This window comes from Oryx dammah, unplaced genomic scaffold, assembly GCF_014754425.2.
Source record: "Oryx dammah isolate SB20612 unplaced genomic scaffold, SCBI_Odam_1.1 HiC_scaffold_18, whole genome shotgun sequence".
Taxonomy (NCBI): domain Eukaryota; kingdom Metazoa; phylum Chordata; class Mammalia; order Artiodactyla; family Bovidae; genus Oryx; species Oryx dammah.
This window is the reverse complement of record NW_024070202.1, coordinates 62437097-62696732: the sequence shown is the minus strand read 5'-3', so window position 1 is coordinate 62696732 and position 259636 is coordinate 62437097. Positions and strand designations below refer to the sequence as shown.

At 41.1% G+C, this 259636-nt stretch overlaps 1 protein-coding gene and 1 non-coding gene across 2 annotated transcripts; one reads left to right on the top strand and one right to left on the bottom strand.

Moving 5' to 3' along the window:
- The first annotated feature begins 57826 nt into the window (after positions 1–57826).
- Positions 57827–212229, top strand: NPSR1 (neuropeptide S receptor 1). Its single transcript, XM_040259876.1, is given in 12 exon segments — positions 57827–57896; positions 62203–62348; positions 90778–90910; positions 166199–166302; positions 174172–174265; positions 179257–179458; positions 193897–193973; positions 206169–206255; positions 210937–211117; positions 211960–212000; positions 212003–212055; positions 212182–212229. Coding segments are annotated over 12 exon segments (1236 nt in total).
- Positions 212230–258282: 46053 nt separating this feature from the next.
- Positions 258283–258355, bottom strand: TRNAW-CCA. Its single transcript has one exon. It is a non-coding gene; the product is annotated as a tRNA-Trp (tRNA).
- Positions 258356–259636: the final 1281 nt, after the last annotated feature.

Genomic DNA, 259636 nt, shown 5'->3' with positions numbered 1-259636 from the left:
GTTCAACAAGGACCTAGAAGAAATAAAAAAGAGTCAATATACAATGAATAATGCAATAAATGAGATCAGAAACACTCTGGAGGCAACGAATAATAGAATAACGGAGGCAGAAGATAGGATTAGTGAAATAGAAGACAGAATGGTAGAAATAAATGAATCAGAGAGGAAAAAAGAAAAACGAATTAAAAGAAATGAGGACAATCTCAGAGACCTCCAGGACAATATGAAACGCTCCAACATTCGAATTATAGGAGTCCCAGAAGAAGAAGACAAAAAGAAAGACCATGAGAAAATCCTTGAGGAGATAATAGTTGAAAACTTCCCTAAAATGGGGAAGGAAATAATCACCCAAGTCCAAGAAACCCAGAGAGTCCCAAATAGGATAAACCCAAGGCGAAACACCCCAAGACACATATTAATCAAATTAACAAAATCAAACACAAAGAACAATTATTAAAAGCAGCAAGGGAAAAACAACAAATAACACACAAGGGGATTCCCATAAGGATAACAGCTGATCTCTCAATAGAAACTCTTCAGGCCAGGAGGGAATGGCAAGACATACTTAAAGTGATGAAAGAAAATAACCTACAGCCCAGATTACTATACCCAGCAAGGATCTCATTCAAATACGAAGGAGAAATCAAAAGCTTTACAGACAAGCAAAAGCTGAGAGAATTCAGCACCACCAAACCAGCTCTCCAACAAATTCTAAAGGATACTCTCTAGACAGGAAACACAAAAAGGGAGTATAAACCCGAACCCAAAATAATAAAATAAATGGCAATGGGATCATACTTATCAATAATTACCTTAAACGTAAATGGATTGAATGCCCCAACCAAAAGGCAAAGACTGGCCGATTGGATACAAAAACAAGAACCCTCTATATGCTGCTTACAAGAGACCCACCTCAAAACAAGGGACACATACAGACTGAAAGTGAAGGGTTGGAAAAAGATATTCCATGCAAATAGAGACCAAAAGAAAGCAGGAGTGGCAATACTCATATCCGATAAAATAGACTTTAAAACAAAGGCGGTGAAAAGAGACAAAGAAGGCCACTACATAATGATCAAAGGATCAATCCAAGAAGAAGATATAACAATTATAAATATATATGCACCCAATATAGGAGCACCGCAATATGTAGGACAAATGCTAACAAGTATGAAAGAGGAAATTAACAACAACACAATAATAGTGGGAGACTTTAATACCCCACTCACACATATGGACAGATCAACTAAACAGAAAATTAACAAAGAAACGCAAACTTTAAATGATACATTAGACCAGTTAGACCTAATTGATATCTATAGGACATTTCACCCCAAAGCAATGAATTTCACCTTTTTCTCAAGTGCTCATGGAACCTTCTCAAGGATAGATCATATCCTGGGCCATAAATATAACCTTGATAAATTGAAAAAAATCGAAATCATTCCAAGCATCTTTTCTGACCATAATGCACTAAGATTAGATCTCAATTACAGGAGGAAACCTATTAAAAATTCCAACACATGGAGGCTGAACAACACGCTTCTGAATAACCAACAAATCACAGAAGAAATCAAAAAAGAAATCAAAATATGCATAGAAACTAATGAAAATGAAAACACAACAACCCAAAACCTGTGGGACACTATAAAAGCAGTGCTAAGAGGAAAGTTCATAGCAATACAGGCATACCTCAAGAAACAAGAAAAAAGTCAAATAAATAACCTAACTCTACACCTAAAGCAACTAGAAAAGGAAGAATTAGAGAACCCCAGAGTTAGCAGAAGGAAAGAAATCTTAAAAATTAGGGCAGAAATAAATGCAAAAGAAACAAAAGAGACCATAGCAAAAATCAACAAAGCCAAAAGCTGGTTCTTTGAAAGGATAAATAAAATTGACAGACCATTAGCCAGACTCATCAAGAAGCAAAGAGAGAAAAATCAAATCAATAAAATTAGAAATGAAAATGGAGAGATCACAACAGACAACACAGAAATACAAAGGATCATAAGAGACTACTATCAGCAATTATATGCCAATAAAATGGACAACCTGGAAGAAATGGACAAATTCTTAGAAAAATACAATTTTCCAAAACTAAACCAGGAAGAAATAGACAATCTTAACAGACCCATCACAAGCACGGAAATTGAAACTGTAATCAGAAATCTTCCAGCAAACAAAAGCCCAGGTCCAGACGGCTTCACAGCTGAATTCTACCAAAAATTTCGAGAAGAGTTAACACCTATCCTACTCAAACTCTTCCAGAAAATTGCAGAGGAAGGGAAACTTCCAAACTCATTCTATGAGGCCACCATCACCCTAATACCAAAACCTGACAAAGATACTACAAAAAAGGAAAACTACAGGCCAATATCACTGATGAACATAGATGCAAAAATCCTCAACAAAATTCTAGCAATCAGAAGCCAACAACACATTAAAAAGATCGTACACCATGACCAAGTGGGCTTTATCCCAGGGATGCAAGGATTCTTCAACATCCGCAAATCAATCAATGTAATTCACCACATTAACAAATTGAAAAATAAAAACCATATGATTATCTCAATAGATGCAGAGAAGGCCTTTGACAAAATTCAACATCCATTTATGATAAAAACTCTCCAGAAAGCAGGAATAGAAGGAACATACCTCAATATAATAAAAGCTATATATGACATACCCACAGCAAACATTATCCTCAATGGTGAAAAATTGAAAGCATTTCCCCTTAAGTCAGGAACAAGACAAGGGTGCCCACTTTCACCACTACTATTCAACATAGTTCTGGAAGTTTTAGCCACAGCAATCAGAGCAGAAAAAGAAATAAAAGGAATCCAAAATGGAAAAGAAGAAGTAAAACTCTCACTGTTTGCAGATGACATGATCCTCTACATAGAAAACACTAAAGACTCTACCAGAAAATTACTAGAGCTAATTAATGAATATAGTAAAGTTGCAGGATATAAAATCAACACACAGAAATCCCTTGCATTCCTATACACTAATAATGAGAATGTAGAAGAAGAAATTAAGGAAACAATTCCATTCACCATTGCAACAAAAAGAATAAAATACTTAGGAATATATCTTCCTAAAGAAACTAAAGACCTATATACAGAAAACTATAAAACACTGATGAAAGAAATCAAAGAGGACACTAATAGATGGAGAAATATACCATGCTCATGGATTGGAAGAATCAATATAGTGAAAATGAGTATATTACCCAAAGCAATTTACAAATTCAATGCAATCCCTATCAAGATACCGGCGATATTTTTCGCAGAACTAGAACAAATAATTTCAAGATTTGTATGGAAATACAAAAAACCACGAATAGCCAAAGCAATCTTGAGAAAGAAGAATGGAACTGGAGGAATCAATTTGCCTGACTTCAGGCTATACTACAAAGCCACAGTAATCAAGACAGTATGGTATTGGCACAAAGACAGACATATAGATCAATGGAACAAAATAGAAAGCCCAGAGATAAATCCACATACATATGGACACCTTATCTTTGACAAAGGAGGCAAGAATATACAATGGAGTAAAGACAATCTCTTTAACAAGTGGTGCTGGGAAAACTGGTCAACCACTTGTAAAAGAATGAAACTAGACCACTTTCTAACACCGCACACAAAGATAAACTCAAAATGGATTAAAGATCTAAATGTAAGACCGGAAACTATAAAACTCTTAGAGGAGAACATAGGCAAAACACTCTCCGACATAAACCACAGCAGGATCCTCTATGATCCACCTCCCAGAATTCTGGAAATAAAAGCAAAAATAAACAAATGGGATCTAATTAAAATTAAAAGCTTCTGCACAACAAAGGAAAACATAAGCAAAGTGAAAAGACAGCCTTCCGAATGGGAGAAAATAATAGCAAATGAAGCAACTGACAAACAACTAATCTCAAAAATATACAAGCAACTCCTGCAGCTCAATTCCAGAAAAATAAATGACCCAATCAAAAAATGGGCCAAAGAACTAAATAGACATTTCTCCAAAGAAGACATACGGATGGCCAACAAACACATGAAAAGATGCTCAACATCACTCATCATTAGAGAAATGCAAATCAAAACCACAATGAGGTACCACTTCACACCAGTCAGAATGTCTGCGATCCAAAAATCTGCAAGCAATAAATGCTGGAGAGGATGTGGAGAGAAGGGAACCCTCCTACACTGTTGGTGGGAATGCAAACTAGTACAGCCACTATGGAGAACAGTGTGGAGATTCCTTAAAAAATTGCAAATAGAACTGCCTTATGACCCAGCAATCCCACTGTTGGGCATACACACAGAGGAAACCAGAATTGAAAGAGACACATGTACCCCAATGTTCATTGCAGCACTGTTTATAATAGCCAGGACATGGAAACAACCTAGATGAATGGATAAGAAAGCTGTGGTACATATACACAATGGAATATTACTCAGCCATTAAAAAGAATACATTTGAATCAGTTCTGCTGAGATGGATGAAACTGGAGCCGATTATACAGAGTGAAGTGAGCCAGAAAGAAAAACACCAATACAGTATACTAACACATATATATGGAATTTAGGAAGATGGCAATGATGACCCTGTGTGCAGGACAGCAAAAAAGACACAGATGTGTATAGCAGACTTTTGGACTCAGAGGGAGAGGGAGAGGGTGTGATGATTTGGGAGAATGGCATTGAAACTTGTATAATATCATGTAAGAATCGAAATGCCAGTCTATGTCTGATGCAGGATATGACACGCTTGGGGCTGACGCGCGGGGATGACCCAGAGAGCCGTTGCGCGCACGCGCCCCCCCCGCCGGCTCATGTTTGGGAACGCATGTACACCTGTGGTGGATTCATGTCAATCTATGCCAAAACCAATACAGAATTGTAAAGTAAAAATTAAAAATAAATAAATTAATTAAAAAAAAATTAAAAAAATAAAAAAATAGTAAAAGACATTACTCAAAAAAAAAAAAAAATTTCTTGACATTGTAGAAACTGAAAAGTAAATCAACAACCTTAAGCAGTGCACCAGGGGTAACTGGGAGCCAACAATCAAAAGGTAGAATGATTTTCCTAATCTCCTCTTGACTGCTGGAATTGTGTAAGTAGTTAATCCTCTTCATGCAGAGTATTAATCTTTAGCAAGTGGCTGCCTCCCAAAAATTTGGAGGGATAAACAAAAGTGAGTCTTACAGACAAGGTTACATTTTCATTGCACTCTCTGCATTAGCAGAATGGCAAATGAGTAGATTTGGGACTACAGTAGAGTCCCTTTCCAACAGACTTCCTCCAGCTTTAGGGAATCTGTTTGAGGCTGCACTCAGTGCTGTAAACATGAGGTTGCAATGGCTATTATGTGGGGGTGGTCCCTTTCATGGGGACTTAAACCTAAAGTAACTCAATCAGAGTCCTAAAATCTACAATGTCTGTATATTTTCTCTGCAAACATTAAAGAGAACTGTCTCTCCCTGCCACGTTTGTCTCAGAATCCCAAAATCATAAGAGTAAAGCATAAAAAGACATCAAGAAAACAAATGACTGAACTGAAGCATGTAAAGGACATCTCCTTGGTGATGGGGCCTCCATCTACGATCATCTGCTAACATGGGCCTTTGTAATGAAGATAGGTCCAGAAAGGATGCTACTGTATCTTCAGCAGAAGACCAAGGTAGGGTCAATGTCATTGCTAATATCCAAAAGTGAGTTCCTCAAGCAAGTCAACCCTAGTTTCTGTTTGGAAGAAGGTACATAATTATAGTAGTTAATGTGTTTTCTGTAGTTGACTCAGGAGAAAATAAGTATATCCCCACTGATGGAGAAAGCAGACAAATAGTGTAAGTCAAGATGTGCTGATGTTGCCTAGCAAGGATCTACTCCTCCTGCCTTCTGTGAATTTCTGAGCATTAAATACACTAGGACAAAAAAAATGTCCACTTTTGTGCCATACTTCATTAGGAGAACCTTAAGTGTCCTCAAGGACCATGCCTTATAATGAGACCTTCTTGGTTTTGGAACACTGCTTCATAAATAAGGAAAGTGGTTTTACTTACCTAAAATTAGAGTATCTATTTTTCTCCTCTAATCATTGCAACTAACTTTGATAAATAACTTTTGACATTTAAAATGCAGCTCTTGAATCTCCCTTCTCATTAAAAGAAAAAAAAAGAAAGAAAGAAAAGTTTAGGAAATAGCCATCCCTCCTGGCTTTATTACTGGATGAATTGCTTTTTAAATAAATGCTTTCAGTATAAAAGGAGAACACACATATTAGACAACATTTGGAAAATCCAAAAAGTACACAGAAGGAAAAACCATACTTAGCCCCATTACCCAAGAAAAAAATCACTGATAGCACTTCAGTGTTTTCATTTATGATTTCCTCTTAGATTTTATGCTTATATTTCCTCAGGTTGAAAATAAGTCAATTACCCATAAATTAAGCTATACAGTTAATGTAACTCTAAATTGCAATTCTTAATTAGAATGTGATTGTATAATAAAAATCCCTGTAGGTTTCTCCTAGAACTTGATTCATTTTAAATTCAACCTACAGTATAAATGGATGAGACTGTGTAAGAAAATCTGAAACAGCAAAAAAGGGAGTCTGATATTATATATTAAAATTAAAAATGCATATACCCTTTGGCCTAACCATCTTATTTTAAGAAACTTTCTTGAAAAAGTATAACACTTGTGTGTATTTTGGAGTGGATTATTTGTTTTGCTTTGGACCTTTGGGTACAGAGCATTGAATTCATCACACTTCCCAATTCATGGAACATTAACATATTATCCACACAGGGAAGGAACAAAAGCCTCTTGTTTTCCTTTTTCCTATTAGTTTGGTTCCTTTTGATCTTCAGTCCTCATCTCTCCCCCATTTCCTCCCTTCCCTAGTAACCACACATCACATTACAATAATCCAGTCTTTTAGGAATGACATTTCATTGCCTTTAGACCCTTTTTATCACAAACAATGCAGCAATGAACATCCCCAGGCACTTTTCCTTATGAATCTATGTACAAATTTAGCTGGCATGTAGGAGGCAGGGAAGACAGACTTACTTTTGTAAAGTACTTTTGAATTGCTTTTCATAGTGCTTGTATCTATTTTATTCTCACCAGTGGTCCATGAAGTTAACCCTCTCATCCTTGCCAATTCTTGATATCAACTTTTGTCAGTGTAATGGTAATAAAGTAGCAGTTCACAGTTGTTTCATTTCACATGTACCCAATTAACTAATAACTTTGTCTATCATTTCATACACTTAACGGCCATTTGATTTCTCACATCTGAGATTCACATATACATCATGTTCTTTGTCCACTGTTTCTTTTCAGTGTCCTGACTTTTTCCTAATGTTTTATAAGAAATTCCCTAACTATTCTAGATTTTAATATCTAGCCAGTCTTAGATTTGGCAAATATCTTTGTTTAGTACATTTTGCATCTATTAATTTTGTCCATGATGGTTTTAGTTTAACAGAAATCCAATCTTAATGCACTTGATTGTAATCCAATCTTAATATATTTGATTGTAATCCAATCTTAACATTTTATATTGTGGATTATACACCTTTGAGTCTCCTTTAGGAGTATTCCTCTGACCTGATGTCAGAAAAATAACCTTCTGCATTTTTTCTATGAGTGTTTCTGTTGCCCCAGATGCTTACCAGCATTAGGTGTTGTCAGTGTTCGGGGTTTGGGCTATTGTAATATATGTATGTGTGCATGTGTGTGTAGTATCTCATTGTTGTTTTAATTTGTAGTTCCCTAGTGACATATGATGTGGAACACCTTTTTGTATGCTTATTTGCCATCTGTGTATCTTCTTCGATGAAGTGTCAGCTAAGGTCTCAGCCTTTTTTTATGTGGGTTGTTTGTTTCCTTACCACTGAGTTTTAAGAGTCCTTTGTAAAACATTCCTTGATCAGATGTGCCTTTTGAAAATATTTTCTCCTAGTCTGTAGCTTGTCTTCTAATTCTTTTGACATTGTCTTTTGCAGAATGGAAGTTCTTAATTTTAATGAAGTCTGGGTTATCAATTATTTATTTTATGTGTTATGTCTCTGGTTATATCTAAGACATGCTGTACTCAAAGTCATCTAGGTCTTCTTCTATATCATCTTCTACAACTTTTATAGATTGTCAGTTTATATTTAAGTCTGTGTTTCATTTTGAGTTAATTTTGTGAAGATGTTTATGACTTTTTTATTCAATGTTTTATAGGAGTCTCTATTCAGAACAGTAAGACAAGAAAAAAGAAATATATTAAGATGAAAAATATAAAACTATCATTATTTACAGGTAGCACGATTGTATACAAAGAAAATCCAAAAGACAAGACAATTATGTTTTAGATTTAATTCATGAATTTATCAAGTTTGCTGAAATCAAAGTCAGTATGCAAACAATGATTGTATTGCTATATGCCAGCAATAAATAGGAAAAAAAAAATTTTAAGAGTCTATGTAGAATAGCATCACAAAACACCAACTAGTCAAGAATAAATCTAACAAAGATATGTGTGACCTCTAGTTTCACAACTACAAAACATTACTAAGTGAAACTAAGAAAGATTAAAATAAATGGAGACATTTACCATGTTTGTATTCACTTGCTCAGGCTACCATAACAAAATACCATAGACCAGGTGACTTTAACAACAGCAATTTATTTTCTCCCAGTCTGGAGGTTAGGAAGTCCAAGATCAAGGTTCCAGCTAATTCAATTTCTGATGAAAGCTCTATTTCTAGCTTACAGATGACTGTCTTCTGTTTGTGTCATCACATGGCAGAAAGAGAGCAGTCTCTCTGGTGTCTCTTCTTATAAGGATAGTAATCCTACAGGATCAGGGTTACCCTTATGACCTCATCCTACCTTAATTATTTCTTTAGAGGTCATACAAGAAGTCAGGCTTCAACATATGAATTTGGAGGGGAACAAATATTCAGTCCATAACACACAGTGTTCATGACTAAAATCTCCTATAACCTAGATGTAGGAACAGGCAGTCTAAGACACAAAAGAAAAAGAATTCCTAAGTTCTTTTAAAGTTTTAATAAATTTTTAAAAGCTTCTGCATGGCATGTGTGTGTGTGTGTGTGTATATATGTCTATATATATATGTGTGTGTGTGTGTGTGTGTATATATGAGAGAAGGAGAAAGAGAGAGAGCAAAGCCAAAAGATAAATTGCAAGGTTGTAGAAAATACTAGAACAAATATTGTAAGTAAAGATTTCATATCTCTAATATACAAAGAACTCAAAATTCTGATAGAAAAAATGGATAAATGACCTGAATAGAAAATATAAAAATGGTTTAAACATATGAAACAATGTTTAACTTTTTTCTCACACATAATAAATGAAATGTTCACCGAGATACCATTTCTCACCACACAGTGTGGCAAATATTAAAAACCTTGGCCACAAATTCTATTGGTCAGGCTGTGGGGAAGCACGCACTCTTCTGTACTGATGATGTGACTGTAAACTGTTACAGCCCTCAAGGAAGGCAATTACTAGCAAAATTACACATGCATTTATATTGTGTCAGGATTCTCACTTCTAAGAGTTCACACCTCAAGCAGCATGAAAACACATATCCATAAATTTATTCTGGGCAGCTTTGTGATTGCAAAAATCTTGTTAATAATCTAAGTCCCTATAAAGAGAAAGTGTATGAATAATCTATGGTACAGCCACACTATGGAGAACTATTAAAAATAATGAGAGAGATTTTTAAAAACTGATACTATGTGCAAACCTAGAGACGGATTAGGAAAAGTGGTTACCACTTTTGGGTGCAAATTATGCACTCGTCTCAGAGAGTACAGAAGGACAAACTTACCAGGATGGCAGACTCCTCCCTGTCTCTCTTCATTTATAGATCTCAACTCTCTAAAAATCCTAGGCAGGCCAGTTCAGCACACACTGTAGAGGACCTAGCACTTCATCTGTGAGAGGACCACGTCCTGGGCACTGTTCCATCACTTGTGAGCTTTCTTGCTCTGAGAGTGTTGACACCAAGTCAGGATTCCAGTGCAGGTAGGTTAGCACCATTCTCAGAGTTAGAAACATCTCCTGATGAATGTGTTTTCCATGGTGGGATTTCTATCAGTCACTTTTGCCCTTTTCCCAAGAATTACACCCTTTAGGAGGCTTACTTGGAGGACAGAGAACATTGTCAAAAATTAATGATACAGAAAAGAACAGGATTTTGTGACCTGGAAAGTTGAATGCATGCAGTGACTAGCTTCTCTCTTCCTGAAACCATCAGACCAGGAAGGAATACATGATAAGATTCTTTCCTAAGAGTCTAGAGAAAGTTCTAGAGAAAAATGACAAGAGGACTTCAGTCTTCCCTGAAATGGATGGCAAAGGAGAGAAAGAAGACCTTTCAGAAGCTCTTCCCTGGAATGTAAGCCTTGGGCATACTCAAGAAGTCCTGGGACAGACAGGAACAGGTCCAACCTAGAGAACAAGGCAAAGTAACATGAGCCATGGAACTGGCCCCTGTTCTTCCTGCTTCCTCATGTTTACCCTTCATCTCTCAACTTCAGAGAGAGATGATTACAGAGCTGTAAGGAGACTGATGTTCTTAAGAGAAGGATGCTAAGCTGTTCTCAGCAAATTGCCATCACTTCCTTTCAAATGGTTCTTGAGCAGGTGGCAGGCTGAGATCCCTCTGGAGAGTGTGTGGCCAACCACCTTGTCCCTTTCGTTCGAGCACTGGAGTAGTCTAGGAAGCCAGCTCTTCATCTACTATGAAAAATAAATATCTCATACCTAAGCTTATGGAAAATTTTAGTTTGGTAAATCAATTCTATTCTCTCCCTCCTTATGAAAGAAGATGATCACATTTGCAATGAAATTTTAAAACATTCTCTTGTCTCATTATGGAATAAAATGCAAAAATCCATTAAGAGTTTATGTTTCTTTTATATGAAAGGTTACTGTAGAAAATACCATAAGAGAGCTCCAAATGAAAGAGAGCCAGAGATAACCTTAATAAATATTCATTTCAAAAATATCCCAGTTTCCAGATCCCTATCTTCTTTATTTTCTTGCAATAAAAATTGAAACAGTAACTGAATCAAAGTGTAGATCAAAATAAACTGTTCTAAAAGATTATATGAACACCATCTATCATAAGGGTCATAATTCATAAAAAGGACATGTTCAAAATAATTTTTTTGTTGTCAACCTGACAATTTGTCTTATGGAAATAAAACTTTAAAGGAAACTGGTTTATTGGTGTGCTGTGTGCTCATTTTTGTTCTGGTCAGTGCTTTTATTATGGACTGGGGCATGGATAGCAAAGGTATGCTGATCTGATAACCGTGGCCAAAGAGCAAGGAGATCAGCCTGACTACGCCAGCATGAAAAGCAGAAATCACTGATATATCAGAAGGTGGAATGAGGGTCCAGTATGGATCATCATATTGACTGGGAGCCATTCTATATCCACCAGGGTTAGGGTTTGTTTGGTTGCAAGTTCAGTAGAAATCTACAATTCTGGATGTTTTCCAGCATAGTTGATGTTAAGTCTTAGGTTTGCAGGGTATGCAGAAAAAGGAAGGTCATCACCAACATGTGTGCTGAGCCCATCATAAAGTCTAACTCTGGGACAGGGTTTAATTATAGATTCCACTTATGAATAGTTACTCAGAAAAGCTGGATCCAATTCAGAGCACAGCTGAGATGGTGAGGACACGAAAGTATTCTCACGTCGGAGCTGTTGAGACAGAAGAGAAGATTTATGGAAGACATGATATGTCCTCAGATACTTGAAGCGCTGTCATCCAGTGAAAGGACCAGAGTGACTGCTGCTGCAGAGAGGCTGGCTGCATGTCTGTGGGGGGCAGAGCAGGGGAAAAATACATAGGCTGCCTGAGCAGGAAGTGACGCCCAGCGTGGAGGCGTGCAAACAGACCAGCATCTCTTAGGGATATTTGCAGGGATTCTTGGCTTTAGAAATAGTGGTGGCTACAGGATTGGAAGACTGGCCTGGGAAGCCTCTGCAAAATTCTACAAATTATAGATGTCAGTGGGGTTTCTTCTGAAGTCTCCCTACCTCCTCTCACTGTTGCCTGATGCTCCCTCTTATGTGTGCTACCTTCTTCAGGGACATCAGACATAGAGCACTTTTTCTTCTTGATTTTTAAGACCCCCTAACAGTACTTGTACATTCTGTTCTGTACCACACTGATTGTTTATCTGGCCCATCTTTCTCCCCATCCAACTGTGAGCTCTGACATGTTAGGAGAAGGCTTGCACTCTCTGTCCAGTACATGCCCTTTGCATAAAGCTTCTTGTCAGAAGAGAATTTGTGTATCTTTGTAAATATTTACATAAACAACTCAGAAAATAGAAGAATCTGCTTTGAGAAAGGTGGGGGTAAGGGATTGGTTAATGAGAGACTTTTAATACTTTTAATAAAGGATGAAAACTTTAAGACAACAAGTCAAAGCACAAATGTTCCATTATGTAATCAAATAATATTTTACTTACATAAAAAATCATTTCTTCTGAACTGGGAAATATCTTTCACAAACTGAGGAAACTAGTGTTTTCTGAGGTCAACTGTACCACTGATTAGAAATGAAAAGAATAAAAATCAGGAATTTAGAAACACAGAGTAGGAGCTCCTTAGAACATTGTGGGAAGCCCGGTGTTCTGATTACAGTCTCACATGCTTGACCACCAAACCCGAGACAACAATGATCAGTTTTGAGAATCAAGTGGAAAATTTTATCCAGCCATCTTCTGGATGTGCAACCTCTGTATGGGGTTCCACTTAGGTGTACCTGAGGCCCAGAGTTGGCTTGTGAGTGCGTGGTCTTCACTCTGTGGGGAGAAATTGTGGGATGGTTTTCTTCAAGCCCTGGGCAGGCTGTACTGTGGATATAGCCTAGGGAGCTGCCAGCCTCGCCCTCATGATTACAGTGGCTGGGAACAAAGCAAACGTTCATGTTAAGCAAGAACAGATATACTTGAGACCAATATATTGGAAGCAGTCAAAAGTAAAGTTTTAGAAAAGTTTCTCATAATGTCAGAATTAGAATATGCCTCTATGTCATTGTTTGGAATTCACTTCAATTTTTAAATGATTTGCATCAACATTTGTTCATTTATTTACTACTTTACTACTCAGTAGCATCACATTGGAGAAGGCAATGGCACCCCACTCCAGTACTCTTGCCTGGAAAATCCCATGGACGGAGGAGCCTGGTAGGCTGCAGTCCATGGGGTCGCTAGGAGTTGGACACGACTGAGCGACTTCACTTTCACTTTTCACTTTCATGCATTGGAGAAGGGAATGGCAACCCACTCCAGTGTTCTTGCCTGGAGAATCCCAGGGATGGGGGAGCCTCGTGGGCTGCCGTCTGTGGGATAGCACAGAGTTGGACACGACTGAAGCAACTTAGCAGCAGCATCACATTACACAGACTAGGGGCTTAAAGCAAGCAAAATAAGGAATCTGTGGCCTCAGGGAGATAGCCCTTTGGGGTGTAAGTCTGGAGTTTAATGGGCTTCCCAGGTGACACTAGTGGTAAAGAATCTTCCTGCCAATGCAGGAGATGTGAGAGACGCTGGTTCTATCCCTGGGTTGGGAAGATCCCCTGGAAGAGGAAATGGCACTCCACTCCAACATTTTTGCCTGGAAAAGCCCATGGATAGAGGAGCCTGGTGGGCTACAGTCCATGGGGTTGCAAAGAGTCAGATATGACTGAGCACTTGAGCACACAGCACTGGGTTTTGATACAGATTAATGTTGAGAAATAAGGGACAGAAGAGAAGCCAAAAAAATTGAAATAGTGAGTTCTCCTCCTTTAAAGTGCCCATGCTAAGAGGACCAGGAGATACAAGAACTCTTCTGTGATTGTGTCTGGGCATCCTGGACTGCAGGGTCCAGGCAAAGATTAGAGAACAGATGTCAAATCATAGATCAGGTTATCAGAGCAAGAGAACCCAGGCTCCTGAATCCAGCATGGCTAAGTTGTGCCATGCTTCTGGCTCGTCTGACTGTTCATGGCAGGAGACCAGTTGGGATCAGGGGACACCTCGACAGAAACTCTCTGTGGCAGGAGGATGACAAGAGCTGGTGACCATCAGGGCAGGACCCAAGGAGGCCAGTCGGGTGCATCAAAGACATCATCATATAGACTCCTATAAGGCAGCAGTTCTCAGTGTTTCTCTGTTGGGCTACACACGTTGGATGATTTTCGCTTGAACAACCTAAACAACAACATAAAGTGCATAAATGTAACCCCAACTTAGGCAAACAAACCAGCCCTCTGCCCCCAAATTATTTGTCATGGCATTTTTGAAGCATTTAGTAATAATAATAATAAAGAAATCAAGGACTTGTCTTTTAAAAAGTTGTCATTAAAAAGGAAGAATATTAAATGTAACTAAGCTCATTTTTAAAATTTTTGGATTTAAAAAATGAGTAGAACTCTAGTAGGGCTCAGCTGAGATAGGATTAGTGGAGGACTGTATCAGTTATGACTGAATTACCTGTCAGAACTCCTCTTTCTCTCTTGCTCAGAGTTCAAGTACTAACAATAGACTGATCTCTCATCTGTATCATAATCTCTAATTGCTGATAAAGTTAAAGTATTTGCACACCTCAGTACTGAAGTACCAGGAATCCCCCTCACTATTCATCACAGCATACCGCTGTGTCTGCAGTAGGGATAGTGCGTTCTGGGACCTGATGCACTCTTCTGACAATTCCGTTTTCTCTAGCTGTGCAAACATGCTCACATCCAGGGCCCTTTCTCCTTGTTGATTTCCCTCTGGTCCTGGATGTACAAGAGCAGGACCTTAAGCCAGGAGTAAGTGAGAGAGGGGATGGACAGGGACATGGAGACAGAGAAGGAAAATTAGGAGTCTTTCTCTCCCACTCTCTCTCTCTCTCTTCTTTATCATTCTGTCATTTCAGGGAGGAGAGAAATGTCTTAATATTTGCATGGGTTTATTACGAATATATCCAGTTAATGTGCGATAAAAGCACTATCTTTTTTTTTCTTTCCCACAAACTTTTCCGGAAACTGAAGGACCAGGTTATTACAGCTCGAGATAAAACCCAGAAAATCAGTTAGTTCTGAAACCCAGTCACCTTAAAACTGAGTTCCCTTATTGAATTTATGATGAACCTCTTTATCCAAAACTTTATTCCCTTTCTTGTCCCCTCTGACCTCAATCCTGAGCTAACTGAATACCAATCAATCAGAATCAGATTATTAAAACTTCTGTTGTTGATAATATCTTTAACATACTAAAATTACTATCATAGATATCATCATTAATGTACAAACTCAGATTGCTCCCCAGGGCAAGATAAGTTAATAGACCTCCCCCTAAGCCCTGGACCACCTGGCCTGAGGATTGTAAACCGAAGACATCCTGATTCCTGAAACCATGACTAAGAAATGTCACAAAGGGACTTCCCTGGTGGTCCAAGAATTCACCTGTCAATGCAGGGGATGTGGGATCAGTTCCTGGTCCAGGAAATAAGATCCCATATGCCACAGGCAACTAAGGTGCCCCACAGCAACTGATCCTGAGCCTAGAGCCTGTGCTCTGCAAGGAGAGAATCCACTGCAATGAGAAAATTACATATTGCAACAAAGACCAAGTGCAGCCAAAAAAATTTTTTTAATTAATTAATTCAGAAAAAAAAAGAGAAATGTCACAAGAAGATGATGAATCCCAGCCTTTCTGTTCTTCCTTTTGAAAAATACTTCTAACTGAGAGACCAGACCAAGTTGGGGAGGATCTGAGGCTCGTCTCCCACTCCCTTGCTTGGTGCCCTGAAATAAGCTTTCCTTCTCAAGGACGTCAATGCTAAGCATTGAATGAGTGGACTCAAGTTCTGTTTGGTAACAGTTGCACCTACTTGGGTGCAATCTTGGTTATCTTGGTTATCCCCTCTTGGTTATTTTTCAAGTAGAGGCAGAACTGTGCAGTAAAACAAAGGCAAAGACTTAGGCGTAGGACCGATACATTTCATGTCATGGCCATTTTGTTTATCAGCTGTGTCATCTTGGTCTTCAGTTTTCCCATCTGTTAAATAGAAGTAAAAATACTATATCATTGATTTTTAAAAGGAGATACTATGTGTAAGTACAGTTCCTGACATGCAATAAGCAAGCCCCTTAGGTCAGTTGGTATATAACTGTTAACAAAAATGATAATCATGTTGGCAAAACACATGGATTCTGAAGTCAGACAGTCTGGTTTCAAATCCTAGCTTTAGTTCTTTAGGTGACAGTGAACAGGTTACTTGATTTTCTGTGCCTCAATTTCCACATCTGTGAAAAGGAATAAAGATAGTAACTACTTTATAGGGTTGCTATGAATAGTAAATGATATAATCACAAAATGCTTATAAAATAGACTTCTCATAATTTTAACTACTGGGTTTCCCCGATGGCTCAGAAGGTAAAAAATCTGACGGAGATGCAGGAGGTGCGGGTTCAATCCTTGGATCTGGAAGATCCCCTGGAGGAGGAAATGGCAAGCCCCTCCAGTATTCTTGCCAGGAGAATCCCAAGGACAGAGGAACCTGAGAACTACGGTCCATGGGGTTGCAAAAGAATCAGACATGACTGAAGACTGAAGCGGCTGAGCACACACAGTGTTAGCTTTTAACTGCTACTACCCAGTTGAGGAGAGAGACTTGTTTCCACCCCCACCTCCTTCCCCTCTAGGTGTATAGGGATCAGCACCAGTATTTCCCACCCAGACTAATTTATGGTTGGATTGGAAATTAAAGATAGCAGCTGACTTGGGCTGATTCTAGCTGGTTGTTTTTGTCCCCTCTTGTCAATGGGATAGCTCACTGATATCTCACTGGGTTCTCCTACTAGCAATGACAATCACCACTTCTTTAAAAATTCTGAACAGTCTTAAACAATTCATGCTCCTGGAGCCCTGCATATAAGATTCCTCAAGGTCATGACTTTCCTGTCCCCTGCTCATTCACCTGGCACATTCCTACTCAAACTCAAGCTTTGACAGTTACTTCCTCAGTGACTCCCTCAGTTGGAGGTAGACCTTGCCTCCTCTGGGTTTCCTGGCTCTTGTTCATAATTATTACAGGATTTATTATGTGGCATTTTTACTGTTTTATCATATGTCATCTTTCCAACTAAAATGTGAGCTCCAGGGTAGTGACTGTTCTGTTCATCCCTGCTTCCCCAAGCTTTCCTGAGGCTGCCACAAAGTATGCATAAAAGTCCGTGGTATTCTCAGATTGTTCCAAACTCCCCCCCAAGCCTGAAAGGTCCTTTAGTACAAGGATAGTGGACTTTTAAAATCTCTGTAGTCCCAGGATAAGTGAAAGTCACTCAGTTGTGTCCGACTCTTTGCGACCCCATGGACTATACAGTCCATGGAATTCTCCAGGCCAGAATACTGGAGTGGGTAGCCTTTCCCTTCTCCAGAGGATCTTCCTAACCCAGGGATCGAACCCGGGTCTCCTACATTGCAGGCAGATTCTTTACCAATGAGCTATAAAGGGGATACGGCCCCAGGATAGCCAAGTACAAAAGGGGGGCTTAATAATCATTTATGGAATAAACAAAAAGAGGAATTTGCAAACTGATACCTTTTGAATATAAGCCTTTTAGTAGAGTATAAAATAAATGGATAATTTTCAGATAAATAATATAATTTAATCAAAGTAAAAGGAAGCCGTATAATTTAATCAAGATTAAAGTAGCATCTGTTAAGTAGAATGTTTACTTGATGTAACAAATCAGCAGTTGTCCAAAAATTCTAACCCTTGCTCCTTTGGCAAATTATGGCAGTGGATCACTCTCACCGAGTTTTAGTTTGAGTTCTTAAGTTCCACTCCAATTTATTGAGTCAAAGTATCTAAAATGGAGCATAGACAGATGTTCTGGGTTTTTTTCCCAAATATCTCCAAGATTGCTTGAGAAATGCTGGACTGGATGAAGCACACACTGGAATCATGATTGCCGGGAGAAATATCAATCATCTCAGAATGCAGATGACACCACACTTATGGCAGAAAGTGAAGAACTAAAGAGCCTCTTGATGAAAGTAAAAGAGAAGAGTGAAAAAGTTGGCTTAAAACTCAACATTCAGAAAACTAAGATCATGGCATCTGGTCTCTTCACTTCATGGCAAGTAGATGGGGAAACAGTGGAAACAGTGGCTCACTGTATTTTGGGGGACTCCAAAATCACTGCAGATGGTGACTGCAGCCATGAAATTAAAGGACACTTGTTCCTTGGAAGAAAAGTTATGACCAGCCTAGACAGCATATTAGAAAGCAGAGACATTACTTTGCCCACAAAGGTCTGTCTAGTCAAAGCTATGGTTTTTCCAGTAGTCATGTATGGATGTGAGAGTTGGATTATAAAGAAAGCTGAGCACCGAAGAATTGATGCTTTTGTTCTATGGTGTTGGAGAAGACTCTTGAGAGTCCCTTGGACAGCAAGGAGATCCAACCAGTTCATCCTAAAAGAAATCAGTCCTGAATATTCATTGGAAGGACTGATGTCGAAGCTAAAACTCCAATATTTTGGCCACCTGATGTGAAACGCTGACTCATTTGAAAAGACTCTGATGCTCGGAAAGATTGAAGGCGGGACGAAAAGGGGATGAGAGATGATGAGATGGTTGGATGGCATCACCGACTCAATCAACGTGAGTTTGAGTAAACTCCAAGAGTTGGTGATGGACAGGGAGTTCTGGCATGCTGCAGTTCATGAGATCGCAAAGAGTTGGACATGACTGAGCGACTGAGCGACTGAACTGAACTGAACTGATCTCCAAGATTACTGTGAAACCAGGGCTGAGAATCATGCTGGCCCTCTAACTAGCCAGACTTGAGCAAGCTTTAATTTCTCAAAGCCCCAGTATCCTCATCCATAAAATAAAGATAATTATCATGCCTCTCTTTTTAAGTTGAGCAACGTTTAAATGAAAACAATCCCATAAAAAGTATTAAATGCAGCACCTAAAATGTTAGATGCATGGAACAAACAGTTTTCATTATTTTATTAGCAGTATAATTTTCAATATCAGAGCATGTGTCATTCTGCCACTCATGAGCCAGCATGCAGGTTCTCATGATTTGTGTTTAAATAATTGAAACTGAACCCACTTAACTCATCAATTAAGAGGGAGGTTAGTTCATAAATATTCCAACCATCCTCTCTTCTACTAATCTCTGCTATGAAGGCCCTAAATTTCTTCAATTATTCCTAAGAATTAAATTATGCAAGTTTTATTCAGGCTTGAGGTTACTTCTACTGGAAATGGCAACAGAGAAAATGCTCTGGGACAACACCTCCTAACTATTATCTATCCCCAAAGAGTAAAAAAGATGGCTTGAGAAAAATCTGCTTTGTGGGAAACTGTTTTGAAAGATACTTTGGATTTATACATTAATTTCCTCTCTTATCTCTCTAATGTCCTTATAGCTCTGGCAAGCCTCTGATGTTTATTTCCATTGAAAAGGAGCCAAATTAGCACATACTATGCAAATTGCAGCAGATACAAACTCTTTATAAATTCAGAAAACAATTAATCTAATACCCTTATGGAAAACAAGGTAAATACAAATAAGGAAAATGAATGTTTCAAGTAGAAAAAAATTTTCCTTGACGAAAATGGCCCAGGAATTCCTATGTTAAGAGAGTGGAGGGGACAGGAAAACAGAATTCTGGAGTTGAGAAACCACGGATAGAAGGTCTACCGTTAGAGACAAGATCAATCATTGTTTAGTGGCTAAGTCATGTCCGACTCTTTTGGGACCCCATGGACTGTAGCCACCAGCGTTCTCTGTCCATGGGATTTCCCAGGCAAGAACACTAGAGTGGGTTGCCATTTCCTTCTTCAGGATCTTCCTGACCCAGGGATGAAACTCGCATCTCCTGCTTAGCAGGTGGATTCTTTACCACTGAGCCACCTGGGAAGCCTGCAAGATTAATATAATGTCTATTATATACTCCATCTTCACATTTATTATCAGAAGTAATCTTCCCAGTGACAATGAAAGGGCAATGCTGTTATCCCAGTATTAAAGATGAGGAAATGCAGACACGTAAAGGTGAGTCCATATAACTGTTAGTGGGAAAATGGAGTGAGACTCAACGCATGGCTTGTTCCATTTCACAGTTCATCCTCTTTCTATTAAACTGTCCTGTGAGGTACAGAGAAGAAGCCTAAAACTACCAAAGAACGCTGCTGACTATAACAGAAAACTGTAATTGATCTGTAAGAAAAGCTCCGGAAATGAACTCAAGGCTCTGAGGGAAGCGTTTGCCTCACGGGAGGCTACCCTGAGCTGCAGAAGACAAACACGGGTCAGAATGGTTTTCACACACTTGCAGGACATGTACAAAACAATTGTAGACTTAGGAGCAGAAAGAAATTGGTCAGGATGTAGGGAACGATATTTTCTCCCTTGGGTCTTCATGATTTAATTTGGAGAATTTTTCTTAACATATTCCCTGATAGCTCAGTTGCTAAAGAATCTGCCTGCAATGCGGGAGACCCCGGTTTGATTCCTGGGTCAGGAAGATCTTCTGGAGAAGGGATAGGCTACCCTCTCCAGCATTCTTGGGCTTCCCTTGTGGCTCAGCTGGTAAAGAATCTGCCTGCAATGGGGAAGACCTGGGTTTGATTCCTGGGTTGGGAAGATCCCCTGGAGAAGGGCAAGGCTACCCATTCCAGTATTCTGGCCTGGAGAATTCCATGGACTCTATAATCCATTGTATCGCAAAGACATGACTGAGCAACTTTCACTTTCATGAAAAAGAAAAGTGAACCTCAGGACCACACTGACATTTTTTTTTTCTACTTTGTCAGATAAGTAGGACTCTACATTTTATTTTTCACTCTCCCTCCATTTATATGAACAGAAAAACAAAGAGTTTACTCAAGATACTTGATGTTTTTCTATCAGTTCCTCAAAATCTTTACCCTACATGGACTGGAAACACCTCCACCTTAAGGCTCATTTGTTCTCTCTTACAAACGCCTGAGTGGGAAGGAGGGTAATAAAAAGATGAAACTCAGGGAGACCCTTACCTGTCCAACTAGGTTTGAAGCAATTACCACAGGCTTACTGCAGTGTCTTTGAATTATCTCTGAGCTTTGTGTTCTAAAACTGACTTCTATCTCACAAACTTCTTTTAGGAAAAAGAAAAAATGATTGACAAATGAACCACTTTGCAAAATTTTACCAGTATTAAGTGATGGTGCTAAGTTCAGGTCCGAGGTAATGAGCAGTGGCTGTGCCTTGCTGGAGCAGCCGTGAAGAGATATCCCATGCCCAATATAAGAGAAACCCAATTAAGATGGTAGGTGTTGCAAGAGGGCATCAGAGGGCAGAAACACTGAAACCATACTCACAGAAAACTAGTCAATTTAATCACACTAGGACCACAGCCTTATCTAACTCAATGAAACCAAGCCATGCCTGTGAGCAACCCAACACCATTGGGTCATGGTGGAGAGGTCTGACAGAATGTGGTCCACTGGAGAAGGGAATGGCAAGCCACTTCAGTATTCTTGCCTTGAGAACCCCATGAACAGTAGGAAAAGGCAAAATGATAGGATACCAAAAGAGGAACTCCCCAGGTCATTAAGTGCCCAATATGCTACTGGAGATCAGTGGAGAAATAACTCCAGAAAGAATGAAGGGATGGAGCCAAAGCAAAAACAATACCCATTTGTGGATGTGACTGGTGATAGAAGCAAGATCCAATGCTGTAAAGAGCAATATTGCATAGGAACCTGGAATGTCAGGTCTATGAATCAAGGCAAATTGGAAGTGGTCAAACAAGAGATGGCAAGGGTGAACGTCGACATTCTAGGAATCAGTGAACTAAAATGGACTGGAATGGGTGAATTTAACTCAGATGACCATTATATCTACTACTGCGGGCAGGAATCCCTCAGAAGAAATGGAGTAGCCATCATAGTCAACAAAAGAGTCCAAAATGCAGTACTTGGATGCAATCTCAAAAACGACAGAATGATCTCTGTTCATCTCCAAGGCAAACCATTCAATATCATAGTTATCCAAGTCTATGCCCCAACCAGTAACGCTGAAGAAACTGAAGTTGAATGGTTTTATGAAGACCTACAAGACCTTTTAGAACTAACACCCCCAAAAGATGTCCTTTTCATTATAGGGGACTGGAATGCAAAAGTAGGAAGTCAAGAAACACCTGGAGTAACAGGCAAATTTGGCCTTGGAATGCAGAATGAAGCAGGGCAAAGACTAATAGAGTTTTGCCAAGAAAATGTACTGGTCATAGCAAACACCCTCTTCCAACAACACAAGAGAAGACTCTACACATGGACATCACCAGATGGTCAACACCGAAATCAGATTAATTATATTCTTTGCAGCCAAAGATGGAGAAGCTCTATACAGTCAACAAAAACAAGACCAGAGGCTGACTGTGGCTCAGATCATGAACTCCTTATTACCAAATTCAGACTCAAATTGAAGAAAGTAGGGAAAACCGCTAGACCATTCAGGTATGACTTAAATCCCTTATGATTATACAGTGGAAGTGAGAAATAGATTTAAGAGCCTAGATCTGATGGATAGAGTGCCTGATGAACTATGGAATGAGGTTAGTGACATTGTACAGGAGACAGTGATCAAGACTATCCCCATGGAAAAGAAATGCAAAAAAGCAAAATGGCTGTCTGGGGAGGCCTTACAATTAGCTGTAAGAAAAAAGAGAGGCGAAAAGCAAAGGAGAAAAGGAAAGATATAAGCTTCTGAATGCAGAGTTCCAAAGAATAGCAAGGAGAGATAAGAAAGCCTTTCTCAGCGATCAATGCAAAGAAATAGAGGAAAAGAACAGAATGGGGAAGACTAGAGATCTCTTCAAAAAAATTAGAGATAGCAAGGGGACATTTCATGCAAAGATGGGCTCGATAAAGGACAGAAATGGTATGGACTTAACAGAAGCAGAAGATATTAAGAAGAGGTGGCAACAATACATGGAAGAACTGTACAAAAAAGATCTTCACGACCCAGATAATCATGATGATGTGATCACTCACCTAGAGCCAGACAACTTGGAATGTGAAGTCAAGTGGGCCTTAGAAAGCATCACTACAAACAAAGCTAGTAGAGGTGATGGAATTCCAGTTGAGCTATTTCAAATCCTGAAAGATGATGCTGTGAAAGTGCTGCACTCAATATGCCAGCAAATTTGGAAAACTCAGCAGTGGCCACAGGACTGGAAAAGGTCAGTTTTCATTCCAATCCCAAAGAAAGGCAATGCAAAAGAATTCTCAAACTACCACGCAATTGCGCTCATCTCACATGCTAGTAAAGTAATGCTCAAAATTCTTCAAGCCAGGCTTCAGCAATACGCAAACCATGAACTCCCTGATGTTCAACCTGGTTTTAGAAAAGGCAGAGGAACCAGAGATCAAATTGCCAACTTCCACTGGATCATCGAAAAAGCAAGAGAGTTTCAGAAAAACATCTATTTCTGCTTTATTGACTATGCCAAAGCCTTTGACTGTGTGGATCACAATCAACTGTGGGAAATTCTGAAAGAGAGGGTAATACCAGACCACCTGACCTGCCTCTTGAGAAATCTGTATGCAGGTCAGGAAGCAACAGTTCGAACTGGACATGGAACAACAGACTGGTTCCAAATAGGAAAAGGAGTACATCAAGGCTGTATATTGTCATCCTGCTTATTTAACTTATATGCAGAGTACATCATGAGAAATGCCAGACTGGAAGAAACACAAGCTGGAATCAAGATTGTCGGGAGAAATATCAATCACCTCAGATTGCAGATGATACCACCCTTATGGCAGAAAGTGAAGAGGAACTAAAAAGCCTCTTGATGAAAGTGAAAGAGGAGAGCGAAAAAGTTGGCTTAAAGCTCAACATTCAGAAAACGAAGATCATGGCATTTGGTCCCATCACTTCATCGTAAATAGATGGGGAAACAGAAACAGTGTCAGACTTTATTTTTGGGGGCTCCAAAATCACTGCAGATGGTGATTGCAGCCATGACATTAAAAGACGCTTACTCCTTGGAGGAAAAGTTATGACCAACCTAGATATTCAAAAGCAGAGACATTACTTTGCAGACTAAGGTCCATCTAGTCAAGGCTATGGCTTTTCCAGTGGTCATGTATGGATGTGAGAATTGAACTGTGAAGAAGGCTGAGCACCGAAGAACTGATGCTTTTGAACTGTGGTGTTGGAGAAGAGTCTTGAGAGTCCCTTGGACTGCAAGGAGGTCCAACCAGTCCATTCTGAAGGAGATCAGCCCTGGGATTTCTTTGGAAGGAATGATGCTGAAGCTGAAGCTCCAGTCCTTGGCCACCTCATGCGAAGAGTTGACTGATTGGAAAAGACTCTAATGCTGGGAGGGATTGGGGGAAGGAGGAGAAGGGGACGAGAGGATGAGATGGCTGGATGGCATCACAGACTCGATGGACATGAGTACTGAGTGAACTCCGGGAGATGGTGATGGACAGGGAGGCCTGGCGTGCTGCGATTCATGGGGTCGCAAAGAGTCAGACAGGACTGAGCCACTAAACTGAACTGAACTGAAGTTCAGGTCTTCACATCTGTCATCTCATTTAATCCTTAAAACCATTGTTATGATCCGCTTTTATCAAAAAAGGACACAGAGGCCTGGAGGGGTTTGTTAGCTTGTGCAAGGTCAAGCAGATCCTGAGAGGTCCAGCTAGCTTTCTCTGACCCCTGGCCTGAGTACTTGTGCAGTGTAAGGACTTTAGATCCGAAATACTTGGATTCAAATTCTGGCTTCATTAGCTATTTAACCTTGGGAATGATTTCTAATCTATCAATGCCTTTATCTCCAAAACAGGGAATAGTGATAGAGACAGTAAATCAGACTGCTGTCTTGAAGATTAAATGAGTTAATACATAGAAAGTTCTTAGATCTGTGATTCCTATCTGTGTGCCAAGGTGCCTCAGGGCACCACGATGAACTCTATGGGGTGGTTGGGACTATTGAAATGTTCAAGGGAGATGTGGTGATACTTGACATCTGTTAGACATTGAGCAGACTCCTAGCTGGAAGTAGTTCACAGTTACAATATTAGGTCACACTGCATTCCTTTTGATGATGATAGTTCTTCACAAAGTTGGATTTTCAATAAATACTACAAAAAGAAGGCAAATACTACTCCAAAATCAGTGCAGAGCAGGGTTAAGCATGGCACTGTCCAAGTGATCCCATTTGCAAAGTTGTGTAGCACCCAAAAGCCACATAAGTCCCACTATAAGTAATTATGTTATTTTAAAATGAAATAAAATTATTATCTTTTCTTTATATGTGTATATCATTTTTTTTCAAATGGCTGCATAAGTTGTCAGGACATAAATATTATAATATATAATTCTATAAATAACATATAAATAATATAATATGTAATTCTATAAATAACTTGTTATAAATAATATTATAATATATAATACTATAAATAACATTGTTGTTGAGACCTAACTACTTAGGAAATGGATAATTTTTTTGGTCCCAGATGTGCCATGAAAAAAAAATTATTGTCAGTTTGAACGCCATAAAGTGAGAACGTTTGGAACTGACTTGGAACAATTTCATATGGCTAGTCACACTGTGTCAGCTGTTCTCATCAACACCCATGCTTTACTGAGTCTCATATTAAGTTCTGTCGGTTCCGTATGAGTAACAGAGCTGATGTGTATGTCTGCAAACTGCCTAGCCAGGTCAGGAGAGAGGGACCAGCTTTTACAGCTGAAAAGATGAGGTTAAGACCGGCATGTGACTCATGCCAGATCACCTAGCTCACCTGTGTACTGCTGGAACTTCCACAGACCACTTGCTTCCCTGAACCAGGATGCTTCTCCAAAAAGAAAAAGAAAATGACACAAAACAAGAAAAATGTGTTACAGCAGATAAAATTATTTTTGCTCCCCACAGTATCCCCTGAGGATGGGGGGAGTTGCATCTCTTCCTTCCTTTAATTATCAATTCATTTGAAAATGTTATTTAACAATTCTAATGAGCATCATTCAACAGATTAGAAAGATGCATTAATTTTCCTCTCTAATTGAGAAGGCTGAAAGTAAGCTCCCCACACAGATTTCTAGGACTCAAATTCCCATCTGCTTCTTTTACCTCTGCGAGATTCATGCCCCGTGGAGATGGGAACTTTCTGTTGCTTTTTGGGAACATGATTGGATTCTTCTGAGACCTGGCCTGGGGTGCTAACAAAGAGGAGAGGTAGTAGCTTGACCACTTTAGTCAAAGGACCCTGTTCTGTTTGTCCTAAGAAGCAAGGGAAAATATGAAGAAAAAATGTCAACTGATACAGATATGCTTCTAGTGTTAGTAGCTCAATGGAGTCCAACTCTTTGCAACTCCATGGAGTATAGCCCTCCAGGCTCCTCTGTATATGGGACTCTCTAGACAAGAATACTGAAATGGATTGCCATTTCCTTCTCCAGGGGATCTTCCCAACCCAGAGATCGAACCCAATGCTTCAGACAGTTTCAAGCAGCTACCTTGAAGACTGGATGGGAGGGAAGTTTGGGGGAGAATGGATACCTGTATATTATGGCTGAATCCTTTTGCTGTCCACCCAAAACTATCATAGAATTGTTAATCAACTGTACTCCAACATAAAATAAAAAGTACTTTTTAAAAAAAGAAACTGCCTTGAGGGGGGTGTGTTTGTTTATATTATTTTTTACATTCCCCATAAATATTTAGGAAATTGGTTTACCCTAATATTTTCATAGCATCCCTGGGGTATCCCAAGGGAATGCTTCAATTCATATCAGTGACAAGGTGCATATTAGCTGCTCAAGCAGTGGGTAAGGGATTCCACAAAGGCCCTCCACAACTGTACACACTTATCCCTGGACCTGTGACGATGTTCCATTACATAACAAAAGGGATTTTGCAAGTGTAGTTAAGGTTATAAACCATAAGATAGGGAGATTACCATGCATTATCCAGATAGGCCAATCCAATCATGTGATGCCCAACAGCAGAGAGAATGCTCCAGCTGGAGTCAGAAAGTTGTGGCAGAAGGGAAGTGGGAGAGATCTGAAGCATTAGAGGGCCTAACTTGCCATTCCTGGAGGGCCCACATGGAGAATATGAGAAGGAGCTCAGGTAACTTCTAGGAGCAAAGATTTGTCCCCACATGACAGTCGACAAGGAAATGGAGACTTCAGGCTCACATCCATAAGGAAGTGAATTCATCCAGCAGCCTGAATGAGCCAGGATGCAGACTGAGTCTCAGGACAGGAACACAGTTTTCCCAACTCCCCAATTCCAGCCTTGAGAGACCCAAAGCCGAGGGCTCAGCTGAACCACTCTATGCCCAAACCACCAGCCCATACAACTGTAAAACAATACACTGGTATTGCTTTAAGCCACTTAATCTGTAGTCACTTGTTACGACAGTGTTATAAAATTCATACAGAACCTGGATCAGGTCAGGGTAGGAAAGCGACCTCTAAGGAAATGCAGAATTTGAGTCACCACTGTTAGGACCAAACTGAAGCCAGGACAGGCTCTAAGGAGCAGGCTAGGCCTGAGGTTTAGTCTCTAGGAAAGCTGAGGCACTGGGAACTCCTGCAGGCAGTGTAGCTCGACCAATCAGAAAAAATCCCCGTAGCCCCCCCCCCCCACAACCCCACGCCAGACCTGAGCCAATCTGGATAGGGATGCGAGGTTAAAAGTCCTGCGCATGCGTACAGTTTAACCAATCAGCTATGCTGTTACAGGAACAAAGAACCGTCTGTATAAAAGTAGATGTGATTCAGAACTCGGGGCTCTCGTCAAGACTCCACTGCGCTGGATGAGACTTGAGCCCTAGCTAGCAATAAACCCCTTCATGCTTTTGCATTGCTGTGGACGTCTTATTCTCTCAGCTTTGGGGACTCGGACTCTGGGCATAACACCACCAAGGGTTGCCCGTCAGAGGCTATGGTGGGCGGAGCAGCACACAGCAGCAGCAGCAGCAGAAAAGCACCCGTCATCATGAGACAAAACTCAAGAGCAGAGGGATTTGCACAATAACGCTCCTCTTACAGATGCTGATGGCCTCAGCCAGAACCGTGACACATCTGACACCAAGGATGAAGCATGGAAAAACGGGGAGGTGGCATGCTAGCCCATAGGACTCAGCCCAAGGTCAGAGTTTTGTGCAGAGGTGGCCAGGGAACCATATGTTACTGCCAAGAATAATATAGCTAACCAGCAAAGATTGGTATGATGTGTCCACACCATCACTAACACACAAATTAAGTTGGCTTTTCTAGTATTTCTTGCTCCTGCACATATTTGGTGAATATCTTATTTAGCACTTTGCTCCACTCCTTGATACCCACTTCAAGGGATAAAAGACAAGTGTCCCAGTGCTCGGAGAAATTAACCTCAAGGAGATCTGGGGTTTCAGACACATTTAGACTTGATTCCAATATCAGAGCTCACATGTCTCCGTTATAATTTACTGTCTGCCTTCACCCTGTAATGTAATTTATGATAAAGCTGCCTCCTGCTCTCTCTGAAGCTACCTCTTCTCCTGGTCCACAGACTGAGAGTATCATAAACTTAATATTCTTATTTTATTCTATAAGAAACACCATCACCAGTACTTACTGGCAGAAAAAAAAAAAAGAGCTCCATGTCTGGCTCCTGCCGATTGTGAACTGCTCTGGGGGTGGGAGGGCATGCTGAGTCATGACTTCATTCTTCCTGTGTATTGTTTTCTGTCTGAAATGTAATTCTGTCTTCCTTGTCTAATATCTACTCATTCTTCAGAATTTAACTCAAGGAAAAAAGAGGAAATTATAAACCTCATCATGAGTGGAAACAAATGAACTCAAATACATATACACATATGTGATTTTCAAAAGATGAAAATATCATGGGGAAATGAAGAATGGAGACTTAGTTTTAAAGAAAGTAAGAGACTCTATAGTCAAGTTCAATATGTTAACTTTGACTGGAACCTGGTTAAAAGTAAACAGTAACAAAAGATTTGGGGCCATCTGAATACATTTAAGTACACAGAAGATCAGATAATATTAGGGAACTATTATGCTTGGATGGCATCACAGACTCGATGGACATGAGTTTGTGCATGCTTCGGGAGTTGTTGATGGACAGGGAAGCCTGGCGTGCTGCAGCCCATGGAGTCGTAGAGTCAGACACGACTGAGTGACTGAACTGAACTGAGGGAACTATTAGTTTTCTTAAGTGTGACACTGTAGCTAAATGGAAGAGTGTCCTACTCTGGGGCACTGCATGAAGAAGTATTTAGCAGTGAGATTTCAAAAGTGGAACATACTTTCAAATAATTCAGCAAAAACAACATATATGTGTATAAAATGAGAAATATGTGCCTCCCAGATGGTCTAGTGGTAAAGAATCTGCCTGCCAATGCAGGATTTGCAAGAGAAATGGGTTGATCCCTGGATCGGGAAGATCCCCTGGAGTAGGAAATGGCAATCCACCCCAGTATTTTTGCCTCAAAAATTCCATGGACAGAGGAGCCTGGCGGGCTACAGTCCATGAGGTCACAAAGAGTTGGACACAACTGGGCAAGTAAGCAGACTGAGAGAGTACGCACACACGCACGTGAAAAAGAAAGGCGAGCAAGTGTGATTAAAAACATGAGCAATTTTTAACCTACTTGTAGTTGTACCATCCTTTCAAATGTTCTCCATGGTTGGAATGTTTTACAATAATGCATTAGGGGAAAATAAAGAATTTAGGATATAGTATTGAAGTCCATGGGGTTAAAGTTTATATAAAGTTCAAGATAACCAATGTTTGAGAAAAGGTTTAGCACAAAGGTGGGGATGGTGACTGGAGACATTTGAAAAGGTGCTGACCTTGTACAGTAGGGATAGAAATCAGAATAGAGAGGGTTTGGAAAGGAGCAATGTAGTCTGAGAAGCTCACTCACTCCGGAGAGTCAGAAGCAGAAAGAAGGAAATGAGTTGAATAGCTTAATCAAGTACTGGATCATTGATTTTTAGCAGAAAAGACAATATCACAGTAATATTAAAGGGCCTTTGAAAGTGATAATAAACCATCCATCATTCTGCACTCGTGTTTATTAATATTGCCATGCTTGCTATTTTATAGTCAAGTTTAACTATGTATTATGTCAAGTATTTTCCATATCGATGAAAATGTATTCAAATTGCTTCATGTTTCATTATGCTTTATGTACCATGGTTCATTAAACCATAAACATTTAGGTCTCTGCCTCCTCCTTTTTTTTCCTTATATAAGCAGTACTGCAAAGTATATATTTGTGTATATTCCCCTTCTAGTAGATTATTTCTAACCCCCAGTGTGGCTATATATGGAGTAAGAAAGCAAGCGAAGTTAAATGAAGTCGTAAGAGTAGAGCTGCAACCCCACAGAAGTGTTCTTAGAAAAGAGACATCAAAGAGCTCGTCTTCTCCCTCGCTCTCTCATTCTCTCTGTCTGTCTGTCTCTCTCTTTACACGTACTAAAAGCCACACAAAAAGACACCCATCTACAAGCAAGGAAGAGAACCCTCAACAAAAACCAAATTTGCCTGCAACTTAATAATGGACTTAATTGGAGAAGGAAATGGCAACCCACTCCAGTGTTCTTGCCTGGAGAATCCCAGGGATGGGGGAGCCTGGTGGGCTGCCGTCTATGGGGTTGCCCAGAGTCGGACAGGACTGAAGTGACTTAGCAGTAATGGACACCCAGCCTCTAGAATTATAAGGAAATAAATATCTGTTGTTTAAGCCATCCAGTCTGTGGAATTTTGTTACGGCCACCTACACAGACAAATATGCCATGCCATAAAAGTTTCAGTTCTCAAATTAACCTGTAAATTGAAATCATTTCAATCAAAATGTCAACCGTTTTTGAAAACTTAACTTTGGTACCCCTACAAGCCCCTTAAAATTTAATTTGAGAAACATTTTTTTCCCTCAAATAAATAGGAAGAAAAAATACATGCTACACTACCATGTACTAAAATGTAGACTACATGGTTATAGTTAAAGAGAGGCTGGCAGGTAGTAAGTATTCGTAAAATGTTAATTATTATGTCCATCATCCTCCTTATCATTATTCCTCACTTTTGGAATATTATAAATGTTTTAACCTGTAGTGAGGGAGATTGGGCAAAACTTGGTTTTAAAAAAGCCATAAAAATGTAGACTAAAGGGCAAAGATGTTTACTGTAGTTTTGTTTATAATGGTATGAAACTGAACATTCCAAGTGTTAAATAATGAAGTGATATTAAATTATAAATGTTTTAAAACATAAAGAAAATGTTTCATCAGTGGAGTCACTGCCAGTCACAGTGCAATCAGGAAATTGGTTATACAGGTGACAGAAAAACTGAGAAGACAAATGGGATGATGAGGCAGTACAGTGTTTAACGAGAGCAGGAACCTGCTCACACCCCCAGACCTGGACTAATGATGGGAAAGAGGTGGTGTCACTGGAAGCGAAGTTGAAGCCTTCCTGTGGAAGGTATGGTCCCAGGGGGAACCGCAGCAAGGTGCCAGGGGAGTCAGGGGCCACAGAGGAAAGGGCTCTTCCATTCTTGCTGGAACCACGGAAGAGACCCATGGCTGTCAAAAATAACACTCGATGCAAAGAGAAAGAGAAATACCCTGCTTTTGCTTTTCAGTCTTCCACCAGTTCCTATTTTTGGCGAATCTACCTGCAAATTAGTGAGGCAATGACATCTGGGATATGTAATTCCCCACAATTTAGAAAAGGCTAGGAAAAGATGGAGAATGAATCCAAGAGGAAATGGGAAATAAGCCAACATAACTATTCCATGATACTTACTGGTGAGGAAAACATATTCATGATATATTTTAAGGAAAGAAATGGGCTATATACATTTGGTATATTTCCAAACAGGCATAGAAATACATACATAAATACTTAAGCATAGAAAAAATCTAGAGAACCACATCAAGATATTAATGTTATCATAGTCTGGATGATACTATTTTTGGCTGCTCTGTACTGTCTAGTTATTCTCAAGTAAATATATAGCACGAATGACTTAAAATAATAAAAGGATAATTGTGTTTCTGTGTTTAAGAGCAATTAGATTATTGGCTCCTTGAATATTGGATACAAAGATGAGCTATCTTTTTCATGTTTAGAGCCTTTATATTAGAGGGGGAAAGGGCTAAATTCATCTACCAAAATGAAATACACAACTGCGTCTCTCATGACATTGACCATCAGAAAAAATGCTCGATGTATTTTTACTGCTGCTTGCCCTTTTCCACCTCCACATACAATTGAGATAATAAGGTATGTTGCACCTGATTCCTTTTTATCTCTTTCAACAATACATTATGAATCATCTCCTTTAAGAATTCCTTTCATATTTGTTTCTTTTATTACCAAGCTAACCTCTATAATTCAGATAGTTCCATTTTATGGTTCTCATAGTTAGTAACATTTATTTTATAGCATGCATTCTCTCTCCCTCCAATTTTAATTTTGTTTCTTTTCCCTTTTGAAACACCATCCATATTATTTGAATAGTATTAGAATGTAGATCTTGTTTGGGAGGATAATTTTGATGCCAACCTGAAACGGTAAAATAAGAACTCCTTACTTCTCCCCCCAAAACCAGTTATCCCTCCTGTAGGCTTTTCTCAGTGAGCATCCAGTCTGAAGGTAGCACTCATACCAATTATTTTACAAAAATAATTTAATATAAAGTAAGCTAACTAGGTTTTGTAGAACTGAACATGCAAATAAGGGAATCTGAGGGACTATTTAGGTTGTAACTGCAAGTATTAGCAACTATCCTTAGGGTTGGCAGGACAAAGAGAAGGAATAGGGATTACTAAAATGTAGATGCTTCTAAGAGGGGCCCGGATGCAGACCTCTGGGGAGAGAGCACTGCCTGCTTGGTACAGCCTTATGGAAAGCTTCCTGAGGAACTGGGCCCCGACCGGCTGGCCCCGTTATCCCTGAAGGGATACATGAGGCTAATTCTAGCAACAAACAGGACAGCGACTGCTACTGCCAGGGTAAACATCCATTGCAGTAGTGTTTCTAAGATCAAAAGGAAACAGACTTGAAGAAGCTGTCCCTTCTCATCCTTCCAGCCGACCACCCTCCCTCTAGCTCCCCCTGTTGGCAGAGATACCAAGTAACAGGCTGACAAAACAGACAGGGTTTACAGAGACCTGGTTAGAAGCTGAGTCCAGAAGAGTGTTCTGAAGCTGAGCGATATCAGCAGAGGTCCATTGTCACAGGCACCCCTGTCCAGAATGTCTGCAAATAATAGGACCGCATGCCTATTTCTGAGAGTAAAAAGCAGGACTGGGGACCAAAGCAGAATAAAACAGGCTTGTAATAAAAAATGAGGGAGTTATTTAACTTCATTAGTAAAATAGCAAGACAGAACCATCTTCCTCCGGCTCAGTCAGTGCTCAAGAGGCACAAACTTTGTGCTTCCTGATGCTGAGAGGCCCTCGTACCTAATCATGTTTATTCAGCTTTCTGCACCTCCTGGTATTTTTTATCTCATTTCCTGTTTTTCAGTTCAGTTCAGTCGCTCAGTCGTGTCCAGCTCTTTGCAACCCCAAAAACCGCAGCATGCCAGGCCTCCCTGTCCATCAACAACTCCCGGAGTCCACCCAAACCCATGTCCATTGAGTCGGTGATGCCATCCAGCCATCTCATCCTCTGTTGTCCGCTTCTCCTCCTGTCCTCAATCTTTCTCAGTATCAGGGTCTTTTCAAATGAGTCAGCTCTTTGCATCAGGTGGCCAAAGTATTGGGGTTTCAGCTTCAACATCAGTCCTTCCAATGAACACCCAGGACTGATCTCCTTTAGGATGGACTTGTTGGGTCTCCTTTCAGTCCAAGGGATTCTCAAGAGTCTTCTCCAACACCACAGTTCAAAAGCATCAATTCTTCAGTGCTTAGCTTTCTTTATAGTCCAACTCTCACATCCATACATGACCACAGGAAAAACCATAGCCTTGACTAGATGGACCTTTGTTGGCAAAGTAATATCTCTGCTTTTTAATATTCCTGTGTCCATTGAACCAGATAACTAGGTTGAATGTCTGAATTTGGACCTCAAGAGCCTCCCTCAGGTACAAAGCATTGATATAATCACCCTCCAACCTTCTAAATGATATGCCCTTCCCTTTAACAGTACAGCTGCCCATTGTATCAAACCCTTGTATCACATACTCCCACAGACCTGCGTTGGTCTTGAAAGTGAAAGTGAATGTTAGTTTCTCAGTCAGGTCTGACTCTTTGTAACTCCATGGACTATCACCCGCCAGGTTCCTCTGTCCATAGAATTCTCCAGGCAAGAATACTAGAGAGGATTGCCATTCCCTTCTCCAGGGGATCTTCCTGACCCGGGAATCGAACCTGGGTCTCCTGCATTGCAGGCAGATTCTTTACCATCTGAGCCACCAGAGAAGCCTGTGTTGATCTTAGAGAGCCTTATTCATCCATGTGTTCATCCATTCACTAATTCAGCAAGTGTCTGCTTATAACTTTTTGTGTTAGACATTGTTCAACACACTAGAGATACAGTGTGATCAAAGTGGCTCAAGTCTCTGCTGGAACTTGCATTCCAGTGGGGGCTGAGAGGGAGAGGCAGGAACAACGCAGATAATGCACAAATTCCTGAAAGAGGTCAGGGAATAACAAGTCCTACAGAGAACAATACCGCAGTATGCAAAGAAAGAGAAGCAGGGATCTAGAGAGTGACCAAGAAGGACTCTGAAAGTATACCAGTTGGACAGATATGCATTTTAGGAATATCTATTAACAAAGCAACACCAGGTAGAGGGAAGAGAAAGGGTAAAGATGCTGAGGTAGAAGCATGTCTGGCATGTTGGCAGAGAAAAGGGAAAAAGTCAATGATGCTGGAGAGGTTCTGGTTTAGGGTCAAACATGAGGATGAGGCTGGAGAGGGAGCAGGTAACACAGGCTGTATCAACCACAGTAAGGACTCTGGAGTACACTCCAAGTGAAATAAACAAGAGAACGAAAATTTTAAAAAAATTCTCCTGGCAACTGTGTGGATGATAAGTCATAGACTCTAAGAATCAGTTGATTAGAAGAGACTCCACTGTTGTATGTACTGCCAAGAAATTAAAAGAAGAATACTGCCTATTAAACCATACATAGAGCTTTCTAGTGAACCAGGAAAAACAGTTGTTAAAAAAGTTGTTTTAAGTTTATTCAAACATAGACTTTTTAAATCATATATCACTCTTGCATGTACAGAGGAGGAAAATATACATGAAATTCATTAGCTGAAAAGTTTGTCTTTACATGCAGAGCTCAACCCTTCTGAAATACTTTTCAATTCAGAGTCAGCAAGGAAGCTCAGATGCTCACTGGTTCCTTCATTCATTCAACAAAGTCAACCAAGCGCTGGCTCTGTGGTAAGCACTAGTCTCGGCGTTGGGAGGCATTGGAAAATATGCCAGATGCAATTCATGGCTTCACCAAGCTTACAGTCCAGCAGATAACAAAAAGCAAGGAAAGGGAAGGGCAGTAAACAGAGGAGAAAGCAACATTTCTGCAAATGTTCTATCACCGTAAGACATAGTCCACAAAGGGAGCTTTAATGTCAGACAAAGCTGGGATTGAAAACTGTCTCTCCATTTACTATCAAAACTGTATCTTTGTATCCTTGAAACAATTATTTAATCTCCCTAGTCATCAGTTTCCTTCTAATATCAACCTCATAGAGTTGTTATTAAGGTAAAATAAAATAATGTAATTCCCTTAGCTGAGTATTGATTCTAATTATGGAATTAGAGCATATATATTTTTGTATTTAAATATGTCTTATATGCTTCTCAGAATAATTCATGTGCCCATGTTGCCTCAGATTATTCTTGCCTCTGTGCTTATTCCTTCTTTCTGTAAACTTTTAGGAATCTTCCAAATATGCTACACACAATAAATTATAAAAACATATGACTATTGGGTCTTCTTACAATTATGCATTGAGTTGACATCTTGTTTCTCCTTCCCCCAACTCATAAAATTTCAGAGAAAGAATATATTTTGCCTCTAATGGTATAAAGAAAATTGTTATTATTTGCCACTCCTTTTATTTGGCAGAGGTAAAAATTGCAGGACTGAAAAGAAAGTGATTGGAGCACAGGATCAAAGAAACGTGTCAGATTATTGCATCTAAACAGGTTGACCAAAGTTAAAGGAAATAGTAAGCTGGCTCCATTCAGGAGTCGCCATTGTTTTCTCAGCTGTTTTGTGAGTAAGTATAATGAGCAGTTCTCTGTAGATCTATGGAGTTCCTTGTGAAAGACCCCTTAGCCCTATAGCCAGGAGGCCGATGGCAGTCATTATAGTACACTTTAGGATACTCTATTATAATCATCATTCTAACAGAACTTAAAGTATCTATGGTCTGGTCATCTTCCTGGCCAAATATTAAAGCTTTGATCAGACACTGCTTATTGCCACTTCAGAAAGCCTTGTGTAGACAAAGAAAACACAACTGCAACTGTTTCTTTCCTTTAAACCTTAAATGATATAAATTGTTTCTTGGCTGAAGTTTTCTTGGCAGGACCTTCTTAGAAGCAAAGTGGATAACCTATCTCCAAGATGTAGTTACAATCTCTTTCTCTTTTAAATTCTAGATCTGATTAGAGACCTCATTTGCCATCTGGCTCAGCTGGGAGAATTTTTAAAAATGGAGTTATGAATTGGAAAATATGTATCTTTTTTTACATATCCTCTATTAATACATTAGCATAGTGCCTGTGTGATCAGCACTATTTCCATGTGAATTAAAGAGGTACTCTGCTCCCTGCTAACACTTTCTGTTCCAAAGCAGAAAGGGTCCTAAAATCAGACAGTACAACTGTCTGATAAAAGATGTACTGATGTAAAATTGTCTGATAAAAGATAAAATAAAAGATTCCATGGTTCCAATATAGTTACCAGAGCATAAGGTGCCCCTTCAATTCCTAAATGTTCTTAAATAAATAATAAATATATACGTAATACTTGATTCATTCTCTTTCAAAAGATATTTTCATTGTAATGAGCAACTTGAGGCAATATGAATCTAGAGCAGTAACAAATGGTTAATGATTCAGTTCAGTTCAGTTCAGTTCAGTCGCTCAGTCGTGTCCGACTCTTTGCGACCCCATGAATCGTAGCACGCCAGGCCTCCCTGTCCATCACCAACTCCTGGAGTTCACTCAGACTCATGTGCATTGAATCAGTCATGCCATCCAGCCATCTCATCCTCGGTCGTCCCCTTCTCCTCCTGCCCCCAATCCCTCCCAGCATCAGAGTCTTTTCCAATGAGTTAACTCTTTGCGTGAGGTGGCCAAAGTACTGGAGTTTCAGCTTTACCATCTTTCCTTCCAAAGAAATCCCAGGGCTGATCTCCTGGACAGGTTGGATCTCCTTGCAGTCCAAGGGACTCTCAAGAATCTTCTACAACACCACAGTTCAAAAGCATCAATTCTTCAGCACTCAGCCTTCTTCATAGTCCAACTCTCACATCCATACATGACTACTGGAAAAACCATAGCCTTGACTGGACGGACCTTAGTTGGCAAAGTAATGTCTCTGCTTTTGAATATACTATCTACGTTGGTCATAACTTTTCTTCCAAGGAGTAAGCGTCTTTTAATTTCATGGCTGCAATCACCATCTGCAGTGATTTTGGAGCCCCAAAAAATAAAGTCTGACACGGTTTCCACTGTTTCCCCATCTATTTCCCATGAAGTGATGGGACCAGATGCCATGATCTTTGTTTTCTGAATGTTGAGCTTTAAGGCAATTTTTTCACTCTCCTCTTTCACTTTCATCAAGAGGCTTTTTAGTTCCTCTTCACTTTCTGCCATAAGGGTGGTGTCATCTGCATATCTGAGGTTATTAATATTTCTCCTGGCAATCTTGATTCCAGCTTGTGTTTCTTCCAGCCCAGCGTTTCTCATGATGTACTCTGCATATAAGTTAAATAAGCAGGGCGACAATATACAGCCTTGATGTACTCCTTTTCCTATTTGGAACCAGTCTGTCGTTCCATGTCCAGTTCTAACTGTTGCTTCCTGACATGCATACAGGTTTCTCAAGAGGCAGATCAGGTGGTCTGGTATTCCCATCTCTTTCAGAATTTTCCACAGTTGATTGTGATCCACATAGTCAAAGGCTTTGGCATAGTCAATAAAGCAGAAATAGATGTTTTTCAGGAACTCTCTTGCTTTTCCCCTGATCCAGCAGATGTTGGCAATTTGATCTCTGGTTCCTCTGCCTTTTCTAAAACCAGCTTGAACATTAGGAAGTTCATGGTTCACATATTGCTGAAGCCTGGCTTGGAGAATTTTGAGCATTACTTTACTAGCATGTGAGATGAGTGCAATTGTGTGGTAGTGTGAGCTTTCTTTGGCGTTGCCTTTCTTTGGGATTGGAATGAAAACTGACCTTTTCCAGTCCTGTGGCCACTGCTGAGTTAATGATTAGAGTCCCATTATAAGCAAATAACTGAAAAACAATGAGGAGAATGAATTCTTATCCAGGCAACATAAGGTCTTTAACTACAACAGATACATGAGTGTGTCATGTTTATAAAATTTCAAAACATTCCAAGCAGCTCAAATGAATTGTTGACATGTGTTACTTCTTAAAACACATTCCATCTTTTGATTCACAAAATAAAATCAATTCTTTTCACTTGAAGTTTTAACTGATGTGGATAATCAGATGTCAATTGTATAGAGAAAATGATTTCATCCAAATTATGGATAAATTATTTTCTAAGTCAATGATGTTTATTTTTTTCAAAAGTCTTGCCTCTCTTACTTTTCACACAATTCCCTTTAGGTCCCAATCTACACTACACATTAATTCCTGCATATTTTAACTTCCCAAAGGTACTGTGGAGCTGAGATGGGACATACCCCAGTACAAGGCTCATACTTGACTTCCTTTCTCTTTTGAAAATTTCCAAATTATTCTTTAACTTTAGCAATGATGACGAGGAGGAGAAAGAGGATATGTTCTATTTCCTTCACTCAGATGTCATTCAATTGTCTCATGCGTGAGTGTTCTTATATTACCATCACTTATTACCTCACTTAATCCTTGTTCCTGCAGATTTAATCCTTTAATAGGGGTTTCACTAGATCAGCAGCCGCCAACCCCCACAGCTCCCCTGCTGCATTGTCACCGCGGCCTTGGCTCAGATTTCCTCCTGATCCCACCTCTCCTGGCCTGGATCTCTCACAGTTCAGTGGAAGGTGGCTCCTCACATGCCCTTCCTTGAGGAGGTGAGTCGGCAATATTGGCCTGGAGCTACTCCATGTAGCTCCAAGGTCAAGAGGGGCGACCTCGTCCAAGGTAAGGAGCAGCAGCTGCGCTTTGCTGGAGCAACCGTGAAGAGATACCTCAAGTCCAAGGTAAGAGAAACCCAGTAAGACGGTAGGTGTTGAGAGAGGGCATCAGAGAGCAGACACACTGAAACCAAAATCACAGAAAACTAGCCAATCTGTTCACACCCAACCACAGCCTTGTCTAACTCAATGGAACTAAGCCATGCCCTGTGGGGCCACCCAAGACTGATGGGTCATGGTGGAGAGGTCTGACAGAATGTGGTCCACTGGAGAAGGGAATGGCAAACCACTTCAGTATTCTTGCCTTGAGAATGCCATGAACAGTAGGAAAAGGCAAAATGATAGGATACTGAAAGAGGAACTCCTCAGGTTGGTAGGTGCCCAATATGCTACTGGAGATCAGTGGAGAAATAACTCCAGAAAGAATGAAGGGATGGAGTCAAAGCAAAAACAATACACAATCCACAGTTGTGGATGTGACTGGTGATAGAAGCAAGATCCAATGCTATAAAGAGCAATATTGCATAGGAACCTGGAATGTTAGGTCCATGAATCAAGGCAAATTGGAAGTGGTCAAACAGGAGATGGCAAGAGTGAACACTGACATTCTAGGAATCAGCAAACTAAAATGGACTGGAATGGGTGAATTTAACTCAGATGACCATTATATCTACTACTGTGGGCAGGAATCCCTCAGAAGAAATGGAGTAGCCATCATGGTCAACAAAAGAGTCCAAAATGCAGTACTTGGATGCAATCTCAAAAACGACAGAATGATCTCTGTTCATTTCCAAGGGAAACCATTCAATATCACAGTGATCCAAGCCTATGCCCCAACCAGTAACGCTGAAGAAGCTGAAGTTGAACAGTTCTATGAAGACCTACAAGACCTTTTAGAACTAACACCCCCAAAAGATGTCCTTTTCATTATAGGGGACTGGAATGCAAAAGTAGGAAGTCAAGAAACACCTAGGGTAACAGGTAAATTTGGCCTTAGAATACAGAATGAAGCAGGGAAAAGGCTAATAGAGTTTTACCAAGAGAACGCACTGGTCATAGCAAACACCCTCTTCCAAAAACACAAGAGAAGACTCTACACATGGACATCACCAGATGGTCAACACCGAAATCAAATTGAATATATTCTTGACAGCCAAAGATGGAAAAGCTCTATATAGTCAGCAAAAATAAGACCGGGTGCTGACTGTGGCTCAGATCATTAACTCCTTATTGCCAAATTCAGACTTAAATTGAAGAAAGTAGGGAAAACCACTAGACCATTCAAGTATGACCTAAATCAAATTCCTTATGATTATACAGTGGAAGTGAGAAATAGATTTAAGGGATTAGATCTGATAGACAGAGTGCCTGATGAACTGTGGATGGAGATTCGTGACATTGTACAGGAAACAGGGATCAAGACCATCCCCATGGAAAAGAAATACAAAAAAGCAAATAGGCTGTCTGAGGAGGATACAAATAGCTGTGAAAAGAAGAGAAGCAAAAAGCAAAGGAGAAAAGGAAAGATATAAGCATCTGAATGCAGAGTTCCAAAGAATAGCAAGAAGAGATAAGAAAGCCTTCCTCAGTGATCAATGCAAAGAAATAGAGGAAAACAACAGAATGGGAAAGACTAGAGATCTCTTCAAGAAAATCAGAGATACCAAGGGAACATTTCATGCAAAGACAGGCTCAATAAAGGACAGAAATGGTATGAACCTAACAGAAGCAGAAGATATTAAGAGGAGGTGGCAAGAATACACAGAAGAACTGTACAAAAAAGATCTTCATGACCCAGATAATCACAATGGTGTGATCACTCACCTAGAGCCAGACGTCCTAGAATGTGAACTCAAGTGGACCTTACAAAGCATCACTACAAACAAAGCTAGTGGAGGTGATGGAATTCCAGTTGAGCTATTTCAAATCCTGAAAGATGATGTTATGAAAGTGCGGCACTCAATATACCAGCAAATTTGGAAAATGCAACAGTGGCCACAGGATTGGAAAAGGTCAGTTTTCATTCCAATCCCAAAGAAAGGCAATGCCAAAGAATGCTCAAACTACCGCACAATTGCACTCATCTCACATGCTAGTAAAGTAATGCTCAAAATTCTCCCAGCCAGGCTTCAGCAATATGTGAACCATGAACTTCCAGATGTTCAAGCTGGTTTTAGAAAAGGCAGAGGAACTAGAGATCAAATTGCCAACATCTGCTGGATCATCGAAAAAAAACAAGAATTCCAGAAAAACATCTATTTCTGCTTTATTGACTATGCCAAAGCCTTTGACTGTGTGGATCACAATAAACTGTGGAAAATTCTGAAAGAGATGGGAATACCAGACTACCTGACCTGCCTCTTGAGAAACCTGTATGCATGTCAGGAAGCAACAGTTAGACCTGGACATGGAACAACAGACTGGTTCCAAATAGGAAAAGGAGTACATCAAGGCTATATATTGTCACCCTGCTTATTTAACTTATATGCAGAGTACATCATGAGAAACGCTGGGCTGGAAGAAGCACAAGCTGGAATCAAGATTGCCAGGAGAAATATTAATAACCTCAGATTGCAGATGATACCACCCTTATTGCAGAAAGTGAAGAGGAATTAAAAAGCCTCTTGATGAAAGTGAAAGTGGAGAGCGAAAAAGTTGGCTTAAAGCTCAACATTCAGAAAACGAAGATCATGGCATCTGGTCCCATCACTTCATGGGAAATAGATGGGGAAACAGTGGAAACACTCTCAGACTTTATTTTTTGGGGCTCCAAAATCATTGCAGATGGTGGTTGCAGCCATGAAATTAAAAGACGCTTATTCCTTGGAAGGAAAGTTATGACCAACCTAGACAACATATTCAAAAGCAGAGATATTACTTTGCCAACAAAGGTCCATCTAGTCAAGGCTATGAATTTTCCAGTGGTCATGTATGGATGTGAGAGTTGGACTGTGAAGAAAGCTGAGTGCCAAAGAATTGATGCTTTTGAACTGTGGTGTTGGAGAAGACTCTTGAGAGCCCCTTGGACTGCAAGGAGATCCAACCAGTCCATCATAAAGGATATCAGTCCTGGATGTTCATTGGAAGGACTGATGTGGAGACTAAAACTCCAGTACTTTGGCCACCTGATGTGAAGAGCTCACTCATTGGGAAAGACCCTGATGCTGGGAAGGACCGGGGGCGGGAGGAGAAGGGGACGACAGAGGATGAGATGGTTGGATGGCATCACCAACTCGATGCACATGAGTTTGGGTGAACTCCAGGAGTTGGTGATGGACAGGGAGGCCTGGCATGCTGCGATTCATGGCGTTGCATAAGTTGGACACGACTAAGCAACTGAACTGAACTGAACTGAGATAAAATCATCTTGGAGGTCTGAATGCCAAAAGGGCTTGCACCACACTCCTGGTTTGAAACTCAGAGAGAAGACAGCCATGCAAATTGGCTCACATCAGCACAGGTAGACTGCTATGGATTGGTAAGAGCATAGCAAGACCAACCCATCTCAGACCTTGGAAGAGGTTTTTAAAAGTTCCCAACCTTCTCCTAGAAGAGGCCCAGAAGATAACTGAGAATTAGAAGCTGGAGTGCCATCAGGGATTCACAAGCCCATAGTAGAGACAAACAAAGTGATGACGTGAGAGAAATGGGAAGAAAAAGTAGAAATAAAATTCAGGGATTGAGTTTAAAATGAGTTACATGAAAATGAAAAGACTGTGAAAACAAAGGGGTTTTTTCTACTATAGAACAGAAATGGTGTTTTATGAACTAAGGGTGATTTCTACAATAGTTTCAGTTTTCCCATCTGAGTTGGTATTAAAAAAATTAAAGTTGTAGCAGACAATTTGACATTCCTAGGACACAATGTGCTAGCACTCATTTACCTGAGCTAACAACAATTTTCCCAGAGTCACCAACGGCAGGCTGCCCTGTTGCCATCACGTCTGACTGATTTGTCTGGATCAGAGGACTACTGACTTGTGTTTTCGTCTGACCTGGGGGAAAGAGCCAAGCTGAGGATCCCCAGGTGCAGAAATCCTACATGTTAAGAATTTTTAAGCATGGATTTTATTTCACAATTGCGAAGAGGAGGCACAAGCCCACCAAATGAAAATGACTTGATCAACATTTTCCACCTCTCATCACAGAGCACGTCCATGGTCAAGAATGGACCTTGTTCCCAAGAAGCATCACTCAACTAGGTTTGCCATCCCCCAGGTTCCTAGGGGGACCTGCCTGTTGTGAGTGACACTTCATGGTTGACAAATAGGCTTTTTGGTTCACTGTGAATGATTTTTTATGCTATTCAATGTTCTAAAGAACCCAGAAAAATAACATTTAAGTTACAGGCTACATCAGCTACAACATCAGAGTTTATAGCATCCACTTAGACCACTACAGAATATTAGAATGATTGTGGATGTGGTGTCAGACTACCTGAAACAAATCCCAGTTCCATAACCTGCTGGGCATATTACTGTTTCCTCAATTTTCTTGTTTGTGAAATGTGAAGGCAAAAATCTATCTCAGCATATTTTTCTGAAGAATGAAAAGAGTAACACATAAAAAGCACTCAATTTCTCTGACTTATAAAAGAAATGTAACAAATATCAGTTTCTTTTTCACCTTTCTCTTGTTATTTTTTGCTCTAAATTTTACATTATTCTGAGTTTAAAAACAATGTGTTTATGTTAAGGTTTAACAACCATGGTGACTTCATCCTTTACTCAGTCTAATTAATTTCAGCATTGACTGTATCCAGTAGCCACTGTAGATAATAACAGGGCCACTAAACATGAAACTCTCAGGTACCCACCTGTAATCCCCTGAAACAGCTAGAGATGGCTCCACCGATACTCATTCCACAGATGTTCACCCTGTGCCAAATGTGTGGTAATCTCACCCACAAGGCCGGAGAACAGGGAGGGGCGTAATAACATGCTCTGTAACACATGGCAAAGATAAAACAGAGATACGGGACTAAGATGAAAGAGATCAAACTCAAAACCAAGACCTTGAAGCAAGGAGAACTGTATCAGACTGTTTCCGTAACTCCGATGAGGGAACGATGGTGGCCTGAAGTAAGATTAGAATGCTGGAGATGAAAAGAAATAGATATTCCAAAAAAAGCACTGAAGAGGAACACAGGCAGACTTTGACCATCAAACAGATGTAAATAGCAGGTAGAATAGTGGGGGCAGACATGACCACATGACAGAGTCTATTAATTCCAGTTGAGAGCCTGCGTGGGAGAGACTTATCTGGGTGACTTGGGCTATACAAAGAGGAGAAGGCACATTCCTGCCTTCTAGAAAGGAATATACTTCTAGAAATGTGTAATATACTTAAGGAAATAAGATATAACACCCTTTTCCATTCTCCTCTAATTTATTATTTTATTTTTTAGAGAGCCCTATTCAATAAAGAAAAAAGCAGAGAAAATGAAAATGGGTGGGGCATCGGGGAAGAGGCTTTGAGGAAAATCCCAATGAAAGCTCCACATAATTATTTTAGTTTTACAGACAGTGTGGATAAAAAGAACAGGTTGTGTCATTTATTTTTGAGCGGGGCACCCCAAAGCCCAAGTGTCCCTAGTCTGATTTCTACAAAGGGGAAGGGAAACTGTAGCATCTGAAAGCATTTCTTTGAAAATTACTCTTTGAGAATTATATTGAGTCAAACGTTTGCATTTAAAACCCATATTGCTTAAAATTACATAACTTTTGATATTTATATATGTGTATGTATATATATCGGAGAAGGCAATGGCACCCCACTCCAGTACTCTTGCCTGGAAAATCCCATGGACAGAGGAGCCTGGTAGGCTGCAGTCCACGGGGTTGCTGGGAGTCGGACATGACTGAGCAACTTCACTTTCACTTTTCGCTTTCATGCATTGGAGAAGGAAATGGCAACCCACTCCAGTGTTCTCGCCTGGAGAATCCCAGGGACGGGGGAATCTGGTGGGCTGCCGTCTATGGGGTCACACAGAGTCGGACACGACTGAAGCGACTTAGCAGCAGCAGCATGTATATATATAAGAAATTATCTTATCAATGCCCCAAAGAAAGTAAGAGAAATTTGCTGTTAGGTGTCAGTATGGGCCCTACATTTCTGATCTAGATAAAAAACAAGTGTGACGATGCTTCCCTAAACCCCGAGTCACACCCCACAATCTCCTTGTCATATCTGAATGGCCCACACCTTAAGTTGTGGGCAAACTCTTCTTTTACTCTTCTTCACCAGGTGTGCTTTGCCCCTGCCACCTCAGGGACCCTAATTCTGTCCACCATTTTCAGACAGAGAGGCCAAATCCACTGTAGAGCATATTTATATTATAGTTGATGGGGAGTAAAGGAAAAAGGCAACCTGAATAACCATGCTATTGCTCCAGTTTCTGTTTCACTGTGGATTCATCATCAATCATGGTCTCACTCAGAGAAGCTGCTCCAGAGAGCATTGCAAGAAAGAGTATAGGCGGGTTCCTAAAATCGAATTCATAGATCTAAAGCCAAGACTGCTGTAACAAAGTCAGGAAATAAAGGGGAAGTTGGAGAAGGCAGATCAAGCAGGAGTAAGCATGAGAGTATAGGACGGAGGTGTGAGTTCTGAGAATGTAAGTTTGAGATGAAGTTAGAAAAAGTCACTGAAGAGCACGTTGAGAGAGGGAGAAGGCAGTAAGCAGGCAGTAAGGAAGCCTTAAGGGCTGCTTCCATCATTGCCACTCTGGTCAAACACACATGGGCATTGGTATCTTGACTTCTGAATCACTGGGATGGTACATTGACTATGGCATTTACCTTGGGAAGATGTTTTTTGAAACTAGGATAATAATTCTGGTTCTCAGATAACCAGAAGTATGTCAGCATATAGAGAACAGGAATCTTGTTATTCTAAACTTATTCCTCAGGCAAGATAAAATTCGAGCTCACTATAACCTTCTCTCTCTGATTTTGTACTAACCAGAAACATAATAACTAACCAGATACACCCCACGTCCAGCTAACAGCTGACTTCACTGCCCTGTTTGCTAGAAACTGCGGCATCAATTTGATCTCTTTCTTATACGATCCAGTGGGTATTGTTGCCAAGAGACATTTTGGTATTGTTTCACTAGCTCTGCAGAAACTCTGTAACTGGCTAGACTTACTGAGATCAGGGACTGTTCATTCCCTTGTCATCCTACCTTAAGAACTTTAATTTCTCTTTCCTCTGCCTTAGATACATTCCATAGATCAAATCTCTGAAACAGTGAAAAATGAAGACATTCTTGGGGAAGCCTAGGTGGTCTCTTAACCAGACAAAATCTCCTCTGTAGCTGACATACCCAGGAGACCTGATATCGTCCTGCATTTGGGTTAGAGCAATGAATTTTCCTTTATTTGAGTGACAGGAGATTGGGCTTACTAATTTCATTTTCAAGAAAGTCACCTCAACATTGCTATTTCTAAGATTCTTTACAGCGTTCTAATTTAAAACAGAGTTTAGTGTAACAATATGGAGCATGATGTTATGATTCTGGTACAAATTTGTCACCTAAGTGTGAAGAGACAAGAAGAAAAGCTGGCAATTCAGATAAGAAAAAATAGTTGACTGAGAAGCTCTTTTACTTGAGAAAGATATAAAAGTAGAAATTGAAATCATTGACATGAACTGTGGACTTTGAACACCCTTTCCTCTGAAACTGAAATTACCCAGATATGCCTGGCATCATTCCATCCAAAGTCACAGCACATTTAGTTTGACATTATTTGCAGGAATACTCACGGTGGATCCCTCAGCCACCATGCAAGATATTCAATTACCCTGGGTTTGCCATGCTATGAGGAAGCTCCAGCTTGGAAACACTATGTGTAGGCACTCAGGTCAACAGTCCCCACTAAGTTCAGCATGGAGACATCTCAGCTCAAGTGCCAAAATATGAGTTTAAAGTTCTCAAAAATATTCTAACCTGCTGTCATTTAAATTACCTAGTTTTCAAGTTCTCCTATGGAGGCCCCAGACATCATGGAGTAATGACAAATGATTTCTGCAATGTCCTGTCCAAATTCTTGATTCACAGAATCTGTAAGCCCAATAAAATAGTTGTTGATTTGTGCCACTAAGTTTTTCAGTGGTTTGTTACACAACAATATGCAATCAGAACATCTCCAGACTTTTGCTGCTGCTGCTGCCAGACTTTTAGGCAAGAACAAATTATGGGATTAAACACATTTACAAACTGCTGTTTCGTATTGTTATGCTTTTGACTATGCTTAGTGTTTGATACATATAATGCATTCCAAACACAAAAATCAAGTAAACTAGGATGACAGCAGCTCAAGAAATCTATATATATAAGTTTGAATTACAGCAGAGTATACATCAAAACAGACCACAAACCTCCTTTATAAGAACCTTCTAATGAAAGTTCTCAAGAAAATGCCTTAGTGTAATGATTTTCAGACTTTGATATGCCAGAACCTGAGAAACTTGATTAAAATACAGAGGCCCAGGTTTTTACCTATTAATCGTTAATACTTGCAACCAACCATTAATATTTAATGTGTCTGTATCTCTGTTCTTCATTAGGTCTCCAGGTGATTCTGAAGCACATTAATGGTTGAGAATCACTGACACAGTGTTATGGAAAGTAAGTGAAGTGCAGAATGTAGGTCAGATGGCAACATTTTTCCTGCCTGTCTACCCACTGCCTGTAGGAAAAATTTGAGGAAAGGTTTAGCTGAAGGCTGAGTCCCTGTTTTCCACATTTCTCAGATAGTTTCTGAATAGTGTCTTAACTGCAGTGCCTTCTCCCTCTGACTTGAGCGGAAACCACATGCTCACGTACACATGACCAACGTGAAGGTTATGCGGCGACGCCATGGACTCACATCGCAGGTGAAATAAGAACCGATTTACCTGCCAGCTAAGCGTGTAGGGATGAGGTATCTATTGTCAACAGACAGAAAACTCCAGGCACAACTGGTTTGTTTAACTCAGTACTTCTCAACCTTCACAGCACATTAGAATCACCTGGAGCACTTTTAAAACTCCCCATTACCCAAGCTGTACCCCAGGGTGTTTACAACAAAATCTGGTGGTTGATCATAGGCAATGATTATGTATAAGGCTCACCAGGTGATTCAAAGTCTATCCAAAGTTGAAAACCACTAACACAAATTCTCACAAATGAGGTTGACTTATCCTGAATTAAGAGAAAAATCTGTAACTCCAATGATACTTTTTCTATTATGATACTCTTTTAATCTGATATCACATTAAATAGTTTAAAATATGAGAGAATGTGCAGAAAGAAAAGTCCCAGAGATCTGACTTTCTGAATTTCTGCCCTCTCCTTGTGGTCCTCAGTCTGCATGACACATTGTTAATATAAATGTACTCTTTTCACTAAGAAAGCATCTGCCACACCAATATATGGAAATGGGAAGGCTGTATAGACTACCTCCCTTTCTAAGAGGATAAAGCAATAAACAACAATAACACATATAGAACCCAGAATATAAAATGAGGTCTTTAAGCTCAACAAAAAGACAAATAACACGTTTTATATGGGCAAAATATTTGCACCAGAGAAGATATACAAATGACCGATAAGAACATGAAAAGACATTCAAGCACTCCATGGGAAACAGATGGGGAAACTGGAAACAGCGTCAGACTATTTTTCTGGGCTCCCAAATCACTGCAGATGGTGACTGCAGCCATGAAATTAAAAGACGCTTACTTCTTGGAAGGAAAGTTATGACCAACCTAGACAGCGTATTAAAAAGCAGAGATATTACTTTGCCAACAAAGGTCCGTCTAGTCAAGGCTATGGTTTTTCCAGTGGTCATGTATGGATGTGAGAGTTGGACTGTGAAGAAAGCTGAGCGCCAAAGAATTGATGCTTTTGAGCTGTGGTAATGGAGAAGACTCTTGAGAGTCCCTTGGACTGCAAGGAGATCCAACCAGTCCATCCTAAAGGAGATCAGCCCTGGGATTTTTTTGGAGGGAATGATGCTGAAGCTGAAACTCCAGTACTTTGGACACCTCATGGGAAGAGTTGACTCATTGGAAAAGACTCTGATGCTGGGAGGGATTGGGGGCAGGAGGAGAAGGGGATGACAGAGGATGAGATGGCTGGATGGCATGACTAACTCGATGGACATGAATCTGGGTGAACTCCGGGAGATGGTATTGGACAGGGAGGCCTGGCATGCTGTGATTCATGGGGTCGCAAAGAGTCGGACACGACTGAGCGACTGAACTGAACTGATGTATATTTGAAAGCAGGGAGTACATGAAATATCTCTGCCTTCCCTTAATTTTGCTGTGAACCTAAAACAACTCCTTAAAAAGGGCAAAAATTTAAAATATAGAATAAAGTGGAAATTTTGATATTTTAATCCTTTTTATTTTTATGTTTTAAGTTTGTTTCCATTTCTGAGTATGGGATACTCTTATATATTTCAAAAATTAAACTAAATAAGCAAAATTTAAACATATATTTACCATATAACTCAAAAATTCCACTACTAGTAATCTATTCAAGAGAGATGAAAACATTTGTTTGCAAAGACAAACACAAGGTTTATCTGTGAATGTTTATAGCAGCATTATTCAAACTCACCAGAAGTGGAAACGACCCCAAAGTCAATCAACTGGTGAATGGATAAGTAAAATTGGGAATATCTGTACAATAAAACACTTTCAGCATTAAAACAAAAAAACACTGATGTACCCTACAATATGTATGTGCTTCAAAAGCATTATGCAGTGTGGAAGAACCCAGACACAAAAGTCAACATATTTTATGATCCCTTTACATAAAATGTCCAGAAAAGACAAATATATAGAGATAGAAAGTTAATTAGTGGTTTCTGGGGCTGAGGTGAATAAGAGGAACAACTGCAAATCGATGTAAGAGGTTCTTTTTGGATAATGAAAATGTTCTAAAATTGGATTGTGGTGACGATGGTTCTACAACTTCATAAATTTACTGGATAAATTGAATTATATACTTCAAGCTGGCAAATTTTACAGTATGTAAATTATTTAATATATCAATAAAACTACTTAGAAAGACAAAATATGGAATTAGTTTTAAAGTTCTGAGAAATGAAAGGTGAAAAAACATAACATACATAAAGAAAGATTATTACTTGAAAAATTAATTTAAGAAATAGAAAATTTAGTCTTTTTTAAGGAATTTTTTAAACCCTTGGGTTATATATTTAACATTTACTATACATCAGCTATTGTTCTATTAATAAGTGTGTTATATCATTTTACCATATAAATGATCTTATGAGGTTGATATTATATCAGCTATGAAAACTGACCTTAACTGGAAACAAAAGATGAGTTGACAAAAAAGACAAAATTATATTTAAAAAGTCTGGTAGTGCTAAAGAAACAATTCAATAAATTAATAATGCCATCATTATAATAATTATAAGTGGTGTTCAAACAAATAAAAAGAAGAATAAAAACTCAAAAATAGTTTAGTCCTGATCAAAATGGGATTGAAGAAATCACAATGCAGAGAAAATGGAGAAAGAGATGAATGTGAGCAGAAGTAGATATGGATGACATAAACTGAGAGCCAAAGAAAGGGTAATAGTGTTCTGGGACTTCAGGAGAGAATCAACATTAAAAAAGCAAAGAGGGACTTCCCTGGTGCTCCAGTGGTTGAGAAGCAACCTTGCAATGCAGGGAACGTGGGTTCAATCCCTGGTCAGGGAACTAAGGTCCCACACACCCGCAGATCCACTGAGCCCGTGCACTGCACCTCCCGAAGCCTGTGCACCACAACTAGAGAGTCCAGTTCTCCATGACAAATGATCCCACATGACACAACAAAGACCCTGCATGCCACAACTAAGAGCCAATGCAGCCAAGTAAATAAATATTTTTTAATTAAAGATATTAGTTAAAATTTTCTTTTAGTTGAAGACAGTTCTAAATATAAATTAAACTACCATTAACAAGAAGAACAACACTCTAGCCACTGCACTGAACCCTTCACATACAGCAACTCGTTTGACCATTACAACAACCCTAGGAAGCACAGACTATAATTATGTCCACCTTACAGAGAGTCCTTAGAGTAAAATGATATAGTCCAACATAAGTACACATCATAAATTTTTCTGTAACATAAATTTTTCTACAACACTAAACAGTACAGGTAAAAACCTATAAGAAATGCAAGATGGCATTTACAGAATTTCATTTACAATAGAAAACATAACCAAACTTCTCTGGGTCTTTGAAAAATCATTAGACAAAAATCAAAAGGTAAGGAAATAGAGGTTCTAAAGAATACAGTAAAACTAATATGGGTGCCCTGACAGATAATGCATACAAAAGTTTTTTTGTGTGTAATTGTCTTATAAATAGAATTCCATGGATTATTTTTCAAAATTGATCATATAAAAATTTTTAAACATTTCAAAATGTATATTTTTGGCTTTTTAAAACAAAATTCAAGAAATAAAAATAGTAATTTACATTGGACTGATCAAAGATAGCAACATTTAGAAATCATTCAAGTAATTCTTTGCTATTTAGAAGAAATCAAAGCATCTATCACATAGATTGTAGGAAATAATAAAAATAAGACTAGAACAGATCAGAATCTACATGACATAGCTAAAAGCATAATCAGAGGAAAATTCATTGCCTTAAGCATGAAGGAATGAAAATAAATATTAATTATTTAATCCAAGGGTTCAGATTTTAAAAACAGTAAAATGGAGACAGAAGAAGGAATAAAGAAAAATCAGAAATTACACGTCAAGAAAATATTTTGAGAAATTTATCAGACAAATACTCAAAAGACTTGTTGTGTTCAGTGCGCAATTTCTGAAAATTCAGACAACTTAAACTCAGTTATTGTTAAGATGACTGAATAGATCATGGGAACATCACATTTGCATTACAGAGACACACTAAAAATAATCATCATATTTATTGATTTAAAAGCCTACAATGTGTAAAGTTAAAAAGTAGAATGCAAAGCCGAGTGTATGGCAGGATCTCACCTGAGGACTGAGGAATAGATTAGCAGTTAATACAACTTGTGTTTTTGCATGTTCAGGTATTTATTTAAAGTAGGAAAGTTTTGCTATTTCATATTTCTCCCAGTGTCCTCTTTAAAGAAGAACATTGCATTCCATTTCTTTATGAGAGTGTATCTCTTAAACACTGTAACATGAATAACTTCTATACCTATTACAGCAAGCAATTACCAGATGTAATACTCTGCATTTATCTTTTCTCCAGGATCCCAAGGATTTATCTCCGCCTTCAAAGCAATTTTCTCTCAGAGGCCACTATTATTTCATACTGATTCAGAGCCCTCACGACCATATCAGAATACAATGGAAAAATTGAGAGACTAGGAAAAGTTAACCAACAAGGAGTCAGTAATTGTTTCTAATTCTTTTTTCCTACTTAAAAAGATCTCCTTTTCCCAAATCTCTCTGTACTTTACTAGGGAACTTGTACACACTGTAAAGTAATATTCTGGAAATTAAATGTGACAAATGCCCTCAGCACAGTGATTAGGTGGAATTTCCTATTTCTTCCCCTCAAATCCTTTCCTACTCTTAGCACATAATTAAAACTCCTCTAACCAACATGTGTTTACGTAGATTCTACAATAGGCACTTAGAGATTAAAAGTTCCAGTGCAACAGCTATAATGTATCTAACTTAGATCATGTATGCAACATCACAGCTACCGCCAGTATCAGCTATCAGCTCTTCCCTTTGAGAGAAAAATCACAGATGATGGAGTGTCTATTAGCACTTTAACCATGAGAAATTTGGCCTCTGCAGGCAGTGGAGCATTTTGGCTTCAGAGAATCAAAATCCCACCAGAGGAAGCTAATTTCCTTTGTCTTAAACCCACCCTTATTCAACCAGTCTCCACACTGGTAAGGAAAAAAAAAGTTATTTGCTTCATCCAAAGTAATTAAAAACAGCTAAACCGAAATTTAAACCTCAAAACTATGATCATAGCTTCCTTGGATGTCAAAATATTCATTCTCTTTACTATTCACTTGGAGGTGAATCACACACTGCCTGTGTCATTTCCTGCTTTGATGTCATTTCACACTCTTTCTGTGATGTAACCTGGAGGGTCATATCTTTTCTCTCCAACAAACCATGAACTTTCCCACATCATCTGAATTATGTATCCCTCACATAACAATTGCTTAAACATATTTATGACCAATAACCAATTCAGTACAACATGCATTTTTGAGCAGTTTGGAGCCGTCAAAGAACAATTTGGGACTTTGGTAAGAAGTGATTTTACTTGAAAGGATTGTGACAAGAGGGGAAAGGGACCACTTGCAAATAGGGAAAGCAGGACCCCTGCAGTGAAGAGAGTGTCCCCCTGCCCCCAGGAGATCTGCAGGTGTGTCTGAAGTGAAGTGAAGTCACTCAGTCATGTCCGACTCTTTGTGACCCCATGGACTGTAGCCTACCAGGCTTCTCTGTTCATGGGATTTTCCAGGCAAGGGTACTGGAGTGGGTTGCCATTTCCTTCTCCAGGGGATCTTCCTGACCCAGGAATTGAACCCAGGTCTCCTGCATTGCAGGCAGACGCTTTACCCTCTGAGCCACAAGAGTTAGGCAAAAAGGAGTGATGAGTCTGGAAAGAAGCAAGCATGAATAAGGGGGATGGACAGATGGGCACAATTTGATAAGAGCACCATCATCCTATTCCAGTAGCTGTTAAGGAGGGGTTGTAAGCCAACTTAGGCTGAGGGCTACCCAAGTTTAGCCTGTGAGAAGGACAGATTCATAACAAAGTTTGTTTTTACCAGCATTTTATTCCAATTGACCAGTGGGGACTAAACAGCTTAGCTAACCATTTAGGAGACAAAGAGAATTGGAGTGTCTGTGTCTAGCCTTGTTGTAAAAGTCAAGGAGGCATCTGTGAATGTAATCTCAGTCACATGGGGAATGATGGTTACTTGCAATAAGCCATTTCGGGACCACAGTGAAATGAAGATCACAGGGTTCAGATGAAGGTCAGTGTTGCCAGAAGACACAAAAAGAAAAGGGCAGTGTCTGCCCTTTAGGAACTTGAATACTAAATGGAGAGCCCCAAAAAGACTTATACATGTAAAAAATGATAGTCATAAGAACGTGAAGGAACAATGAAAGACAATTAACATTAAGGGATAAGCATTTTCCCGTTTAATTCTGCAACAGCCTCGTGATGCAGGTGCTATTGTCATCCCAGTTAACAGACAGGAAAGAGAGCCTTGAGGGTGTCCACGGACAAAGAAAGCAGAAGAGCCAACTTAGGGTCCCGATGGTGCTGATAACCCAGGTCACGGTTACTACATGAAAATGCCAAGATTTCAAGTAACGAATGAGTGCTGGGAATTTCAGGACATGCGTCAGAGGCCCAGAACTCTCCCTCTCATTTACATACAACTAATGAAAAACCTTGGGCTTTCAGACTGCAGTGAGGCAGAATGGCAATTCCTATTGAGTTGGACCCTAATAATCATTAAAAATACATATATAAGAAACAAGTTTAAATATTTTGCCCATAATTTTTATTACAAAGCCTATGAACTCTTTCCATTTAGCCTTTCAGGAAAACAATATATGTGTTCAAGGGTAAATACTGTAGCCAAGGCTCCCATAAATACATGTATGAAACAGGAAGCTGAGAGGCATTCATGGAACGGTGAGCATCTCTCTTCCAAACCTCTCCATTATTTTATTTGCTGAAGTTGAAATTCTTGTCCTGGGGTAGAGCTTTTCATCCTTAGAAGGTTAAGACTTAGAAGGTTAAGACTTAGAAGGTTAAGACTTAAGTACTGCTACAAGAAAACTCCAAGGGGTATGTATCTGATATGAGACTGATTTTGAGCAAAGGGTATTATAGTAGAGATGAAGAAGGAAGCCAGTAACCTGAGAAAGGTAACCTTCATCTAGAAGGGGAAGAGGCTGAGAATAGGGAGTAAAGAACACAGAAAGGCCTCCGGAAGAAAAAAGAAAATCTTGTCTCTTCATAATGATCAAAATATGTCAATACTATTTCAAAATAAAACTCATGTATTCCTTTTCTTCAATCCTTGTAAAATACCACTACTTTTAGCTCAAGGGCATCTGCCTGTCAAGCCTAAAGAGACTGACACCAGTCACTGCTTTGGAGAAAAAGGGTTACCGCAGGGAAAGTCATTTGTGAGCCAGTGGCAGAGGACTTCATGGGAACCAAGTTAGCAGCCAGCTGTCCTTTTACTGACATCTAGTAGCAGTTCCTAGTCAACAGTGGTGGGCACGTCCCCATAGACTGCCCATTCAGTGCCATGCTTGTTGACGCCCTGGGATTTGGGGAAACTCTCTGGCAAAGAATCCACCTGCAATGCAGGAGACCTGGGTTCCATCCCTGGGTTGGGAAGATCTGGAGAAGCAAAGGGAATACACACTCCAGTATTCTTGCCTGGAGAATCCCGTGGACAGCAGAGCCTGGCAGGTTACAGTCCATGGAGTCGCAAAGAGTCAGACCCGACTGAACCACTTTCAGTGACCAGGCCCAATTTCAAACCATTCTGGCAATGGGAGACCAGCTGGAAGCACAGTCAGCCTGATTTCATGTGGTCCCTGACACTGGTTACCAAGGTTATTTTTGTTTCAGCTGATATTTTTAGGTTCTCCATCAGGGCAGGAACACTGCTCATATCTCAAGGGCTACCAGAGATTGAAGAGTAACCGAGACAGTGAGGGACAAGGGGCAGTCTCACCGCCTGCCTGGGCCATGTAAAGTGCCTTCCTCCAAACTAAATGTTTGACTGATAAGTTGGGAAGGGGTAGGGAAGTCTGAGGAGAGGATAACAGGGCATGTACCCAGGACAAAAGTGGACAAAAAATAAAAGATGAAACTCCCCAGTTCCCCAGACACCACCTTTTCCCCAAAGTCCCACAGCCTAAATGTGCCCCAAAAGCAGGAAGAGTAAAAAGTGTGCTCCAGAAGCACCTGGTAAAGCAATTTCTCCCCGTCTCCAGCCAAGCCTTATCGGTGTCTTACTGAGATGCCCTAGTCCAGGATCTGTTACATTCTTAGATATAAGAGCTCACCTGAGAGACCCACCACCCTGAGATCAGAAAGGCAGAAAGAATTACTGAACCACGCCAAAGACAGAGAAAATCTAAGGGACAGACAGCTGAGAGTGTTGTTGTCCCCTCCTTACCTGAAACATCTTCTTTCAGATTCTTGCTGTTGTTGTTCACTTGCCAAGTCGTGTCCAACTCTTTTCCACCCCATGGACTGCAGCAAACCAGGCTTTCCTATCCCTCACCATATCCCAGAGTTTTCCCAAGTTCATGTCCGTTGCTTCAGTGATGCCATCCAACCATCTCATCCTCTGTCACCCTCTTCTTCTGCCTTCAGTCTTTTCCAGCATCAGGGTCTTTACCAGTGAGTTGGCTCTTTGCATCAGGAACATATCTCTTTCAGGCTCTAGTTGGATATTTTTTAAGAAAGGTAATACCTAGTTCTAGAAATGTGACACAAATTATTTATCTGAGGGTCTCCAAAACGGAAGTTAACCATGACTTCTGGTGTTGAAAAAGTGTAAAATTGGCGGTCCAAAGATAAAGAAAATTCCCCTCCCTCCTGTGCTCCTCTGAGATGATAGGTGTTCAGTGGCTCAAACTAGGTCTTGAGAAAGCAGAGCCCAGAAATGAGATCAGGCTCACTATGGGTTCTATGAGCGCCAGGAACAGCCCGCAGGGCTGAAGACGAGACAAGAGCAGACAACCAGGACAGTGGCGCCAGAATGAACTCTGTGGGCAAGCACCAAAAATCACAGAAATGCTAGCCAGGTGGCTTGCTGTCCTTATAGGACAGGGTTTCACATTCCTGGAAGCACATTAAAATCACTTGGGGAGACTAAATATCCTAATGCCCAGGCGGCACCATAGAAAAATCTAATCAGAAACTTTGGGGAGGCTACCCAAGCGTTAAGAGTTTCTAAAGCACTCCTGGTTATTCCAATGTGCAGCCAGGACTGAGAACTCTGCCCTGGGAAGCAGTGAGCATGTAAAATACAGGGACTCCCAGGTTCTACAGGAAATATACAGTTTTGAGGCTTACTTCATTGCAATCTGTCAGTACACCATTAACTATGTCTTGCGTTAGGGAGATGGCATGATGGGGAAGGGTGGGCTGTCTCTAGTGAAACATTTAGTAGAGACCAGGGCTCTCAAAGGGAGAAGGCAATGGCAACCCACTCCAGTACTCTTGCCTGGAGAATCCCAGGGATGGCGGAGCGTGGTGGGCTGCCATCTCTGGGGTCACACAGAGTCGGACACAACTGAAGCAACTTAGCAGCAGCAGCAGTGCTCTCAAAATAGAGTTCCTGTGGGCATACCTGTCACACTCTACCATGAGCCAGCCCCCAGAACTACTGGATATTGAAAGCCAAGATTCTCTACTGAACCATCACAATATGCTGGGTTTGTGGGTATTGTTATTAGTGAATTATTAATAATAAAGTCAAAGTACTGACATTTCCCAATGATTTACATTTTTTTGTTAAATTAGAAAAGTTTCAAGATCATCCTTGTAACAGTACCACACTCACATGGAACCACTTGCTTTCTGATGACTTTATTCATTCAATAAAACTATTTAATGCCTATCATATGTGTGCCAAGCACTGCGTTAGACCCCAAAGACACAGCAGTCAATACAATAGCTATGGTACCCTCCCTCGTGGAGCTCATCATCTATCAGAGAACAGAGAGATTTAAACAAAATATCCCATTATAAGAATATATCCTACTTTGTTTACCCATTCTTTCATTGATCACCTGGAACCTTGTAGTTTGGGGCTATTATTATGTGGGTAGTTTCCAATTAGGGGCAATTTCAAACAGAGTTGTTCTATCTGTCTTTACTTGTTTTGATTAAGTATTCATTTGTGTCAGGTATTTCCCTAAGCGAGGAAACTGTTGGGTCAGAGAATATGTCGAACTTTAGATAACACTGCCAAGAATTTATTGAAAATGTTTTGTATCAAATAAATCACCTCGGTAGTGTATGACGGTTCTCCATCCAGCAAATCCTTACAAACACATGGTTCCCATCTTTATCATTTAAGCCTTTCTAGCAGGTATCATATGGTTTTACTCTAAGTTCTACAATTCATTAATTCTCTTCCTACTTTTGTGAAATCTGTAGGAATGAACGGAGAAGGAAATGGCAACCCACTCCAGTATTCTTGCCTAGAGAATCCCGTGGACAGAGGAGCCTGCTGGGCTGTTGTCCATAGGGTCGCACAGAGTCAGACGCAACTGAAGTGACTTAGCGTGCATGCTTGCATTGGAGAAGGAAATGGCAACCCAGTCCAGTGTTCTTGCCTGGAGAATCCCAGGGACAGAGGAGCCTGGTGGGCTGCCGTCTATGGGGTCGCACAGAGTGGAACACGACTGAAGCAACTTAGCAGCAGCAGTAGGAATGAATTCAGGTGAAGAGCCAGAGGCCATGTCTAATACTGGGGTTTCTCCAAAGAAAACAAAACCAATGAGAGATATATCAAGGGAGAAACTGATTTACTCTAGAGAAACAGCTCCTGTGATCATAAAGGCCTTGTAGTCCTACGACTGGTAGTCAGCTAGCCAGGGGAGCTAATGTGTGTTTTCAGTCTAAAAGCTTGCAGCCTTGAGAACCAAGAAGAGCTAAGGCTTCTGTTCAAATTTAAAGGCTTGAAAAAAACCAATGCCCCAGCTCAAAGCAGGCTGGTGAGAGGAGTTCCCTCTTGTTCGAGGCAGGATCGGCATTGTTGTTCTATTCAGGTTTTCAATAGATTGAATGAAAGCCTCCAATATCAGGTAGGCCATCTGCTTTACTCAGTCTGCTGTTGCTGCTAAGTCACTCCAGTCGTGTCCGACTCTGTGCAACCCCATAGACGGCAGCCCACCAGGCTTCTCCATCCATGGGATTCTCCAGGCAAGAACACTGGAGTGGGTTTCCATTTCCTTCTCCAATGCATGAAAGTGAAAAGTGAAAGGGAAGTCGCTCGGTTGTGTCCTACTCTTCGTGACCCCATGAACTGCAGCCCACCAGGCTCCTCCATCCATGGGATTTTCCAAGAGTTCTGGAGTGGGGTGCCATTGCCATCTCTTACTCAGTCTAATGATTCAAAAGTTAATGTTATCCCAAAACATCCTCACAGACACACTGAGAATGTTTCACCAAATATCTGGGCACCAACCTCCCCAGTTGACATATGAAATTAACCATCACACCATACCAGTTTGCCATCTTATCTGCAACCATTCCTTTCAAATATTGTGTAGTATTCTATTGTCAAATACATACATATGTATGTATATGTATATTATATATATGTACACACATACATTGTCATGGTGGTGGTGGTTTAGTCACTATGTTGTGTCCGACTCTTACAACCCCATGGACTGCAGTCTGCCAGGCTCCTCTGTCCATGGAATTTCTCATGTAAGAATACTGGAGTAGGTTGCCATTTCCTTCTCCAGGGAATCTTCCCAACCCAGGGACTGAACCTGTGTGTCGAACCCACGTCTTCTGCATTGCAGGTGGATTCTTTACTGCTGAGCCATCAGGGAAGCTCATATGTAGTCACACTTCATATAAATTTAAAAATATTTTGTTTAGCTTTATCTTTGTATATTTCATCTATAATTTTACATTTGCTATAGATTACTCATCTTATTGATATAAAGTATTTCATTATATGATTACATAGAAATTTATTTATCCAATCTACTGTTGATAGGCATGTGGGTAATTTCTGGTTTGGAGCTTCTCATTGATTTTGTCACTGTAAATATTTAGGTTACTTCTAATTTGTTGCTAAGGAGCATTGCATAGGCATCTCTTGCATGTTTCCTTGTACACATACATAAGTATTCTCTTGGGTAGCCACAGGTCAAAAACTAATCTCTGAGTGGAGAGAAAACAGCACAAACAGAAGTTTTCTCTCCACCTGTTGGTGGCATCTACCATTTTCTCTGTCTATCCTCACCACAGTATGACTTAACTGGCTTCTGTTCTCTCCTAGAAGTTTCTCACAGGTATTGCTTTATAAATTCTCATTGAAGTAAAACAGACCTACGAAAAGATGCATGCAGTGGATTTCCCTAAATTAAATACATGCAAGTAACCCAGATAAGGAGAGGGAAATTTATAGACTACTTAATCTTAGCTTTACTGGATACTGCCAAGTAGCTCTTCAAGGTGAGCATATCAGCTAATTCTCACACCGTTTCTTCTCATCTTTGTCAATACTTGGGGTAGCCAGATCCTAGTTTTGCTATGCCAACAAATAAAAATTCTGCCTTGTTTTAAGTTGCTTTTGTTTCACCAATGGTTGAGCACTTTGTTCATGCTTATGTGCCAGTTAGAACACTCTTTGCTCATTGTACTATTTGGTTGTCATCTTGTTTTCACCTTTTCCCTAAGAGTCTACAGCTCACCCTGGGGCTTCCTTCATGGCTCAGCTGGCATTTTCTGACAGCTCCCTCCTATTTGCTGTCCCTTCAGCATAGATAATATCTTTTCATCTCTAGGACACTGCACTCCTCTTAGGCTGGATGGATTATGCTACAACTTTCCCAGGAAATATCATGGGGGCTATAGTCTTTTATGACATTACTACCTCTTATACTAGGTGTTGTTAACAAGTGGCTGTGCAAGTTTGGCTCACGGAGCATCTTCAGTGTAAGTTATCAGGTATCACGCTTGATTGCAATACAAGCAGCCTAGTACTTTTTTTTTATACCTGGCCTGCTCTCCTTACTCCTTTAGCTTCATATCTTAACAGGCTCCTGAGATTTGATGCAAATTATAGTATGTTACAGTAAAACCACCACTGTCTAGGAATTTCTGAAGAACTGAGTTATCATCTCATTTCCATCACCAGCTGTGGGATCTTGGGCAAGTCGTTTCACCACTGAGCAGCAGCCTCTTCTAGTGTCAAATGAGAATATAAAGATACGTTCCCTGCCTACATCTCAGAGTTGTTTTGGACACCAAATAAAAGAACATCGAGATGATAAGAATATCTACCAAACACCAGTCCCAGTCACATCATGAGAGGTGGTGGTTGACTGACAAGCACAAACCCCAGGCTTTTCTGAAGCATTGCCCTCTGAAAACCTAGAGTAGAATCAGGGGTGTGAGACTCAAGCGTGCTCTTTGCTCACACTTACTGAAATAACGTGCAGGCTACTAAGCAAATGCTTGAGTGAGGATCGTAAGTCAGAAGGTAACCTTAGTTGAAAAAAATGCATCATTATGATTTGATTTCAGAAAGGCAAACATGACCTGAATTAATCAAGGAATCCAAATTCCTGTCTTGTTGAAGCTGGAACAGATGTGGGGGACAGGGAAATCTGTTCCAGAAGTGAGGAAAAGTGCAACTGAGCAGGAAGGACTGCCTGGGGAGCCATGTGGATTGCTGCGAGGGGCTCCTGCCAGCTTTTTGGGGCAAGACCACCCCCACCTCTGGGCAGGTACATGGAGTGTTGAGGCTGCGCCGGCTACTGGATCATAACTGCCGAGGAGTAAGCACCACGTGGCTTGAGCAGGCAGGCAGAGCTCTTTAGTGAGGTGGGTTCTGGGAGGGCTCTGAGCCTGTGCTCAGCTGAGCTCCAGAAGAAGCTCAGGGAGGCAGAGGAGGGCAGAGCCGCAGCTGCTGCCTGGCTCTCAAGAAGAGGGCTGGACTCTCTCCGTGGGCTGCAGGCTCAAGGACAGCGGGACTCCACTCCACCTGAGCCGTGCCGGCCAACCTCACAGAGGGCAGCGCCAAGTCCAACGGGACTGGGCAGGCACTGAATTCTCCTGTCCTTTGTACTGAAACAGTGACTTTCACTGCAGAGGGGGAAGGAGAGGAATGGGGCTCCTTCTACTACTCCTTCAAGGTAAGTTTCCTGCCTTACACTCTGAACACTGATTTTTAATAATAAGACAAAGTAGAATTTTAAGTTAAAAGATCGCAGCCAATATTATGAATGAGTGTAGCTTATTTCCTTTACTAAAAAGAGTTAAAAAAAAAATGATGAGCTATAAAAGTAAGTTTTTCATATTGTGCTAGGATCTATATCATCATTTCTTAAGAATATTTGTTTTGTTTTGTTTTTTTTCCCTGCTGCTGCTACAAATGTAAGAGTCATGAGTAACATTTGTAAGTGGATGACTTTTTAATTTCCCCTGTCCTTAGATGAAAGTACTTTTAGTTAATCTTATAGTAGTGCTTGAAATGTCTGTTCCTCGTAAGGGTTATTGTTGTGAGTTTTTTGTTAGGAGCATCAGAGGTTTGTAAAGCCCGCATCACCCAGGACAGTACCTGTTGCAATGAGGGACATAGCGCTGAGTAAGGAAAGAAGGACCACACTTTCTGTGTTGATCCTTTGCAGTGAACATCAGAGGGAAATAAGGTCCTTAACTGTAGTCGGTGATGTTACTGTTCACAACAAGTTCCCTCCTAAAAGAAATGAGGAAATCAGGGTTTAGTAAGTTTCACTTTCAAAATATCCAAGGGCCACATTGAGGAAGAGGCCATTGTTAGGCTGATAATGTTTCCTCTTCCACAAAATTGTGGTCAGGAATAAACCGGGCATCCAGAAAATAGTTTCCTGCTTCTTGCATGGAATGCAGGGATGTCAGGTTATTTCACAGGCTACCTGATGGTGCATTCAGCTGTTACACTAATTCCCAGGACTCAAACTGGTCTTTCATACTTCAAGAAAAATTCTGGCAGTTTTTTTTTTTTAATCCTCTGGATGTTCTTGAAATGATTTGGTTTTTATTGACAAGGTAGAATTTGCTGTAATATCTACCTTGGAGCTTTGCTTCTTTGCCAACACTCAGAATAAAACTTTCAGCAGGGAGCTGCCCTGGAAGCCAGCCTCACTGGTGTTCGAGAGCCCTAGAGAAAATGTAGCAAAGCAGAGTGGAACAAGTCACTTAGGCGGATTGCATGGACCCATCCCTAGGCACCACTTCCTAATGCATTCGTGCACACACACAGCCCAGCTGCCCAGATCTACAACAGAAAATAGAAACTGAAATTGGAGCGGGGTGCCATTTACCATTGACTGAATAATCCCCTCTGAAATCAGCCTTCAGATCCAGAGATTCTATCTTGGAGAGGCACGCTTTCTGCACCCAGGAAGCATACTGCTCCTCTCAGAGATGCTGCCTCTGCAGCCTTTTTGATATTTATAGAACATGACAGCAAACAGAATGAAGAAAGAGTGGCCACTGCAGAAAGGATAATAATCAGCAATAAGACAGTTGTTCTGAGAGTCAGGCAATAATCAGCTGAAATCTCATTTGCCATTTTTTTTTTTTTAATACAGCTCCGAAGGGGAAGTTTTGAGTGTTTGGACAAACAAACCCCTACTCACTCTCTTCTAGTGTTTGAACTCTGTCCTAGCAACATCATCTCCAGGCACTACGGAAAATCACATCATTTTCATCTCATTTCTATTAATAAGTTTACCCTCCAGCAATTGAACCACTAGACAAGGAGAGAAACAGAAAGAAAGAAAATATGTCTGATCAGGAACTTAGAATGTTCTGTTTCATTTTTTGAAAAATATAATCATTCATTAAAGCAGTGATTTTTAGTTACACAACAGTCAGTAGTAGTGTTGGTAAAGAACTTAAGTGTCTTAAGCTAATGTATAACCTTTTCCACCACCCCCTTTGAGCACAAGCAGTTTTGATGCAAGCTCTTGTTCCTTGTGATCCTTTTATCCCACATGTGTCTCAAGAAGAAAGTCAGAACTGTGTTTGTGAATTGTCTCCCAACCATGTCCTTTTAATCTCCATCGCCTTTTCCAAAAGCAGTAGAAATATCATCAAAAACAAAGTGGTAACAGCAGTGAAAGTAGGAGAACTAATAACAATAGCAAAAGCCGTACATTTCATTGGCTGTGGGCTTTCTTGGTGACGTGAATCTTTCTGAATGACTTTTGTGAAGTGTCTCATTTAATCCTCAACCCATGGTGTACCTTTCATTTCGAATGCCTTTCATCTTCATCTGAGTTTATCTAAATTCAACCCGGTCTTTAAGGCTCCTCTTGGGTTGCTTCCTCCCTGAAGACCCCCAAACTCATCCCTCCTCCGAGTTCCGGTAGTATCTGGAGGATACCCCCTCTCTTTGCCACTTAATCCAACTCTGTGCTCAACTGCTATTTCAATAATGTGTCAGGTCAATGTGCAACAGTCATTAAGCACCTCAAGTGAAAGTAATGACTAATGTTTGTTTTATGTTTTCTCCCAAACCCAGCACCATGCATGTCCTACTCAATAAACATTTACTGCATAAATGAACTGTGGGTCTGTGTTCTGTTTCTGTCTGCCATCTACATGTTGTCAGACTGGGCAACAAAAAGTTTGCTTTCTCAGTGACAGAGGTGAGGGTCTTATTCACTGCTACTCCACAGGTCAGCCCCTGCCCTGCCAGGTCTTATCAACTATATTCACTGAGGTCCTTCTCTGTAGGCACATTTAGCTCATCCTTATTCCATTTCTAAGCCAATGTGATGAAGGTAAGTAATAGTTTCCAATGGGTGGAATACAAAAGTAAATGTATCATCATACACTGTAGCTCATACTGCTTTAGCCCTAGCGAACCCACACCCACCCATTGCTGTCTGCCCTAGTCTTAGCTGCTTTTCTCAGTCTACATGCCTGGGCTTCTAACCTACTTACTTATGTAGCCCTCAAGTTCTCTGAACCCAAAGCTCTCTTGGCAGAAGATAAGATATCCATGTCTAAATCTTACCAGCCCTTTCTTCACAAGCTTGGAGGCTTTCTTTCTTCCCATCTCTATCTCCAAATTCTTGCCCCTGCTCCCCACTGCTCTAACCCACTCTGCCATCCTTTGTATATTCTTGGATACCAGCAGGAAGGGCAGAAGTGAGTTCACCACTTTCTTCTTTCATTGTGGGTTTCACATGACTAAAGCTCTATGGTCCTAGGTTCAAGGTTCTCAGCTCAGGCCCTGGTTTCTTTCACAGTTTTCAATGTCTCATATGTTCAAGTTTCCATCTAGTCACCTCATCCATTTCTAGTCCCCTCATCCATTTCTAGTCCCCAGCACCAAGCACTCCTATGGGCTTCAAGAATCTACCAAACATCTTTAAGGAAGATGGGCCCTGGCTCATGAGAAAGTGAATGGAGGGCCTGAATATAAGACTGTTCAGTGGAAGACAAAGATGAAACTCATCTTAATAGCCTTAATTTTACTGGTAAATTCACTTGCAAAAGTTCCTGAATCCCTGATTCCTGATGATAAGAAAATTAATTCAAAGTACTGGGAGGGAAACCTACTTGAATTAGTAAATTGCTGAAATTATAAGATAATGCAAAAGAACTCAGTTTTATTACTCTCAGGTGAGGGGAGAAACATGAACCAAGATTGCAAAGATATTACTTGACAACGATCTTTTTTTGAATCTCCTTTAGTGGGTCATTGCAAATGATATGCAATTAGTCTAACTATTGTTTATATGTAAATGGTTGCTTCTAAGTGCTTGAGGGTGATTGGACACAGTTTGTTCCCTTTGTTTTGCTCCCTCTGCCTGCTGTCTCTTAATTTTCTTAAAACATTCCTCCACCATTAATATAACAAAAGCAAATTCCAGTTCAACCCATGTCTCCATTATCTCACACTAGACTTAAAGAAACGTTTAATGATATAAAGAATCTGAAGTATACCGTTCTTGTTCTTATTATATATTTAGATTGACAATTCCTTTGTAAGAACACACTCTACCTACTGTGGACCAGCACTTTCACTTTCAGTGGCTGCCACTTCAGCTCTCTCTGTGCCTACCTGCCTGCTTCTCTGCACACTCCTTTAGTCCCACCTTGGCCCTACAGGACTTGCCTGTCTCCTTTCCTGCCTTGGGCCTCAGAACAATGTCAGGGATGCCCTTCCTGGAGTCCAGGAGCCCTTGGTTCCTGTCCTTTCAAGGTACTTCCTGAAACTTATAACAATGATTCTTGCATTTTATCACGCATCTTTCTGTTCTCTTCTAATCAGTTTCACTCAGTCTGTTCATATTGAGTTTCTAGAGATGAATACTGTGACTGTTCATAGGGAATTACTACTAGTTTTGCAAAGTTAAATAATTATTAAAGGTCTGCTATCACTGCCTAATTCTGTTGGGCACACCTAGCATGCTACTCTCCAATCCCCTGCCCTGGACCAGCACTGTACCACATCCAACTTCACTCCATGCCCCTGAGAAAGGTGCACATTTCATTGGCTGGCTTTATTTACAAGCCTGTCGTGCAATTCCCAAGTTATGTACTCTCGTGTGTGAAAAGGGAAAACTCTTGTTGTGCCCAAGTCGCGAAATCTCCCAGTGACCACCAGGGAGCCGATATCCGATGCAAAAGCAAGAGAGTTTTTATTACCAAGCTCGAGATGGGGCTCCCACCGATACCGACGCAGCGGCTATAGGGAGGAGCCCCGAGTTTTGGGTTACATTGCTTATATAGGGTATTCTCGCGGGAGAAATGAAAAATGGAAGTTTCCGGGTTGGGAGATGTCTAATTGGTTACCTTCTGTGGAAGGGTTAGGTGTTGGTTTCTGATTGGTTTTTATTTTCCCGGGCTGGCCCCAGGTTCTGATTGGTTCCCATTACCTAGGTAGACTACGTTAAGTCAGAAGATTTTGGTCTGGGGTCTGATTGGCTCGAGGGTGGTGGGGTGAGGTCAGGGGATTTCCAAAGGCTCTTGGATTTTCAAAGGCTCTTTTCCTGGAACCTTACAAAATGGAGTTTTTCTGCTAACAAAATGGAGTAGCTTAGGTCCTTCACTCTCTCAACCAACTTTCTCTTTGTATCACTGATCTCTTTGTATCACATCATCTGATGGCAGGTAACAATCATAGTTAATTCAGAGTAAGTGCAGAATTGCAGTTTTTCAGCCTGTGAAGGGTCTGACTCAGGGAAGGCATCTAAGCTCTAGGAATGATGCTTCTAGAGTGTGTGTGTCCGTATATGTGCGGTTGGAGTGAGGAAGCAAGTCTGACCTGGGGAGGAACCTGGGCCACCAGGCGTTGACTGAGATGAAGAGCCTTGTCTGGCTTTCAGAAGTGATCGTGCTCGTTCCAGACCCTCGTCAGGACCCACCTCAGGCTCGGGTCGGGCTGCGCGGCCTTCTGCGGGAGCATCCGTTTGTCCCATTTCCCTTCAGGTGCATGGGTGTTCACCCCTCCCTCCTCCCCTCTCTCAACCCTCTGAATTCTGCATCCTTCCTGGGAAAGAAAAGTTTGACTGCTTGCCTCCCAGCTTTGGTCTGGTCCTCTGTCTCCCCACAAGGCCATTAACTATCCAATTGCTACCTCACGAGAGCTGGGTGAATCCCCGGGGTCTGCCATCCCTTGGTTCCTGTACAGTAAGTGGAGCTCCCAACCTTGTTCTCTTCTTCTCTTTCCCTGTGTTAGCCTTGGGGCCGGCAGGGATGGGGAGGGGTGAGGAGGGTGCTGTACAAGGTCTCATCAGTGGCTAAGTCTCCTCACGCTCCGCACCACTATGGTACCGTCTGACACTCCTGTCTCCCACTGCTTGCTTTCTCTGCGGTGGGGAACATGACTAGACTGTTTGCTGCCAAATGAATTATTCCAGACTCTTTTGAGCTGAAGGTTCAAAAGACACATCCTCTTGCAAAGGAAAAAGACATGTCTCTTCAAGCTGTTTATGATATCCTTCAAGAGGTATTTTGAGAGCCGGGAGCTGACTTATTTCTCTTTGTCTGCATTGCTGGAGTAAAGACTGTACCCAGAGGCCAGATGGAGTAGAGCTCTCTGGCTGCCTAAGCTCCGAGAGGTTTTCTCAAGAAGGTGGAAAAGAGCATATCCATTAATGCTTCAAAAAGAAAAAAATATATATCACCCTGTCATCCTTGAAGTAATTTCCTGTTGATAGTGGGTAAGAATATTTCGAGCTATGTACTGAAGTAGACGAGAAATGTAATTTTATTTTCTGTAACTGAACTTGGCTTCTCCTGGACCTCTCAGCTCAGCTGATGGCAGAAGAAGTAGCCTAGTCATTCCTAGGTATACTCAGGCTCTTGAATCTTCCCCGTCACTGTAGTGAGGCACAGGCTGTAAAATAGGACTGCTGAGGTCAGCTCCCAGTGCTTCCACCATCTGGCTGAGAACTTGAGGGAGTTCACTCCAACCTATGCATTGGTTTATTCATCTGACAAATGGTGCTAATAACTGAATGTCCTTCAGAGGACTGTTGTGACAAGTTAAGTGATTAAATGTTGGTGGTGATGGCCTTGAGTACTTGTTAGCAGTTATAGCCCCAGGGGTGAATTGTTACACTCCTTTCTGAAGCTCCTGAGAGATGAGGCACCACCATTACCTACACAGAAGAAACTTCTGAAGATACTAAGAGATCTGTGTACTGGAAGATCTCCAAGACCGCTTCAGGATGCTTTAGGCCCCCAAACAGTGGTGCTGAATTGTTTCATTTCTCTCAGTTAGACCATGGAAAATGTAGGATAAGGTATCTAGAGATGATTCCACTTCCTTCTTTGTCATCCAGATGCCACATCTAATTTTTACCTATGCAAGCTTAATGGCTTACTACAAGAAGGGCTTTTTACAGAGATGGGAAATTATACCCCATCCAGAAGGGATGAATTTCTACCATGGTAGAAAGATTTTCTGGGCCACAAGATGGCAAAACCACCAAGGTCATGATGAAGTCATTAAGGAATAACCAGGGTTCTTATCTTTTTACAGAGGCAATATTGACATCTGCCTAAAAATGATGGGTCTCTTATAGTTGGCAGCACCTTACAGTTAACAACTTGATATCATATGATTTCATCTGACTCACCATCAGCTCTATGAGGATTTAAAAGTAGCATTCCTTTTTTTAACCTGATGTGAACACAAAGCCTGATAGAAGTTAAGGGTGTGAATTTTCTAAAAAAATAAATGAAAGAAAGCAAGAAACAAACAAAGAAAGGAAGAAAAAAAGGAAAAATAAACATGGTTCTACTGCCGATTTTAGTTGGATAGGATAAGTCTCTGTAATAGCAAAAAACTAAACCCCAGGGTTTCCCTAGAGGACTGGTGATTGGTAATCTGTACGTCCACTTTGGCGGAGGGCAGGGGGGTGGGGGAAGAGGGTTAGATCCCTGGTCAAAGAAGTAAAATCCCACAAGCCTCATACAGCTTGGCGATAATAATAACAAAGTCTCACTAATTAAAAAAAATGAAGCCAAAAAAGTCTACACCCTGAATCTCAGTGGTTTAACACATTAAAATTTTATTTTTCTCTCACATCCCAGTTGCAAGCAGGTCAACTTGTATCTCTGCCTTCTAGAATAAGCAGTTTCCAAGGGAGATGGCAAAACTTACCCTATCTGCTTTGGCCTGAAATGATGCATGACTGACTCCAGTTCGCTGGCAAGAATTAGTCGTTGGGCATGGGAAATGTAGCTTAACTGAATGCCCCCAGTGCAGGGAACATAGTACCAAGCATGGTTTGACCTTCACCTTCTGCACAATAAAACCCAAACTCTCCAAACTAGACTTCTAGCTTTTCACAATCTGACTGCCCCTCCTTCCCCATTTCTCTCCTCTCCTGCACCATGCCTCACTGGATACTGTATTCCAGGGAAATATTATCTTTGGCAGAAATGCCTTTTTCATAGCATTTCTCACCATGCCTTTTTCTTCTGATAGCACATCTAAGCTCAATTGCCCCTTCATCTGTAAAGAATTCAGATTTGTTTAGTAGATCAGCACTGCCACTATTCTTATGTTTCCAAAGCACTTCAAGTCTTTGTGTGACAAGATTCATCTCTTGATGTGCATGTCCGCCTACACACACACACACACACACACACACACACACACCGTGCACATAAACATAGACCGACACACATACAGATACATACACACATACATGATGTCAGTCATTTTAAGGCAGTTCGAAATCCCACTACCCCTGGGGTAGTGCCTGACAACATGGTAGACAAATCGTCAAAACATGTTTTATTGAATGAAAGAACATTTTGAGAAACAATCTGTGTAACAAGTTTATTTCTGAGATCTCAGCAAATTCACATGAAAACATTAAAGTAGATGGAGCCTTAATCCTTATTCTCCAAGCCATTGGGTTAAACTTAAAGGCACCATGATTTGGGGGAATTCCTGACACAGACGGAGAAGCATAGTAGGCTACAGTCCATGGGGTTGCAAAGAGTTGGACACGACTGAGTGACTTCACTTTTTTTCACTGACACCATAGCAAGCCCTATTGGCGGGGGAGGGGGGGTGTATGTGTGTGTGTGTGTGTTTTAATCTCTTGGTCATGTCCAACTCTTTGCGACCCCAAGAATTGTAGCCTGCCAGGCTCTTCTGACCCTGGGATTCTCCCGGCAAGAACACTGGAGAGGGTTGTCAGTTCCTTCTCCAGGGCATCTTCCCAATCCAGTGATCAAACCCATGTCTCCCACATTGCAGGCAGACTCTTTACCATCTGAGTCACCAGGGAAGTCCAGATCATTAGACCTAAAGCAAACAACATCCAGGTTCTATCTGCTCCCCTTCCCTTGCTGCCAGCTCAGCTTCCATATCTGAGGCTGGAAAGCCATACACTTCTGGGCCCTAAGACACCAGGTGGGTATTGGGAAAGTGTGTTAGCATTCACATCCCTGCTCTCTGTTTATGTGTTCTGATGCCTGATTATAGAAGCTCAGTCACAGAGATCTTCTGCAAAGTGCAGAGGGCAGAGAGTACCACCTGTGGACCACAGGAAGAATCGGCTCCAGTGGGGAGAATGGATCAGCCTTGTCTACTAGAATGTCAATCAGGTGGTCACACATGGTTCCTGTCTGCTGCCTCTGGACCCTTCAAGCAGAAAAGGTGTTTATCCTGTGAACACTGAGACTACAGCTGCTTTCACTGTGTAGGGCCCTATACTAGGGACTAGGGAGTCAAAGAGGATTTATCATTGTCCTAACGGGCTGGGAAACTAATGTTTTCATTCAACAAATATTACTAAGATTATTTTACCTTTTAAATTCTTAACACCTATTAAAAACTAAAAGACGCTTACTCCTTGGAAGAAAAGTTATGATCAACCTAGATAACATGTTGAAAAGCAGAGACATTACTTTGCCAACAAAGGTCCATCTAGTCAAGGCTATGGTTTTTCCTGTGGTCATGTATGGATGTGAGAGTTGGACTGTGAAGAAAGCTGAGTGCCAAAGAATTGATGCTTTTGAGCTGTGGTATTGGAGAAGACTCTTGAGAGTCCCTTGGACTGCAAAGGGATCCAATCAATCCATTCTGAAGGAGATCAGCCCTGGGATTTCTTTGGAAGGAATGATGCTAAAGCTGAAACTCCAGTACTTTGGCTACCTCATGTGAAGAGTTGACTCATTGGAAAAGACTCTGATGCTGGGTGGGATTGGGGTAGGAGGAGAAGGGGACAACAGAGGATGAGATGGCTAGATGGCATCACTGACTCGATGGACGTGAGTTTGCGTGAACTCCGGGAGTTGGTGATGGACAGGGTGGCCTGGTGTGCTGTGATTCATGGGGTCGCAAAGAATCAGACATGACTGAGCGACTGAACTGAACTGAACTGAACTGATAGATAAACATAAATAGTTTTTCTCAATTTAATTTAAATTTGAAAATAAATTAAACATCATATCTAAAAATAAGTCATGCATGCATACTAAACTGCTTCATTTGTGTCCAACTCTTTGTGACCCTATGGACTGTAGCCCACCAGGCTCCTTTGTCCGTGGCGGTTCTCCAGGCAAGAATACTAGAGTGGGTTTTCATGCCCTCCTCCAAGGGATCTTCCTGACGCAGGGATCAAACCCATGTGTCTTCTGTTTCCTGCGTTGGCAGATGAGTTCTTTATCACTAGGGCCGCCTGGGAAACGCCCAAATCAAAATATAATTCAGAATATAATCTTTTAAACTATATCCTTTTCCTTCCCATGTCATGTACTCCTTTATGAAGTTGAGAATCACAGATGGGCTTGACTGAGTATTACTTTAGGCACTGGGATTTCAAAGATGCACAAAACAAGTATCATATTGTCAGACAATTCTGTCTAACAGGGGAAAGGTATACTCAGCCAATAGTTATGATGCAAGGGAAGAGAAGGCAGTCACTTAGAAGAAAAGACAGTCACTTAGAAGAAAAGACAGTGGGGGGATGACAGAAGGAGGTAAAACAAATTAAAAAGAAGGATTTCTGCATAGAAAATCAAGTTGATCTTCATTGAAGACAGGAAAATGGAAGCTTTCAGTTTAGATAAAAGAGTTAAAGAGATAAGAAAGACCCAGGTGGACCTTCAGACTAAACAATATGGATTTTTTTTTGTCCTTATAGGCCATAAGAAATCTTTAGAGTTTTATTAGCAAAAATGCTAACAGCAAAAACTGTGACAAGAGAGATTAATCAGGCTGCAGAGTAGGGAGTGGGATGTAGGGAGGGAACATTGAGGAAAGACAGTCGGTTATGATGACCCAGTGAGAGGTATCAGTGCTCAGTAAGATAAGGATTGCCTGAGAGTGGACAGGAAGAAGCAGTGGGACTTTCTGTCAGATCATATGCAGGGCTTGGGGAATCAGAGAAGATTGGCAGAGGCAAGGAATGACGATGACATAGGGGCTCAAATTGATAAGCTGATTCTAAAATGTATGTGGAAAGGCAAAGGAAATTGACTAGCCACAATAACTCTCAAAAACAATAAAGTTAGGGAACTCACACTGGCTGGTTATGACCTTCTCTAAAGCAATAGTGTGGTACTGGGGAAAGGATACACATCCAGAAATGGAACAGGATAAAGAGTCCAGAAATAGACCCAGTCATATCTGGTCAATTAATTTTTGACAAAGATATAGGCAACTCAATAGAGAAAATCAAAATTGTTGCTGGAAAAAATAGATAACTACATGTAAAAAGGGAACTCCTGTCCAAACCTCACACCCCATAAAAATTAACATCAAATGGATCATATATCTAAGTGTAAAACCTAAAATAAAAGAAAAAGAAAACATAGAAGGCAGACTCTGTCACCTTAGATTAGGCAATGATTGTTTTACATACACTAGTGGCACAGTCCATAAAGGAAAAATTTGATAAATTGGACTTCATTAAGAACTTCTATAATTTAAAAGATCCTATGAAGAAAATAAAAAGGCTAACCACATACTAGGAGAAAATATCTATAAATCACAAATAATTTTCATCCAGAAGATACAGATAATTCTTAAAGCTCAATACAAAGAAAAAGACCCCAACTTGAAACAATAGCAAAGTTTCAAACAGACATATCACCAAATGGTGACTAAACACATGAAAAAATTCTTAACCTCATTTGTCACTGGTGAAATGCAAATTACGACCTCAATGAAATACCATCACACACTCATTAGAATGACTAAAGTAAAAATATACTGAAGATATCAAGAACTGGCAAAGATATGAAGCAACCAACTAGAACCATCATACTGACAGCAAAGAAAATGATAAAGACAGTTGGGAAAACTTTTTGCCATTTTTTTTGTAAAGTTAAACATACATTTATTACACAAGTCCAAAATCCTACTCCTGAGTATTTGTTCAAGACAAATAATGTAAAAGCCTCTATGTCAATACTTACAGCGGCTTTATCTTAAATTGCTAAAAATTGGAAGCAACTCAAATGTCCAGTGGCTAGAAAATGGATAAGCTATAGTATATCTGTGCAATGGAATATTACTTGGCAATAAAAAGGAATAAGCTTATAGATATACAGAACAGAATGGATGAATTTCAAATGCATTATGCTAAGTGAAAGGAGCCGGATTCAAAATGCTGTAATGATTTCATTTACATGATGTTGAGAAAGCAAAACTCTAAGGACAGAAAGCAAATCAGTGGTTGCTGTGAAGACACTGACTACAAAATGGCACTGGAGACCCCCTTTAGATGACAGAAATATTCTATATCTTGATTGCAGTGATGGTTAAGTATGTCAAAACTACAAAACTAACATTCAAAGGATGACTTTTCCTCTGTATAAAGTACTACTTAATAAAAAATTATTCTATAGAGAGTTTCTCCAATGTCAACAGCCATGCCACCTCAATAAGACACTCAGAGAGTCTCAAAGAGTGAATGAAACCTATCATAGACTTAGCACTTTTCTTGGCATAAATATAGGCAAATAATCCAGAATATGGCTCTATGAATGTTTTCCAAGGGTCCTCCTTATTTCTACTTTACAAGTAGACATTAACCATTAGCCATTTAGTATGAGTCTTTACTATGCAAGCTTCCCTGGTAGCTCAGTGGTTTAAACTCCATCTGCCCATGCAGGAGATGCAGCTTTGATCCCTGGGTCAGGAAGATCCCCTGGAGAAGGAAACGGCAACCCACTCCAAGTATTCTTGCCTAGGAAATCTCACGGAAAGAGGAGCCTAGCAGGCTACAGTTCACAGGATCACAACGAGTCAGACATGACTTAGTGACCAAAAAACAACTTGACTATATAATACTTACTACTAGTGAGAAATATTGATGATGCTACAAAATTGTGGACAAATCAACAGCAGAGGTGAAAGGAAGAGGTCCTATATAGGCTTCTGAAGATAGCAATGCTATTTGGTTGCCCCCATAGTTATTCTCAAGCCTCTTCTCATTTTCCCAGCCAAATATTCACTAGCCTAGTCTCCCTTGCAATAAACAGCCTAGTGCTCCCTTGCAGCACAGTTTGAGAAACTTAATTGGAAGTCTATGAGATTTCTGACAAAGATTCCACTTTTCTTTGATAGAAGGAGAAAGACATGGCTTGAATTTTCTTTCCTCCCTTGAATTCACACACAATGCATGGCACTTCAGCAGCCATTTTGAAGCCACAAAAGAAAAGCTAAGGCAATTTCAAAGAGTGCAGGACAGCAGCTGTGTATCTTCAGATTTCTTATTGTATGAAAAATATCTTTGTTCAAGCCACTGTAAAGTGGGCTTTCTTTTACTTTTGAGTCGTAGACTTGCCCAAGTAATACAAATACCAAGTGCAAAACTATATATCCAGGTTACCGAAGCCAAGCCCTTGAAAGTGGACCACAGAGAATCAAATAGACATTTCATTTATTCTACATTTGGGCAGGGCAGGAGCTGGCTCTGCTCATGTTTTTCATCCTACTATTATCTATTATCTAGATTACTGTTATCTAGATTACAAAAGGATTGAATAGAATTTTATAAACATTGATTCAGACAGGATTGTATGTTTCCGAGTAACCAAGAAAGAGATAGTTTCTCCTCCTTCCCAAAGAAAAGAGCCCTAAATTTTTCAGAATGATTCTTCACATTTCAGATAATGACAGTGCTATTCACTTAGGTAATTTTATGGGGAAAAAAAAATCTGAAGGCACTTTTAAAAACATTATTTCAAAAAACTACCCAAAACATTAGCTCATTTTTTTCGTGACGGCTCAATAAGAGGATTTTTATTCTCTTCCCTGATGCACAAGGAATCACATCCCTTCCTTAGTTTAAACAAGCAAGGGAAGTGCAAGAAATGGGCTTTGGGCCTCCAACCAATTCTATATCATGCTACCCTGAGCACATCACACAACTTCTCTGGATCCAGGAAGCTCAGCCATGAGAGCAAAACAATAACGATGTCCCTTCAGGATGGTGAAGAAGGGAAGAAGCCAAGTCTTAGGTGAGAAGTGACATTTTGGGTAGGAGCCGGAGGAGGGTAATCATGGAATTCTACTCAATAATCTCCTGGGAGGGTCCTACCAACCCAGAGGGGTTCAGGGGTGAGGGTGGGCTAATGCCCTTCTCCTCAAAGACCAGCCTCACAGACCCTTCATCTCAAATTTATCCTCCCAAACTCCCCACCCACTGAGATTCTCCATCCTCCCATACTCTCCCCCCATCCAAACTATTCTCCCTTCTTAAAGATAAATAAAGCCAAAACTTCCCGGGACATCTCTCCTTTTTAGTTCTATTGATATTTCTCCTATGGAAAGAAATAGGTGGTTGTAGAGAAATAACAAGCAAGTATAACTTTGACATGATTCACAAGAACCCAGACTAAGCTTTCCCATTCTCTCACACACCATATTTCTCCCTCCCCAACCTCCTCTGCCTGCCCTCATCCCTTCCACGGCATTCAGTCTGGACTTTGCATACATGCAGCGTGTGCTAAGGGGCTTTAGTCATGTCAGACTCTTTGCAACGCTATGGGCTGTAGCCCACCAGGCTCCCGTGTCCATGGAATACTCCAAGCAAGAATACCGGAGATGGTTGCCATTCCCTTCTCCAGGGGATCTTCCCAACCCAGGGATCAAACCCGTATCTTTTACGTTTCCATGTTGGCAGGCAGGTTCTTTATCACTACATGGAATTTGCATGCTCTGCTTTTTAAAAAATTGTTTTTCTCCATCTTTTGCTTCGTCCTCCTGTCATCCCCCAATTTTTTTCCCCTCAGTAAATTGATTCCAAGTATTTGCATGAAAGCCATTCTGAGTAAACAAATTCCTTCCCTCGGGTGTCTCTCCCACATCCTTCCTGATCTTCCAAGGTTATTTGCATTTTTTAAAAGAACTTTGCTTCATTTAAATAAACCCCTACTCTCCTGAGCATACTGGACATGAGATAGCAAAGTTTACTTAGGCTCTAGAGGATTGTTGGAACTTCTTGAAAAAGCAGCAGCAGCAGCAGGGAATAAGATTCCCCTTGATTCCGCTTCTTCCAGCTCTTGAAGTCTCCTTGCCTTGCTCTTCTGCTAGGCAGGAGCTGTGATTCACCCAGGCCCGCGGTGTTCCAGGCTCTGCACTGAACGAATGATTTCCCCACAGCACTCAGAATTCCATTTGCATACAGGTATTGAACCCAAGTGTTTGCTTAAGAACAATTATTCACAGCTCTTAATTTAATAAAAAATGAAAGGGAACACTGTTAGTGCCCGAGTGGAAGTTTCCTTTCTTTTAGCTAGTATTGTGCACCATTGCCCTTGGCAATCCATAGCTATAGAAGATGTTCTTTTGATTAAGAATAAATTTGATTACCTTTCCAATATACTCAGTCCCTTTTGAGATTTTTTCTTTTTCTTTTCTTGGCACAGGTTGGGATAAAAATGCAAAAATGCAAAAGGTACTCAAGCATACAGAAACTATGAGAAGACTTTATAAACTGGGAAGCACTAGTCAAATTTAGGATAGCAATAATTCACAGTGCTAAGCATTAGAATTTCTTGTACCACACTGCGCTGTGTGTGCATGCTCAGTCGGGTCTGACTCTTTGAGACCCCATGGCTTGTAGCCCACCAGGCTCCTCTGTCCACGGGATTTTCCAGGCAAAAGTGGGATCAAACCCTGGCCTCTTGTGTCTCCTGCATTAGCAGGTGGATTCTTGACTGCTGCACCACAAGGAAAGCCCATGCTAACCATTAGTGAAATGTAAAAAACAAAATTTGAATAAATGAAAAGGCATGTGGTGCTCCAGGACAGGAAAACTGAATTTTGTGAAGATGTCAGTTCTCCCCAATTTCTTTATAGTGTTAAAAAACTTTAATCAAAGCTTTAATGTGATTGTTTTAATTTGACAAAATAAAAGCTCAATTTTAAAAATGTAAGTAAAGCTAAGAGATTTGAACATAAATATTAATGGGATGGGATTTTTCTCCATCAGTTACTAAAAAATATAAACCTGCATTAAGCAAAACATTTTAGAATTAGCACAGTAATAGACAGGTTCATAATAACAAATAGCTTTCTTTAAAAATAAAACCTTAGTCATATATGAACTTAACACTACAAAGAAACTACAAAAAATAGTAAGGAATGAATATTTTGGCAGTTAGAGCATTGGGTGAATGGGTGGTGAGTCTTACCTCATGTAAAGTTGTAAGATCAATTTCAGTTGGATTTTGTAACTAAGTTTTTACAAAATAGATAGGAAAAAAGCATACTTATTAAACTGATTTCAGATGAGCAAGAACTTTCAAAGCCTAACAAAACATTTAAACAGAAACAAAAAACTAAGGAAAGTATTTTCAATAAAATAAATAATATTTATATACATACAAATATTTATAATATTACATATTATGTATTATGTAATAATTATACTACAAATACAACATGATTAAAGGTTTTAATATATAAAAAGCTCTTAGGAAAAAATGGTATTTCTACTAGAAAAAACAGGCAAAGAAAATGAAAAGCATTTTAGATTAAATGTAGAGTTAAAAGAATGCATAAAAAGTTTTATTTGCTAGTGTCCTGAATAACACAAATTTAACCATGAAACATAGTATGAAATATATCAAACTGGTAAAAATCGAAAACAAATGTTACAAAAGCATATGACAGCCTTGTAGACTGGTGGGAGAGTAGATACGGACAACTAAGTGAATGCACACAGTTTGCTGTGTCTTTGGTAATACACGGCAAGCCTAAACAATATATTTACATATTGACTTGGTAGGTTTGCTTGCAGGATTAAACCTTAAGAATAGTAAAGAAATATTCAAGAAAAGTTTTGACATGGTCTTATGTGTTAGACTATTTCATGTAGTACACATCTGACAATAGAAAATTAAAATTGTAATGCAACCATAAGATGGAATATTAAGGAATATTAAGCATCTATAATGATCATTGTTCCTCATTCAATGCTAAAGATTTTTAAGCACAATTACTGCATATATAAAATATTCCAGTTCAGTTCAGTTCAGTCGCTCAGTCATGTCCGACTCTTTGCGACCCCATGATCCCCAGCACGCCAGGTCTCCCTGTCCATCACCAACTCCTGGAGTCCACCCAAACTCATGTCCATTGAGTCAGTGATCCCATCCAACCATCTCATCCTCTGTCGTCCCCCTCTCCTTCTGCCCTCAATCTTTCCCAGCATCAGGGTCTTTTCCAATGAGTCAGCTCTTTGCATCAGGTGGCCAAAATATTAGAGTTTCAGCTTCAACATCAGTCCTTCCAATGAACACTCAGGTTGTACAGATATTTAAATATCTACATATATCCAGATATTTAGATACATATCCAGAAAATATGGAAAGGAATATATCCAAAGTGGGAAAGTGAGTGAGAAATTCTCTCTGGAAGGTGGGCATTTGTCTTTGTACTTTTAAAATATTTTACTAAGTTTTGACCGTTAGTGCATATTACTTTTATTACCAGAAAAGACAAAATAATCACATATAATACACCATGCAATGTCTCAAATATATTTTGCACATTGTATTTCCATGAAAGCAAGTGAAAAAATCAGTTTCCTTTGCAGACAAATGACAAGGGAGGCTGAAAAAGGCATCTGAAAGCAAACACCTTTGTGGTAGAGAAGTTGGCCAAAATGGGGGGAGGGGAGGAACCAGGTAATGAATTGGCCCCCAAGGATCACACACTGAGGGGCCTGAGGACTGCCAGTGTCTCCCTAGTAATTAACTGTGTGGATGCAGGTGCGATTGCTCTTTTAATAATGAAGGTTATACACTTTCAAAGCTAAAGCAGAATTCAGGAATTTTGTGGGGGGAAATGCAGTGATTCTCCTACTTCATTTCTTTTTTCCATCTCCCATATCGCTCCTCTTAGAATATTTTCCCACTGTGACCCCAATAGATATTTTAATAGTGATTTCTGGATTAAGCGTGCAACCTGTGAATTATCTATTTCTTTAAAACTCCATTTTCCAATTGTGTAGTTTTTCTACTATCATTGGGAAGGGCTGACCCATAAAGTGCACTTGGTTTCCATGTTGAGAACTGCAGGAAGGTGGATTAGACAGAAGCTAACAGCAGGGTTAGAGGACCAAGCCCACCTAGGGCACTGACCACTGCTGGGAACTAGGGCTTCTGAGCATAGGCCCAAGGTGATGTGGCCAACTCCGTCGAAATCCAAGAGGCTCAGGTGGAGTGGGAGCAATGCTTGCAGTCAGGCAGGTGCCTGCATCTGTCGACCTTGGATAGGCTCCCATGGAGCCTATAAAGTGACTGATGAGAGGTGGAGGGACTAGTGTTCAACCCTGGGCTGGGGCGGCTTGCATGTAGGGAACCAGATAGGACACAGGAAGACAAAGAGATGGGCAAGGGACTGCAAGCACAACAGAAACCAAGGCAGAATACCAGCTGTCACTAGGTGTACTCACTAGCTTTTTAAACTCTGTTGACCAACCACTCAATTTAGATGCACAGAAAATTATAGTAATATAGGACAGTCTCCCTGGAATCGTCATTCAGAGCCCTTCTCAGGCCTCTTTCCCCAACCCATTCTCATTTACCAGGATGTTCAGCTCCATGCATTATCCTCATATCTGCCTGTGCTCTTTCACTTGCTCACTTTGCCAGATTCCTTCTGGCTACTTGAGTTTGAGCCTCCTGGATGGACTGTAAACTATGGAAGCAACAGATTAAGTGTATCACAGATTGAAGGTCTGAGCTGAGATAAACCCTCAGGGGAAGGTTCCTCAGACACTTTTCCCTACTTAGTAGCACGTCCAAGACAGAAAAGAAACTCCTGTAGGCTTATTTTTTAATCTGTGAATCATGCAGAAGAATAGTTTCTTGGTATTTTTATCACACAGTAATCCTTTGATTTCTACTACATTGCAGAGATTTGGATCCAATTTACCCAAATGTTAGTTTTCTATATTTCAAGGGTCTGGAGCTCAAATAGCAATTTAAATGTTAATCTCAGTTCTTGGTACATAGCAGATACTTCATTTGTTTGTTCAACAAATATTAATTTCTACCTGGACTTGGAGCCCAGTGGATTTTAAGGTGATTTCTAGCATGTGCAGTCTGATATACTATGAGAATTCGGATGGAATACCAGAATTTAAATGCCTCAAAGCTTCCAATACACCCTATTTGTGATTAATCTGGAGGTTCTTTTGAGATCCAAGAATGACTCACAAGAAGGGACTCACGCTGAAATGAACGTGGGACATGGGCATTTCTGCTTCTGGTGAAATCCAAGAAATCACTAGTAACCAGGAAACTGCGTCACTCAGTCATGCAAAGGCAGTCCTGCTCTGCACCAAAGCCTGACAGAAATGAGAACAATTAGGCAGTGAGCAGCTAACGTTGCTAACTAAACATAAAATATGACCCATGGCAGTAATGATCAAATACTCCAGATCAATATCTAACCCTTTCTGGTCAGAGTAGAAAGAGCTTATACAATATGTCCTGGAAGCTAAACTAAGAAATAAATGTTTAGCAGAGAATTGCTTTTCTGTTCAGCCCAGTTTGAAGAAGCTAAAGTTGAATTCTCTCACCCATGATCGTGGTATTAAGAGATGGGGCAATGAAGACAAGTGGAGAAGAGTCCAGATAGAGAGGAATTTTTTCTTTTGGTAGCAAGTTCTTTTAACTCAGGACAAAGACCCAGAGTGGACCTTTCTCCACTTTTGAAATAGTTTTTAGGACACAAATCTACTGTCTTCTTATAAGCCTTTCTCTGCCCTATGACCACACCTAATGTTTGTGGATGGGCCCTGTCTGTCTTCACTAACCTAAAAGTTTTCAGTCTGCCTTTCCTCATACTGTTCCCAGGCAACCTACTTGTTTGCTTGATTACATCTACTCATTTTTCAGACCCAGCTCGCACCTTAATTTCTCCAGGCTATATCTTTTGATCAACCATCCTAGTCCCTCCTCAGTTTCTTCCAAGATGCCCCTTACTGGGGATTCTACAGCACCTCCATCACAGTAGCTCACATTGGACATTTTGGTTTACATATATGCCTCTACCATAGGAGTTCCTTGTCCTAACCTTCTCTCTATGGTACTATGGAACTTCTGTGGACCTGTGGTAAAGATCCAAAATTATGCTGAACTTTGCTGCTAGATTCTCAATAAATGTTTGTTGAGCTTGATTATACAGAATGAGAACCAATATAACCATCACAACATGATTTCAAGGACAGTTTCCCAGTTCTGGCCTGAGTATCATTGGTACCCCAATCTATCAAGGTATATCAAGGCTTTCCTCTCAGGCTAAATGCCTTGCCCCTTTATATACCACATGAGAGATCACAGGACGATTCTTAGCGCCCAACTATTTGGGACCATTTTGGCTGACAGCCCTACTGTCAACCTCAACAGACTTGGGCTGTGACAATACCTCCTAACCCATTCACATTCTCTATTCTTCATGCAGGAGGCCCCCTGCCAGCAGGTCCCACCAGGCATTAGTAAGAGGATGCAATGTACATTTCTGTTCTAGACCCCTGTTAAAATGATATGAAAAGGCTTATAAAAACAAATAGCTGAAATTAACATCTACATGTACATGTAGCTTTTTGTAAGAGCAACTAATTAAAAACTCTTATAGCTATTTTTTTTCATAATTGAGTATTACCAATGAAAGTTATCCTGGAAGTTATCCAAGACAAAATCCCCAGTGGTCTAGGTAAAACAGCTAGAAAAGGTGAGTGTAGATAAGTGGTTGTGATGACAACAATTCCACAGAGGGTGTCTCCATGCTGGGTTACTGGCAGGATGGTGAAAATGCAGATTTTCAAAAGAGGCATCAGCAGGAAGTGGTTGTGGGGAAGAAGCCAAGGTGAGCACTTGTGAGCAAGCTGAGTCCTACCCTGTGCCTCCTGGTTGACTGCCTTACTGGTTGCTGATCACTTGGCCGTGCTTCCTTAGCAGCAGGTGGGGTGAGGCTTGGGGAAAAATTGGAACAAGCTACTGAGTGACAGGTTTCCAACTGTTCAGAAATGGTCATTACCCAAGGATCTACAGATCCTCTTGATGCATCTCATTCCCCAAGTCTAATGAAGCAGCTTTGGGAATCCAAAGCTTTGTAGTCGGGTCCTGCCTGTCTCACTTTAAACTGTGTGCTGCCTGTGTTACATAGTGACTCAGCCTCAATGGAACAGGATGTTTTCAGAGCTCTGCTTTTGGTATTTCCAACCCACCTAAGCAAAATTTCTGAGGCTTGGAGTAGGATTCAGAACCTGTGTGCTATGAATGACAGGGGGCACACGGGTCTCAGTGACAGGACTGTAGAGCTTATTGGTTTGCTGATTGAGAACTGAGTCTGAATCATAACCTTTCTGAGACTTCATTTCCTCTCTTGGGAAGTATGATGTATTTGCTACTTCCTGTGTTTGAGATATTCATCCTCAACATCATAGAAATAACAAGAACTATAAAATGAACCGTGAAAATGTAAAGGGTACAGAAAGCCCTGTACTCCCTGGGGCAGACGATGCAGCTGCAGCTTGTGTGATATTTACAGCTTCCGTTGCATGGAAGCCACATGTCAGTCCAGGGTTCATCCATACAGACACATATTGAGCGCTGACCTTACTCTCAGTCCTCAGGGAGGCAGTTGTGAAGCTGATTCAGCTTCAGAAACCCAGCTTCAGACAAGTTTGGGTCAGCAGGAAAATGAAGATCTGCTTCCCACCTGAAAATTGAAAATAAAGGAGGCAACTTTACCATCTCTGGCCCAAAATTCAAGCAGAAAATCACTACCAGTAAACATGGTATGGACTTTTCCGTCAAGCAAAGCCATGTTCCAAGTTCCGGCTGCATTGCTTAGGAGCCAGGCACTCTAGGTAGCAACTTCTTCTTCCTTCCTTACCTGTGAGATTGAGGACAGAGTCATCTCATCAGTCAGGCTGTGACAATTGCACATGACCATCACCAACAAGGATTTGCTGAGTACCTATCATACGTTACAAACAAGTCAGTCAGGTGCTAGGTTAATAATGGGATTCACTCAAATAATGTTAGTTCCCACTCACCCCGTAATTGTTAAAGATACCTTAGGGATGTTTTGTTTGCTTTCAGTTTCCAGGACTTCACTGGAAAAGAAGATTATCATTCGTTGGGTTTGGATAAATCATGTCTTCCTCTTCAGACAAATCTGACATATCTAGTTTCAACTAGAGTCATTTAGCTAAATGTCCTGTATTTCCTGGGATGATGTTCATTCTTGTGATGTTTATAAGTACCTTTGGCCTTGTCATCAACCATATTATTAAGTTCTTTCTATAGGGAAGATCGGAGAAGGCGATGGCACCCCACTCCAGTACTCTTGCCTGGAAAATCCCATGGATGGAGGAGCCAAGTAGGCTGCAGTCCATGGAGTCGGGAAGAGTTGGACACGACTGAGTGACTTCACTTTCACTTTTCACTTTCATGCATTGGAGAAGGAAATGGCAACCCACTCCAGTGTTCTTTCCTGGAGAATCCCAGGGACGGGGGAGCCTGATGGGCTGCCGTCTATGGGGTCGCACAGAGTCGGACACGACTGAAGCGACTTAGCAGCAGCACAGCATAGGGAAGATAAAATGCCAGTCTGGAATGGTGACCCAGACTTAATGCCTGATCTCATGGAAATCCTTTTGACTATGGAAGCATATCCCATGGCGTCAAATTCCAAGCATCAGCCCTGTGCCAGCACCAGCATCATCAAGAGAATGCTGCAATTCACCCCTCTTAAACCAACGTCGTAATTTTCTGATCTGCTGGGAGCTGGCATCATTTCATGGTGTCATTAACTTTAGGCTAAAAGCAAATTAATTAGTCATAAGCACACAACTATGTAACTGAGTTGAAAACACACTCAGTTCAGTTCAGTCGCTCAGTCGTGTCTGACTCTTTGCGACCCCATGAATCGCAGCACGCCAGGCCTCCCTGTTCATCACCATCTCCTGGAGTTCACTCAAACTCACGTCCATTGAGTCCGTGATGCCATCCAGCCATCTCATCCTGGGTCGTCCCCTTCTCCTCCTGCCCCCAATCCCTCCCAGCATCAGAGTCTTTTCCAATGAGTCAACTCTTCACATGAGGTGGCCAAAGTACTGGAGTTTCAGCTTTAGCATCATTCTTTCCAAAGAACACCCGGGGCTGATCTTTAGAATTGACTGGTTGGATCTCCTTGCAGTCCAAGGGACTCTCAAGAGTCTATAGTCATTGAAAAATTCCAAATTCACTTACTACCTCTGTTCTGTATTAAGCCTCTGGCTTGAATTTTTGCCTCACATGACCACTAGGGGGCATTTAATCCCCAACTATATTCTGAAATAGCTCACAAACTCGACGTTTGCAGGAAGGAGTGCAGATTAGGTTCAGGGGGGAATTTCAACAGACTGGCACGAAAGTGGGATAAAGAGGGTAAATTCAAGCATCATTCTTAAAAAGTAGTCAATTATTTATAAATCACTGCCCAAACCTAAATATAGTCCATGAACCTAAAAAGGAGATAAACCAATTTTTATGTTGTGTGTACTATGCATCAGACCCTGAGCTAGAAATATTCATTTTCATCATCATCTCTATCCATCACAAGTACCTGAGACAGATTTCATTTCTGTCATCCTTTTGTAAGTGAGAAAACAGGCTCCAAGAGGTTATCACTTACTGATGTGTCACGCATCCAGCAATCAGTAAAGAATCTGATCCCAGATCAGGCAGGTTTGAAAAGCTACTCACTTTTCTACTAAACAGCTCACGGGACTGTGATGCTCAAATGCCTCTAAACTTGTTTCCCCGATTCCCATCGTCGTAGTTTTCCAAATCTTCATATTACCCTGGAGCGTGTGTGTGTGTTTTGGTGTATGTGCATGCATAGGCTAAGAATGCTATGAATAAAAGGATCCTACAGCCATGTAACTGTTTCTATACTTAATGACCTTTGGACAATTGATGACACACACGGGATCTAATTTTAACAGTAATAACTTATACAGTCTACGTGCTTTAGTCTGCTTTGTAGTGTCAACACTTTGTACTATACACAATTCATCGATATTGGATGAATTAATAAATAAATACACATGGCTCTTAGAAAATTACAGTAGGGAGCTTCTTCCATCTAGAAATTTCCTGAAGCCAATGAATTAAGGTGAGACTGTCTTTCAATAGAAAACTGCAAAGCAGAAGGAGTAGACTTGATTTCACAGAATTTGCTCAATGCCCCCCCGCCACAGATGTCATCTAATCCCAAGGAGAGTACTATAGACCCAGGCCTGTTCACAGAGCACCCTGGGCCAGCCAGCCCAAACCATGGTTACTGCAGGTTCTTCACAAGAGGCTCAGCTGCAGAGCCAGCACTCACTGCTCCAAGCCCTCCTGAGACCTGACCTCCAATTCACTGATACGTCAAAATGGGATAATTCGATTTGCAGTATTTGTCACTCTCTGCTCCCAGCAGGGCAGTTCTGAGCCCCAAGCCTGCTTTGAAAAGATTGGTTGCCTGGGGCAGGATCCTGAAGTACAAAGATGAAAAAAGCAGCCCTCCCATCTCCTCTGGGAGTCCGGTGGCTACTCTACTAGAGAAAAGTGATTTCTGGAAATCTGAATCTTGGCGTCAGCAGCATAATCCCCAGCGTGCTTGGTGACAAGCAAATCATTTGCCCACTTCAGTGTTACCTTTCTGGAGATGTGGCCTAACTGTACTTCCCATAGGCACTTAGTTATGTCTGGAAAAGGGAGTGTGAGGAGAGGCAGATTCTGGGAAAAACCTTGGCTTCTAGTTCAAAATTACCCTGGGTTCACTTAATTCTCCTCTTTCTAATTCTCATCCAAAAGTCCTTCAGAGTGTAATTTTAATTGGAAAAAATTCGGTGTCAGAAGTAGAAAATGGGGAAGGTTGATGCCTACTTGCTGGAAAGTTGGAGGTTGTCTCTGTAAGGTGTGGAGGCGTGAAGATGCGGAGCACAGGGCCGCAGGCTCGTTCACTCTCTCTCCTGTGAAGGGCCATCCTGTTGAATCAGGGAGGGAGGCCAGCCCCCCAGGGACTCCCACCCAGGAAGGCTCAGTCCAGAGGCCGAGGCTAGGGTGGATTTCTGTGGGGAGTTCACTGACTGCCTCAGACTCCAGGGAGGAGAATGATGGCCAGCTGCCTTCTCCTAGCTAAAGGGAGGCTGGAGCTGGGCAGGGCCAGGAGTGGTACTGGTGAAGACAGGGACTTGGTGAGGAAAACAGCCTGTATTCACTGCCTTCCTGACACTCTGTTGTCCTCTATAGAGTGCCAGGCCTCCTTCTTTGTCTGCTTCCAGATGTACTCTCTCCCCATTCACTGTGGAGAGCTGGATTTCTGATCTGATGAAAAAGAATCACAAGCATTCTAACATTCCTTTTCTTCTTCATCTGAGGCTGAAAGAGTTCAACAGAGATTGACTTAGTACTGGACAAGTATAGAAATAAACTACCCTCCACCTCCACCTAAATGGAGAAAATTTTCTGGATATAGTACAGTGTTTTATAATTCAAAGCAAGGAACTTTTTAAGGCATTGAAACATTTCTCCAGGTGAAAAAGATCTCCTAAGAGAAATAGGAGAAATTCTTTGAAAAGCTCTCATTTGTGTTCTCAGCGGGACTGGAAAGGACTTTGCAGGCCCCGCCTGCCGCACCACCTGCTCTAAAGGCTCCTTGATCTTTCCTGAACCATGTACATTACCAGGATGCCATCATCTTCCCAGAGAGCAAATGACATTAGGACCATATTGGGGACATAGATGCCTGATGCATCTCCTGTGTCATCTGCCAACATCATAGTGTCCACAAGATCTGCTCAGACTTCCAAGCCACCTCTTTTCTTGCATTGGTCCCCAGGTTGCTCTACAGTTTTAAAAAGCAGGTCTCCCAAGTTCAAACCACTTATTTATGTTCACTACCTACACATGAACTGCTGAATGGGGAAGGTCAGCCTGGCCCATTAAGGCTTCCCCTGCTGTATCTGTTCCTGACAGCACAGTTGTCCATGGATCTCAAAGGAGAGAATTCTCTTACAAAGACTCAGAAATAACCCTTTTCATAACAATTAGTTTCCATTCCTAATGCTTTCTCAGTGCCACCTATTTTTAGGCTGGTAGAGAAATGAGTCATCCAGAAAAAGGTATCCCTTCTGGTCAGAAAAGGACCAGAGAAAAATCAGGAAGCCTGGTGCTGAGCAAAGACACTGTCTTCCAAATGAGAGATGATGTAAGCATGTTGGAGGTGAGGCATTGTCAGAGCAGCAGAGATTGTCCACCCTCTGGTCCTCTCACTGCACTTGTGCATCCACCCTTCCCCCAGCACCACCACGAGCAACATTCCCTAACTTCCACCATTCTGTGGCCCAGACCTCCACCAGAACTCATCTGTACATGCGAGATGGAGAACTTTAATATCAGTTTGATATTTAATTATCATGGGTGTACGTGTGTGTGTGTGTGTGTGCTTATGATGTATTTTTCAAAGGATAAGAAGAATGTACAGTGTAATTGAAAGGATATTTACCTTCTGAGAGAGGGGACTTGATCATGATTGAAAGTGGTGGACAAATGGGATCTGAGCTTTATCTGGTTCATTATAGTTTTTAAATAATTGATTTGTCTGTTATCGTGTAATTTAAAATTCATATAGTATAAGAGAAAGTGCTTCTGTGATGCCTTAGATTTTCAGGGAGTGTTTCAGTCAGAGTTCTCCACAGAAAATAGAACCAATAGAAAGATAGATAGATTAAACAGAAGATAGAGAGAGAGATATGTTGTTTAGTCACTAAGTCGTGTCCAATTTTTTTGCGATCCCATGGACAGTAGCATGCCAGGCTCCTCTGTCCATGGGATTTCCCAGGCAAGAATACTGGAGTGGGTTGCCATTTCCTCCTCCAGGGGATCTTCCTGACTCAGGGAACACACTAACATCTCCTGCACTGGCAGGCGGATTCTTTGCCGCTGAACCACCAGGAAAGCCCAGATAAATATTTAATATATTATATTGAGAGAAAGAGAGAAAGGAGGAGACTTACTTTAAGAAATTTGCTCACACGATTGTAGGGACTCCAAGTCTGAAATTCTTAAAGGAGGTAACAGGCTGGAAACTCAGGGTTGATATTTATGTTCTACAAGGAATTCAGGGAATCTTCCTTCTTCTCTGGGAAACCTGTTTTTTCTCTTAGAGCTTTCAACTTTTTGGATGAAGTCCACATCCACCCATATTAGGTAGGGTAATCTGCTTTATTTAAAGTCAAGAGATTGTAGACCTTCACAACAACCACCTTACACTAAAGTTTGACCAAATAGCTGGGTCCTATCGCCTGCCCAGGATACAATTTTATCACATACAATTTTATCATTATAAGGGATTTCTTCAGGGTCTTCTTTTTTTATAAGGTTTTTTTAATGTAGATCATTTTAAAAATTTTTTATGGAATTTATTACAATAACACTTCTGTTTCATGTTTTGGTTTTTGGCCCCAGGGCATAGAGGATCTTAGCCCCACTAACCAGGGATCAAACCTGCACCCCACACACAGGAAGGCAAAGTCTCAACAACTCTACTGCCAGGGAAGTCCCTTCTTCAGGCTCTTCTTACTGTCTTCTCCAAACAGGAGGAACACTTTGCATCTTGGTCTTAGACGTGCACATTCTTATCAGGATTCCACCCAGACGTTCTGCGCTGAAGTCTCTCGGCTTCTGACCTCTGACTTGCCTCTGGGTCCCCTTGGCTCCCTGTCCTCACCCACAGCCCAGCCCTCCCCAGGCCCTGTGTCCAGCCCATCCTGTTGCCTCTGTTTTTCTGGGCTTTGGACTTAAGATAGCCGGAAAGTTCCATTAAAGGGAGAATGGAAAGCTTTTTATAAAGAACTTGACATTTTGAATGAGTAGCATTCCTACCTTTTTTTTCACTTTTACTAATTATACATTTTCTCAGTGGAATTTTAATATTCCTATATTATACAATTCGGTCAAAGGAAAAAGAGTAAGAAAACCCATAATCATACTACCCTAAAATAACCACTCTTAACATTTTAGTACACTTCAGTTCTTTTCTTACATGTATAATTTTGCAGAGTTGTAATCATACCCAATATATAATTTTATTATGTTTTCCACTTACCATTATATTATAAGCATTTTTAATGTTGCCACATAATCTTCAGGTCTGTCATTGTTAATAGCTACATAATAGTTCACTGAATTGAAGTGCTTTATTTACTTAACTATACTGTTATCTTTAAACAATTTCAAATTTCTTCTTACAATAAAGAGATACATCTTTGTGATTGTAGTGCTCTTTTTAACACCTAGAATTCTTTCACATGGGCTTAAAATTGCTTAGCCAAAGAATATTGTGCCTATGTTTTTCTCTGCTGACAGATATTTCCAAATAGATCTTTTTAATGGTTGTGTCAATTTACACTGCTGCCAGTGGAAATAAGGACCATTGCGTTTTTGTTCTCTTGAGAGCAGAGCTTTGACAGGTGGGGGACAGGAGACCAGGAGGAAGACATTTCAACAACACAGCCTGAGCCTTGCTTTCTGGAAAGTACTAGGGTTCTCACTTACTCTGGTTTTGTGTTGCTTTGCTTTTCACAGACTGAGCAGTTGATAACTCTGTGGGTCCTCTTTGTTTTCACCATTGTTGGAAATGCCATTGTGCTGTTCTCTACATGGAGGAGGAAGAGGAAGTCGAGAATGACCTTTTTTGTGACTCAGCTGGCCATCACAGGTAAGCAACTGCAGGAGAGGAACGAGCTGAGTAGAGAATTCCAATGGCTCCTCACTGTCAAGTATTTTACCAGCAGAACTGGTGTATTACCAGTCCAAAATGCAGCTGCAGATTTGGGAATAATTTCTGTAGGGATATAAAACTCAAATTTGAATTTTTCTTCCAACAAATTTACCATATTTAAATATTTATAAGATTCCATTATAAAAATAACTCTCTAAACAACAAAGCTGAGCATGCCATTGTCAGTGCTACCAAAGGGTTCTACTTTCCCTGTACACACAGCCCCTGTGGTTCACTAAGGTAATATCATATCATGCCATATGATGAGCTTAAAGAATATGCCCCATAAAATGGGCCAGAATTATTTTCACTCAGTAATAAATGTTAAGTCTCAAGGGCTTTGCAGATTTAAATCTGTGGGCATTGCTTTTGAAATGTAAGTGACATGTAACACCACTACTGGGCATAGTACAAGGATCATATCTTAGATTTAGATGCTTAAGGTTAGATTTAGGAACTGGGTAGTACTGTTGAAAGGCTGTGGAGTCCTGAGCTATGGGAGCCAGATAGCTGTCATATGCTTTTAATTTGAATCTTACTGAGGGTAAATGCAAAAAAAAAAAAAATGTTTTATAAGTGTTAAGTGCTAACAAGAAGCAATGGTAGATGACTGTTAGGAAGGGCTGCTAGGTATATTTCAACCTGTTCTGTGCTCTCAGTTGCAATACAGGCTGTGAGAGTTCCTGGGAATTTGGTCTTAAACTCCAATTATGAAACATATGACATAGTAACTTATAAGAAAACCTTAGCCATACCTTGTTGATATCCTGAAATTCCCCTCTTCCTCTTTAACAAAGTGTAGGAGGCCCATCTGCTTAGGTCGGGTTACAGTGACCAGGGTGAAAAACAAGGGTGCTACTGAAAAATATAAAGATGGAAGAGGAGCCCCCCGAGTAACAAAAGCGGGACTTGTGATGAAAGAAACTCCTTCAATCTTTCCTATAAAGAGAAGCCCCATTTTTCACTAGGAGTAGAGTGTAGGAGGTGGCTTCCCAGTTAGCACTAGTGGTAAAGAAACTGCCTGCCAGGAGACATAAGAGATGCAGTTTCAACCCCTGGGTCAGGAAGATCCTCTGGAGAAGGGCATGGCAACCCATTCCAGTATTCTTGCCTGGAGAATCCCAAGGACAGAGGAGCTGGGCAGGCTATAGTCCACAGGGTTGCAAAAAGTCAGACATGACTGGAGTGACATAGCATGCATGCAAAGGGTAGGAGTAAAGGGTAATTAGAATCATCTGTTGATAGTAAATGTAAAATTCTTAGATGAGGTTATAATAACTTACTTTCACCATATTTTTTCAGTTACAATGCTGTAACCAACATTCTATGAAACCATATATTCTTTAAGAGTGTAAGAATTTAAGAGGTGTTAAGGATATCAGCTTAGAATTTAAGCTTTGTCAAAAATAATAATAAATGAACAGCTAAAATCTCACCATCTATTTTCAAAAAGAAGAGTTGTGTGTTCTACTGAAATCCATAGTCTGCTGCATTAACCTGGGCTTAATTTCCCATGAGTGTTCTAGATAGTCTGGTTTTTATTTGTTAAGTCCCTATGGAAAAACTCAAGGAGTCAGATCAGGAGGATTTCACGTGAAGAATTCTTGGAGAGAGCAACTTTGCCTAGGGTCTGAGAATGGGCTAACTTCTTATGTAAGATGTTAAAATTTTCTTCACTCACATTTTCACCATAATCTCAGATCCTGTAGTAAGGGATTTGAGAATACAAATTGGAGTCTTCAGTAGCACATATGAAAATATTGCTCCAGTATCAGCTGAAGGATCTTACACTTTGAGATTTATATAAATTTGATTTGAGTCTCCTATCCTATGTTAATGGCCTCCCCAAGATTTCTTCAAATTTCCTGCACTTTATATTTTTACTTGTCACTTCTGGTTCTCACTTGCTATCTCTGCTGAACTCTTGCTCTCTTTTATAAGCATCTCACCTTCCCTCATTAGTCTTTCTTTTTTAAAGCCAGACTGACCCTAACAAGGCACTCAGCTCTCTTTTCTTTTATTTTCTTTAAAAATTATCCACAGAAACATAACTTTCTATGTTTAAAAGACTTTGCCAAATGTTTCTGGCAACAGAGAGAGACTGCATTATAACAAAGCAAATATATTAAAGTTGAATATATTTTTAAAACTTTCAGCTACCACCAGGTCTTTGACTCTCCAATGTTGTTCATAGGATGACCAAATTTTTTCACATAAACATATTCTTAAATCATCAGATTAACTGACATCATCAGTGATGGACATATTTGGAAAACAAAATTCAGAGACATTTTTATACCTGGCTCTTCTAATAGAGAAAAGTAAATGCTAACAATTGTTATTGGGTAAGGCAATATTCTTAAATATTCAAAATTCTTAAAGAGATGGGAATACCAGACCACCTGACCTGCCTCCTGAGAAATCTGTATGCAGGTCAAGAATTAATAGTTAGAACTGGACATGGAACAACAGACTGGTTGCAAATCAGGAAAGGAGTACGTCAAGGCTGTATTTTGTCACCTTGCTTTTTTAACTTAAATGCAGAGTACATCATGGGAAATGCTGGGCTGGATGAAGCACAAGCTAGAATCAAGATTGCCAGGAGAAATATCAATAACCTCAGATATGCAGATGACACCACCCTTATGGCAGAAAGTGAAGAACTAAAGAACCTCTTGATGAAAGTGAAAGAGGAGAGTAGAAAAGTCAGCTTAAAACTCAACATTCAGAAAACTAAGATCATGGCATCTGGTCCCATCACTTCATGGCAAATAAATGGGGAAACAATGGAAACAGTGTCAGACTTTATTTTGTGGGGCTCCAAAATCACTGCAGATGGTGACTGCAGCCATGAAATTAAAAGACACTTACTCCTTGGAAGAAAAGCTATGACCAACCTAGACAGCATATTGAAAAGCAGAGACATTACTTTGCCAACAAAGGTCTGTCTAGTCAAAGCTATGGTTTTTCCCGTAGTCATGTATGGATGTGAGAGTTGGATTTTAAAGCAAGCTGAGCACCGAAGAATTGATGCTTTTGAACTGTGGTGTTAGAGAAGAAGAAGGTCCCTTGGAAGCAAGGAGATCCAACCAGTCCCTCCTAAAGGAAATCAATCCTGAATATTCACTGAGGGGACTGATGCTGAAGCTGAAGCTCCGATACTTTGGTCACCTGATGCAAAGAACTGACTCATTAGAAAAGACACTGATTTTGGGAAAGATTGAAGGCAGGAGGAGAAGGGGATGACAGAGGATGAGAAGGTTGGATGGCATCACCAACTCAATGGACGTGAGTTTGAGTAGGCTCTGGGAGACAAAGAATCGGACATGACTGAGCGGCTGAACTGAAAGCAATATTAATATTCTTCATTAAATAATATTGTCCATCATGACTCTCCTTACAAAAGCCTCCTACTTACAGTGATTCCTTGAGGGACCTTTTGATTTCCACTTGGTCTCTGATATACTTAGTTGGTGAATCAGTTGGAATTAGATTCAGCTGAATATAAAATCCAGATAAAAGTGGCTTAAGTCTACAAGGATTTTTTTTTCATCTTATGTAAAGAATTATGGAGGTAGGCAGTCCAGGGCTCATATTGTATTTCCTCATCACTGGCAACTCAGGCTTCTCATATTTCTACTCTATTAAAGAATGTTCAACCTCAAGGTCAGCTCATGGTATATGGCTCATGGTCAGTTGTTGGTTCAAGATGGCTGCTAGAACTCCTGCCATCATTCCCAGATTCCAGTCAACAAAAAGGCAGAGAGGGGAAAGGACAAAAGGGGCTCATGCCCCACCACCTGTCCTCTTAGCTGGCATTCCTAGGATTCCCACCCATTAATTTTTGCTTGCATTTTATTTGTCATCTCTAACTAAAGAGAAGCTAAAATATAAAGAAGTAAATGTTTTTGTTTTTTTTTTTGTTCATTTGTAACCCACTGGCCAGAAAAAAATCGTTTCTCTTCCTAAGAGAGAACAGAAGTAATTAGCAGTCTCAGGCATAGCTTGTCTTCTGTACTTTAGTTTCCTTCAAGAAAGAGAAGTTTAGACAGTGAATCTCTATTTGACCACCCATTTCCCTGCTTTGAAGATACTTCTACCAGATGCTGTGCTTTCTTCTTCAGACCTCACATCTTGGCAGGTAGCACTTTTCATATTGTCCAAACACTGCAGTGATCCATTGAATGACTGTACATTAAGTAGATAAATTCCTATTGCTGACTATTTACATGAAAGAAGTGAAAGTGTTAGTCAGTCATGTCTGACACTTTGCGAACCATGGACTGTATAACCCACCAGGCTCCTCTGTCCATGAAATTCTCCAGGGAAGAATACTGGAGTGGGTTGCCATTTCTTTCTCCAGGGGATCTTCCTGATCCAGGGATCGAACCCGGGTCTCTGTAAAGAATCTTGTAGGCAGATTCTTTACCAGTGAAGTTATAAGAGGAAGCCTGTCATCAATTTTTGGCTACTATCATCAATTCTGCAATGAATATTCTCACAATTAAATCTGACAAGCATCCTTTATTATTCACTTAAGAAAATTTATAGACATGAACTTAGTGCATCAAAGGAAGGCACTTTCATGACTTTCAAATTGGCCAATGTCCTTTTAGGTCACCCAGGCTAAATGATGATGAAAAATGGCATGCAACAAACCTTCCAGAAGCCACCAACACAGATCCACACTGAGTCTTATTTTTAAAAGATCCTAAAAATAGAAGCCTTCAGTTCAGTTCAATTCAGTCACTCAGTCATGTCTGACTCTTTGTGACCCTGTGGACTGCAGCATGCCAAGCTTCCCTGTCCACCACCAATTCCTAGAACTTGCTCAAACTCATGTACATTGCGTCAGTGATGCCATGCAACCATCTCATCCTCTGTTGTCCCCTTCTCTGCTTACAATCTCTCCCAGCATCAGGGCCTTTTCTAATAAGTCAGTTCTTCACATCAGGTGGTCAAAGTATTGGGGTTTCAGCTTCAACATCAGTCCTTCCAATGAATATTCAGGACTGATTTCCTTTAGGATGGACTGGTTGGATCTCCTTGCAGTCCAAGGGACTCTCAAGAATCTTCTCCAACACCACAGTTCAAAAGCATCAATTCTTCGGTGCTCAGCTTGCTTTATAGTCCAACTCTACATGACTCGTACATGACTACAGGAAGAACCATAGCTTTGACTAGACAGACCTTTGTTGGCAAAGTAATGTCTCTGCTTTATAATATACTGTCTAGGTTGGTCATAGATTTTCTTCCAAGGAGCAAGTGTCTTTTAATTTCATGGCTGCAGTCATCATCTGCAGTGATTTTGGAGACCCCCAAAATAAAATCTGTCACTGTTTCCATTGTTTCCCCATCTATTTGCCTTGAAATGATGGGATTGGATGCCATGATCTTCATTTTCTGAATGTTGAGTTTTAAGTGAACTTTTTCACTCTCCTCTTTCACTTTCATCGAGAGGCTCTTTAGTTCTTCTTTTTCTGCCATAAGGGTGGTGTCATCTGCATATCTGAGGTTATTGATATTTCTCCTGGCAATCTTGATTCTAGCTTGTGCTTCATCCAGCCCAGCATTTCCCATGATGTACTCTGCGTATAAGCTAAATAAGCAGGATGACAGTATACAGCCTTGACATACTCCTTTCCCAATTTGGAACCAATCCATTGTTCCATGTCCTGTTCTAACTGTTGCTTCTTGACTTGCATACAGATTTCTCAGGAGGCAGGTCAGGTGGTCTGATATTCCCACATCTTTAAGAATTTTCCATAGTTTGTTGTGGTGCACACAGTCAAAGGCTTTGGCATAGTCAATAAAGCAGAAGTAGATGTTTTTCTGGAACTCTCTTGCTTTTTCTATGATCCAACTGCTATTGGCAATTTGATCTCTGGCAATTTTTAGGTCACCCAGGCTAAAAGATGATGAAAAATGTCATGCGACAAAGCTTTTAGAAACCACCAGCACAGATCCACACTGAGTCATATTTTTCAAAGATCCTGCCAACGGAAGCCTTATTTATTTGCAATAACATTAGGGGATGATTAGTTTCTTGAAGGCATGGATTCTCTCTGTTCATCTGTTAACATTCAGTCCACACCTACTCAAATCTAATTTGCTTATTGTAAAAAGGAGCAGGGCTTCCCTGGTGGCTCAGTAGTAAAGAATCTGCCTGCCAGTGCAGAAGACACAGGTTTGGTCCCTGGTCCAGGAAGATCCCACATACTGTGGAGCAACTAAGTTCACAGCTGTTGAGCCTGTGCTCTGAGGCCAGGAGCCACAACTCCTGAGCCCATGTGCCTCCACTACTACTGAAGTCCACACGACCTAGAGAGATCCCGTGCCCTGAAGCAAGGGAAGCCACAGCAATGACAAGCCCACCGCAACTAGAGAAGTAGCCCCAACTCTCCACAGCAAAGAGAAGCCCAAGTGGCAGTGAAGACCCAGCACAGCCAAAAATAAATAAATGTTAAAAAATCATTTCAAAAATAAAAAGGAACATTTTCTCCCCTCCTAGCTAGTGTATCAGAGAAGAAGCCACATCTACTTGCCCTTCTTTCCCCCACAGTCCCTATAGCAGCACTCACATATTTGTGAAAACAACACATCATTTACATTTGAATGGAAGAATTGTTTTAGTTTTACACGCATATACTTCAATTCACTTCCTTCTCCACATTTCTGATCCCTTCAAAAAACACTTAATTTTCTATATCTTCCATTAGAAATTTTGATTGTAGGATTTAGCCTTGAGAATATAAGAAAACCAGAAGATCTTAAAGCTGCTATTTTGGCATATTCTGCAATTTTTAGCACATCCATTTTAACAATTTTCTGGATGAATTTAATGACTGTTTATATTTTATGAGCTAAAGTGCCAATTAAAATTTATTATTCATTTATCATCTTTAGGACTGATGTCTGTTTTATTCAAATGCCATAAAGAACAGGAGCTAATGAGAGTAACTCCCACTGAGTGTTCAACCAAGGAAAGATAGAAAACACATTTTTTGGCATATATTCAAATAACTTTCTTCTGATAAGACCAAGTCTTCTCACATTGGTGGAAATTAGCTTTGCCTCAAAGCACTTTCTGGAGAGCAACTTACTAATAAACTAAGGAATGTACCACCCTCAAAGCTCCCTGTTAATTATCTGACAGCAGAGAAAACTGAGAGCTTTAGCAAGGGAGGTGATACCAGGAAGAGTGAGGTGTTCAAGGTCATACATAGAGTTCACTACCACTTACAAAGCTGATTTCACTCACTGAGTTGCATACTCAGTTCACTTCATTCATACTCAGTTCATTATTTGAATTCTGCTCATTCATTTACTTTTTTACATTGTTTTCAAAAAGCTTAACACATTCAAAGTAATGATATGGGATACATATATATAACAATAAGTTCAGTTAACAACCGTCACCTCACATAGTTACAATTTGGGGGGAAGAATGTCAAGAAATTTTAAAATCTACTCTCTAAGCAACTTTCAAATATACAATACAGTATTGTTAACGACAGTCACCATGTTGTACATTACATCCCCAGAACGACTTCTTCTCCTAAGTAGAAGTTGGTTCCGTTTGACCATCTTCACCCATTTCCCCCATCCTCACCTCTGACAACCACCTATCTGTCCTGTGTTTCTGTGAGTTCATGTTTTTTTCTCTTAGTTTCCACATACAGCATTTGTCTTTCTCTGCTCTTTCACTTAGCATATTGCCTTCAAGATTCATCTATGCATTGTCATAAATGGGAGGATCTCCTCTTTATGGTTGAATACTATTCCATTGTGCATATAAACCATGTATTCTTCTTTATAATATTTATTTATTTTTGGCTGAGGTCTTTTGTGGTTTGATGTGAATTTTAGGAATTTTTTTCTATTTCTGTGAAAAAATATCCTTGAAATATTGATACAGATTGCATTAAACCTACTGATTGTTTGGGGTAGTATGGACACTTTAATAATATTAAATCTTCCAGTCCATGAAAGAGGTTATCTTGCCATTCATTTGTCTTATTGAGCTTCTTTAATCAATATCTTACAGCTTTCTGTGTGCAGATCTTTCACCTCCTTCATTAAATTTACTCATAAGCATTTCGTTGTCTTGAATGCTATTGAAATAGGGTTATCTCCTTATATCTTTTTCAGATAATTGTTAGTGCATAGAAAAGGAATTGGCTTCTGTATGTTGCTTTTATATCCTGCAACCCAAATCAGGCAAAAATAATGACTAAGCTCCCTAGCCAAATGGGGTCACCATCTGTGATCTTTGCTCTCATGCATGTGTGAAGAGAAATGTGGTCTGCCAAGACCTGAGCACTGGTTGCTCTGGCTCCACCCTCCTTCTCTGTTTCTGATCCATAGGAGTCAAACCCACAGAGTTTCCCAGTGATCCTTGAGGAGTGAGATCATAGTGGGCATCCTGGGAAGCATCCTGCAACATTGGGGGAAGTGGATGCTCACTTTGGTATATTTCTTCCCCACTGGAGAAACTGTAGGCCAAGTAGGGCCCTCTCAGGTGTGGCCTTGTGCTTGCCTGGGGGAGGGGCTATGCAGTCAGAGTGTAGTTCTTCCCATTACCCTTATATTAGAGTCCTTCTTGATCTCTGTGGTTCAATGGTCTATTTTACCTCACCTCTTTGTTCAGGCATTTTCATAATCATGTCCTGTCTATGGACAGTGGCTAGTCGGTCTTCTTGTGAGGGGGACTATAGTTAGGAATGATCTGTGTTGCCATCTTGATGACATTATTTGTAATCCTTCCCTTCTGTAATGCAAATGCTTAAGACTATGGATAATTTTCTTCTAAGGGATTCCTGTCCGCAGTAGTAGATATAATGGTCATCTGACTTAAATTCACCCATTCTTGCCAACATCCGCTGGATCATGGAAAAAGCAAGAGTTTCAGAAAAACATCTATTTCTGCTTTATTGACTATGCCAAAGCCTTTGACTGTGTGGATTACAATAAACTGGAAAATTCTGAAAGAGATGGGCATACCAGACCACCTGACCTGCCTCTTGAGAAACCTATATGCACGTCAGGAAGCAACAGTTAGAACTGGACGTGGAACAACAGACTGGTTCCAAATAGGAAAAGGAGTACATCAAGGCTGTATATTGTCACTCTGCTTATTTAACTTATATGCAAAGTATATCATGAGAAACACTGGGCTGGGAGAAGCACAAGCTGGAATCAAGATTGCCGGGAAAAATATCAATAACCTCAGATGTGCAGATGACACCATCCTTATGGCAGAAAGTGAAGAGGAACTAAAATGCCTCTTGACGAAAGTGAAAGAGGAGAGTGAAAAAGTTGGCTTAAAGCTCAACATTCAGAAAACGAAGATCATGGCATCTGGTCCCATCACTTCATGGCAAGTAGATGGGGAAATAGTGGAAACAGTGTCAGATTTATTTTTGGGGGCTCCAAAATCACTGCAGATGGTGATTGCAGCCATGAAATTAAAAGATGCTTACTCCTTGGAAGAAAAGTTATGACCAACCTAGATAGCATATTGAAAAGCCAGAGACATAACTTTGCCAACAAAGGTCCCTCTACTCAAGGCTATGGTTTTTCCAGTGGTCATGTATGGATGTGAGAGTTGGACTGTGAAGAAAGCTGAGCGCCGAAGAATTGATGCTTTTGAACTGTGGTGTTGGAGAAGATTCTTGAGAGTCCCCTGGACTGCAAGGAGATCCAACCAGTCCATTCAGAAGGAGATCAACCCTGGGATTTCTTTGGAAGGAATGATGTTAAGGCTGAAACTCCAATACTTTGGCCACCTCATGTGAAGAGTTGACTCACTGGAAAAGACTCTGATGCTGGGAGGGATTGGGGGCAGGAGGAGAAGGGGACGACAGAGGATAAGATGGCTGGATGGCATCACTGATTCGATGGATGTGAGTCTGAGTGAACTCCAGGAGTTGGTGATGGACAGGGAGGCCTGGTGGGCTTCGATTCATGGGGTCACAAAGAGTCGGACACGACTGAGCGACTGAACTGAACTGATGTATAATTTTTCCCTAAATTCATATATTTCATGAATTAATTCTTACTGTTGTATTTTCCAAATATTTAGTGCTTTTTTATTTCCTCTTTCACTATGAAATAACCATTTTATAAGTTTTGATTATTTTTGTCTTTAATTTTCAGATGACTATTTTTCTATAACATTTTGTAATTCACAATTAATTGTATTGTCTTGCAGTCAGAGAATATTTTTAGAAGAATTCCTGCTCTTTTGAAAAATATTTAATACATACTAAAAATTAGGACATGTCAACTTAAAAAGAGTAGTCACAACCTAAGTTCAGAGTTATGTTTGATTTGGTGGGAGTTTTTAGGACTTCAAGCACAGAGACAGCATCTCAAGTAATCCTGAGAGAACTGCTCTGAGGAGGTGAAGGGGAGAGTCAGGTTATATAAAAGTTTTACAACAAAGAGCAGGTAGTCTTAACATCAAAAGACTATTGTTAATTAAAGAAAATCAGATATCCCAGGTTAAGGAATTTAGCACTTTTCTCTGTAGGGGAAGATGCAAGAGTCTGAGCTTGCTGAAATCATTCCTTTCATATGCATCTCAGTTATCCTGCGGCCAGTATCCTGCGTGTTTCACATTCTGAGCTCCCTTGGGGCTCACCATAGGGACTGGCTGCAAACTGATTACTATTAGAAAGCAGGTTGGAGAAGGAAATGGCAACCCATTCCAGTATTCTTGCCTGGAAAATCCCTTGGACAGAGGAGCCTGGCAGGCTACAGTCCATGGGTTCACAAAGAGTTGGACAGGACTTAATGACTGAGATGCACACAGATAGCAGGTATTCTTCTTCCTGAATGCCCTTAGGACTCAACACTTCACACTGGAGGGCTGGAATTGCTGATGATTGATTATTTATTTATTATTATTTATTGATATGGCAGGAAATATTTCATTTCTCAGACTTAAATTTTTCATTTCATTTCATTTAATAATAATTAAAGTTATGGAAATTTTTTTTAAAAAATCACCTAAATGAGAAAAAGCAATGGTTGTTTATTAAGAGCTTACAATAGCAAGGGAGTCAATCACTGTCATTTGTGTTGGCAGACACTCAAAGATAAGCAAAAGAGTGGAAGTGCTTTGTAATGAAAAAAAAAAAAGACTTCAGGTATGCCTTGATTGGAGGCTGTTGGCACAGGAAGTGGTAGGCAGGCTAACTAGAAGCATGGCATCTATGTGATTGGTTAACACTGCATATTTGGCTTTGTTCAATTGGTTCTAAGTTGGAAGCAGAGGTGGTTATTAATTAGGGAAGCTGTCAGTTTTTAATCACAAGCTGGCTGTTTGGGGCAGATCACTATAGCAGTTATTGTTTGGTTTTCCACACAGGCTGCTATAGATAGTAGGTTGGCTTCCTGAGTTGATCACTGCAGGTTGAGGGCCAAAGTTCCATTTTTATATAGTCTGGTCATTGTCCATATATATATTTAGTTTTCCAATATATTCTTTGTACTTAACTTTCTGAATTTTCTCTGGTTAGCATCTTCAAATTTTCTGTATTTCCACATATGTACTTCACTATGTCATGAGTAACTAAAAGCGCTGTTAAAAACTTTCATACTTTCTCTCATTTTCTCCCAGTATCTTTTAATCATTATTTATTTTATAAATTTTAGCATTCTGTTACTTGGTTCTTAAAGTCTCTTAATATATCTTTAATACAGGTTTGAGTGCTTAATACTACATGCACAAACAATCCTTCTACTTTCATTTATTAACTTGCTTAAATTTTATTTATGTGATACTAATATTAAATGCATCTATTTAATTTTTATTGGATTCATTTTTCACACACTGGACTAAGCATTTTAATAAAACCTCATTTAAAAACTATATATTTATCATAAATGCCTCTGCTTTGTGACTATGCTTGCAATAATTATCAACAAATATTTCTATATTTGAATATTTCAAAGATTATCAATAGTTGGCTTCCCCATTCTTGGTTCCTTTATTTTGATAGAGCTCCCAAGCTGGAGTAATTTGAGTGCTTATTTTTTTCCCACTTCAGGATAGGATTCTCAAGAACCTTGCATTAGTGAAAAAGACTTTCTCTTGCCTTCCAAAAATAAAAATATAGGTGAGGAAATGTTGAATTCACAACTCAAATCGCTAAAGATGCTCTATTGACTCCTGGCATTTCATGTTACAGAGAAGTATAAAGTTAGTCTGGAATTTCTTCCCTTAGAGCTTATCAGATTTTTTTTCTTTCGAGTATTCATACTTTTACCTGGTTATATCTATTTATTGATCTGTTGTATCAGTCCTGCTTTTTGCCAAGTAAGCTCTTTAGATTTGCAGATTAAAGTGATATCTAAGTTCATTTTGTTTGTGTCTGAATACTGATTACCTTCCATTAGCTCTGATCTTATGTTCAGGAACACTATCCATATGTTAGGAACTATGGTCCTTTTCTCTCACCAATTATATATCTTGGTCCTATTCTTCCGTATTTGGAAGAACTATGAAAGCTTTTTCTAATGATTGATTTGATTTTGATTAGCAGTGTAAAACTCTACTTTTCGATGTTTCTAAAGTCTCTTAAAAGTTGCTTTTCCTTTGAGCAGTTTCAAAGCATTCATTCTTTATATTATCTAGTGCCGTTTTATTGCTGTCAACTTCTCAGGATTTCTCTTTTTACAACTTACTTAATGACTTCCTACTTCCCAGGTGGCTGGTTCTAGTGGTAAAGAACCTGCCTCCTGATGCAGAAAACATGAGAGACTCGGGTTTGATCTCTGGAGTGAGAAGATCCCCTGGAGGAGGGCATGGCACCCCACTCCAGTATTCTTGTCTAGTGAATCCCGTGGACAGAGGAGCCTGACAGGCTACAGTCCATGGGACGGCAAAGAGCTGGACACTACTGCAGCAACTTGGCTCGCAATGTCTTCTTAGGTGGCGCTAGTGATAAAAAACCTGCCTGCCAATGCCGGAGATGTAAGAGACACAGGTCATAAAAGATGTGGGTTCAATCCCTGGGTTGGGAAGATCCCCTGGAGGAGGAAATGGCACCCCACTCCAGCATTTTTTCCTGGAGAAATCCACGGACAGAGGAGCCTGGTGGGGTACAGTCTATGGGATCGAAAGAGTTGGACTCGACTGAGCATCAGAGCATGTCTTACTACCTCATCTTTCATCTTGCCACAATGTCAAAGTTTTTCTAAAATGTAATAAGAACACAAAACACTGCCTAAGATTTAAGTATGTTTCCTGAACTAAAGGGTTTTGTTTAAGGATTTTTTTCTGACATTTGTGTGTTCTTTTCTACTTAATGTTATAAAATTTCACTACTTTACGACTCATTGATTCCACTAAAAGTTGTTTGACTGGCTAACATCTGATTAAGTGCGTGTCTTTCATTTAGATTATTCCCACAGTGGCTACACAATGCCATCATTGTTCCCTACTCTCAGAAGAGGTGGTCTACGTTTGTAAAGAAAACCAGTTTCTCTTGAGCAGGAAAAGAAGGTGCTGCCTTATCACTCTGGGAATAATCTAACTAAAAGGAATGAACACTTATCCCAGAAAATCTTTTTCTTCTTCAGAGAAATTGGGTTTCTTTTTGTTCTCTCCCTTTGCTCCTTGATCATTACTGATCAGGCATCATCACTGGGAAAGCCACTTCACCTCCCTGAGCCTTCTGTTTTCTCAACTCTAAAATGAAGAAGCTATCCGGATAGGCTTAAGAGATCAGAAGTGATCTGGTTCTAGCAGTCTTGTGCTTCTAATTAGAAATTTGCAGTTGTAGAATTTGAGGGGATTTTTTTACACCTTCAGATGTCTGCTGATTAAGCAACTTTTGTCATAATGAGTACAGGTCACCTTTCTCAATTAGCTCTGTTGCTTATTAATGGTACTATCTGGCTCCTCGTCCATATGGAAGGACAATGGCCAATGGAATGTAGTAATAATAGTGATACTAAGATTGATTCCCTCCTCTGTTGCTTGCTGCCTCACCAGGCTTCCCTGATCAACACACTACAGTTCCGTTTGTGGCTTATTCTTTCATTCCTTCCTCTAGTCTTTCAACAAATATTATTAAGCACTAATTATGTCATCACAGTTAGTTACAGATACCAAGGACACAGTGATGTATTTGGTTCAACTGTTTAAGTTACATTTGAAACAATAAAGCAAAAAAGGGGACAATTTTGCTTTCGTCAAGCAAATTTCAGCAGCAGAATAAGCCTTGGGTTTGATTTTGCTTTAGCAGTTCAAGAATGCCACTAAGGATGCTGTCTCTGACATTATAGAAGTCATTTCCTTCAGCCTTGTTCTTCATCTTCGTTATAGGATGCTGTATTCATTTGCTTGGGCTGCCATAACAATTACCACAGACTGGGTGGCTTAACAGAATTTTTTTTCTCACAGTTCTGAATGCTACCGGTCCTGGATGAAGATATTGGCAAGTTTAGATTCTTCTGAGGCCTCTCTCCTTGAATTGGTGGCCATTTTCTTCTTTTGTCTTTTGTTGACCTAAAACAAATAGACAGCTAGTTATTTCTTCAGGGGGGAAAAAAAAACAGATTTATTCAGAATTAGCAAAGAACTGCCATTCAAGATATGCAAGTATGGCAAGCCATGTGCAAGTCCTCTCACAGGAAGGAGAAGAAAACTCTTTTAAAGAGGGGGAAAGAGGGACTTCCCTGAAAGTCCAGTGGTTAACACTTCGCTTTCCAATGCAGGGAGTGTGGGTTCAATTCCTGGTTGAGGAGATAAGAAATGTAGGAGTGCTTAGGAAACCCCTACATGCCCCTCACCAATCTAACAATCTATATGCTCACACGTGAACTAATCAGTATGAACAAGATACACAATTACTGATGAGCTCAGACTGAAGTCAAACGTCCCACTCCTAGGGATTCAGTTTTCCCCAAAGCATGTGATATTGGAACCAAAAGCTGAGTTCTTACTAAAAGAAGCAGATGTTGGAGAGATAACCTAACAACAAATGGTAGGGAGGTGGGGAGGGGGAGACAGAGTCTCTAATCCTCAGGAACTTCTATTTGGAGCGGGAGATTTTTTCTCAGGACTAGGACGCTGGGTGGTTAATGCCTGGAATCACAGTAGGCAGAATATATCTCTGTCCTAGAGTTGGGAGCCTTCTGAATATCTGTGAAGATTAAAAACATTAAAACACTGCCTGGCAAAAGTAAAATTTATGAACTCATAAGTCAGCCTATTCCATTCAACTTAGGGGTACTTAGATCAAATGAACTGCCATTGTATTTGTTTCCCTGACATTCAAATAGAAGGGTGAGTGTGAGCATAAACCTTCAGGAGGTCTAAAAATATTTCTTTCAACCGTATCCCAGCCTTGTGAGATAAATATTCCCATTTTCCAGATGAGGCTAACAAGGCTCAGAGAGGGTAAGTGTCCTGGGAAAGTCTTTGCATGCCCTCACCCATAGTAACTCCACAGTGTAAGAACTCAAGAACCAGGAACCTGGAGTTGCAGGTAGTCATTTTCTCCTAAAGGAGCTTGAGAGTCACCAACCATCTGTTCAAGGGGGCCATGCACTGAGGATCCCCAGAGCAGAGTGACCTAGTGTTCAGACAGGCACTGCAACTCTGCCCTGTGCAACCCTGTCTTTGGCTCAGATATTATTGGCTCCTTTCTACATGAACTCAGCCAAAGACTTTAACATTAAGAATTGTTGCCTGTCTCTAATTTTAATAATTAATGGAAGTTTTACAACTTTCAGTGACTTTTAACTCAACTTTCTTTGGCTTATTGTTTCTTGAGCAGTTACAGTGTGATCATTGTTACACAAAGACTGGACATGATCTACGATTAACTTTTTCCTCCATAATAATGTCATTGAATGCTTCCGAATTCCCTAGCTTTACGTACAATTGGGTCATTGTCTCAAAATTCAAGCAATCACTACTTGGATTTAAAATGAGTCTTTGTGGCATACTTTTTGGGCCAATCCAGTTCCCAGTGCTCTGACTTGTATTGCCAACCACTTAGCTGACAGGTCTAAAAATGCTCTTCTACAGGCACTGCTTTCCACACCTCAGTTGATGCCAGCACATCTTTGCAGTCGCTTAGAACAAATAAGAAGTCATCCTAGACATCTCTCTTTTTCTTATACCACACATCCGATTCATCAGAAAATCACCTTCTGTAATATATAAATGTGTGTGAGTGTGTGTGTGTGTGTGTGTGTGTATTCAGCTGTATCTGACTCTTTGCAACCACATGGACTGTAATCCTCCAGGCTCCTCTGTCCATGGGATTTTCCAGGCAAGAATATTGGAATGGGGTGCCATTTCCTCCTCCAGGGGATCTTCCCAACCCAGGGATCAAAACAGTCTCCTTTGTCTCCTACACTGGCATATTCTTTACCACTGAGCCACCTGGGAAACCCTTATAATTCAACCACTTCTTGCCATCTCTATTGCTTCCACTCTGTTCTGAGCTTTCATCATCTCCTGCAGAGGTTACTTCAGTAGCCTCCTGATAGGTCTTCCTGTTTCTATAGCTGTCTCCTTTTAGTTCTTGCCAAGGGTGGCAAACTACACTTCATAAGTCAAACTCTGTCAACCATTTGTTTTTGTAAACAAAGTTTTATTACAACAAGTCCATTGGTCTACATATTGTCTATGGCTACTTATGTGCTAAAATGGTACAGAAATGAACAGATTTGACAGACTGTATGGCCCTCAAAGCCTGAAGTATTTACTATCTGACCCTTTAAAGAGAAAGTTTCCTGGTCTCTGGAGTACTCTTGACTTTGCAATCTTGAAAGGTCCTTTTGAAATAAAATCAGATCAGGCAATGCTTTCGTTCACATCCCTCCTACAATTTCCATTTTTACCAGGAGTAAAATCCAAAAGGAGAAGGCAATGGCACCCTACTCCAGTACTCTTGCCTGGAAAATCCCATGGACGGAAGAGCCTGGTGGGCTGCAGTCCATGGGGTTACTACGAGTCGGACACAACTGAATGACTTCCCTTTCACTTTCATGCATTGGAGGAGGAAATGGCAACCCACTCCAGTATTCTTGCCTGGAGAATCCCAGGGATGGGGGAGCCTGCTGGGGTGCCGTCTATGGGGTCACACAGAGTCGGACATGACGAGCAACTTAGCAGCAGCAGTAAAATCCAAAATGCTTTACAAAGGCCTTTAAGGTAACATTACCTCTCTGGCTTCTTCTACTGCTATCTCCCTCATTCACTCTGCTCCAGCACAAATGAGCAGAGTTATTCTTGAAAAATGCCCAACACAATCCTACCTCAGAGCCCTTGCATATGCTATACCTTCAGCTTACAGAGCTCTTTCCCCAGATGTCTGCATGACTCACTCCCTCATGTTCTTCAAATCTTTCCTCTAATACCAGTTTCTTGTGGGCTTATAATTAATACAACCCATCAGCCCTACATTGAAGGCAGAAGAAGGGAGTAAGAGAGAATAAGATGGTTGGATGACATCACCAATTCAATGGAACATGAACTTGGGCAAACTCTGGGAGATGGTGAGGGAAGCCTGGCATGCTGCAGTCCATGGGGTCACAAAGAGTGAGACATGACTTGGCAACTGAACAACAACAACAAATCAGCCCTAAATACCAGAATTCCTGAGACTTCCTTTATGCTGTTCTATTTTTCCTTCTTTTGCACAGCAATTGTTATATTCTACTATACTATAATTTCCTTATGTATTGAGTTTATTGTTTATTGTATACTCCCTGAAATATAGGGCAAAGATTTATATTCTATAAGAACTCAGAAAAGGAACTAGACACAGAAACTAGTCATCTGATCAGTTTCAATTCAGTTCTGTCACTCAGTCATGTCCGATTTTTTGTGACCCCCATGGACTGCAGCATACCAGGCTTCCTTGTCCATCACCAACTCTCAGAGCTTGCTCAAACTCATTTCCATAGAGTCGGTGATACCATCCAACCATCTCATCCTCTGTCATCCCCTTCTCCTCCTGCCTTCAATCTTTCCCAACATCAGGGTCTTTTCCAGTGAGTCAGTTCTTCCCATCAGGTGGCCAAAGTATTGGAGCTTCAGCTTCAACATCAGTCATTTGATACATAATTGTTCAAGGATGAACAAATGAATAAATGAAAACTGAATATAAAATATTTATAGGTCCTAACACTCTGCTAAGCACTGTGGAGAAATGCATACTCACACTCCCCAACATATGACATATTCCTTTATCTCAAGAATTTATTATCATATACAAAGTTGAAGGAATTCAGGAAAAGTATAATGGAATACATCAATTATTAGCACTAAAATGACTGACTAGTATAGCCAAATGTACATAGTATATTAGAATAAGAGAACAAAGTAGGACAGAGTTGTTTAGGAAGGCTTCTTGGAACATCATGAACCTCTCCCAGAAAAGTAGAGAGAGAATTAAATTGAATTAAGCAGTGGGTAGCAGGAGGAACTCACAGAATTCCATATAAAGAGCACAGCATAAGCAAAGCCAGGGAAGTGGGAAAGAATACTCTTCACCATACCTGCTCTTCAGAAAATTATTAGTCAGCCTAGCTTAACAATCTGGAGAAGGCAATGGCACCCCACTCCGGTACTCCTGCCTGGAAAATCCCATGGATGGAGTAGCCTGGTAGGTTGCAATCCATGGGGTCTCTGAGGGTCGGACACGACTAAGCGACTTCACTTTCACTTTCCACTTTCATGCATTGGAGAAGGAAATGGCAACCCACTCCAGTGTTCTTGCCTGGAGAATCCCAGGGACGGGGGAGCCTGGTGGGCTGCTGTCTATGGGGTCACACAGAGTCGGACACGACTGAAGCGACTTAGCAGCAGCAGCAGCAGCTTAACAATCTAGAGTTGAAGTTTTGATCTTCCTCCATCAATCATCAACCCATGAATTAATCAATGGGACATTGAGGAGCTTGGTCTCATCTGCCTGCAGGTCAGTGCAGGGAAGGCAAGCTACAGAAGGGAACATGGAACTTTCTGGAAGACGCCTGCCCAGGTTGTGCTGGAAGAGCGCAGGTGAGGAGCTTGCCTTTAGTAGAGCATCTCGGCATCTGCACATAGGAAACCCTGATGGGCATTCACAAAGCCCCAGGCCCCAGGCAGGAAAGAGAGGGGAAGAAGGTTCCCAAGCCCCAGGCAGGAAAGAGAGGGGGAGAAGGTTCCCAAGCCCCAGACAGTAAAGAGAGGGGAAGAAGGTTCCCAAGCCCCAGGCAGGAAAGAGAGGGGAAGAAGGCTTCCTTTTAAAAGCTAAATTTATGTAGCCAGTCCACAGTGGGAAAAGGCAGAGTCTTCTAGACCCACTGAAATAGTTACTTTGTTATAGTTTATTCAGTGGTATGCAATCCCCTAAAGATGTAATATGATAATATAATATGTAATAATACATGCATATATATTAGACATATACATTGTATATATAACTATATATAATATATACATAAATTATATAATATAATTTGCATAGTGATTGTTATATTCTACTATACACAGAAATATAGTTTATAATGCATGAAGGTACATTATACTATATGTTATATATACATATATATTATATCTATTTGTCTATATATCACATATCATATCACATATATTCATATAGATATATAGATTTAAAGAGACTGACAATCTGAAATATTTTAATACAAAGAGAGACACTATAGAACTAGGAATGTACTACTGGTCAAAAGAGAGACGTGCTAAATCAGGTCACTAGCATGGTGTTCTGTCCTTTGAATCAAGGATATGTCCTCAGGTGTCACCACGGTTATATATCCATTCAATCGATCAAAGTTAATGGAACAGCTACCATGCATCAGGCTAATGTTAAGTGTCAGGGATTGCGTGGTGAACAAAAGAGTGCCCCAGGCCCTGTGGAACAGAAGTCTAGTGTGGATGCAGATATTAAACACACACTTGTCTAGGAGGGTTTGAAGGGTCTCCAAGAGCAGCCACTAATTCTTGTTCTGATTATATGATCATGAAACTACCTTCTAATGACTACTTAAGTCTCTAAGAGAGACTGTTATCAGAGAATTATCAGAGAACTGTGAGATCTGGGGGAGATGGCTGCAGATTGGAAGCCTAATTTGTAGACCTGCTATGCTAAGAACTAAACCACAGACCCTGGCAAATTCTCCACAACAAAGTCATTCTGTGAGCCTTGCCGGGGCAAGCACACAGAGGCACTTTCCTGCTGGCTACATACCTCCGCTTTCAAGAAAAATGTTTTCTTGATCTTTCTTTTTTATCTATCTGCGTTTTTTCTCCTCTAAGTCTTCCCCCAAATAAGCTTGTCTTGACTTACCTTGAGTTCATTTTGCCAGATTGTCTGTTGTTAATTCCATGTCATCTCTCCCTCTCTCCAGATTTTGCTTTGTATCACAGGGGAGAAGCCTTCATTTCCCAGAATTGTTTTTCCCATTTGCTTCCAGATCACATTCTGCCACTGATGGGTACAGACATGAGATCTGAAAGAGGATTGAGAAAGAGAAACCGCTTTCTCCAGTGGCAGTTCGGCAAAAAACATAAGTCAAACAGGAGATTATCAGCAGTAGTTTCTAAGCAAGTTCTTAGAAAATTTCCTGGTGTTTCCAAAGATTCTTGAAGTTTGCCGAGTCCTGGTGAGCTCCTGCAAACTGCCTACTTTGGTGCTAAGGGAAACTAAGATCATCTGTACTAGCTTTGTAGCTACTCAGGTGCTTTTTGGCTTAATGAGCTCAAGCCAAAACTTCCCTGAGCCCTCTTAAGTCTCATTCCCTGTATCTAAAACCTTTCCTACTTGAAATACCTAGAAAGGCTATTTTCTGACCAAACCTGAAAATTTTAGTGAGTTTGTGTGGAAAGAACTACTCTTAGTTATTTTGGCCCTTTGCTCAAGATCCTTAAACAAAATATACAATGGCCTGCCTTTAGACAGAGGAGAGAAAACCACCTTGAATTACCTATTAGTGACTAATGTGCCCTTTGTACTTCCTAGATTGGAGCCTCAAAGACTAATTAGAAGCTTGAAAGTAAGTCCTCTAGCCAATAAGAGAAAGATCTTTGTATCTGGCCTGATGCTGGATAATTGAGAAGCTCTCTTCAGCCTGTGGGTCTTCTTAGTCGTGTTTTCAGGGTATGGCAAATAGGCTTGCTTGGCTAGGGAATAGGAACTCCATAGAAGAGTGAGTAGGTTTAAAAATATATGCACTAGAATCACCTCATGGACTCCAAAACTAGTGGTTCTCAACATCCTGCAGATAATCAACTGCAAGAGCATTTTCAAAAAGAAAAAAAATCACGTCCTGACTCATACCAAAGTTTTGATTTAATTGATCTGGCTTCAAACCAAGGCATTAGTAGCTTTTCAAAGTTCTCAGATGATTTTAATATGCAGTCAGGGTTGAGAAACACTAAGAAGATGTCCATGAAATGCCCAACACAGATCCTGCTCAAGAAATGTTAGCTTTTTTATCAGGAAATCTGAGACGTGAGCCCAGGCTTCTTGGCAGTGTTGCTTCCATTGCCCTACATCAGCCCAGAAGTGTGGATATGACTATATAGCACACTGTCACTGGCTGAACATTCCAGTTAATGGGGACTTTGCAAAAGCATTGATGCCTAGTTCTATCCTGACCAGTTAAATCAGCACCTCTGGGGTGGTACCCACACCTCAGTATTATTATTAATTTTTCCACAAACACTTGCCGCACGATCTGATCTCTATTTCCCCATTATAATTTTTATGTCATTCTTTATGCCACTTCAGTTACAACTGCTTGTTTATATTATCTAACCTACTGTACTGTGTACCCAAGATCAAGGTGGGTGTTTTGTTTCATAGTTTTTATACATCCTTTTTCTCCTTTCACTCAGAACCACTGGAGTTCTAACATATTGTATATATTTAAGTAACACTAATTTAATTAATTGTCTGAGGCCAAGAATACCCATCTGAAACCCTCCAACTTCTCCAATCTACTTTTTCACTTACCTTCCTTGCCGTATTTTTTTCTGTTGTCTTATAATGTCTTGTTTCACCCTGTAGCTAAAATGATCTCTTCAAAATTCAACTCCATCAATGAAGTTGGTTGATGGGTATGATAGCATATAGATAATGATATAATTAGCATGCATGTTCATTATAATGTTGTGTATGTGAGAAGGCACCCACGATTTATAAATCTCTCCAGTGATTCAAAAATGCACCCAAGGTTAAGTATCACTGTTCTAAGAGTAGGTTGAGACCAGATTGCAGAAGCATCTGAGACCCAAGACCAGCTCTAGAAGTTGGAGTGAAATCAATTAAGGCACTGGGTCATCACTGAAGTCTTTGAGAAGAGGTACAACTGAACCAGAGATGTTTTTAAGTGTATAAGCCAGAAGACAGCATATGGATATAAGAAGGAGAATTAATTAGTTCTGATTGGGTCCTTTATTCATCTCTCAAAGGACTTATGTAATCATCTAAGTTCTGTTTCCATGCTTTTGAACTGTGGTGTTGGAGAAGACTCTTGAGAGTCCCTTGGACTGCAAGGAGATTCAACCAGTCCATTGTAAAGGAGATCAGTCTTGGGTGTTCATTGGAAGGACTGATGCTAAAGCCGAAACTCCAATACTTTGGCCACCTCATGTGAAGAGTTGACTCATTGGAAAAGGCCCTGATGCTGGGAGGGATTGGGGGCAGAAGGAGAAGGGGACGACAGAGGATGAGATGGCTGGATGGCGTCACCGACTCGATGAATTTGAGTGAACTCCAGGAGTTGGTGATGGACAGGGAGGCCTAGCGTGCTGCAATTCATGGGGTTGCAAAGAGTCGGACATGACTGAGGGACTGAACTGACTGACTGATAATTATTTTTTCTTCCTGGTAGCCTTATACTCATTTGAGTATCTGTCAAAGGGCCACATTTCAGTATATTAATTCTTTTACTGAATGTTACAGCTTGAAGTCCTATCTGCTAGTTTTATCAAAATATAAATGGGGGGGGGGAACCTCTACATTATCTAGGAGCATATCCATATGAGCAGCCTGACTCCATTAGCTGTTACCTGTAGCAGAGATGGATTATGAGTGGTCGTGATCTTAAGGACACAGTTCTTCAGTGGCTGTTAAAAAGAAGACCAGACTGGGCAAGAAAGGTACCTCCCTGATCAGTAACTACCATCACTGGTCCCCACAGGAAACAGAATTTCAATTGTCAGAACCATCCTAGTGGATCAATAGAATACAACTATGAATTTAATCATCTAGAAACCAAGGATATAGTCTCACTTTTCTGAATGAATTTACATCTTTTAAAAGAGCTAGCAGATTCACAGTTTTGCTAACACAGTCCTGTGATGTAGGGAGCAAATGCCCAAAAATATTCTAGAGAGGAGATAAGGAAGTTAGATTAAAACATCAGATGGAGCAACCTCTGGAATTCCTCCTTTGTAACCCACTTTTACCCCCATTCCAAATTAAAACTTATGGAAGAAAAAACATATATTTAAAAAAATTACTAACTTATCTTAAAGGCAGAAGGTGAAACTTTCAGGTGCCAGAAATAAAGGGAAAATCTTTAGACTGGAAGACTATGGGAGCCGAAGTCCTGTAGAATGTCCGTTATTATTGTTGTTTCTTAGTTGCTCAGTCATGTCTGATTCCTTTCAATGGCATGGACTATAGCCTACCAGGCTCCTGTGTCCATGGGATTTTCCAGGCAAGAATACTAGAGTGGGTTGTTGTTTCCTTCTTCAGGAGATCTTCCTAACCCAGGGATCAAACCCAGGTCTCCCACATTGGCAGGGGGATTCTTTACCACTGAGCTACCTGGGAAGCTCTGCAGAATATAGGGAGAACAAAGATGCAAAATTGTAGGTGCTGTGTTTTCACATCTCTGAGGTCAAGGCTTCAGGACTAGAGCACAGAACTGGGCTCCCTGAATGACTCTGGGAACTGAGGAGACTGCAGCGTCTGTGACTGGGAAATGAAAATTTTCCCCACTGGCTGGGAAGCCAATCCTCTCTCCCACGCCTCGTTCCAGGTCCCTCCAGATATGAGAGCCTCGGGAAATGGGATCTCAAACCCACTGTGCCCCACACACCAGGCACCAAACCCACTGGACGCTCCAAAGGACATGGCTCATATAAACAAGGGTCCTCTGTTCTGTCATTGATTCCTAGGTGGCAAATAATACAAAATGATAGTGACTTAAAACATCCCTCATGTTTCTGATAGTCAAGAAATCAAGCATGACACAACAATGTCCACAGTGTGGACTCTATGAAGTCTGGGACTCAGCTAGGAATGTCTTGATTGGCGTGACTGACATGTTGATGCAGACGGACCACTGGGAGCTTATCAAGGACTGTAAGACAGTGTCTTCACCTCCTCTTCACAAGGGTGTTTTCAGAGCTTCCTTGGAGAGTGGCAGCTGGGTTCCATGAGGACAGGTAGAAGCTGGAAGGAGTCTCACTTCTGCCACATTTCATTGCTCAGGTATGGGCCACAGAACCAGCCAGCATTCAAGACACAACCACACAAGAGTGAGAATAACATGAAACATGGTTCTTAGCAGGAGTGGATTCTTAAGAGACTGGTGATAATGCTGCTGGAATTGGACTATGTGTCAGTGCTTGGCTGCAGTTGTGGAAATCCTAGTATAAAGGCCTAATAGAAATGGATTCAATCCAATGGCGCCCTTTCTGCTCTGCTAAGTCTCTTCAGTTGTGTCCGACTCTGTGCGACCCCATGGACGGCAGCCCACCGGGCTCCCCCATCCCTGGGATTCTCCAGGCGAGAACACTGGAGTGGGTTGCCATTTCCTTCTCCAATGAATGAAAGGGAAAAGTGAAAGTGAAGTCGCTCAGTCATGTCTGACTCTTCGCGACCCCGTGGACTGCAGCCCACCAGGCTCCTCCGTCCATGGGACTTTCCAGGCAAGAGTACTGGAGTGGGGTGCCAGTGCCTTCTCCGAATGGCGGCCTTTAGAAGTGGTCATAAAACTCCTCCCATAGAAGGACCTCTGCATATTACAGCATCCACACGACTGCCTCAGGATTCTCACAGGTGATAGGTTCCCTGGAAGATGAACTCCAAGAGAAGTAGGTGCCTCTTAACTGACACATGAGCTCCAAAACTGACTAAGTGGGGCTCCTCCAGGTTGTCCCCCATCCAAGATCCAGTCAGTTGTTCTGACCAGCCTCAGGAGTAAAGCAGAGCTGGGGTCGGGACTAGATGGGAAGTAGGCTAGCCAGTGACTCTAACCATGCATCAAGAAGTGCCACAGAGACCAGGGGCCAAATGAGCGAGAACATACCATTATCTGAAGGAGGTAAGACCACTTGCATGTTCATAGAAATTGTACAGCACAATTCACAGCAGAGATGTGTACACTGCTGCTGCTGCTGCTAAGTCACGTCAGTCGTGTTCGACTCTGTGCGACCCCATAGACGGAAGCCCGCCAGGCTCCTCTGTCCCTGGGAGTCTCCAGGCAAGAACACTGGAGTGGGGTGCCATTTCCTTCTCCAATGCATGAAAGTGAAAAGTGAAAGTGAAGTTGCTCAGTTGTGTCCAACTCTTAGCGACCCCATGGACTGTAGCCTACGAGGCTCCTCCATCCATGGGATTTCCCAGGCAAGAGTACTGGAGTGGGGTGATGTGTGTACAGATGAACACAAATGACAAGTCTTATTGTCATTTTCCTCTGGCTGGAGGAAGATTAATTGAGGAAAACTGATGGGGGAAACTAGTGAGAGGAGCCTGGCTATCAGTTGTGGCAAGTTCCTCTCTGCCTGGCTGATGCTTCAGAATAGAGCAGAGGTATATGTCGGCCTCATAATTCAGACTGCTGGAAAGACAGCAAAGAAAGAATACCTACTTTGGTAAAATCAAGAAGCACAAGCAAGTAAAGGCACTGCTGTCCCAAGCCAACATTCCTCATGGGATAAGCATATGGGAATGTGAGTCCAGAAAGTCCTTCTCCCAAGAAAATCCCACTTTTGACAGCCAATCCAGCATAAGTGGGTTACATGCCATGAAACATAAAGGAGTCAGAAAATTATTGGAGCCTCTACCAAGGAGTTGTCAGTCAGCCTTATAGAATATTCTGTGTGACCTTATCTTAAATGTGTAGCAGAAATAATTCTTCCCTCAGGATGGGGTCATGTATTATAATTTGTTCAATTCAATGAAATGTGAGCAGAAGTGATTGTGTCACCTCCAAGCTGAAGTCATGAAAATGTCCCCTTAAGATTACCCTGTCTGTCTCTCCTCCACTTTCGGTAATGAGTGTGGAGGCTGTGTTGACTCAGCAGGGTCTTTAAAGCAAAGCTGCCTGAATGACTCTGTGTTTGGAGGTCGTCTGCTACTGCAGGTAACCTCATCTATGCTGTTACTCCAGAGCTTTGGTGGGGCTCATCTTTGTAGCCCCAGCAGTGCCCCGATGCTGGAGCAGCCACGTGGGAAGACCACTGGTAGGGGCAGCACTGGGATGGGAAATCTTGTTACTCAGCTTGGAGTGGCATTAGTGGAAGCAATCCTAGAATATACCTCCAAGAGAAAGTTGAGTGAAGCCACAGTCAGAATGAGGGAGAAAACCTGGAGAAGGAGGGATGGTGTGAGTGGCCTCCAGAGCTGAGGTGCTAGATGTGGGTAAATTGCATTCAGGATTGAGCTGTTCAGGTGTTAGTTTACAAATGGGTAGCATATGCTTCTGCTTCCCTGGTAGCTCAGCTGGTAAAGAATCCACCCACAATGCAGGAGACCCCAGTTCAATTCCTGGGTTGGAAAGATACCCCGGAGGAGGGCATGGCAACCTATTCCAGTGTTCTTGCCTGGATAATCGCCATGGACAGAGGAACCTGGCAGTCTACAGTCCATGGGGCCGCAAAGAATCGGATATGACTGAGCAACTAAGCACAGCACAGCACAACACGTGCTTCAGTCCTCACTCAGCAGAGAACGTACTTAAGATTGAAGACCGTGCCCTAAATTCTATCAGTGGAGAGTATTGTTACTTGAACCATGAGATGATTATAACAGAAGCATTGCTATTTATCCACCAGAGAGGAAACAAGCAATTGTATGGTATTTACCAACATATAACATGATGGCAAACAACACACCCTGTAGTGCCAGAGTCCAGCTCCAGTAGCCAGGGAATCAACCTGAAGAGATGGACCGTGTTGGCGAGAAAAACGAGGCAGCCTCTCAGTTTTCTTGGACTGCTTATTTATTTCAAGATTTTCTTTTATACTTTTACAAAAGCATTAGGTCAGACGTTTGACATTTCCAGTTCCCCCTCACCCAGATTTATTATCTCCATAAATCATTGTTGCTCTTCAGAGTTCCTGCTTCAGTGATTCTCTCAGAATCAGCCTTACCATCTATTATCTACTTCCTCTAATGTGTCCTATAGTTAACTTGTGATTACATTGTAACTCATGCTACATTCCTCAGTTTACTACTTATCTTCCTAAGTCCTGTTTGCTCCTAACATTCTGAGCTCACTATCTTTTAAAAAGGCTTCTAGCTATAGTGTCTCTAAAAATTCCTGACTTCTATAAGCTATAGTAAAATATGCTAACTTTACAACATTCCTTAAATCTTTAACGTCTAACTATTTTAGTTATTTGTAAGCCCTAAATTCAGTAAACTCCTTTGCCATAAACATTTTCCTCACAAATAGGCTTCAGATAGCAATCCCTCCCATGGCCTCAAGCTGCAGCCTATGTGCTCATCCTGGAACACTCTTTTGTAAAAGTCCTTGAACAAATGTCAGTGATTAACCTTATGAATTATTTTCTGAGCACAGCTGCAGAAGACTTTGTGCCTTCTCATGCTCCTCTCAAGAACAATAAGCACCTTAATATTCCTTTTCAGTCAACTCGGCCGAGGAGAGGAAAAAACAAGTCAGAATTACAAGGCCTAACTCCTTCATCCCGGGTCCGTGCCTGCAGAATGAGGAGAGGAGGCTGGGGCTGTGCCTCCATTTTGTCAGTAATGCCTAATGCGGCTCCCGACACTGTAGGCACCTTACCTAATTATTGGGAAAGTTGATCATTGCCACAAAACACTATCTCCCTACATTAACCCTTATCTGAGAAGAGCAAATGAACATATCTATTGACAGCAGGTTGCAGAGACAGGGTTTCTATTTCAAATCTTGGCTCACCTGTTTTCTGTTGGGATATCTTACAAGGTGGTTACTTGACTTCTTTCTGCTCTAATATCCTCTACTGTTAAATGAAGATGAAAGAAGCTCTTCTTTATACTGGATCAGGAAGAAAAGTGCTAAGAACTGTGTCTCATACATGAGTCTTAAACAAATGTTAGATGTCATGATTTAACCAGCATCCTTTAAAAGTACTGCACAGGTATCCCTACCCACCCCCTTTCCTCCCTTTCCCACTGAAATGCTTAAGACAGTTCACTTCTTCCCTCTCCACACTTGCCACACAATTCCTGGGAACACAGAGCAGCACTGGGGGGGGGGGTCTTGCTCTAGGAGGAGGCATCACAGCTAAGGGTCCTAATTCCCTTCTCTCCCTCTGTGTGTGTGTGCTTAGCCGCTTAGTCATATCCAACTCTTTGCGACCCCAAGGACTGTGGCCCTCCAAACTGCTCTGTCCATGGCGATTCTCCAGGCAAGAATACTGGAGTGGTTAGCCATGCCCTCTTTCAGGGGTCTTCCTAACCCAGGAATCGAACCAGGGTATCCCACATTGCAGGCAGATTCTTTACCATCTGAGCCACAAGGGAAGCCCAAGAATACTGGAGTGGGTAGCCTATCCCTTCTCCAGGGGATCTTCACAACCCAGGAATTGAACCAGGGTCTCCTGCATTGCAGGCAATTCTTCACCAGCTGAGCTGCCAGGGAAGCCCTCTCTCCCTCTAACTTGACGCTATTCTTGTCTGCTTTCTGCCTAGACTGGGGTGTTCAGGAGCCTGCAGCTGCTTCTCTTAGAGGGAGAGCGACCAGATGATGCCCTTCTTGGTGTGCTTTACTAGATATCAGAAAATCCCCACCACCAAGAACATTTTATCACATTCTAATGTCTAAAATCCTATAAGTCAGGACACATTCATTTAGTTAAAACATAAAAATTCGAGGGAGAAGATATATAGCAAGACTTATTGTCCCATGGGATTCTCAGGTAGCTCAGTGGTACAGAATCTTCCTGCCAGCGCAGGAGATGCAGGCAGCTAGAGCTCAGTCCCTGGGTCGGGAAGACCCCCTGGAGAAGGGAATGGCAACCCACTCCAGTGTTATTGCTGGAGAATCCCACAGACAGACTGTAGCCTGGTGGGCTACAGTCCACGGGGTCACAAAGAGTCGGACATGACTGAGCAACTAACACTTTCATTTTTCATATACTTCAATATAAATGAATTTCTCAGATTTCTTTTCTGAAAGCAAGTTAGACAACAGGGAGATATAAGAGAGTATGAAAAGCCTGAGGATTTGAGAAGCAGCTGAAGAGAAAAAGAATCCAAATGAGAGTCCTGGAAACCTCAGAGACAGTCATTGTATAGGAACCATTTGGACCAAGGCTGCTCTGAATGAGTCGTATCCCCAAATGAGATATATCCCCAGAGGCCCCATAGGGTTCTCAGGGTCTCATCTTAGGAAGAAATTACTTGCAAATCCTGGGACTGCAGAGTCTATAATGGTTATCTGAGCAGTTATTCATCAGGGAACAGAGAGTAATCAGAGTGCTCATCCAGAAAGTGTGGGCTTTGGAACCAAAGACATTTTTATCAGGACACATCTTGCATGGAGAACTTGGACTTCCCCATCAAACATGTCAAATGCCTGCCCTCCCACTTGGTTAAAGGATCTGGAATCCCCTGGCCTTCTAAATGTGTCGCTGTGGCCTTTTAGGAGAGTATAAACATAGGAATAAACACAATGGATGAGCAAATCTAGCTGGGAATTATTCAGGCATCACATTTTAGAGCAGAAGTTTTAAATTTTTTAGTTTACACACTTTAAAATAATATTGAGGCTCCAAAAAAACTTGTGTTTACATGAGTTAATTTCTCTCTAGAAGTATTTACCATTTTAGAAAATAAAACTGAGAAATTAAAAAATATTTTTATCCATTTATCTTAAATAAAAATAATAACACATAAACAGAAATTACATACGTTATGGAAAGTATTTTTTGCAAAACAAAAAAACGATTGCTTGGTTTCTTCATCCATCAGCTATACATGTGTAGTATAGTAGGAAATAGATATATTGACCTTTGTCCCACCTTGGCTCAGAGTTCCTAAACTTCCTGAAATTTCCTGAGGGATAGAGGTGAGAGAAGCACTTTTTGTTATTCCTAAGAAGCCCCTTCCAACTGTACCTGTGTTTATACTAATGAGGTGACTCTTGGAGGGCCCCAGATAGCTTCAGGATTGGAGCTGGTTGCCAGAGGAACCAAACTTGTGATTAGAGGATGGGAACTTTCAGCTCCACCCCTGAATTCTGGAGGGACTGGAGACTGAGTTCAATCAACAATGACCAATGATTTAATGTAACGTAATGAAACATCCATCGAATCTCCTAAATGGGGTTTAAGAAGCTCCCTGGTTGGTGAACGTATCAAAGTGGTGAAGGGCGTCTTCCTAAAGAGGGTATGGAACCCAAGTGTGCACACTGCACACTGCCCTGCGCATCTCTTCTGTTTCCTGAGTTGCAGGCTCTGTAATAAACTGGTGGACGTAAGTAAAGGGTTATCTTGTGTTTTTTGAGTTGTTCTAATGAATTGTCAAAAGATGCAGGGAAGGTTGTAGGAACTCCCAAATCTGTAGCCAGCCGAGCAGAAGTGTGGGTCACCTGGCACCCCATTTGCGGTACGCGTCTGAAATGGGCAGTCTTGTGGGACTGAATTCTTAATCTGTGATGTCCATACCAACTCTGGCAGTCAGTGTCAGAACTGAGTTCAATCGTTGGATACCTGGCTGGTGTCAGAGAATCAGAGGCAGGTATCATGTAACTTCTGGAAAACACCGCATGAAAGAAGAAGAGTGAAAAAGCAAATAACATTTCAGCACTGTTGTAAAAATAGTTTTGACTTTGCAGGGCCCCCCTCCCAAAAATGTTTCAAGGGACCTCAGGTGTCCCTAGACCCCACCTGAAGACCTCTGTGTTAGAGGATTGTTTTCTGGGATTGGGCTGATCTGAAATTATCCATTCCTTAGTCCCTGAATACCTCATGCAAGTCTCAGAGGTTCAAAAAAAGTTAGAAATAGCTTTATCATAATTAAGGACACACCTAGATCTAAGATGAAAACTCTGGAGAGTTCTGGAGTTTGTAGAATGACTATAGACTGGGATAGAATAGAGTGTTTGTAGGTATCTTTGCTGAACCTCCGTGTTTGTGAATCTGGGAACCAAAGGGGAAGAAGCTGTAGCCTAATGAATACAGAGTGCAAAGTACCCAACTCTGCCACATCATGGCCTTAAAACCTTGGGAAAAGTCATTGCATCCTTCTGAGATTTCCTCTTTTGCAAAATGGAGATAATATCCAGGCACATTGCAGATGTGACCTTATTTCACTCACATGCACATTCTACACACATTCTACACACATTCTCTCTATAATGCCATGAGACATGCAAAGTCAAGGGGACACAGTTACCTCTCTTTTAGCAATGGGAAGTCACGTGCTCAACAAAGTGCTCAGTAGATGCAAGGTGCTTAATTGGAGTCCAGGTTTGTTTGACCTTGAATCCCATGCTTTTCCTCATCCTACTGGCTTGGAGAAAAGGGGTCCAGGGTCAGCACAGAGCAGAGAATGGTGGGGGATGGGGTTTGTTCTGTAAGTTTAACCAGAGCTCATGGCATGTGGTGACAATGCCAGGAGTGAGTGAGTACTCAAAACCCAATAACTGAGGAGGATGTTTGCACAATGAGTGGAAAATAGGAAGGTAATTTTGCTGGTTGTCAGAGGGCTAGAGTGAGAAGAAAGGCCCTCAGAGCAGATGTGCTTGGTAAGCAAACACCCTCCCCACCTCTGCATCTCTCAGGGGAGGGCAGGAGAGGGGACTCTCCCTTTTATTTAGATGCTGAAGCCTGGCATAATTTGCTGCAAATCCATTTTCTCTCTCATGACTTAGGAGAATGGAGTCAGATGGTTAGCATGCTGACGGTTCATAGCCACGTTAAGCAGCAGGTGACCTAGAAAAGATTTGCCCTAAGAAAAAAGTGATAACACGTTATCCTTTTTGGATAATGATATTTTATCTGTATGCACTGTTAAGAAGTTTCAGAAATATTATGGGAAACAAGAAAAGGTTTTTTCATACAGCTGGGACCTTGCTAAATAAATGTATATTCCATACCTGATTCTTTAATGAGGATTCCAAATGCATTCTCATACTGCTGCCAGACGGATTTTGTCTATCTTTTCTTATGCAAAAATCTAGATGGACTTTCAATTTGAGATTATGCCTGGACAACAGTCTTCAACACAACCTGTCCCATTTCTAACTTTAAAAATGTGGGGAAAAATATGAAAACTCTCATTATATTGAAAACCATCACTGACAGACAATCTAATATCAGAATCAAAGAGGAAAAGACACTACTTATGAAGCAAATGGAGCTGCACTGACACACACCAAGCCAAAGAGCTCTCTGCTCCACATAAAACACAGACTGTCAACAAATGTGAGACAGAGGCATTGCCTGTGGCCTGAGCTAAGCTCATCCTTATATGCTGCTGGTCTTAGACAAACAGGGAATGGACTCTTTACCCCCATTAACTACTCTCTAGAAAGAATACAAGTCTAAGGGGAAAACTGGGCAGGAGGTAGGAGAAGACTCAAGGTATAATGCCATGTGCAGTCCCATGAGTGAGGAGCTGGTTGCATGAGCACAGAGAAGTCCCCTCATAATGGACCATGTTGGGAGTAGGTGGGAGTTGTGTGGTGTGTGTGCGTGTGTGTGGCATGTGAGGTGTGCAGTATATGTGTGCAGCATGTGTGAGTATGTAGTATGTCTGATGAGTGGCATGTGTGATGTGTTGTATGGTATGTGTTTGATATAATGAGTGAATATGTATGTGTGATATGCAGTGTGTTATGTGGTATATATTTGTGTGTGTGTGTATGTGGTATGCATTTGGCATCTGCACGTATGTGGATGTGGTATGTGTGGGGGATGTATGTGCTAACTACCATAATTAAGACTCCTAAAGAATCAGGCAATTGAAAGAGAGGGATGACTTCCCTTGGATAAAGACCCATCAGAAATTTGGAGTGGACCTGGAACTGTTTGTGCATGTTGACCTGACCTGCAAATGAAAGAAAGGGTGTTGATTATTGGTCTGTGCTTCCCAGGTGATGCTATTGGTAAAGAATCTGCCTGCCAATGGAGGAGACATAAGAGATGTGGGGTCAGTCCCTGGACTGGGAAGATCCCCTGGAGGAGGGCATGGCAACTCACTCCAGTATTGTTGCCTGGAGAATCCCATGGACAGAGGAGCCTGGCGGGCTATAGTCCATAGAGTAACAAAGAGTCGGACACAACTGAAGTGACTTAGCACACAGGCATTATTGGTTCATCATATGCTGAGCAGAGAGCAGGAATAAGAGCCATTCATTTACTGTATCTGATTCTAAGCATCAAATCTGAAAAGAAATCTGGCTATTTTTTTGAGAAAAAGAAGAAATCCATCAAGTAATTTGGAACTGCAGAAGCATAATTTATACCAAGAAAAAAAAAAATAACATCTGGAAGGCTCAGAAGAAAAAGATGCTTCTAAAAAAAATACTCCTCAATGAATAGAAAAAAGATATTTCAAGGAAATGTTTTAGTGTCATGCAAAGACGTAAGAAGGCATAAGCAGCATCATAAACAAAAAGGCAGGGAGAGGGAAGAAGATGTCATGAAAGGAGCCATTGTGGGGAAAGGAGCTGTTAAGAAAACACTTGCGGCAATGATGACCAAAAAAAAGACCAATTCATGGTGCAGAAAAATCCCACTAGTTACTGGAAGGGCAGGTTTGAGAAGCCTCTAGAATGCCAAAAGAAAGGATAAGAAGTCAAAACAAAGTAAGAGGAGATAGGAATGAAAGACATCCAAGGGTGTTCCTGGAAGAGAAACAAGGGGAAAACAATGAGAGAAAAGCAGAATCAAACTTATAAGAAATCTTTCCTGCGCTTGCAAAGGAGGGCAAGAAAGTCTTGTGGAAGCAGGTTCAAGAGCTTATCATTTTTAGATACAATAATTGAAAGCATACCTGGAGTATCGCCACCTCCACCATCATCTACTCAACACCCTAGCAAAGCATTTTTATTCATTCACTCAACAAATATTTATTTCATGCACCAGGCACTAAAATTATAAAGATCAAAGGAAAAGCCCTCAAAGATTCAGGCAGGACAAAATCGTTTACTTATAATACCCACATTACAGATCATTAGAAGACATTCATTATCTTAAGGGGTTGTTTGGGGGCTCAGGGATTTCATAGGCTGCCAAGTTACCTTTTTTGTATGAATGTAACAAAATGACAAATGCAGATATATAGTTATTACCAACTGAACTTGGATCCACTTGCCTACCTCACAGCCAAGCCAATTTACTGCCACCACATTGTGGTGAAGCACCCCACTCCAGTACTCTTGCCTGGAAAATCCCATGGTCGGAGGAGCCTGGTGGGCTGCAGTCCATGGGGTCGCTAAGAGTCGGACACGACTGAGCGACTTCACTTTCACTTTTCACTTTCATGCATTGGAGAAGGAAATGGCAACCCACTTCAGTGTTCTTACTTGGAGAATCCCAGGGACGGGGGAGCCTGGTGGGCTGCCGTCTCTGGGGTCACACAGAGTCGGACACGACTGAAGTGACTTAGGAAGCAACCAAGAAAAGTACAGTGTTTATGGCAGGCACCAAGCAAGGAGAACAAGCAGCTCATGCTCAAAAGACCCAATGTCTCCATGACTTTCAGCAAGGGTTTTAAAGACGCTGTTAGGGGAGGGGATTATAGGTGATCAGCTTATGGACCTTCTTCTGATTTGTTGCTGGTGAGGTAACAGGGTGGTGCTTCAGGAATCCTAACCAGCAACCTTCTGGTTCCAACCAGTTGGGGATATACCACCATCCTCCTCCTGGGTAGGAAAGTCTTTGTTCCTGCAGAACAACTTGAAGATACGTGTCAGATTATTATGTATATCCTTCAGGAGGAACTAAGACTCTTTCATCATTGAACTGTTGTTTCTTGACTGCTTTTCCTTCATTTCTCTGTTTCTTCTCTTCCCTTATTAGTAACTAGTTGACTCTGCTCTTTGGAACTCAGAGAAGGCCTAGGAGACTAAATCTTTTTTTTCTACAAACAAGAAATGGGGGATATGGGGGCTTTGTACCTGGGAGAGTCCCACAGGATTCTGCTTGGTTTCACAGTGGTGTGAAGCCATGGCATTAGTATTGAATGTTTAAAAATATATATAAAGATGTTTGACAACTAGTGGAGAGTTGGAGGAGAATCAAAGGCCTAAAATTGAAGAAGTCATGCATGGAAGTCCTAAAATTATTAAAATATACACTTTCATAAATAATTTATACATGTGATTGTAAACTGAAAATATACATATTATACCAGAAAAAGAATATATATAAACGTACATATCCTTACCTCAACAATTCTATGAGTAGAAATATTTCTGCCAAAGAATTATTTAAGGATGTGTAATAGGCAATGGCACCCCACTCCAGTACTCTTGCCTGGAAAATCCCATGGATGGAGGAGCCTGGTGGGCTGCAGTCCATGGGATCGTGAAGATTCAGACACGACTGAGCAACTTTACTTTCACTTTTCACTTTCATGCATTGGAGAAGGAAATGGCAACCCACTCCAGTATTCTTGCCTGGAGAATCCCAGGGACGGCGGAGCCTGGTGGGCTGCCGTCTATGGGGTTGCACAGAGTCGGATACGACTGAAGCGACAGCAGCAGCAGCAGCAGCAATGGTTTCTAAATAAGGATATAATTTACAATGTTAGTTACAAAGTGAAAAAATAGAATAAGAATAAAACAATGGTGGCATTGCTTATATAAACAATAATTTATACTTATGATGAAACAAAATAGAACAATGTAGATCAAGTCCATTTATAGGGTAATAAGCTGTGGCATTTTTACCCAAAAAATGGATTTGCCTGTTGGTAGGTGTCAAACCCAAAGACACAACTAAGATCAGGAGAAGGAAGGATTTATTATTACTTGCAGCAAGTAAAGAGGACACCAGGACTCTTTTCCAAAGCAGTGTCTCTCCAACAGCAAAATAGGGGAAGTTTGAAGCTAAGCGTACATGCATATTCATGAAGGGGCTTAGTTGGTCCACTGAGTTCAAACTTTAGTGGATTGAAGTCACTAGGGTCAGAAAATGTTGACATCACCATCCATTAGGTTTTAGTTGATTTGGTGGTTGAGCAGTTCAGGCTCATATTTACTGCTAATCAGAACTGGGAGTCTTTAACAAATGATCAGATACTTGGGTTCAGTCCCTGGGCTGAGAAACTCCTGGAGAAGGGAATGGCAACCCACTCCAGTATTCTTGCCTGGAGAATTCCATGGACTTCTCCTGGTGGGCTACAAACCATGGGGTCTCACAGAGTCAGACTCCACTGAGCAACTGAGCAGGAGTAAGAGATTATCTTTGCTATTGCAACTTCTTTTGCCCGACAGTAGTTGTTTGTTCCCTTAAGATGCTTAATCTTGAGAACTGTTAACCTTGAGAATTGTTCAAAGGCAACCCTTTTGGCTAGGCTTAGATTGAAAAATGGTTTAAGCCAAAAACGGTTTCTCTTATGTCAAGAAAGCCACGCTTGGTTCTCTTCCTCCTGTCCTATTTGTTTACAATATGTTGCCATGTTGGGGAAAAAAAAAAAAAGCATGTTAAAACCCAGTATTTATGTTATGCCCAGAGTCCAAGTCCCCAAAACTGAGAGAATAAGACGTCCACAGCAATGCAAAAGCATAAAGGGGTTTATTACCAGCTCGAGCCAGGGCCCAGGTTTCATCCAGCACAGTGGAATCCGACAAAGGCCCTGAGCTCTGAATCACATATACTTTTATACAGACGGTTCTTTGTTTCTGTAACAGCATAGCTGATTGGTTAAACCATACGCGCGCGGAACTTTTAAACCTCGCATCCCTATCTGGATTGGCTCGGGTCTGGCGCAGGCGGGGGCTATGGGGATTTTTTTGATTGGTCGAGCTACACAGCCTGCGGGAGTTCCCAGAGCCTCAGCTTTTCTCGGGCCAGCCTGCCCAAGTGTCTGTCCTGGCTTCCTGGCTTCCATTTGGTCCTAACAATTTACAGTCTAATTCTACTTTAGAAAAAATTATATGTGTGTAAATAGAAAATAAATTCTAGTAATTTCTGCAGTTAAATGTTAATAGTTGTTATATCTAGATGGCAAGATTTTACATGCTTGTTATTTTCTGTTTTATCTTAGTTTGTTAGATTCATCTGGATTTTCCAGTTTTTTTTTGCAAGTTGCGTGTATGCGTGTGTGTTCCATCATGTCCAATTCTTTACAACCCCATGGACTGTAGCCTGCTGGGCTCCTCTGTCCATGGAATTTTCCAGGCAAGAATACTGGGGTGTGTGCCATTTTCTACTCCAGGGGATCTTCCTGATTCAGGGATAGAAGCTGTGTCTCTTGTGTCTTCTGCATTGGCCGGCAGGTTCTTTACCACCGTCTCTCCTGAGAAGCCCAAGCTGCATGTAAGAGACTTAAATAAGGTTGTGATATAATTAGATTTTCAAGGGTAGAGATGGGATTGCAGGACAAGTATAAGGGACAAGGTACTTGAAACAAATCAGATGAGAGATAATGTCAGTTAGAAGCCAGACAGTGGGAATGGGCAAAAGTGGGAAGAATTGAGTGATTCCAAAGACAAGAACTGATGGGGCTGGAGATTGGTTAGATACAGGAGTGGTGCTGCAGATAATTACAGTGCAGTAAGAAATCATGCTTCCTTGGAGTTTAAAGTAAGGAAGAGTCAGCCAGATGGAAAGGAAAGGAAGGGCATTTCAGCCAGAAGCGTTTATTCCATTATTTTACCTGTCTTACAGTGGCCTTTCCCTGCCAAACTGCAAACACACCCACCGAAGTTGAATTAACATTTTCAAAGGGAGCGGAAAGCACAGTTCCCTCTGGAAACTCAGAGCACATTATGTCAAAGTGAATCCATCCGTCCTCGCTATAGCAATCTCCAGACAGGCTGCCCAAGGCTGCTTTGCAGAAAAGGGTTATTCTCTGCTGAGTGCCTCATTTACACCTGAATGGAGAACTCATGGGAATTCTGGACCAGCCAAGCACAGCACAGTTACTATTTGTAGGAAATTTTCATTTGACTCCAATGACTTACAATAACAGAATGATGTCCCATTGCCCAGTAATAATCACTGTGACCTTCATTGGGAATGAAGGGTCCTTTCCCCAAGGACCTAATCCAAAATACCGTCTAGCAGATAGGAGCTCCTGTCAGAACAGGAAGATCCATCACACTGACAGGCTCTCCCTGAAGACTCCAAGCACCCCAGGATTTGAACAAAGCATCCTTTTATATGCAGGGTGAAGGAGGCGCAAATTTCTAAATGGCACAAAATAAAGTGGCTTGTAATTATCTATCTTTAGCAGACATTTGAAGTAGGAATAGATCACTGGGATTTCCATTCCAAATCTGCACTGCAGTTTCCTCAAAAAAAAAAAAAAAGACTTGTTTTTCACTTATTCTATTCAACATTTCTTACTAGTTATAATTTATAACAATAATAATGATAACCATAGGAAATAACATGAACAGTTCTTAGTTTGCCAAACCCTAAACCTATCTTGTTTTATCTTTATAATAACTGATGAACTAACAACTTTATAACAACATGATGAAGGTAAGTTAATTTCTACAGATGTCAGAGAGAAAACTTTTCCGTCTTGTCTGGTTGAACCAAAACCCATCTGCCTCCCACACTGAGGTGTTACGCTTTTATTTTAAAGAATATGCTGTTATCAAGAAAGACCTATTAAACATTCACTTTGACCTTTGCCCTCAAAGTCATCAAAACCTGAGTTATTGGCTGGTTTCTCAAATGGAATAGTTAATGTTGATTTTCTTTTCAACCCCTTCTGTAACTAGATCTGGGAAAGAGGCACAACTAGCATAAAGGAAAACCTCTAAAAAGTATAGCTACATTGCCACAGAAACAGATTCAGAAAAAACAAACCAGAGAACTCTGGGGAAAGAAAACATATTATGTAAGTTTTCCCTTAGAGTTTGGCAGCCTTTGTTCATAGTTGGATATAAACTCATTTAGTTCTACCAATAAGCCTACACAACTTTACTTCCTGACATCTGTTCTCTCCTCCCAGGATCTGGAAGGTTTCTTTCCTCTGATAAGTGTAAAACATTTGTGGGGATACGATAAGTTCAGTAAGGGGCAGAAAGTCGACTGCCTGATTCAGCAGGTCTAGGGTGGGGGTGGGGCACCCAGAAAGCTGGATTTCTTTAAACCACCCCCCAAAGTTTTCCTCAGGCTTCCCTGATACCTCAGTTGGTAAAGAATCGCCTGCAATGCAGGAGACCCCTGTTCGATTCCTGGGTTGGGAAGATCTGCTGGAGAAAGGATAGGCTACCCAACTCCAGTATTCTTGGACTTCCCTTACGGCTCAGCTGGTAAAAACTCTGTCTGCAAAGCAGGAGACCTGGGTTCGATTCCTGGGTTGGGCAGATGCTCTGGAGAAGGGAAAGGCTACTCAATCCAGTATTCTGGCCTGGAGAAGTCCAGGGACTGTAGTCCGTGGGGTCACAGAGAGTCGGACATGACTGGGTGACTTTCACTTTTGCTTTCGGAAGTTTTACTTACCCATCTGGTTTTGGAGCAATGATTTGAAATCTCAGGTCGGTATCTGGTGGTGGTATGCACATAGTGGCACCATAGTGAAGTAGCTCAGTCGTGTCCGACTCTTTGTGACCCCATGGACTGTAGCCCACTAGGCTCCTCCATCCATGACATTTTCTAGGCAAGAGTACTGGAGTGGGTTGCCATTTCCTTCTCCAGGGGATCTTCCCAACCCAGGGATCAAACCCGAGTCTCTGCATTGCAGGCTGACGCTTTATCGTCTGAGCCGCATCACAGGGTCACTGTCAAATCGTCAAATCCCAACTCTTTGTGTCAGCAACTGGATGAAGGTGGCAAGCCAATTAACTAAGTCTCAATTTTTCTGTTTATCAAGTGGATGTGATAACAATATACATACATCAATGAGATAATGTATATATGCAAAGTGCTTAGCACAGTGTCAACATTTCAGTAAATAATCAATAAATGGAAGTAATTATTATCATTATATGAAAAGTTAGATAGCAATACAGTGAAGCCCTTATTTTATTGGGCAGAACTAATTAAGCACAAATCACCATATGTGTTGCCCATGGGGTTAGGTGAGAGAAATGTCTAGTGGTAACAAACAATATGTGTTATCAAGCTGCCCAAATTAATAATCCATTTAAATTTCACTTTAGCTCAGTTAGTCAGTTGTGTCTGACTCTTTGCGACCCTATAGACCATAGCCTGCCAGGCTCCTCTGTCCATGGAATTTTCCAGACAAGAATCCTGGAGTGAGTTACCATTCCCTTCTCCAGGGGATCTTCCTGACCCAGGGATGGAACCCAAGTCTCCTGCACCGCAGGCAGATTTTTACCACCTGAGCCATAAGGGAAGCCCCTTTAAATTTCACTTTAAAAAGGAACAAAAAAAGAAGGGACCTCCAAAACCTTTGAACAGAGCTCTCAGAACAGTAGAATGCTGACTGCCACCAAGGTGACTGTAGATACAACTTTCATAACCATTCCTGAAATCACTCATATTCTAAAAAGAGAACATATTTCTAAGAGTAAAACTTAGTAAGTAAGACACTAAAGGCAAAAAGAAGACATCACAATACATAACACCCATAATAACATTTTTGGAGAATTTTCTATGTCCCATCAAATGTGCCAAATTCCCAACTGGAATTGGCTCATTCTATCCTGACAGCCTGGAAAAATCCCATGGACAGAGGAGCCTGGCGGACTACAGTTCATGGGGCCACACAGAGTCAGACACAACTGAGCACAGCAAAACACATCCTGACAGCCACCCTAGGATGAGTGTTGGTTTGATCTCCATTTGCTACGGAGGGTACTGAGAACAGAGGGATTAAGTAATTTATCGAGGTAACACACCTCATGCATGAACTGTTGTTCAGTTGTATCTGACTCTTTGCAACCCCATGGACTGAGCCAGACTTGACTGTAGAACCAAGTTAAACTCAGGATGCCTGTGTTAATGCTAAGTTGCTTCAGTTGTATTCAACTCTTTGTGAAACTATGGACTGTAACCCTCCATGGGATTCTCCAGGCAAGAATACTGGAGTGGGTTGCCATGCCCTCCTCCAGGGGGTCTTCCCAACCCAGGGATCCAACCCATGTCTCTTATGTTTCCTGCATTGGCAGGCAGGTTCTTTACTACTAGTGGCCACTGGGAAGCCCAATAACACATCCCCAAACCTGTACTTGTAATCAGAACCCTCATACAGAACTGTTTATGCAGTCAAGAGAACAGTTGGCCCCAGAATGTAGGCAAAACCCAGTGAAGAGGTTGTTCAGTGTACTATGCTAGCTAATTGTTGGCACCAGCTTGTTAATAAAAAGGAAGTCAGTCAAGAGAATGGAAAGACAAGCTACAGACAGGCCACAAGATCTTTTTACTGCTAACAAAAACACAAAGAACTCGTAAAACTTAACAGTAATAAAACAAACAACCTGATTTAAATTGGACAAAAGACCTGAATAGACACTTCACTCAGGAAGATATACAGATGAAAAAAAAAAAAAACATGTTCCCCATTTGTCATTATGGAATTGTAAATTAAAACAACAATGAGATACTGCTACACACTTATTAGGATGGCCAAAATCCAGAATACAGACAATATCAAATGTTAGTGAGGATGTGGAATAACAGGAACCCTCATTCATTACTGGTGGGAATGCAAAATGGTACAGCCATTTTGATGACACTATAGTAGTTTCTTACAAAACTAAACATTCTCTTACCACACAGTCCAGCAACTGAACTCCTTGGTACTTACCCAAGAGAGCTGAAAATTTATGTCCATACCAAAAAATAGCACATGGATTTTTATAACAGCTTGATTCATAATTGTCAAAACTTGAAAGCAAGCAAGATGTCCCTCAACAGGTGAATGAATAAGCAAACTATGGAACACCTATACAATGGCATACCACTTGGTGCTAAAAGAAATGTGCTATCAAGCTATAAAAAGACAGGGGAGAAACTTAAATGTATATTACTAAGTGAAAGAAGACAATCTGAAAAGGCTACATATTGCATGAATTCAACTATATGACATGTTGGAAAAGATGAAACCATTCTAAAACTATTCTATTCTAAAATTAAACTAGAAAGAGTAAAAAGATCAGTGGTTGCCAGGGGTTAGGAGAGAGGGAGGGGTGAACAGGAGAGGGTAGGGGGTTTTAGGGCAGTGAAACTACTCTGTGTGATACTGCAGTGGTAGACATCATTATATACATTTATCAAAACCCGTAGAATGTACATCAAGAATGAACCTTAATGTAAACCACGGACTTTGGATGAGAATGGTGTGTCAATGTAGGTTCATTGATTGTAACAAACGCCAAGTAAGATAGGTGTCTTAACCCCTACCCTTTGCAAGAACCATTACCTATTTCCCCCACTGGAGGCTCAGGTCTGAGTAAAACCCTCCGAGCACATCATCCTCTCCCCATGAGCCTTGTCAGCCCCTGGGTTCAGACTATTCAAGTGTCTCACCTGCCCGGGAGTTGTGGCAGTGCAGGGGTTTCTGGAGACTCCTACTTGAGAGGGTACAGAGGAGCAAAACCCATTGACTGAAATCTGTTTGCCTCTGTGTGTCTTAAAATTTCCATCTCCTTGTGAATAAAAGAAACAGACTATATCTTATCCCACGGAAAAGGTATATCCCTGAACTTTACAAAATCTAAACATCTTAAAAAATATATACCAACCTTGGATAGAAAAATCAGTGAATACATACAAAGACTCTATAATTTAAAAGGAAACCCTCTAAGAAACTTAGTTAATGCAACCCAATAAGAAGACAACAGAATAAATGGTGTAAGTGAAAAAATGAGTGAAATTATCAATTTGCAAATGGTGTGACTATTTTAGAAGGAAACACAAGAAAATCATTGGTTTTAGTAAACAGTTTAATTAAAGTGGCTGATTATAAAATCAACAAATATAAAAAGCAATTAGCTTTTCTATATACTAGCAATAACCTACTAAAAATATAATAAAAACCTAAAATTTAAATTTTCAATAGCAGTCGTAACACAAGATGCATATGAATACACTTTAAAATAAATGTAGTGACTTATATGAAGAAAATTACAGAATTTTACTTAGTGACATTTTTAAAATTTAAAATCCATTCAACGTTTCTGGTCAGAAACCCCACAATGTAAAGATTACAATTAAAATTGTAGTTTCATGCAATTCAGATGAAGACTCCAATTGAATTTCTAATTTTAAACCTGGCAGATACTATTTTAAAGCACATCTGGAAACACACATTCTTGATATTTTCCAAGACATTCATCAGAAGGAAAATAATAAGTAACATGTAACTGCTCATCTTGGAAGGAGGCTGCGTTGGCTTAAGACTCAAACGTGAAGGAACAGAATGAAAGGCCAGAAACAAATCAAAGATACTTAGGACTTTAGGAAATAATAAAAATGCTTTTGAAATGAACAGGAGGAAAGAAACCTGGCTGAATAAACAGAACAGGATGTGTGTTCCAGCATATTGGCACTTACTCTGTGCTGCCTGCAGCCCTCTTGACTTACTCTCCCCTCTAACCTGAAACCTTCCCCCAGAGCTATCCCTGGTCTCTGTTTAATGGTCCCTCCATGGTGAGGTCTTCCTTGGTCTTCCTAACAATTAATAAAATAGCACTCTGCAGAGGGTTTCAGGGATCTGGGGGCTAATCAATGAAAAAGATGTGAGCACGAGGTGCCAATAACACACAAAAGCCTTAGTTAATAGATACCCCTTTGACAAGAGTGCCTCATGAGGAAGGCCTTCACAGTCATAAACTGTCCAGTGGCTATGGTACAGGGATCACTGCTCAGAAGGGGAGGAAAGTAGGGTAGAGTGGGATCAGATCAGGGTTTATGAGTCCAGGTGATGTCATTCTGCAGCATAGGCGGGAGTCTGGTCAGGCAGTTGTGAAGCTGACATCTGCTTGAGGTCTTTATAGCCTATGCCTATAGCTACGGCTGTAAAGCTAACAGATGTTGGGCACAGTCTGTCAATGGCTGTCAGTGGCTAAAAATCTGTTTCTTTGGGCTATATTTAAAATAATTGAGTGTAATAAAAACTTGAGTTTGGTGCCAGTGGGCTTTTGAGCTAATAGATCTCATCCTGCAATGAAGAAACAAGCAACCTACGAGCTAATATACAGTGACTCTCTTTGGCTTATTTATATGACACACCCCCCACTCCATTCAATATCAATACCCCTCCTAATATTTTTTATAGAACTTATCCCTCTGTGACATTGTAATCTATATTATTCAGTGTATCTGTAACAGAATCTTATGGTCACTTCTGGGCTATTCTGGTGTCCATACCAGAGATCTATGACATTTTATGGATTTTAATTTCACTGAGGCTAGACTGGCCTCACCCCTCCTGTAAGGGTAGTGTACAGAAACATCACTAAACCAGTGGCCTGAGGTTAGCTACAAGCCCAGCAGTCACATCTCTGTTAGACGTTTTTTTGTCTATCTGTCAGTACATACACATGCAAACTTATAATACGAGGCTGTTGTTTTGTGAAAAGTAGCTACAAACTACTTATTTGTACTAATTGCTAATAAAGGTGACAATAAAGAGTGAAGGATTAACAGTTCTTGGACAGAAAAGCGAAGTCGTAGATAAATGACAAAGAAGAGAAATATTAACTCATATATTTGTTAAAGTATGAATGATAATAAGTACAACATTTAGAAAGAGGTAAGATGATTCATAATACTTTTAATGATCACCCAATTTAAAAACTGCTCATCCGGCTAGAGATAAAATAAATGGAAGATAAAATTGTGGTTAACTTAACAGTGTTAGTAGGTGTTTGACTATACAGGAACCCACGCACAGCAAAAGTATTCTTGAGGCTTTAAACAGTATATGCTGAAAAATAGAAGTTGGTTGGAAATTTTAAAAATATATTTTTTATTTGAAGAATGTGGATAATAGGCCTTTGTGAGGAGAGGGCTCCTTAATCACACACCTCTGTAAAAATGTGGTTTCTATGGGAATAATTAACATCATTCATCATTCTTGGTTAGTGTTACTGCAGAGATGTAATACAATATTGTGTGGAGATTATTTTCATGACAAAATATACTATATAACTGCTATTTAAATTACCTTAGTCCTGCATTTATAGAGTCATGGAAGTCACAAACTTTTCAGTTATAGAACGAATTCATCTGACATTCAAGAAAATGGAGTTTCACAACTGAGTTGAGATATTTCTCCTTTGGAGTATCAAATAGCAGTAGTTTGGTACTGCTATAGAGCAGATTGGGAGGGCAAAGTCACAGGAGATGATACTGAGAAGATGGGAGATGGGAAGCCGACCATGAGGTTGAGTTTCAAGCCATGCCTGGGGGTTAGAGACAGAAGGCTCACATCATAGGAGCGATGAAATCAGATTGGTTCTCCTGACACCAATTTCACTGAATGATCCCTATGGAAATGGACAGACAGATTGGTGGAGGACAGATAGATAAGAAACCAGACTGGAAGAGTCAAGGTGACAGCTTAGGAGACTATTTTCATAGTCCTAAAAAGATGATAAGGATCCCAAACCCAGGGGTCCTCAACTCTAGTTGAATCACTGAGCCAGCTGGAGAGCTTTGGAAACTACAGATTCCTGTTTTAATGATTGCCCTATTCAAAAACTGCTCATCTTGGTAAAGATAAAATAAATAGATGATAAAATGGTGGTTAACTTAAGAGTGTTAGTAGGTATTTGTACAGGAACACATGCATAACAAATGTAACATTAAGGCTTTAAATAGTAGATGCTGAAAATATGTTGAGAATATCTGCGGGTGGTTTCTGGGCATTACTATACTTTTAAGTTCCCCAGGTGGTTCTGATGTAAGACGAGAACTGAGAATGCTGCTCTGAACTACAGAGTGGCAACTGACATGGAAATACTAAAAAAACATTTAGGAGATAGACCTCCATGATAGCTGACAGATGAAAATGGAAGAATAGGAAATGTCTAACCTCATGGTTAGACATGGACAGCTTGGAGGATTGGGTGCCACTTGTTAAGACAGAAAATATAGAGAACTTCTTGAACACATTTCAAACTTTGAATACATTGCAACATGTAGTCTCTTAAAAACCTAACATGTCCTACAAATCCACAAACTTGGGGTGGCAATTAGCAAAGAAAGTTTATATAATTTGAAAAATAATTCTTTGGTAGTTTCAGGGAAATTATATTCTTTCAAAAGTTACAAGAAAACCTGACTATAGGTGCCTGTTCTCAAGGGGAATCTAGATATTGAAATAGCAACATCTCAGTATGAAAAATTTGCTCCTACCTGTGATTAGATTTATCGTTTCCTTTTTTTAAGACTAAGATGGAATAGTTCACCAGAGGACACTGTTTCTCAGCAAACTGGTCTATATGGCTATGAAATTCTTAGATTTCAGTCTTGAAAACTCATGTCCACCTTCAAATGTCTTATCTGTCAGCTCCTTTTGGTCTTATCTGTTTTTCTCTTGCTTGTTCCCTCATTTAATGGTTGTATTTTTCTCTAAGAAGGTGCTTCTCTGTATTTTCCTCTGAGAAGATGTTTCTTCCAGGCAAGATCTCTCCACAAGGAACCCCAGAAGCATTCAGTTCAGTTCAGTCGCTCAGTCATGTCCGACTCTTTGCAACCCCATGAATAGCAGCATGCCAGGCCTCCCTCTCCATCACCAACTCCCGGAGTTCACTCAGACTCATGTCCATCGAGTCAGTGATGCCATCCAGCCATCTCATCCTCTGTCATCCCCTTCTTCTCCTGCCCCCAATCCCTCCCAGCATCAGAGTCTTTTCCAATAAGTCAACTCTTTGCATGTGGTGGCCAAAGTACTGGAGTTTCAGCTTTAGCATCATTCCTTCCAAAGAAATTCCAGGGCTGATCTCCTTCAGAATGGACTGGTTGGATCTCCTTGCAGTCCAAGGGACTCTCAAGAGTCTTCTCCAACACCACAGTTCAAAAGCATCAGTTCTTTGGCGCTCAGCTTTCTTCACAGTCCAACTCTCATAACCATACGTGACCACTGGAAAAACATTAGCCTTGACTAGACGGACCTTTGTTGGCAAAGTAATGTCTCTGCTTTTGAATATGCTATCTAGGTTGGTCATAACTTTCCTTCCAAGGAGTAAGCGTCTTTTAATTTCATGGTTGCAGTCACCATCTGCAGTGATTTGGGAGCCCAAAAAAATAAAGTCTGACACTGTTTCCAATGTTTCCCCGTCTATTTCCCATGAAGTGATGGGACCGGATGCCATGACCTTTGTTTTCTGAATGTTGAGCTTTAAGCCAACTTTTTCACTCTCCTTTTTCACTTTCATCAAGAGGCTTTTTAGCTCCTCTTCACTTTCTGCCATAAGGGTGGTGTTATCTGCATATCTGAGGTTATTGATATCTCTCCCGGCAATCTTCATTTCAGCTTGGGCTTCTTCCAGCCCAGCGTTTCTCATGATATACTCTGCATAGAAGTTAAATAAGCAGGGTGACAATATACAGCCTTGACGTACTCCTTTTCCTTTTTGGAACTAGTCTGTTGTTCCATGTCCAGTTCTAACTGTTGCTTCCTGACGTGCATATAGGTTTCTCAAGAGACAGGTCAGGTGGTCTGGTATGCCCATCTCTTTCAGAATTTTCCACAGTTTATTGTGATCCACACAGTCAAACGCTTGAAGCTTTAGGCTTGCATTATCCTCAACACTGAGCTTCCCAACACTAGAAAACAATCACTGTGACCATGGGGTAGATAATGCTCATGGGGTCATGAGTCCCGAACAGGCTGGGGGGCAGGGAGTCAACACCACCTAAATCACGTGGATTAAGACTGGTTCAGGGAAAGATAATTGAGATACTATTATCATGAGAAGAAATATATGTAGGGTAAGCAAAACCAACAGATGACCAGTAAAACCTCAGTGAGTCTCTGATTTTTTATCTCCCTGAGCCTCACCATGGTTTGGTGATTCACAGGAATAATCCATGGTTTCCCTCCCAAGTCTCCACTCATAGCCATGTCTGGAGGCAGAGATGGCCATGCTTCATGGGGAGGCCCTGGAGGTTTCAGAAAAAGACTACTCTGGAGATCAAAGCTAAAATCAACCCAACTTGTGCCATTCATGGCAGGTCATTCCTCTTGTTTCTTACCACGACCCTGTCCCGTTCTTCTTTTTCATTGTTTTGGTAAATAAATGAATGTATATTTGGATCCCACACCTATGATCCCTATAAAATCCATGCCAAGCTTCTTTCTTTCTTTTGAAAAATAAACTGAGCAACTATTAGAATTTAATAGCAGGAAATGGTTAAAAAAAAAAAAAGAGTTGGCTTAAAACTCAATATCCAGAAAACTAAGATCATGGCATCTGGTCCAATCACTTCATGGCAAATAGATAGGGAAACAATGGAAACAGTGATAGACTTTATTTTCTTGGGCTCCAAAATCTGCAGCCATAAATTTATAAGATACTTGCTCCTTGGAAGAAAAGCTATGACCAACCTAGACAGCATATTAAAAAGCAGAGACATTACTTTGCCAACAAAGGTCCATCTAGTCGAGGCTCTGGTTTTTCCCATAGTCATGTATGGATGTGAGAGTTGGACTGTGAAGAAAGCTGAGCGCAGAAGAATTGATGCTTTTGAACTGTGGTGTTGGGGAAGACTCTTGAGAGTCCCTTGGACTGCAAGGAGATCCAACCAGTCCATTCTGAAGGAGATCAGTCCTGAATATGTATTGGAAGGACTGATGCTGAAGCTGAAGATCCAATACTTTGGCCACCTCATGCGAAGGACTGACTCATTGGAAAAGACCTTGATGCTGGGAAAGATTGAAGGCAGGAGGAGAAGGGGATGACAGAGGATGAGATGGTTGGATGGCATCACCAACTCAATGGACATAAGTTTGTGCAAGCTCTGGGAGCTGGTGATAGACAGGGAAGCCTGGCCTGCTGCAGTCCATGGGATCACAAAGAGTCAGACATGACTGTGTGACTGAACTGAACTGAACTGAATAGCAGGAAAAGGGAAAGCTCTCAACTTCAGATCCAGGGAAAAGGGCATAGGTCCTGTGAAAAGTAATGCTTAATGAGTTAATTTCCAAAAGCCCAAAACAGAGCTCTAAAAATATTCATTTACTTGAAATAGTGGCTAAGGTTTTCATAATCTACCCTGAGGAAGTCATATAAAACTGCTGATAAAGCTTTTTGCAAAGAAATTTTGCAGAGCTATTTATAAAATAGATCATTGTAAACAAATTAAATGTCCAACACTGAAGAACAGTCAAATAACATATGTTACATTTCCTCAAAGAATATAATGTACCATTAAAATAATTTTAGCAATAAATTTGTAAAAACAATGAAAAATCTTCCAAGTAAATTAAAAGCAAGATAGAAAATTATATAGCTACTAAATTCCAGATATATAAAAATTAAAGACTTACATAGAAAAATGAACATAAATAACTGTTGTCTTTGGTGATGATAGAAAGTATGATCCTCCTTCTCTCCCAACTTTATACTTTTCTTCAGTTTCCATATTTTTGGTAAGCATAACTAATGTACATCTCTCAATCATCTCGATTGACCTGTCAGCAGAATTTGACATAGTTAATCGCTTCCTCCTCCCAAAAAACACTTTCCAAACTTGCCTTCTAAAACACCATACTCTCCTGGTTTATCACCCACCCCTTGGTCTATCTTTCCTTGTCTCCTTCCCTCGTTCCTCATCTTTGACCTGATCATTTAGTGTTCGGTGTCCCAGAAGTTGGTCCACAGAACTTTACTCTTTTCTGTCCACATCAACTTCCCTAATGAGTTCACACAGAGGCATACCTGTATATATTATCCATGTGCCAACAACTCTCCCATTTATATCTTCACACTGGACCTTGCTCCTGACCTCTAAATAAGAATATGCAACTCTACTATACATCACTGCAAAAAGATATCTCAAAGAATTCATGTCCAAAACTAAATCTTGATCTTCACTTCCCAAATCTATTCCATTTGGATTCTATCCCATCTGTATCAGTCAGGATTTGGTCTGGAAATCAGAGTTACTCTAATTATTATATGAATCAAGGGACGGAAAGGGCTTTCCCTGTGGCTTAGCAGTAAAGAATCTGCCTGCCAAACAGGAGATGCAGGAGATGCTGGTTTGATCCTTGGGTTGGGAAGATGCCCTGGAGGAGGAAATGGCAACCCACTCCAGTATTCTTGCCTGGAAAATCCCATGGACAGAGGATCTCTGTGGACTACAATCCATGGGGTCGCAAAAGAGTCAGACACAACTCTGTGACTAAACAACAACAGGGGACTGAGTAGATAAACTGGTGCTTTCCTAAGTGTGAGCAGAGTTTGAAAAGGGAGGATCAAGAAGACTGAAGCCAGAAGACCAAAAAAATATCCCCAAAGTTTGTGGGTCTTAAATGTTCTTTGGGGAACTGCAGCTTTCCTCAAGATCTGTGGCAAAGCTCTCAATTGCCTCAACTGCAGCAGCAAAGCAGGCTCTTTCAGAATTCTGAGAAGCTATATGCCTTGCGGTTGCTCATAAATCTGCCTTCTATGGCTGCTGACAGTAATGGCCCCTCTTCACTTTTCCTTTAAAATTTCTCATTGAAAAACTCTAACCTGGAACCACACGGGGAAGGAGAATCTAGAAAATGTGGTTCCTAGATTCTTCTCTTCCATGGAGAGGAGTCCCCTAGAAGTAGACAGACAGGTGAAAACACACAATCCCAGCACTTTGAGAGTAAGGTTTGTGTTATTCCCTGTGGCACTAGCAACCTGCACCAGATGGGCAGTATCTTTGCGCCCCCTGTTGACCTGGGGGTGGAGGATGGCGAGTGAGCAATTTAAAATTTCGTAGCACTCTCTTACCATAGTGCACTACCTTTCTTCCCAAGGCTTTCTCCTGGTTGTTGTAAGTTGTTGACTGTATCCCAGAGTTCTCTGCAAGTTGATCCTGACAGTTTTCACTAGTGCATTAGCTGCTAGAATGATGGAGCACTGGAGTTCCCCACTCGGTCATTTTCAACAACGTCACCTCTAGCTTTTTTAAGTTCTTAAGTTAGATTCTTAGATCATTTGTCTTCATGATTTTTTCTTTTCTATTATAGGCATTTAGGCACTGTAAGTATTTGTCAAAAGTGCTTTAATCTCATCTCACAAGTTCTGATAGATATTATTTTCATTTCTATCTCATTATGATTGATTAATCTTTAATTTCTATTATTATTTCTTTCTCAAGAATTTTAACAAATTGTTATTTATAACTTTAATTTTCAAAAGTACTGGACTTGTCTTTGTGATTATTTCCTAGCTTAATATCTGCTTTTAGACTTTTTGAAATTGAATGAAACCTGACATATGGTGTAATGCCCAACATTTTTATAAATGCCATGTGTCTTTAAAAACAATGTTCTCCAGATTTGAGAAGTATTATTAATCATTTACATCAAGTCAAGGTTGTTTCCTGTGTGATTCAAATTTCCTCTATCCTTGGTGATTTTTAAAATCTACTTGATGTATAAATAATTAAAATAAGTTGCTAAAATCTGCAGTTATGGTGGGGAATTTGTCTGTCTCTCTCTGTAGTTTATTAAGTTTTTACCTGATTTATTCTAACAGGTTTAGAATGGATACATCTTACTGGTGAACTGAACTTTTTCAACCACTGTTCAGTGACTCTCATTGTCTCTAGTAATGTTTTTAAGGATTCGACCTTATATTGGTTTAGCTATAGCATCTTTCTTTTAGTTAGTATTTGTCTATATCATTTTTTATTTTAATAGCATGTGGTTTTTATGTTTTAGATGCTTCCTTCTTCTGCCCTCCTGAGAACAAGTACTCATATGTCTAGTCCTGTGTCCAGTTTAACCATCTGCTCCCAAGGGGTGGGAGGCACACCTCAGGGTAAGAGGAACAGGGAAATCAGAGGATATAGGAAGAAGCTCTGATCTTTCATCTGGCATCAAAGTGAATTAAATTGCCAGGCCTTCTCCCTAGTGTTGGCCTTGGACTCAGATAAATTATCCCTATGAGTTCTTTGTGTTTGAAACTCTAGGTGTACCATGATCCGCAGGTGTTGTGTTTATGATATACATTCCATTTAGTTTGTCATTGAAAACAACAGTCATTATCCCTATGAAACCATTTCCTCTTCCAAAAGCTGTGACATTGTCTGAAAATAGTATAAGATATTTAAAACTGGGACTTTCTCAGGTTTGCTGTACCTGAGACTGACATCCTTCATTAAGTATATAAAGCTCCTGGGCACTATCTTTTTGAATAATGCCTCTTTTCCATTTTCTTTATCATCTCCTGGAACTCCAATGAGATTTTTATTAGACATTCTCATTCTATTCACTATATCTCTTAAATTTGATTTCCTTCTTTGTCTCTATCTATTGCCTTCAATGTGATTTCTTCAGATCTCTCTTTAAGCTTACTGATTCTCTTTTCATCTGTTTCCAATCTTCTACTTATTATGCTTATTAAGATACTAATTTTAATTCTTACATAACTTTTTGTCATTTCTAAAAGTTTTATTTTGTTCTTCTTTTAATATACCTGGTCAATTAGAGAGTCACTTTTTTAATATCATCAAATTTATAATACCCTGCTTTATTTCTTTTAATATATTTTTAGATGCTACATAATATTATTTTTCTGATGTTTTCACTATATGAAATCTCTGAACACTTGGTTTCTGTGTGTACACAGATGTTCATGTTTGCACAGTGGAGCTTTTCAAAGGTCATAGTACACTCATGAGAGATGAAAGGAAAAAAGGCAAAGTCTTAGTATTATTATGAAAATAATTTTGACCTGATAGATTGAGAGTCTCAAGAACACTTAGGGGTCCTCAGATCACTTGAAAATCACCTCCCCACAGTATCCATTAATTTAAATGAATTCCTTCTCTCCTGTGGATGGAGAATACCCTTGGGAATTGTCCTGGGCACTTCTAGGAAGGTGTAAAAACTGGGAACATTGAGAAAATGAAAGCACCAGTCATTTTCTCTGGAACTTGGTCAAGAAAGACTGAGTTTTGACATCCAGTAGAGTAAGAGTTCAGAGATGAAATTAATTTCAGTTTTGGAAGTTATTAGAAGTTATTGAAAATTGTATCTAATGTAACTGTATAATGTTTTTGCTTCTTAATCATTGTGTTCTTTCCACCTCCTCTTCAGAATTTCTAGCACTACATAATCCTCCACTTAGAAGTTTTTACTGCTACAATGAAGGTTTATAAAAGGAATATGAAAACAAAATAGTCTACTTCTTGACTCTGAGTTTCAAATGATTTGGGAGGAAAAATGAAATGCCTGGTTATGTGGATCTAACGATGGGAAAGGATGAGAAGAGCGTGTGCAGGAGACAAGAGCTTCAACATCAGAGCCTTGCTGGGAAGCAGACCCTGAGCTCTGAGCCACCAAAGGACAAATGTTGAGGAGGATATGGAAGGGGAGATAACAAGTTGGAGAAATTCAAGAGCAAGAAGATATGTAACTCACTCTACCCACTTTCTCAAGAGACAGTCCAGGGAATGAGTGAGGCACTGGGTTCCGCCTCCCATGTAGCACTGACAGTGAGAAGAAATGCGTATGTGGGTACCCAGGCAGAGAGCTTGAAACAACTTTATATGGTCTCTGCACCTGAATTCTGTTGTGGGGACAGAGAACGCTTTCTAAGGAACCCAGAGCAGAGAGAGTCCATGTCTTAAAGAGGTCCTGCAGTTGGAAAAAAGGGACGGACCACTTTAATCTACTGACAACAAAATGCAAGATGGGGTTGGGGACATCATTTCAGTAGATGTCAGCGAGGATGAGGAATGATGCCAAGGACCAGACACAAGACACACACACGACTTGATACTGAATAAGCTTTCTAGAACTTTAAAAGGACTACAGAGACAAGAGAATGATAAATACTTAATTGACTGCAATTAAATTTTGACATCCAGTAGAGTAAGAGTTCAGAGATGAAATTAATTTCAGTTTTAGAAGATGAAGAATGTTATCTTTCTTGTACAACTACAATCAGAAGTGTAACAAATGCTCAGATTCCAGAATTCCTTAGCTAGGTGACAGCTGGGAGGAGATGAAGAGGGGATAGAGGGTAGGGATCTGGGTACCCCTGCCTCGCAGTTTGCTTTCGATGGGAACTGCATCACAAATGAGGCTCATCGTGGCTCCAGGAATGCTTACTGCCTGGTTCTGCTCAGCAAGGCTCTTAGTCAGAAAATATAATTGATGTACACAGAACTCTTGCCAGCTCATAGAGAAAGGGCCTGTAATTCAGAGGAAAAGGAGTTGGGCCTCTGCCAGTCATATACGTTTTATGCTTCATATGGGCATCAGTCAGACCCTGATTTCAGGCTGACAAACCAGGAAAAATAAAACTGTCAGAATGCAGGCAGGCTCTTGACGGGGTCTGTTAGCTTGGTAATGGAAGGGAATGTTATTGCTCTAGGCATTTGCATAATATCTATTGATCAAGCCTCCTCAATGCTACTATTCTTCCTGTGAGGTCTGGCAGTGTGGGTGGATGGCTTAGGCTCACATCACAGCCTCTGCACACTCAGGGTGGACCACAGTCCCCGACATGGCTCAAGAATGGGGCAGAGAGTCCCCAGTGTCCAAACCAGAGGCAGACTCCATCAGTATGAGACAGGAAGTCGACATAGTCAGGTTTTATTCATAGCTCTGGCGACCACCTAGTTGTGTGACCCTGGGCAAGCTGCCAGTCCATTCTGTTCCTCTCTGCATTCCACACTGCCTGGAATCCCTCCATTAGAGATCCCTCCTGGGCCAAGGTTTGACGCCCCTATTAAAATGAAAATGTTCTTGAGAGAATTAAATGCCTTCAGCCATTCAGTTCAGTTCAGTTGTTCAGTCATGTCTGACTCTCTGCAACCCATGGCCTGCAGCACATCAGGCTTCCCTGTCCATCACCAACTCCCAGAGCTTGCTCAACCTCACGTCCATTGAGTTGGTGATGCCATCCAACCATCTCATCCTGTCATCCCTTTCTCCTCCTGCCTTTAATCTTTCCCAGTATCAGGGTCTTTTCAAATGAGTCAGTTCTTCACATCAGGTGGCCAAAGTATTGGATCTTCAGCTTCAGCATCAGTCCTTCCAATGAATATTCAGGACTGATTTCCTTTAGGATGGACTGGTTGGATCTTCTTGCAGTCCAAGGGACTCTCAAGAGTCTTCTCCAGCACCCCAGTTCAAAAGCACCAATTCCTTGGCACTCACTTTTCTCCAACTCTCACATCCATACATGAGTACTGGAAAACCATAGCTTTGATTAGACGGATTTTTGTCAGCAAAGTTATGTCTCTGCTTTTTAATATACTGTCTAGGATGGTCACAGCTTTTCTTCCAAGGAGTAAGCGTCTTTTAATTTCATGGCTGCAGCCACCATCTGCAGTGATTTTGCAGCTCAGGAAAACAAAGTTTCTTTAGCCACTTTAGCCATTAGCTCCCAAGAATTAGTTTGTCAGATTCATTTGTTTACAGCTGAGAGCTTTTAGTTTTGGTGGACTGACATGAGGCAGGAGCAGGTGGGAGAAGGCTAAGTGGATGTTGGGAATCTCCTGCCTGGGAGTCAGGTGGGTGACATAGGGAAGGATCCTGGTGAGTCATGATAGGCTCAGAGATGCAAGTGCATCCATCTCCTCACAGTGCCTGAATCCCTGACTAGGGGACTGAGGATCTGGAGGAATCCCCTCCTCCTAAGTAAGCTACTTGGAAGCTCCAAGGTAATACTGAGAAAAAACCCTGAGCCAAGCCTTATACAAGCCTGAGGCCTAATGCTCGTCCCAGGTGGCAATCCTTAAGAGAAGGTGTAACAGGCATACACTGAAGTCAAGCATGTGACCCTGAATCTCCTCTTCTTCCAGATAAATAATACCCTATTCCCTCTCCCCCAACAAAACGGAGCCCCCTTGAAGCCACTCTCAGCTTGATGTTTCTGAAGAAATCTCCAACTTCAGTCTAAAAGAAACCTCTCAGAGGCAATGGTATTTATCTTTGGTGGTAAATCACATGAAACATGGCAAAGTATTTTAAATTTCCTCTGGGTCCATTCATTTACCTTCAAAGTCTCCATCAGCTGCTCAGAATCGCTTCTTTCTCTGCCTCCTAGACGCTGTCTTCTCCAAGATTTCTTCCTAAACATTCCAAGGAAAAAGGGAAGAGGGTAGAAAGGGGAAAGAGAAGGAAGGAAGGAAAACTCACATTATTGAGAGCCTACTAGTTCCAAACACTTTGACATTTAATCTTGACAAAGTAAGTATACTTACTTCAATTTTGTGTCTAAGTAAGTTGCCCAAGGTCACAGAACAATTAGTGGCAAACGATGGATTCAAATAATGCCTGTGTCAAAGGCCAGGCCCAATTATACCCAAAATAATTCCTGTCCTCCTGAGAACCTGAGAGCCAAGCCCCAGGGATCCCAGGATGGGGATTGAATAGGGCAGAAAGTGAGGAGGATATCAGCTGCTCATCACAGTTTCAGTTCCGTTCAGTCGTTCAGTCCTGTCCAACTCTTTGCAGCCCTATGCACTGCAGCACGCCAGGCCTCCTGTCCATCACCAACTCCCATGTCCATTGAGTCAGTGATGTCATCCAACCATCTCATCCTCTGTCATCCCTTGCTCCTGCCCTCAATCTTTCCCAGCATCAGGGTTTTTTCAAATGAGTCAGCTCTTTGCATCAGGTAGCCAAAGTATTGGAGTTTCAGCTTCAACATCAGTCCTTCCAGTGAACACCCAGGACTGATCTCCTTTAGGATGGACTGGTTGGATCTCCTTGCAGTCCAAGGGACTCTCAAGAGTCTTCTCCAACACCACAGTTCAAAAGCATCAATTCTTCGGTGCTCAGCTTTCTTCACAGTCCAACTCTCACATCCATACATGACTACTGGAAAAACCATAGCCTTGACTAGACAGACCTTTGTTGACAAAGTAATGTCTCTGCTTTTGAATATGCTGTCTAGGTTGGTCATAACTTTCCTTCCAAGGAGTAAGCGTCTTTTAATTTCATGGCTGCAATCACCATCTACAGTGATTTTGGAGCCCAGAAAAATAAAGTCAGCCACTGTTTCCACTGTTTCCCCATCTATTTGCCATGAAGTGATGGGACCAGATGCCATGATCTTCGTTTTCTGAATGTTGAGCTTTAAGCCAACTTTTTCAGTCTCCTCTTTCACTTTCATCAAGAGGCTTTTGAGTTCCTCTTCACTTTCTGTCATAAGGATGGTGTCATCTGCATATCTGAGATTATTGATATTTCTCCCGGAATATAAAAACTGGAGAAGGAAATGGCAAACCACTTCAGTATTCTTGCCTTGAGAACCCCATGAACAGTATGAAAAGGCATCACAGTTTGGCCATGATTATAACAAGTGCTCCAATTAAAGTTCAATTTTATTACTTTAGGTTTCTTTTATATTTCAAATCTGATGAGAAGTTCACATTCTAAAAATGGAGATCCGTTGAATATTTAAAATTCAGGTCTTCAATTAAATCTTTTAAGAAGACTCTTCCTGTGTTTGCCCTTACTCTTGTGTCTATCTAATTTTAGTATCCAGAATTTTACTAGGTATTTGAGAGAGTTGGGGATAGAGAAGCCTAAGTTATGAGTCTTATCCAGGAGTCTCTCATAGTCCAGGGGGAAAGCCTAGTAAATTAAATGACATAAACTTATTAAATGGTGAATGACAGTATGTGCTTCATAGTTCAACACCTTCACAGGTGCTGCTCTTGCTACCTGAGTGCCCTTCTCTCGCTTGGGTCTGTCTAGCAAAGCCTGGCTCATTCAAAACTCAAGGGATACCTCTGTGAAGAATGCCTTGTCCTCCTGGTTCCTACTTTACCAGATTTGATCAATTACCACATCTTTTATACAGATACCATGCAATACTGTCTGATATTTTACATGCTTCCCTTTGACATTGGAATGTGAGGAAGTTGAGGACAGAAATAGTGTTTTCTTTCTTGAATTCCCAGCAAATGGCATGGTATCTGAAGCCTAGTAAACAGAAATCAACAATTATAGGCTGATGATCAAGTGCTAAATGAAGTTATACAAATTGAGGCCCTCCAGGGAAACATGGTGGGAACTTGATGGATGGGGGTTGAGTTTGCATTGTGTTTTAGATGATGAGTAATATCTGGAGTTGTTGATGCTGCAAATAGTGTAGGAGAAAGTTATCAGCTAGAAGGATAAGATAGAATAAAAGAATATCTTCCCAGGTGTTTCATGGTAGCTCTGCTTTCAGGTATCCCACCCTATTGTTACATGTTGTCAGGTTCAGAATGAGGAATATTGTTCACAGAGAAGAATGGGTGTTATTCTAAACCACATATCAAGTTGAATGTTCATCATGAACAGAAGACCTGAGGAGCAGAACTGCCCAACAGGACACCTAGAGTTTTAAACACAAAGATAGAGGATGACCTTATATGGGGCCCAATCCAACACCAAGAAGAAGGTCCAGCCATCTTGAAGCCCCTAAATTCTCTTTGACTGTTGTCAACAAACATTTGCAGAAACCTTGCCAGCTCCAAGAAGGTCACCCAGCATCATCTTTCTCATCTCTTTTCTACCTGACCTCCTGAGATCTACTGTCCTCTTTGCAGCAGATGGCTGACTCGTCAAAAGGCCAGCTACATCAAAACTTGCTCTTAGACAGAGGGTTTTCAGGGCAGCGAAGGATGCTATAATGATAGATACGTGTTATTATATTTTTGTCCATCCTCTAGAATGTACAACACCAGGAGTGAACCCTAATGTAAGCTACACACTTTGGATGATTATAATGTATCACTGTAGTTCATACATGCGTGACTGCTTGCTCAGTAGCTTCAGTCGTGTCTGACTCTTGGCAACCCTGTGGACTGTAACCCGCCAGGCTCCTTTGTCCGTGGGAATTCTCCAGGCAAGAATACTGGAGTGGGTTGTCATGCTCTCCTTCGGGGACCTTCCCAAACCAGTGATCAAACCAATGTATCGTGGATTCTTCACCCAGTGAGCCACCTGGGAAATCTCACAGTAGCTCGCCTCTCATAACAAATGCAACCCTCTTCTGCAGGGTGGGTAGTGAGGGAGGCTGTTGGGGCAGGGAGTATACGAGAGCTCTGTACTTTTACTTGATTTTTCTGTAACCCTAAAACTGCCCTAAAAAATAAAGTCCTCATAAAATAAGGTAAAAACTTGCTTTCAAGAAAGAAGAAGAAGAAGAATGCACACCTTATATACAGGTAGACATGTTATTATATACTCAATGACTGTATATTCTCTTTGATGGTAAAGGTGGCTGCTTCTGAGGAGGGGACTAAGTGACTAGGAGTCAAAAATAGGAGGAAATTATATTTTTATTTTTAGATTTTATTATTTTTACTGAAATATGAAATTGAATCCCATGAAGTATTTGTAAGCATCTGTTGATGTGTTTCCACAAACTGAACACACCTGAGTAACCAGCACCCAAATCAAAAAACACAGCACTATTAGCTGCCTGCTAAGCTGCCTCCCTCCAGTTTCCCATCACCACCTCCACTCAGGGTAATTCCCTGAGGCAAAGGTGAGATTCTCTACCTTATCTAGATGGAATCTAGATGTGTGCTTTTCTGTCTGACTTCTTTTGCTTAGCATTTGTTCAAGAGATTCATCATCATTGTAGCCTGTAGTTACAGACCATTCACTCTATTGAATGGCATTTCTTTGTATAAATACACCACAATCGATTTCTCTGTTTTACTGGTGACGCGCATTTAGGTAATTTCCAGTTTAGAGCTATTATGACTATTACTGCCTTGAACATTTCACACACATTGTTTTGTGAGACAGTTATTTTTTATTATTTGTACTACTTGAATTTTGTATTATATGCTTGCATTATTTATAAAAAACACAGAAACCATATTTAAAAGCACCTTCTAGGGCATTTTAATTTGGATCAGAGATTTCTCTCCCTCTCTGCTGATAAGTAAGCAGAAAAATTAATAACAATAGCTAATATTTAATGGGACTTCCCTGATAGCTCAGTTGGTAAAGAATCTGCCTGCAGTGCAGGAGACCTTGGTTCAATTCCTGGGTCGGGAATATCCGCAGGAAAAGGGATAGGCTACCCACTCCAGTATTCTTAGGCTTCCCTTGTGGCTCAACTGGTAAAAAATCTGCCTTCAATGTGGAAGACCTGGGTTCAATCCCTGGGTTGGGAAGATCCCCTGGAGAAGGGAAAGGCTACCCACTCCAGTATTCTGGCCTGATGCTTACTGAACCAACTGTTTGCAAAACAAACAGAAAACTTTTCATTTTCTCATTTATTGCTCCACATTACCTGAGCTATAGATACTCTTGTTACTCTCATGTTTGACTTATGGAAACTGAAACTGGGGAGTTTAAATAATTTCCCCAGAGTCATAGTTAGCAAATGGAGTTCAAACACAGGTCCCCAACTCTAAAGCTTATGCTTTGACCTCTGTGCACAGTCTCCATTAGACAGGGCTGGGCATCTAGGGAGCCAGTCAGAATGGAGAAGGAGGAGCTCAAATACAGCAGATCCAAATGCCCGCTCAGCCTAGCCCTACAGCATGGTTTGCTCTTTGCCCCCTTTAAGTCCTAATGAATCAAATCATTTTGAACATGAAAAAGAGTGAGATTGGATTTTTGCTAAGATGAAAGAAAGGAATCTGGCCCCACCTGGTATCTTCAAAGCTCTCCAGTGTAAGCTAGCAGAAAGCACTTCAGTGCAATGAAGTGGCAATTTAATAATTCCCCAAGAATACAAGAAGATTTGGCAAAGTCACAAGCAATCTGGATCCACCAGCACTTGGGCATAATGGAAAGAGCAGGCGTCTTAAGCTCTAGAGCAGAAGTCAGCCAGCTTTTTCTATTAAGAACCAGATAATAAACATTTTAGGTTTTGAAGGCCATATTATCTCTGTCACAACCACCCAACTCTGCTGTTGTGGCACGAAAGCAGGCATGGAAAGTATGTAACAGAATGGGAGTGGTTGTGTTCCAACAGAACTTTACCAATGGATGCTGAAATTTGAATTTCACATTATTTTCATGTACCACAAAAATATTTTTATTCTCTTGATTTTTTCAAAAATTATAACATGTTTTTAAATATTCTTAGTCTGAGATAGGTCTTTTTATTTTATTAGAGAACCCTTGTATGAAATTACTGAGTAGAGAAAAATGTTTTCAAAATTCTTGAAGATAAAAAAGATTCTTAGTTTGACAACTGTACAGAATTAAGTGGTGGGGTCTGGAGATCTGGGTTGCATCCTGGCTCAATCATTTATTATTTACATGGCTTTAGAAACATTACTTGAATTCTCCCAGCTTCCTTTCTCTCTTGGAGAAATGAGCAGAGGAGGCTCCATGCGTGCAGGTCCTCTTTTGTGACTGGCACTAAGTCTGTGCTTTACTGAGGTTAACCCTCATAATGACCAAAAGGAGAAGAAATTATACTATTGCCTCTTTTTGAACAGTTATAGTGTTGGGAAGAGTTTTTGTACATAATTTGCCTGACTTGGCCTTCCTTGTTTATTGAGGTCAATCCTTATTATATGCAGAAGTTTCTATATTGGTTCAATGATAGTTTTCTTGCTTCTTCTAAGATTCTGTGATTTTTTTTTTTTTTAGTATCTGTTGTACTGCATGTTAGAGTGAATTATTTCATCTAATTATTCTATTCAGTTAGGAGTATATAAAAGTCCAATTTATACTCCAAATATCACTGAAGCAAAGTTGAATGCACATTCTGAATGAACGGTCACTATTTCTATTTATGTGTACAGAGTCTGGCTCAGATACATTCATATAAAACACTGCATTAAATAAGAGAATGTCTGTGAATTGTCTAGTACAATGCCTGGCACAAGGGTAGTCTGACAATAGTTGTCCCCATCCTGCTTAAAGACAAGGATCATACTCAGAGAGCTCTTTCTTGGAAAAAGTGTCACCTGGAAAGATGAAGCCAAGATGACACCTTACTTCCATACTTACCTTGTACTCTTCCCAGCCCCAGGCCTGGAAACAACCATCTTCAAGGAGCCATGGAGACCAGGATATATTTGAGTGAAAGAGCTATGGGAACTGCACACCAGTTTATTTTCTCAGTCTAAGTCTCAATATCCTTTCATATTTCAGCGATTCTCAAATGGAAGCAGTTTAGGGGCATTTGCAGTCATCAGAGTGTCCAGGGATGTGAAATTTCCTATAATGCAGAGAGCAGACTAGACTGATAAAGAATAGCCCCACAAACAGCATCCCTGCTAACAAATAGCTATCCAATCCCTGAATCAGTCATCACAGCTTGTCTTTTTTGAGTTCTGTTTCCTCAAATATTGGCTCAGTTGTCAGGCACTCAGTTAACTTAATCACCACCCTTTCCTTAGTAGGTGCCAAATGTATTGAATTAACTACCATGCCTTATAGTAGATAAAACAGCCAGCCTTGACTGTTGATCTGATTTAAACAGAGCCTCAACCTCTTACTTATCAGTTCTTTTCAGAAAACTATCTTCCAAATGATTGGTTATGAACTCAGAACGTATGGTGAAGTACCATTCATTTCTAGACTACGCAAGTGCTCCATCTAGTCATTCAGCCCTGTTTGTTGCATCAACACCAATTTGAGGTACCCAGGACTTACACCATGCATTTTACCAAGCATTTTACAAGCTATTTAACTCACAATATCCCTATAAATCATGTACTCTTATTATCGTTTTTTACAAAGAATCTGATACTCAGCATGGTTAGTAATATACCCAAGATGGTGCAGCTATTATGTGGCAGAACCAACATTCCAAACCCCTGCAGTCAGACCTCAGGATCTATGCTGCATGCATTGCCTGTAACATGTAAGACATACCCAATAAAACAGAAAATACAAAATAAAATACAAGAGCCATGGAAAATGTTAAACTACAGGGACAACAAAATCAAAAACAAATTTAAGTTTCGAGGTACTACAAAGTTATTGTGGCTGACTATATTTCACTCTGTGTTTCCTAGTAGCCAAAACTAAGGGCAAAACTCCTCAGATATGATTCCTTCCAGCCTTGAGGGAAATGCATCTCAAGAAGTTTCTGGATCATGAACATTGATCCTATGGAGTCTTGTATGCAGGACTTTGATAAGACTTCAGTAAAACATTCCCTCCAACGTCCTTGTGTGCGTGTGTGCATGCACAGTTGCTTCAGTCGTGTCTGACTCTTCACATCCCTATGGACTATAACCTGCCAGGTAACAGGTAACCTGTAACCAGACAGGCTCCTCTGTCCATGAGATTCTTCAGGCCAAAATACTGGAGTGAGTTGCCACGCCCTCCTCCAAGGGATCTTCCTGACCCAGGGATCAAACCCACATCTTCTGAATTCCCTGAATTGCAAGCAGATTCTTTACTGCTGAGCCATTGGGGAATACCAAAAATATCCTTACAGTAAGTGATTCTCATAGACCTTCAACAGGAGATGAGAACATGAAGACTGTTTCAGGACAGAGGGAATGAAAAGTATTCATTGAATTGAGAAGGCATCTTGAGACAAAAAAACGAGGCAGGTAGCTTCATATACTCAATGCGTCAGTTTATCACAGGGTCACTTACTTACAGGGTTGGATTAGGTTGGGGGCAGACAATGATCTGGAAGCATTCACAGCTGTACCCCACACTGGCGAGGAGCCACTGGGACAATTTGACAGTTAACCTAGGGTATGGAAGTAGGTGCCAGGAAACAGGATGTATGCTCCCAACTTAAGATTTATGAATGGGTAACTTATCTGTGGGTGTCAGGAATATATCAGTGAAGGTTTTCATTGTTTGAGGATTAATAGAGCATAGAGGCTACCACAGAGAAGGCAATGGCAAACCACTCCATTACTCTTGCCTGGAAAATCCCATGGATGGAGGAGCCTGGTAGGCTGCAGTCCATGGGGTCGTGAAGAGTCGGACACTGAGCGACTTCACTTTCACTTTTCACTTTCATGCGTTGGAGAAGGAAATGGCAAGCCACTCCACTCTTCTTGCCTGGAGAATCCCAGGGACGGTCGAGCCTGGTGGGCTGCCGTCTATGGGGTCGCACAGAGTGGGACACAACTGAAGTGACTTAGCAGCAGCAGAGGCTACCTAGTTCTCTATGATTATTTGTTGTTGTTGTTGTTGTTTGGTAGCTCAGTCATATCTGACTCTTTGTGACCCCATGGACCACAGTGGGCTTCCCCGTCCTTCACCGTCTCCTGGAACCTGCTCAAACTCATGTCCACTGAGTCAGTGACGCCATCCAATCATCCCATCTTCTGCTATCCACTTCTCCTCCTGCCTTCAATCTTTCCCAGCATCAAGGTCTTTTCTAACGACTCGGCTCTTCACATCAGATGGCCAAAGTGTTGGATATTCAGCTTCAGCATCAGTCCTTCCAATGAATATTCAGGACTGATTTCCTTTAGGATGGACTGGTTGGATCTCCTTGCAGTCCAAGGGACTCTCAAGAGTCTTCTCCAACACCACAGTTTAAAAGCATCAATTCTTTGGTGCTTAGCCTTTTTGATAGTCCACTCTCACACCTGTACATGACTACTGGAAAACCCATAGCTTTGACTATTCGGTCCTTTGCTGGCCAAGTAATGTTTCTGCTTTTTCTAATATGCTGTCCAGGTTTCTCATAGCTTTTCTTCCAAGGAGCGTCTTTTAATTTCATGGCTGCAGTCACTGTCCACAGTGATTTTGGATCCCAAGAAAATAAAGTTTGTCACTGTTTACATTTTTTCCACATCTATTTGCCATGATGTGATGAGACTGGCAAGAATACACAGAAGAATGGTCCAAAAAGGATTTTCATGACCCAGTTAATCACAATGGTGTGATCACTCACCTAGAGCCAGACATCCTGGAATGTGAAGTCAAGTGGGCCTTAGAAAGCATCACTACAAACAAAGCTAGTGGAGGTGATGGAATTTCAGTTGAGCTGTTTCAAATCCTGAAAGATGATGCTGTGAAAGTGCTGCACTCAATGTGTCAGCAAATTTGGAAAACTCAGCAGTGGCCACAGGACTGGAAAAGGTCAGTTTTTATTCTAATCCCAAAGAAAGGCAATGCCAAAGAATGCTCAAACTACTGCACAATTGCACTCATCTCACACACTAGTAAAGTAATGCTCAAAATTCTCCAAGCCAGGCTTGGAACAATATGTGAACCATGAACTTCCATATGTTCAAGCTGGTTTTAGGAAAGGCAGAGGAACCAGAGATCAAATTTCTAACATCTGCTGGATCATGGAAAAAGCAAGGGAGTTCCAGAAAACTCTGTTTTGTTTCTACTTAATTGACTATGCCAAAGCCTTTGACTGTGTGGATCACAGTAAACTGTGGAAAATTCTGAAAGAGATGGGAATACCAGACCACCTGATCTGCCTCTTGAGAAACCTGTATGTAGGTCAGGAAGCAACAGTTAGAACTGGACATGGAACAACAGACTGGTTCCAAATAGGAAAAGGAGTACGTCAAGGCTGTATATTGTCACCCTGCTTATTTAACTTATATGCAGAGAACATCATGAGAAACACTGGGCTGGAAGAAGCACAAGCTGGAATCAAGATTGTCGGGAGAAATATCAATAACCTGAGATATGCAGATGACACCACCCTTATGGCAGAAAATGAAGAAGAAATAAAGAGTCTCTTGATGAAAGTGAAAAAGGAGAGTGAAAAAGTTGGCTTAAAGCTCAACATTCAGAAAACGAAGATCATGGCATCTGGTCCCATCACTTCATGGCAAATAGATGGGGAAACAGTGGAAACAGTGGCTGACTTCATTTTGGGGGGCTCTAAAATTACTGTAGATGGTGATTGCAGCCATGATATTAAAAGACACTTATTCCTTGGAAGGAAAGTTATGACCAACCTAGACAGCATATTCAAAATCAGAGACATTACTTTGTCAAGAAAGGTCCATCTAGTCAAGGCTATGGTTTTTCCAGTAGTCATGTATGGATGTGAGTGTTTGACTATAAAGAAAGCTGAGCACCAAAGGATTGATGCTTTTGAACTGTGGTGTTGGAGAAGACTCTTGAGGGTCCCTTGGACTGCAAGGAGATCCAACCAGTCCATCCTAAAGGAGATCAGTCCTGGGTGTTCACTGGAAAGAATGATGTTGAAGCTGAAACTCCAATATTTTGGCCACCTGATGCAAAGAGCTGACTCATTTGAAAAGACCCTGATGCCTGGAAAGATTGAGGGCAGGAGGAGAAGATGACAGAGGATGAGATGGTTGGATGACATCACTGACTCAACGGACATGAGTTTGTGTAAACTCCAGCAGTTTGTGATGGACAGGGAGGACTAGCATGCCCTGGTTCATTGGGTCGCAAAGAGTCAGACACAACTGAGTGACTGAACTGAGCTGAACTGATGAGACCAGATAGGCCCAGCATTTTGCATGATGTACTCTGTATTTAAGTTAAATCAGCAGGATGACAATATACAGCCTCGATGTACTCCTTTCCCGATTTGGAACCAGTCCATTGTTCCATTTCTAGTTCTAATTGTTGCTTCTTGACTTGCATCCAGGTTTTGCAGGAGGTAGGTAAGGTAGTCTGGTAGTCCCATCTCTTTTAAGAATTTTCCACAGTTTGTTATGATCCACACAGTCAAAGGCTTTAGCATAGTCAATGAAGCAGAAGTAAATGTTTTTCTGGAATTGTCTTGTCTTTTCTATGATCCAATGGATGTTGGTAATTTGATCTCTATGATTATTAAACAACATATATTAACTACAAAACCCTTGATGACAGAGAGGTGCACAGTACAGTCCTGGGCAGCGTCAGTGAAATAAGATAGTTACCGAGATTTTTAAATTATACAAAAAGGCAGCCATAAAGACCATCCAAGACAATGATGGTCCAAATATTTCTTGATACAATCTACCACATCCATCCCAACCTGCTACAACTCATTTGTCCTTGGGCAAGAGGGCAAGGGAAAAAAAGATATTCAAAGAACTTGTCTCTTGGATAACTACAAATGAATTTCCCCACCCCCACACTTAGATTTCTAAACATCCTGTAATAAATTGATGCACTGATGTCACTTCTTTTTAAAAGGAAAACACAATCTCCTTACAAGAGGAATTAAGTTGTCCATTTCTTACATTTATACTGAGTCAGTCTGAGTCCCATGTTGGGCAGTGATGATTGTGCATGACCCTGCCTCAAGACATTTCCACGTAAAATGGAGAAGTAGTAGTGACTCAGTGCCTTATTTTCCCTTATCTTAAGGAAACGTTTGCTCTTGCTGAACTTGATGTTTGTACATATGAGTGCAAGAATTCTTCACCACTCAGCAATGACCAATGACCCAGGCTGACCAGCTGGCCTCATTAAATGAGATTCTTGGCTTTTGAGTACCACAGAAGCAAAGGGAATACGTTTTAGGAGGACTTGGGTTTCTTTAATTGGACATATGATTTTTATTTGTTTGGTGGACCAATGGAGAAAGAGAGACATTAGTGGCATTTTATGACTTGTTGAGACTAATTGAAAAATCTGAAGAATGAAGCTTTCTGTGAAGAGAGTGCTCTAATGGGAATGGATGTGATGATTATTTACCTAATTGAGCAATAATGACGGAGGTGCAGGCCACTTTTCCCGGGATTAATAAAGAACCCGGGAGTTGACAGTTTAGGCCATTAAGCTCAGCTAGTACTCAATCTTGGTGAAGGGCATGGTGCCAGAATTATATTAGTATTGTAAAATGAGCCCAAAACTTAGAGACACGAGAACTTACTTTTCTGAGAAATAATTTTACTTGGCAGTTAATCATCTGACATCAGTTTGGGCAATGCAAGTTCTCTCATTAAACTAACTTTCACATAAGGTCTTGAAATCTTATTCCATTTAGAGTGTTCTCAAGCATATGGTTGTTATAAAAGCAAAGTAGGACAGAGTGGAATCCTTAGTAATATCAAAAATAGTTTCCTGCACAACTGCAAGCAAACAAGCCATTATCACCTCCCTTGCTTTTAAAACAAAACAAATAACACAATGACACTGAGTTGAACTAGAAGCATCACAAACTCTGGAGATTCATGGCTGAAATTGTTACTCAGAGTGTCCCTACAGTAAAACCAAGCAACACTACTCCATAATCCCTAGTTAGAACTAAACATATCTTACATTATCAGAAATCTCAATCTTATAGAAATTGTGTTTGTATTCAATAGCCCCCTATCCAGTGCAACAAATGTTCATGTACTACTCACTTGCCAAGAAAAAGAGTTACTCAGCTTTCTGCTGCTGCTGCTAAGTCGCTTCAGTTGTGTCCGACTCTGTGCGACTCCATAGACGGCAGCCCAACAGGCTCCCCCACCCCTGGGATTCTCTAGGCAAGAACACTGGAATGGGTTGCCATTTCCTTCTCCGATGCATGAAAGTGAAAAGTGACAGTGAAGTCGCTCAGTCGTGTCCAACTCTTCCAGACCCCATGGACTGCAGCCTACCAGGCTCCTCCATCCATGGGATTTTCCAGGCAAGAGTACTGGAGTGAGGTGCCATCTCCTTCTCCGCTCAGCTTTCTAGGTGTTCACTATTCCTATAATTCTGCTCTGCATGGAAAAGTTCAAACACCAACTTAAAGCAAGTAGAAATGGTGCTTCAACTTTCTCTCTATGCAGAGTGAATCCTACACTGGTGGCCTTGCATTTTCAAGGTATTTGCAAATATGTTTTGTAAGCCAACATTTCCTTCTTTTTCTAGCAAACACTGAATATTTTGGAAGACTGTATAAAAAGGGATGAGAATAAAAACATGAATAAGGCACAGCCACCGTGGTACTGCAACCTAGCAGAGACCTTAGAATCAAGAGAGCTCTTTTAAAAAGAAAAATTGGGGTATAGTTGCTTTACAATATTACAATTTAGTTGCTTTACAATTACAACGAAGTGAATGAGCTATACATATACATGTATCCCCTCTGTCTTGGACCTCCCTCCCACCACCACCCCCAACGCCCCCCACCCCGACCCCACAATCAAGGTCATCACAGGACACCAAGCTGAGTTCCCTATGCTATATAGTAGGTTCCCACTAGCTATCTATTTTACATATACACATGGAATATTACTCAGCCATTAAAAGGAGTGAAATTGGGTCATTTGTAGACAGAGCTCTTTTGGAAACCTGTTGAGGGAGCAAAACTTCCAATCATATTCCTCCTTCCAGCATCTGGATTTCTAATCATTATCTTAATCTACATTGAAGAAGATGGTTAATGTGGCTCCATCTGCTCTGAGGCATCACCTCTCTAGCAACCTCTGCAGGAGCCTGCAGCCAGCCAATCAAGCAACAGCAGTAATAATGTAGTCATTTATTTAGTAGGAAGTTACCAAGCTTTTACCACATAATAAAACAATGTCAGGGTCCAGAGACATAAAGGTGAATTTTTAAAAAACCTCTATCTTCCCAAACTATAGTGTAATTGAAAAGAAATATTTAAAACGTTAATGTGTTACAGGTACTTCGATAGTAGGGTAGGGAGAAGCCCAGAAGAGGGAATCAGCCAATCTCAGTAGTCTTCGGGAAGAAGAACATGCATCATAAAGGAGCTAATCTTGAACTAAACTTTAAAAAGTTAAGAGATATCCTTCGGGTAGAGGTACATAAAGAACTTGCCAAGTCAAGGGACTGACATAAAGAAGAGGGCTGGCAGAGGAAAACGCTGGGGATGGTCAAGGAACAGTAACGTCTTCTCTCTTAACTACATCTTAAGTGCCTCACTTGATTAAACAGCACTTCCGCTCTTTCTGCAAACTAGCAGAAAGTACCCTACCAGCATCTATGGCAAGTCGGATGGACACTAACGAGCCTGTCCCCTTTCTGCTTCCACTTCTTGTGTTAAGTGAGTCACAGGAGTTTGTTCCCAATCAGTTTGTGCCAGTTGTACTCATTACTGAAATTATATAATTAACATAAACAACACTGGAGAGTTGTTGTTTCTGTGAAAATTAAGTTGGATATTTTGAAAAAACTTGACTTTTATTTTTACTGAGTCACTAAGAGAAGCTACAATAGAAGCAAGCCCAGGAAATGGAACTATAAAAGAATAAAGGAGGATTATAAAATTCCCTATGATGAGATTCTGCCTCAAATTGCTTTGCTGATATCTCAAGTTCTCACTCTAAAGAAACCAGGACTGGAAATCATGAAAGATGCATTATGGAGGCATTTTATGCACTAAAAAAGATGATTCATAAAATCAAAGTCTTGCCCCTATGTGAAAGATAAGACAAATGTACACGCAAGTTTTATGTTAAGATATTTTAAGGTGGTTTTTGGGGTGTGCTTTCTTTCTTTAACCAATGTTTTGACCATCAGACTGGTGTCACTATTAATGTACTGGTTGAAGGGGTTTCTCTTGTAGCATGAATTTAGGAGAGGATGAGAAAAGATCAAACTGAAGAAAGAGGCAGGAAGGCTCCAAAAGTCAAAATAGGGCATTTGGACTTTATTCTATAGATCAGGGAGTGGCAAACTATAGCCCACAGGTCAATCTCAGCCCAAACCCATTTTTATAAATAAAGTTTTATTGGGACATAGCCATGTCCATTGAGTTAGAGGAGTACCTATGGCTGCCTTCACACTACAATGGCAGAGCTAAAGAGTTGTTATAGAGATGGTGTGCAGGTATACAAGAAGGTTTAGGCTATGCCTACAGGAAAAGCAGGAAATCCTTCCTTCTTAGCAGTCACTTCTTTCAACAAAAGCCCTAGGCCACTGCAGGACCAAATGCCCTAGAGAACAAGGAAAGGCACAGAAATCAAAATCCCTCAACTCTTGGGGATGGAGGTATAAAATGGCTGGGCCAGGATATTAAACTCATACTAATTAGAAGTCTCCTACCACTAGGGAAAGACATTGAAAATCTCTCCCACACAAGACCCACCACTTTGATTTCCAGGGAGGAACTGGAATACTGAGAATGTCCCACCCCCAGGGCCCAGGTGTACAGGTCTATGTGAGACTGAGGCTTGGCCAGGAAAAAATAGAGCATTACAACTACCAGCTTAGTAAGCACTGAGCAGCAAATAGTAACAATGCTACAGGACCACAAATGCATCTGAAAGCCAAGAGCGGAGTATTAAAACCCTCCAATACCCCAACTCCCACGCTAATAGAGCACCCAAAAGGAATCTGAAGCCTCTAGGGACTGAGCATGTCCACAGCAACATCATTAACCATCAGGGAAATGCACATTGAAGTCATAATGAAAGGCCACAGTCTGGGCTTCCCCAGTGGCTCAGCGGGTAAAGAATCTGCCTGCAACGCAGGAGACACAGGAGATGCAGGTTCAATCTCTGGAGTAGGAAATGGCAACCCATTCCAGTATTCTTACCTGGAAAATCCCATAGACAGAGGAGCCTGGTGGGCTACAGTCCAAAGCATTGCAGAGTCAGACATGACTGAGCAACTGAGCAGAGCACAGTACACTCATGGTTGAGTAAATAAAACATATTGAGAATATCAAGTGGTACCAAGGACAAGGATGCAGAAGTACTTCTTATACTTTATTGGTAAGGAGCACTCTGGTGCAGCAACTCTGGAAAACAGTTGAGTAGTTTCTTATGAAAAGCTATACTTACCCTAGGGCCCAACAGTCTACTCCTGGGTATTTACCCTAAGAAAATGAAAACTTATGTTCACATAAAGTCTTATATAGGAATGTTCATAGCAGTTTTATTTGGGACAGCTGAAACCTGGAAGCAACCCAAATAGAATGAGCAACCCACATCTTCCTGTATTTGCAGGAAGCACCACCATCTACCCATTCCAGGACCCTAATATAGTGTTGACTCCTCCCTCTACCTCACTTTTAAAACACCAAAGTCCTCCTTATTTTACCTTCAAAATATATGTCATATCTGCATTTTCTTCTCTATTTTTGCTCCCATTTGACATACGCTAGGTACCAACGATGTCTTTCTTGAACTTCTGCACAGTTCCCTAACAAATATAAATGGCAGTTCCAGTATTGTGTGTTAGTCACTCAGTCATGTCTGAGTCTTTGCAATCCCATGGACTGTAGCCTGCCAGGCTTCTCTGTCCATGGAATTCTCTAGGCAAGAATACTGGAGTGGGTACCAATTCCCTCCTCCAGGAGATCTTCCTGACCCGGAGATTGAAATCGGCTCGCCTGCATTGCAGGCCAGTTCTTTACCATCTGAGCTACCAGGGAAGCCCAAATTCAGTATTGGACCCACCAAATGGATCTACCCCCTCCCCACACCCATGTAAAACACATGTTTGGATATATAAACATTTAATTTTTCCCCCAGTATATGGGGGGGAAAAAAGAAAGCTCCTTTAATTGGCACATAAGATCTTAAAAATCCTTGGTTCTTGACTCTCCAGGCCCATTTCTTGCCACTTTCAAGCACCTATTTTAGGCTTCAGCAACAACAAATAGATGTTGTTTCATATGCAAAAGCAATTGAGTTTCTCATCTCACTCTGTCTCACCTCCATAACTTCATTCATGCTGTCATCTGTGCCAGAGTTAACATCCTTCCCTCCCTCTTCCACTGACCTGTCCAAACCTTTAGGGTTCAGTTCAGGGGTTACCTCATTTTGACTTCTCCCTACAATACCCATTCTCCTGCTCCAACTGGGAACCCACTTTCATGTTTGTAAGAATCTGTCAAAGGAGCACTAGAGACTGCTGTGAGCCTGGTTTTGACTTTTCTGAGTATGACAGTTACCTAGAATTGTTCACAGAAGAGATTTTAAAAAGCAAGAGTAATACATAGAAGTGATTAAGCCTTTCAAATGTGCCCTTTGTTCCCAAGGTCCCATTAATTGCCATTTAGGGAAGGCTTATTTGCAATGTCCTCAATTACTTAGGCAACTAAATAGCATTTACCGATCAGATAGAGCAGCATTTGCTTAATAGCAAATAACAAATGCAGTGGCACAGTCCATTGATAGTCTCCTTCAAGAGATGGCCTTATTTAAGTTTGCACTCCAGAAGGAAATTGCTTTTTTTTTTTTTTTTTTACTGTAGTACATTATAATTGTTCACATAACCACTTAGATCTAGAGATTGGTTTTTTTTTTCCCTTAATTTTTTACAGAATTAAGTAATAAATAAACCAAAAGAGCATATCTAAGTAACTCCAGTGTCCATTCCACTCATTCGAATCTATTCCTGCCAGTAAAAGCTTCAAGAAATTCCTATCTGATCAAATCACAACCCCACAACTCTGAAGACCCTGCTCTCATCTGACCGTCTCAGCTAGAACATCTCTGACTACCCAGAATTGCTGTGAGATTTCTCTTCTCCAACTTTTTAGACAGTTTTGTGGTAGTTTCTATGTGCTTGCCAATGCTTCTAATTGTTGTTACCTATAGGGAAACAAAAAGGAAGAAACAGGCAGAACACTGATGTTCAATATAAAAATGCCAGTTGGGGACATGGCAAGGGGCAGGCAAGACCAGATTGTGGAAGGCTTTGATGCTAAACTCAGGGCTCAGACTTTATTAATGGTGAAGATTCAGATAAAGAAGGTTTTCAAGTCCTTGACAGAGTGTTATATACCATGTCTCAAGAACGTGGCCCTAAGTCAATGAATCCATCTTAAGTTCTAGTCCTACCCATTGATCAGCAGAAAATCCCTGAAGCACTGATTTGAGAATGATTCTGGATCACATAATTAATGAGAAATATCTGCATAGAGGTATGGGGAGAAGGAACTTCTAGACACACAGCATATTTTGCCATAGCTCTGGACATCTATACAACTTATATAGTCTGCAATTATAGAACTGAGCACAAAGTCTCTAACATTGGTCTCAGATTTTGGCCTCAATTCCTCAGTAGTTTAAAAAACTAAGTCAATTGATCATGCACTTGACTTTGTCCAAAGAGGAAAGAAGAAGAAAGCAGAGGAAGAGGACCACAATTCATGTAGGGTGGTAACAAGAAGTCCAAGTTGTAAAATGATGGGTGCAGAAAGGAAAATTTTGAAAGGCTTCATGGGAATAAATATTTGCCTTTTCTCAGTTTTGCCTTATATTGGTCCTCACACTGTCCTTGGGCAATGGCACCCCACTCCAGTACTCTTGCCTGGAAAATCCCATGGATGGAGGAGCCTGGTAGGCTGCAGTCCATGGGGTCGCTAAGAGTCGGGCACGACTGAGCGACTTCACTTTCACTTTTCACTTTCATGCATTGGAGGAGGAAATGGTGACCCACTTCAGTATTCTTGCCTGGAGAATCCCAGGGACAGAGGAGCCAAGTGGGCTGCCATCTATGGGGTCGCACAGAGTCGGACGTGACTGAAGCGACTTAGCAACAGCAGCAGCAAACATCTTTAAAACTCCTCTTCTATGACTTAAAAGGTCAACTCTGTGATAATATTTCTCATCAGTCATTACAAAAATCCTTCCTAAGTGGCTGCATCTGAGTGGCGACAGACTCTAATAATAAAATTTAACTCTTACCTTGCCTTACATTTTCTCTATTGAAAGTGAAAGTGAAAGTCACTGTCGTGTCTGACTCTTTGCGACCCCATGGACTACAGTCCATGGAATTCTCCAGGCAAGAATACTGGAGTGGGTAGCCTTTCCCTTCTCCAGGGTATCTTTCTGACCCAGGGATTGAACCCAGGTCTCCCCCATTGCAGGCAGATTACTTTACCAACTGAGCTATCAGGGAAGCCATTTGCCACCTAATAAATCAGAAAAAAAAAAAAAGGCTCCAGGAATTCATTTCTACTGTAGCATAGCTGCAAATTTGAAAGAGATTGAAATCAACCACTTTTATGTGTTTTTGTTAGATTCTTTCACAGGACTGGTTAACATCTTGACAGATATCATTTGGAGGTTCACTGGAGACTTCATGGCACCTGACCTGGTTTGCCGCGTGGTCCGCTATTTGCAGGTATGTAGCACCTTCCAAATATGATGAGGCAAACTGACACCAAAATTGCCTCTTGGATTCTTCATAAGGAAAATAGTATAAAACCCTGTACTTTGCTGCAACAAATTGCTCACTTCTTCATAGTTGAAAGGACAAGCAAAATTTATATTTTTCATGTTTTTTGTTTGTTAAAAATAATACATGTATAAAGAAAACATAAGTAAGCAATAATAAGAACATAAGCATTCCTAGTTCAAGCATTAGGTAAAATTTCCGGGTTATTATTCTTTTTGACATATTCTGGCTGTCTTAGTCCAAGGATGCTGATATAAAAATACCATGCTTACCTGGAGAATTCCATGGACTATATAGTCCATGGGGTCACAGAGTCAGACACGACTGAGCAACTTTCACAGAGTAGGTGGCTTATAAACAACAATTTATTTCTCACAGTTCTGGAGGCTGGAAGTCGAAAATTAGTGTACCAGCCTGGTCAGGTGACGGCCTTCCTCCAGACTGCAGACATCTCATTATTTCCTCACACATCATGACCAAATGGGATTTATTCCAGGTATGCAAGGCTGGTTCAACATTCAAAACTCAATTGATGTAATTCATAACATAAAAAGGTAAGAAAAGATTATATGATCCTATCAGTAGATACAGAAAAATCATTTGAGAAAATCCTATACCCACTCATGATAAAAACTCTCAGCAAACTATGTATAGAGAGAAACTTCCTCAACTTGACAACAAAAATCTATAAAAAAAAACCTACAAGTAACCTCAGGCTTAATGGTGAGAAGCTAGAAGCTTTCCTCTTGAGACTGGAAATAACACAAAGATGTCTCCTCTCACACTCATATTCAGCATCATGCTGGAAGTTCCAACTAATTCAAAATGACAAGAAAAAAAATAAAAGGTTACACAGATTGGTACAGAAAGATGAAATTAAAAACATCTGTGTTTACAAATAACTTTGTCTATATAAACAATAAAGTGAAAACCAGCAAGGTCACAGAATACAAGGTTAGGGGACGACAGAGGATGAGCTGGCTGGATGGCATCATCCACTCAATAGATATGAGTTTGAGTAGGCTCCAGGAGTTGGTGATGGACAGGGAAGCTTGGCGTGCTGCAGTCCATAGGGTTGCAAAGAGTAGGACACGACTGAGCAACTGAACTGAACTGAACATACAAAAGTTCAGATGTTTTTTCATATACCAGCAATCAACAATTTGAAGTTAAAATTTAAAACACAGTACCATTTACGTTAGCACCCAAAATATGAAATATTTAGGTATAAATATAACAAAATATGTGTAAGATCAATATGAAGAAAACTGGAAAAACTCTGAAAAAAAATCAAACAATATCTTGAAATGTATAGATATTCCATGTTCATAGATAGGAAGACTCACTATTATCAAGATGATAATTCTGCCAGTACAACTTATGAATTCAATGCAATTCCAATCAAAATCCCACCAGGTTATTTTATATACATGGACAAACTCTAAAGTTTAAGTAAAAAACATAGAACAGTCAATACAATATGGAAAAAGAAGAATATGGATGGAAGATTGACCCTATCTGATTTCAAGAATTACAAAATGCTCCAAAAATCAAAACAGCATGATACTGGAAAAGAATCAACAAATAGATCAATGGAGCAGAATAGACAGTGCAGAAAGAGATACACACAAAAAGTCTAATGGATCTTTAACAAAGGATCAAAGACAGTTCAATGGAGAAAGGATAGCCTACTCAAGAAATGCTGCTGGAGTCACTGGATATCCATTTGCAAAAAAAATAAGTAAGAATCCAATCACAGACTTCACCCCTTTCACAAGAACTAACTCAATATGGCTCACAGATTGGAATGAAATATGAAGTACTATAAAACTACTAGAAAATAACATAGGAGAAAATCAGGGGACTTTGGATATTTCTGTGATTTTTTTTAGATATAACATCAAAAGCACAATCCATGAAAGAAACAATTGAAAGTTGGGGTTTTATGAAAATTTAAAATTTATTCTCTGCAAAAGACACTGTCAAGAAACTGGAAAAATAGGGCACAGAATTGGGAAGAATATAAAAAACATATATTTGATAACGAAACAAAAGTGAAAGAAAGAAAGTGAAGTTGCTCAGTCGTGTCCAACTCTTTGCAACCCCATGGACTGTAGCCTACCAGGTTCCTCTGTCCATGGGATTCTCCAGGCAGGAATATTGGAGTGGGTTGCCATTTCCTTCTCCAGGAGATCTTCCTGACTCAGGGACTGAACCCAGGTGTCCCACATTGTAGGTAGACGCTTTACCGTCTGAGCCACCAGGGAAGTCAAAGAAACAAAGAAATCCTCAAATAACAATAAGAAAATAAACAACCCTCATCAAAGTGGTCAAAAGACCTGAACAGATACTTCACCAAAGAAGATCTACAGATGACAAGCAAGCATATAGAAAGAATTTCAACGTTCATAACTTAGGCATTAGGAAATTCCAAATTAAAACAATGAGATACCAGTACACACCTATTAGAATGGCTAAAACAATATTTTTTAAACTGACGATACCAAATGGGACTGAGAATATGTAGCTATAGGAAGTCTCATTCATCTTTTGTGGAAATGCAAAATGGTACACTTTAGAAGACAGTTCGGCAATTTCTTATAAACTTGAACATACTCTTACCATGAGATCTAGCAATTGTGCTCCTAGGTATTTGCTCAGTTGAGTTGACAACTTATATGCACATGAAAATCTGCACAAGAATGTTTATAGCAGTTTTATTCGCAATTGCAAGAAATTGAAAGCAAGATACTCCTCAGAAGCTGAATGGATAAATAAACCAAATGAGCTATCAAGCCATGAAAAGCCGTGGAGGAATCTTAAAAGCACATTGCTAACTGAAAGAAGCAAGTCTAAAAAGACTATGTTTGTGTGATTATAACTACATGACATTGGAAAAGGAAAAACCATGCAGACAGTAAAAAGATCAGTGGTTGCCAGGGATTTGCAGGGATTAAATAGATAAAGGCACAAGGGATTTTTAGGACAGTAAATCTCTTCTGTATAACATTGTAATAAAGGATACATGGCATTATGCATTTATCAAAACCCATGGAACTGTACAACACAAATAGTGAATCTCAATACAAGCCATGGACTTCAGTTAATCATAATGTATCAATATCAGTCTGTTAATTTTAAAAAATTGACCACACTAATGTAAGGTTTAATAAGAAGAGAAAGTATGTGTGTTGGGGGGGTGCGGGGTGGCTAATATGGGTACTCTTTGTCTTATCTGCTCAATTTTTTCTGTAAAACTAAAATTGTTCTAAAAGATAAAGTATATTGATTTTTTAAAGTCAGTCCAGAGATTCTACTTTAAATGAATCCAATCTGGCATTTTTCTAAATAAAAAAATTTAAGTTTTCTGCATTTAAGTCTCATTTTTCTACAAGATTTTTTTTTTTTTTTTTTTTTTTGGTTTCGTACTTCCTAGGTCATTTTTGTCAGAATTGAGGGTGGGATGGTGAGAATTTAGACATATGTCCTCAAGCTTCCATCTGTTCTCCAAATGGTATCCCATATGTTGTTGACGTGTAGAAATTTTATTGTTGACATTTATGAATTGACTATAATTGTACTTTAATTTCCTTCTTGACTCAAGTTAATTATAAGGGTGTTTAAATTTCCAAGTGGTATTTTTAAAAAAAATTCATGATACTAATTTCAGCTTTCATTGCTTGTTGTTTTAAATTTGTGAATTGTATAAATTTCACTTTTTGGAATATATTGAGGGTTTTTTTTCCTTGATAGCTTAGTTTATGATTAATTTTTGAAATCTGCTTAGATATTTTATAATAATGTATATCATTCTTAGAGTTTGTTTAATTATTTCTACCTATGTATTATTGTACTTGTTTCCTCTGTAGAACTTCAAACATTTTAGTTATATATATTTCAGTTCAGTTCAGTTCAGGCACTCAGTCATGTCCGACTCTTTGTGACCCCATGAATTGCAGCACATCAGGCCTCCCTGTCCATCACCAGCTCCCGGAGTTCATTCAAACTCATGTCCATCGAGTCTGTGATGCCATCCAGCCATCTCATCCTCTGTCATCCTCTTCTCCTCCTGCCCCCAATCCCTCCCAGCATCAGTCTTTTCCAATAAGTCAATTCTTTGCATGAGGTGGCCAAAGTACTGGAGTTTCAGGTTTAGCATCATTCCTTCCAAAGAACACCCAGGACTGATTTCCTTTAGGATGGACTGGTTGGATCTCCTTGCAGTCCAAGGGACTCTCAAGAGTCTTCTCCAACACCACAGTTCAAAAGCATCAATTCTTTGGTGCTCAGCTTTCTTCACAGTCCAACTCTCATATCCATACATGACCACTGGAAAAACTATAGCCTTGACTAGACAGACTTTTGTTGGCAAAGTAATATCTCTGCTTTTTAATATGCTGTCTAGGTTGGTCATAACTTTCCTTCCAAGGAGTAAGCGTCTTTTAATTTCATGACTGCAGTCACCATCTGCAGTGATTTGGGAGCCCTGCAAAATAAAGTCTGACACTGTTTCCACTGTTTCCCCATCTATTTCCCATGAAGTGATGGGACTGGATGCCATGATCTTCGTTTTCTGAATGTTGAGCTTTAAGCCAACGTTTTCACTCTCCTCTTTCACTTTCTTCAAGAGGCTTTTTAGTTCCTCTTCACTTTCTGCCATAAGGGTGGTGTCATCTGCATATCTGAGGTGATTGATATGTCTCCCGGCAATCTTGATTCCAGCTTGTGCTTCCTCCAGCCCAGTGTTATGCTATTGTTACATTTGGGCTTCCCTGGTGGCTCAGACCATAAAGTGTCTGCCTGCGATGTGGGAGACCCAGGTTCGATGTTACATTTAGGTTTACTGACATTCTATTGCCATTGTGGTATTGTATCTATTATAATATAAATGATCCCTTCAATCCATGTAGTACTAATTGCTTTGAATTTAATTTGTCTAATAGTACTATTGCAATGAATGCTTTCTTTTAGTTTTCAGTTGCTCATTATACCATTGGCCATCACTCTATTTTTAAATTTTGATAATCTTTTGGTTTTAGAAGTTTCTCTTCTAAATAGTATACAGTTGGATTTGGGGAAGAGTTGTGTAAACAATCCTTGTTTCGGTGGAGGAGCTCAAGCCATTCATTTTTATTTTGACAAATAGTGTTTTGTACTATTTCAATCATACCATTTTAATCTTTCTGTGTTAATTTTTTATTCACTCATTTTTTTCCCTTTCTATATATTTGGTTATAATTGTGGTAGGCTGAAAAATGGCCCCCAAAACGTTTCTAAATCCTAATACATAAAACCTATGTATGTTACCTTATATGGCAAAAAAGACTTTGCAAATGTGATTAAATTAATGATTTTGAAATGAGAAGACTATTCTGAATTATCTCAATAGTTATTACTATTGAGTCCAAAGGCAAACATACACATCCTTGTAAGAGGGAGGCAGAGGAAGATTTGACACACAGACAGAAGGGGCTCTGTAACCATGGGCTCAAAGATGGTGTGACCACAATTCAAAGAACTCTGGTAGCCACCTAAAGCTGGAAAAGACTAGGAAAGAATTCTCCCCCAGAGCCTCGAGAGGGAGAGTGGCCCTACCAACACCTTGATTTTGACCTAGTACAACTGATTCTGACTTCTGGTCTCCAAAAATATAAAAGAATAAATTTATGTTGGTTTAAGCCACAGTGTTTGTGGCAATTTGTTATGGTGGCCATAGGACTCTAATAAATCTTTTTTCTCTATTTCTATTTCACTCTATCATAGCTTATCTTTAAAGTGCAATACATCTCTATCAAAATAAAACCAACAAAAAAGATGTCTAAAATATCTAAACAGAAATTTGATGCGATTGCTTTCCTTCTACTTTCTGCCCTCATCCAACTCACCAAATTTTCTCTGAAATATTATGTAATTATATTCATAGCTATTTTAAACATTTTGTGTTTTTCTGACTCATTGCTTACTATGGCTTTCGTATTCTATCCCCTTTCCTCTTCTTGAGTACTTAATTTCAAAACAATTCTCAGTCAGCAGAAATGTTTCTTCAAGAAAGATTTTTTTTCAAAAGTAGGTGATGTTTTCCTTCTACTTATATGTATGAAAATTATTCTGTGCCTTGGTACAAAAATATTCACCAAGTTTTTGAATCATAATTTTTATTTCAATACTCATTAATCTTTTTGTTCTGTTTTCTGGCATTTATTTTTGTGGAGAGGAGGCATGACAATTTGAGGTGTATTTCTTTCAGATAATCTTTAACATTTTTTAAAAACAAAAATCCTATCTAGATGCTTGAAGATTCCTGGTTAAGTATTCTTTTTGACCATGTCTCAAAAGTAGATATCTTTTTATTAACTCTTCCTGCTTCTCTGGCCAGTCTGTTGTGACCTTTTCTCTTGCCCCGGGTCCTGAATTTGTGTGAGCCAGTCATCTCACTCAGCACAGTTGCAGATGGCACGATTCTCATGACTGCCTCATCACAACATTCTAACCCATGCAGTTCTCCCATTGAGAGTTCTCTTTCCCATCCTTCTCCTCAACTCACTGTGGCCAGCATTAACAATTTTGAATCCATGGATCCCACAAAGAAATCCCAGTTTTCTCTAAAGAGCTAGTTGTCTTATTTTTGTTGCTGTTGTAAAAACTGTATGCCGTTTTTCTCTCTGATCACTCATCAGCTTCTTAGCAAGATGAGAGTTTCTTCTTATATCCCTCAGGGAAGGCTTCAATCTCTGGTCAGTTTTCAGAACACCCTGTCCACGGCGCCTTCTGCAACACAGATGCTGGGATGTATGTGTGGCAGTGTTACAGAAATAAAAATATAAAGGATATCGATGTCGCTGATTATTTTTCTGAGGCAGGGAATTAACAAAATGGTACAAATTCAGACAAAGGTTATTAACAGATTCATGTTATCCCTATTTCATCTTAGAAGAAATTCAGACACTCACCCTTAGACTTCAGTCTTCGAGTTACTTTCTATTCACTATGAATTTGACCAAAAGTTTACAAAGTAGTGATATGGCTAGACTCCTGGTAGAAATGAGGCTCAAAGTTATTGGAAAATTTTCCATCTTGATAATCCTTTCAGATATATTTCATTTAATTACCTTTGGAGTATGCTCTTCACAGAAGAGATATTAACCTCTTAAATCAAAATGTTCTTCTCTGCAAAGTAAGCAAATACCACTGTACATGGGATAATTAAGGACATGGGTAAGCTTAATAAAAGAGGGTGGGAAGGCAGAAGAGGGGACCCAAAGGCTGACCCTAGTGGGCAGCTCTGGTGCAGAAGTGGATGAAGAAGGGGAGCTCTAAGAGTGTCAGCCCAGATGGTGATAAATGATTCAAAACAGCACCCAGGCTCCTTGAAGCCAGATTCCCTCCTATGATCTTTCAACAACTCATGTTGATAAAAGGCAAATGAACGTTTGTTTCTAATTATTCTGGAATGTCAACTGTAGCAGAGAAAATTCGTTTAGCTTTAAAAGTCAATTACAAACAAATGTACCGCGCAAATGTCAAGGGGGACTGATCCTTGGAGAAATGTGGAGTCTCCAAGAAGCCAAGCGAAAGAGTGAGCAAGTGAGAACTGGAGGCACTCTCACCTGCCACAGCCAGCAGTGCAAAGCCCAGCACCAAGAAGAGCCATCTTCCGCCTGGGCGGGAGTCAGGCGTTCCTGTCCATACTCCAGACCTCATCCAGCCCTTGGTTTGGTGCCTAGGTTTCTAAATACCACAAAATGCTCTTCTTTCCATGATGTGCATTTCCTCAACTTTATGAAACCACTCATCTCCTCTCATTTCTGTCTTCAGGTTGTGCTGCTCTATGCCTCTACCTATGTCCTGGTGTCCCTCAGCATAGACAGATACCATGCCATCGTCTACCCCATGAAGTTCCTGCAAGGAGGTGAGCAGGCTCAACCAAGTACTATCCTTGGGTGAGGGTTTTTGCTAATATTATCCTCTTAGTAATGGCTCTTTTCCTCCCCCTTTCTCCTCTTCTTCCCCTTCCTTCCCCACTTCTTGAGTCTGATTGTCGAAAAAGACGTAGAAAATAAACTTGGCTTCCTGGGAAAATGCTGACAGTGGGCCTGGACGGCCAAGAACTGTGAGGAAAGATGCTTTGCTGAGCCCACTCTGTGACCATTTCCCTTGACAATGATGCTTCCAGCTTTTTTGTTTTTTTTTTAAGAGTAGTGGTGACACACATAACTATCCAAACTAAGGAACACTCCCGCTTCAACTTGCTTATTTTCCAGAAAGAAGCATTTTGCCTTCCTTACCCCAAAACCATGGAAATAATTGGAAAAATGTTTCAAATTGATAATTGTCATGGAAATAAGGAAAACCCTCTTTGATCCAGAGATAGTGAAGAATCCCTGAAAGAAGGAAGCAGACGGGTCAGCGGGAAGGCTGAAGGCACACAACCCACAGTACACACAGATGATGCTACAGCAATGAGGCAGAGGTCCTCCTAAATAGATCATGGAAATGCCTGGAGCAAGATGGACTTGGGGAAACTGACAGGGTGATTCTTGGAGTACAATGAGGACCTTTTATCACAGTACATCTCCCTTCCTGCTGTCCTTCCCCTCCCCAGATGTGCAGCAAGGATGAACATCTCTGCTTCCAAGTAGTGGGGACACTGGATTTCAAGAGACAGGGTAGGGCCCTGGGGAGCAATGACACCTTGGAGGGGTGGTGGATACCTAGTCACAGGACTAATTGTCCATTGCTCTGCCCACAGGCAGAGGCCACTTAACATCTCTGACCTCCAAAAGCAAATAAGAGTCCAACGTACTTCACTTTTCCAAGCAGGCTGTGAAACTGATAAAATGAAGAACCTAACATGAAATCTTGTCTACAAAAATGAGGTGCAATCAAATGTCATGACAAGGTGTGACAAAAACCAAACTGTACAAAATAGATAATATGTTTAAAATACCATTCTGCAGAATTTACACCTAAGGAAACAAAATTAATAGAGCAGGCAGAATTTTAGAATAAATAGCAATAATGTCATTAGGTACTATTAAATATATCAGGCAGTACTGACACAGATACTTTGGATGGCAACATAGCAATACCTAATTAAAATGTAAAATGTGCAGCCCTTTGATATAGAAGTTCTACTTCTTGGTATCTTCTCTGGACAAATGCTGACATGTGTGCATATATACACATGTGTTGTGTATTGTAGCATTACTCAGAATATCAGGAATTCAATGCTCACCTTAGTGTCCCTCAATGAAGGAAATGGATAGCACCCTAGGTAGAAGTTTTAATAGCTTAGGTTCATTGATTGTGTACTATGTACTAGTCATGATTCTGAGTTCTTCGTATATGTTAAATACTTTAATCCTCACATCAGCTCTATGATATAGGTTCTATTACTATTTGCATCTTAGTCTGGGCAACTGCAATTCAAAGGGTTAAAGAAGTTTGCCCAAGATCACAGTTAGTAGTTGCAGGGGCAGGATTTGAACCCAGATGGTCTGGGTTCAGCTCAGGTGCACTCAAGTACTATATATCCTGTCTCTCAATGAAGAGGTAGGACAGCCATGGAGAAAGATACGCATCACCATGAAAATGTCTGCATCATATTTTCAGTAATAAAAACAATATACATGCAGTATGTATAAAGTATAATACAAAGAAAAACTCAAAACAACACTAGATATTGTGTGGAGAGAGAGAGAAGAGCAGGAAAGAATGCAAGAAATAGGGAGGCTTCAGAATAATAAACAATTGCCCACAAAAATGCACACCAACTAGTACTTACCTCTGGGGATGGGAGTTAGAATCTCCATAGTGACCACAGGGACTTACATGCCATTAGGTAATTTTTATACCAGCAACACATCAGTGTGATGTGAGACTAATTTTAAGATAAAATTGATATCTATCTCTAAGGCTTTTTGTAGGTTGCATGTAAGTGTGTATGTGAAGGGGTGCAATCTGCACTAAGCTTTCTGGACACTGTTATGGTCTAGTGATTATGACAGAGAAAGAAGTAGGGACGGAAATGGGGTAAGTGGGAGAGACATTTTACTATATGTGTATGCAGAAGTATGATACATTTACTCATCCATCTACTTATTAACACCCAGCAAGCTCTGGGGAGGATTGCAGACAATGTACAAAAAGACATCTATACCAGAGTATTTCAAGGTGAAGAAATTGGAAAAGAAAACATAAGTATAAGAAAATGTGTGAGGGGGTGTCCCAGGACATTTGCTAGAGGTAGAGGCTTTGGGATGCATAGCCAAGGGGGCAACATGGTGAGTTACATGTCTAACCATATTCATTAGCTAAAAAACAAATCAACTATTTAGGTTATGGAAAATACGACTGTTTCTGGGAGATACTGCCCAATATTATGGATTGGTCTCTAAATTACAGGAAAGACAGCAATGAATATTATAGTGCTCTTTAAAATATGGAAAGCAATTTATTCCCTCACCATAAAATTAATAGAGGCTTCATGTAGGGCACTTGGAAAATAATCACCTCTAATAACTCCAGGGAAAGATGCAAGCTTAGAAACAGAAATTAGCCACTTTCCCTTCCTCCGCCCAATTCCAACTGAAGTCATGGAAGAAGCATACAGATAGGAGGACACCTGCAGCCGGGAAGTAAGCCGAGGAAAGATGCCATCCAAAGACCAGAAACTTCAATGAATTCCCAGCACATGGGGATCAGATTAAACATAACATGGATGCCAAGCCCCTAGGAAAGCTGCATGGCCTGGCAGGAAGATGAAAAGATCCTCAGGGTTATAGGATGAGGTAGTCGGTGGCACAGGGTCGAGGGAACTATGTGCTAGAGCCTTCTTGGTGCTCCAGCTCGTTGGAATATAAGGGGTGAGGGGCGCGATTGAGAAGGCAGGCAGGAGATTCCCCACAGAGCAGCACAGAGAATGGGGCCACTGGAGGCCGGCAGGGACTCTCCTGTGCCTGAGTAAGCACATGGCCATGGCAACACAACCAAAGGAAGGAGAGCAGCAATGGGGAGTGCACACATTTTACCGAAGCTTTACTGCTTTTTACTTAAGTGGTAGTTTCCTTAGCCAGCAACTCCAGAGGAGTCATCGGTTTTAAAGCTCTTCAGTAAAATTAAATGTGAGAATATTTAGGAAAGCATCAACCAATAATGAAGAGAGAGATATAGTGCCAGATATTAAAATATACAACTCTGTTAATTATAACTGTTTACTACTTAAAGTCACTGATATCAAAGAGCTTTCCCGAGTTTTCAAGCAGGTGGAGGAGAGTCCCCACCCCTACTGGGTCTCTGGATACATGTACCTTCTTTGTAGGTGAAGATGGAGAAGCTGTGTACAGTTAGTAAAAGCAAGACCGGGAGCTGACTGTGGCTCAGATCATCAGCTCCTGATAGCAAAATTCAGGCTTTAAACTAAAGAAAGTGGGGAAAACCACTAGGCCAGTCAGGTATGACTTAAATCAAACCCCCTATGAATATACAGTGGAGTTGACAAATAGATTCAAGGGATTAGATCTAGTAAACAGAGTGCCTGAAGAACTATGGTCAGAGGTTCATAACATTGCACAGGAGGCAGAGAACAAAGCCATCTCAAGAAAAAGAAATGCAAGAAGCAAATGGGTTATCTGAGGAGGCTTTACAAATAGCTGAGGAAAGAAGAAAAGTGAAAAGCAAGGGAGAAAGGAATGATGGGAAGACCTAAAAAGACCTTATTATAATTCTACCCCAAGGTTCCTGCTTGTTCACTGTGCCAGTTACATCTGTTTTCTAAATCTTTCCAATAGCTCTTTTCAGAGTGCCAGTTCAACAAGAACAGAATCCCAGATATTATTCTCCCAAATATTTGGGATTCAAGATTCTAACAGAGTCCCTAGTTTCTTCTAGAATTGTTCTCACTTCTTATAGTCTTCCTAATCACACCCTACTCACCTCTCTACAATACCTCCTGATTCTACATTTCCCTCCCTCGCCCCGAGACAGGAACTGGCTTTCCAATTTGACAGTTGGGAGGTGGAGGGAGGTGTCCTGTCCCTGGATGAAGGAGCCCACCAGGGTCAGTCAACATAGAGAGCACAGCTACAGTGGAGATGAAGATGAGAGCTTCAACACCAGCTTAAAAGAAAGCATCATGAGAACTGTTTCAAAAGAACACTCTCATGTGTATTAATTGTCTCCATCTGACACCATCATGGTTAGATGAGCAGAGTGTATATTTTTTTTAATTCCACTTTCAAGAACTCAGTTTGAGACTGAGTGGTTTGCCCAAGGTCAAAACATCACACCTGAAAGAGCCCAAATCTAGTGTGTGGGGTCAGAGCTACCAGACTTCAGGGCTTGGTTGAAAGAACTCTGCTCTCCAGAACCAAGCCCACTGCTCTTTCTCTGCCTTACCACTCCTCCCTTGTTCCTTCAAACAAAAGAAGGCTATTGAACGTTTGCCAAACAGCTTTCAAACACTGTCACAGTGCTTCATATTGCTAGGTATGTGAGGAGAATAATAACCAGATCAAAGGCCCCATCTCTGCCTTTCAGGATGAGCAAGGCACCAGAGACAAGCATTTGCACAGCAACCTATCAAATGTACGTGATACAAACTGAGCTCGATAGTACTGTAGGAATGTGTCGGCATCTCAAGTCAAACAAGTAAATCAGGGAAGATGAAGAGGAGAGATTGGGCCAAGCAGTGCTCTAGCTTCTGTGATTAAATTCTCCCTTCAATCCTTGCATCAGCCCTAGATGCAGGTCCTATTATCCCCATTTTACGCATAAGGAAACTGAGGCTCTGAGAGTTCTAGAATTCCTCTCCCACCACGATCTTTTTCCACACCAGATACCAAGTGTGCTCCCAGAGGCTGTTTCCAGATGCCCAGGCATCCCTCTCTTTTCTTTGAGCAGAAAAGCAGGCCAAGGTCCTCATCATGATTGCCTGGAGCCTCTCTTTCCTGTTCTCCATTCCTACCCTTATCATATTTGGGAAAAGGAAACTCTCCAATGGTGAAGTGCAGTGCTGGGCCCTGTGGCCCAACGACTCCTACTGGACTCCGTACATGACCATCGTGGCCTTCCTGGTGTACTTCATCCCCCTGACAATCATCAGGTAAGAGGCCAGCAGGCCAGACACACACAGGGGCTTTCCCAGTTCACCAACTGCTGTTCTCTTTCCTTCCAGGGCACTCATTGTTCCTAGTGTGCTTTGGGGAACTGGCTAGAAGACAAGATCTTATGTAAAGCTACCATATGCTAAGCTCAGCTCCTCCAAAGTGGAATAAGAAGGAGGGAACTAACATTTTCTGATTATGTGCTATGGGGCAGGCCTTGGGAAAAGTGGCTAACAATTATCCCATCCAACACAACTCTATGAAATAACTACTCTTATCCCCATTTTATAAATGACAAAACTCAAGCACAAAGAAGTCAAGTAACTTATTCAATATAACATGGGATTTAACCCCAGGTTTGTCTGATTTCATATCCTGTTCTCTCTCCTATATCATGCAACTTTTCAAATATAAGACCTAGTACCAGTTTCAGAAACCTTATAACTGAAAAGACAGACAAACTTGAAACAAAAATGAAAACACAGTACACACAAAAATATGCTAGCATGTGTATTCCATGAAGTCAAACAATGGCAGGGAGCACTTCTTGGAAGCATCCTTTAAATGAGGGAAGCCTTCAGATAGGAGAAGGGGAAGGTAGGGAGAACAGGTTACCTGGTGACTGGGGATAAGAGTGTATATGGTGACTAGAAAGGACAGGCAGGCAGTGCCAATGGAAGAGAAGTTGGCAATAAGCTCTTTCTGGATGAGGTGAGGCTCATTGTGAAGGGCCTTGGGGAACAAGCCATAGGATGTTCCCTTTGCCCTGCAGCCAATGGTGGACCAAAGATGGTCTTTCAGTAGAGAAGATCACAACCTCCTGGACAAGGCAGGGTCTCCCTTAGTCACATCACAGGATCCTCTCTGAAAGGGTGGCTCAGCACAGGTTGGTGGGATTGGGAACAGCAGGGAGACAACTGGCTTGTTAAGTACGAACATGGAACTTGCTGATTCTGCACCTCTTGAGTATTCCCAAGTCTACTATCAAGTGCCACATAAGTTGTCCTGGGCAAATGAAGATCAGCCTTTGTGTTTCAATATTAATAGTATAAATAATGCTGTGATAAAAATCTTGGTACTTAAAATTATTCATGAGTCCCTGATTAGTTCCTCAGAATTCATTCTAATGGAATTGCTAGATCATAGATGATGTTCATTTTAAGACTTTTGATGCATATTCATAACCTGCCCTATAAAAAAAAAAAGTGTATTCCTGCCAACAGCAAACAAGAGCTCTGATTTTTCTTCCCCTGACCCAGAGAAAGGTGATATCATTTCTTTATTAAATCTTTCCTGATCACAAAGGTTTAAAAAAGTATCTAATTGTTTCCATATGCACTTCTTGGATTAAGTGATTGGATATTTTCAAGTGTTTTCTGATGTTATAGGAATTACTTTTTCTTGCTCTTTGTTCATCTTTGTCTCATAAGATGCTAAAGCTGGAAAAATGTTACCCATCACATAGTCCAGCCCCTAAACTTTTCACAAGTATACCTAGAGCTAAAAGAAGTGAAATGACTTGCTTTCCATCAAAGGTAGACAGGAGCAGAGTGATTCCCACGGTCAGCCTCTCGGCCTTTCTGAGATTGGATATTGTCCAGTCATCTCTGCTGAATCCATAAGTTAACATCCATAGTGTATTTCAACTTACTGCTCTCCTCTTTACCAAGCTGAATCTGGGAGGAAGCTGGAAGGGAAGATGAAAGTTATTTAGACAGTTGATCAAAACTAGGTAACAGCCACATTAAAAGAAGCACAGAAAGAGGCCAGCTGCAATGGTAAGAAAGTGTTTGGAAGGAAGCGAATCATGTCGTCACAGGCAACTGACACATTGATTTCAGCAGCAGTGAATATCCCTGCTTCTCTCCTGATTGATTTCCCATCAGCTCCTGAAATCAGTTCAAACCCCTGTTCCACAGGATGAATGCAACCCTGAAGCACAGGCTCACAACATGCCAATTTCCCCGATTCATTCAAGCTGCCTCTTCTCCAACTTGCCTACAGTCCAGCTTGTGCATTTTTGTAGGGTCCTTGGAAAACGCAAAGTCTAACTTAATGATTAAAGGGGGTGATTTCAAAAGTCCTTTTCACTCAGCCCTTGTCAGACTTAAGGCATCAGTAAATCCTGCTCCTTGATGCTTGCTTCCAGCCAGGGCAGAACCATGAAAATGCAGAGTGGCCTTGTTCTGTACTTTAGCTCCCCTGAAGCGTTTCCTGCCTACTCAGTCATTATCTTCCCTCTTCTGCCTCCTGTGGTAGCCTTCTGAGGAGAAAGAGCTTCTCTCTGGGAGGATGCACCAGAGCAAATCACCTGTTCTTGAACGAGGACCAGGCATGAACAAAGTTTTCTGAGGCATTTTTTTCTAGTTTGAGGGATAAGTTGCTATAATTTCATCTGTCTCAGAGGTAAAGAGCAACTCTTTTTTATTCTTTTCTTTTTATCTCAACCACACTTTGGCACCCTGAGCTTGATTCTGTTGCTAGTGACTCTTTCAGATAAGTTTAAACTCTTAATTCCAAGAGTGAGTAGAAGAAAGAAACAACTCAAGTGTTCACTAGTTTTATTAACCATGTCTCATGCTTTATTGTCCCTCATGCATGATACATTTATATACAGAAATATAGATAGATAGATAGATAGCTATACACATATAAGTGTATATTCTTGCCAATCATTTTGGTAAGAAATTTTGGCAAAAAAAAATATATATATATGTTGTTGTTGTTTTAATTTGCATTTCTTTAATCACAAATGAGGTTGAACATATTGAATACCACTTCACTGAGTTATGCAAGCCCCTTTGCCATGACAAGGCTGTTATACATGAAGGGGACACATTTTATATGTTCATTATTATTATTTTTTTTTTTTTGCTTTTTATTTATTCATTTATTTCTGGCTGTGTGTTGGGTCTTCGTTGCTGAGTGCAGGCTTTCTCCAGTTGCCATACAGCAGAAGCTACTCTCTAGTTGTGGTCTGTGGGCTTCTCACTGCGGGGGCTTCTCTTGTGGAACATGGCCTCTGGGCAAAGGGCCCTGCTGTAGTTGTCGCTTGTGGGCTCAGGAGCTGTGGCTCCTGGGCTAGAGCACAGGCTCCTTGGTTGCAGCACATGGGCTTAGTTGCTCAGCAGCACTTGGGGTCTTCCCAGGTCAAGGATTGAACTCATGTCTCCTGCATTGGCAGGCAGATTCTTTACCACTGAGCCACCAGGGAAGGCCTATTTCTGTTTTTTAAGTAACTTACCTATTCATATTCTTATTCTCCATTTATCTTATTCTCTCTCTTTAGAGATATTTTTATATAAAAACTTTCCCTGTTTTTGTATGATTAGGATATTTCCCTAGTTTGTCCCTAGTTTGCCTTTTCATTTTGAATATGATTTTATTTTATTTTTTTTTTGAATATGATTTTATTTTGCTTTCAGTTAATAAGACTGACATAATCAAGAGAGAGAGAGAAATTATGAATAACTAAAATTAGAAAGTCAAATGAATCGAATCATAGGAAAGTACTTGGCAAAAGTTTATATAAATGCATATGAAAAAATGAATGAAATGTAAATGGCTTTTCTGTAATATATAAATATTTTATATTTAAGTGTATTCACATCCACTCAAACTTTACATTTTTTATTTCTATTCTCTTTTAGGAAAGAATAAGTTCATTTCACAAACTTACTTATATTTTAATTTAACTTGTAAATGATTTATTATTTTACTTATTTGAAAATAATGGGAGCATGTTAAAAATATCACTTTAAAATTGTTTTATTTTATTTTGAGGTTTTACTTGATTTTTATGTAATATAAATTTAAAATGTAAGTTAAATTTATTTATTTTATTTTTTTTGGAGTGAATGTTGGTCATTCATTCCAACATTACTTACTGAATAATTTACCTTTTCTCTATGGTATGAAATGGTAATTCCATCATATGCATATTTATATTATAAATGTTCTTAGTGTTTAGGAGCTTTCTAATCTCTTCACTTTATTTTGGTTTTGTTTTTTCTATTCTTTATCTTTAGAGAAACTGTTGTACAATAATTTTTTTCTTCTTTAATATGTTGTAAATATTTCCCCAGTTTTTCATTTGTTTCTTCATTTTGAATATGATTTCCTTTTTCTCATATGAAAATACGCTTAATAGCATTTTTCTCATATCAAACTGGCAACTTTTTAAAAAGACTTGGGAGTGAGGGACACAGTGGGAGGCAGAGAGTGAAATTTTTTACAAACTTTCTTAAAAAACAATTTAATAAAATACAATGAGAATCCTTCAAAAGTTTATACAGCAAAAGAAACCAATGGAGAGTTTCAGATTAGCAGATGCAAATTATTACACATATGGATAAACAACAAGGTCCTACTGTATAGCACAGGGAACTATATTCAGTATCCTGTAATAAACCGTAATGGAAAATAATATGAAAAAGAGTATATATGTATAACTGAATTACTTTTCTGTACAGCAGAAATCAACGTAACACTATAAATCAACACACTTCAACAAAATTTTTAAAAAGTAAAAATTTTTTAAATAGAAAAGAAATCAATCAAAAATGTCCAAGCAGGAGAGGAAATTACATGGTCCTGATTAAAAAGTACTACCTTCTGAAGGTACCCCCTTCTCATTAAAAAGTCTCTGGGAATATGAAATAGAATGCATGCATAATATTCCACCACGTGGTTGAATACGCTTTCATTTTGTTTCCAGTTAGTAGAGATTGACACAATTAAGAAAAGGAGAGACCACACAAATAATTAAGTAGTGGCTTAGAGGTTAAAGCTTCTGCCTGGAATGCGGGAGACCTGGGTTCAATCCCTGGGGCAGGAAGATCCCCTGGAGAAGGAAATGGCAACCCACTCCAGTACTCGTGCCTGGAGAATCCCATGGACGGAGGAGCCTGGTAGGCTACAGTCCATGGGGTCGCAAAGAGTTGGACATGACTGAGTGATTTCACTTTCAGTTTCACTTTCTGCTACTAATATTATATTGTTTTAATGACTGTAGCTTTATATACATTTAATATCTGCTAAGACAAGATCTATGCCTTTTTTAGATTCTAAGGCTATTCCTGGGGAAACTGCTCACACACTCTCCTTGCACCCACTACTCCAGCCAGAACAAGCCATCTGAACACCCCACACTCCTCTCATCCCTGGGCCTTTGTGCACATCACTCGTTATGTCTGGGCACTCCTCCAGACTCACTCTGCCTCACTTCTGGCAAAATGATTCACATTCTTTCTGTCTTATTTCAAAGACTGACGGAGCTGTCTCTGCCAGTCCTAGGCCACATCCGACCTCAACTTGTCCAAGCTGCCATTAAGGCTTCATGGGAATGTCATTGCCTGCTTCTGCAACTGTATCTCTTGAGCATGTGACTCTTATCTCAATCTCTAGACTCCAAACTCAGCACATAATGAACACTTTGTAAATGTTAGATTAAATAAACAATGCAGACCTGACTGCTGAACTTTGTCAATTAGACAGAAGTATTATGTCCCTCGATCTCTCTCTGTCACACACACGCACACATCTAGTATGGAAATTTCTGGTTATTTAATGCCTAGATCAGTTTCTGGCATATGGCAGATACTCCATAAATATATGTGAAAGGAAAGAAGAGAGAGAGAGGAAGAAAGGCAGAGAGGAAGGGAAAGAGGAAGGAACGAGCCATATTGTCAGTGGCAAACTCTCCTGAGAGCTGTGTGTGGATAAAGATTTAGCTGTTTCATCACTAATTAAATCAGGCTCCCAGGACCTGAAACCACAGTGACTGACAATAAAGGCAATGCATTGTTTTTCTGGGTCACCAGAACTCCTGTTGCTTCAAAATTTATTTGACTTGTCTGACTGTTGCTGGGAAAGGTTTTTAGCCCTACTGTAATTGATTTACTCTAGCTATGGTTATCTTCTTGCTACCTAATTGATTTCTCATTCTCCTATCATTTTTACTCTAGGAGATGAAGGTAGAGGCATAAAAGATCCATAGCTGGCAACTGCAAAGCAATAAGTGGAAAAATGCACATTGGTCATGGAGCACTGATTTATATTATGCAGAAAAAAAATCCATTTATTTTGTTTGGGGAAAGGGGGTCATGCTGTGGGGAAAGCCCCATGCAGAGGTCAGGACAGGTCTGTGGACTAAAAGGTCATGGTAGATAAAAGGGCCCAAGGTCCTAGCCAGCACTGTCCATGGTACGAGATGTCCAAGGCCAAGGTATATTGTCTGAGGGATGGCAAGAGTTAGGTCTTTTGAAAAAGCCATCATTACTAGCCTGCTAGGTTATGGTAGATGCTTATATCTGAGTTCCCCATATCCATTCCACTCTAAGCTACTCATGGCAACCCCTCCCCTTAGCATGTGAATGCTTCAGATCTAATTCTAGGCAATGAAATGTGAGGCAGTGTCTTTTGAAGAGCTTTTGGAAAGATTTCCCCATTTTAAGCAAACAAAACAGTATGAAATGAAAAATAAAATTCTTCCTTCCCCTGCTTCCCTCCTCAGAAGCAGCAGTGTTAAGATCTTGTTATACATCCTTCCAGGACTGTTCAATTCACATACCAGGATATACATATGTACAGAAACAAACATACTGAAGGACATCTGATCTTTGAAAAAAATAAAAAGTGATCAATCACTTCACTTTCCTGTTTAGAGCCATTCAGAGGATTTCTATTGTTTTGGGACAAAAAGTCCAAGACCTCAAACTCTGTACTCAAGGCCATGTGTGACCTGGTCCATGCCTCACTCTCCACCCTTTTCTTAGGCCACACAAGCTGCCTTACTCACCATGCTTCAACCACACTGGCCTTCTCTAAGTTCTTCAAATGGGCCTGATCCCTCCTGTCTCAGAGACTTTGCACATGCTATTCCCTCTGCTTGAATGACCACCTTATTTTTTTTTGCATTTAAAAAAACCATTTTATTCTTCAGATCTTAGCTGAAACTACTCCTCTTCTGGAAAGGCTTCCCTGAAGCCTTTCAAGCCAAGCCTCTATTACATACTCTTACATCCCCTATATCTTATCTTCATGGCATTAGTGTTAGTGAAAATAATTAATGAGGAGAGAGACACTTTTGATCAGGGAGCATCCTTAAGCCACTAGTAGGAGAAGAGTGAAAAGGACCACGTGAAGCATGCCGAGTGAAGCATCAGCTCCCCTACTCCCACTTCTACGCCCACTCACGCTTAGCTTCTAGTTAGATCTACAGAGCACAACTGGACCTCATACTCAGGCCCCAAAATGAGGCAACGGTGGAGACAGAGACGGAACCTGTGGCTCTAAGACTGTGATGGGCATCCATCAAGTCCCTGACCTGTGCTGAGTAGGAGTCATGAAAGGGGCACTTTTGGTCTGAGTGGAATGTTCTCCCTGTATCTTGAGGACAGAGGGAACTTTTGATTCCGTTTCCTGACACTCACACAATCTAGAAGCAAGACTCAGGAAGTAGCCTCAGGCATCCTCTTAAGTACTTAATGCCACTTGAAAAGCCTTCCTCTGGTTTGCACTCTCCCACTCTTCCATGGCCAGGAGCTGCCTTCGGAAGGCAACGGAAGAAAATGGGTCTGTGTTTGGATCGCCTTCCATAAAATCAAGAAATAAACCAGCCAGGAAAGGGATACTTTACTCAATCTCGGTGCCCCTTAGGTTCTCAGGTTTCTAAGAAGCTTGAAGTCAAGCTATGCCTGCTGAGAGAATGGAGATAAATAAAAGACATGGAAGAAGCTGACCTGAAAGGATGGAGATGCTATTCCTCAGCTGTTTCTGAGAATGGGCCATTTCTGGATCTGCTTGATCTTTAAGATATGACTGCCATAGACAAGGGACTTCCCGGGTGGCTCAGTGGTAAAGAGCCACCTACCAAATACAGAGGATATAGGAGACATGGGTTCAATCTCTGGGTCAGGAAGATACCCTGCAGCAGGAAAGGGCAACCCACTCCAGTATTCTTGCCTGTAAAGTCCTATGGACAGAGGAACCTGGTGGGATACAGTCCATGGGTCACAAAACCGTAACAGTGACTGCGCACACGTGCACGGCATAGACAAGACTCAACATACCAAGTGTTATACCAGCCCAGAGGCCCCAAGGAGGAGGGAGCCAGCTGCCACTGAGGAAGAGAAAGGCTTTATATCAATGTGATGCGTGGAGAATGGGCTAAAAAAATGTATCTATAGGAAGCAAAGGAGACACAGAGAAATGGAAGACATTGGACCTTATGTTCGCCCAAAGTCAACTACATATTAAGCATGGAATTGGGGTTAGTTTAGTTGGCTACTCCTCTTGCTGACATGGAAGAAGGTGTATTGAGAGACAGTGGAGTAGAGGGAGACAGGATGATGACGATAGAGGTGAAGAAGGCAAAGATAGATTGTGGGAGGCTTTGGATGCCCTGCTCAAGAGACTAGATAGCATCATATAGGAAAGCGATGGTCTTGATCCCTGTCTCCTGTACAATGTCACGAACCTCGTTCCATAGTTCATCAGGCATGCTATCTATCAGATCTAGGCCCTTAAATCTATTTCTCACTTCCACTGTATAATCATAAGGGATTTGATTTAGGTCATACCTGAATGGTCTAGCGGTTTTCCCTACTTTCTTCAATTTAAGTCTGAATTTGGTAATAAGGAGTTCATGATCTGAGCCTCAGTCAGCTCCTGGTCTTGTTTTTGTTGACTGTATAGAGCTTCTCCATCTTCAGCTGCAAAGAATATAATCAATCTGATTTTGATGTTGACCATCTGGTGATGTCCATGTGTAGAGTCTTCTCTTGTGTTGTTGGAAGAGGGTGTTTGCTATGACCAGTGCATTTTCTTGGCAAAACTCTATTAGTCTTTGCCTTGCTTCATTCCGCATTCCACGGCCAAATTTGCCTGTTACTCCAGGTGTTTCTTGACTTCCTACTTTTGCATTCCAGTCCCCTATAATGAAAAAGACATCTTTTGGGGGTGTTAGTTCTAAAAGGTCTTGTAGGTCTTCATAAAACCGTTCAACTTCAGTTTCTTCAGCATTACTGGTTGGGGCATAGACTTGGATAACTGTGATATTGAATGGTTTGCCTGGGAGACGAACAGAGATCATTCTGTCATTTTTGAGATTGCATCCAAGTACTGCATTTCAGTCTCTTTTATTGACCATGATGGCTACTCCATTTCTTCTGAGGGATTCCTGCCCGCAGTAGTAGATATAATGGTCATCTGAGTTAAATTCACCCATTCCAGTCCATTTTAGTTTGCTGATTCCTAGAATGTAGACCATCCCCATGGAAAAGATATGCAAAAAAGCAAAATGGCTGTCTGGGGAGGCCTTACAAATAGCTGTGAAAAGATGAGAGGCAAAAAGCAAAGTAGAAAAGGAAAGATATAGGCATCTGAATGCAGAGTTCCAAAGAATAGCAAGAGATAAGAAAGACTTCTTCAGCGATCAATGCAAAGAAATAGAGGAAAAGAACAGAATGGGAAAGACTAGAGATCTCTTCAAGAAAATTAGAGATACCAAGGGAATATTTCATGCAAAGATGAGCTTGATAAAGGAAAGAAATGGTATGGACCTAACAGAAGCAGAAGATATTAAGAAGAGGTGGCAAGAATACACAGAAGAACCGTACAGAAAAGATCTTCACGACCCAGATAATCATGATGATGTGATCACTAATCTAGAGCCAGACATCTTGGAATGTGAAGTTAAGTGGGCCTTAGAAAGCATCACTACGAACAAAGCTAGTGGAGGTGATGGAATTCCAGTTGAGCTGTTTCAAATTCTGAAAGATGATGCTGTGAAAGTGCTGCACTCAATATGCCAGCAAATTTGGAAGACTCAGCAGTGGCCACAGGACTGGAAAAGGTCAGTTTTTATTCCAATTCCAAAGAAAGGCAATGCCAAAGAATGCTCAAACTACTGCACAATTGCACTCATCTCACATGCTAGTAAAGTAATGCTCAAAATTCTCCAAGCCAGGCTTCAGCCGTACGTGAACCGTGAACTCCCTGATGTTCAAGCTGGTTTTAGAAAAGGCAGAGGAACCAGAGATCAAATTGCCAACATCTGCTAGATCATCAAAAAAGCAAGAGAGTTCCAGAAAAACATCTATTTCTGCATTCTTGACTATGCCAAAGCCTTTGACTGTGTGGATCACAGTAAACTGTGGAAAATTCTGAAAGAAATGGGAATACCAGACCACCTGACCTGCCTCTTGAGAAATCTGTATGCAGGTCAGGAAGCAACAGTTAGAACTGGACATGGAACAAGAGACTGGTTCCAAATAGGAAAAGGAGTACGTCAAGGCTATATATTGTCACCCTGTTTATTTAACTTCTATGCAGAGTACATCATGAGAAACGCTGGGCTGGAAGAAACACAAGCTGGAATCAAGATTGCCGGGAGAAATATCAATAACCTCAGATGTGCAGATGACACCACCCTTATGGCAGAAAGTGAAGAGGAACTAAAAAGCCTCTTGATGAAAGTGAAAGAGGAGAGTGAAAAAGTTGGCTTAAAACTCAACATTCAGAAAACGAAGATCATGGTATCTGGTCCCATCACTTCATGGGAAATACATGGGGAACAGTGGAAACAGTGTCAGACTTTATTTTGGGGGGCTCCAAAATCACTGCAGATGGTGACTTCAGCCATGAAATTAAAAGACGCTTACTCCTTGGAAGAAAAGTTATGACCAACCTAGACAGTATATTCAAAAGCAGAGACATTACTTTGCCGACTAAGGTCTGTCTAGTCAAGGCTATGGTTTTTCCTGTGGTCATGTATGGATGTGAGAGTTGGACTGTGAAGAAGGCTGAGCACTGAAGAATTGATGCTTTTGAACTGTGGTGTTGGAGAAGACTCTTGAGAGTCCCTTGGACTGCAAGAAGATCCAACCAGTCCATTCTGAAGGAGATCAACCCTGGGATTTCTTTGGAAGGAATGATGCTCAAGCTGAAGCTCCAGTACTTTGGCCACCTCATGTGAAGAGTTGACTCATTGGAAAAGACTCTGATGCTGGGAGGGATTGGGGGCAGGAGGAGAAGGGGACGACCGAGGATGAGATGGTTGGATGGAATGATGGACTCAATGGATGTGAGTCTGAGTGAACTCCGGGAGTTGGTGATGGATAGGGAGGCCTGGCATGCTGCGATTCATGGGGTCGCAAAGAGTCGGACACGACTGAGCGACTGAACTGAACTGAGGAAAGCGGAGGCACTGAAGGGTTTTAAAGCCAAAGAATGATTCTCTGTCCCAAAGCTCCAATTCTGATGGCAAGTGGTATGGACATTCCAGATGGTAGCAAAGTGGTGATGTTTATAAGACTATGGCAATAAATCAGGCAAGAGATGATAAGGAGTGTTTGTTCTGGCAGCACATATATTAGAGGGATACAAAGAAAATTTTCATGGCCCCTCCATATGGATGACACATTACTTTGTGCATTAATGCATATTTCTGTGTTTAACAGATACAAAGTTTCAGCTGGGAAAGATGAGAAAGTTTTGGAGATGGATGATAGTAATAGTTGTACAGCAATGTCAGTGTACTTAATGCTGCCAAACTGTACACTTAAAAATGGATAAAATGGTAAATTTTGTGTTATATTCATTTCCTCACAATAAAGCAGGTTCCAGATATTAAACAAGAAGAGACTGTAAGGGTATGAAGTGATGCTGAAGAGCAGAAGTAGAGAGGAAGGTACAGATGATGGAGACATTTTGAAGGGACAGTTCTCAGAATTTGCTGATTAATTAGATGAAAGGAATCAGCAAGAAGGAAATAAATGCATTGACAGTTCTCTCTGATGTATGACTGTTACATCCTGAGAAGTGGCCGGATTTGGGAAATAAAGGGGCATCCTACTTATTAGTTTTCCTGGCTAACAGTAAAGCTGCTCCTGGCTTTCTACTTGCCTGATTGATCCTAGCGAGACAAGGTGGGAGTGACTAAGGCCCAAACCCCTAACACATGAAACCTTTCTTAATTTTCCACTGCGTTATATGGTTGATAGTCAACAAATACTTGAATTATTGTTCAATTAAGCAGCGGGGTTGCAACTGTGGTATTCAATTACACTTAATGATATTGTGACCTTTTCTTGTATTTCATTTATCTGGGAAAAAGTTTTCCTGATCTAACAAGTATTCAACTTAGGGAAAAGAATAGTCTCACTAGCAATTTGCTTTCTCATTTTTTCTTTCATGTAGACAAACAATTTCCAGAAAAGTCCCTGGGTAGGTATAGGAAGGGTGAGGATGCTCCACAAAGACCCTGAGCTTTCCTGGCAGACTCAGAGGAGGTTCTCTGAGCAGGGAAAAGCAATAAGGAGGGTTTTACCACAATCATTAATTGAGTTATATTACAGAGATCATTAAAAGCAATTAGTGCTTTGTCAGCTACTGTGAACTAGAACTCTGATTTTTTTTTTAACCAAGTGATTCTCAAGAGGGATGTTAGTGCAGTTTTAAAATGAAGCAGTGCTTTGTCTCAAAGTTTTTAGTCAAGGTTCTTAGTATATTAGAAATGTCAAATAACTAATTAAAGAAGAGTATGTTTATATTTATCAAAGGGGATAAAGGATACAAAATTTGCTCATGCTTTTGAGTCATTAGTCCTTTTTTCCTGTTAGGTGCATATTCTGCTGTTGTTGTTGTTGTTGAGTCACTCAGTCATGTCTGACTCTTTGCGAACCCATGGACTGTAGCCCACCAGGCTCCTCTGTCCATGGAATTTCCCAAGCAAGAATACTGGACTGGGTTGCCATTTCCTCCTCCAGGGGATCTTCCTAACCCGGGAATCAAACCCACGTCTCCTTTATTGCAGGCGGATTCTCTACTACTGGGTCACCAAGGAAGCCCCTAGGTGCAGATTACACCATGTAATATTAGGCGTGATATCATGTGAAAAATGAAGAAGGAAGGGAAAGAAAATGACATTCATTGAGCCTCTGATAATTTTAAAACACTGTGTATAGCACTTTAGAGGTTGTCACATTTGATCCCTAAAAAACTCTGAAGTTTGCCTTATTAACTTGATTTGATGGTCTAAACTAAGACCCAGTCTTTTAGTGGGTTCTGGCTGCTATGATAGAACATCACAGAGCAGGTGACTTGCAAACAACAGAAATATATTTCTCACAGTACTGGAGGCTGGAAGTCTTAAATTAGGTTGCCAGTTCAGTTGGGTGGGGCCTCCCTGGTGGCTCCGTGGTAAAGAATCTGCCTGCAATGCAGGAGATGTGGGTTTGACCCCTAGGTTGGGAAGATTCCCTGGAGAAGGAAATGGCAATCCACTCCAGTATTCTTGCCTGGGAAAGCCCATGGACAGAGGAACTTGACAGGCTATGGTCCACGGGGTCACAAAGGAGTAGGACATGAATTAGCAGCTGAGCACGAGCAGGAGCACGGTTGGGTGAGGGCTCTCTTCCAGGTAGCAGACTTCTCCTTGTAGCCTCACACGACAAAAATGTCACCAGAATCCTGTGGGAATATCCTCTTACAAGGGCATTAATCCCACTCATGAAGATGCAACCCTCCATACGACCTAAGCACCTCCCCAAAGTCCCATATCCTTATAACACCACATTGGACAGGAGGATTTCAACATGTAAATTTGGGGAGGAGGGACACAACATTCTTCCTGTTTCACTCAGTGTATTAGTTGTCTATTTCTGGGTAACATTATTATTTTAAGTCACCAGGTTCATGATAATCTATCTCTTAATGGGTTCGGGTTGCTATAACTTATTATCTCACAGTTTCTGTGGGTCAGAGTCTGGACATGGTTTAACTGGGTCCTCTGCTTAGGTGTCTACCAGGGCTGGGGTGTTATCAGAGGCTCAAGTAAGGAAGGATTTTCCTCCAAGTTTCCCTGGACTTCTGGCAGAATTGATTTCTTGGGGCTAAAGGACTCACAAAAGCTTGCTTCTTCAGAGCTAGCAAAGCATTAGAGACACTAGCAAGACAGATCCTACACACTTATGTAATCATAGACATCCCATCACTTTCACCCCAATGCACTGATAAGCAAGTCACAGGTCTGGCCATACTCAAGGAGAGAGGATGACACAGTGATGTGAACACCCGAGGCAGGAATTATGGAGCCAAGGAAAGGCTGTCAAGGCCATACACCCAGCAAATAATAGAGCTAGTTACAAATCTAAATTTTTCTGACCCCAAACCCTGTGTTCGGATTCCAGTCTCAGTTGTACTTCTGACCATCTGAATTATCTTGGAGAAATCACTTAATTTCACCCAGTCCAAGCCTCCTGACTTAAAAAAAGAAGCGGCTGCCATCTATTGTGACTCTGTAATCAGGAAGGATAGGGGAGCAGACCATGGCTGAGAGACCCTTGCCTCCATATCTCACACTTGGGGAACTGGAGTGGTCCTCAGGGTGGGGACCCACCGGCCACTTTAATACTATCTTTGGTCCTTTCCACAGTGTCATCTATGCCATTGTGATCAGAACTATTTGGGTCAAAAGCAAAGCCTATGAGACAGTGATTTCCAACTGCTCAGGTAAGTCTTTCATCTGCATTACCAAATCCTTAGCTTATTTTGCTTCTGCAGAGGTTTTTCTCTAGCAAACATGAGCTGGGGTTTTACAGTTATAACAAGCCTGCTGTTATATCAGGGCCCAGCTAGCAGGTCAGACCCCCAAAATCTGCTTCAGGCAGGCTTTACCTTCTTCACATGGCTCTCCCAAAATCTGAGGAAGGAGGACTTTGGGTCTGGCTGAGCTGTGCCAGCAGAGCCCCTTGAAACAGCTCTAAGCCAGGGTCTGAGGGTAACCCTATCCTGGTGGGTTTGCAGAGAGGCACCCAAGAGAACTCTGGTATGAAAAGAGAGGACCGTGTAGGGAGGAGGCCACACATTCAGCAAAACATGAGGATAGACATTTCTGCTTCACTTAAACTTACAGAAAAACTGTCATCTAACCACAGAACAGTCCTGGACCCTAGGACAGTCAAGGCAGAATACATGCCCTCCCCATGGTTTGAGCATACCCCACACAGCAGAACAAGCCCAAGACTGCCTGCTACAGCCCTTCCCCAAATCCCATTTCAGCAACCTTACTGCTGAGCGCCACCTACACAATAGGTGCTGAGACTTGGAGGCCCATCTGCTTCCCAGGCAGACAACACTGGGCCTCTGAGAACAAGCTGGAGAGAACACAGCACACAAACATGCCCGAGAGAGAAGAGAAGGTCTCCTGGGTGTCTAGTTACTATAAAACGGCTAGTTCTGAAAAAGGAGACGATGGAGTTTCCACGGACCAAGACCATACATATATATTCATTTTGCAAAAATTATCATCCATCTTTTACAAATGGAAATCATATTAATTTTAAATTATACCTATCTATATAGATATATCATTGCATTGCCTGGGTAGGTTTTTGATTGAGTTGTCACTTAACAGAGTTCATGATCCTAGTTTGACAGCTCAGGTGAAGTAGGACCAGAGGGCTTTAGAAAGCCCAGAGCTCTAGGTTGGAGGGGGAACACGGGGAAAAGGAGGTTGTTTTAGTGTGCTCAGGCTGCCGTAGCAATATACCACAGCAAGTGGCTTAAACAATAAATTAATTTTATCACAGTTCTAGAGACTAGAAACCCAAGATCGAGGTACCAGTCAATTCTGTTCCTGGTAAGAACTCTCTTCTTGGATTGCAGATGGCCTTTCTGGCTTCTTGCTATCTACTCACAAAGCAGAGAGGAGAGACAGAAATCTTTCTACTGTCTCTTCTTATAAGGGCACTAATTCCATCATAAGATTCCTGTTCTCATCTAACTCTATTTCCCAAAGGCCCCATCTGCAAAAATTAATATCATCACATTGGGGGGGTTAAGTCTTCAACTTATGAATTTTGTCATGACACAAATATACAGTGCATAACAGGGGAAGAGTCAGGGGGAAAAAGTGAGAAGAGAGAGAGACAGTGGAAATAAACATACACCAACCAAATGAGAATAGACAAAGGCTATTTATTCAAAGCTTGCTATAGCAAGGGAATCAGCCACCATCACTTGTCTTTTGACAGAAATACAAAAGCAGTCAGAGGAGTGGTGAAGCTTCAGACATGCCCTGACTGGGGGCTGTTGTCACGGGGAAGCTGTGAGTGTGCTGATTAAAAGCACAGCATCCTGTGTGATGGGTTAGGCGTGCGTATTTGGCTTTCTCTGGTTGGTTTTAAGTTGACAATAGGGGCAAAAATTAAAGAGCTATCAGTCAGTAGTCAAGTCTTGGGTATTTTGTGGTAGACTGTTCCAGGAGGTATTATTCAGTTTATGGACTCTGGGTTAGAAACAGTGGTCTGACTTTCTGCAAGTCTGACTCGCATAGAGTAGGTTGGTTTCCTCAACTGGTTACCATAGATAATGGGTTGGTTTCCTGGGTTGGTTGCTGCAGAGTGTGGGTCAAAGTTCCATCTTAAATATGATCTGGCTACCGTCCATTTGTTTGCTTAGTCTGTCAACACAGACTGACAAGACAGAGAGACACAGTGCATCTGCTGTCAGCCACTTCTGGGTCCTTTCCATACTTTACCTCCCGGAATCCTTACACAACTCTGAACGGTGGTATCATCATCTCTCTCTTACAAATGGAAGACAGGCTCGAAGGTTAAGCAATTTGCTTGTTTTCATAGGTAGCTCATGATATAGCAGGATTCAAATGCACATATGACTGGCTAGAAAGCCTAGGTCTTCTCTTCCACATTAGGCTGCCTCTCAGAAGAAAGAACATTACAGAAAGGAAGGTGGTGAATGACTGAAAAAAGCTCAATTTCAAAAAAATTTTTTTTTAATTATAAAACTCAAACTCAGGATTGTTGGCATGGCTGTCACCCGCCAGCCTCTTTGCTGAGCTAGCCTTCAGTGAAGTTTTCCAGAATCATCTCTTGAAGTGTTTTGATGTATTTAAAAATCTAAAAGGTGACCTAATTTTGCTTAAGTAGGCTGAGGTCTTCTGTACTTTCAGATTTAAATCAGATTGGTTTAAACCCTTGTCTGTGATTTCTGCCAGTTCCAGGAGACTAGTGTGTCCTCTCACACTGTCCCTCTGAGCTCTCACCCCACGGTCTCACCTCCAACAGTTCTTCTGTTTCCTCTGCTCTTGATCCAATGAATCACGGAATCCATCTCATTTCCTTAGGCTTGAGGTGATAAAGAGTTTCCACATTCGGTCAGCTACCCCACCACCTTAGGGATCTCCCACTTTTATCTCAGCAGGCCTTTTATATCTGTGATTACCCTGTCTCTCTCCAGAGTCCCCCAGATCTCCCTGCTACTCAATTTTCTAGTTCCTGCACTCTTGGATTCCCCCATCCTCCAGTCCCTGAGATTTTATAAAGCTGCAAAGAGATCCATTTTCCACTGATATACAGTATGCCTCTCCTTTCCAAAGGTGGAAATGGCTACAATAAATTTTTATCCTCTAGTACAAGTTTATATGTCCATCATATCAATTTTAATCTTTGTATCAGCATCACTGACCCTTTTCTGGAATGAGGAGAAGAGTAGTTCCAAAAAGCCTGTGTACTTTCTGTATCTTATTCATAAGCAGCTCGATTTTCAATCTCATTACAGCCAAGTAACCCTACAGTTGGCAAGGAAAAAGGTTTCCACTGGTTTTAGTATTCTAGGATTACTGCCCATCAACAAGGGGAAATAAGCAATGATTAGTGTGAACAGAAGCTAACTTTTTAAACACGGCTGCAAAATTCAAGTTTCAGAATCATTCTTCTTCCTGGCAAGTATGTCTATTTTCTCCCCCTCAAGTCTGACAGAAAGGAAAAGAAATAACTGTATAATAAATGATCTACAGACTTTCCCCAAAACAAGTGCTTGGCAGGTGAAAGGTAGAGAATATGAAGTTTCCAATCCTGTAGATTATCCTTTATAAATGAGCTTGCTTTTGAAGCCCAGCGATGTTTACTCCTATAAAACAGAACATTTACTGCCTGTGGGCAGGAGATGGAAGAGGTGTACCCATGAAATGGACAAAGTGTAACATATCTGGATATAACTGCATCTGGCCAATATGACTTGGAAGATATGATGTGACCCATGCTATAGCCAAAGTACGTGTTTCCAATTAAATGGGGCAGAACAAGCTGAAGAAAAAAGTTTCTGATTAGGAGCAATTGGGTTAAAGTCCTAATCACTTCCAGCTAAATAAACTTAAAATAATCCCATTAAGTACTTTTCTTTATCAGTACACGAGAGTGAAATGGCTTTTCTGCAAACAACTACCTTCAACAAAAGGCATAAGGAACTTTATGAAAAAAAAATTGTTTAGTCACTAACTCAGGTCTGACTCTTGAAACTCCTATATATGTACTGGAGCCTACCAGGCTCCTCTGTCCATGGGATTTCCCAAGCAAGAATACTGGAGTGGGTTGCCATTTCCTTTTCCATGTGAAAAAAAAAATACAAATATAAAATAAATGAAACATATATATAGCGTGTTTGTGGATAGCCAGATTCAGTACTATAAAGATGTCAGTTCTCCTCAAATGATTCACAGATTGATACAGTTAAAATCAAATTCAAATGGGATGTTTTCTTAAGCTTGATAAGCCAATTTAAAAACATACATGGAAATTTCAAGAGTCAAGAAAAGCCAGGAAGACAGTTCTGGAGAATCATAACAAGGTAGTAAAAGTGTTAGTAGCTCAGTCGTGCCCGACTCTTTGCAACCCCATGGACTGCAGCCCACCAAGCTCTTCTGTCCATGAGATTTTCCAGGTGAGGACACTGGAATGGGTTGCCATTTCCTTCTCCAGGGGATCTTCCCAACCCAAGGATCAAACCCAGGTCTCCTGCACTGCAGGCAGATTCTTTACCGACTGAGCTACAAGGGAAGCCCAAGGTAGTAAAGGTTGAATGTATAAACAGTGATTTATCATAAAGTTAGAGTGACTAATAGAGTGTGGTATAGACACAATTCAATAGGAAAAAAAAAAAAAAAAAACAGCTCCCAAAGAGAACCACACATATAATATAAGCACTTGATATACGTCAGAAGATCATAGGGTAATCAATTAATTGGATCTTCACCTCAAATTCATAGGCATAATTAAATTCCAGGGAAATTTGAAACATAGATGTGAAATGTAAGACTTAAAAATTTTTTTAAAGACAATGAAGGATGTTATCTTTATGACACTGGAATAAGAAAGGATTTCTTAAACGATAGACAAGATGCATTAAACCAAAAAAGTGATAAATAAATTTGACTATTTATATTTAAAAGTCAAGCCAAAAAGTGGGAGAAGCTATTTGCAATACATTATCTAGGAAAAGATTAGTATCTAGAATGTATGAAGAATTCTTCAGAATCAATAAAAATATTTTTTAAAGATAAATAGAAGAAAAATGAGGAAGACACAAACACATTTCATAAGAGGGAAAAGAGAAATAGCCAAAAACAAGGTTCTCAACCTCACTGACACACGAGGAAAGTGTACATTTAAACTTCAACTAGGTACAATTTGTCAGTCACAGGACTGGTAAAGTTTTAAAATCTGGTAGTTCTAAGTATTAACAAAGATATAAACCTCATGGTTTATCTAGCAATATCATTCCTAAAAATCTTAGTAGACTTCTGACTTATTTGCTTCCAGTCAGCTTCACCAGCAACCATATCCAAGCATCTGAAAATAATTCTCAGGTCTGACTAGTTTCTTTGCTTCCTCATTCAGTCCCCTAGAATAGAAGCTAGCTTGAGGTCATCTGAAACAATAGGTGGGAGGCCACATCCTTGGTCTGCCTTTCCTCTCAGGAACGATTCTGAATGGGTCATTGCTGGTGTAAACTTCTGTCACAACTGAATTTGGATACTGGCTTCATGGGCATAAGATGTGCACAGTCAAAAGGTATGCACCTTTGCTTTAGCAGTCCATTTTCATTTTCAATTTGCATTGGGCCATACAAAGTATGTACTTGGTGCTATGAAGACAAGAAACAATCAAGCCATGCAGCTCTGTAAGATTCCGAATTTTAAGGGGCTTCCTTGGTGGCTCAGTGGTAAAGAATCCATGAAATGGGCTTGATCTCCGGTCCAGGAAGATCCCACATGCCATGTGGTGGCTCACCCTGTGTGCCCCAACTATTGAGCCCGTGCTATAAAGTGCAGAGGCCACAACTATTGCACCCCCATGCTGCAACTACTGAAGCCCAGTGCCCTAAAGACCGTGCTCTGCAATAAGAGAAGCGACTGCAATGCGAAGCCCAGGCACCACAACCGCAGAGTATCCTCTACTCCACGCCACTAGAAAAAGCCCAAGTACTGCGATGAAGACCCAGCACAGCGAAAAAAATAAAATAAAATTTTTTAAAGGTTTCCAAATTTTAGGACTTTCCCTAACTTCCTTCATTTTTGTTCATACTCCAACCAACTCTTGTCTGAGTTCATCTCTTTTTTCCTAATACTTTTCTAAACACAGCTGGTGGCAATCAACACACACTATTAACATTCTGTTTACCAACTGAGATAGTTAATTTCCTGTGTCAACTTGATTGTGCTAGCCAGATAGCTGGTAAAACATTATTTCTAAGTGTGTCTAGAGGGCGTTCCTGGAAGCGTGTGAAGCTGCACACTAAGTAAAGAAGACAGGCCTCACCAATGACAGTGAGAATCATCCAATCCACTGAAGGCCAGAATAGAACTAAAAGCAAAAGCAGGGCAAATTTGCTCGAGCTGGGACGTCCGTCTTGTCCTACTCTCTTCTTGGGACCAAGACTAGGACAAAGATTTACACGACTGTTTGCCTGATTCTCCAGCGTTTTGACTTAGATGTACATCATCGTCTCTCCCGGTTTTCATGTTTTTGGATTTGGGCTGAATTAGACCATCAGACCTCTTGGTTCTGCAGACAGCAGATTATGGAATTTAGCCTCCATAACTGCATGAGTCAATTTCTATAATAAATTTCCACATATACATGGATATAGCTACGATACAGACATGTATGCTCTCTTTCTCTGGAGAATCCTAACTCTATACCACCTTTGTACTCTCCCTGGGGGTCCAGTCTCAGTAAGCACACAACCTGCCTTCCGTTGATAACACTTCTATCCGGTGCGTCTCCACCGTCCCAGCTTTCCCTATCAGTCTCCTCACTACCTGCTCCCTGCCTGTAGGCCAATGCTGCTTGCTGTAGCTTTGCATTATGACAGCATGCATGTGAAGCTTCAATCTCTGCTTTAGTTAAGGAAGCACTAGCAGCTATATCAGAGAAACCCTCAAATATAGTAACCTTAACAAAATAGAAATTTGTTTCTTCTTCAGTTAAAGTCGAATTGACAGTAAAGGTCAAAGGGAAAGACACACAGTCATTCAGAAACTCAAGTAGATGACGATGTTGCCACTCTTTAACAAATGGCTACTAAGGTATGGCTTAGCATCAGTATCCAGCAGATTGAGGATGAGGGAAGACAGCATGAAGGATTACTCAGGGAGTGTATCTGAGCCAGGCCTGAGTTCTCTCCATGTTCCTACAGGCAGAACTTAATCACGTGACTACCCCTAGCTGAAAAGAAAACTAAGATCATGGCATCCGGTCCCATCAATTCATGGCAAATAGATGGGGAAACAATGGAAACAGTGATAGATTTTATTTTCTTGGGCTCCAAAATCACTGTGGATGGTGACTGCAGCCATGAAATGAAAAGACACTTGCTCTTGGAAGAAAGCTATGACCAACCTCAGTTCAGTTCAGTTCAGTCACTCAGTCGTGTCCGACTCTTTGCAACCCCATGAATCGCAGCACACCAGGCCTCCCTGTCCATCACCAACTCCCGGAGTTCACTCAGACTCACATCCATTGAGTCCGTGATGTCATCCAGCCATGTCATCCTCTGTTGTCCCCTTCTCCTCCTGCCACCAATCCCTCCCAGCATCAGAGTCTTTTCCAATGACTCAACTCTTCACATGAGGTGGCCAAAGTAGCTTTAGCATCATTCCTTCCAAAGAAATCCCAGGGTTGATCTCCTTCAGAATGGACTGGTTGGATCTCCTTGCAGTCCAAGGGACTCTCAAGAGTCTTCTCCAACACCACAGTTCAAAACCATCAATTCTTCAGCGCTCAGCCTTCTTCACAGTCCAACTCTCACATCCATACATGATCACAGGAAAAACCATAGCCTTGACTAGACAGACGGACCTTAGTCGGCAAAGTAATGTCTCTGCTTTTGAATATGCTATCTAGGTTGGTCGTAACTTTTCTTCCAAGGAGTAAGCGTCTTTTAATTTCATGCCTGCAGTCAGCATCTGCGGTGATTTTGGAGCCCCCCAAAATAAAGTCTGACACTGTTTCCACTGTTTCCCCATCTATTTCCCATGAAGTGATGGGACCGGATGCCATGATCTTCGTTTTCTGAATGTTGAGCTTTAGGCCAACTTTTTCACTCTCCACTTTCACTTTGATCAAGAGGCTTTTTAGTTTCTCTTCACTTTCTGCCATAAGGGTGGTGTCATCTGCATATCTGAGGTGATTGATATTAAAAAGCAGAGACATTACTTTGCCAACAAAGGTCCATCTAGTCAAAGCCATAGTTTTTCCAGTAGTCATGTATGGATGTGAGAGCTGGATCATAAAGAAAACTGAGCACCAAGACATTGATGCTTTTGAACTGTGGTGTTGGAGAAGACTCTTTGAGAGTCCCTTGGACTGCAATGAGATCAAACCAGTTAATCCTAAAGGAAATCAGTCCTGAAGATTCATTGGAAAGACTGATGCTGAGCTGAAGCTCCAATACTTTGGCCACCTGATGCGAAGAGCTGACTCATTAGAAAAGACCCTGATGCTGGGAAAGACTGAAAGCAGGAGGAGAAGGGGACCACAGAGGATGAGATGGTTGGATGGCATCACCAACTTGATGGACATGAGTTTGATGAACATGCCGTCCACGGGGTTGCAAAGAGTTGGACACGACTGAGTGAGTGAACTGAAATGAACAATCCCTTCCGAAAAGGAGGCTGGAAAATGTCATCTCTCTGTGGGCCTTGGGGGAAAAGGAAAGAATTTGGTGGATAGCTAACCTGTCTGCCACAATTATTTTGGGTCTGCCAGGGTTCCTGGTTCCACCTGAACTGAGGAACTGAGGAATAGACAAGACTGTGAGTTAGGTGAGTTAGGTCATACTTCCTTGTATCTATGACCTTCTGTACACACACAAGGAAAGGAATGGAGGTGGCCAAAGTCCTGAGCTAAGTAGATGAGACATAATGCATCAAAAATAGTCCACATTAAGGTTATATTCATAAAGAGGTCATCAATTATCAGAAATTAAAAATAAATTTTAAATTCAAAATTTTTAGAAATCGGGCATAATTGTTAAAATGTTCAATTTTTAAAATTAATCTGAAATACATGAAGTTACCAACATATGAAAAAATAATGATTTTAAAATATTATCAGGTAGACTTCCTTGTTAACAAACAAATCACCCGGACTCTTGTAGGTTCACTTATGCCTACTCCCAGCCCTAACCAGACAGGAATAAATTCTGCTTCATTTAAAATCTCAGGACATCAGTTGCTCCCCTCTCAGAGGCTCAGCCCAAAAAAACAAAAAAAGGTTCCCAGTGGCTCTGCAAGTGGCAGGAAGCATGGGGAAGGAAAGGAGCAGCAACTGGCCACTTAGGATTCATCCTTGAACTGAGACAGCCCAAGGCAGCATCCTGCTTCCAGTCCAAAATCTAATCCACCCACTGCCTCTAGGCTACCCCCTATTAATGCACAGTGACAGCTGAATTTAACTGCTTTTCACTCCTGGTCAGCCCCAAGGCCTGAGGGGAAATAATCCTTTTATCTCCCAATAAAGGAGAATTACTGGGATTTTGCAGTTCAGCTCACTTTGAAGAGCCATCTTCAGGAGCTGGAGGTTTTGCATTTCCTAGAGTGGTCAGATTAAAGATGCTTTTCACTGATCTCATTGGGAGATGGAATGGTAGAAGTTGATTATATTGTCACCCAGCTGCCCTGTGGAAAGTACTGCAAGTTTCCATTTTAAACAGATTTCAGAGCACAAATGTCATTCTCAAAAAGTTTTCTGAAAAAGTAAGTCTTCAGAGCCATGCTGTTTAGGAGCCAGCTGTTATACCAGCAAATGGAGATACTTTGAAAAGATATGATTGGATCTGCTGTCTTTTTTACTTGCCCCCATGGCTATAATCCCATCCTGATAATCTGATTTATATAAATTCTATATACAGATAATATTGAATAGTAGCCTATCTAAATATAGTAATGAGTCTCCCCAGGTGATTCAGAGGTAAAGAATCCGCCTATCAAGCAGGAGGCTTGGGAAGATCCCCTGGAGAAGGAAATGGCAACCCTCTCCAGTATTCTTGCCTGGAGAATCCCATGGACAGAGGAGCCTGGTGGGCCACAGTCCAAGGGGTCACAGAAGAGTTGGATATGACAGAGTGACTAAACAACAACAACAACAAATGTAATATTTTCTGTTCACTTCCATGAAGGCAGCTCATTCCTCCTGAAATACTGTTAAAATCTCATTCATCCCAACTAATAAGGAAATTGACATTCTTGCTATGGGGACTGGCACCTTGAATATATTATTTTATTTTAATCTTCAGGACAACTCTGTGAATTAGGTGTTTTATGCTTCATTTTTAAAAGTGGGAAACTGGGGCTGGGAATAGTAGGCAATTTGCATGAGATGACACCACTAGTAAGTTGCGGAGCAGGAGTGTGTATTCAGGTTTGATCTTGAAGTCTGTATCCTTCCCAAGATACTACTTTGGAAATCAGGGCTTCAACCTTGGCACTGTCAGTAGTTTGAACTAGGTAATTCTTCTTTTGTGGGGAACTGTCCTGTGCATTGAAGGATATTTAGCAGCATTCCTGGTCTCTGCCCACTAGATGCCTGGAACACCTACCCCAACCATTGTGACAATCAAAAATGTGTCCAGTCATAACCCCGGGGGCAATATTTCCCCACCTAAAAACCACTGCTGTAAATACTCTTGAAGCATTTTCTCCCTTATACCACTGAAATTTTGTGCTTCTGTGAAATGCACGGAACAATCTGAAGGCCCTAATAATGCCTAAGAGTGGCCTTCCAGGGTAGACATCGAGAAATAAAAATCAATTATATAATTAAATATAGCATTTCAGTTCCACAGAAAAACCCCTTATTCCTATTATTCCTGCTAACAGCTTGTCTTCTCCAATGAGTAAGCGTTCAAACTGTGAAAACAGACCGAAGCTTCGATGACTTTCAGCTGCCTTAGAAATTCAGCCCAAACTCCTCAGGGAGACATTCAAAGTCTTCCTACTTTGGCCTCAGTCCTTCTCCCCACCCTCAAACCAGCGTCCTTTCAGGCTCCAGCCAAGCGAGATGACTCACCAAGATTCTAACACTTCCTACATTTTCTCATTTCCCCGTCTTGGCTGAGGACTTCCCCTCTGCTTCAGGCATCTTTCCCAATCCTACGCCCCCACCCCCAGCTTGGCCTTGGGGATTTCTGCCTCTGCCTTGTGGCCACCTCTGCATTACAGTGGTTTCCTTCTTCGTTCATACTTGGTTTTTGGTTTTAGTCTCTCTCATCTCACCCAGCCTCATGCTGAGTGATCTTTCCTGCTGGATTGAAAGTTCCCAGAGAAGAGGAACTCTATTTTAGCCTATTTTGTTCAGTCCTTATCTCTTGATGGGTTGGGCTGGATTGGATTGCAGACAAGGTAGAATAAATAGCGCAAAGGTAAAATTTCACACCAGTTTCCATGAGGATTTAAATACATTTCAAACGTGACATATGTGTAGTGAGGACCAGTGAGCATGGTAGCTGGGCTGTAGGGTAGTCCTACCTCGTGTGACTTAGGTGTGCCGTGGGTGGGCCTCTGGCCTTGGCCACCACTAGGCTTCTGTCCCTTGAGCCTTAATCAGTGGCACTCAGCTGAGGGTGTGTGGTGTTGGCCTTCTGTCCATGCCTCTCCCTCACTGAGGGTCTGCGTATGTCCGGAGGGAGGGCATCTTTTCCCAGTTTTCACAAAGGCACCATGACGGCTGGTAGAAGCCATGGTAGTAAAAAAATCTCTCACAGCTTCAGAGGTGGGTGTATATTAATTCATTCAATAAATAGTAATTAATCATCCACTAGTTTAGAGGACACAGGAGTGAGGAAAACAAAGTCTCTGTCTCCATCAAGCTTACATTCTAGTGGATTCCTAAATTTAATCCTCACATGTTTAGTATCAAACAACCCACATAAGATTAAAGTTATAACGAGGCTCTTATTTGGAACAGGTTTTATTATATCTCTGGCTTGAGCTTTTGTTGAGAGTGGAATTTCTGAGTTAGATGAGTAAGTTCATCTGGGGTAAGATTTCTAGGAAAACTGCTTTGTCCTAGGTTGCTGAAGGGACAAGACCAATGTCTCAGCATCGCCCCCTGTGGTCACCTGGCTCATTCCAGATTCAGTTGATTCAGGGCATCCAGCCAAGTCTCTTGAGAGTCTGGATGTCCCAATGCATTTGCATTTTACATTAAGCTGCACACTGAGCAGTTTCTAGCATCCAGCCCATTTACTCTGAATATGTCAAAGGGCAGGGCGGGGGAGGGGGGTTCCTCCTGGGCATAGGTGAGGAGGATGAAAGTGGTCCCATGACAACTGTGGGTCTAACCTACAATGTTCCTATTGGTAGAAGCAGCACTTCACTTTATGGTTCGCTTTTTGCATCTGCAGATGGAAAGCTGTGCACCAGTTACAACCGAGGGCTCATCTCAAAGGCAAAGATCAAGGCCATCAAGTATAGTATTGTCATCATTCTCGGTAAGCAACATCCCTCCTCGTGTTGTAAAACTGTTGACATTCCAAAAACAAATTTGTACCTGGGACCTGGTGACACAAAGTGCACACAAGGAAAAAATTTGTCTATGGGAACTTCTGCCTTTTCCCAGTTAGAAAGGAATGTGTGTGTGGAGCTTATCAGTGTCACTGTAGCTCCCTCACAGGCCAACATTTGGTTTCCTACATCTATCTTTATGAATATTGTTGTCCAACACAGCCATGGGATGGATAATGTGGAAAAAAATCCAATTAAGACATTACTAGCTGAAGCTGATGCTCACCATCATCTAGTTGACCCAGTTGCTTTTCTGAAGGCATACACTCCCCAGAGCTGACGTTCAACAACCAAGGAAGACAGAACCGGCATTCCATTTCTTCTGGATATTTAATTTCAAGGTCACCATAAATTCTTCCCTAATGGATGCCTTATCTTCCCTGCTCGCTTCTGTCGTTTTCCCTTTCCTTTTGTATTTTTGGTCTCTCTACTCTTAAGACCCACAAAGTCACCTCGTCCAAGAACAAAAGGTATTTCTAGAGCACCTAATATATGTCAGATTGGTGTTATATTCTTCGTCATTTCCAAACCTTCAAAACTTCCTCCCCTTTTTGTCCCCTCAGTTAATGGCCCTGATTCTTACTTCACAAGGAAAACACTCTTGTCAGAATAGAACCTCCTCATTCACCTGTCTTCATATCCATGGACCTACCTGCATCTCTGCCTTTTCTCCTATTACTATGGATAAACTGTCTCTGCTCCTTAATCCAAAATGCACTTGAGCTATCCCATTCCTCCCTGCTAACTCAAGAATTCTCTTCCTGCAATCATCTCCTCTCCCCCACAGATATCCCCCTTGACTGGATCATATGCACATACACATACTGTAACAGCTCCCTCTATAAACTCCCCAGTAACAGACCCTCTTCTTTAACACTCTCCTTCCTAGCAGACCTCCTCCCCTTTTCATCTCTCATTCTCTGGAGCTTATTTCTATTAGCTTTCTTTCCCATTACCCTAGTACAGGCATACTTATCAAGATAACCACAGCCAACAAAATGCCAGATGTCAATACTCAGTCTTTAGTTGATTTCTAAACAACATTTGCTCAGTTCTTCTTTGGAACACTTCCTTTCCTTAGAAATTATATCTATGATTTCTACTTGAAATTTTTTTATAATTCTACTTGAAATTTTTATTTATGATAAGCTTAGCATACTCAACATGAAAAACCAGAGGTCTCAGCATGCTTTCTTATCTCCTGCAAGTTTACTCATCCTCCTGTGTTCCCGAGTTTAGTAAATGACTTGATCTTTCATCCACACCGAAAACCTAAGGGTCGGTCATCTGTCTGTCATTATACTATTTCTCTTCCACGCCACATATGTAGTCTATCAGTAAGGCACAGAAGCTTTACCTGCAAAAGAGTTCTCAGATTCAACCATTTCTCAGCATCTATACAATTATTTCCTTGATCTAAGCTCCTACCAACTTCTCCTTGGAACACTGGAACTGCAACTGATCTTCTTTTAATCCTTCTCTGTAAAACAGATAATGTGATCTTTTTAAAAATGTTAATCAGACACTATCACTACCCTGCAAACTCACCTATGGATTCCCATTACACTGGAATAAAATCGTACATTTTCCCATGTCTTACAGTGTGTGTGATCTGTCCTCCAGCCAAGTATCCAGCCCCATGCCCCAGTTCTCTTCCTTGCCCATTCTATATATAAGTCACACTGGTTTTCTTGCTGTTTCTTCAAATGTCAACTTGTTCATACCTTGCAATACTTCCTACCTGAAATGCCCTGCCTTCAGACGGTGGCATGGCTTATCCATGCCATGGCTTAACACCATCTTGCTTTCCAACAACACCACCTCTTCAGAAAGGCCTCCTTGGCAAGTCTTAAATGTCTCTCCTATAGTCTTTACCCTACTTTATTTTTTCTTCATATTTCTACTTCCACTCGACAGTATAGGATATATGTTGATCTGTTTATTGTCTATTTGTGGGGCAAAATCCCCACGAGCAATGACTTTTGCTTTTGTTTTCCTTACATTATCACCAAGGGCTTATAGAGTCCTTGCACACTGTGCTTAATTAATATCTGTTGAAAGAACAAATGGGGATATGCATGAAGGAAAAGATTTGTGTCATTTCCTTTTTTTACTTAGCTCAAAAGACTACCCTTCGCTACCCATCTTGTGGTTCTTAAGACCTCTGGGAGCATAGCTCTCATGTTAGCTCTGCGAGTATATTGTCACCAGAACTGTCCCTCTCACCTTTCTAAAATGCATCTGCAAAATGCCAAACAGACCACATGCCGTGTGACTTAGCCAGGAGAATACAATCACAAGACAACATTGCAGGCAGACCTGGGGACAGAGCATATACCACCCACTGGGGCTCAAAATCCTTTCCCAGAAGCTTCTGAAGTAGATCAGAGACTATCTTGCTTTCCCAGACAATCAGGAGCATGATACACATTCCCCGGATGTTGAGTCAGGAAGCATACCTTATACATGTGTTTCAGAGCCAGTACAGCCTTTTATAATCAGGAGCCACATACATTGGCATTGGATTCCCTTTAGTCAGAGAACAAGAAAGTCCACGAGGAGGTCAGCCATGTCAACAATCCAATCAGACCAAAATGCCCCTTCCTATAACAAATATTTTGTAATGTCCCTTTACCATTCTGAGTTGAAATGTATACAAAAACCTATGTACTTAACATAATTCTTAAAAGATCAATGTATAACATAAAGGGAGACTAGGAAGAAAGTAATTGATAATAAAATAATACAGATTTCAATATATAAATACTTGGATACAGTCCTTAGTAGAATAATGAAGTAATAATAATAACAAATGCAAACCAATGCAGGTGTGTTTTCATGGAGACATAAAAAATAAAGCAGTATTGCTGTCAGTGACTTTATTTTCCCAATAGGTGAACAAATCCTGCTAAAGTTCCAAATTAAACAAAGTAATCTTTCCTCTATTTGCAAGGGAATTGGACTTCTGGAAAACTCAGTATTTATTTAAAATATTGTGGTCATATATAAAACAGAATCAGGTTTTTAGACTGGGGTCACTATAAACAGATTCTCTGCTCCATAAATGTCCAAATGGGCATTTGAAGGATGTATGAGACATGGATGGGACTGGCTGCATGATGCAGGAGGACAGGTATCCCTAGGAAAACCAGGACCAACACAACACACACAAATATATACACACACATTTTCAAAATTCCCCGAAACAGAAGCTTTGCCCCTCCATGCCCCAGAACTACTAACTGCGCCAATGCCAGGCTTTACCACCATAGCCTAGAATGTTCAGTGGTCTTTGTGTTAGAACTGTTCCCTTTTAACAGATTGTCAAGGTCAAGGAGGGAAAAAATACATGTGTCAGTCAAAGAGTAATGGGGACAAGCTGACTCCTATAGTCAGATGGCAAAGGAAGCCTGACTTCCCTGAGGAAAAATCCTATGACTGAGAAAGGGAAGAAAGAGAGTGGAGAGGAGGGGGCAAGAAAGTAAGAGAGAGCACATGTGGGTTCCAGTCAATCCCAAGAAGGTTTATCTCTATGGTATTAATTTGCATTCTCCAGAGAAATTATACATATATAGATAGATATAGATATTTATTGTAAACAATTGGCTCATTTGACTGTGAAGCTGAAAAGTCCCCAGATCTCCAGATCCAGGAGAGCTAATGGTGTGGTCTCAGTCTGAGTCAAAGTATGAAAGCCAAAGAGGATCGAAGTCTTAGCCAGAAGACAGTCAAGCAAACAGAGTGACTCCTCTCTCACTCACCCTTTTTATTGTATTCAAACCTATGGATAGATCACTGCCCACCCACATTGGGGAGGACAATTTACTTTTCTTAATCTACAAATTCAAATGTCAATCTCATTCAGAAATACTCTGAGAACACAGAAATAATCAGAAGTAATGATTAACAAAAAAATCTGGGCATCCTATGACCTAGTCAAGGTGGCACATAAAACTGGCCATTGCACTCTGGGTCTCCATTTCTCATCTCCTTCCTCTGAGGATTTGGATCCAAACAGAATCAGGGTCTCACGCACACTAATGGACTTGGTAAGGGGTATATAGTGTGGGTGTTGCCTGGAGAGGCTGACTTGGAAATGGAAAATAAAATTGAGAATCTTGTGACTTAGCCAGGCTGTGTTTTGAAACATTAACTACCACCCCTTCCCCTCGCCTACCCCAAAACAGGAGTTGCTGTAAAGTGTTCCTTGCTCTGTCTTTTACCATAGAGTCTCCAAAGGGATTTGCTGAATTTTCTTTCGCACAGTGTAGAATGAGAGGCTAAGGCCATGCTGAACAGCTCCCAGCCTTTCAAGGATCACTGCAGTAGTTAAATCAGACCCTCCCTTTACAGATAGAGAAGCTCCAGCAAATTTACTCAACTTTAGAAATGCGTCTGTGGGATGTAATGTATGTATGTGTAGACGTGAGTGTGTATCTGTGTGTGTTTAACTAAACATGACATTAATATGAACACACACAACTGTTCTAAATATTTCTGAGATCCCAGGTGCTAAGGAACCTCCTCACTGAAGCTCCACTCAGGGCCAACACAGAGGGCCCTCTGGGCTGTGGGCTGCTACAGTGCTAATGGTTCTCTTCTCCCCAGCCTTCATCTGCTGTTGGAGTCCCTACTTCCTCTTCGACATTTTAGACAATTTCAGCCTCCTTCCAAACACTAAGGAGCGTTTCTACGCCTCTGTGATCATTCAGAACCTGCCTGCCTTGAACAGTGCCATCAACCCCCTCATCTACTGTGTTTTCAGCAACTCCATATGCTTCCCCTGCAGGTAAGAGGCATTCAGACATGGGGAAGCCCACTGCACTCACCTCCAACCTGTGTCTTCCTCATGCTAGAGCTCCCTGGCGGGTTATAGATGAGAAACTGAGAGTCAAAAAGTTTCCGCTAGTGTGACAGATTCAAATCCAGGCCCCCGAGCCATGGCTCATGCTTTCTCCTATACCACATCACCTCCTATAGCAATCATCTTAATCGAGTCACATATAGACTATTCTTATTTTAGTTCAAAGCTTCTCCCCATGAGTTGGCTCAATACAATGCCACGGAGATAGCAGGACACAAAGAATGATCATTTTACAGATAAACAAATTAAGGCTCACAGGTTAAGGGACATTATTGAGATTATGTGAATAACTAGTTACAGAGCTGAAATGAGATCTCTCCCACAATGACTCAGCCTGCTGGTTTTCAGCTGTTTTACTGAACAATCTACAGGGGGCAGGTGGAAAAATCCTCAGGGGATGGACTTGTAGTAGAGTTGTTTCAGGCTTGGGTTTGATGCCCTCCGTTGAATCTCTCTTCCATCAGTTGACAAGATCTTTCAGGTCCTTCTGGAATTATGGATGGATGGATGGTAGCATTTCTCAGTGATCCTAAACATCATTGATATGTTAGAATGGCTACCATCCCTCACCTGGTTTGCCTCTGCCCTCTCACCCATCAGCCCCTCCCTGCCCTCTCCTTTCCTCTTGTCTCCATGATAGAATTGCAGAATGGTTACAGCCTTGGGTTTGATGCTGCCATTGTTGATTCATAGCTACATGTGACCTAGGGAAAGTGATTTAACTTCCATAAACCTCTATTTCCTCACATGTAAAAAGGGGCTAATAGCAGTAGCAGTGCCTACATCTTAGCCAGTGCTGTCTCTGTCACCGGGCTCTGGCGCTGATCAGTAGGAAGGAGGACTGTGAGTGGTGGGGAAGTGCGGCGGGGGCTAGTACATTAAAAGTGCTTAGCACAATGCCTGATCCTTAATAAGTTCTCCACAAGTGTTAGCTCCTAACAGTTAAATTATTCAGGACAAATGATTTTTCCTCTTTGTTCTTTCTTTAGGGAGCAGAGATCACGGGATTCCAGAATGACATGTCGGGAGAGAACTGAGAAGCATGAGATGCAGGTTCTGTCCAAGCCAGAATTCATGTAGATCATGGGACAGTGGTAGCACTGGGCTGAGACCCATCAACTCTCCTGGGTTCCCATTAGCACCTTGGGCCTGCGTATAAAGCCTGAGCCAACTTCTCTGCCCTGTACCTTTATCACCTGGGGGATGCACAAGGCAAACATCCTGAAGAGTGTGTGTCACCTGCCTCAGCAAGTATTGGCCAGTAGGAAGTTACAAACTATTCCCACCAGCCAGGAAAGATACCCCTTCTTTCCCTACCACTCCTAGCTGCCCTTCTCACTGGTCAGCACCAGAATCAACGGACAGAGACATTGCTGGCCCGGGGCCCAGGCTTGGGCAAGCAGAGGGGATTGACTAACAAAGCATGTTTGTACATATTCTTATAATTACAATTTAAGAAGTAAATGAAAGGCTTACCTGGGCCTAGATTTTCCTCCCATTTTTGGATTCAAGTTTCAGTAGCTGTGGCCAAAGAGATGTTTGTCCTTGAAATGTCAACAAATAATAAATTCATTTCCAGGCATTGAGGCTTTGTGTCTCCTCTGCAGATGGCCATGGTTGGCAGAGGGATGTGTTGGCAGCAGCCAACCTCACCGTCCCATTGTATCGACAGATGATTTGCAGAAAGAACATAAGTGCTGGCCCTCCAGAGCAAAATCGAAATTGAGGGGTACTTTATCTGGTAGGAAAAGAAATAGCGCAAAAAGTCACGGGGCTCTGACCTCCAGGCTTTGAGAGTTGGCACCTGGGGCTCACACATGTCTTTCCAGCTCTCTGAAGGCTCCTCCCTTTGCATTCCACATTTAGGTCACTCTGGGTTCCATGTCTCATACCTCAGGTACTCTTCTCTCTCTATAGTTGGGAGCTGAATGCCTGTGGCTTTTCCAGGCATGATGTTTCTGTAATATCTTTATCATTTTTGCACATTTTAGCCATTGTCTATCTAATACCTTGGCTGGGAAGTGCTTGTGGGCCTTATTTTGACAATTCTGGAGTTTGATATATATAAGCATAATCCAAGTGAAATATGACTAAATGTTTTCTAATCAATTTTTGCCATCAGGTTTTTCCATAAGTGGAAGTGGAATAATTTAATTTGATTATATATACATCCCCACCCACAGCTCTAGGATGTGCGTGAGCTCCTTATTTTTAGCCTCACATACATTCTTGACATTAAAATCTCCTTGGCAAAATCCTCCTTCCCAAAATTATCCTGAGCTTAAGTCTTTTTTCGTCTACTGCTAGTGGAGTTATTATTTTAATAGCACTCCATTCCTCATTACGGTGTCAACCCAAAGACTTCGTGCTTAAGGTCACAGTGGCATTTTTCCCATAAACTCTCTTTTCAATTCCATCTGACCTTAAGAAAAGTATCTCTTAGGTAGAAATCAGACTCCTCAGTTACCATCTCTCTTAGAATTACTTTCTGAATTTGAGGAGACTGAATAATCTAGTTGTACATCTACAGAACAGTATTGAAGGCTGCCTTCCTTTCTGTTCAACCAGCTAAATGTGAGCAAACCTGGAAGCTTTGAGTGGTTGAGAAGTGCTTTTTGACATTTCACTTTAAATTAAGATGTGCTACAGAAGACCCACATAATCATTGCTAAAATAACTGTCTGCATGGGAGCCAATTAACAGTGCAAAATCTGGTGGCTGCCCTTCCTACATGGCAAAATGGGAGGCCTGGGTTCTTTTGACAGATGCTTTCAACCTCTGTCAAGCTCTGGTTTGAGAAAGGCATTACATGCCTACCTCATCTATCAATAGACCCTGAAAGTTAAGGAGAGAGTCAAGTGAGGGTCTTTGTGGGCTTTAAAAATTGTGAATGTGATTTTGTAGTTATTGTAGTGCTGAGACTCCTATTCCCAGTGAAGACTGGAAATCAGTAAGATAATGGTGCAGGCTGCTGCAAGACAAGCTGCCAGTACAATGAAACTTGCTTCATATTGGTGAGGACTTTGGGATCTTCATTTTCATGTATTTTCTGAGCTTGAGGAAACATGATTTAAACACTAAGGAATGCTGGTAATAGTTCCATAGTCTTATGACCTTGGAACAAATTATTTAATGTTTCTCAGCATCAACTGTCTCATCTGTAAGATGGGAACAAAATTAGGCTGGAGCAGAGAGTCTTGTGGGTTCTTTACAGATACAGGTTCTGAGATTATAACGGCTTAAATTAAATCCATAGAGTCATAGCTTCTGGAATTTCTTCCCCAGGGGAGCAATGACTGTATGACTCATAGTCGAGTTATTTGCTCTTTAGAAGGTGTAATTTCTCCATCTATCACCATGAAGTCAGAGAAACATCATTTCCCAATCAGGAAATACAGTTTGAACTCTTGGAGAAAATGAACAGCTTAGTGTTGTGATGTCATGTTTATAGCCTTGGAGCAGCCCAAGTGGGGCCAGAGAAGCCAGCAGAGTGATATATAAAATTAAGACACTTACTTCCTACACCAAGATGTCACAGACACCTATGATTGCATTATCACTTAGCTTCAGGCATAGGCAAAAATTTAGGATAATAAGGATAAATGTGTTTAATATTTTTAGCCATGCTAGAGAAAATAAGTGTCTCCGCTTTACTGAACTAAATTAAATATGAATGGTAAAAACTTTGCTTCCAGGGATTGTGTTGAGCATAATTTAACGGAAGTTTAATTTTGCCAAGCAACATTTCCCATACCTTTTAAATGGCTTTAATTTGTGATTAATGATGAGAAAAATGTATCCTTTCTCAACCAAACACACAGCTTCAACTTGCTTCCCCACATCATTATGACAACTCTAGACATCCATATACAGAAAGGACTTTGCCTCTTCCTTCTGCATCCACACTGTCAGAAGGGACCACAAGCCTGTATCTGGTGGGGAAACAAGAAAACAAAATTATATTTAGCAGGAAATAAAGTAGCTCTGCTCTTCTAGAGTCATCTTAAGTGAGCTACAGGCCTTCTGGCAACTATACTTTTTTTACGGTCATATGAATATACCTCACTACAGCCAGCAAATTTGGAAAACTCAGTAGTGGCTACAGGACTAGAAAAGGTCAGTTTTCATTCCAATCCCAAAGAAAGGCAATGCCAAAGAATGCTCAAACTACCACACAATTGCACTCATCTCACACACTAGTAAAGTAATGCTCAAAATTCTCCAAGCCAGGCTTCAGCAATACGTGAACCGTGAACTTCCAGATGTTCAAGCTGGTTTTAGAAAAGGCAGAAGAACCAGAGATCAAATTGCCAATGTCCGCTGCATCATCGAAAAAGCAAGAGAGTTCTAGAAAAACATCAATTTCTGCTTTATTGACTATGCCATAGCCTTTGACTGTGTGTATCACAATAAACTATGGAAAATTCTGAAAGAGATGGGAATATCAGACCACCTGACCTGCCTCCTGAGAAACCTATATGCACGTCAGGAAGCAACAGTTAGACCTGGACATGGAACAACAGACTGGTTCCAAATAGGAAAAGGAGTACGTCAAGGCTGTATATTGTCACCCTGCTTATTTAACTTCTATGCAGAGTACATCATGAGAAACACTGGGCTGGAAGAAGCACAAGCTGGAATCAAGATTGCCAGGAGAAATATCAATAACCTCAGATATGCAGATGACACCACTCTTATGGCAGAAAGTGAAGAGGAACTAAAAAGCCTCTTGAAGGAAGTGAAAGAGGAGAGTGAAAAAGTTGGCTTAAAGCTCAACATTCAGAAAATGAAGATCATGGCATCTGGTCCCATCACTTCATGGGAAATAGATGGGGAAACAGTGGAAACAGTGTCAGACTTTATTTTGGGGGGCTCCAAAATCACTGCAGATGGTGACTGCAGCCATAAAATTAAAAGATGCTTACTCCTTGGAAGGAAAGTTACGACCAACCTAGACAGCATATTAAAAAGCAGAGACATTACTTTGCCAACAAAGGTCTATCTAGTCAAGGCTATGGCTTTTCCAGTGGTCATGTATGGATGTGAGAGTTGGACTGTGTAGAAAGCTGAGCACCGAAGAATTGATGCTTTTGAACTGTGGTGTTGGAGAAGACTCTTGAGAGTCCCTTGGACTGCAAGGAGATCCAACCACTCTATCCTAAAGGAGATCAGTCCTTGGTATTCTTTGGAAGAACTGATGCTAAAGCTGAAACTCCAGTACTTTGGCCACCTCATGCAAAGAGTGGACTCATTGGAAAAGACTCTGATGCTGGGAGGGATTGGGGGCAGGAGGAGAAGGGGATGACAGAGGATGAGATGACTGGATGGCATCCCTGACTCGATGGACATGAGTTTGGGTGAACTCTGGGAGTCGGTGATGGACAGGGAGGCCTGGAGTGCTGCAGTTCATGGGGTCGCAAAGAGTCGGACACGACTGAGTGACTGAACTGAACTGAACAGTGTTTCTTGCAGTTTTTCAATTCCATTTGATTGAAAGTAGATGGTCCTGTTGAGGGGCCAATCTCCTCGCTTTTGGAAACCTGAAAAACACATGCCTCATTTCTCTGCAGCTGCATTTTAGGACTGCATTATCCTCAACAGGGCATGTTTGATTAACATTTTTAAAGTGCAATAATGCATAGAGAATGTTAAGATGGACAGAGGCTTGAGTCATGTAGTCTCATGGTTTTCTGACTATTTGGGGACTCCCTAAGAGGTCCCAAAGAAGTGACTCAGTATTCATACTCAATATACAACAATAGTATATAATAAAGTCTAGACAAAATTAAGATAGCTAAATTGCTTAAAGTCCTTGCATTACCTGGAATGTGGGTAGAATATAGATTAGACAGTGATACACCAAGATGCAAGTTTTCATTTCAAGAATGTAGTTTGTAATCACTAAAATAATAGAAATAAAGAATGATATAACTTTGAAGCTAAAAGAGAAGAAAAACATGATAAAAGGACTCAAGCAGTCTAAAAAAAAGGCACGAAAAGAAAGAAGTAGAAATATGAATAGCTGGGACAAATAGAAAGCACACAGAAAAATGGTGGATTTTTCAAATATATTAGTAACTGTAATAATGTAAGCAGATTATATACTCCAGTTTTTGTTAGATTAGACTTTTAAACAACTATATGTTATTTGCAAGAGACATGCCTAAAACACAAGCACACAGAAAGTTTGGAAATGAAAGAATGGACAAAGGTATTCCATGGAAACAGTATTAAAAGCTGGTGAGACTGTATTAATAAAGACTAAGTACATTTTAAGGGGAAAAAAAGCATTAGTGGCAGTAAACAGGGACATTTCAAGTGATAAATGTTTTAGTTCAGTGAGATGATATAAGTCTAAATTCCTAAGCATTTACAAGATGGCCTCAAAATATGTATTTTCAAAAGTTGTCAGAACTATCAAACAAATAGACAAGTCCGCAGCCATAGTGGGGAATTTTGTCACACTTAATTTCAGTAATTGAAGGAGACAAGAACTAGGAATGATCTGCATAACTGGAACAACATGAATAACAGAGGTAGAGCACATTATCCTACCACTCCAAAATAAATGGTTTTCAGGCACATGTGAAGCAGTTACAAAACTTGACCATGTGTCAGCCATAAATAAAATAAGCTTCAAAATATTCAAAAGATTGAACTCAAACAGACTGGTTTCTTTGATCACAATGCAATTATGCTAGAACTCAAGAGCAGGGGCTTAACTAGATTACCAGGTTTAGAAATCAAAAAATATACTTCTTAGTACTTATAATCAAAGAAAAAAGTACATGGAAAGTAGAAAACAATCATATTGAATGATAATGAAATTATACCAAAAGTGTAGGATATAAACAAAGGACTAAAACGAAGAATTTTTCTTCTTTCCTTTAAGTTAATGAATAAATCATCTAGTTCATGAAGTTAGGGAAATTCACCAAAACAAGGCCACAGGAAATACAAGCAAGAAAATAATGAGCAGGAGTAAATTTAATAAAATAGAAAACAAACATGTAATTTTAGAAGCTCAAGACAAAATTCTGTTTTTTGAAAAAATAATGAAATCAATAAACCTCTTGTGAGACTGGTGAAAGGGAAAAGAGAGAGAAGGCACAAGTAAGCAGTATTATTTATTTTAAGGATATCTCTGCAGGTCTTGAAGTCAATAAAGAGATAATAAAGGGATATTATGATCAAGTTTATACTAAAGCAAACTGAAAATATAGATGAACAGCCACCTTACTATAACTGATGTAAGAATAAACAGAAAAGTTTCATAGTAAATATCATAACTACTAAAGAAAAAATATGCCTTCATTGGAGAGTTCTATCACAATTTAAATAAAAAGCAACTCCAATTCTATATACTTATACTATTCAGGAGACTTGAAACTATTTACTAGATTAAAAATGCCATAAAGTCAAAACCCTACAAAGATATTACCAAACAGAAAATTACAAGTGAAATTTTGTCATGAAAATAAAAAAAAGGTTCCAAATTAAATTTTAGCAAACCAAATCCAGCAAAATATAAAAAGACTAAAACACGTGACCAAGTTGTATTCATTTCAGGAATGCAAAGTTGCTTAATATTAGAAAATTACTCAAATAACTCATTATACTAATAGATTACAAGAGTTAAAAAAAACACATTATCAGTGTAACAGATACAGGGGAAATGTTCAATAAAATTATTGGGCATTAAGGCGCAATAAAAGATTTTCACAAATTTGAGTTAAAAAGAAATCCCAAACTCTAAAGATTATGTAACAAAAATCCTAATGATAAAACTTTGAGGTAGTCTCTTTGAAATAAAGAATGAATGAGTAAAAAATGCTATCATCATCACTTTATTCAACATTGTACTAAGATCTTAGCCACAAAAGTGAAGCAACAAAAACAAAAAGATAAAAGGTAAAAGGATGGGCAATTCATAATAAAAATCAATTTATTATTGATATGCTGCTGCTGCTAAGTCACTTCAGTCGTGTCTGACTCTGTGTGACCCCATAGATGGCAGCCACCAGGCTCCCCCATCCTTGGGATTCTCCAGGCAAGAACACTGGAGTGGGTTGCCATTTCCTTCTCCAATGCATGAAAGTGAAAAGTGAAAGCGAAGTCACTCAGTCATGTCTGACCCTCAGCAACTCCATGGACTGCAGCCTTCCAGGTGCCTCCATCCATGGGATTTTCCAGGCAAGAGTACTGGAGTGGGGTGTCATTGCCTTCTCCCATTATATTGATATAAATGTATAGAATATCAAAATAAGATACAATTATTAGAACTAATAATTATAATTGTAAATAATTAAAAGTAATCATAAAGTTTAGTATGGTTGCAGGATACAAAATCAATATACAAAAGTCAATATCATTTCCACACAAGAGCAACAAATAGAAAATTATTTTTTAATTGCAATTTACAATAGCCTTAAAAGATCAAGTTCCTAAGAATAAATTCATAAATGGTGTATAAATCTCTATGGAGGAATCATAGTACTATTGAAAGGTATTAAAGAGGAACTAATTCAAGGTAGAAACAAATACACCATGATTTATCATAAAATCATCCATTCTTCTCCAATCAATCAGTAAGATTAATATAGTACCAATCAAAGCTCCAGCAGGAATTCTGTAGAACTTTACAAGTTGCCTCTAAAAATTTATAGAGAAACGCAGAAGGCCAAAATTAGCCAAGACTTTTTAGACCAAGAAAAAAAAAAGTGGGAATATTTGACCAGCTAGATACTTGATCTTATCATAAAGCCATAATAATGAAAGTTACAGTATTGTGTCAGAGTAAACAAATTAACTGCATGAAATAAAACACCTTGAAGAAATAATGTAAGAGAATATCTTTAAGATCGCTGAATAGGACAAGAGCTCTTTAAACAAAACACAAAAACTGCTGCTTTTAAAGGAAAAGATTAATAAATTTGATTACCAAAAAATTAGGAAATCAAAAGACATCATAAAAAAGGGTGAAAAAGCAAGTGATAGAATGGGAAATATTTGCAGATGACCAAGATCTAGAATTTAGAATATGTAAAACTCACATAAATCATTAAGAAAAGACAATTGAAAACAGATAGAAAGTGATCAGGACTTGATTTCAGAAAAGAAATTTTCCAAAAGGCCAATAAAACACCAAATGAAAAGATGTTAAATCTCACTGAAGTCGGGGAAAAGTAATTAAATCACAATGAGATACTAATATGCACCCACCAAATGGGCAAAAATTTAAAACTTTGACAATATCAAGTATTGGTGAGGATGTGAAGCATCAGAAGTTTTCATTGTTTGCTGGTGGTAAATATTTAGTACAACCTAAGGATCAAACCAGAGTCTCTCACATCACAGGCAGATTCTTTACCATCTCAGCCACCAGGAAAGCTCCTACAACCATTCTAGCCTTTAACTAATAAAATTAAGGATGTATATACCCTATGACTTTGCAATTCGGTTCCTGAGTAAAGATACTACAGAAGAGTATGATTATGTGAGCCTTAATATATGTGAAAGAATATTCATCATAATTAGAGAAGGGAATGGCAACCCACTCCAGTATTCTTCCCTGGAAAATCTCAAGGACAAGAGGAGACAGGTGGGCTACAGTTCATGGGGTCGCAAAAGAGTCAGACATGACTCAGCAACTTGACAACAATCATAATAATACTGTTTTATAAGAACCATAATTGGAGGTGAAACAAATGCCCACCAGGACAATAGATTTAAAAAATTATGATATATTCATACAATAAAGTACTTTATAGCACAAAAATGACCGAAAAAAACCCTGCCCCAGCTGCTTGTCACATCATAAAAAAAATCTTTAAAACCATAAAAGTAAAGAATACTTTAGATACTAAAAGATACTATATGATTTCAATTATGTAAAGTTCACAACCAGCCAAATTTTACTATTGTATTTAGGGATGCATATGCAGGTGATAAAATTCTAAAGCAAGGCAAGGAAAGTACTTTTATAAAGTAATTTATAAAAGCCAAGAGTGGGGCTCCTTTGTGGGATGGGAAAGAGCTGTTTGGGAGGGAGCCTGCAGAAGAGGGGCTGGTAAGGTTCTATTTCTTGCTCTGGGTGTTCACTTTCTAATTACTCATTAAGCTATATATTTACATTTGGTGAACTTTTATGAATGTGTGTTATATTTCACAGTTAAAAGTTTCTAAAACTGTAGCTTTTCAAAGCCTTTTAGAACCATTATTCTGGAAGTATTGCAGAGAAGACAGCCAGATTGGAAACAGGAAGGTGATCAACTGGGTCTCGATTACACACAAGAAACAGCAGAGATGAGATGGCCCAAAGATGCTTCTGGGTTCCTTCTCTGCATTCTGAGCCAGCAATGTATCATTCACATCCAGTAACAGGAATATTGATGCCAACATTTTTCAAAATCTGCAGAAATATCTTGGCTCCTCCATAGAGTCTTGAGTGTCAGTCCAGTGGAAATCAATATCTAGCTTCTGTTCTCTTGTTGCCTATTGAGGGGTCCTGGAGTCGTGAAGTTCTTACTTATAACTCCAACCCCCATGTCCTTCCAAAGAGTCTCCTCCTCCTTTCTGCCCTTTCTCATCCCTCATGTATAGCAGGTAGATAACACACCTGCTGTGCTACTCCCAAGTACAGCCACATCATCATTCCTCCAGAGAGGATTTCATGTAAAGAGGGAACATTTGAGGCATTGCTGCCCTATCACCAAAGAACTAACTGCCAAAAAAAAGTAGATACTTTGAGCCTGCAGGAGGTGGCCAGGAGAAATATTTGGGTCAAAAGCATGTTGACTCATCTCCATGATGATTTGACAGGGTTTAAGAAGGCTGATCAAAGGGTCCCAAATCTTGCTGCATCACAGAATCACTCACAGGCGTAGGAAAGAAGTACAGATCTTGAGATCTCCGACAGCATTCTGATTCATTGGTCTCTGAGTACAGCCTGGAAGTCTGTATGTACAGCAAGCAACTCAGGTGATTCTTGTGCAGGGGTTCTTGCAGCTCTTTGAGGCGCCAGTACTTAGGAACCAGTGCTTAACAGCATGCCAGGTCTTTAAAGCCCAAGTTTCTCATGGCCAGGAAGGGTGTGGGCCACCTGGGCTTACCTCTGTCCAGTTGCCCTGGGTCCAACCTGAGGACAAATGTTCTTCTAAGAGTCCAACTTCATCACCTTGCAACTCTCCAGATAATGGTTAGGTAAACCCACGACTAAATGTTGTTTCTTCTCTCCACTCTGGACTAAATGCTCTTTCACCACAAGAAGATAGACCTTAGTATACAGTGTTTTACAGGCAGGTAGATACCCAGATGAAATCAAGTGGGGAAGCATGGCCATGAGTTTATGTGATGTCTGAGAACAAGGAAGGATGCTTCTGAAGGGATGTCTGGGGGCTGTAAAAACATGCAGATAGGGTATTACACTGAAGCCCTTGAGAGCAATCTTTCTTAACCTTTTCAGACTAGGGACCCCTTTATGCTTGTTTATGGAGTTTCCTGGAGGCTTAGATGGTAAAGAATCCACTTGCAAAGAAGGAGACTTGGGTTCAGTCTCTGGGTTGAGAAGATTCCCCTGGAGTAGGAAATGACAACCCATTCCAGTATTCTTGCCTGGAGAATTCCATGGACAGAGGAGCCTAACGGGTTACAGTCCATGAGGTCACAAAGAGTCAGACACAACTGACTGACTTTCACATGCTTGTTTATGTGGATTATACCCATAGATATTTACTGCATTAAAAATTAAATGTGAGAAACTGTTTAATATTTACCTATGAATTCCTTTATAAATAAAAATAATAAACTCAATACATAGTAACATAAATATCTTCTATACGGACAGTATTTCTCTCTTCAAAAAAATTTAACAGGAAGATCAACTTGTTTTAACTTTTTGTAAATCTCTTTAAGTTTGGCTTAATAGAAGACAGCTGGATTTTCAGATCTTCTGCATTCAATCTGTGGCAATATGTTGTTTTGATAGAAATATGTAAAGAAAATCAGGCTTCACACAAATATGTAGTTAGGGGAAAAAAGAAGTATTTTAATCTGCTTCTGCACTCAATCTGTTGTGCTATTCCATGCCATGTGACCTCTGGAAAATTCCACTGTACACAAGAGAAAAAGAAAATGAAAAAGGCCCCAGAAATATTCTAGTGCTACTATGAAAATAGTTTTGATCTCACAGACCCTCCCTGAAAGGTCCTCTCCATTCACCAGGATCTGGACCACACTTTAAGAACTGCTGCCTTAAAGAAAAACAGTGTGCACATTTGTTTGCCAACAGCAATAGCTATTGCTTTAATACTGCTGTCCTGGCTGCAAATTGGAGGCAGGATGAGGTGGGTAGGCTAACTGACCATGTGTATCTGTTTGCAAAGCAGGGTAAAGCACTAACTATAGGCAATTATGATTTATACTTTGCTCGAAGATGACACCTCAACAGGTAAACCCAGTGATTAAACCTATCTCTGCTGTGGGCCATAGCCCACAGTCCTACTCAAACAAGATACTCAGGGCATGTCCAGGACTGGGGGCAAGTGGTGGCTGGACTGAGAAAGAGAGTGATCAATGTATGTATGTATGCTTAGTTGCTCAGTCAAGTCTGACTCTTTGCAACCCCATGGACTGCAGCCTACCAGGCCCCTCTGTCCATGGAATTCTCCAGGCAAGAAACTGGAGTGGGTTGCCATTTCCTTCTCCAAGAGTGGTCAATATTCACCTCTAAAACTATGGCATTTACAGGGTTCTGAATGTGAGCAGACAAATGACTCTCCTCATATGCTCAAATGGACTTGCTAAGTCAGCCTACCCAGACCACTTTCTTTAACACTGCGGCTGCCAACCCAGCAATCCTGATCTCCTGCACTGTTTTGTTTGTTTTTTTTTTGCACCAGCATCTATCATCTTCCAGTGCACTGTATAATGTGATTACAATTATATTTACTGCTTATTGCCCACATCTCCCATGAGACAAGAATCTTTGCCTATTTTGTTCACTGCTGTATCCCCTGGACCAGAACAGTGCCTGGGATAGAGTGCATGTTGATAAATGTTAGTGAACTAATAATGGATAAAGGGGAAGAGGAGAACACTAGCATCCTGCAAGCAGTTTGCACCCAGGAGAGGAGGAAGGCTGAGCTGAGCATGCCCAGTTTATTCTCTCTAAATTCATGACACAGATAAGGACATTCCTTTCTCTTCAAACAACTAAAGAGCAAATAAAAGTTGAAAATGTGACATCTCTCCATGAAAGGACACATCAGAAATGAAGAAGCATCATCCACAGCTGACTTTCCACAATTATTTGTTCTTAACTCTCTGTGATTAAATATTAAGCCTATGGTCAGCCAGGGGTGTGGTGATCCTCCGAAGAGGAGATCATAAATTCTATCAAGACCTTTCTATTCCTCTTTCATCAGGTACTCCCCCAATGCCATGCACTTCATTTGGACCATTTATGCCCCTACTGTTTCTTTGCTCCAAGCCCACCCTCCACTCCATTTGATGCTGAAGCTGAGGCTGGGACTCTGCAAACCACATTTCCCAATTCCTTTGTTAGTTGTTTTTTGTTAGATAAGGTGTGCCAAAGGGAGATGGGCAGGATATGGAAAAAGTACAATTTGGGGAATATAGAGGGCTTCTTTTCTGTATTTCAATCATCAGCTTCCCCATCATCTCCTCAGGGTTACTAGCAGGATTCAGACCACACCTCTCCCCAGGTGCCTGGAGCTTGCCCCAGAGACCTCAGCATCTGTCCTGGGGCCCTCCTCTGAACTCCTAGGGTAATGCCTCCTTCCTTTTGTTCTCCAGTCTTAGGGGTGGTAGCTGCTGTCAGCAGTTATTAATCCCTAGGCTACCATTCTTCTTTGCTATTTCAGCTCTCTAGCACTGGTGGGCTGCCACCTATGGGGTCGCACAGAGTCGGACACGACTGAAGCGACTTAGCAGCAAGCACCTGTGCACCCAATTCTACACTAAGTCCCTTCTTTCTGAAATATCTACCATGGTTCCTCTTTCCCTTGTGTGGCCCCTGACTGGTACAGCTCCCCTGAGGACCCTCCTGGGACCACTGATGGACACGTTAGAACTGATCCCCACAGGGCTCTTATGTGAGTCAGAAAATCTCAATTAAATCTCCATATTGCTGTTAATTAATTCCCTATTCCATTTCTCTTTCTTAACATTGTTCTTCCATGCTATCCAATATAGCTAGAGTGATCATACAGTCCAGCTCAACCCAAACAGTATAGGTTTATGACTGTTGTCCCATAATTATTAATAGAGCCTCCTTTTTCTCTCAGAATTATCCTAGTTTGGGTGATAAATTATATTGTCACTCTAATCATTATATTCTCTACAAAGAAATTAAATCATGTTAAGATATTCCAGCAATAAAATACCAATTACAAGATGTTCCAAGTTTGAATATCAATCCTTTCTCATCATGAATTTTCTGGGAAGAAATTAAATTTCAATGATTGAAGTCAATGATTAAGTTAGAGTTCAAATATATTAAAGTCCAAAGGATTTAAGGTCCAAAATCATATTCTTTACCCATCTGGCTTGAAGAAAATTCGAGTCCAATTCCCTCCAATTTGTTATTCAACTCCTGTGTTTTATTTCTCAATGTTCCAAGGACCTGCACCAAATGTTGTAGTTGAGGGATCCAAAAATAGCCTCTGTTCCCCATGAGAGCTTTGAATAGACTACAAAATCAAACAAAGGGTGACAGGAGAGAGATTAGAACAACACCGTTATTACTAACAAATGTGGCTTGTACTTGCAGTCAAGCTGCTGCTGCTGTTGCTGCTGCTAAGTTGCTTCAGTCGTGTCCGACTCTGTGCGACCCCACAGATGGCAGCCCACCAGGCTCCGCTGTCCCTGGAATTCTCCAGGCAAGAACACTGGAGTGGGTTGCCATTCCCTTCTCCAATGCATGAAAGTGAAAAGTGAAAGTGAAGTCGCTTAGTTGTGTCCGACTCTTAGCGACCCCACGGACTGCAGCCTACCAGGCTCCTCTGTCCATGGGATTTTCCAGGCAAGAGTACTGGAGTGGGGTGCCATTGCCTTCTCCACCTGCAGTCAAGAGAGCCTGCTAACAATGAACTCTAGAATTAGGCTTCCCCATTGTGGTAAATAGGCTTCCCTGGTAGCTCAGCTGGTAAAGAGCCTGCCTGTAACGCAGGAGACCCCAGTTCGATTCCTGGGTCAGGAAGATCCCCTGGAGAAGGGATAGGCTATCTATTCCAGTATTTTTGGACTTACCTGGTGGCTCAGATGGTAAAAAGTACACCTGCAGTGCGGGAGAATCTGGGTTCAATCCCTGGGTTGGGAAGATTCCCTGGAGGAGGGCATGGCAACCCACTCCAGTAATCTTGCCTGGAGAATCCCCATGGACAGAGGAGCCTGGCAGGTTGCAGTCCATGGGGTCGCAAAAAGTCAGACATGACCGAGCGACTAAGCATGCATGCAAGCACTGTGGCACATAGAGCTGCTGCTCACTAATATCTGCATTTACCCTTTCTCTTGGGCACAGCTGCATTATGCATTTCTCAGCCTCTCTTACAGGTAACTTTGGCCATATGAATTTTAGGCAATGGATCATAAGAAAAGTCATGTGTTCTCTTTTATAGTATAATCCATAAATCTTCCCTTGAGTATTTCTCATGCTACCCCCAACTTCATCTGCAAGCTGAATGGGAAAAACTCCGAGGACTTAGAAAAGGGTGAAGCTAAAGAATTTCTGGAAGTTGTTTCTTGAAGCCCTCAGGCCACCCTGCCTTCTCTACCCTCCAGTTTCCTGGAACTGACCCAGGACAGGTTCTCCCACAGCAGTGAATTAGCAACTCAGGGGAGACATCAAGGAGCAGAAGAAAACTTCTATACCCTGTGGACAGCTCAAGCCCAAGAGAAAGTGAGTAGAGCTGAGCTGAGCATGTTCAGTATCATCCTCCTGCCTTCAAATCACCCAGATTAAACCTCACCAGGTAGGACTGAGGGAGCCTCTTTCTGGAGAAAGATGATCACACCTCCCCAGGGAAAATTTCTCCCCATCAAAAGAATGTTTTCTTTTTTGTGCACCCCCTGTTTTGACTTCCAACAGTCTTTACTTTTTTTCTCATCCAGATTGTATTAGCTCTTTCTCAAGACATACCCACTCCTAATTTCCTTGGTATAAAACAGAGGAGAATCACCTTTGCTTCTCTCTTGTGACTAGTCTGTGGAAGGCCAGACAAATAGGCTTCCCTGGACAAAGTGAAAGTTGCTCAGTCGTGTCCAACTCTTTGAGACCCCATGGGCTACACAGTCCATGGAATTCTCCAGGCCAGAATACTGGAGTGGGTAGCTGTTCCCTTATCCAGAGGATTTTCCCAACCTAGGGATCGAATCCATGCCTCCCACATTGCAGGTGGATTCTTTACCAGCTGAGCCACCAGGAAAGCCCCTGGACAAAGTTGAGTGAAAGAGGAGAAACAGCCCTTCTTGACCTCCCTCTCCACCTACTCCTGACTGCAGAGTCCAGAAAAGGTCATTCTTAGTAGCCATAACAGGGGATCCTTAGCACATTCTTTTATTGTTCTTTGAAGATTCGTGGTATTTACTTACAAATCACCAGGCTCTTTCTGAAGGAAGTTAATACCCTCAGCAACTCCCTGTCTCAGAGTTCACCTGCCATGGAGACCACCTTCCTTTTCTTGAAATAGAGATGAGTTCAGATTCTCAGCACAGCAGGAATAATGCTGGCATGGGCTCCCTTTAGTGTGCTTTCCACACCCAGTCTTTTCTGAAGGACACTGTCCTGCCTTTAATACTCAGGCCAGTGCTCGGTCTGATGTGGCCTAGTACCTTCTGGGTAAAGCGGATTAGACCAAGGTAGACCACCAACCCATGGGGGCTCATCCACAGACTCATCAGCAGACTGTGGCCAAGAGAATGAGTCATTTAGTGGGACTGAAACCGAAATTTTATATGATCAAATGGGAGAGGTCACAATGGATCATTTCAACCTTGTAAGAGAGTAGGACCCATGAGTATGCAGAGAAAAGTGACTGTTAGAGAAAGGGCAATGGTGCATCTGTACAGAGAAACAGAAGTGGAGAGAGGAGGTGGGAGAGAGACCGGAGAGAGACAGACAGGTCAGAGGAACTCATCCACGGAGGTGTCTTGGACCCTGCTGCTGCTGCTAAGTCACTTCAGTCGTGTTGTTCAATTCCTTCTAGCCCCGTTTTTCACTTGCCTTGTGTGACTAGAATAACTCATTTCCATAATTGTTATCAGAATGTCATTCCCTAGAAAACCACGAACATGTGAGCTTCTTCTTGCCTACTTGTCAGATGGCTTGAGCAACTAAGTTTGGGAATAAGGTATGAATAAATAAGAGAGAGTTTGGCAAGATTGGCACTTTGGGAAGAAAGGAGAGTAAGAGAGTCAATCTTTGCTTTATTTTTTAGGTTAGTATGAGGTTCAGAGGTTAAGGTAAAGGAGAAGATATCCACAGCAAAACTCATGCCAAATTGAAGAATTCTCCAGTCATAGGAGGAAATAAAGGCGATTTCTTCAAGGACATTGTGGTGCTGGACATTGTGTGTGTGCATAGCCTCACATTCAGTAGGGAGCTCAGTTGTGAAAAGGAGGTGTTCTGAAATTTGCAGAATGCATAAACTAATGAGGCACATCTACCACAGATGGAGAAAGCCTATCAGTTTTATTAAAATTTTCCAACCCTTAAAATTTATAACATGAGAAGCTGTACTATATTGAATTATCTCAATCCTCTGCCCCCAAACACAGAAGTTAATAAGGAAATCAAGTGAGATGAATCTAAGACTGACAGTTCAAATAAGCCAAATAGCCAAATTATCTGGGTATGTTAAAATGCTATTAAATAAGACCCTGGTGAATTGCCTTTATTAAAGAGCAAGGAGTCCTCAGAAAGGAAGTTTTTCGACCTGCCAGAAGTAAAAGTGAGGAGGAGTCTAGACCCCCTTATCTTCCTGCAGCACCCTTTAGTGCTCCCTGGCCAGCACCCCCAGCATGCCCTTATGCCTGTCCAGCCTACCCATCTCCAACTAGCTCTGATCTAGCTGGGAAGAATGTCAAGACCAGGAATTTCAGCATCCTGACCAATGAGAGCTGAAGGTCCCTTAGCAGAGAGTAATCCCCCAAGTCAAAAGAAGGGAATGAGATATGAACATACAGCTGCACTCGACATCCAGTGTAAACCCCAGCAGAACCCACCCCTGGTACACAGCAGCACTTGCACTTGTCCAGAGGATGGGTGGGGGTGAGCCTGCTCTTGGCATGAGAGAGAGTGAACTTGCACTAAAGGGAAGAGCTGGGTGCCCAGCACAACCCAGGAAGACAGGCCTGGTTCTTCAGAGGAGAGAGGCAACTTGGTGTCCTGTGGTATCCGTCACTGTGTTGGCCACCTTGGCAACTCCAGCTTAGACACATCAGGGCTGCTTTGTCCCCCTGTGTTAAAGTAGAATACACATGGGGAGAGAGGCGCTGCCAGCCCTCAGCCTGCCAAAGGGCTCGGTAAGGCGGCCAGGATGAGGAGGGGCCCTGGCTGCAACACCAAGCCTGCTTAAAGAAGCAGTGGCACCAGGGGGAGTGGGGACCAACGTCTCCTGAGGAATTGGGATGACTTCACAGGAAAGCTCACTTGATGTAGCATTAGGGCCAGGGTTCTGAGGAAGAGAATCCCATAAAGACCAAAGAAAGAAGACCAGCCTCCTAGACCGGGCTGCCACAGTATGGTAGTGGGCAGGACTGTTCCTAAGCAGCAACCTCTGGAAACTGAGAGCAAGGAGTGGTCCTTCATTACCAGGTGAGGACAAGAATGAGTGGAACAGGGATTGGACAATAGGACAATTCATGTGACACAGTCAAATAATTCAAAGGGTAACAACACAGGCCAGATCACTCAGAGTGCCTGAACGTGATTATTCTAACATGCAAATTTGATGACGTCAGATCCTGTTTAAAATTGCTGCCTTTTCTCCATTCCCACACGCCCCGCCTTAGCTCAGACCATAATGAATGATCCCCAGGACACTTGTCATAGTTCTCACTGCCACTAGACTTGCCTTGTCCCCTCCCCCCACACTGCTTTTGGGGATCAGGCCTTGACTCTTTTTTAGGGTGTGGAACTGGCAGGGCTGGGGGCGGTGGTCTGTATTAGGTGACAGACAACAGAAAGCGACGTTTTCTGAACTAGAACTGATGATTTTTGTGCCAAGTAAGCTAGCTACTTTTTCACGCTCCATTTCACTTCATTGTCGCATCCCTCACGAGGCAAATGTCAGTATCTGCACTTCGCAGATGAGGAAAATGAGACTCAGAAAGGACACACAGAATGCCCAAGCCATGCAGCCCTAAATGGGGTGTGGGACTTGAACTTGGGTTTCCTGACATTATGTCTCATAGTGTGAACCACCGGTAACATTTCTCTGTCCTCATCTTTCTTCTCCTCAGAGCCCAGTACAACATTTATTGATCTGCCTAGCAACACCTCTTCCTTGATCTGCAGTGGTCTGACTTAACCAAGCCTCACTGTCACCTTCTGTCCACCTGTCCTTTACCCCTGCATCTCCCCCTCCCCACTCACCCTTGGAAGACTCCATCAGAATTTGCTGTAGCTTCACTCTCATTTTCCGGAGAAGAGCTAAACAGACCTGAGCATGTCCAAGGTCTACAGTATTTCTGAGGAAGGTGGAGGGGCCCAGGCAGGGGCTGTGTGAACAAAGGCTGTTACAATAGTGCTTTCAGGGTGACATGCACACAGTGCCTTGTATTTTGTCTCTTAATCATCCCCTGGTCTATCTGGCTGGTGTCTGACATTGAAATCCTGCAACATCCAGTGAATAAAGAGCCATTATGTTTTTTCCCAAACAGAATTGGGCCTGTCACTCCAGACACAGAAAGGAGCCTGGTCTCTTTAGTCAGTTTTTGCAGCGACTCTGTCCCTGCTGGTCCTTATTCTCCCTGAACAATAGCATCCAGGTGTCACCAGGATCACGAATCAGCACAGCTGCAGGTCTCCATAAAGTGCCAGGGCTTGACACCCTCTTGGAGAATGGCTTGAATCCTCACCTTAAACTTGGGGGGCTTCTGGCCAATCCAGTGACGAAGCTGCAGGGCCAGGTTCCTTCCTGAGCCTCTTGGTGGCTTGCCTGAACATGCAGCCTCTGATGTCACCCCTTGAAACAGGTCCTTGAGGGTAGGGCACTGGAAGCAGTTGTGCTCTTTGGAAGATGTTACCCCTTAGAACAGGGCTTCCGTGTGTATGGGAATCCCCTGGGATCTGAGGGAAATGCAGGTTTGGATTCAGCCTGAGATTCTGTGTTTCTAACAAGCTTCCAGGTGAGATTACTGTTGCCCCCAACAGTAATCTCTGGGACTATGCTCTGGGACTATGTTTTCACTCAGAAGGGCTTAGAGGCTCTCTCAGCCCCAGGGTGGGACTAGAGCTGAGATCTGAGCAGTGTCTGAGAGGCTGTGAGGAAGCTGCTCAGCTGGAGTCAGCTGTGATGCCATCCGCCCCTGAGCAGACACCTAGACACAGCAGCAGGGACCAGCCCTCAGGGAAGAGTTGAAGAAGATGAAAGTAATGATCAGAGACGCTCACAGAAAAAAAAAGTGGGGAATAGATATCCGTGGTGGTCTTATTGGAAGATGAGATACAGGGTCGGGGGTGGATGATATGTCACGTGAGGAATTTCCAAAATGAAGTCACACACAGGAAGACCCCAGTCCTTCTTCATCTCGATCAGCCTTTCCTCTTTCCCAGAGTCCTCTCTTCCATGTCAGCCTCAGGACGCTGACTGTGTGATGCTCTCAAGGAGAAAGCCAGAAACCCTGCAGTGGGCCCTTCCTGGCTCCTCTGCTCTCATCGTGTGCCCAGGTGGTCCCGGGCCCTCTGCCACTTCTGCCTGCTCACGACGGCACGCAGACCCCAGTGGTTCTGAAAATGAGTCGCAGTAGGCTGGGCTGGGTCAGAACCTCCAGCGGGGGCTTGCGAAAAATGCAGTGTTCAAACCCAGAAATTCTGACACAGTAACATGTGGGAAAGAGCCCTAAGATTTACAAAAAGGTTTAAGCTCCCCAAGTTATTATGAAGCACAACCAAACTTGAAAAGTGCCAATTTACGCAAAATACTACTATGATCCAACTATACAGAATGCTGATAACAAAAGGTAGCTAAATGCCAATATTATAGTGTAACTCCACTTGCTTGTATGTTATATGTATAGGCTTTATAGTAAATAATAAACAGTATACCACCATTTTGTAAATATACACATATGTTGATATATAGATACATAGATAACTGGGAGGTAGGATGATAGGATTCTAGCGTTTCTCTTCTTTTATTCCTTTCTCTTATTTACTCCTGTTCTCCACCCCCACTGCCCAAAGGACAGGGGTGACCTCAAGCTCCCTTGTCCCTGTGACACCAACAAGACTGTGATACCGACAAGACTGTGATAGAAGGAATTTATAGTCACAGATCCCTAGAAACAAGAGGCACACCATGCTATGCCATGTAAGGTCACAGGTAGGTAAGGAGGCAGAAGAGGAGAGCAGGGCCCAGAGCTTTTGGGGGGGTCTTCCCCAGAAAGGATGGGCCAGACAAAATAGGTATAATCATAAACTTAGGGTGGGAAAGTTTGAAGGAGTTCAACAGGCTCCGGGCTGTGTGGGTGGTCTCTGTGTTTGAGACCTGGCTCTGGGCTAATTGAGGGCAGGAGGAATACTGGCTTGTTCTGTGTGAGTTTAATAAAGGAGATGATGTAGGTGTGGGCTCTGGGTTGGTTGGTTTGTATATCACAGGAGCACTCTTGGGAAAGTCATTCACTACCTTTAGAAATTAGCTGGCCCTGAGAGGGTCAGTCTCTCCAAGATCAAGGCTCCAAATGTCAGAGTATCAATAATACAAAAATATTTAAAAATATAGTCCATTTTGTTTTGCATAATCAACCTTCAAAAATGCCACTGAGGTCTTTAAATGACACAGAGCTAAATCAGTTGCAGGGTAAGAAGTTTTGTGTACTTTTTAGAATCTTGTGAGCTGGACACAGACTTCAGGGCTCTTCCACTCTCCTGTTTGAATGATGATCCTCAGAATTTTAGCATCAGCTTTTACAAAGCACTTTCTTTCACACATTTTACTTTATTTAATTTCCATAACCATTCTAAGAGATGAGCATTTGGTTCCTATTTGATTCATAAAGAAGCAGTCTGGTGGGGTTTGGGGTCAGGGGAGTGAAAAACAAGGGACATATTAGCATGTGTTAAATTCTCCTAAGGGGACACACTAACACATATTTAGCTCTCCTAAAGGATTCCCCCGGTGGCTCAGATGGTAAAGAATCTACCTGCAGTGTGGGAGACCTCTTTGTTCCCTGAGTTGGGAATATTCCCTGGAGAAGGGAATGGCTACCCATTTCAGTATTCTTGCCTGGAGAATTCCATGAACAGAGGAGTCTAGTGAGCTACAGTCCATGGAGTCCCAAGGAGTCGGACATGACTGAAAGGTAGTGTTCTCCTTAGGTTCAGAGAAGCTATGTGACCCTAGGTGAAAGCCAGAAGCTGAAATATCCCCCTGGGTTAGGCAATGAACCCACATTGGCTTGTTCTCAAAACCAATACCCTTTCCACTATATTCACTGATTCAAGCAGTAGTAGCAAACCCCTATATGTTCCAGATGCTTTTCTGGATGCCGTACAAAGCTGGATATACAAAGCTAAGCAAAATAGATGGCGTGCTCCCTAGTCTTGAGCAGTTTACAGAAGAGTAGGGAGAAAGATATTAATAAATTTATCATCAAAATATAAAATGAGAATGGTGCTTAAAAATTTGAAGGAACACTTGTGAAGCACTGAGCCCACCTCCAAAATCCTGGGCCAGGAGCTGGGTCTAGGACCTGTTTTACCAACCCTGCAGCCCATGGCACCCCACTCCAGTACAATTTCACTTTCACTCTTCACTTTCATGCATTGGAGAAGGACATGGCAACCCACTCCAGTGTTCTTGCCTGGAGAATCCCAGGGACGGGGGAGCCTGGTGGGCTGCCATCTCTGGGGTCACACAGAGTCGGACACAACTGAAGTGACTTAGCAGCTTACCAGGAGTAGCCCTGCTCAGGGCATTGTAGCTATTTCCTGGTCCATGATACCTGCCAAGGCATCTCCTTCATAACAGGTACTGCCTGACCCTTCACTGCCCATTTTTTTCTCTAGCAGGTCAGGAGAGTGATGGCCAGTCAAACCAGATTTTAACAGTATCAGAAGACAAGGCAGAGAAAGCCAAGAAATACGTTTTTAAGGGTGGTTAGGAAAAATTCCAGAAATGTGAGTCTGCCTGAAAGAGCTTTCTTCTTCAGAAGCATTTGTTACCTACATAAAGAAACCAAGACTCCTCCCTTTTCTTTTAAAATTCTGACTCAGGGTGTGTTGAAGGGAAGATTTTTTTGAGAGGGGGAAGCTGTTGGGAAGGTTCCCCTGCTCTTTAGGGGGAGCCACAGGAAGAGACACTCTGAGTACTGAGAGGTCTGACAGAGATGCTTCAGTGTGGCTGCTGACACCAAGGACACAGCGCCCAGGGGGCCTGAGCAGACCGTCAGACCTTGGTCCTCAGTGCCATCACTGGACCACCAAAGCAGCTGTGCCTGAAGTCCTCCTACCTCAGAACTTCCTAAAACCCAAGAGAATAAAATCCTTGTTTAAACCAATTTGAGATGGGGGTTCTTCAAGACAAATATATTTTAACTGATGCATAAAAACTGTTTTATTTTTAGTATCATGAAGTTTACTTTCAACTTCATGGGAACAAAGTCATTGATGTCTTCTACCTAGATCAAAAGTTATCTTTTTAAGTAAATGTTTTATTGAAATATAGCTACATGATACAAAAAGCTGACTCAATGGGATGCTGGGAAAGATTGAGGGCAGGAGGAAAAGGGGATGACAAAGGATGAGATGGTTGGATGGTATCATCAACTCTATGGACATGAGTTTGAGCAAACTCTGGGAAGGACAGGGAAGCTTGGTGTGCTGCAGTCCATGGGGTCACAAAGAGTTGGACAGGACTGGACAACTGAACAACAAGGATACATTTGAAAATTTGTACAAATCCTAGATACACAATTTGATGAATTATGATAATGGAAACACATGCATGCAATCATCCAGGTTGGACCTAGAAAAAATTGGAGAAATTTGGATAAGTAGAAGTTAAAGAGCCAGCCAGGCATGGTATGTAAAAGGAAAAAACATGAGTCTAAGTCCCAGGGTAAGACCTTATGAAGTATAGAAGGGAGACTATGAGGATACAGCTTGACAAATATGGATCATTAGGATAAAGAAAGTCCATTCAGACTCATTCATTATGTGAATTTTAATAGACTTGTCCTGCTGATGGACCTTGTTGTTGGGACCCAACAGTTCTATTCCTATTAGGAATATAAAGGGGAAGAATCCAAGAAAGACCCAATCTAAGGTGAACAGCCACTTAGAAAAACCCAGGTTAGTAAACACACACATATTTTCTTGCTCTTTCAGCTGAGAGGGACTAACAGCAGTAACACTGCAGGAGCAATGAGCGCTTAGTGACCCTATTACCATTCTCTAATGCAAGACGTCATGGGTTCTCTAGAGCTGACTCCACTGCTGGGGCAGGAAATACACGCGGAGGCCGGAGCATCTTGCAGGAGCACTTTTCTCCAAGAATGTCAGGCCCATCGTCACTGGCGCTCACCGTGTGACTGATTTTACAAAGGTCAGAGCTATGGTGAGAGACCTGAAATGTCACTGCGGTCACTCATCTCCCTTCTTCATCCATGGCCATTGACAAGGCTGGTGTAAAGACGGTGTCATGGGTTGAAAACCGGGCACTCAAATATAACAGGTTGGAACTACTGAAACTTGTAAATGTTATAAAGAAGAAGAATCATTGTAGGTATGACTAAATTAAGGATCTTGACATGGGGAGATTATCCTGGAATATCAGGATGGGCTATAATGTGATTACAAGGGCCCTTATAAAAGAGCACAGTGACAGTTCACACAGGGAAGAAAGGTAGTGTGACTGCAGAAGCAGAGACTGAAGTAGCCACAAGTCAAGGAAAGCCAGCTGCCATCAGAAGCTGCAAGAGGCAAGGAACAGATTTTCCCCAGAGCGCCCAAAAGGAGTGCCATCCTACACCTTGATTTCAGCCCACTGATACTGATTTCAGATCTCCAGAACAGTGGGAGAATAAATTTCTTCTATTTTAAGATACCAAATTTGGGGGAATTTGTTATAGCAGCGGCTGGGCCAAAGCGGAAATGACGCTCAGTTGTGGGTGTGTCTGGTGGTGAAAGTAAAGTCCAATGTTGTAAAGAACAATATTGCATAGGAAATTGGAATTTTAGGAATGTTAGGTCCATGAATCAAGGTAAATTGGATGTGGTCAAGCAGGAGATGGCAAAAGTGAATATCGACATCTTGAGGAATCAGTGAACTAAAATGGACATGAATGGGCAAATTTAATTCAGATGACCATTATATCTACTACTGTGGGCAAGAATCCCTTAGAAATGGAACAGACCTCATAGTCAACAAAAGAGTCTGAAATGCAGGAAACTAATACCTATGGAAAAATATGCATTCCACTAAGTGACAAAACACACCCTCTGAAGTTCCTGATCTTCTTGTTGGTCCAGGTCTTGTCTTGGGTTCTTAGTCTGTCCTCTTGGGAACAACTGCCCCAGCCCCCGCCACAGCTACCCTAGGCAGTGACTGCATCCTCTGTTTTCAGCAGGTCTCCCCATGAGGCACCCTCATCTATGACGAATCTCTCTGCTTCCTGCCCCCAAGTTGTCCCACTGGTTTTACTTCTTCTCTGCCCCTGCTCCTCATGCCTGATGTTCTGCTCACGAGACAAGGAAGCACTGAGACCTCATCCCTGTTCCCATAGGCTACCCTCAGACTCTTATCTTTGGCTTCAAGAGAGAGCATACCTCTGCCCTTCTGCTGTAACACTCATGTGCTCAGACTTCACAGGACATGTTAGGCCATGGCAAGCTTTCTGGGGAAAATGGTCAATTGAGTAGGGTCACAAGGTGCAAAAGCAAGGACATGAATAAGAGAATCCAAGGATAGAACGAGGGAAAGGGCACAACCTGATTGCTCTAGTGATGAAGAAAAAGTGAGCAAGGAGGGAAGGAGCTGCAAGGTGACGTGCAGGTGGCGGGAAGATGAGCAGCGTCAGGAGCGAGGTTACGGGCAGTGGCTGGGGTATGCCTATCCTGGCAGGTGGAGTCCAGAGCTGCCCTTTGACCTGGGTTCTGGTGCCACCACACTGAAGGAAGCATTGCCAGGCTGGACGGGGCAAAAGTTGGATGTGGTCTCCCCATCCCACACCACCAACTGTGGTGCTCCTATACTAGTAGGTTGAGAAATAGCCAGCCCCCATCCCGAAAGACGTTCAGCTTTCAGTCTCAGAATCTTTTACCTGACAGTGGAGGGAACTTTGCAGATATGGTTAAGTTAAGGATCTCAGGATGGGGAGATTATGCCCAATGTAATCACAAGGTTTTGACAAGAGAGACACAGGAGACTCAGAGTCTGTAACAGGAGATGTGATGACAGAAGCAGAAGTTGGAATGGAGTGGAGTAGAGGTGGCTTCTAGATTTTGAAAAAAGGAAGGTAATAGACTCTTCCTGAAGCCTCCAGAAGGAACACAGCCCTTCTGACATCTTGGTTTTAGATTTCTGACTTCTAGAACTGTGTAGTTTTCAGTCACTAGGTTTGTAGTAATTTGTCACAGTGGCTGTAAGAGAAGAATATGCTCTCATATAGTCCAGGGAGGGCTGATGGGCGCACATGAGGCTTTGGATTTTTGCTGAGACTTCAAGGAGCAAGATATGCTGCAAATGACAGTATCAGCACCTTCTGAGGTCCCCAGTGGAGAGTCAGGAAAGAAGAACAGAACCCAGCATCCCCACAGTGCCAGAGTGAAGCAAGTCACACTTCTGGTGACAGATGGAATGGCTGTGCCCCGCTGGCACTAGCATATACAATGCCATCATCTCCAGGTCATTCACTCACTTGAAAGAATGCTTTTTATGTTGCCCAAAAGGTCATCCATCTAGCTGGTGAGGCCAGTGTCCACCCAGAGCCCCTGGATCCTTCTCCAGGTTGATGGCATGTATGTGCTAGTGCCAGCGGGGCACAGCCATTCCATCTGTCACCAGAACTGTGACCTGCTTCACCCTGGCACTGTGGGGACACTGGGTTCTGTTCTTTCCTGATTCTCACCCAAAGAGAGGAAAGGGAGCCAGCAAAAGTGAGTTTGGGAAGACTGTGGGATGCAAGGAAGGCACTTCTCCAGCCCAGCCAGCCTGCCAGGCCAGCACCAGCATCACCACTCTGCCAACTGCAGCTGGCATCCCAGATGCTTGCAAATTGAAGGTGAAGAAACAGGGGACCTTTGGCTGCCTGCAGGGTCTCTTTCTCCACTCTGTTCCATTCCCTTCATACAAGCAATTTCAAGCTACCTCCCTGCAAAGCATTAGCATAATAGGCAGAGCCCTGGCAGTACAATCCTTGTTCTTTCATTTGAAGCACGTGTTCATTATAGACTTTCAAATAAATCATATTGCTGGCTCCAAAATAGAATGTTCCTCTGGGCTCATGTGCAACTGAGGAAACAACAGGACCACAGTCTCTGTGACATGCCAGGCATTCAGGTCTGACTATCAAAAGCTAGAGAGTGCCTGAAATTAGAGCTATGTTACTACTGTGTTCTTAAAGTAATGACCACCGATCTACTGGTGCATTTTCTGTAGAGAAAGTAACAGTAATAATAGAATAGTAATAATTTGCATGCACCTGCCCTGCCTGAACGCACTCCAGTGTTCTTGCCTGGAGAATCCCAGGGACGGGGGAGCCTGGTGGGCTGCTGTCTATGGGTCGCACAGGGTCGGACACTACTGAAGCGACTTAGCAGCAGCAGCAGCCCTGCCTGAAGGGGGCTGGAACACCAGGCTGTAGGACAGCAGCAGGCAGTGGGTTAAGCCCTGGAAGGCTATGCAAGGCAGACTTTCCAGGCAGAGTTGAGCCAGCACCAGCACACTGGAACTTCTGATTCCAATACCAGTACTCTCTCCACTGCCCATTCTGTTCACTATTGGTAACGCCAATCTTTTTGCTGAAGCCCTCTGAATTCCAATATGCCTCCTAAGGGTAGTGCAACTCTCCAATAGTCCACCTAAACTCATGTTAGCTTTTTCTTTAACCTCATTTATCAGGTTGGCTTGTGGGAGCAGACGATGATTGGTCCTCATGCACACTGTCTTGCTCCCTTCAGCAGGACCTCCACATCTGGGCAGGCCCACCTCGGGTTCTTTCTCATCCACCTGCACTCTGCCTATAACTGGGTAGGAGATTTAGGCTAATATCTTACACTTTCAGGGAAGGGGAGTGAAGTCGCTTGGATTCCTCTCTTTATATTAGGAGTTGTTGCCTCTGGCACTTAATGAAAAGGCATATTGATTTCCATTTGGCTATTGATCCTCGTGTATAAACCTCTTATCAGGTAATGACACTGGAAGGCCAGTGTGGTTGAGTCCAGAACCCTTAACAAGTCCTATAGTTCAGGAAACAAAGCCATAGGAGGTCATTTTGCAGGCCTTGGTCAGTAAGTAACTATAATTGAAGGGGAATGAGATCAATTATATATCTTGATCAGTTGACACTTAATTATTTTAAAACCATATCATTGTATTTGGGCATTACTTAAATGACTTGCAAACTAGTTTTGATAAAGGCAGTAAATGAATTTGATTTAGGATTGTGTTGTACCAACACTTGTAGGACAAGGACAGACCTCTGTGGTAGGCAGAATAATGGCCTCCAAAAATGCCCACATCCTAATCTCCAAATTTAGGAGTATGTTAGATTATAGAGCAAAGGGGAATTAAGGTCACAGATGCAATTAGGATTGCTAATCACATGACTTGAAAACAGGGAAATTATCCCGGCTTATATGGATAGACCCAGCATAATCAGGGGTCTTAAGTGAAAGAGATCCTTAAGTGAAAGTGGAAAAGGGTCAAGGTATGGCCCTAGAGAACTTGGCCTGACACAGCTGGCTTTGAAGAAGCGTAGGAGGAGCAAGTCAACAAATCTGAGTGGCCTCTAGAAGCTGGAAAAAGCAAAGACATGTATTCTCCCTTAGAAACTCCAGAAGGAACATAGCCCTGCTGACACCTTGATTTTTAGCCCAGTGAGACCCATTCAGACTTCTGGCCTCCAGAACTGTAATAAATTTGTGCTGTTTTAAGCCACTGTGTTCAGGAAAATTTGTTACAGCTGCAATAGGAAACCCTCTCAATGTGAATTTTTCATCTTTAGTACCATTGACATATAGGGCTGGAAATTCTGTTCTGGGGGCTGTCTTGTGAACTGTAGGACCCTCACTTCTACCCATTAGATGCCAGTAGAGCATCCTTCCCCAGGTTACGACAACCAAGAATGTCTCCAGATATTTCTTTGAGTGGGGAGAAGAAAGGGAAAATCATCCCTGGTTCAGAACCTCTGCTCCAAACCTACCATCCTGTCCATTTCAATATGTACTTGCCCTCACACACATGGGATTTTGGTCACTGACCTTTTCTTTGTGGATGCTTCTGGACGAAGTCTTTGATGCCAATTGAAAACGAACTACCACACAAAATTGGTATTAGTCTGATGTCTCAGAGTGAGTTTCTATCATTTCGACCAAGCTGGTTTGGAGTAGTTAATGAGTTTGTTGTTTAGTTGATAAGTCGTGTCCGACTCTTTTGCAGCTCCATGGACTGTAGCCTGCCAGGTTCCTCTGCTCATGGGATTTCCCAGGCAAGAATACTGGAGTGGGTTGCCATTTCCTTCTCCAAACAAGCTGGTTTGATAAGGAGAGAGAAAAAGGAATCTGAACACACTATTAAGTAAAAAAAAAAAGGACATAAAAACTGATATCTAGATGGATACAAGGCAAAGTCTTCTCATTCCATGCAATGCTCTTTATCAATTAAGCCAGACTGGAGCATGCACATGAGTAAGATGTGATTTCTACCCTTAGGATCTCACTGTCTCTAAGAGAGACTCACAGGCAATTAAAAAAAAAAAAACTTTCAGTAGAGATTAGAAGGGCTGTATACACACCATGGTCATATATTTTGAACTAAGAGTCTATGGCCTGGGTACAACCTCTGAGAAAGTATAACAATAGAAACAAATATTTGAAATCAAGACTGTCTCAGAAAGTATGTCCATTTCACCCTTAAGAGATATATTCAGCAACATGTATGGACCTAGAAAATATCATACTAAGTAAAATAAGTTAGAAAGAAAAACACAAATATATCATACAATATTGCTCACATGTGGAATCTAAAAAAATGATACAAATGACTTAAATGCAAAACAGAAATAGACCCAGACATAGAAAATAAACTTGTAGTTACTGAAGGGGAAAGAAAAGGAGAGGGATAAATTAGGAGATCGGGATTAATATACACACACTACTAAAACAGATAACAAATAAGGACCTACTATATTGCAAAGAATACACAGAAGAACTGTACAAAAAAGATCTTCATGACCCAGATAATCATGATGGTGTGATCACTCATCTAGAGCCAGACATCCTGGAATGTGAAGTCAAATGGGCCTTAGAAAGCATCACTACGAACAAAGCTAGTGGAGGTGATGGAATTCCAGTTGAGCTATTTCAAATCCTGAAAGATGATGCTGTGAAAGTGCTGCACTCAATATGCCAGCAAATTTGGAAAACTCAGCAGTGGCCACAGGACTGGAAAAGGTCAGTTTTCATTCCAATCCCAAAGAAAGGCAATGCCAAAGAATGCTCAAACTACTGCACAATTGCACTCATCTCACACACTAGTAAAGTAATGCTCAAAATTCTCCAAGCCAGGCTTCAGAAATACATGAACCATGAACTTCCAGATATTCAAGCTGGTTTTAGGAAAGGCAGAGGAACCAGAGGTCAAATTGCCAAAATCTACTGGATCATCGAAAAAGCAAGAGAGTTCCAGAAAAACATCAATTTCTGCTTTATTGACTATGCCATAGCCTTTGACTATGTGGATCACAATAAACTATGGAAAATTCTGAAAGAGATGAGAATACCAGACCACCTTGACCTGCCTCTTGACCAACCTGTATGTAGGTCAGGAAGCAACAGTTAGAACTGGACATGGAACAACAGACTGGTTCCAAATAGGAAAAGGAGTATGTCAAGGCTGTATATTGTCACCCTGCTTATTTAACTTCTATGCAGAGTACATCATGAGAAATGCTGGGCTGGAGGAAGCACAAGCTGGAATCAAGATTGCCAGGAGAAATATCAATAACCTCAGATATGCAGATGACACCACCCTTATGGCAGAAAGTGAAGAGGAACTAAAAAGCCTCTTGTTGAGAGTGAAAGAGGAGAGTGAAAAAGTTGGCTTAAAGCTCAACATTCAGAAATCTGGTCATGGCATCTGGTCCCATCACTTCATGGGAAATAGATGGGGAAACAGTGGAAACAGTGTCAGACTTTATAGTTTTGGGCTCCAAAATCACTGCAGATGGTGACTGCAGCCATGAAATTAAAAAGACACTTACTCCTTAGAAGGAAAGTTATGACCAACTTAGATAGCATATTCAAAAGCAGAGGCATTACTTTGTCAACAAAGGTCCGTCTAGTCAAGGCTATGGTTTTTCCAGTAGTCATGTATGGATGTAAGAGTTGGACTATAAAAAAAGCTGAGCGCCAAAGAATTGATGTTTTTGAACTGTGGTGTTGGAGAAGACCCTTGAGAGTCTTTTGGTCTGCAAGGAGATCCAATCAGTCATCCTAAAGGAGATCAGTCCTGGGTGTTCTTTAAAAGGACTGATGCTAAAGCTGAAACTCCAATACTTTGGCCGCCTCATGCGAAGAGCTGACTCATTGGAAAAGACGCTGATGCTGGGAGGGATTGGGGGCAGGAGGAGAAGGGGATGACAGAGGATGAGATGGTTGGATGGCATCTCTGACTCTATGAACATGAGTTTGGGTAAACTCTGGGAGTTGGTGATGGACTGGGAGGCCTTGCGTGCTGCGATTCATGGGGTTGCAAAGAGTCAGACACGACTGAACGACTGAACTGAACTGAACTGATATATAGCAAAGGGAACAATACTCAATATTTTATAATAACCTACAAAGGAAAATAATGTGAAAAGAACATATAGGTACAGACATATACATATATGTGTATCCCCTTCATGGATCACTGCCTTGTCATGGCAAAGCGGCTTGCATAACTCAATGAAACTATAAGCCGTGCCATGCAAGGCCACCCAAGACAGATAGGTCATAGTGGAGAGTTCTGACAAAATATGGACTTGGGCAAACTCTAGGAGATGGTGAGGGACAGAGAGGCCTGGTGTGCTGCAGTCCATCTGAGTCACAAAGAGTCAGACATGACTTGGTGACAGAACAACAATATATATGTATAAACATATATCTGAATCACTTTGCTTTAGACCTGAAAGTAACACAACATTCTAAATCAACTATACTTCAACTTTAAAAATTAAATTAAATTTTAAAATATTTAAAAGAAGTATATGCAGATTGCAACTGGAAGCTTCCAGAGCATGGATTCACATGGGTGAAAAAGGAGGAGTGATCCACAACCCACACAAGAGAAATCCATGCACGAAGAGGCAGGACAGGAAAGCATATGGCACATATCTAGAGTCAATCAGCAACTCCAAATAGATGTGGCTTCTTAAAGGTAATTCCAAATATGCATCATACTCAAGTTTTAAAAAATTAGATGACATAGGAATGATCTTTATTTAAAAATATATTATCAGTCAAGAAATTCTTGAAGAGTAGATGCTAAGGATTTAACCTAGATTCTTCTCTCTTCCTAATCACCCATGGTGCAACCCTGTGCAAGGCGCTTCTCTGTACCTCTGTTTCCACACCTGTAACATGGGAATAATAATGTCTACCCTGAGGGTCACTGAAGGAGTCGTATATCCAGACTAAGTGCTTTATAATTGTTCCTATGAAAATCACTAAAAGTGTTATTGCCAACAGAGCTTAAATAATGGATGGACTACAGTTCACCTGTAGGACTCCTTGCTACAGGGCGGAGTGTTGGGTTTGACCCCATGAAGGCACTGGCACACACTTCTGGGGGAGAGACCTAGGAGTGGGGAAAGCAGCCATGCATGGGGCACTCCAGGGCCAGCAGAGGAGCAGAGAAGGGGGAGTAGGGAGACAGTCCAGGCTTCCTAGAACAGAAGGATGACTGTGTTTACAACCTCACCCACGTGCCCCGGGGTCTCAGACTGAGAAGTCCCTGCACGTACTGCACAAGAGGCCATGTGCAGAGCAGTCACTGAGAACTTTCCAACTTTCCAGATGGATATTAGGAAGTGGTGAGGCCCCTGGTGAACTGGAGTCTTTGGAAGGAGAGAGTCACCCCTCATTTCCAGTCAATAGTTGTCATGAAAATGTTAGCAGATCTCATTTTTAAATGAGAAGCTGGAAATCAGAAATGTCATGGGGAACTTCCCATGTTTTAAGAAGATAGCTCATTGGTCTGTAAGCAGATTCAGCCTACAGACCGCCCTTGTGAGACGCCAGGTTAGAGGCTTATAAAATAACCTTTTCTGCCGTGTCTTTTGATGTGAGAACACCATCGGCAAGAAGTCTGAGTACTTTTCTCGTAAGATTCTGATGAGCCCCAGAGGAAGAAATTATTTCCAAGTTTCTCTGGAAGAATCTATATATTGATTAAAGTAGTGTTATTACCTTAACACCGCTTCATTGCTACTTTTACTGCCTCAGCTGGCAGCTTACCAAGCTCTTCAAGGTCAGGAGGGTAGGAATCATTTGTTATCTCTGTCTCCTGGCCCCCACAGCCAGGTCCTATAAAATAGATCTCTTCAGTATCTCATACCTTCATGGGGTTCTCAAGGCAAGAATACTGAAGTGGTTTGCCACTCCCTTCTCCAGTGGACCACATTCTGTCAGAACTCTCCACCATGACCCGTCCGTCTTGGGTGGCCCCACACGGCAGGGCTCATAGTTTCACTGAGTTAGACAAGGCTGTGGTCCATGTGTTTAGATTGGGTAGTTTTCTGTGACTGTGGTTTTCAGTCTGTCTTCCCTCTGATGGAGAAGGATAAGAGGCTTATGGAAGCTTCCTGATGGGAGAGACTGACTGAGGGGGAAACTGGGTCTTGCTCTGATGGGCGGGGCCATGCTCAGTAAACCTTTAATCCACTTTTCTGTTGATGGGTGGAGCTGTGTTCCCTCCCTGCTATTTACCTGGGGCCAACTATGGTGGAGGTAATGAAGATAATGGCGACCTCCTTCAAAAGATCCATGCAAGCACTGCTACACTCAGTGCCCCCAACCCTGCAGCAGGCCACCACCAACCCACGCCTCCACTGGAGACTCCTGGACACTCACAGGCAAGTCTGGGTCAGTCTCCTGTGGGGATGAGGATGAGATGGTTGGATGGCACCACCGACTCCATGGATATGAGTTTGGGTAAACTCTAGGAGTTGGTGATGGACAGGAAGGCCTGAGCTGCAGTCCATGGGGTCACAAAGAGTCGGGCATGACTGAGTGACTGAACTGAACTCAGTATTTCATAGATCTGCTATACCCACTGACACTTCAGGTGGTGCTATCCTATTGTGAAAACCTGCTGATGCTTCCTAACAGGTCCTCATGCATCCACCTGACCAGGTCCTCCTGCACACTTCACTCTGAAAAGTACCCATCCAAAGCATGCTTCTTATGAGCTTATGTCATTACTTCACTTTGGAACCACTCAATGATTCTATATCACTATTGGCAAGTCAAAACCTGAGCTCCTTGGCATTACATACATGTCCAGACAGCACTGAATATTTGCATGTGTCTGAGTGCTAGGCACAATGGGAAGCTGGGACTATCAGGTAGGGGCCGTATTATAAAGAACCTTGAATGCCATGCTGAGGAGTTGGCTCCATTACATAAGCAGTGCAGAGCTATGGATGGTTTGAAGCAGAGATGAAACTCGTCTGGTCTAAATTTTCTACTTTTCAATGTTGTTTGCTTCATTCACAGCACATATTATAGTTTGTAATTATTTCACTGACTTGTTTACTTTTTCCAAATTTCCCATTTAACTCAAGACTATGAAAGGAAAGAAACCATATATGTTTTGTTCACATTTATTTCTCTACTACCCTATAAGTGTCTGGCATATCATAGGAATTCAATTATAAGTTGTTGAATAAATGAGTAAATGAATGATGCATGCAGGAATGAATGAGTAGAATGAACACAAAATTAACCATGGGTTTCATTCAACCCACACCTCACCATTCTCGTTTATATAAAGACCTTTCAGAACTATGTCAGGACAAGCTGTGCATTTTGATGAAGTTTTGTAATGCAGGATAGAGCAGCAGTGACTGGATGTTAATGACATGCATTTTTATTGACTAAAGCACAATGCAGAGCAGCCAGTAGTAAGTGATTAGAGGAATAAGACCTTCAAAAGTGCATACATACCATAATTAACTGAAAAGTCTGCTCACTGTTACTAGGAGCATAAATGCCAAGATTTGGTATTCAACTTGGTCTATAAACATGAAAGACCCAGAGAATTTGCAACAGACTTTAATCAGGTGTGCCTTCTTTTAATTCAAATTGATCAAATTCTTTAAAAATTTGGATATTCACTGAAACATTATCAGAGGTCTTCTTTGGGCAGTTAGATTTTCTCAGTTTTCTATATTTTCAGTAATAAATATGTATTACTTTAGAAATTAAAAAACAGGATAAACAACAAGGTCCTACTGTATAGCAGAGCAATACTCAATATCCTGTGATAAACCACAATGGAAAAGAATACGAAAGAGAATGCATAAATATGTATAACTGAATCACTTTGCTATACAGCAGAAATCAACACAAAACTGTAAATCAACTATATTTCAATAAAAAATTTCAGAAAGGCAACAAAACCTTAAGAAATGCTTTCTAAGAAGGGAATCAATTTATTGTGTGTTATCTGAAGCCCTATAATTGATATTTTTCAAATCCTTCCTATATCTGTTTTGATCCTCACAATCATGAATTTTTAGAGTAGGTGGAAATCTTATAAGATCATCTCATATAACTTTCTCATATTTCACAGGTAAAATTTTGACTACCCAGTATCCTTTTTCCATTGCATGTAATTCTAATAATACTATCAATCATGAGGATGAGTAGGGTGGGGGGAAAGTGGAGAGGCTAAGAAACAAGATCCAAATTAAACAACCAGAGAGTAATTTAAATAATTTCTCTAGAAACAATAAATAATCCGGCAGTGTTCACATGACTCAGATGGCCACCCTGATTATTCCTGCTGGGGAGTGGTTTATTCTTTTTGTGGTTGGCCCTCAAGTTAAGGAAAGATGTGGGCCTGGAATGGCATTCAAACCTTGAATGACATGTGCTTGGCCCAACTCCTTGGATTTTCCGGAAAAGTATTAAGCCAATAAATTTTCTTTTCCTTTGCTGAAGGTTGGAATGTATTTTCTGTCACATACATCAGAGAGAAATCTTAATAAATAACCACCCATTACTAATGCCATTTGTCCCTTTTGTTTATTTAGTTTTTAAAAGAAAGGCAGACTGCCATATGCAGCACCTCATTTGGGTGTGTCTGCAGTTTTGTAAGCCTGACTACCCTACACTGTCCTGCATATGGACCTGAAGAGATTGACTGAAGGTCATGGCAGGGGAGTGCAGCTACTCATGTAGGCTTGACTAAAGGCTGGTTCTACTCTACAAGTGAAAGTTGTCCTCTTCAGCTAAGTGTGTAGCTTTGGGAGGGATGCGCATAGGAGCAGTGAGGGAGGAAAGGGTACCTGCCTAGCCAGACAGATCAGCGAAATCAACCCTAGTGATCAATGGGGTGACAGATGTCACAGTCAGATCACCCTCACTGCAGTCAGATAGCCCTCACATCCTGTCTTCTTTATTAAGGTCTCAAAGATGAGGACTCCAAGATATCCCTGAGTCTCCTATCTCTATGATTTTCTTTTCTAGTAGTAATAGAAAAAGATAATTATTTATGTTCAACTTAAACTTTCTGCTATAATTTTCAGTTAGAGACTTTTGCTTCTACTGGAGATAGAATAACAAGAACTGAATTTACTTTCCTACTGAAATAACAACAACAAAAAAATGTGAAAAAAGATTTTCAAGTTACTGGATATTAGGCAATGAAGATCCTGGAGATAGCTAACTAATTAGGTGACCCCTAGCACTGCCTCTGATGATTGCCTTTAGAGCATTTATAGTCTGCAGCCTATAAAGGGGGAACCAGATAGACCCTGATGGACTCCCTGAATTGAGAGTCTAGGGAGATGAAAGAAGCTTGAGTTTGCAAGGCTGAGTACCACAAAGGAGACAACTTCTCAGAGGGTGATCTGAAGAGGTTCCTTGGGTACTCAGCACAGTACTGATCAGCATATGCGCTTAAGGAAACTACCCAATTCTGGGTGCAAACTACCTTGAAGGATTAGAGAACAGTGTCCAGTGCTCACACAGGGTAGTGAATCGTGCCTATTTCTGCCAGTCAGAGAGAAAAACACATAGTTCATACACACTGGGTAGTGCCCAGTAAAATTATATAGTAGAGAATAAGTGGTCTCAGCTGAGCACAGTTCTGAACCCACCTAAAAAATATCATAAAAGCAAACATATTAAGATCTGTTTCAAAGTAACTTAATTCCATCCCAGAACAAAGTTCAAGGATATTTATAGGAATATAAAAATGCTCAGCACCCAAAAGGATAAAATTTACATTTGGCATAATCAAAGACTATCAGATATGCAAAGAAGAAAGAAATCATGACCCATAATGAGAAGATGAATCTATTAATAGAAACTGATCCCAAACTAACACAGATAGTAGAATAAGCAGCAGCTGCTAAGTCACTTCAGTCACGTCCGACTCTGTGCAACCCCATAGACGGCAGCCCACCAGGCTCCCCCGTCCCTGGGATTCTCCAGGCAAGAACACTGGAGTGGGTTGCCATTTCCTTCTCCAATGCATGAAAGTGAAAAGTGAAAGTGAACTTGCTCAGTCATGTCCAACTCTTCGAGACCCCATGGACTGCAGGCCACCAGGCTCCTCCGTCCATGGTATTCTCCAGGCAAGAGTACTGGAGTGGGGTGCCATTGCCTTCTCCGTAGAATAAGCAGAGAGGACATTAAATCATTTGTTAGAACTGTTTTTTTTTTTTCTAGTATCTCCAAAAATTATGGAGAGACACAGAAATTTTTAAGACCCACTTAGAACTTCAGGGCATGAAAACTATCATGTCTAAGATATAAAATACACTGGATGGCATTCAGAGGAGATTAGATATTTCAGGGGGTAAGATCAGTGAACTTAAAGGCACAGGAACAGAAATTATCCAAAATCCCATGTGGCACTAAGTGGTAAAGAATCCACCTGCCAGTGCAGGAGACACAGGAGATGCGGGTTTGATCCTTCAGTCAGGAAGATCCCTTGGAGGAGGGCATGGCAACCCACTCCTGTATTCTTGTCTGGAGAATCCCACGGACTGAAGACCCTGGAGGGCTACAGTCCATAGGGTCACAAAGAGTAAGACATGACTGAAGTAACTTAGCACACATACACACAAAATGAAAACCAGAGAGTACAAAGAATCCCTTTCTCTTGCCCCACCTACACCAAAAACAGTGAGTTGCAGGTCAATTACAAGGAGCCTAAAATGTATGCGGTTGGGGTCTCTAAAAGAGACAATAGATAAATGGATATGGACAGAAAATATATTTGAAGAAATAATGGCTTAAAATGTTCCAAATTTGACAACTACTATAAACTCATGGTTTATTATATATATATATATATATTCAGTTCAGTCACTCAGTCGTGTCCAACTCTTTGCGACCCCATGAATCGCAGCATGCCAGGCCTCCCTGTCAATCACCAACTCCCAGAGTTCACTCAAACTCATGTCGATCGAGTTGGTGATGTCATCCAGCTATCTCATCCTCTGTCGTCCCCTTCTTCTCCTGCCCCCAGTACCTCACAGCATCAGAGTCTTTTCCAATGAGTCAGCTTTTCACATGAGATGGCCAAAGTATTGCAATTGCAGCTTTAGCATCAGTCCCTCCAATGAACACCCAGGACTGATTTCCTTCAGAATGGACTGGTTGGATCTCCATGCAGTCCAAGGGACCATTAAGAGTCTTCTCCAGCACCACAGTTCAAAAGCATCAATTCTTCAGTCCTCAGCTTTCTTTATAGTCCAACTCTCACATCCATACATGACTACCGGAAAGACCATACCCTTGACTAAACAGACCTTTGCTGGCAAAGTAACGTCTCTGCTTTTTAATATGCTATCTAGGTTGGTCATAACTTTCCTTCCAAGGAGTAAGCGTCTTTTAATGTCATGGCTGCAGTCACCATCCACAGTGAATTTGGAGCCCTCAAAAATAAAGTCTGACACTGTTTCCCCATCTATTTGCCATGAAGTGATGGGACCAGATGCCATGATCTTCATTTTCTGAATGTTGAGCTTTAAGCCAACTTTTTCACTCTCCTCTTTCACTTTCATCAAGAGGCTTGTTAGTTCCTCTTCACTTTCTGCCATAAGGGTGGTGTCATCTGCATATCTGAGGTTATTGATATTTCTCCTGGCTATCTTGATTCCAGCTTGTGCTTCCTCCAGCCCAGCGTTTCTCATATGTACTTTGCATATAAGTTAAATAAGCAGGGTTACAATATACAGCCTTGACATAATCCTTTTCCTATTTAGAACCAGTCTGTTGTTCCATGTCCAGGTCTAACTGTTGCTTCCTGACCTGCATATATATATATAAACTCATGGTAAAGAAAGCTGAGCACCGAAGAATTGATGCTTTTGAACTGTGGTGTTGGAGAAGACTCTTGAGAGTCCCTTGGACTGCAAGGAGATCCGACCAGTCCATCCTAAAGGAGATTAGTCCTGGGTGTTCACTGGAGGGACTGATGTTGAAGCTAAAACTCCAATACTTTTGGCCACCTGATGGGAAGAGCTGACTCATTTAAAAAGACCCTGATGCTGGGAAAGATTGAGGGCAGGAAGAGAAGGGGATGACAGAGGATGAGATGGCTGGATGGTATCACTGACACAATGGACATGGGTTTGGGTGGACTCTGGGAGTTGGTGATGGACAGGGAGGCCTGGCATGCTGCGGTTCATGGGGTTGTAAGAGTTAGACACGACTGAGCAACTGAACTGAACTGAATAAACTCATGGATCAAAAAACGCTCAAGGAAGCCCAAGGCTAAGAAACATGAAGAAAACTATACCACAACCCATCCCAATCAAACTGCTAAACTTATTGACCATAGAGTCCTGCTGCTGCTGCTGCTAAGTCACTTCAGTCGTGTCCGATTCTGTGCAACCCCATAGACGGCAGCCCACCAGGCTCCTCCGCCCATGGGATTTTCCAGGCAAGAGTACTGGAGTGGGGTGCCATTGCCTTCTCCAATAGAGTCCTAGGAACATCATTTAAAAATTACTATTCCCATTCAATGTCCTCATTTTATAGATAAGGAAACTAAATTTCAGAGAAGTAATTTGCCCAGTAACATACAGAATGTTAGTGTCAAAGTCCAGTGTTTTTTCTTCAACATTCAGCCATTCTTGTCATTCTTGAAACCTCCTTAGGAACATGCTATCTTTCTATAACTGAGCAGGAGCCTATGGGGCCTTTCAGGGACAGGCCCCTCCCCCCATATCCTCTGATTTAGTTTTCCTCTGAAATACCTAGATAACAGTATCTGATGCACATTTTCTGAGTTATTTTACAGATGCTATAACCTCTACCAAATGGAGGAAGCTAACCACTTGCTGATCATGGAGTACCCAAACCCCAGACCTGCTGGCGCCTGAGGACGGATAATGTAACCCCCTGGGACACCACCCTGTTACCTCACCATCAACCAATCAGACAACTGTGCATGAGTTGATCACACACCCTGCAATTCCCCTCCCTCACCTTGCCTTTAAAAATGCTTGCCTGAAACCCATCAAGGAGTTCAGGTTTTTTAAGCATTAGCTGTCCTGGACTGCTTGTCTGACACCTTTCATAAATGCCACACTTTCCTTCACCACAACCTGATGTCAGTAGATTGGCTGTACTGCAAGGGCAAGCAGACCCAGGTTTGGTTTGGTAACACTTGCAAAACCAATTTCACAGTCTACAACATTGCCTTTCACACTCAAGGTTTTCTTTCAGCACAAACTCTACAACTCTAAGAGTCAGTGAATGCCTGGGCATTTGGACGGGAATGAGACTAAACAACAGAAACGAAAATCTTCAGGCCATAAGCCTCTGTAAGCTCACTGTGAACTCTCAGGGGAAAGACAGTGCTGTGTATTCTGAGGTGGCAGTTCTGCTTGGAATTGGCAGCCATTTTTCTGTCATCACTTAAGTCATTTTCCTGTTCAGCTCAGAAGGCAGCCCTGGCTCTGCTAAGAGTGACAGATGTATGCTGAGCAGAGCGCCCAGCCCATCTCAACAGCCAGGCCCACTTCAGCAACGGCTGAGTGAAAGGGGCAGATGTGGAGCCAGACTATTTTGACAGGAGATTGATTTTCTCCTCTCTGCCCTGCCCCCACCCCCAAGCCTTTTCTCTTTCTTTGTGGATTATTCCTACTTTCAACTAAAATCAAAGAGGAACAGCAAGAAAATTATTCTGGAAGGGTTGGGGAGACACCTGGGAGGAAAAGCACAAAAAGAAAACCTCAAGAGATTTTCAGCATTAAGAATGGTTAGGGACCAGTCCACCCTGATTTGCTTGTCTGTGCCTGGTGGTATGATTAAGGGAAGAGAAAGGGAGGGAGATGTTATTATTATTATTTTTTAAAAGACATCCTGATACAGAATTCATTTCAAAGAGATTCCTGATCCTCTGGATGGGAAAATAACCTAACAGAAATTTTGATTATGAATGTGAAGCCCCCTGGGAATAGATAACCTAGATAAGAAGGTTACAGAAAAGAACTGAAATCAGGTTTTTTTCAAAGAGATACTAGCAATGCCGTGTTCACCGCATTCATAATAACCAACTTGGGAAAACAAACTAAATGTCTACCAACAAATGAGAGGTTTTAGGAAAGGTGGTATATACATACAACAGAATATTATTTGCCTTTTTTTCAAAGAGGGAAATCCTGCTATATGTGACAAAACAGATGAACTTTAAAGACATTACACTGAGTGAAACAAGCCAGTCATAGGCTGAATATCACAAGACTCCACTTAATGTAAGGTATCCAAAATAGTTGAATTAAAAAAGAAATAGTTGAATTTTAAAAAAACAAAGAATAGAATGGTGGTTGCCATGGGCTTGTGGAAGGGGGAGGTGGGGAATTACTAACCAAGAGGAACAAAGTTTCAGTTAAACAAGATGAAAAGTTCTAGAGAACTGCTGTATAACATTGTGCTACAGTTAACAATATATTGATTGTTCTCTTAAAATCTGATAGGAAGGCAGATCACAGGTTCTTACCACAAGTTTTTTTTATTTTAAAAAAAGGGGGGAGGTGGTAAGACAATGAGATAAATTGTTCTGCATAATGACAGGGAATTTAGGATCTGACCACAGGGTCACTAGTGGTTGCGAGCTGGGGGCTGTTGACTGGAGGAGGAGGAGAGTGAGGGAGAGCAGGGCTGAGGCCTGGAGCGAGCAGGGCCAAGGGCACTGGAGGCTGAAAACTTTTACGTACAATACCTCATGTCATCTACATAACAGCCCTGTGAGACTGGCACTGTCTTTTATCCCATTTTACCCAGGGGAAACTGGCCACTCCAGATGTAACTGGCTTGTGCTTGTAGGAGCCGAGTGTTTCCAAACTGATTAACTGTTCCCGAGGCCGTGTTCTTTCCACCACAAGGTGAATGGGGTGGCTAGGGCTAGGACCTGGAGAGCAACTTTCTAATTTCAGCTTTACTACTGAGTACTGGGCTTCCCAGGTGGCACTAGTGATAATGAACCTGCCTACCAATGCAGGAGACATCAGACACCGGACTTTGATCCCTGGGTCGGGAAGATCCCCTGGAGGAAGGCATGGCAACCCACTCCAGTATTCTCGCCTGAGACTCCCATGGACAGAGGAGCCTGGCAGGCTGTAGTCCATAGGGTCACTAAGAGTCGGACAGGACTGAAGCGACTTTGCATGCATATGCACACCTGGAATACTAGCATGAACTTGGGCAAGTTACTTCCCTTTCAAAGCCTGTTTCTCCATTTATATATATATAAAAAAATGTTGATTTCAGCCTTGTCAGCAAAACCTTTCTTCTAACAGCCTGTGGTTTTGGAACTCAGCAGAACCCTGTGCTCCAACCCTCTGCAAGTAAGTACAAAGACCCCTCTATGTTTCCTGCCTCTTGTTTGTAGAAAAGCTGCAATCTCTCAGGCCTCCCTGAGTCAAAAAAGAACAGCCTTAAGCAGTTAAGGATTAGGACAACAGAGTCACAGACTCACTGTGTGATGCAGTTCTTTTACAGATACTATAACCGCCTTCAGCAGAACCCCTTTTGGCTTGTCATTTTAGCAAAGCTTCACTGTAACTAAACGTGGTTTCAGACACTCCTGTGCTCTGCTCATCTCTGCCCCAGCACACTTTCCAAATCTTTTGATCACACAATACTTTGCCTAACCTGTTGGTTCTTTCTGTAGATCAAAGAAATAGAAATGAAGACTAAATAATTAACAGATGACCAGATCTCTTCCCTAGCTTTCCCTTCAGTAATCTTGTGAACAAACTGTGTGAACAACATAATGTCTAGAGGAAGATCACAAAAGCTGAGAACCGTGCATGCAATGGGTTGGTGGCCACCCTTTCTCAAAGACTAACTGAGATGACTTCCTCCTTTCCCCTTAAAAGGTTCATGACCAAGTACAGTCTTCAGAGTTGGTTTTGGGGGAACGTAAGTTCACCTTCTCCCAAGATCGCTGACTCTCTGATTAAAAGCAACTTTCCTTTCCTCGAACAACTGCCTCTGGGATGTTGAGATTTGAGTGGTGAGCATCTAGACCTGGGATCGGTAACAGATTTTATCAACCTAAGTGGCTGCTGCTGACTTTGTAAAGGAGACGCCTGTCTCCCTGCTCCCTCTGTTCCCTTCACATTGAACTGAGGGCCCATCATGTGCCAGGCACCAAGGGAAGTACCACTTACAAATCATGATAACTGGAGAAATTGAGGATTTTCTCTCAACCACCTGCCACATCTATGGTGGGTCTTTCTTTACATGTGTATTAGTATCTGAAAGTGTCTATTTGTTTTTTCAATATTGAATGGAGAATAATTATAATATATGCATAAAGTATAAATAGTTATAGTTAAGTCACACCTTTATACCCACTACCCAATTTGAAAGAACACATAACCTTCAACTGGGAAGACTCTTGTGTGTCTCCCATCCTCTGAAAGACAGTTACTAATTTTACTTAAAATTTACTTTTCTTCATATTTTACATTTTAGTCCCTTAAAAATGGGTTTAACTTTACATGTTATTGAACTTTTCTCTATATGAACTCATATCACATATATTCTTCTACAAATTAATTTTTTTCTTTTTTTTGGCTTAGCAATATTTCCCCAAGAGTCATGCATGTTTTTGCCTACAACTGTTTTACAGTTTTACATGTTCAATGGGACACTGCAGGATGACTATACCTCAATGTTTTTATCCATTCTATGGTTGACTGCAGACACACGGGCAAGTGATCTTCCGGTTGTCTGCTGTTAAGAACATTTGGCAGTGAACTTCTCAGATATGTCTCCTGATGCACGTGTGTTTTTTCCTGGGGTATAAACCTAAGGAGTGGAGAAACTAGGTCATAGTATGTATAATCTCAAATTCATGAGGTGAAAGTGAAAGTGAAGTCGCTCAGTCGTGTCCGACTCTTTGCAACCCCGTGGACTGTAGCTCACCAGGCTCCTCCCTCCATGGGATTCTCCAGGCAAGAATACTGGAATGCGTTGCCATTTCCTTCTCCAGGGGATCTTCCTGACCCAGGGATCGAACCCAGGTCCCCCACGTTTCAGGCAGATGCTTTAACCTCTGAGGCACCAGGGAAGCTGAACTAGGTCATAGTATGTATAATCTCAAATTCATCAGGTAGTGCCATATATTTCCAAAAGTTACCCTCCGCAGGGAGTGAAGAAGACTTCCTGTTGTCCTACCCTTTTCCCAGTCAGACTTCCTTGGTGGCTCAGATGGTAAAGTATCTGTCTAAAATGCGGGAGACCTGGGTTTGATCCCTGGTTGGGAAGTTCCCTGGAGAAGGAAATGGCAACCCACTCCAGGGTCTTGCCTAGAAAATCCCATGGACAGAGGAGCCTGGTGGCCATGGGGTCAGAAAATCCCATGGACAGAGGAGTCTGGTGGCCATGGGGTCGGTCACAAAGAGTCAGATACGACTTAGCGACTTCACTTTCACTTTCACTTTTCCCAGTACTTTAAAAATCTAATCAATGTTGAGAATTATAAATGTTGTCACTATGGCTTCATTTTGCATTTCCCTGATTATGAACAGGTCGGATTTTTTTTTTAAAGATGAGCCATCTGCATTTCTTTTTCAGGAAATGTGATGCTTTGGGCCAATTTTTCTTTGTATTTTTTTACTCTTTTTGTTAGGATTTCTTTATTCTGGATACTGATCTTTTTTGTCAGGTAGACAAGTTGAAAATACCTTCTACACATCATGGATTGCTTCACTTGTTTCATCGTCTTTTGATGAACAGAAGTTATTAACCACAACACAGTGAATCATTCACTCCTTTCCTTTTACCGTTAGTTTTAGGAAGTCCTTCTTTGAGGAAATCCTACTTAAGGACAAAAAGACAATATCCTATATTGTCGTCTAGACTTCATTCTCTTTAGGTTTTCTGTCTATCTGGTTTTTTTTTATGTGTGATGTGAGGTATGGAAATAATGTTTTTCATATAGATAACCAATTGTCAGCTTCATTTATTAAATATATGCACATGCTTGTTTTGGGCTATTAGTCAATTTTGATATTCCTGTGCTAATATTTATATAGCTGTTGTCGTAAATCTTTCTAGATGGTAGGGAAAAATGCCTAGTTCATGTCCTTCTTCAGATTTGTCTTCATTATTCACCCATGAAAATTTTACATTCAGCTTCTCAAGCTCTATAAAGAGCCCTACTGGTATATTAAAATATAGGTCAATTTAAGGTGAACTAGTGTTTCTATATCTTAAGTTCAGTTTATTGCTAGATTCTTGTTTGCATCCTTGTTCATGAATGTAATAGACCTGTGATTTTCCTATCCTGACTTCATCCTACTCTGCTCTTGTTATTTAATGTTCAGTTCAGTTCAGTCGCTCAGTCGTCTCCAACTCTTTGCGACCTCATGAATCTCAGCACGCCAGGCCTCCCTATCCATCACCAACTCCTGGAGTTCACTCAAACTCATGTCCATTGAGTCGGTGATGCCATCCAGCCATCTTATCCTCTGTCGTCCCCTTTTCCTCCTGCTCCCAATCCCTCCCAGCATCAGTCTTTTCCAATGAGTCAACTCTTCGCATGAGGTGGCCAAAGTACTGGAGTTTCAGCTTCAGCATCATTCCTTCCAAAGAACACCCAGGACTGATCTCCCTTAGAATGGACTGGTTGGATCGCCTTGCAGTCCATGGGACTCTCAAAAGAGTCTTCTCCAACACCACAGTTCATAAGCATCAATGCTTAGGCACTCAGCTTTCTTTATAGTCCAACTCTCACATCCATACATGACAACTGGAAAAACCATAGTCTTACAGTTGCCCCAAAACTGGGATTATTTCCTATTCTCTAGGTGTTTGTGAGGTGAAGTCGCTCAGTCGTGTCCGACTCTTTGCGACCCCGTGGACTGTAACCTACTAGGCTTCTCTGTCCATGGGATTTTCCAGGCAAGAATACTGGAGTGGATTGCCATTTCCTTCTCCAGGGGATCTTCCTGACCCAGGGATCGAACCTGGGTCTCCCGCATTGGAGGCAGACGCTTTAACCTCTGAGCCACCAGGGAAGCTGGGATTAATATTATCTGTACCTTAAATGTTTGGCAGAAGTCTGTAAAACTCTCTGGATTTATTATTTTCTTTGGATCTTCTTTAAAAATTATTAATTTGATTTCTTTGCTGGGGATAAGACTACTCCTAATTTCTATTTTTTCTTGGATTAATTGCATTTCTCTAGAAATTTAACCATTTATCTAAGTGTTCAAATTTATTGACAAAATTGTCATAACTTCTCCTCCACCTATTCTCTGCAGCTTCTGTAATTTACCATTCGTAATTTTTGTGTCTTGTTTTCCTCTCCATTAGTTGGACTGTGAAGAAGGCTGAGTGCCGAAGAATTGATGCTTTTGAACTGTGGTGTTGGAGAAGACTCTTGAGAGTCCCATGGACTGCAAGGAGATCCAACCAGTCCATTCTAAAGATCAACCCGGGGATTTCTTTGGAAGGAATGATGCTAAAGCTGAAACTCCAGTACTTTGGCCACCTCATGCGAAGAGTTGACTCACTGGAGAAGACTTTGATGCTGGGAGGGATTGGGGTCAGGAGGAGAAGGGGACGACCAAGGATGAGATGGCTGGATGGCATCATTGACTCAATGGATGTGAGCCTGGGTGAACTCCGGGAGTTGGTGATGGATAGGGAGGCCTGGCGTGCTGCGATTCATGGGGTCGCAAAGAGTTGGACACGACTGACTGAAGACTTTTTTCGAATAACCAACTTTGGCTTTTTTGAAATCTTTATTTCATCAAGTTCTGCTTGTATTTCCTTCAGTTTGGGGATGCGGTAGTCTGCTGTTCTTTGTCTGTATGCCTGACATTGATATTTGAATTCATTTTTAGTTTAATATGTGCATTTTAGACTATATAGAGAAAAAAACATATCCCTAGATTTGCTTTAAATATACCCCACAAGCAGTTTGTAGTATATCATTGCTCTATTTTTTTTCTCAAATTTTCATCATAGATTATTCATTGATTTATGGATTATTAAAACTGTTTTTTAAATTTTATATTGATTTCTCACATTAAGGGGTTTTAATCATTACTTCTTTTGAGAATTGAGATGTGACCCCATTTAGGACCACTTTTTTCATTTAACCAATATTGAACACCCATATATGCCAGGTATTGTTCTAGGTCCCTGGGTTACATCAGTGAAATAAACAGATTGAAAATGTTTGCCTTCCTGGAGTTCATGCTTTGTCAGTTCTTGGAAATATCCCACATGCTGGAATAGAAGGTGTATTCCTCATTTGTTTAGTGTAGTTATACTATATAGGACCATTACAT